At 47.1% G+C, this 288,358-nt stretch overlaps 1 protein-coding gene across 4 annotated transcripts; it reads left to right on the forward strand.

The window, feature by feature from the left end:
• The first annotated feature begins 19,082 nt into the window (after positions 1 to 19,082).
• On the forward strand, positions 19,083 to 188,309 carry PCGF5 (polycomb group ring finger 5). 4 transcript variants are annotated; one of them, XM_075348753.1, is made up of 10 exons: positions 19,083 to 19,189; positions 119,035 to 119,341; positions 131,997 to 132,093; positions 137,369 to 137,424; positions 140,353 to 140,412; positions 156,126 to 156,268; positions 159,807 to 159,905; positions 169,984 to 170,073; positions 182,708 to 182,785; positions 185,312 to 188,309. In XM_075348753.1, exons 2-10 carry the CDS (start codon positions 119,230 to 119,232, stop codon positions 185,357 to 185,359), a joined length of 783 nt encoding a protein of 260 aa, XP_075204868.1. In that variant the 5' UTR covers positions 19,083 to 19,189; positions 119,035 to 119,229; the 3' UTR covers positions 185,360 to 188,309. The 4 variants fall into 4 exon arrangements, with proteins under 4 accessions (XP_075204868.1, XP_075204871.1, XP_075204870.1 ...); XM_075348755.1 differs by lacking the exon at positions 19,083 to 19,189 and adding an exon at positions 19,598 to 19,621; XM_075348754.1 differs by lacking the exon at positions 19,083 to 19,189 and adding an exon at positions 100,326 to 100,379.
• The last annotated feature ends 100,049 nt before the right edge of the window (positions 188,310 to 288,358 follow it).

Genomic DNA, 288,358 nt, shown 5'->3' on the forward strand with positions numbered 1-288,358 from the left:
CCCTTCGCTGACGGATTCGGCAAATTGGGCGACTCCTAGCCTTGCCGGGGTCCGAGAGGCCCCTGCCCTGGTGCTGACTGTCCTTCGGAACACTGCTCCAGACCACCGGGCACACAGCCAACGGGGTCCTTCCAGGAACTTCCAAACGGTCCCCCTCCGGACAGTCACCGCCGTCGCTGACCTTGCTGTTCTAGCCCTACACACAGCTGGGCTCTCAGGCTCTGCGCACTCTCTGCGCTCTCTCCACTTCTTGCTTTCCTCCTTTTCCACTTTCCTTTCCTTCACTTTCACTTCTGGTTGTTTACTCTAGCCCCTGCCTGGGCTAATCTGCTGTTCACTCGTTCATGTCCCTGACAGTTCTCCTGCTCCTCCCTGAGCTTTCTGCTTCTTTACTCAAGCCCTGCCTGGGCTAATCTGCCTGGTTACTTCCTGCCTCCAGAGTTGTGAGCTCCTTGGTGGGCGGAGCCAACCGCCTGGCCCACCCCCTGGTGTGCATCAACAGACTCTTGGAGGAAGGCAACAAGGATTTCTGGTTAGCAGGTGTGCCTACCTGGAGTGTGGGGTGTAGTGGTGTTGTTATCTGTGTCCCCTGGCTTGCCCAGGGCGACACATTCCCCCTTAGCAAAATGCAGACCGTCCGCGGGCTGCCGTCCTACACCGGTTTTATTTTTCTGTAAAAAGGGGAGAACAGGGTTAAACATAACATAAGCATTTTCAATCAACTCTTCCCAAGACGGGAGGCACATATTGCTTTTAACGTTTCAACGGTGTACGGTCACGGTTTCCGCTCTCTCCCACCCAAGCAACCTGGCCCTGATGCTGCCCCTAAAACCCAGGCAGCACCCCTTGACCCACAGTCCAGCACAAGTCACCCGAGCGGGATCTGTCCTTCCTTCCAGAGGGTAGCCACCGGTCCCTTTGGTGGCTGGGCCCTGGCCTGCTCTGCTCAGGGCCCTCCCTCCAACCTGCCTCTCCGGAGGCGGCATTGCGGAAACGGTAACGGTACCCAACATATTTACAAGCCACTAACGTTTGTAGTTGCCCTGCAGAGTTCACGGGCTTGTCCATGGCTAGTTCCCATGCATTTTTAAACTTTAAACGGTCCCCACGGGGACAACGGTGCCGGCTCCTGCCGGTTGCTAATCACAGCTGACAATCAGGTGACTTCTCGGGTAATCATTTTCATCTTTCAAAACTTTCAACAAACTTTCAAACAAACAAAGCGCTGGTCCCTACGGGGACGGTGCTGCGGGCCTCCATTGCCCTACTCCGGTCCTGCTGCTGCTTCATCCGAGGGAGGGGGTGCAGAGCTCATCTTGCCCTCCGGGCTGCCCCTCAGCTTTACATCCAGGGCAAACCACCCCCTCTCTCCGCAGTGCCGAGTGTACCGCACCATGTCTCCCGGGATAAGATTGCGGCCAGGATGCTCTTCGGGCAGGTGAGCATGCACATCCCGCCGAGCTACAAATACCTCGGCCTCCAGGCCCGGTTCGTATATGAACCCGTAGCCCCGGCGGATATCGAATCGCCTCACCTGCCCCCCGTAGAACGGGCCCCGGACACGGAAGGTCGCTTGCCGCAGGTTCTCCTTTTCCCGTATGACTCGGGCCACCAGCTCGGCTTTCCTACGCTCCCTCTCCGCGATCTCCAGGCCCAGCTTGGTCGGCTCCCTGTCCCAGTATGGCTCCGGCGCACGGGTTGAGCCCCGCGGGACATTCAGCACGTTACCCACTGTCAGGAAGGTGGGTGGCGTATCCCGCGGTGTCATGGCCTTGGGCGCTGCCTTGCAGCAACAACCCGGCGCCACCTCAGCTGAGGTGTGGGGGATGGGCACAGGGGCTTTCCGCAGTTGGGCCTTCGGCTCGGAGCGGGTCATCGGCTCCGGCTCGGGGAACTGCTCGGGGACTGTTTCTGGCGCAATCTTCGGGGCCTTCCATGGCAATGCCTCCGGTTTGCTTCGGGCTCCGGCTACAGTTCGGTCCGCTGGGGCGGACGGGCTGGGTATCGCTACCGGTTGCGGTGGCAGCGGGCCTAGTGGCGGGGTCACGGCCTCCGAGACGGGTGGCGAAGGAGGCAACGGGGGGAGAGGGCTTGGACCGGGTCCCTCAGCCGCAGCGACCGGTCCCTCCGGGACATAGGGGCGTGGGTCACTCACCCTCCCTTCCTCCGCTTCCTCCTCGCGTCTCCGCACGGCTGCCAAAACGTCCGCCATGTCGGTCTCCCACTCCTCCAGGAGGAGCTGCATTTTGACCTGCAGCCTTAGATGGAGCTGCGCGGTCCGGATCTCCACCCACGCTGCGGTTCCCGGTGCGGGGGCCACGGTGTTTCGGGACGGCATCCACATGGTGTCTTTGCTGTTTGCTTCCAGGAACGGGATGTTTGCAGAGTCCTGGCGTCCCTGCTTTTATAGCGGCGACTACATGCCGCCAGCCGCCATCGCGTCCCCCTTAGCTCTTTCCGGCCCCTCCTCTCTCGGGGCGGAGTTTTGGCCTTCGCGCCTCTACTGCTCGAGAAGACGCTCGAGCGGGAACTTTTCGCGCCAAAGATGGCGGCTTCTGAAATTTTTCTGCCGGATACCTCCGGCGGTAACAAGGCGCACCTCTACCAGACGGCAGAGCGGTAAGATCCTGTTCGTGACGCCAAGTTGTCGCGGGCGGGGAGGAGGGTGTCAGCACACCGCGCTCACCCCTTCTGCTCGGGTCCGGCAGTTGCTCCTGGTGGCTCGAGCTGCGGGCCGGATCCCGGGGTGTCTCGAGCGACACTCCTCGCCCGTGAGTGAAAAGGGGGGGTGTTTGTTGGGATTATAGTTCGTGACGCCACCCACGGTTGTGGTGATGGCACCACCGCTGCTCAGTGTGAGGGTCCCGGGGATGGTGATGGGAGCAGCCAGGTGTTGTGTTGCCCCTCCGTGGGTAGGGGTTGGTGATCCCGGGGCCCGGTGAAGAGATGTGAAGTGTAGGGCCTGGAGGGCGCAGGGACGCGGGGGCAGCGCTGTGCCTTGCGGCACTGTGGTACTCACTCAGCCTGAGACACGGACACAGTTTGTACGGTAAACCAACGGCTGGTAGGACGGTCCCACAGACGGTTGCACCTGCACTCCCGGTAGGTGACGGTGACGTCTCTCTTCCTTGCACCTGTTTGACTGATGGTAGCGGTGGATTCCCTCCGGTTACCCGCTCCCCGACTGCAATCTGGGCCGGAGGAGCTCTACACTTTGCCCGCAGGCGCTGGCCCTGGGGAAACTGGTGCCTTGGCGGTGGCGGTGTCTCCCCGGTAATGGTCGGGCTGTTGCCGTCAATCGGGACTTTGTTGCTGGGGGATCTGCGTCCCCTTCGCTGACGGATTCGGCAAATTGGGCGACTCCTAGCCTTGCCGGGGTCCGAGAGGCCCCTGCCCTGGTGCTGACTGTCCTTCGGAACACTGCTCCAGACCACCGGGCACACAGCCAACGGGGTCCTTCCAGGAACTTCCAAACGGTCCCCCTCCGGACAGTCACCGCCGTCGCTGACCTTGCTGTTCTAGCCCTACACACAGCTGGGCTCTCAGGCTCTGCGCACTCTCTGCGCTCTCTCCACTTCTTGCTTTCCTCCTTTTCCACTTTCCTTTCCTTCACTTTCACTTCTGGTTGTTTACTCTAGCCCCTGCCTGGGCTAATCTGCTGTTCACTCGTTCATGTCCCTGACAGTTCTCCTGCTCCTCCCTGAGCTTTCTGCTTCTTTACTCAAGCCCTGCCTGGGCTAATCTGCCTGGTTACTTCCTGCCTCCAGAGTTGTGAGCTCCTTGGTGGGCGGAGCCAACCGCCTGGCCCACCCCCTGGTGTGCATCAACAGACTCTTGGAGGAAGGCAACAAGGATTTCTGGTTAGCAGGTGTGCCTACCTGGAGTGTGGGGTGTAGTGGTGTTGTTATCTGTGTCCCCTGGCTTGCCCAGGGCGACACATAAGCCTAGCAAAAAGAAGGATTTCGGTTGTGCCTCAAACCAGGCATTCGTAGCAGCCATGGTATCAGAAATGGTGTGAAATTTGGTACCCTTGAGGTGTTTCTTCAGGTTTGGAAAAAGATGATAGTCGGAGGGAGCTCTATCTGGTGAATAAGGTGGGTAGTCAACTAGCCGGAAGCCCAGCTATGGCAGTTTTGTCATGGTCGCTTGTGCAGTCTGAGCAGAGGCATTGTCTTGCAGGAACAAAATTCCTTTAGACAGCTTGCCGCGCCTTTTGGCCTTCAGAGCTGCCTTCAATTGGTCCAAAAGTTCAATGTAATACCCTGTATTGATGGTGGAACCCTTTGGAAGGAAGTCCACTAGCAGCACGCCCTCCTTATCCCAGAGCACAAACGCCATCACCTTAGTGGCTGATTTTTGCAGCCTGAACTTCTTTGGATGAGGAGAACCACTGTGCTTTCACTCTTTTGACTGAACCTTGTTTTCAGGGTCATACAAATAAATCCAGGTCTCATCAGTTCTTATCAGTCCAGAAATGCTGACAAATGGACCGGGAAGTTTTCATTCGCATGCTTCTCTGATGTGTTGTCAAACATTTTGGGGACCCACTTTGCAGAAGCTTCCTCATGTCCAAATGTTCATGGATAATGACACAAACACGTTCATCCCCATGATGTCAGCTATTGCTTTAGCTGAGATCTGTCGATACTCTAGTATGAGGTTGTGCGCAGCATCGACAATCTCCGGAACAACAACTACTCTCGATCATCCAGGACGTTCCTCATCATTGGTGCAGAAAGGGCCCGTTTTAAATTTGGCAACCCAGTTCTTAAATGTGGAATATGAAGGGCATTGATCCCCCAACGTCTGCGACATATCACCATGAATATCCATCACAGACTTTCCTTGCAGAAACAAGAATTTTATGTCTCCTCTGCTCTCAGTTGCTTTGAATATCACATTAGACTCCACCATTTTATTTTCCCATGTGCGTAGAACACTGTTGCCATAACCAACAAACACAAAACTTTGAAAACATATATTAGACACATAAGGCTTTCATGTGATGTAATATTCGTATAACTTGGTTGTTGTACTTCTACTTCTATAACCCAGGGTTTGATACTGTTGCTGCTTTCACCACTTTATGGAGTCAACTTTTAATGGGTCTTCATATTTGTAATATTATCAATTGAAAAAAATAAAATGTTATTGCATTTTTAGCATTGCATATTTTGTTGTTTGCTAATATGGACCATAGCAAGCTGAGCCAATGACTTCTATGGAAGAGTTTTATGTGCTTGTCCTGTAACATGTTCAGTGGTCTCTGTTCAGGAAGAAGGAGGTAAGTTGTGAAAATAAACCAGTGGTGGAACTTGTCTTATCTTCTGTATATATTGTGATGGGGTTACTCACTCTGCTTGTTTTCTCAAGGTAGCAACAGGAACACTTTTTTTTTAAAGTCCAATTGATTTATAAAATAGCACATAAACCACACTGTTGGAAATATACCACCAGCCTTCCTTCAGCCTCACAGGAACATACATATGCTTTAGACTACGTTTAACACATGGTACACGTGCACAGGTTTGGATACACTTCTCAAGTATCCCAGTGGACCTATGTCAGCCTCCACTCATTGACTCTGGAAAGAATTCATACAGCTTTGCATGACGTACCTCCCGGAGGTTTCACAAACCTCCATACACTGACCCCAGTCAGATGAACCGAACCCCCCTCTTCCTTCAGACGGTCCCTTCGAGAGGTGTCTCAAACTCTATCTACAGTCTCGGTTAGAACAATCCTCCCTTTTCCTTCGGATAATTCCTCCTTGGAGAGATACCAATCTCCCCACACTGCCCATGTGGCAAACAAACCTTCTCCATGTCAACATGTGAGACAGATCCATAGGCAGATGTATGTGGATAGCCAGACCCGCTCATCTCTCCAGCCATCTGTAAAACCTGGCCCTGGTATGCCTTAACAAGACCTGTGGCACTACAAATACCAGAACGTACATCCAGGTTTACATCACTTCTGTGATACATACCATGTTACAATATATGTGTTACCTTTTATTGTAGCTTGCCTATGATCATAAGATGACTACTGAAAAATGATCTTAGCCTATAATGAGCCTCAGTAATGCAACATTTAACATTTATTTTAACTATGTATATATTATTATCATTATTATTATTATTTATTTTTATAGTGCCATTTATTCCATAGCGTTTTACATGTGAAAGGGGTATTCGTAATAGGGACAAGTACAATAATCATAAACAATACAAGGCACAGACTTGTACAGGAGGAGAGAGGTCCCTGCCCGCGAGGGCTCACAGTCTACAAGGAATAGGTGAGGATACAGTAGGTTTGGGTAGAGCTGGTTGTTCGGCGTTATATCAGACTGAGGGTTACGGCAGGTTATAGGCTTGTCGGAAGAGGTGGGTCTTCAGCAGGCCCGGCCTGACCATAGGGCAATTTTGGCAAATGCCAGATGGGCCGGTCCCTGTAGTGGGCCGCTCTCTCCTGTCACCGCTGCTGTGCTCAGCAGTGTGCAAGCTGGGCACTACTGTGCGCACACTAGCTGCAGCAGGACCAGGAGACAGCATGCTGTGCCGGCCCTGCTGTGTGATAGTGTGCCCGGCATGCACACACTAATGAGGAGCGCGGCGGCGGTACCGGTGACCACAGCTTCCTCCTTCCTATTCAAATGTATTTGCGTCTTTCAGACGTAAATACATTTCAACAGTGTGCCAAGACTGGGCTCCGCCCCCGACGTGCAGCAACGTGATGAGATCAGCACCTTGCTGACGTCATCACAGTGCTGTGGGCGCCACACTGGACGCATTAGGCAGCGGTGGGGAGGGGCTGAGGTCACATAACGGGGGACCTTTGTGAAAGAACACAGCTTTGTGAAAGGCAGAGGGAGAGGTAGGAGTGTGAAGTGATGGGGGAGTGTAATTTGTGTGCGTAGCGGGTGCATTGTATTATGTCTGGGGAGGGGGTAATGGAGGGTGCACCGTATTGTGTGTGTGTGTGTGTGTGTGTGTAGGAAGGGATAATGGAGGGTGCATTGTATTGTGTGTTTGTGGGGGGAGGGGGTAATGGGGGGTGCATTGTATTTGTGTGTGTGACAGACCTGCAGGAGACCGGGAAAATGACCGGTGGAACCGTAAGCGACCGGGACAGGGTAGTGGCCCGCCGGAACCGAACTGGGGAGCCAACTGGATACCGGAGCACCAAGCAGGGTACTCAGACCCAGTACAAAGCCCTGAACCGACAGGGCCGAGTCGAATCAACTGATTGCGGGCTGGACTTAAGGACCTACCCCACACAAGTCCCTTTAGAAGACAACAGCCCAACCATACAGGATAAAGCCACCGCCAAGGCATAGAGACCCAAAGGGCCAGCGTCTGCAGGCAAACGGGCTCCTCCGGCATATACAAGTCGGGGAGAGGACTACCGGTGTCTAGGCATAGGAGTCAAAGCATTTATACACAGAGGTGCAGGAGAAAGGCAGAAACCACCAACCTAGTCTGGAAGAAGCTGCCGCCGGCTGCGGGCCCCGTTCATCACTCCGTTTGGTTTACCAGAGACTCCAGTGTCTTGTGTCAGAGTTAGTACACCAGTGCCATCAGGCACCGCACTGCACCGCATTGCACCGCAACACTTCACCCTGCACCCCGGCCCTCGCCTACCGGGCCCCGGGACCAACACCCCCTACCCACGGAGGGGTCAACACCTAGCTGTGCCATTACATCGCTCCCGGGAGCTCCATACCTTCACTGCAGCGGTGGTGTCCATAATCACCACAACCCGTGGGTGGCGTCACGAACTATCATCCCGAATCAAACACCCAAATCCACGCGTGTAGCAGCAACTCCCTTGCAGAGCGACGTGACCCCCGGTTCCATGAGAGGCTCGAGCCACCACTCGCAGTACAAGCACAGATCCGAACGGCTTGGCGGTCGCAGCCGAGCCCGCGGGGCGGTACAATTGTATTAGTGTGTGTAGGGGGTGATGGGGGGTGCATTGTATTTGTGTGTGTGTAGGGGGGTGCATTGTATTGTGTGTGTGCGTGTGTGTGTGTGTGTAGGGGTAATGGAGGGTGCATTGTATTGTGTGTGTGTTTGTGGGGGGAGGGGTAATGGAGGGTGCATTGTATTGTGTGGGGGGAGGGGTAATGGAGGGTGCATTGTAGTGTGTGTGTGTGTGTGTGTTTGTGTAGGGGTAATAGGGGTGCATTATATTGTGTGTGTGGGGGGGAGGGGTAATGGAGGGTGCATTGTATTGTGTGTGTGTGTGTGTGTGGGCTAATGGGGGTGCATTGTATTGTTTGTGTGTGAGTGTGTGTGTGTGTAGGGGTAATGGGGGTGCATTGTATTTGTGTGTTTGAGGGAGGGGTAATGGTGGGTGCATTGTATTGTGTGTGTGTGTGTGTGTGTGTGTGTAGGGGTAATGGGTGTGCAATGTATTGTGTGTGTGTGTGTGTGTGGGGGGGAGTGGTAATGAAGGGTACATTGTAGTGTGTGTGTGTGTGTGTGTTTGTGTGTGTAGGGGTAATGGGGTGCATTGTATTGTGTGTGGGGTTGAGGGGTAATGGAGGGTGTATTGTATTGTGTGTGTGTGTGTGTGGGGGGATTACAAAAGAGCAGTTTGAGGGGGAATAAATAATAATAAATGGGCAATATGGGGGGGACATTATGGAGAGAGGCAGTGTGGGGCTATATAACAAAGAGAGCAGTGTGGAGGGGACATTATGGAGAAAAGCTGTGTATGGGAACATTATGGAAAGAGGCAGCGTGGCGGTTTATTAAGGAGAGAGGCAGTGTGGGAGGTATTTTTGATAATGGCAGTGTAGGGGGATATTTTGTGAAGGAAGCACAGCAATTATTTATTCAGGGGCACAGCATGGGAGATATTTATATTTATGGGGCAGTATGATTATACTTTTATTTTTAAAGGTGCTGTGTGGGGAAGTGCTGCTGAAGGAGAAAGATGGAGGTTTTCAGAGAGCAGTGGGTATGGAACCTCATCATGACATCTACACTGCGTGGAGACAAAAAGGACGGGAACAACTCAGGAGATGTCACCTATAAAGGTACCTGGATGTAAATGCTTATTTGTGATATTGCCTGCTTCTTATCAGTATTGTGGTTCCTGTATGGTCCGCAGTCTGATAACAACTCCCAGCATCTCCTTACCATTGTTAAGGACAAGCTGGACGTTGTAGATTCCGGAATCTTCCGAGCCGTCCCATTGATCTGCATTGTAACATACAGAACGTTTTCCGAGTGGAAAACACCAGAAGAATGGAGCGGTCACTTCTTTTAATCACTTGGTGGTTTTAGAAACCTGAAGTGGGTAAAAGATGCTCAAAATCCTGATCCTGTGCAAAGCGAGTAGATGCAGATGGTCATTCATGGCCAGTATTTTTCATAGTAGTTTCCATGGTGGGATCTGCCCACAAAAATTTCATTTCATATTCCCTAAGTGGTACTCACCCAAAGTTATCACCAGTGAAAACAACAGCTTCCCTTGTGATGCCCACCACGGCTACAGGAATCGCCTCCTCCTTGGGAATTAACACCACATCCCACACACAGGAACACCAGCCACAAATCCTAGTCGCCCCCCCGTGGCAGCCAGGACACACCAGTGGGCGGGACCAGGCGGATGGGAATGCCCACCTAGGCGTCTTGAGGTAACAAGGGGTGGGAACCAGAGAGTTTTCAGACAGAGTCAAACAGTGAGGAGTCTGACAGAGGAGCTGAGTGGTCGGGGTTGGAGCCCTTGGACCACGGGAGAACCGACTAGGTGGCAGACGGCAGTGTAGGGCCACAGGCGATGGAGGACTGGTCGCGGGAGACCTGAAGTGGACCGGGGCAGGGTTGTAGCCCGCCAGTACCGACAAGGGGAATCCGGTCCAGAGGCCGTGCACAGGCGGGGTACCTGGACCCTAGGACGAGGCAAGCTTCAGGCCCCTTGTTAATTGACCAGCGGGACAAGGTACCAGGCCTTGTTTCTGAAGAGAGAAGCCCAGATAGAGCAAACCGGCAGCCCAACGCGGGGGATAGGGTGTCCGCCAAGAACCCATTAAATTCCACGGGTCAGAGTTTGTGGGCAACGGCTCCCTCTGCGTACAAAGCTGCAGGGGAGCGGATTTCTCCCGTTCCCAGCGGGTTTAATCGACACACAGTAAGACACAAGTGCAGGAGGAAGGGTCCCTACCTTGCTAACCCGTGTGCGAGACCAGCACACCTCTCCAATGGCAACCGGCATCCAGCCTTGGTTTACAGTACAGACTCTGTGTGAATTATTCCCAATCGTGAGTACACCAGTGTCATCCGGTCCAACCTGCCGACGGCGCCCCAGCACTGCTCCCTACCTACACCTGGGCCCCGAGACTACACCTCCCCTAATCGTGGAGGGGATATCATCTTGCTGCCCAACACCATCAGTCCCGGACACTGGCCCCAAGAGGGCTACCATCCCATCACCGCGACGCACGGGTGGCATCACAGACAAAACCTATCTCCCCTGTAAATACCCCCTTTTTCACTGTTGCGAGGATGGGCGGTTGCACGAGCCCCGGGTCCGGTCACCACTCGAGCCCCCAGACAGGATCCCGGACCCGAGCACCCTTGAGCAGCCCCCTTTGCCGCAGAGCAGGCGGCACCCGCCGCAACACCCTGATCCCCTATCTGTAGAATAGGTCATGAATATTACTTCAGGGGGATGTGATTTTGTATCCCTGCCCATCAGCTATGTGACCGCAGCATTATATGGAGAGCAGCATCCTCTTCATTATCTGCGAGGCCCAGCTCTGTAGGGAAAATAGCGGCTTCACCAGGTCCTGCTACTAAGAGCAATAAATAAGCCTGAGCTGTAATACTGGACGCAGCCGTGGCTGCATGTTATATGGTCGTGTTACACAATCTACAAGTGCAGAAAGATATTACACATTCAACACGTGAAAAGTGGGCCTGTGCACCCCCAAATGCCAGGGCTGAATTTTAGTCCCAGTCTGGCCCTGGTCTTCAGGTTCCTTTTGAAGCTTGTCAATGTAGGTGAGAGTCTGATATGTTGTGGCAGAGCATTCCAGAGTATGCGGGAGGCACGGGAGAAATCTTGGATGCGATGGTGGAAAGAGGAGATGAGAGGGGAGCAGAGGAGGAGATCTTGTGAGGATCGAAGGTTACGTGCAGGTAAGTACCAGGAGACAAGGTCACAGATGTAGGGAGGAGACAGGTTGTGGATGGCGTTGTATGTCATAGTTAGTGTTTTGAACTGGAGTTGTTGGGCAATGGGAAGCCAGTGAAGGGATTGGCAGATATGTATATATATATATATATATATATATATATATATATCACAGACCAAAAGTTTGGACGCACCTCCTCATTCAAAGAGTTTTCTTTATTTTCATGACTCTAAAAAATTGTAGATTCAGATTGAAGGCATCAAAACTATGAATTAAAACATGTGGAATGAAATACTTAAAGTGTGAAACAACTGAAAATATGTCTTATATTCTAGGTTCTTTAAAGTAGACACCTTTTGCATTCATTTCACTTTGCACACTCTTGGCATTCTCTTGATGAGCTTCAAGAGGTAGTCACTGGAAAGGGTTTTCCAACAGTCTTGAAGGAGTTCCCAGAGATGCTTAGCACTTGTTGGCCCTTTTGCCTTCACTCTGCGGTCCAGCTCACTCTAAACCATCTCGATTGGGTTCAGGTCTGATGACTGTGGAGGCCAGGTCATCTGGCGTAGCACCCCATCACTCTCCTTCTAGTCAAATAGCCCTTACACAGCCTGAAGGTGTGTTTTTGGTCATTGTCCTGTTGAAAAATAAATTATGGTCCAACTAAACGCAAACCGGATGGAATAGCACACCGCTGCAAGATGCTGTGGTAGGCATGCTGGTTTTGTATGCCTTCAATTTTGAATAAATCCCCAACAGTTTCAGCAGCAAAACAACCCCACAACATCACATCTCCTCCTCCATGCTTCACGGTGGAAACCAGGCATGTAAAGTCCATCCGTTCCCCTTTTCTACAAAGACACAGTGGTTGGATCCAAAGATCTCAAATTTGGACTCATCAGACCAAAGCACAAATTTCCACTGGTCTAATGTCCATTCCTTGTGTTCTTTAGCCCAAACAAGTCTCTTCTGTTTGTTGCCTGTCCTTAGCAGAGGTTTCCTAGCAGCTATTTTACCATGAAGGCCTGCTGCACAAAGTATCCTCTTAATAGTTGTTCTAGAGATGAGAAGGTGTGTCCAAACTTTTGGTCTGTACTGTGTATATATATATAAATATATATTAAACATAAAAAGGGCTTAACAAAATAGTAGGTCACTTTTGTATGCTTTTTTTCCCTTGTGATGCACATATAGCATTCAAAATCTATATTTTCATCTATCATCCCCTACTACACAACCCACTAAGCTCCCCCTATTCATTATGTGTCGCCCTGGACAAGCCAGAGGCCACAAAGAACAACATCACAACACCCCACACTCCCTGCAGGCACATCAAGGTCAGACACAAAACCCTTGTTGCCTTCCTCCAGGGGCTGATGTCCACACCAGGGGGTGGAGCCAGGCGGTTGGTCTCCACCCACCGAGGAGTTCACAGTCCTGGAGGCGGGAAAACCCAACAAGTCTAGGAGAGGAAGGGAGAGGAGGTCTGGAGAAAGGCAGACACAGACTGGGGCCTAGGTTGGAGCCTAGGGCCCTCGAGTAGAGAGTCAGGCAGACCGTAGTGGCCGTCTGCAGGGAGCCGGGCAGACAGTTGGTGGAACCGTAGGTAGCAGGTGCTGGGCGGTGGCCCACCAGTACTGAACCGGGGAGCCAGCTGGAAACCGGAGTGCAGGAGGAGCGTACGGAAGGTGCAGGAAAGGACTTACATTACCAACCTGGGGTCAGGGGAGAGACACCGCAGCCAGACAGTTGGTAGAACCGTAGGTAGCCGGGGCTGGGCGGTGGCCCACCGGTACTGAACCGGGGAGCCAGCTGGAAACCGGAGCACAGGAGGAGCGTACGGAAGGTGCAGGAAATGACTTACATTACCAACCTGGGGTCAGGGGAGAGACACCGCAGCCGCCTGTGGGACCCGTCCATCCAGCCGTTTGTTTCAGCAGAGACTCTGTGTGTATCATTGGGCTGAGTGAGTACCACCGTGCCGTGCGGCACAGCGCTGCCCCTGCGACCCTGCACCTCACCAGGCCCCGCAACCCGCCTGTCATCCGTCCCTACCCCATCACCGGGCCCCGGGACAACCAACCCCCTACCCACGGAGGGGAGAATTAACAACAAAGCTGCTCCCTGTCACCGCTTCCGGGATCCCCGTCCAGAGCAGCGGTGGTGTCCACAAAATCACCACAACCGTGGGTGGCATTGTCGCGGGCGGAGGAGGGGATGCCGCGCTCTCCCACTGCTCGGGTCCAGCTGCCGCTGCGGCTGCTGCGGCCTGCTGCTGCTGCTCGGTGGCTCGAGCGATGGGCCGGATCCCGGGGACTCGAGCGGCGCTCCTCGCCCGTGAGTGAAAGGGGATTGGTTTTTGGGATAGTTTATTGTCCGTGATGCCACCCACGGTTGTGGTGATTTGTTGACACCACCGCTGCTCTGTATGGGGATCCCGGGGACTGATGACAGGGAGCAGCAAAGTTGTTGGTTCTCCCCTCCGTGGGTAGGGGGTAGTTGTCCCGGGGCCCAGTGATGAGGTGGGTGATGAGGGATGGCGGGGCCGGTGCAGGGCTTGGTGGGGTGCAGGGACGCGGGGGGCAGCGCTGTGCCTTGCGGCACTGTGGTACTCACTCAGCCTGAGACAGGGACACAGTTCTCGGTAAAACACACGGCTGGAAAGACGGTTCCCACGGACGGCTGCACTTGCTGTTCCCCAGTAGTTGACGGTAACGGTCCCTTTTCCTGCACCTGAGATGATGATGGTAACGGTTGCGGCTGCCGCTCTCTCCCACCCAAGTAACCTGGCCCTGATGCTGCCCCTAAAACCCAGGCAGCACCCCTTGACCCCAGTCCTGAACCAGTTACCCGAGCGGGATCTGTCCTTCCCCTCCAGAGGGTAGCCACCGGTTCCTGTGGTGGCTGGGCCCCAGCCTGCTCCACTGCGGGCCCTCCCTCCAACCTGCCTCTCCGGAGGCGGTGACGGTTTCTGCAACAACAGATTTTTATTTACAACCCACTTAACGTTTGTGGTTGCCCTGCAAGTTCACGGGCTTGTCCATAGGAGTTCCTATGCAGCTTGATGGTCCCCACGGGGACAACAATACCGGCAACGGCCGGTTTCAAATCACAGGTGAATCAGGTAAATCCTCGGTTCCATTTACTTATCATCATTTGCAAAACTTTAAACAGACACACTGGTGGTCCCAACGGGGACTGTGCAAGGGTGCTCCGCTGCCCTTACTGTGCACTTTCGTCCTCCTCACCCGGCTCTGGGTGGAAGAACACGGGCACCAGCCCCTCCAGCGCATAGCAAGCGCGGCGAGGAAGGGCCGCCCGACACCCGTTGTTTCCACTCCGGGGGATGTAAGTGGCCTCCGTGCCCTGCAGAGCGACGACTCCTTCATCTTCCTCCGAAACGGACTCGGTGTCAGGCCTGGAATCACTATCGTCCGTCTCTGCGCTAGGTGGGTTGCTGCCAGCTGCCGCAGCTTCCAGGCGTGTCACTCTCTCGGCCACTGTCACGAAGGGGTGTACGCCCGATGGACCAGGCGCAGCGTGGTGCACGGGCAAGGAGGACAGAGGTGGTATGGGGGCCAGGGGTAGACCGGGTCCCTTAGCCGCAGCGGCCGGTCCCTCGGGGACATAGGGGCGTGGGTCACTCACCAGCTCCTCCATCATGGCCTCCATTCCATACACTCGTGCAACTGCAGCTGCATCCTCCACCTCCGCGGTCCACTGTTCCATCAGCCGGCAGATCTGGTTCCGGTAGTGTCGGCAGATCCCTGCCGTCCGGGCCCTCAGCCATGCCGCTGTCCCGGGCACCGGTTCGGTAGCCTCCGCATAGCTAGGGGGAGCGGACATTCCTTGCAGCGGTCGGCGGATCGTGGGGTCCCAGCGTCCTTATCTGTATAGCCGCGGCTACATGCGACCAGTTGCCATTTCGTCCCCCTTAGCCTCTTTCCGGCCCGTCCTCTATCGGGGCGGGGTCTTGGCCTTCGCGCCTCCACTACTCGAGAAGACACTCGAGCGGGAACTTTTCGCGCCAAAGATGGCGACGTCTGAAATTTTCTGGCCGGACACCTCCGGCGGTCACAAGGCGCACCTCTACCCAACGGCAGAGCGGTAAGATCCTGTTTGTGATGCCAAGTTGTCGCGGGCGGAGGAGGGGACGCCGCGCTCTCCCACTGCTCGGGTCCGGCTGCCGCTGCGGCTGCTGCGGCCTGCTGCTGCTGCTCGGTGGCTCGAGCGATGGGCCGGATCCCGGGGACTCGAGCGGCGCTCCTCGTCCGTGAATGAAAGGGGATTGGTTTTTGGGATAGTTTATTGTCCGTGACGCCACCCACGGTTGTGGTGATTTGTTGACACCACCGCTGCTCTGTATGGGGATCCCGGGGACTGATGACAGGGAGCAGCAAAGTTGTTGGTTCTCCCCTCCGTGGGTAGGGGGTAGTTGTCCCGGGGCCCAGTGATGAGGTGGGTGATGAGGGATGGCGGGGCCGGTGCAGGGCTTGGTGGGGTGCAGGGACGCGGGGGGCAGCGCTGTGCCTTGCGGCACTGTGGTACTCACTCAGCCTGAGACAGGGACACAGTTCTCGGTAAAACACACGGCTGGAAAGACGGTTCCCACGGACGGCTGCACTTGCTGTTCCCCAGTAGTTGACGGTAACAGTCCCTTTTCCTGCACCTGAGATGATGATGGTAACGATGGGTTCCCACCGGTAACCCGCTCCCCGGCTTGGATATGGGCCGGAGGAGACCTACTTTGCCCGCAGGCGCTGGCCCTGAGAAACTGGTGCCCTGGCGGTGGCGGTGTCTCTCTCCAACGGTTGGACTGTTGCCTTCAATCGGGACTTGGTTGTTGGGAGACCCAGAGGTCCCCTTCACTAACGGATTTGGCAAATTCACGGCAACTCCTAGCCTTGCCGGGATCCGAAAGGCCCCTGCCAATGGTGCTGACTGCTCTTCGTATACCGCTCCGGTACCGCCGGTCCACCACCCGTCCACGGTCCTTCCGGCAAACTCCAAGCAGCCTCTCCTGCAGACAGTCACCGCCGTCTGCTGACCTTGCTGTCTCAGTCCGGGGCACACACCCGGACCAGCTTCAGGCTTTACAAACTGTCACTTTTTACTCCTTCTCTCAAGCTCCTCTACTACTTCCCTTCCTTCTACTTCCACTAACTTTTCTTATCTGCCTGGTTCTCCCGCCTCCAGGGCTGTGAACTCCTCGGTGGGCGAAGTCAACCGCCTGGCCCACCCCCTGGTGTGGACATCAGCCCCTGGAGGAAGGCAACAAGGATTTTAGGTTAGCCATGGTGTTCCTAACTGGGGTGTAGGGTGTGGTGGTGTTCTGACCTGTGACCCATGGCTTGCCCAGGGCGTCACATTCCCCCTTAGCAAAATGCAGACTGTCCGCGGGCTGCCCGTCCAACACCGGTTTTATTTTCTGAAAAGATATAAAAAGACATGACATACAAATAGAATAACTTCATCCCACATCGGGAGGTTCATTTCTTAAACGTTGCAAAACGGTAACATTAAAACGGTTGCGGCTGCCGCTCTCTCCCACCCAAGTAACCTGGCCCTGATGCTGCCCCTAAAACCCAGGCAGCACCCCTTGACCCCAGTCCTGAACCAGTTACCCGAGCGGGATCTGTCCTTCCCCTCCAGAGGGTAGCCCGGGGACTGATGACAGGGAGCAGCAAAGTTGTTGGTTCTCCCCTCCGTGGGTAGGGGGTAGTTGTCCCAGGGCCCAGTGATGAGGTGGGTGATGAGGGATGGCGGGGCTGGTGCAGGGCTTGGTGGGGTGCAGGGACGCGGGGGGCAGCGCTGTGCCTTGCGGACCAGCTTCAGGCTTTACAAACTGTCACTTTTTACTCCTTCTCTCAAGCTCCTCTACTACTTCCCTTCCTTCTACTTCCACTAACTTTTCTTATCTGCCTGGTTCTCCCGCCTCCAGGGCTGTGAACTCCTCGGTGGGCGGAGCCAACCGCCTGGCCCACCCCCTGGTGTGGACATCAGCCCCTGGAGGAAGGTAACAAGGATTTTAGGTTAGCCTTGGTGTTCCTAACTGGGGTGTAGGGTGTGGTGGTGTTATGACCTGTGACCCCTGGCTTGCCCAGGGCGTCACAGCGTCACGGACAATAAATCCCCAAAACCATTCCCCTTTTCACTCACGGGCGAGGAGCGCCGCTCGAGTCCCCGGGATCCGGCCCATCGCTCGAGCCACCGAGCAGCAGCAGCGGCAGCTGGACCCGAGCAGTGGGAGAGCGCAGCGTCCCCTCCTCCGCCCGCGACAATTACTATGTTTATCATGGACAGCACACTGACGCCATCCTTGTGCCTTTTGTGATTTTGATGAGCCCATAGACTTGTAGGGGTAACTGATCAGTCAGTTTGCAAAAAAACCCCCATAAAAAAACAAATAAAAAAACACGGACATATGAACTGTCCCATACACTATAATGGATATGGTTCACGCATGCGATGCATGATCATTTGTATAAGATCTTATGCTGATCTGAGTCCTCCTCCTTAATTTACATTCAATTAATAGATTTTAGGGACAGAGAACATGGGCGTACCCAGCGAGGGGCGGGGGCAGCAGCTGCCCCCCCTAGAAGCAGGGGCACGCACCTATTATGACCTGTCTCTGTCAGGTAGCGGGTGCGTCAGGCAGTGCGGGTGGTGAGGAGAGGACAGGGCGGCATGGTGCATTGGCACCCGCCACCCAGTAGTACTGCAGGGCAGGCTGAACGCTGGTCACGCAGCCGCTCCTAGTAGGAGCTGTAAAATCCCGTCCTTAGTGCCTGCTGGCCGCTCTGCACTGCAAATCAGCACAGCGGGGACTGGACTGGAGGGATGACATTGACATCATCACTCTGCGCCCCGTTGTGTCGAGTCCTGCAGTGCAGAGCGGCCGGCACAGTCACTGGGGAGACTGCTGGGAGGCTGAGCTGCTGCCACAAGTAAAAAATGTAAATATTAAATCAGACAGTCTGGGGGTCTGGGGAGCTGTTGTATATGATGGGGGGGGCTGAATATGGGAGCCCTAGGGGGGCCTTATATGAGATACAGCCCCCCATAGGGCTCCTATCATGTGAGCCCTATGGAAGGGCTGTATATGATATGGGGGCCCTATGAGGGGCTGTATATGACATGGGAGCCCTATGGGGGGCTGTATATGAGATGGGAGTCCTATGGGGGGCTGTATATGAGATGAGAGTCCTGTGGGGGGCTGTATATGACATGGGAGCCCTATGAGGGGCTGTATATGACATGGGAGCCCTATGGGGGGCTGTATATGAGATGGGAGCCCTATGGGGGGCTGTATATGAGATTTATATGAGAGACAGCTACTATTGAACGATCTTTTAGTACCCTTCGAAGGGTAAAGACCTGGCTCAGAAGTACAATGGGAGAGGACAGACTGACTGGGTTGTGCTTGATGAGCGTCCATCGGAAATTCTTCAAGGAAAATCGGGACTGGATTGAAACAAAAGTTTTGAACACGTTTTCTTCAAACCCAAGAAAAATGATATTAGTATAAGACATGTAATCAGAATAAAAATCTAAATTTATTTGCAAGCAAATAACTGTAATAACTAATAAAGCACTGCTATAATTACATTTAATTCTCTCAAAATTTTCGTTTCATTCACCTTTTCCGTTCTAATATTTTACAACCTGAACGGCCATGGCTTGCCCCCCTAGTTTTGATCCTGGGTACGCCCATGACAGAGAATAAATCTTAGAATGAGAATACGTTGCCGAAGGAATTACAAAGAATGCCCCAATTTTCTAATGTCAGGCGTGATATATTCTGCTGTGTTCCCCGAATCCGTCCTGTAGATTTCGGCTTTTGTGGGAACTTCTTGATGTTGGAGCTCGTCCTCGCTCATGGCTCTGATAAACAGTCCCTGTATCTTTAATGCAGAGCACGCCCACAGAGAAGTCACACAGCTCCAGCCCAGCAGCGTGAATTGTGTGTGTGCTGCAGGCTCTAATGAGGAAACACCATGATACACCGCACACTTTCTGGCTTTACTAAAGATTCCGGTAAGTTCCTGGTTGCTTTATCCCCTCGTATTCTTCCACCGAGTTCTTGGCCGTGGTTCTTTGACATTCCGGTACACAGGACACATTCACGTGTCGGGGAGGATGAGCGTACAACCTTCATTCCTATTTGCTCTGCTCATGTTTCATAACAAACTGCTGGGCTGACGTTAGCGCTGATCAGTGACGCACACGTTACAATGGATGCAGAATGTGGTACAGTGTAACTTCTATATATACCATATATTACATTGCAATTGTATCTATTTCTGTAGGAGGAAGAAGAAGATAATAAGTCTCCATCTCAGATGCTGACGCAGGTCCTATGTGTTGAGCTTCCCGAGCCCTCTGTGACTTGGAGGCAGCACAATCAGTGGATGCTGCTGTGTGTGCTGCCGGAGGCTGGTACAATGGGCTGGCTTATCAAGCAGTGAGGTATTAGTAGCCTGAGAGCTGTTACGTAAGATGCCAGTATTACCATAGAGGATCCATGATTAGTGGCGTATATACCCATGCTGCAAATTTTCACCTGAGCCATGAAGCAGCGTAGTCAATGTCACTCACTACACGTTGTACGTGGGCGGTCTACACTACAAGAGGGGAGCATCTATCTGCATGTTTCCTACATACTGGCTAACACGGTACAAAGATATATTTTACTTGTTTCCTACATAGGCACTGACACTCAAAGGGGTTTTCCATACTGTACATGTGAAGCGTCTATGAATCATATCCCAGCACAGTTCATGAACTGCTTGTCACATAGTATCTGTAGAATGAGAAATGAGAAAGTGATATTTAACCATTTTATTGCTAAATGTAACATTATTGTTTTCTGTCTATCGAGGCTGAGGTTGATTGTACTTTTAGGAGTTGAGTTGGTGCGAATCGATTGGCAGGGCCTGGTCCAACTGCCAGGTCGGTAATTAGTGGCAGCTCGACAAAAGCCCTAAAAATTGTCCGATAACTGACAACATCCGCAACTCATATTTGATCAGTCGACCTCACATGACGTCATTTGTGCATCACACAACACCAGTGACGTCACACCATGCGTGTAATCAAAAGAGGGTCCGGGCATATTGCTAGGTAAGAAGCGATACTTACGGCTACCATCCAGTGGCCACAGGTGCCACTGACATGAATATCTCACCAGATGTTGGTAATAATTAGGGATGATCGAATACCTCAAATTATTCGGCTTCGCGAATATTTGACGAATAACTCGCCGCTATGCGAATATTCAATGCGCAATGTAAGTCTATGGGAAGCCTGAATAGTAGTTCCGAATAGTTGTTATTCGGGTTTCCCTTAGACTTAGGCGGGCTTTGCACGTTGCGACATCGCAAGCTGATGCTGCGATGTCGCACGTGATAGTCCCCGCCCCCGTCGCACATGCGATATCTTGTGATAGCTGGCGTAACGAAAATTATAGCTACGCCAGCTTCACATGCACTCACCTGCCCTGCGACCGTCGCTCTGGCCGGCGACCCGCCTCCCTCCTAAGGGGCGGGTTGTGTGGCGTCATAGCGACGTCACACGGCAGGCGGCCAATAGCGGCAGAGGGGCGGAGATGAGCAGGATGTAAACTTCCCGCCCACCTCCTTCCTTCCGTAGAGCCGCCGGCGGCAGGTAAGGTGAAGTTCCTCGCTCCTGCGGCGTAACACACAGCGATGTGTGCTGCCGCAAGAACGAGGAACAGCATCGTACCATCGCTGCAGCAAAATTATGGAAAAGTCGGAGCTTGCAACGATGATACGATAGCGACACTTTTGCGCTCGTTTATCGTATCATCTAAGATTTACACACTACGACATCGCAAGTGACGCCGGATGTGCGTCACATTCGATTTGACCCCACCGACATCGCACCTGCGATGTCGTAGTGTGCAAAGCCGCCCTTACATTGCGCATCAAATATTTGCGAATAGTGGCGACCAATTCAGAAAATATTCGCAAAGCCGATATTTAAGGTATTTGATAATTCCTAGTAACAATCCCATCCAATCCACCCAGGCAAAAAAAAAATCAAACCATAGATGTGTATAAATTAGGATATGTGTAATAATAACAAATGAAACGGAAAAAGTATTGAACACATGAAGAAAGAGAGGTGCAAAAAGCCACTGAAAGTCATGATAGCAGCTGAAATCTATCAGTAATTAGAAAGCAATCCTGCCCTTAGTGAAAACTAATATCATCTGGTTAAACTGATAGCCTATAAAAAGGTGTCTCATTATCAAGGTGCCACACAAGAAACATCACATGATGGGTAAAACCTGTGAGCTGTCACCTTATTGATGTAAAACATACTGATGACATTGGTTACAGAACAATTTCTAAACTACTGAAGAGTCCAGTGAGCACTGCTGGGACTATAATATGGAAGTAAAAAAAAACATACCATATTTTTTGGATTATAAGGCGCACTTTTCCTCCCAAAAATTTTGGAGGAAAATGAGTGCGTCTTAAAATCCGAATGTAGCTTACCGGGAGATGGAGAATGGGCGCTGTGCTGACTGCGGTGGGCACTGTATGGAGCAGGGTGGTGCGGCGGGTGAGATGCTCTGTCAGCGGTGTGGGGCTGTGGTGGCTGCGGTGGGCGCTGTGTGGAGCAAGGCAGTGCGGGGGTGAGATGGTCTGTCGGCGGTGCTATCTTAAAATAATGCCGCCAGGAGTCGGCGTGTGTGCAGATGGAGCTCTCAGATTGTCATTGCATTGAGGGCTCAATCTGCGCAGGCGCCGATTCCGGGCGGCATTATTTGAAGATCTAACCGCTGATACAGCATCTAACCCCCACACTGCCCTGCTCCACACAGCCAGCATTACCGGCCACACTGCAGCCAACACCGCCAGCCTCACTGCAGCCAGTATTGCCCTACTCCAGCACCCCCCTGCTGCCTCCTGGGACCCCGCTCCACCACTGCTGTCACCCCCTACATTAAGACACCACTGAAGTATAAGATGGACCCCCTTTTTTTTTTATTTACCTTTTTTATCTCTATATTTGGGGTGTGTCTTATAATCCAGTGCGTCTTATAAAACAAAAAATACAGTAATTTCCTAATAAACTGGCTCTGCCCAAGGTGCTCCCTGCAAGATTTCAGACAGATAACTAAAAAAGAATTATCAGAAGAGTTGTCCAAGAGCCAAGAACCACCTGTGCAGAACTACAGAAAGCCTAGAATCAGCAGGTGCCATTGTTTCAAAGAAAACAATCAGTAATGCACTCAACTGCCATGGCCTGTATGCACGCTGTCTATGCAAGACTCCATTGCTGAACAAAAAAGCATGTTCATCCACGCTTATGCGGGCGTCACACGATGCGATCTATCGTGCGATCGCATGTGCGATCGTACCCGCCCCCGTCGTTTGTACGTCACGGGCAAATCGCTGCCCGTGTTGCACAAAGTCGTTTAACCCCCATCACACGTACTTTCGTGCTGAGTGACGTCGCTGTGGGCGGCGAACATCCACTTCCTGAAGGGGGTGGGACGTTCGGCGTCACAGACGTCACATAGCGGCCGGCCAATAGAAGCGGAGGGGCCTTCCTTCCGCATAGCCGGCGGGAGCTGCGGGATGCAGGTAAGCTGTGTTCATCGTTCCCGGGGTGTCACACAGTGCGATGTGTGCTACCCCGGGTACGATGAACAACTGGCGCAAAGTAAAATAAACGATTTTTTAAAAATAAACGAGTACACGATACACGATTTGTCACCGATTTGCGATCGCTCGTAGGTGTCACACGGGACGACGTCGCCAACGAAGACGGATGTGCGTCACGAAAACCATGATCCCGACGACCTATCGCACGATAGATCGCCTCGTGTGACGCCCACATTAGTCTGCTCAGATGAGACCGAACTTCATATATCCTGTTTCCCCGAAAATAAGACACTGTCTTATATTTGTTTTTGCCATGAAAAAAGTGCTAGGTCTTATTTTCGGGGGAGGGCTTATTCTCAAGGAAACATGGTTGGGGATAGTTTTCCCCCAAAAAATGCAGATCCCCCTTCCCAGGATCATCATACTTACCAGACCCCGGACATCTGCATGGCTCCAAAGTCCTCCTGCGATCACCAGTGGGTGCTTCTAGCAGGTATGCTCCACGCTGTCCTCCCCTCCTTCTGGCCGCCACTCATATATCAGATCGCATACACACACTCATACACACGCGCGCGCACGCACACACACACAAACAAACAAACAAACACACACAGACACACACACACACACTCATGAGATCGCACATACAATCAAGTCCAGTGATATCACTTGCTTCCAGACAGCAGGGGACTCTCTGGTCTTCTGTCTGTATGATGCGTTCCACTAGCAGGTCCACTGCTCAGTGTCGCAGATCCTCATGCCGTCCAGAAGTAATCGATATCGCTGGATGTGGTGAGTATATGTGTGCAATCTGATGTGTGATTGTTTCTGTGTGCGATCTGATGTGTGTGTGATTGTGTGTGTGTGTGATCTGATATGTGTGGGGGGGTGTTCCGCTGCAGGTCCTTGATGCATTCCACTGCTCCCAGTTGGCGTCTGGTGAGTATGGTCGCGGGGTATTCTGTCTTCTTTCTTTTCTCTTTTGGGGGTGTCTGCTTTCTACAATGAAGTGTCCTACAGTATTCTTTAACTATTTTAGCTGCATGGACACTTCATTATTGAACAACAATCAGGTCTTATTTTCAGAGTAGGTCTATATTTAAGCCTTGATGAAAACTCCTGCTAGGCCTTATTTTTGGGGAAACATGGTAATTGGAGGAAGGATGAATGGACAAACGTACTAAAACATTCTTGATAAAACTCTGCTGCCACCATCCTTAGATAGAATCATAGAACAATGTCTTCACAAACAATTATTTTTGCAAAGTTATGAATTACTAAAAGCAGTAAAAAAAAAAAAAGGAAGTAAATTTGGTATCAGTTTAATCATACTGGCTTGGTAAATTAAAGAGGCTGTTCACTACTTTTACATTGATAGTTCCTCAATGTCTGATCTTTACGGGGTCCGTCACCAGACGCTTCCTACAATCAGCTCTTCTTGGTGCTGGCAGCAGCAGCGGACAGCCGGAAAATGCTCCGTTTCGGAGATCCTCATCAACTGATAGCGGCTGCAGCTGGGCACTGCACACCTGCCTCTCATTCAAATAAATAGGAGGCGGATGTGCACTATCCGGCTACGGCCAATGTCAGAATATGGAGCAGCTTTGTAACTAAGCATTTTGTGTCGCCGCCAACACTGAAAACAGCTAATCATCAAGGGTGCCTAGTGTCAGGTCATCAATGTCTGATCGGGTCCATCTCCTTTGCTCACATGTTAAGGAGAAGTCAATCACATCTGCTCCCCTCTTATATATGCTGACTAGATCCATCTGCAGCACCCCACAGGGCAGGTGGTTAACCTACTCGTTGCCGGGCCATTGAGGGTCGGGTCAGGCGATGTCACGGGTGGCCTTGCCCGGTTCCGTTGCCCCGAGGCGTACAGTAAATGGTGTGGGGAAATCGGGGTGTTTGGGAAAGTGTCACGTCTCCACTGGAGTCGACTTCTGCTTCAATCACCAGACGACGACGCGTCACCACTGTGGGCGACACTGGGGACGAGGGAGCAGTCAGTGACTCTGTTGGGCGCAGGCTCCGCTCATCTATTAGGCTGGGTGTCACTAGGACCTGCAGTACCACTGGTTGACTGTGGTGGTGTGTGCCTTCTGGCTGGAGTAGCTACCTTTCAGCTGGGGCCAATGGGAAGGCACCACACCCCTCTTATGCTTTCTCCCTTCTGCTAGCAGGTGCCAGATATAGTCCTGTAATTCCCTGCTAGATTCTGGTTCCTTGCTGTTTGTTTGTATTTCCATATATTGACCTTAGCTTGACCACCTGACCACTCTTCTGCCTGCCGTTCCTGTACTTCGCTGCTAGTTCCGGTTTTGACCCTTAGCCTGATATCTGTCCACTCTCCTGACTGATGATTTTTGTCCCTGTTCTACCTTCTGGATTTGACCCTGCCTGGTTACTGCTATTCTCAGGACCGCAGTCTTCCGTGGGCAGCGATCACCTAGGTTCTGTCGTAATTCCAAATCCCTGTATAGGAGTTAAAGGGTTGCGGGGTCCGGGTTCCTGCTTTGTGGGTGGTTGCCTCTATTCACTTGTTTCACCAATGCTGAGTCCGTGGCTCCAGGCAAGCGTCACAGAAAGTTTGTCGTGATGCCACCTGTGGTACGCGGCCAGGGAGTAGCTGCCGCTGCAGAATTCCTCACCGGGGCAGGTGTTATGGCAGGATGGTATCGCTCCCCACAGGCAGAGCGGGCCTGGGTGGATGACGGGGGTTGGCAGGCCTCTTGGAAGTGCGGGACGACGGCGTCGCTAATCAGAGTCTGAGTCAGCAACTGCGGTTCCAGGTTCTCTTTAATCACTGATTTAAAGCTGCGCCAAGGTGCTTGTCTCTGCCGTTGTGCGCTCCGGTCAATCCCAAGCAAGTGAGGGGCCACCACCGGTGTTTGAGGAAAGAGAGAGAGAGTGTCCTTTCCTTGGGGTGTCCCCTTTGGAAGGTAGGAATCCCGGCTGAGCTCCTGCTCCAAGCCCCGGGCCCTGTGTAGATCAAAGAGTTCCAGAAGTGTCTTGTCAGAACTCTGGTCCCAACTCGTCTGTCTGTGTGAGTGTGTTGCGCCTACCTTATCCCCCAATGCTGCCCGCCCCTGGCGGTTGCCCTAGCAACTGGAAAGTCCCATGACTCTATATGGCCACCCCCTGTATGCCCCAAGACAGCTCCCCAGTGGGAAGCACCTGACTGTATGTATGTAAGGTGGAATGTGGAAACACCAATCAGTAACCCCCACCCCTTACTTGAGATGGATACCACACCTTAACTGAGGTGCAGTAGCCTGTGGCGACCAGAGCCTCAGGGGCGCCACACGTCCACCTATGCCAGTTATAGTTTGTCTTAGCTGGTCGGTGAGGTGTTGTGATCCAGACTATTTGGTGTTTGTTATACTTGTTGCTGAGTGCGGTTGTGGAGTTGTTGCCTTTTTTGTTGTTCCCTTCCTGCTCTTGCTTTACTCCTGAGTCTCTCATTGTCTATGCCTGGGTGTGTGTGCAGTGTGTCAGAGTTTTGTTTTTCCCTTGTCTGTCTTTATCTGTTTTCCATCACACTATTACCCCATGGTTCCCTGGTGGGAGGAAGGTATAAGAGTAGTACTGGTCAGGAGCATAGCCAGGAATGGGACTCAGTCATCTCCACCATCAGGTGTAACTTTGAGGTTGAGAATAGACTAGGGTCCCCTAGCATGAGGGACAGTATAGGATCCTCTGTCCTCCGCTATTCTAACAGTCACCTTGTGACACTGGCATTCAATAGTTCTGCACCTCCCTACATGTTCTCTCTCATCGCTACTGATGTTCTCCATTTTGCTAATGGTCTAAGATTACTAACTTCATAATCCAAAACCTCTTCTTTCTATAAGACTTTTCTCATGCTGCACTAGTTCTCTATAATGCACTTCCTAGTAGATTTGTGGCACCCTGGACAAGCCAGGATGTCACAGGTACTGCAACAACACACCCCGGTTAGGCACATCAGTCACACACAAATCCTTGTTGCCTCCCTCCAGGGGCTGATGTCCACACTAGGTGGGGTGGAGCCAGGCGGTTGGCCTCACCCACTGAGGAGTTCACAGTCCTGGAGGCGGGAAAGGAAGTCAGAACAGTTAGGGGGAAAGTTGGAGAAGAGTTAGGGAGAGTGAAGTAGAAGGAGTAAGTGGCAGGAGAGGAGCAGTCTGACCGTGTCCGGGTACGTGGCCCGGGCACCGAGAGCAAGGTTGGCAGATGGTGGTGACCGTCTGCAGGAGGGGCCGATCGACGCGGAACCGTAGGACCGGGGACGGGCGGTGGCCCGCCGGTACCGAACCAGGGAGCGAAGAGAAGCCAGCACCATCCGGCAGGGCCTACGGACCCCGACCAGGCTTGAAGTCGCCGTAAAACCGGTCAAATCCGTTAGCGACGGGAACCTCCGGGATTTCCCAGCAGCAAAGTCCTGATTGAAGGCAACCGCTCAACCTTGAAGGGAAATACAGTCAACGCCAAGGCTACAATTCCCAGGGCCAGAGCCTGTGGGCAAAAGGGGCTCCCTCGGCATCTATCCACGCTGGGGAGCGGGTTACCGGTGGGAAGCCATCGGGGCCGAAAACACACTACAGGTGCAGGGAAAGGCAGTCACCGCCAACCTACCGGGAGTGACCACCGCAGCCGGCTGCGGGACCCGTCCATCCAGCCGTTTGTTTTACCAGAGACTCCGTATACGTTATTGGCTAAGTGAGTACCACCGTGCCGTCTGGCACCGCGCTGCCCCCGCGACCCTGCACCTCACCAAACCCTGCCATCCACTCTCCAGTTACCCTCACCGGGCCCCGGGACCACCAAAAACCCCCTACCCACGGAGGGGAGAGAAACATCTCGGCTGCTCCCTGTCATCGCTCCCGGGATCCCCATCCAGAGCAGCGGTGGTGTCCCAACCTCACCACAAACCGTGGGTGGTGTCACGGACCGACTTCCCAAACCAAAAAACTATCCCCTTTTCACTCACCGGCGAGGCGCGCCGCTTGAGTCCCCGGATCCGGCCCACCGCTCGAGCCACCGAGCAGCAGCAGCGCCGGACCCGAGCATTAGCGAGAGCGCAGAGGCGGCGGCCTCCTCCCCGCCCGCGACAGATTTATATACATTCCCAATATCCACAGTCCTAAAAGCATACTACTAAAATGATGTTAAATTATCATCTATACATAGCATTAGGTTAACTTATTTACCATCAAAGGACCAAATACTGGGACCCCCTGACATCCCAATATTGGGGAACCAGGGAACAAGCATTTGCAGAGCCCCATTTTGAATACAGTGGAGGTGCACATGTTCACATCTACTCCATTAATTTTCGATAGGACTGCCAGAGAAAGCAGAACACAAGAGTCTCAGTGGATGAACCCACATTGATCTACCACTTATCACCTATGTGGTTGATAAGAAAAAGTAGGCTATAACTTTTTACAAGCAGAATACCCCTTTAAAGAGGAAGGGGAGATTCAAGACTCCTGTTCTAGTTATAGAAGTCAGGGGTTCTAGAGAGGGATGTGTCACAGGTGTCTCAAGGGTGACAGACAGTCTTGTGTTTTCTGGCAATAGAAGGTCACAGCGTTTGACTGCACAAAAAGCTCCCTGACTTTCTCTTGTTCCTGCTGTTAGTATTCTTTGTACTAGGTAGCTTTCCTGCTGTATTTTCATCTATTACCTTTTAGGACCCAGGGGAGCTAAATTTCCGTCCAGCTGCTGATTATCAGTATTCCCCTTCTGTTTCAATACTCCCAACTTTCCTGGACTTGTGCTGGAAATTATATTTATAGTGTATACAGTTAGGTCCAGAAATATTTGGACAGTGACTGAATCTTTGTGATTTGGCCTGTACACGCCTCTATTTTTTATTTAAACTTAAACAACTGAGATGCAATTGAATTGTAGACTTTCAGGTTTCATTAAAAAGGTTGAACAATCATATCCTGTGAAACATTTAGGAATTGCAGCCATTTTTCTACAAAGCCTCCTCATCTCTGAGGCTCAAAAGTATTTGGAAAAATGTACTTTACCATACATAAAATGTTCATTTTTAATAGTTTGCAGAGAATCCTTTGCAGGCAATGACTGCCTGAAGTCTGGAAGCCATGGACGTCACTAAATGCTGGGAATACTCCTTTGTGATGCTTTGCCAACCTTTACTGTAGTTGCTTGCGATGGCGGCAGAGAGGTGAGATCATCCTGTGATGCTGCGTATTCATTAGCATGCTAGCACACCCACAGGAGCCCACAGGGGTGTACTAACATGCTAATGGAGCCAACTGGCAAGGAAACTAATGCCCAGGGGACTAGTCCCCTCGCTCATTAGCATACAGTAAAAGATCTTCAGAAATACTTTTTCTAAAGATCTCTTTATCTATGCTAGTGTATACAGGGACAGTTAGGCAGGTATTAGAAATATACACCCAGAACTGCTCGTGGTTCTGGGTGCATATTGCATCTGACAGGTTCCCTTTAAATCTGAGCAGAACTTAAAGCCCTGTACAATTCAGAATTCATCCTTCTGCTTCTGTCTTCAGTCACATCATCAATAAACCCTAGTGACTCAGTGTCATTGTAAGCCATGATTGTTCGGCCATCACACTGCCTCCACCATGTTTTACAGAAGATGTGATGTACTTTGGATCATGAGCCATTCCAAGCCTTCTCAATACTTTTTTCTTCTCATCATTCTGTTACAGGTTGATTTTAGTTTCATCTGTCCAAAGAATGCTTTACCAGAACTCTGCGGCTTCTTTATATTTTTTTTTTTGGCAAAGTTTAATCTGGCTTGTCTATTTTTAAGGCTGATTAATGGTTTGTATCTTGTGATGCACCCTTTGTAGTTGCTCTCATGAAGTCTTCTCGTTTTGGTAGACTTAGGCACTGAAACCCCTACTGTCCTTGCTGGAGAGTGTTCTTCACTTGGGTGGATGTTGATAAGTGGTTTTTCTTCACCATGGAAAGGATTCTGCAATCAGCCATCACTGTTGTCTTTTGTGGATATCCAGGCTTTTTTGCATTCCCAAGCTCACCATTGTGCTCTTTTTTTTTCTTTTTTTTCAGAATGTACCAAGTTATTGATTTAGTCACTCCAAACATTTCTGCTATCTCTGATTAATTTTTTTTTTTTTTTAGCCAAATGATGGTGTTTCCCTTCCATTGAGGAATCTTTTGATAGCATGTTGTGGGTTCACATGAACAGCTTCTAAATGCAAATGCCACATGTCATGATCCAGGACCGGGATTCTCCACTCCAGAGTTTCCCAGAACCGGCCTGGTCATGTCAAGGGTTAACTCCCATCAGCCTCGTTCTGGTTTCAGGAGACACTATATCTGGTCTCTGCAATTGCATCCTGGCGCTGGTTATAGTTTTGCTCTGCAGCCTGTGACTGACTCTGGTGAGAATTCCTGTTTGATCTGCCTCCCTGCTACTGTGTCCTGACCTGCACCCTTCCCCGTTGGTCTGCCTGTCCCAGTCCCTGACTTCCCACTCCTGTCTGTTGTTTGTGTTTCCCCTTGCATTCCTGATCTCCCGGCTTCCGACTTGGTTCTGTTTTCTAACTTGATTTTGATACTCCCCTTGCAGTGAATTGACTTCTCTGGCTAGACCCTGACTGTTTGACTACTCTATTGCCCTCTGGTGGTTCGCCTGTTAACTGCCTGCTGAAGTTACTCTGTTGTACTTCAGCTGCCTTTCTGTTACAGTGTGATTTTGTGTCTCCTTCACTAATCTGCTGCCGCCTAGTGGGGAATACGCTGTACTACGTCCTACCAACCCTTTGTACAGCGTGACACCACATCTAGAATCAAGTTCAGACCTTTTACCTGCTTAATTGATGATGGATTGTTGAGCGACTAGGCCATGCAGCCCATTAAAGAGCTTTTGAGATAACTGTCCAATTACTTTTGGTCCCTTGAAAAAGAGACAGCTACGTGTTAAAGAGCTGTAATGCCTAAACCCTTACTCCAGTTAGGATGTGGATACCCTCAAATAAAACCTGAGGGTCTGCACTTTACTTACATTATCTTTAATACAGTATATTTTGGTAGATGGCTAAAATGGCAAAAGTTGTGTCACTGTCCAAATATTTCTGGACCTAACTGTATATAATAACAGGACTATTGTATTTATGTAAACATAATCATATCAGGCGTATAATCATACTGTAGCTGTTATATTATATAACCAGTCATATTCTTTATGTCCAAAGAGAATATATGTATACAGCATGTCTTAGTTAAAAACATTGATTAGGAATGAAAAAAGCAGACTTCTCTTTCATTATTTTTAATAAATGTGTTTGCTAGTATCCCTGTTTGGAAGATTTTCTGTTATAAATAGTAACAGTTAAAGGGGTTGTTTATGGATCGTTTTTACTTGCATTTTTTCTTATTCATTTGAATGGATTTTAAAAATATCATCTACTATGCAGGTGCTATAAAACAATATTTTTATTTCATCCAAAAAAATGTAGAAAATGCAACATGTGGACAAGCCCTTCGACTGCTAGAGATAGCCGAGTACAAAGCCTATCACCGATACTTCCAAAGGAGCAGTTATGCTCAAACTTAATCTTTCTTCAGAGATTGCGCTATAGATCTCAGTTCTCTGAATCACTGGGGAGACTATTCGTTGGGGATGGGGTATAATATCATATTCAGTGCAACCCATTTAACAAATAAAAAAGCAGAACTTCATAATTGTATGGTGTATCTTTTTAAAGCCCGCTTTACACGCTTCAATATACCTCACAATCCGTCGTCGGGGTCAAGTTGTAAGTGACGCACATCCGGCATCGTTCGTGACGTATTTGCGTGTGACACCTATGTGCGATCAAGATTGAACGCAAATACGGTGATCGCATACACGTCGTTTATTCCTCATACATTGGACGTTTTGTTGCACGAACCTAGTCAATTGAAACGTGTGACATCCTTCATACGATTTTGATGTCTGAGGCTATGTGCGCAGGTGTGCGCTCTGCAGGTCCGCTTCAGAGCACAGCTGAAAAGCTGCGTTCTGAAGCACCTCACAATGTCTGTCATTCACTAATCTCTGTCAGTCGGTCACTATCTCTGTCCCTCTCTCTCTGTCCATGTCAGTCTATCCCTCTTACCCCCTCTCTCATACTCACCGTTCCCCGATCCCCAGCGCGGCGCTGCACGGCATTCACACTGCTCCGGCGGCTTTTACTATTTTGAAAAAGCCGGCCGCTCATTAAACAATCTCGTATTCCCTGCTTTCCCCGCCCACCGGCGCCTATGATTGGTTGCAGTGAGACACACCCCCACGCTGAGTGACAGGTGTCTCACTGCACCCAATCACAGCAGCCGGTGGGCGTGTCTATACTGTGCAGTGAAATAAATAATTAAATAATTTAAAAAAACGGCGTGCGGTCCCCCCAATTTTAAAACCAGCCAGATAAAGCCATACGGCTGAAGGCTGGTATTCTCAGGATGGGGAGCTCCACGTTATGGGGAGCCCCCCAGCCTAACAATATCAGCCAGCAGCCGCCCAGAATTGCCGCATACATTAGATGCAACAGTTCTGGGACTGTACCCAGCTCTTCCCGATTTGCCCTGGTGCGTTGGCAAATCGGGGTAATAAGGAGTTAATGGCAGCCCATAGCTGCCAATAACTCCTAGATTAATCATGTCAGGCGTCTCCCCGAGATACCTTCCATGATTAATCTGTAAGTGACAGTAAATAAACACACACACCTGAAAAAATCATTTATTAGAAATAAAAAACACAAACATATACCCTGGTTCACCACTTTAATAAGCTCGAAAAACCCCTCCATGTCCGGCGTAATCCAGGATGGTCCAGCGTCGCTTCCAGCTCTGCTGCATGGAGCTGACCGCAGCTGCAGAAAACACCGCCGCTCCTGTCACCTCCACACAGCAACTGAGGTGAGTAGCGCGATCAGCTGTGCTGTCACTGAGGTTACCCGCGGCCACCGCTGTATCCAGTGACAGCGGGTAACCTCAGTGACAGCTCAGCTGATCGAGCTACTCACCTCAGTTGCTGCGTGGAGCTGAAAGGAGCAGCGGTGTATTCTGCAGCTCCGGTCACCTCCATGCAGCAGAGCTGGAAGCGACGCTGGACCATCCTGGATTACGCCAGACATAGAGGGCTTTTTCGAGCTTATTAAAGTGGTGAACGAGGGTATATGTTTGTATTTTTTTATTTCTAATAAAGGATTTTTTCGGGTGTGTGTGTTTATTTACTGTCACTTACAGATTAATCATGGAATGTATCTCGAGGAGACGCCTGACTTGATTAATATAGGATTTAGTGGCAGCTATGGGCTGCCAATAACTCCTTATTACCCCGATTTGCCAACGCACCAGGGCAAATCGGGAGGAGCTGGGTACAGTCCCAGAACTGTCACATCTAATGTATGTGGCAATTCTGGGCGGCTGCTGGCTGATATTGTTAGGCTGGGGGGCTCCCCATAACGTGGAGCTCCCCATCCTGAGAATACCAGCCTTCAGCCGTATGGCTTTATCTGGCTGGTTTTAAAATTGGGGGGACCGCACGCCGTTTTTTTTTAATTATTTAATTATTTATTTCACTGCACAGTATACACACGCCCACCGGCTGCTGTGATTGGGTGCAGTGAGAAACCTGTCACTCAGCGTGGGGGTGTGTCTCACTGCAACCAATCATAGGCTCCGGTGGGCGGGGAAAGCAGGGAATACGAGATTGTTTAATGAGCGGCCGGCTTTTTCAAAATAGTAAAAGCCGCCGGAGCAGTGTGAATGCCGTGCAGCGCCGCGCCGGTGATCAGGGATCGGTGAGTATATGAGAGAGGGCTGCTCAATTCAGTTACTCAGAAGTTTACCAGTCACCGGTGAGTCCTTCACGGGTGACCGCTAATCAGGACGCGACACAGACAGAGCCGCAGCATGACAATGAAGTCGGGTGAAGTTAACCCGAGTTCATTCTGATTGTGCGGCTCTGTCTGTGTCTGCTGTCATCTGCCATTCAGCTCTGCTACATGGCTGTCTGTGTGTGCTGTTAGCGGCCATGTAGCAGAGCTGAATAGCAGATGACATAGGAAAAACGCATCCCTACACATTACACACGCTTGGCAAGTCAATAAATAAAAAAAAAAAAAAGGGCGCCAAATGCATACGTCACAGAACACATGATCTAAAGGATCGCACACAAAATTGATCAATTTAACATAGGCTACTAATGCACGTGTGACAGCAAATGAACGACCTACGTGCTATCTCATTAAATCACATATGCGACCTGGGCGTGTCACATCGCATACGAGATCGCACACCTAATTGTAAGATGTAAAGCTGGCTTTAGGCTATGTGCGCACGATGCGTATTTGCATGCAGTTACGCTGCGATCTGCACCGCAGCGTAACTGCATGCGTCCTGCGTCCCCAGGATAATCTATGAAGATTATGCAGGAGACGTGCGCACGTGGCGTATTAGAGTGCAGCGCTTCGGCTGCTGCCCGAAGTGCGCGTTCTAAGAAGTGACATGTCACTTCTTTCCTGTGCTCTGCATGCAGCCCCTGCTCTGTTTATGGGAGGGGCTGCACTCAGAGCGCATGAAATCAGCTTTTTTTTTTCTATCACGGACTCTTTCTGCAGCAATTTGAAGAAAAAACAAAAAAACTAGCACTAAATGTACACTACAGCACCAAAAATTCCAACTGTACTTACTATAAATTTGAGATTTTTGGCAAAAAATTGCAATTTCTTGAGCCACCCTGCCACTCCACGGCAAATCTCATTTGGGGCAGTCCTAACATTAAAATATTTTTATAAAATGTGCCATACGGCCTCACACATGAATAGTAGAACTGCTCTTAGCAGCACTCACCTGGTCCATTTCAATTCCGCACCCATGACTGAGTCATGGCTGTGGGCGGGACAGGTCCAAGCAAATGCTGCATGAAGTAAATAGCCTGTGGACAGGGCCTGATGACTGAATTTGAACAGTCACCAATTGCCAAAAATCTCAACATTTTTATAATAAGTACAGTTTGGAATTTTTAGTGCTGAAATGCACATCTAGTGCTAGCTTTTTGTTTTTTCAGCAATTTGAAGAGCACGTGTGCTGTTCAAATCGCTGCAGAAATTTCTGCAGGGACAAACACTACGTGCGCACATAGCCTAAAGGCTTTTTATCACTTTAAGAAAAGTAGTCCAAAAAAGCTTATATACTTGTAATGAGAAGAGCATGTACTCATCCTCCCTGGGTCCAGCTCCTCTTTATTTTGGCTGTAGCAGTAATGTCACATCAACAGTGCACATCAGCACTGCAGCCAATCACGTAGCTCAGCGTCTCTGCCAATGTAGTGGACCCGAGATGCTGAGCTCAGTGATTGTCTGCAGTGGTGTTATGCACTGCCAACTTGATATCACTGCTGCAGCCAAAACATAGGGACCCAACCAGAGGCAGAGAGCTGAATTTGGGGAGGGTGAGTATCTACACACATGTACAGTATATTAAAGAGAAGCTGTCGCCAGGATTTAGGACTAAAAGTAGAGCCATGGTCATAAGGATGTGGTGATACTGGTTAAATGGATGAAGGAATGTGATCTGTGGTTGTTGAGTAATCATCCTGTAATGTTTTCTATGCATCGTGTAGGGTCTTCTTCTCCGCCCCTCCTCCTGCCTCCTCTGTTTCTTTTACAGGTCACTGATTGTTTAATTACCTGCCTCTTTTTTAAATTCCGCGCCACCACCATCACTGCGGTGGACGGTGAGTGTGTAGTGTAATTCTGCAACTGATCTTCAATAAAATGGCACCGGACGTGGCGCATGCACAAATCAAGACTTTGGCTTAACAAAGAAGTCATTGTGCTGAAATCTCAATCTGCACCTGCGCAAACTCCAGCGCCATTTTATTGAAGATCTTCAGACCGGCTGCAGAATCACACTATGCATTCACCGCCCACCGCAATGATGAGCACAAAATATAAACTAGGAGGCAGGTGTGACGACATGGACTTTGTCAGTGCCTAGCAAGGGTTAAAGTTTCTTAACATTCAGCCGGATATGAACATATTTTGTATATAAATGGGGGATAAGCCCTCATTGTTTCGTTTCACTGAGTCTAGTGTTAAGGCCCCTTTACACACTGTAACATCGCTAGTGATGTGTAACGTCACCGGTTTTGTGACGTAATAGCGACCTCCCCAGCGACATTGCAGTGTTTGAAACGCATCAGCAACCTGGTCCCTGCTGTGAGGTCACTGATCGTTACAAATTTTTCAGGACCATTTTTTGGTCCTTAGTTTTCCGCTGCGCAGCATGCATCAGTGTGTTTGACACCGTTACAACGACTTCGTTAGCGACTTCCCTTTCAAATAACTGCTTTGACACATCCCCAACGACCAGCGAGGTCGTTCTCCAGCTCCGTATCGCTGCTGCGTCGTTAGCCAGGTCTGCCTGTGTGACAGCTCACCAGAGACTTTCCAGCGATCCCGGCCAGGTCGGGATTGCTGGTGGGATCGCTAGAAAGTCTCAGTGTGTGAAGGGGCCTTTAAAGTTCTTGTTGACTCATGTAATTACCTTGGCCAGAGAGGATCAGATACCCAGAGATACCCAGACAAATCAATTGTGTGAACCTCCATTGTATTGTTGGATGCAATGTGGCTGGGCTGTCTCCCTTTTTACTGTCAGAGACCATTACTAAAGGTCCAGTCACACTAAGCAACTTACCAGCGATCCCAACAACGATAGGAATCGCTGGTAAGTTGCTAGGAGGTTGCTGGTGAGATGTCACACTGCGACGCTCCAGCGATCCCACCAGCAACCTGACCTGGCAGGGATCGCTGGAGCGTCGCTTCACGGGTTGCTGGTGAGCTCACCAGCAACCAGTGACCAGCCCCCAGCGCCGCGTGGAAGATGCTGCGCTTGGTAACTAAGGTAAATATCGGGTAACCAACCCGATATTTACCTTGGTTACCAGCGCACGGAGCTACACGTGCAGAGAGCAGGGAGCAGCGCACACTGAGCGCTGGCTCCCTGCTCTCCTAGTTACAGCACACATCGGGTTAATTACCCGATGTGTACTGCAGCTACATGTGCACAGAGCAGGGAGCAGCGCACACTGCTTAGCGCTGGCTCCCTGCTCTCCTAGTTACAGGACACATCGGGTTAATTACCCGATGTGTGCTGCAGCTACATGTGCACAGAGCAGGGAGCAGCGCACAATGCTTAGCGCTGGCTCCTTGCTCTCCTAGCTACAGCACACATCGGGTTAATTAACCCGATGTGTCCTGCAGCTACATGTGCACAGAGCAGGAGCCGGCACTGACAGTGAGAGCGGCGGAGGCTGGTAACAAAGGTAAATATCGGGTAACCAAGGACAGGGCTTCTTGGTTACCCGATGTTTACTGTGGTTACCAGCCTCCGCAGAAGCCGGCTCCTGTTGCCTGCACATTTAGTTGTTGCTGTCTCGCTGTCACACACAGCGATCTGTGCTTCACAGCGGGACAGCAACAACTAAAAAATGGCCCAGGACATTCAGCAACAACCAACGACCTCACAGCAGGGGCCAGGTTGTTGCTGGATGTCACACACAGCAACATCGCTAGCAACGTAACAAAAGTTGTTCGTTAGCAGCGATGTTGCTAGCGATGTTGCTTAGTGTGACGGGGGCTTAAGAGGGATATTTTATATGCGGCTTGAGATCTAGCCAATAAGAGCCCAGTCTTATCACCCAATCATGAAGACCCCAATGGTCTGAATGGAGAGCTCAGGGGTAAAAGAAGGAAGATTGTCTATTGCCCGGGTAGACTCTTGCTACATGCTACCAATCTAGGATCTGTGGATCCGATTGGCAAGCCATAGCTGAACCTAGATTATAACACTACATGGACTTCAGAATCAAATGCAAGGATTCGGCTGAGATATCAAGGACTACCTAAGGAAGGAATCCAGCTTGGGACAATACAGTCACTGGATTACAGACTTTGTGGACCTCAGCCAGCTTCCTAAATCTGGCGTTATGCCATTCTCGGTGGGTGCCCGCCGAAAGCGGGGTGCTGCTAGCTTGGAGTAAGTAGCCCTGGAAGCTCTGAGGCATGGTCATTCTAAATCCCTGATGAGCCAGCGGAAGGGTGAGAAACTGTTGCCGGTTATATTCTGTGGTTTTGCTGGTTATGTGCCATATGCCGTTAATTGTTTGGGGATCCAATAAAGTCTTAATATTGTGATTCCCTCACCCTGTGTTGTCTGAGTAGTGTTCCGCCCACGGTTCAGGAGGACGGGCATTCAGTTGAGATGAGCCCTGGGTCATGCTGTCTTTCTAAAGGCGGCCAGGCCAGCGGACGAGAGCACCCACTGACCCCCGTGTCTCCACAGCAGGTAATTCAATTTTCAGTGATCTGTAAGAGAAACAGGGGAGGCATGTGGAGGGGCGGCGAAGAAGAAGACCCTACCCACAAGTCCTTCCCCGATGCATGAATGATGTCATTAGATGAAAACTTTACAGAATGATTACTCAACAATCAAGGATTGGATTCCTTCACTGCAGCTATTTATTTAATCAGCATCACAGCACCTTTATGGCCATAGCTTTACTTTATAGTGCTAAGTCCTACTGACAGGTTCTCTTTAAACACAATGATACTACAGTTCGGGGATTGTGCGCACAGTAGTGATATCACACTACAGGATAATAAACACATTGATATCAAAGTAGAGGAATGATAAACAGAGTATAAACATTAATTGCTTGTAAATACAAAAAGAAAGAAATCAGCATTTCTTAAACTGTTTTTATTCATTTCCAGTGAACATCTGATGTGGCATGCTTACACTGGCTTAGTCATAGTAGATATCATAGACCATCATACCATCGGGGAAGCCCTGACACTTGCTGAGGGACTTTCTTTTTGCCATCTCCTTTCTTAGATGTGTAAACTACTCACACAGGAACCACAAAGATAGCAAAAATAGATTCACACTTACCGGTAGCAGTGACGAGATGCAACCTTGTTGCTTCCTGATGGTATCCTGTTCATTACTCTGTAGCGATCACCCATACTGTGTGCTAGCTGCAAGTGTAACATGTGCTTGTAGATCCTGGGTCTTAAAGGGAACCTGTTATGTCCTCATATACTATTAACCTGCATATATGGAGTTAATTTTCAGGTTAATAACATTACAACGTTGTGCAGCCGCGGTACTGAAAGAGCGGCTACCGGGAGGAAATTAACTTATTCCTCCCAGCAGCCTCTGGATTTCAGTCCAGGAGGCACAGCTTTAGTCAGTGCTCAGTACTGTTTAACATGCTTCGGCACTGACTGACAGCCAGCTCTCTAGCATATCAGTGTAGAGACAGCTGTCAGCCAATTTACCAGGGTCTCCTTACAGCTGCTGCTCACTGTGTACTGGGCAGTGCCTGAGAACTCTCTGGCCAAGCCTCTATAACTGAAAACTGGAGGATGCCAGGAGGAATAAGTTAATTTCCTCTCTGTAGCTGCACTTTCAGTAAGGTGGCCACACAGATTTTGAAGGGTATTAACCTGTAGAGTAATCCTATATCCTCAGGCTAATAGCATTTGGTGACAGGTTCTCTTTTCTTGAAAATCTCTTGCAGCCTCCCCATGTACAGTGTGCCAGGCACCTGCTTTTGTGATAGGGGAATCTTTGGGTGTGATTTCTACATCTGCCCAAACTATAGTGGTCTCTGTTGTTAGATACTGTGTGCACATAATAGCGCAAAAGTGCAAAATATTAATTGAAGACTGTTAACGTTTCAGTGTGTCCCAGACCTTGATTGCCATGGTCTTTGTCTTATGGTTCATAGCAGATACAGCTGATTGCCTCTGCAGTCATATCGCACTTCTTATGTGGTGGAGGCAGTAAGCCCCTGTATCTGCTATGATCCATAGGCTATAGGCTGTGATGAAGGTCTGAGACAGACCGAAAAGTTGTCCATCTTTCCATTTCTTTCCATATGCTGTGTTACCAATAAATGTTTAAATTGTATGAGTGAGTGCCATAGTGTTTTGCACTATTGTTTGGAAGGACATCTACTACAGAGCACTACTGTCTTCTAGCTACGAGTGTTGACCAGAAGCTTTGGTTGAGTGACCTCTTGCCAGAATCCCCCATAAAATGCATTGTCTGATTAGCTGAATACATTTTTTCTCTTTAGTGGTAGGGGGCTAAGGGTAGAAGCCACTGCCAGACCTTTCTAGAAGCTTTTATCTCCTTAGATTTATCTATTGTATTTGCTGGATATCTATTACAATTCTGTTCTGAGTCCTCCCTATTTTATTCTTAATAAAATGTATGAATAAGTTTACAACTTGATGGTATCATTCCACTTTACATGGACATACTCTGAAACTGTCCAACCTGAGGCAATTCTGTCCTATTGATAGACGTAGTGGTAACGCCCATTGTCAATTTGTATATTTCCAAGGAGGATAATGGAGGGACAGCACAATTTAGTAAAAGATTATGCAGCATTATTTCAGTGGGCATGTCAGATCCTTTTACACAAATTGGTGGTGATTTTTTCACGCATATACACAGTGTGATCACTGATACAGACAGTTATTGACAGCATGGGCAAAATGGGGAATTCAACCCAAAATTATGATATCACTAGTCCCATAACTCTTTTTAGCTAACTACAGAGCCCTCTACTCAGAGTAGACTGGATCTCCTTGCTTTTTTTAGTAATTTAGGGAACTGTTACATTCTAAGCTGGTGATACATCCAAAACTTAAAATTTGGTATTACATAATTGACAGCGTTTATATTGTCCTTTTTGGCAATAATTTTTTATGTTATGACTGGAGAAAATGAATAGGTTTTTGGGCAGCCTGGTGGTTAGAACTTGCCGCACTTGGGTTTTGGGTAGAGATGAGCGAACCCAAGGTTTGGTGTTCATACTAAACGCAGACTTTGCAAAAGACCCCCAGAATTCGGATGCTTGACGTATGCAAATCATTTGCGTGAGCATCACCGTGCTCGGGTACACTCGGTGCCCGGCCCTGTGAGAGCCGCTTGCACTGTTTGATTGGCTCGAACTGGGGGTAACATCAGCATAATCAGATGTAGTGTTCACCGAAAAAAAAAAAAATGGAAAAACCCTGCCCACCCGCTCCCGGAAGAGCGCTTTTATGGATGGCTGCGGGTGAGCGGACACCCAACTGCCCAATTAGTGACTTAAATTGGGGTTCAAGTCCGGGTCCCAAACTGTACTGTATCCAAAGTCCAGCTGAACCCGCTAAACCGAACTTCCACGGATCTGCTCATTTCTAGTCTTGGGTTCCAATCGCACCAAGGACAAAATCTGAAAGGAGTTTGTATGTTCACCCTGTGCTTGCATAGACACCAACACTCTCTTCCCAAGCTCGTCCCCAAAAACACACCCATAAGCACTAAAGGGGACAGCAATGTTAATGTATGGTGCTATATAAGCAAAGCATAATAAATAATAAGTAGATAGAGAGGAGCCCCCTTATCTATCTAAAGAAACTATACCACATAGTCATGTCCAAATAGACACAGTCATAGCTATGGCATCCAGCTCAAAAAAAAACAAATTCTTAGCAAATCTTTAAAAAAAAAAATACAAAAAAAAAACCCAAAAGCCAGATTACATTTGTTATCTAATCATTTTCGGCCTTAAAATTCCAAAGACTCTATGTAGAATCTGCTACTGTGCTTCTTTTCTCCCTAAAAATCCATCATGGATAAATTAGCATATTTTTATAATACGTTTTCATGTTAGAAACAAAGATGTACTTCTTCACATGGTTGCACTCATTTCACATTATGTTCTGTTTGTTCAGATGCAAAGTATCTTGGGTGAATTGAGCCAAACATCATCTACGATGTAACTTTTATTAGCAGGTCTGGAATCTTCAGTTTTAATGGGCGGATCAAAAGCTGCCTGTAATACATAAAAGATAGATAAAAGTCATTATGGGAGATGATGTCTCTAAGGCCGGGGCCACACGGGGACTAATGCGATCCTCGCATGACACTTGGCTCATACTGACAGCACAGCGGGAGCCAAGTGTCATGCGAGTGTCCCTGCGACTGAGGTCCCATCATGCGATCGGACCTCAGCTGCGGGGTGCGGGCGGCACGGAGGAGGGGCGGGCTGGCACGGAGGAGGGGCGGGCCGGCATGGAGGAGGAGAGGGAGGGATTTATCTCCCTCTCTCCTCCGTAGCTGGCTATTGCGATTCTCGCCCTGCACTCGTGGTACACCGGTGTACCACGAGTGCAGTGCGATCTTTCTCTCGCCCCATAGACTTGAATGGCTGCGAGAGAAAGAGTCTCGCATTACAATTGTTTTCTCGGTCCGATTGGGGCTAAGAAAATAATCGCTAGTGAGTGCTGACACACAGGCTAATATTGGTCCGAGTGGAATGCGATGTTTTATCGCATTCCACTCGGTCCGATTTTCATGACGTGTGTCTTAGGCCTAATGCTTAAAAACTGAAGGCTGCACTAGAAGGTTTACATGATCAAAGAAGAGGTTAGTAACTGAGGAATGAGTATATAATAACGGACAACCCCTTTAACATGCAGGTTATAGTAATGATATTGTCTTATATAACAGAAAAACTGTTGTGATAATTTGTACTTGCAACTGGAACTTCTGCTCCTCATATGCTTACATACAGTCATTGCCAAAAGTGTTGGCACCCTTTAAGTTTTTCCATAAATAAAGTACTTCACCCAGAAAATGTTTTGATATACACATGTTTATTTCCTTTCTGTGTGTTGGAACAATACAAAAAAAATATAAAAAAAACACAGAGAGAAAAAAAGGCAAATTAATCATAATTTCACAACACCCCCAAAATAGGCTGGACAAAATTGTTGGCACCTTTCCAAAATTGTGAGTAAACAACTTTGTTTTAAGCATGTGATGCTTGTTCAAACTCACCTGTGTCAAGTAAAGTGGGCAATATGAAAATCACACCTGAAATCAGATAAAAAGGGAAGAAGTTGACTCAGTCTTTGCATTGTGCGTCTGAGTGCCACACTAAGCATGGAGAACAGAAAGAGAAGAAAACTGTCTGAGGACTTGAGAACCAAAATTGTTGAAAAATATCAACAATCTCAAGGTTACAAGACCAACTCCAGAGATCTTAATGTTCCTTTTGTCCATGGGATACAACATAATCATGAAGTTTACAAACCACCCTATTGTAGCTAATTGCCTTGGACGTGGACGGCAAAGAAAAATTGATGGAAGGTTGCAACGCAGGATAGTCCGGAAGGTGGATAAGCAGCCCCAATCAAGTTTCAAAGAAATTCAAACGGTCCTGCAGGCTCTGGGTGCATGAGTGTCAGTGTGAAATATCTGTCAATATTTGAATTAAATGAAACACTACAGCAGGAGACCCAGGAGGACCTCACTGCTGACACAGACATAAAAAAAGGTAGACTGCAGTTTGCCAAAATGTATGCAAGCCAAAGGCCTTCTGGAAAAGCATCTTGAGGACAGATGAGACCAAGATAGAGCTTTTTGGTAAAACATAATTCTACTGTTTACCAAAAACGGAAAGAGGTCTACATAGAAAAGAAGCCAGTGCCTATGTGGCAACCCTGAATATATCAGGGTGCCACAGGGAACTGCATCCTTACCCAGGGTGCAGGGCCCATCCCCCATGGTTCCTGGTACCCAAAAAAACGATGTCACTCCCATCTGCACTACAAAACCCAATCACCTCACATCAGTCACTGCCAGACACACTAGGGGGATTGGACTAGCTGGAAAATGGGCCAGGCACTTGGGAACTGAGCAGACTGTGAGAGGGAGACAGAGAAGAGAAGTAGGCTCCAGAGAGTGAGGAGCTGGGAGAGTGAGCTCCTGGGGAACTAAGGGAAACTCATTGGGTCGCAAGCAGTGGCCGGGTCCAGAGGAGTAGGGACCGGTAGCAGGGACGTTGGACAGGGGTGTGACGGACATAGTCTTAGAGGACTGTCAGCACCAGAAGGACCCAACAGAACTGACCGGTACCAAGCACGACAGGGTACAGGACACTAGGTCAGGAGCCGATTCAACATCCTGACAATTCACCTGAAAGGGAGAGGATCTTCAAGGACTTCCCTAGGTGCTCAGAGATTGAGGGTGTCAGCACAACAAGGGGGACAGGGTTTTTACAGGCACAGCAACCGACTGAGGTCCCAAGTGCCAGCCCTCAAGAGCACGGCTACACTACACATAGTGAGCAGAGCCCCCAACAGCTTCAAGCCACGGGAACCACCAAAGGACAATAAATTGTGCACGGAGGCAGGCTCCGAATCACTAAGTGCCACCGGTGGGACTGGGTACTTGGATGGGTTCCCAGTAGCGGCAGCTGTACACAGAGATTATGGTTTATCTTCAGTGTGTGTATCTCCTTTCTAAACCTCATCCAGCACCACGATTACCCGCAGTGAGTACATTGATCCCGGCACCCTGTCCTCCCAAAGCTACCCACACCCTGAGCCAGGAGCCTTCCCTACCTGCGGAGGGACTGACACCTTCCTGCTTCTCACCATCTGCCCCGGTCCTCCTTCCAGGAGCGGTGGTACTCCTATTACCGCAACCCACAGGTGGCGTCACGAACTTGTCCCCTGTAAATATCCCTCTTTATGGATCAAAGTGTCCGCCAAGCCGGGTCTGGACCCCTCGAGCCACAACGATCCTGGATCCGAGCAGCCTGACTAACACCGAGTCGGCACACCTACAGTTACATATGGTGGAGGTTCAAAGATTTTTTAAGCTTGGTTTGCTGCTGCCTCTGGCACTGGCTGCCTTGATTGTAAGGTGTGATGAAATCTAAAGATTACCAAAGGATTGTGGGTTGCAATGTAGTGTTCAGTATCAGATAGCTGGGTTTGCGTCCTATGTCATGGGTCTTCTAGCAGTACAATAACCCCTAACAAACTTCAAGAAGCACCCAAAAATGGATGGAAACAAAGTGCTGGAGAGTTCTGAAGTGTCAGCAATGAGTCTGGATCTAAATCTCATTGAACACCTGTGGAGAGATCTTAAAATTGCTGTTGGGAGAAGGCGCCGTCAAATATGAGAGACCTGCAAAAGAAGAGTGGTCCACAACTCCAGTTAAGATGTAAGAAGCTTGTTGATGGTTATATGAAGAGATTGATTGCAGTTATTTATTCCAAAGGGTGTGCAACCGAACATTAAGTTCAAGGGTACCAAGAATTTTGTCTGGCCTGTTTTTGGAGTTTTGTGTGAAATTATGTGCAACTTGACTTCTTGTCTCTGTTTTTGTTGTTTTGTTCCAATACACACAAAGGAAATAAACATATGTATAACAAATATGTAATTGTAATAAATTTCTGGGAGAAGTGCTAAATTTTCTGGACCAATTTCAAGGGTTTCAACACTTTTAGTCATGACTGTATCAAAAAATGTGCAAAGTAATGTCACAACTCTGAAAAATGCACAAAATGATCTCACTACAGTGATAATAAACATAGTGAAGTCATACTTCAAGGATAGAAAATCCAATGACACTAGTGTACAGGGATGTTATAGCTCAGGGATAATGAATACAATGATGTCACATTACGAAATAATATATACAAAGATGTCACTGTAGAGGAGTAATAAACAGTGATATCATAGTACAATAATACTAAAGACCGTGATGTCCCAGTACAGAGATAATGCACACAGTGATGTCCCAGTACAGAGATAATGCACACAGTGATGTCCCAGTACAGAGATAATGCACACAGTGATGTCACAGTACAGAGATAATGCACACAGTGATGTCACAGTACAGAGATAATGCACACAGTGATGTCACAGTACAGAGATAATGCACACAGTGATGTCACAGTACAGAGATAATGCACACAGTGATGTCACAGTACAGAGATAATGCACACAGTGATGTCACAGTACAGACATAATGCACACAGTGATGTCACAGTACAGAGATAATGCACACAGTGATGTCACAGTACAGAGATAATGCACACAGTGATGTCACAGTACAGAGATAATGCACACAGTGATGTCACAGTACAGACATAATGCACACAGTGATGTCAAAGTACAGAGATAATGCACACAGTGATGTCACAAAACAGGATAATTAACACAGTGATTTTACAATAGACAAATAATAAACAGTGATATAACTACAGGAATACTAGGATTACGAAAGATAGTGATGTCCCAGTACAAGGATAATGTACACAGTGATGTCACAGTACATGGATAATACAGTCATGTCACAATAGACGGATGAATAATAAACAGTGATATCACTACAGGAATACTAGGATTACGAAAGACAGGGATGTCACAGTACCGAGATACTAAAGCCAGTGATGTCACAGTACAGGGTGTGAGGTAGCGTGGTCGGCTGCGCAGCAGAAGACACGGGATCCAGGCACCAAGGGTCACAGCACACGGTTTAATATCCAAAAACAAAAGTCCACAACAGTACACATGGGCCTCTCCGGCAGAGAACTCAGGGAGTTGTGTTCACTCCCTCACACCCGGCACACCTGCCCTTGTTCCTGTTTCCATTTAACCCTTCCTTCAGCCTGTAGGGAAACAGCATTAACCCTGGAGTGGATTTACTTTCTATCATGGAGTGAGCACAACCGGGGCGAGACATACCGGCCGTCATAGATAACCCCGGTCACAGTCTCACATACCCCCCCCTCAGTTCAAGCGTGCGGGGTTGAACTCCCGCCATCAAACACGGGCCGCGGGACAAGGCATCGGCATTGCCCAGCAACCTACCGGCCCGGTGTTCAACCGTAAACCGGAAGTTCTGCAGAGAAAGGAACCACCGGGTAACCCGGGCATTCCGTTCCTTGGCGGACCTCATCCAGACCAGTGGAGAGTGATCCGTCACCAAGCGAAACTGCCGTCCCAGCAGGTAATAGCGTAGGGACTCCAAGGCCCACTTGATCGCCAGGCACTCCTTCTCCACTACGCTATAATTCCGCTCGGGAGGGGTGAGCTTCCTACTTAAGAAGGTGACGGGGTGTTCCTCCCCCTGAACCACCTGAGACAGCACTGCCCCCAGGCCGACCTCAGAGGCGTCAGTCTGTACAATGAACTCCTTCCGGAAATCAGGGTTTACAAGAACGGGCTGTCCGCACAGGACCCCCTTCAGGGCCCGGAAGGAGTCCTCGGCCTGCGGAGTCCAGCGCACCATGACGGACTTCTTGCCTTTGAGAAGGTCCGTCAAGGGGGCTGATAGTCCCGCAAAATCTTTTACAAACCTCCTGTAGTACCCCACGATACCCAGGAAGGCCCTAACCTGCTTCGTGGTCAGGGGTCTAGGCCACTTCTGGATCGCCTCAACCTTGTTAATTTGGGGCTTAATTACTCCTTGGCCTATCACGTAGCCCAAGTAGCGGGCTTCCGTGAGTCCCAACGCACATTTCTTGGGATTGGCTGTCAATCCGGCTGTTCGAAGTGCGTCCACCACCGCTTGTACCTGTTCCAAGTGGGTCTGCCACTCAGAGCTGTAAATAATGATGTCATCAAGGTACGCTGATGTATACGCCTGGTGGGGTTCCAGCACCAAGTCCATCAACCTCTGGAACGTGGCCGGAGCGCCATGTAACCCAAAAGGCAAGACAACATAGTGGAAGAGACCCTCCGGCGTAACAAAAGCGGTTTTCTCCTTGTTGGACTCCGTCAGTGGCACCTGCCAGTACCCCTTGGTCAGGTCGAGCGTGGTGAAATATCGCGCCTGTCCCAGCCTATCAATCAGCTCATCCACCCGGGGCATGGGGTAGAGATCGAACTTGGATATTTCGTTCAATCTCCTAAAGTCATTGCAGAACCTTAAGGAGCCATCGGGTTTTGGTATTAGGACAATGGGACTAGCCCATTCACTCCGGGATTTTTCGATGACCCCCAGGCGTAGCATTGTCTTCACTTCCTCTGATATGGCTTGTCTTCGAGCCTCCGGCACCCGGTATGACTTCAGGCGTACCTTCAGGTGAGGCTCGGTGACAATGTCATGTCGTATCAGACTGGTCCTACCAGGCAGCTCGGAGAAGACATCAGGGTTCTGCTGAACCAGCCGTCTGGCCTCTCGCCTCTGTTGCTTGGTGAGGGCTTCTCCAATCCTTACTTCCGGTTCGTCCTCTCCGGAGGTCGCTGGAGCCGGATGTGAACGACCCGAAGAGGAGGGAGATGGGGAAGAGACAACCATCAGGCTTTCCCGTTCCTGCCAAGGTTTTAATAGGTTGACATGGTATATTTGTTCAGGTTTCCGCCTACCGGGCTGCAATACCTTATAGTTGACCACCCCGACTCTTTCCTTTATCTCGTAGGGGCCTTGCCACTGACCTAGGAATTTACTCTCCGCCGTGGGGATTAAAACCAACACCCGATCCCCGGGTTTAAAGGTCCGCACGGTGGCTTGTCTATTGTAGCGGCCGCTTTGCGCGGCCTGAGCCTCCTGTAAATGCTCCTTCACAATTGGCATGACCGCGCTTATGCGGTTCTGCATTCCTAAAATGTGTTCAATCACACTTTTATGGGGGGTGGGCTCCTGCTCCCAGGTTTCTTTTGCCAGGTCCAACAATCCCCGGGGATGTCGCCCGTATAACAACTCAAAAGGCAAAAACCCCGTGGATGCCTGTGGCACCTCTCGGATGGCAAACATCAAATAGGGAAGCAGCATATCCCAGTCTTTCCCGTCTTTTGAAATCACCCTTCTTAGCTTGGTTTTCAGGGTTTTATTGAACCGCTCGACTAAACCGTCCGTTTGAGGATGATACACAGACGTACGCAACTGCTTGATCAGGAGTAACCGGCATAGCTCTTTGGTCACTTTAGACATGAATGGGGTCCCCTGATCTGTAAGGATCTCCTTGGGCAACCCCACCCGGCAGAACACAGCAAACAACTCCCGAGCTATAAGCTTTGCTGCAGTATGTCTGAGAGGTATCGCCTCGGGATACCGGGTGGCATAGTCAACGATCACTAGGATGTGTTGGTGCCCTCGAGCGGACTTTACGAGGGGCCCCACCAGATCCATCCCTATCCGTTCAAAAGGGACTTCTATAATGGGTAAGGGTACCAACGGACTGCGAAAGTGGGCCAGGGGTGCGGTAAGCTGACACTCCGGGCAGGTTTCACAGAACCGTTTTACCTCCCCGAAGACCCCGGGCCAATAGAACCTGTGCAATATTCGTTCCTGCGTTTTCTTGACCCCTAGGTGGCCACTCATCAGGTGTTTATGAGCCAAGTCGAGGACCCGCCGGCGATACGGCTGGGGCACCACCAACTGCTCTACCCCCACGCCCCGTATTTCATCTACCCGGTAGAGTAAATCCTGTTTAAGAGCGAAATGGGGGTACCTTACCTGGGCACCGGGCAGCTGTGCCACCCCGTCAACTACTGTCACCCGATTCCGGGCATGTATTAATGTAGGGTCCTGGAGTTGGGCTGTCCCAAACGTATCCGGGGACGCCTCCAACTCCGGGATGGGTTCGACCGTCTCAGCCTCTCCTGCCAATACCTCTAGGGGCGACCTATCGGGCTCACATTCTGTCCCTATCATGGGGACCCCTACGGCAGGCGTCCCGGATTCAGGATTGTAGGGCTCAGGTCCCGGACTGACCCATATCTGAGGGGACTTAGGAGGTCCCTTCCATAAAGTCCAAAAATACGGCAGATCCCTTCCTAGGATCACGTCATAGGGAAGAGTGTTAATAAGTCCCACCTCATGTTGCACCTGACCGCAAGGTGCTGTGATGGTGACAATCCCCGTGGGATAGTCTCGGCGGTCCCCATGTATGCAAACCACCCCCACGGTACGTCCTGTGGCATTTACTTTAGCCCTCAAGGTGGATCGCACAAGGGTCACTAAGCTTCCGGAATCCAACAATCCTGTAACCGGACATCCATTCACCTGTATTTGGCACAAGTGGGGCTCAGTCTCTGGGGAGACCAGGTCAGCGGTACACACCACCTGAGCATACATTGAACCCCGCCGGGTAACCCCACAATCCATGGGCTCCGTGGTGAGTAGACACTGGGCTTCCATATGTCCCACCCGCTGGCACAGCCAACATCTAATAGGGAAGGAAACCCCCTTGACAAGTTGTCGTTTAGGGTACAGAACCTTCCGGACCTCAGGAACGGCGGGCGCGGCCTCAGACGGGACGGTAGCGGACTCCTGCACCGTTGTCAGTGGTGGGTCCTTAGCCCTAGGCTTGGAGGGGCCGGACCGACGGGCGGTACGCAAAGTCTCAGTGTCCCGTATCAAGTCCTGCGTAGCCACATGCCGCTCTACCAGGGACACTAACTGGTCCAGGGTACTCGGGTCACCCTGTCCTACCCACCGTTGAATGATGACGGGTAAAGTGCGCACAAAACTACCACCCTTTCCACCATTTGCGCCGGGCTCAGAGTGTCAGGCTGCAACCACTTTTTTACAAGATGCAACAAGTCATAGGCCTGGGAGCGTACGGGTTTGGCTTCCTCATAGAACCACTAATTAACCCGCTGAGCCCGTACATAGGTATTCACCCCCAACCGAGCCAGTATTTCGGCTTTCAGGGTCGCATAGTCAATGGCGTCCTCGGTACAGAGGTCCAGGTACGCTTTTTGGGGTTCCCCCGTCAGATAGGGCGACAATACCTCAGCCCACTGGGGGGTCGGCAGCTTTTCCCGCTCGGCCACCCGCTCAAACACCGCCAGGAACGCTTCCACATCATCCCCCGGGGTCATCTTTTGCAACGCTTGTCTCACCGCTTTCCGGACGCTGCCGTCGTTACCCGGTCCCGGGGTTGTTGCTGCCAGTCCGGCACGGATCGACTTGGCCAGGAGAACCATCTGTTCTTGGTGCCTTTGTTCCTGCAATTGCAAGGATTTTTGCTGACGATCCACCGCCTGGAGCAGGTGTGCATTAGTCTGTTGCTGTTGTGCATTGGCCTGAGCCAGCTGCCTTAGTATGTCCTCCATGGCGTCGCCGGGTTTGGGCTGTAGTATAGCCGCTTGAATCCAGGACATGCGCTACCGGGGCACCAGAAATGGAAGCTACTTCTCACCGGGCTGGCATGCCCGCATTCTCAACCATATGTGAGGTAGCGTGGTCGGCTGCGCAGCAGAAGACACGGGATCCAGGCACCAAGGGTCACAGCACACGGTTTAATATCCAAAAACAAAAGTCCACAACAGTACACATGGGCCTCTCCGGCAGAGAACTCAGGGAGTTGTGTTCACTCCCTCACACCCGGCACACCTGCCCTTGTTCCTGTTTCCATTTAACCCTTCCTTCAGCCTGTAGGGAAACAGCATTAACCCTGGAGTGGATTTACTTTCTATCATGGAGTGAGCACAACCGGGGCGAGACATACCGGCCGTCATAGATAACCCCGGTCACAGTCTCACAAGGGTTACTAAACACAGTGATGTCACAATACAAAGATGGTAAAGACAGTGATGTCACAGTACAGAGATACTAAAGCCAGTGATGTCACAGTACAGGGTAACTAAAGCCAGTGATGTCACAATACAGGGTTACTAAACACAGTGATATCACAATACAGAGATGGTAAAGACAGTGATGTCACAGTACAGAGATACTAAAGCCAGTCATGTCACAGTACAGAGTAACTAAAGACAATGATCAGTGATGTCACATTACAGAACAGTAGAGATTGTGATGTCATAGTAAAGGATACTAAAGACTGTGATGTCACAGTACAGGGACAGTAAAGACAGATGTCACAGCACTGAAAAAGACAGTGATGTCACAATACAGGGATACTAAAGACAGTAATGTCAGAGTACAGGGACAGTAAATACAGTGATGTTACAGTACAGGAATACTAAAGACAGTAATGTCACAGTACAGGACAGTAAAGACAGTGATGTCACAGTACAGGACAGTAAAGACAGTGATGTCACAGTACAGGACAGTAAAGACAGTGATGTCATAGTACAGGACAGTAAAGACAGTGATGTCACAGTACAGGACAGTAAAGACAGTGATGTCATAGTACAGGACAGTAAACACAGTGATGTCACAGTACAGGACAGTAAAGACAGTGATGTCACAGTACAGGAATACTAAAGACAAACAAAACCTATAAAGAAAAGTAGCCAAAGACAAAAATCCAATTAAAAATATATTATTTTATTGATTACAAGAATAAAATATGAATTGTGCAAGGAAATTAATGAAATGGTAAGGAAACACCACAGGGCTCAGCAGGGCCGATATAAGCAGAAAAACGTTTTTTCAAAACATTACATGAATCAATACCCAAAAATGGGTATGATGATAATATATCAACTGCTTACAAATATCAAAAGGACGGCCACAACAGGAAAACAAAAATTATCACAAAATGATTTCCATAATAGGAATAAATACATGTCGCCATTACCACTGCTGAGCCACACCAACACGTGTTTCAGCCGTAGCCTTTGTCAGGGAGCTGTGGTAGGGTATGGTCTACCACACCCCCTGACGAAGGCTACGGCTGAAACACGTGTTGGTGTGGCTCAGCAGTGGTAATGGCGACATGTATTTATTCCTATTATGGAAATCATTTTGTGGTAATTTTTGTTTTCCTGTTGTGGCCGTCCTTTTGATATTTGTAAGCAGTTGATATACAGTTAGGTCCAGAAATATTTGGACAGTGACACAATTTTCGCGAGTTGGGCTCTGCATGCCACCACATTGGATTTGAAATGAAACCTCTACAACAGAATTCAAGTGCAGATTGTAACGTTTAATTTGAAGGTTTGAACAAAAATATCTGATAGAAATTGTAGGAATTGTACACATTTCTTTACAAACACTCCACATTTTAGGAGGTCAAAAGTAATTGGACAAATAAACCAAACCCAAAACAAAATATTTTTATTTTCAATATTTTGTTGCGAATCCTTTGGAGGCAATCATTGCCTTAAGTCTGGAACCCATGGACATCACCAAACACTGGGTTTCCTCCTTCTTAATGCTTTGCCAGGCCTTTACAGCCGCAGCCTTCAGGTCTTGCTTGTTTGTGGGTCTTTCCGTCTTAAGTCTGGATTTGAGCAAGTGAAATGCATGCTCAATTGGGTTAAGATCTGGTGATTGACTTGGCCATTGCAGAATGTTCCACTTTTTTGCACTCATGAACTCCTGGGTAGCTTTGGCTGTATGCTTGGGGTCATTGTCCATCTGTACTATGAAGCGCCGTCCGATCAACTTTGCGGCATTTGGCTGAATCTGGGCTGAAAGTATATCCCGGTACACTTCAGAATTCATCCGGCTACTCTTGTCTGCTGTTATGTCATCAATAAACACAAGTGACGAAGTGCCATTGAAAGCCATGCATGCCCATGCCATCACGTTGCCTCTACCATGTTTTACAGAGGATGTGGTGTGCCTTGGATCATGTGCCGCTCCCTTGCTTCTCCAAACTTTTTTCTTCCCATCATTCTGGTACAGGTTGATCTTTGTCTCATCTGTCCATAGAATACTTTTCCAGAACTGAGCTGGCTTCATGAGGTGTTTTTCAGCAAATTTAACTCTGGCCTGTCTATTTTTGGAATTGATGAATGGTTTGCATCTAGATGTGAACCCTTTGTATTTACTTTCATGGGGTCTTCTCTTTACTGTTGACTTAGAGACAGATACACCTACTTCACTGAGAGTGTTCTGGACTTCAGTTGATGTTGTGAACGGGTTCTTCTTCACCAAAGAAAGTATGCCGCGATCATCCACCACTGTTGTCATCCGTGGACACCCAGGCCTTTTTGAGTTCCCAAGCTCACCAGTCAATTCCTTTTTTCTCAGAATGTACCCGACCGTTGATTTTGCTACTCCAAGCATGTCTGCTATCTCTCTGATGGATTTTTTCTTTTTTTCAGCCTCAGGATGTTCTGCTTCACCTCAATTGAGAGTTCCTTAGACCGCATGTTGTCTGGTCACAGCAACAGCTTCCAAATGCAAAACCACACACCTGTAATCAACCCCAGACCTTTTAACTACTTGATTGATTACAGGTTAACGAGGGAGACGCCTTCAGAGTTACTTGTAGCCCTTAGAGTCCCTTGTCCAATTACTTTTGGTCCCTTGAAAAAGAGGAGGCTATGCATTACAGAGCTATGATTCCTAAACCCTTTCTCCGATTTGGATGTGAAAACTCTCATATTGCAGCTGGGAGTGTGCACTTTCAGCCCATATTATATATTTATAATTGTATTTCTGAACATGTTTTTGTAAACAGCTAAAATAACAAAACTTGTGTCACTGTCCAAATATTTCTGGACCTAACTGTATTATCATCATACCCATTTTTGGGTATTGATTCATGTAATGTTTTGAAAAAACTTTTTTCTGCTTATATCGGCCCTGCTGAGCCCTGTGGTGTTTCCTTACCATTTCATTAATTTCCTTGCACAATTCATATTTTATTCCTGTAATTAATAAAATAATATATTTTTTATTGGATTCTTGTCTTTGGCTACTGTTCTTATATGTTTTGTTGCTCTAGTAGCTTGACTTTTTTTATTTCATTTGAATTTGAATAACTTTCTGATTGGCGACACAATTTGGTTAGGAATACTAAAGACAGTACAGGAGGAACCTGCTTCAGGCTAGTCAGACGAGACCCATAATCTCTGGCCAGCTTTTCAAAGTATGTTTTCTCTGAAACTGTGCAGCATTTCAGAGTACAGTATAGGGCAGCAGTAACGCAGCTGATGTGTGATTCATGGTGCCCCAGGATCGGGCAGCATCAATCAGATTAGAAGTTTCTTTTAAAGTTCTTTCTTTAAATCACTGCTGTTGACAGCACATCAGGCGTAAAATGGCAAACTGGCTGTGCTGCCAGCAGAATGCAGGCTGGAAGAGGACACAATGATTGTATTATCAATGGTTTGGTCTCCATGCAGTTGGTGCCGGATATGGATATATGGATATGTGAAATATCCATTAAATACACAATAATCATGATTGATCCACATTCATTATAGGAAGAAATCGTTAATGTAACATCAGTACAGAGAATAAACACTATTTTCTTATGTGGCAGAGCGGTCTTTAGGGCTTCCATGTGGCTGAGGCCTACACATCCCTACCGTTATGTCCCTACTTCCGTTCTCCATTCCAGTCCTCCATTGAGCCTTCTGCCAGTCCTGATGTGAGTGACCTTTCTCCGTCACTTTTCCTATGAAGTATGTGGGGCAATTGTTCAGGGAAATGATACTCATATTGTGCTAACCTAATTAACCAGTGAAGGACTGGCCAGGCAAATATCAGAAGTGTAGGTGTAAATGTGACAGGTGGATGGAACATTCTCTGCTGGATTTTACGGATTAGTGAGGAGTCTTCGTGTAACTGAAACCTTCACCAATGCTGAAGCATTATAATCTGGAAATTGTCTGAATTGTATAGTTTATGTGTAGTGTTAACCATCAGTGCATTGGTTTCCGCATTCCAAGAATGTATGGTAATTCTGTTCTGTCATACGATCCATCAAAGCACAAAATTACCAGGAGAATGTGTGTATCACTGCAGCAATGCTGATTATTACTTCTTCTTCCGGACATGACATTATCATACAGATAGGTTTACCAGATTTATTTCAAGAATTTCAATATATTTAGAACCTTGTGAACACAGTAATTGGAAATGACAACTGGCTCTTAAAGGGGTTGTGCCATTCTTTCAGGAACTGTTTCCCTATCTGCGGAGTTCACCGCAAATAAACAAACTGCTTATTGACCCTGAAAAACAACATAAAAACAACCTCTACTCAAAATATAATGTATGCAAAGTGTGCACAGTAGCAACATTCCAACCTGTACTATTGAAAAAATGAGATTTTTGGCAAAAAAATGCAATTTTTCGAGCTACCCCGCCACTTAACGGCAAATCTCCTGGGGCATAAAAACAACCTCTACTCAAAATATAATGTATGCAAAGTGTGCACAGTACCAACATTCCAACCTGTACTATTGAAAAAATGAGATTTTTGGCAAAAAATTGCAATTTTTCGAGCTACCCCGCCACTTCACGGCAAATCTCTTGGGGCTTCAATATATTTAGAATCTTGTGAACACAGTAATTGGAAATGACAACTGGCTCTTAAAGGGGTTGTGCCCTTCTTTCAGGAACTGTTTCCCTATCTGTGGAGTTCACCGCAAATAAACAAACTGCTTATTGACCCTCCCTGGTTCCAGCACTATGTCTCCACCGCGGCCTTGGTCTATGTTGTTTGATTGCAGAGGTGACGTCACGTCAACATTGGTGCAGCTAATCACTGAGCGCAGAAGCTCTGCCTATGTAGATGGCGGGCTTAACCCCTTTAATCTTTATTTCTATGAGTTGGGCAATAAACTGTTACGAGGTACATGTCTGCACCAATACTATTGTGATATTTACTTTTGTGTTTCTATCACTCCATGTATTTTTCTTACAAAATGAGAAAGGCGTAATGCTCACCACCAAGGGGCGCAGGTACACTGGCAGAATTGGACTGGCTAGTGGAGGAATCGCCAGTAGTACTAGGCCTGGCTGCGGTTACCTGCACTGCACTCCAGAGCTCTCACCTGAGCTCCGGGGTGCAGCCTGGACTGAACTCGGGTTTGCAGGACTGAACCATGAGCACCAACTGATTTCCCGGCGATTGCGGTTCAGTTCATGTCACAGCTGTGGACAGGCCGGGCTGAACCCCGGAGCTGGTATTACTGGCGGTTCCTCCAGTAGCCAGTAGGACACTGTACACTGGAATAGTGTAGAGTTCAATTCATAGGTGTAGAGAGGCGCTTGACCGCTAGGGGTCACTAGTACCAAGGCGGTGACGGTCTGCAGAGTAGATGATCAAGCCGAGTGTCAGAAGCTGGAAGATCACGTCAGTACAGAGGAGCAATAGAAGCCAATGTAACGTGCAACCGGTGGTCGGTAAGCCTGGAAGTAGCGTCAGGTACAGAAGGGGAGCAGAGCCATGGTCAGAGAACAAGCTGGGGTCAGAAGCCGAGAGGACACAAAGGTACAGAGGAGAGAGCGGGGTCGGGGGTCACAAAACAGGTCAAGGGTCAGGGAGACAGGGAGTACAGACAATACGGAATGGACGGAGGTCAGGGAATGGGATGCAAGGTAATGGGACAAGCTCATAACAACTCATGAAAACCGAAAGCGTACACTGCAGAGCAGGAACTATTACCGGCAGAGTTCCAGGTGAAACAGCTCCAAGTTAAGGCAGAGCGATCACCCGGAATGAGGCACTACTGAATAGTCCCTTCCAACCGTGCCTGAACATGGAAAATACTGACAAGAAAACGCCTAGAATCATAACAATAGGTAAATTTATCTCTTAAATCGGTAGTGTTGTGGGCAAATTTTCCAACTCTCTGAGAACATTGCCTGGAAAAAGGGGAGATCTCCTGGACCAGCAAATCTCCCAGACATCTCTACATACTCTTCTGTACCCATTTCCGTGCTTTTACAGGTGCCACTGCTGACAATGTCCTGACTCCAAGCGTCATCAAGGCATTTACTGCAGCAGTGCCAGAGAGCGGAGAAAAGCACAGAAATATAGTAGTGGTCACTAGGAATGAGTGAGCGCTGCCATGCTCTGGAGCTCAGTACCCGTAACCAGCAGTTGGATGCTTGGATGGGTGCGACTCATGTACCAAAATATAATGGAAGTCAATGGGGAACTCAAGCATTTTTTCCAGAAACTCTTTCAGAGAAATGCTCGAATTCCCATTGACTTCCATTATACTGAATAGCCGAGTCGTGTCCATCCAAGTGTCCGACTGCTCCTTATGAATACTGAGCATGGTGGTGCTCACATATTACTAGTGATCACTTTATGAACTACTTATGTAGTGAGAGGACTGTACTTGATGATCTGTTTCCCATGATAAGGGAGTTATTTTTGCTTAGACTGGCTCATTCTCCTAGCAGGATGTGCAAACGTTTTTTGAGGAGTGATCTTGTACGGTTATGGTATATGTATGCGATATGTACTCTAAGGCCTAAGCCACACGGCATGAAAATCGGAGTGAGTGGAATGCGATAAAACATCGCATTCTACTCGGACCAATATTAGCCTATGTGTCAGCACCCATGAGCGATTATTTTCTCAGCCCTAATCAGACCAAGAAATTAGTCGCAGCATGCTGCGAGTGTAATGTGATCCTTGTTTCTCTCGCACCCATTCAAGTCTATGGGGCGAGAGAAAAATCGCACTGCACTTGCATTACACCGGTGTAACGCGAGTGCAGAGCGAGAATGGCAATAGCCGGCAACAGAGGAGAGAGGAAGATAAATCCCTCCCTCCCCTCCTCAGCGCTGTCCCTCCCCTCCTCAGTGCCAGCCCAAACCCCGCAGCTGTGGTCCGATCGCATGATCGGACCTCAGTCGTAATGTCACTTGCATGACACTCGGCTCCTACTGTGCTGCCAGCGCGAGCTGAGTGTCATGCGAGGATCGCATTAGTCCCTGTGTGGCCCCGACCTAAGTACCTGGATCTGTGCCTGTGGATGGATGATGGAAAAACTGGTGAAATAGTTTACAGGGGTTAGCCAGTCTAAAATGAGAAGTCTACAGTTACTCTATGGGACAGCAGACTTGTGAATTCTCACATCACTCGCACTGTGCACTATAAGGATTTTCCGGTATCAAAGCCGGGAACAGCGGTCATGTGACCGCAAGTATGTGATATGCAGACTCCCCCCAACGACATTCCTACCACATTCCAACTAGATGGGCACTGCCTTGCTCAATGCAAGTGTATTGAGCTAGGCAACACCCAACATACTTGTAGCCATGTAACCGTCGTTCCTGGCTCCAATACCGGGGATCCTTCCAAGGATTCACAAGTCTGCAGTCACATAGAGTGACACATAGTGCAACTGCAGACAGTTATTTTAGACTGGACAACCCCTTTAAGGTCTGTAAGCAGAGGATGGGGTTAATAGTAAATAAAGTCTTTTCTCGTGTCTGTATACAGGAGGGTCTTGTTCTATATATCTGGATGCCTAGTCTCATGTCTGTAGGCATCCAGATATATCCAGACATTTTTTTTTCTGCATAAGTTTTTGATCACTTTAATAATTCCATTTTTTACGTGTCAGTATAATGAAAAAGCTACATTTTGTATAATTTTGTATGTCTTTTTTTTATTTTTTTTGGCGTTTATTGCATTGGCAATAGTACAAATTTATAGCTTGAATTGTTCCAGATGTAGTGATACCTAAACTGTATTTTATTTATTTACTTTAGTTTTTACATAAAACAATGGTCTTAGTGGGGAAATATTTTTAATAATATCGCCATCCTGTAATTATGTCCCCATCCTGAAATTTCCCCCAACCTGTAATAATGTCCCTCCATCCTGGAGCTCTTCACATACACATTAAAGGAAAACAAGAAAAAAAAATTGGTTTTACCTGTCCTCACATCCACAATTTAGCATACTTTTCCTGTTCCAGCTGCAGGGTAGCGCATTGATATGATATAATGCACTGTGTGTTATAGGCACAGGATGTCAGCTGCTGGCCTCTGATTGGCTAGTTGCCTTTTAGCTATTGCAGTGCAGGGAACCGGTAGCTCTTTCTTCTGGAATATATTTCAACTCAATATGCATCTGAGAATGCAAAAAGGTTTAGTTATTAGCAGGCCTTCTTCTTTCCCAGAGCCCCACGGAATACAGAATGCAACCCTCAAGTACCGTATGAAGCATGTTTGGGGGGGTCTGATGTGTTGGCTGTTGTTTTGGGGTGCTGATGTACAATTTGTGATTCATATTCCATAGATTTTGAACCCTGTTCTATTTTACTGGGCGGAAAAATAAAAAAAGTTGACGACCTCCCGATTACCAATACGTTCATATTTGTGATAATTGTGAGGAGTCTCAATCACGTCATTCTCGATCCCTTGCACTTGTAATAATAGTTAGCCCTGATTCATAACGCATTATCTCTGTTGCTAAGTGCTAAGAGTTTGTCAAAAATCCTTTAGGCCTTATTTAGATGTCAGCAGTGTTTGGTTAGTGTCTCAGTTTTACCATTTGTGTTTCATCAGTGGTTTCTCATGTATATAAAAACATAACTACAAAGCTTCTACCCATTACAATGTTAATCATGCACAGCGCAATGACAGAACATGGGTTTGACACGGAGACATAGACTTGAATGGGTCATTTTGATCAGTGACTCGGATTAAAAGCAGACATGTCTCCATGATTTATTTGCGGGGTCATGTATCGCAAAAAAACATGGACAGAAGTCAAACCTGATTGATGGATGTCTGAATGAGATCTTACAGTGATAATCCCCGACAGCACGCGGACTGTACACTGATACCATCTAAGTTCTAACTGTGATTTTCACGGACCCATAGACTTGTATGGATAATTTTGATGGATAACGCGGATCAAAAATGGTTATGACACGCAAATGACTCACGGACGTCTGAATGAGGCCATAAGATTTTGTGAGGGGTTACTAACATTGCATTACCTTTTCCTCACAAAAGGAATAAGGCCTCATTCAGACATTGGTTTTCTACATATGTGTTCTGTATTTTTCATGGATAGAACACGTCTATGTAAATTCACAAAAAAAAGACGTCCATTTTTTATCTGAATCTGTAGCGCCCTTGAACCCATCAGGGCACTACTAGGTACTGCATCCTGACAAAGATGCAGGGCCTACCCCCAGGGAGCTGGAAGACCAGTGCCGGTACCACCAAAACACATAACACCCCCAGTGCCCACTCCCAATTAGGGGTGACTGACTAGTCCGGGACCCAATGGATGGCCACCCAGAGGTGGAGCCAGTCCTGTCCACTAGCCGACAACTTGGTGGGAGGGAACAGAGACAGAACGACTGAGGAGTCCGTTAGTGACAGTTGAAGGGGACAGACGTGTCTCCAGACAGGGTCGTGTAGCAGTGACCTAGGTGGCGTAGGAGAGTGGTTGCCAGGGAGGGTACAGCCAGGTACCCCTGGAACCAGAGCACCAACGGGGCACATGGCCCTAGGTCAGGCGACAGCTTCAGGCAACCTGAGAAACACACAGTGAGGGGACCTTCACGGACCTCACTGACCCAAAGAATCCGGGGGCATCAGCAGTAAAGATTTAGCCAGGGACCGGAACAGAACACCGACCCTACAGGGTTCGCACTGCCCGCCGTACATATGAGAGACTGCCGACAGACAGTAAGGGACCCACAACCGCTCCAAGCTACGGGGTCCCACCAGCCAGGAGAGGTGCCGGGGAAAGAGACTACCAGATCACCAAACCGGAACTGGGAGAAAAGGGACCAGACGTCTGCACCAGCCATCCTCAGAGCCACAGTTCAACATCACTGTGAGTAAAACAGAGATTCCATTGCATTCCCCAACGTGTGGTCTCCCTTCTTTCTGTGCCGAATGCCACCATTCACTCCCTGGGGCCCGGGCCTGCTTGCGGAGGGCCTACCATCCAGGCTGCCATCATCAGCAGTCCCAGCGGTAACCGGCTGTGCAGCGGCGGTGCCATCACCATAACCGCAACCCACAAGTGGCGTCACAATATGAACTCTTTCATCTCCCCTGTATATATTCCCCTTTAAAAAGCGACGCAAGGGTCACGTAACCGGGCATCGGCCGTTACACAACCATGACACAGCATCCCCATACATATACAGCCCGGGACCACGTACCCCATAGCCCTGGGCGACACAAATCTTCAATCAAACTTGCTCATTCAGATCAATGAGTCTATGAAAAAAAACGGACATCGCACGCATGTCATCAACGTTTCATCCAAGTACTGTCCATGGTTTACTATTTACTGAGTAGAACCAGTTTGGATTTTATTTTTTTGTGTATATGAGAGTAATGGATGAAAATCCAACACACTGATGAAATAAGTTCCAATTTGTTCACTTTGGAGAAAAAAAAAAAATGGACATCTGAAGGAGGCTTAAAAGTTCCTTCCCTCTCAGGCTGACCTGTATTTCACTTGTTAGATGCACAGTTTGTGCCTGACAGATATTTTTCCTAATGTAGGTCGTCACGCCATTAGGAGGAATTTATCTCTTGGGGAATTTTTAAAATCAGTCTTACTACTTGCTACATTGCCATTATTTCTAATAATAAGAATACATTTTATTTATATAGCGCCAACATATTCCGCAGTGCTTTACAATTCATAGGTTCATATACAAACATAAGTAACAGTTATAGAAGATACTATAATTAAAGCAAAAATAAAGACAACTCTGTTCATAGGAGCTTACAATCTACAATGGGGTGAGGTGGGGGTATACACGGTTCAAGTGCTTATTTACAACGATGGTCCGGCCATCTCCAAAAAATGGGGGATGGATAGATAGAGGCAGCTTGAACCAGTCATCAACAAATCTTTGTAATGCTTTGGGAACAGTGGAGTTTGAGGGAGAATTAAAGGGAAGGTATCGTCAAAAAAAAATAAAAATTCAATAACTGAAAAAATGTAAAGTAATAATGTTTTAATGTTTTGTTTAAATATTATTATTTGTTTTTAATTGAGCAAAATATAAAAAAAAAATAAAAAAGGTTGATATTTTCCACTGTTAAACACTAGGGGGAGCAGCTGCTGAAATCCTACAGAAATCCCACGGTAAAAAAAGCTCACATTACATATGCAGTAAAGTGGGCGGAGTCTGCTCTCCTGTGTGTGATGGCACGCTTCTCCCCTCCCAATCTGAGTGTTTACAACAGATAACAGAGAATGACATGTAGGGACATAGTGCACAGCCATTTTGTTGATGACCACAAATGTCTAAAGTGTCACCAAGGACATCAGGAGTATCACACAGGATAGGATTAGATACACGGCTCTGCAGACAGTATCACACAGGACAGGATTAGATACACAGCTCAGCAGATAGTATCACACAGGAGAGGATTAGATACACAGCTCAGCAGACAGTATCACACAGGAGAGGATTACATACACAGCTCAGCAGACAGTATCACACAGCAGAGGATTAGATACACAACCCTGCAGACAGTATCACCGGTACACACACAAGTACTCACATGCAGTGGCGCGCGCGCGCGCACTCACACACACACACACACACACACATCACCTCTGATGGGGACCTTGTGCCATACACACATACACACACACACACACACACACATCACCCCTGATGGGGACCTTGTGCCACACACACATCACCCCTGATGGGGACCTTGTGACACACACACACAAACATCACCTCTGATGGGGACCTTGTGCCATACACACATACACACACACACACACACACACATCACCCCTGATGGGGACCTTGTGCCACACACACATCACCCCTGATGGGGACCTTGTGACACACACACACAAACATCACCCCTGATGGGGACCTTGTGCCACACACACACACATCACCCCTGATGGGGTCCTTGTGACACACACACACACACCACCCCTGATGGGGACCTTGTGCCACACACACATCACCCCTGATGGGGACCTTGTGCCACACACACATAAACATCACCCCTGATGGGGACCTTGTGCCACACACACACACACTGCGGCGGGCAGAGCTGGGGGAGCTGTGGCGGCAGGCAGAGCTGGTGGAGCTGTGGCGGCGGGAGCTGCGGCGGCGGGCAGAGTGGGGGCTTGGGAGAACGGAGGTAGGGGGGTGAGGGGGGGGAGACGGTAACGGCGGGGGGAGGGGCGGCTTCTGTAGTGGGGGCAGAGCAGGGGCTGGGGAGAACGGAGGGATGGGATGTCATCGGAGACGGTAACGGGGGGAGGGGAGGGGAGGCGGCCCGTACTCACAGATCCCGGTGGTTAACAGGGGCATAGTGGAGCAAACAGCACACGCTGTGAGCTCCACAATAATGGCGCTGATCTCCTCACTCTGTTATGATCTGGACAGCCCAGGGGGCGCGTTCAGGTCACAGCAGACGCCCTCTGTAACGTACTGCATGGGGTCGGATACTGCACAGGGGCTGCCATAAAGGAGTGAGTTACTGTCGTTACACACACAGCAAATCCAGCATGGCAGCCCCCAGTGCCTCCAGTAAAATTAGAATGAAATAAAAACGAAATAAGCTACGATTTTCATTTTGTATCAGAAATACTTGATTTCATAATCTTTATTTTTAATACAAAAATAAAAAACCACGATACCTTCCCTTTAAGTTCTGGGAAATAGTGGACGGGATATATATGAATTAACTTCGATTAGGGAGGGTGATAGGCCAAAAAAGATGTGTTTGTAAGGAGCATCTGAAGCTGTGCGAGTGGTGGATTGTTCTAGTTTCCTGGGGTAGAGCATTCCAGAGGATTGGCACAGCTCGTGAGAGATCTTGGAGTCGGGAGTGGGAGGTTTGGAATAGTGTGGATGTTAGTTGAAAGTAGTTTATAGCGCAGAGAAAATGGGTAGGGTGATAGACAGAGATGAGTGTGGAGATGTAGGGGGTGTGTCATGTTGTGAAGAGCTTGCTAGCAATGTTTGATATATTTGGTGCATCTTTACTTACACCACATTTGTATGCCACCGTCTTACTGGACTGAGAATTGTGTTTTTTGAAAAATATAATTAAATTGCTGCAATTCATAAATTTGACTTAAAATGGAAAAAAATTGTAGTTTTCAGTGCAGTTTGACACCTCACTCACTTGCATTATACTGTAACTTGTTGCAGATTTTTAGTGCAGAATTTACGGTAATATCTGCAATAAATACAACCCACCATAATGTTTCCCAAAAGACTCAAACAGGACAAAGACCACTGACAGCAGTAGTAACAGAGGCATGAAGTCTCTACACTCATTTTTTTACAGGAAGGTAAAAGAAAATACATTTTGACACCTGGAATGTGACGCATTAAAAAAAACCCTGTGAAATGGAATGGTGTGATTTCTCTGATGTCTTTCCAAAGGACCTGGCATTTGATTACTATTTTTGGCATGTCTTTTAATCTAGCTAGCTAATAAGGCAGATTATGTTAGGCAAAAATTAGTCATTAACTTATTGAGATACTGTATATTCCATCGTTCTGACATTTTCAAATAGTACCAAGAAAAGTGTCATGTCTAGATTTTTAGTCTCAAAATATTAACAATAGCATAAAGGGGTCATATATTCCTTATGCTAGTAAAGCTTGTATAATAAAAAATTGACATATTTTAACAACTTAGCCCCGATTCAGCAAAGCTTTTAAAATTTAGAAAAATCCGTCATGGTGACCCTTCTTTGACAAATCCTTGACAAGTTTATGTGAAAAAGTGGTATACCATATGCCACAAACCTTACTCCAGTCCCTGACTGGAATAGGAATTGTGGAGAGGTGCACAAGGAGATGAATCAGGTGCCTAGTGACCAACAATAGTCAAAATGAATCGGGGCCATTGTGTTTCAGTTTGACTATTTTCAAGACATCTGTTGGTTACCTACAAAGAGAAACAAAGACCCCAATTTATGTCTTACCGGTCTTAATGAGGGGGTGGGGGTGAAGTTTGAGATGCCTCTTAATAAATTAGGTAAGGTGCGAAATGGCAGAGGAAGTTATTCTGAAGAATCTAAGCTTTAAAGGGGTTGTCCACTACTCAGACAACCCCTTCTCAATTAGTGTTTGTCCCCATTAAAATAATAATAACCTATAGTCATCCCCAGTGCTAGCACCATTCCAATTATGTCAGTACTCGCTCTCCCATGGGCCCACGTGACGTTGGTGTGATGCTTTTTGCCTTCAAAACAACATCAATTCCTCTAGACATACTTGCACAAAGTCAGGAATTTTGTAGGATTGTAGTCAGGTGTTTGAATAACCAATTATACCACACATCTGATAATGATCATTATATTCATCTGTAGGTTGAAACAATGATTACCTAAAACAGAAACAACTGTGTAGAAGGCTTAAAATTGGGCAAGGAACAGCCAAATATTTGAAAGAAGACTGAGATTTCAAGATTTGATGTTGAAGCTCTTTTGAAGATGCACCAAAAAATGGACAACGTTGAGGACCGTAGATACAGTGGATGGCCAAGAAAACTAGTGTAGCAGATGAAAGACACATTTACCTTCAAAATTGGAAGATATCCAGCAGTGCCCTCAGCTCAGAACTTACAGAAGCCAGTGGACCCAGGTACACCCATCTACTGTTCTGAGAAGTCTGGTCGAAAGTGGTCTTCAAGCAAGAAATGCAGCCAAAAAGCCATACATTCAACATAGAAACAAGGCCAAGCAAATAATCTATGCACGAAAAAAGAAGAACTGGGGTACAGAAAAATAGTGACAAGTTCAATGTACTGATGAATCCAAATGTGAAATATTTTGCTGTAATAGAAGACAGTTTTTTCACCCAGAGGCTGGAGTGCAGTACAATAATGAGTGTCTGCAGGCAACAATGAAGCTGGTGGGGGCTCCTTGTGAGTTTGGAGCTGCTTTCAGCAGAAGGAGTTGGGTATTTGGTCAGGATTAATGGTTTCATCTAGACTGAGAAATGCAGACTGATACTTATCCATCATGCAATATAATCTAGAAGGTGTCTGATTGGCTCCAGATTTATTCTACAACAGGGTGACTTCAAACATACAGCCAATGTTATTAAGAACTACTGTATCTTCAGTGTACATAAGAACAAGCAGTCCTAAGGCCCTGTGCGCACTGGAAAACGGAATTTTCTTAAGAAAATTCCGCAGGGTCTGAAAGATTACCCGGTAAAAAAAATGCGGCAAACCGCACCCGAAAACCACATGCGGTTTGCAGCGGTTTTGCCGCGGTATTACCGCGGTTTTGCCGTGGGTTGGTACATGTGTTTTAATGCATTCAATGCAATAAAGCACATTGGAAAAAAAAAGTAATTTCCTTCTGAGATAGATAGATAGATAAATAGACAGATAGAAGAATAGATAGAGGGATAGATAGAGGACAGATCAATCAACAATCGACACGCTGCAGTTCTCACGAGTGGTAGTGTGTTCACATTACCGGTCATGAGAAATGACCTGTGGTTACCTCTGCAGGCTCGTTGCGAGGCTGCATTCAGCGCTGTGTGTCAGTCGCGGCTGGATGCAAGCGTCGTGGGACATCGCTGTGGATTACGCCGGAGCTGTGTGTTTGGGGAGGGGGTAATAAAGGGGTGAAAGAGGGGGCTTTTTTGTGTTTTATTTAAAATAAAGGATTTTTTGGTGTGTGCTTATTCACTTTACTTACAGGTTAATCATGAAAGCTGTCTCATAGACGCTGCCATGATTAAAGCCTGGACTTAGTGGCGGTGATGCGTTGCCATTAACTCCTTATTACCCTGATTGCCACCGCATCACAGCAACAGGAAGAGCCGGGGACACTCCAGCACTGCCGCATAATAGATGCGACAGTCCCGGGGTAGCTGCGGGCTGATATTCTCGGCTGCGGGAGGAGGGGTGGGCAATAACCCTGGCCCTCGCCCTTCCCAGCCTGAGAATACCGGGCCGCCGCTGTGTTTGTTTACCTCGAGTGGACGGTAAAAATACAGCGGAGCCCAGGTGTTTTTATTTTTATATGTCCGTTTGATTTGTATGTGTATTTTATATGTCTGTGTGTGAGTATGATGTGTGTGTATTCTGTCTGTGTCTGTGATCTGTGTGTGTTTACTCTCTGCTCCACTTCCTCTTCTTGGCATAATGACATCACTTCTTTGCAAACCGTAGGCAGTGATGAACATTATGTCCCGAAACCGCGAAATACCGGATGGAATAACGCAGGAAAACGCAATGAACCGCACAGAATTTGCTACTTGCGTTATTCCCTGCGGGATTTCACGATTATATTGCAGTCAATGTAGTGAAATGCCGCAGTGACGTGCGGAAAAGAAGTGACATGCAATTGTTTTTGCTGCGGGAATCCAGCAGCAAAACATGCAGCTGTCAAAATCCGCCTAGTACGCACAGCATTTTTTTTTCCTATAGGATTTGCTGGTGAATCACTGCAGAGATGTTATGAACATAACATGCAGCGAAACATGCAGCAAATCCGCGGCAAAAATCGGTAAGTGCGCACAGGGCCTAAAAGTGATGATATGGCTCCCACTGAACCCTGCTCTCAATGTCATTAAGTGTGTCTGGGATTAAAGACAGAGATAGAAGGATTTCCACAAGCCTACAACCAAAGAAGATATGTGGTTACACTGGTTAGTTGACAAAGATGTATATAACAATCCCCCTGCAGAGTTCCTTCAAAAAATGTGTGCAAGAAGAATAAATGCTTAGATCAGGGGTCCCCAACCTGTAGCTCGGGAGCCACATGTGGCTCGTGGGCCTGTGATTTGTGGGTTGCGGCTGTGTTCAAGCTTGGTGCAAAGCACCAGCTCTGGCAAACCGCTATGAAAAGCAGGTCTCCAGATTGTGATTTGTGAGTAGTCCCAACAAAGAAGAACAGATCTGAATGGGGGTGAGGTTGGAAACCCTGGTTCTTGCTATACTGCCTCGGTGTGATTTCTGAGGAAAAGCTTTGGCTGTCATTATACCTGTAATGGGGTACCTAGGTGTTACCACTGTGAGGGGGCAGGAGCTGGATGTGGTTCGCAATGCTCTCTCAGATCTGAATGTGACTCGCGACCTTCTTTCAGTCTTTCAGAGCTGAATGGGGCTCTCACTCTCAGGCTATGTGTCCACGGTAGAAGGTACCTGCGGATTTTTTTGCCTGAAAATCCGCGACTTTCGCGGCAAATCCGCGGGTGCGGATTTGCCGCGGATTTGCCGCGGATTTTGATGCGGATTTTTTTTTTTTTTTTTCCCCATTCAAAACGAAAAATCCGCACCAAATCTGCACCAAACAATTGACATGCTGCAGATTTTTCCGGATCAAAATCCGCGGCAAATCCGCAGCGGAAAAATCCGCAGCATGGACACAGCATTTCCAAAATGCCATTGAAATGGCCTGGAAGTGCTGCTGCTGCAGATTTTCGGCAAATCCGCAGTAAATCCGCGGCAAAATCCGCGGTAAATCCGCGGTAAATCCTGTAGCGTGGGCACATAGCCTCATGGTTACAAAGGTTGGGGACTTCTGGCTTAGATTATATATATATATATATATATATATATATGTAATGTATATGTACTGCCCTGAGAGGGGCCCGGCCGCTTCCTCCGCTTGCTCGGGCCGAGCCACTCGAGGTCCGGGCTCGGGTTGTCGGTGGCACGAGTGCCTCCGGACTGGGGGCCATGTCGCTCTGTTAGAGGGGGGAAGAGGTAGTGGGGTGGTGGTGATGGTGGGATGGGGCGCGCAGCCGGGGAGGGCCGCCACCCACGGGTCGTGGTGATGGGATGCACCACCGCTGCGGCAGGAGTGAAGGCGGGCCCGTTCGGGATCGGTATTGCAGCTGTAGCCTAGATGTTAGCCCCTCCGTGGGTAGGGGCGGTGTGTCCCGGGGCCCCGGTGGTGGGGACTGGAGCGCTGATGTTATTGTCGGGGTGCAGGGTGCAGTGCCGCGGTGTAGTGTCGTGCCCGGATGGCACTGATGTACTCACGATTGATTCACACTCAGAGTCACTGGTAAACCAAAGTTCGGATGTGGTCGGTCCCCGCAGCCGGCTGCTGATGTCCCCTGTGGGGTTGATGGTGGCCCCTTTTCCCGTGCACCTCAAGTAGTTGTGTTTCGGCTCCCCCTGCCTGAGCAGTCGTAGCCCGCTCCCTGGCATTGAGCTGCCGGAGGAGCCCTCGGTTGCCTGCAGGCGCTGTCCCGTCGGGTGTTTGGCCCTTGGCGGTGGCGCTCACCCGGTCTCGGTGGGCTTTTGCCTTCTTTCGGGACTTTGGGTGTGGATGAACCCGTGAGGTCCAGCCAGCAATCAGTCAATTTGCCTATACTCTGTGGCTTCTAAGCTAGGACGGGGTCTGAGTACCCGGTTTCTGGTGCTCCGGTACACGGTTGACTCCCCGGTTCGGGACCGGCGGGCTCCAACCCAGGCCCGGTCCGTACGGTTCCGCCGGTTGCTGTACCGGTACTCCTGCAGACGGCCACCACCATCTGCCTGCCTGACGTTTCCAAGGGGCCCAGGCTCCTATCTGGCTCCCTGACAGCTGCTCCACTACCACTCACTGTCACTGTCTAAACTGTTCTCTTTGTGTTTCCTGCCTCAAGCCAGTAGTCTCCTCGGTGGGCGTGTCTTTCCGCCTGACTCCGCCCACCTGGTGTGCCCTACTGGCGCTGAGGGAGGCATCAGGTCTCCCTTTCGAGTGACATGTGTGTGTATGTGGTAGGTGTAATTACCTGTGACCCCTGGGGTCCAGGGCGTCACATATATATATACACAATATATACACACACACACATATATATATATATAAATATATATATATATATATATATATATATATACGGTATGTGTGTGTGTTCTGTACTTTGACTTTTCATTAGGCATATTATTTCCTTGTTTGTTTATTTTATTTTGTTTGATTCCTATCAATGTAGACACTGAAGATTGCTGTAGAAAAGGAGAAAAGAGAACTAGTTGTCTGGAGGTAATAATTTCCAGGAGCCGAAGTTCAAAGCTCTTACTGAAGCCACTACTTGAATGAACTTTTTGTGTTTTCTTAAGAGTCAGGTAGACAGTGTACTACACATTAAATAAATGCAGTGCAGAAAGGGCAAGTCACAAAGCACCTTTGTTCTGTAGTATGGATTTTCATGAGGTCATAAAAGCGGCTACCTGAGTGAACGCTGTAAAATCACATTTATCTTCTTTGAGAGAAGGACACACTTTTATGCACATGGAGTTTTCTTTCATAGTTGATATTTTGAAGACACTTTCACTCTCAGTAATTGCACCAGTTATACTTTTATATAGTAAATTATGATGACTAAAAGCATGGATTTCATAAGAGTTCAGCTCCAGGTAATGTTTGTGACAATCATTAAGTAGTACTTTCTTTACAATAAAAAAAAAAACAAAAATATCCAAGTAGGGGCCTCTATCTTAGCTGTGCGACTTGGAACCCATCCAACCCATTATCGTGACCATTAATATTTATTGAGGTGGTGGTTGTGCTTCATAAAACTCTAATTGATAAAATATTTGGTGGTTATGAAGATAGCAATTATAATTTATTTTAAACACATGAAACATTGTTTTATTTATTTATTTTTAAATATTTACTAGTCTCACAGTGGGACTTGAACATGCAATCTTTTGCTTGCTTAGATAATCCACTACACCAGTTATGAAGTGCAGTGTATTATATTTGCCTGTCACTGCTCCCCGTTTCTGGCAGGATCTAATAAATGTTGTTATAGTGTGTCCACCCATATCCTGTCCACCACCATTAACTTGAAAGCGGCGGCAGCTATAGGCATAGAAGTGGTGTCTAGGTATAGTAAAGTAGCCATGCGCCACGTAATGAAACCACCTATTGCGCCACCTGGTGGAAAACAATGGAGTTAGCATTTTTATCTCAAAAATGGAAAGAGAGAGAGAAAAAAAGTGAATTACAAAGTTGTAGGACATCATCAATTCAATACGAATCGACACCTTGCATACAGAAATGCTATGATTAGAACGTGTAAAACTCACAAGGCTGTGGACGTGAAGCGATACCTTATGGAGACCTTCCTACAAGTCATTGGGTATGGTGGCAGCGTGGAGTGGCCTCCACACTCACCTGACCTGACCCCATTGGACTTCTTTCTGTGAGGTCACATCAACCAGCAGGTGTATGCAACTCCTCCACCGACATTGCAGGACCTATGACGACGTATTACAGATGCTTATGCAAACGGGTCACCTACCATATTGCACAACGTGCAGCAAGATACAGTATTCTGTCCACAGTCCAGATGTGCATTGCAGCTGACGGTGGCCACTTTGAGCATCAAAGTTAAATGAGCACCATATGCGTGACCAGCATTCAATGTTTTGGGGAGGTCATGGGTTTCATATCATAGCATTTCTGTATTCAAGGTTACTTTACTATACCTAGACACCACTTCTATGCCTATAGCTGCCGCCGTTCTCAAGTTAATGGCGGTGGACAGGATATGGCTGGACACACTGCATGACAGACCTGGAAGCCATTTTTATGTTTTTGATTGCTATAGCATCCTCATGGCATCCAGTTGAGGGGTACAACAAGCTGACAGAGGAAGTATTCTTCCTCTGTAAGCATACTCAGATGCTAAGGGTTCCATAGGCTGTGGCATTTAAAGGGAACCTGTTAGGTCCAGTATGCACCCAGAACCACGAGCAGTTCTGGGCACATATTTCTAATCCCTACCTAACTGTCCCTCCATCTAGTAGCATAGATAAAGAGATCTTTAGAAAAAGTATTTCTAAAGATCCTTTATGATATATTAATGAGGCCAGAAACTAGTCGCAAGGGCATTAGTTCCTGTGCTCATTCTACCTTCTTAGCATGTTAGCACACCCACAGGGGCGTGCTAACACGCTATTCATTGCCCAGTGCCATCAGCGGTGATGCATGTACTTGTGTCCGCTGTCAACGCTTCAGAATGCCAGGTTTAGGGTCAGTGAACATGATGAAAAGTCCCGGCACTTCCGGTCAAAGAGCCCTGCAGCTACTGGTGAAGAGGAGGCTCTAATATGTCCATTAGCAAGGCTTTTGGAGAAACAATTTTTCATAGCCAGCCGAAGATGGTACCCCACAGGTAGAGCGGGCTCCGGGAAGGATTAGGGGAGTAGTGATGGCGATGGCCTTTGGGGCCGAGGCGCGGGGGAGTCGGTGCCGGTAATAAGTGTCTGAGTTACATGCTGTGGTTCCTGGTGTCTTTACTCACTCTTTGTTCCACTTGCCTGGGTAGTACCGGTCACCCGCTGTGATGTGCCCTGTCGACCTTGGATAAGTTAGAAGCAGTCACCGGTGTGTGAAAGAAGACAGTCCTTTGTCAGAGTTGCCGTTCCAGCCGTGAGGAACCTGGGCTGAACGCTCCCCTCCAAGCTGCAGGCCCCGTGAAGAGAAGAGAAGAATGTGGTGATGGTGTCGTGTCCCAGAACTGGTGTCCCGGGTAGACTGACTGAAAATTGTGTGAGTTTACTCCTACTTCTACCCCATGTGGAACCCGCCCCCCAGGTGGCCCATGCATCGTGATGGCCACCCCACTATCTACCCTGAGCCATCCCCTGCTGTGAGAAGGCTCTTAAAGGGAACCTGTCATCAGAAATTTCGCCCAAAAGCTAAAAGATTCCCCCTCTGCAGCTCCTGGGCTGCATTCTAGGAAGGTCCCTGTTATTATTGTGCCCCATGTGAGACCAAAATAAAGCCTTTATAAAGTTCTACCTTTTTGTATGCAGCTTCTGTAAATGTGTCACGGGGGCGGGCTCTCTGGCGTCCGTTATTCTGCCTCCTGGTCCTGTATGCCGCCCCCATCGCTCCTTTCCATATCTGATGCACCGCCCACTGCTCCAGCCATCCCCGCGCATGCCCAGTGCCAGTCTCACAGGACTGAGCAGTGTGACCGCTGGTGACGTGTGCGCAGGCAAGTGATTATGGGCGGGACTGTGACTGTTATCAGCAAGTACCCGCCCATAATCTCGTGAGCGCGCAAACCTCTCCAGCATTCACACTGAGCTCAGGGTAGTGCTAGACTGTATGGGCTGCTTCCAGGGATGACGTCCCTTTGTCATGTGATAGTATTTTGAACACGCCCCTATCACATGACAAAGGGACGTCATCCCTGGAAGCAGCCCATACAGTCTAGCATCTACACTGAGCTCAGTGTGAATGCTGGAGAGGTTTGCGCGCTCACGAGATTATGGGCGGGTACTTGCTGATAACAGTCACAGTCCCGCCCATAATCACTTGCCTGCGCACACGTCACCAGCGGTCACACTGCTCAGTCCTGTGAGACTGGCACTGGGCATGCGCGGGGATGGCTGGAGCAGTGGGCGGTGCATCAGATATGGAAAGGAGCGATGGGGGCGGCATACAGGACCAGGAGGCAGAATAACGGACGGCAGAGAGCCCGCCCCCGTGACACATTTACAGAAGCTGCATACAAAAAGGTAGAACTTTATAAAGGCTTTATTTTGGTCTCACATGGGGCACAATAATAACAGGGATCTTCCTAGAATGCAGCCCAGGAGCTGCAGAGGGGGAATCTTTTAGCTTTTGGGCGAAATTTCTGATGACAGGTTCCCTTTAAGCTGTATGTAAAGTGTGAATGTGGAACACCGGTGATTAACCCTCTCCTTACTCGAGGCAAATATTGCACCTTAAATAAGGTGCAATACTCTGTGGCGACTGGAGCGTAAGGGGCGCCACATATTCATTAACATGATAGCACACCCACAGGGGCGTACTAACATGCTAATGGGGACGATTGGCAAGAGGAACTAACGCCTAGGGGACTGTAAAAGATCTTTAGAAATACTTTTTCTAAAGAACTCTTTATCTATGCTAGTGTATACAGGGATAGTTAGGCAGGGATTAGCAATATGGACTCAGAACTGCTCGTGGTTCTGGGTGCAAATTGGACCTGACAGGTTCCCTTTAACCTATAAGGTAATAACTTCTGATCCTCTAACATTACAGTGCCTTGCTAAAGTATTCGTTCCTCTTGAATTTTTCAACCTTTTCTCACATTTCAGGCTTCAAACATAAAGATAAAAATTTTAACATTATGGTGAAGAATCAACAACAAGTGGGACACAATTGTGAAGTTGAATAAAATGTATTGCTTATTTTAAACTTTTTTTAAAAAAATAATGAAAATTGGGGCGTGCAAAATTATTCGTTCCCTTTACTTTCAGTGCAGCAAACTCACTCCAGAAGTTCATTGAGGATCTCTGAATGATCCAATTTTGTCCTAAATGACTAATGATGATAAATATAAGCCACCTGTGTGTAATGAAGTCTCTGTATAACTGCACCTGCTCTGCGATAGTCTTAATGTTCTGTTTAAAGCGCAGAGAGCATCATGAAGACCAAGTAACACAACAGGCAGGTCTGTGATACTGTTGTGGAGAAGTTTAAAGCCGGATTAGTTACAAAAAGATTTCCACAACTTTAAACATTCCAAGAAGCACTGTGCAAGCGATCAATAGCCGTCCCTCAAAAATTTCATCTCAAACAAAGAGAAGACTGATCAGAGATACCGCCAAGAGGCCAATGATCACTCTGGATGAACTGCAGAGATCTACAGCTTAGGTGGGAGAGTCTTTCCATAGGACAACAATCAGTCGTACACTGCACAAATCTGGCCTTTATGGAAGAGTGGCAAGAAGAAAGCCATTTCTCAAAGATATCCATAAAAAGTGTTGTTTAAAGTTTGTCACAAGCCACCTGGGAGACACATCAAACATGTGGAAGAATGTGCTCTGGTCAGATGAAACCAAAATCAAACTTTTTGAGCACAATGTCAAACAATATGTTTGGCGTAAAAACAACACAGCTCATCACCCTGAACACACCATCCTCACTGTCAAACATAGTGGTGGCAGCATCATGGTTTGGGTCTGCTTTTCTTCAGCAGGCACAAGGAAGATAGTAAAAATTGATGGGAAGATGGATGGAGCCAAATACAGGACTATTCTTGAAGAAAACCTGTTGGAATCTGCAAAAGACTGAGAATGGGAAGGAGATTTGTCTTCCAACAAGACAATGATCCCAAACATAACGCAAAATCTACAATGGAATGGTTCACAAATAAACGTGTCAAGGTGTTGGCCAAGTCAAAGTCCAGACCTGAATCCAAACGAGAATCTGTGGAAAGAGCTGAAAACTGCTGTTCACAAACGCTCTCCATCCAACCTCACTCAGCTCCAGCTGTTTGCAAAGGAAGAATGGGCAAGAATTTCAGTCTCTCAATGTGCAAAACCGATAAAGACATACCCCAAGCGACTGGCAGCTGTAATCGCAGAAAAAGGTGGCGCTACAAAGTATTAACTTAAGGGGGCTGAATAATATTGCACGCCCAAATTTTCAGTTATTTATTTTTTATAAAAGTTTAAAATAAGCAATAAATTTCATTCAACTTCACAATTGTGTCCCACTTGTTGTTGATTCTTCACCATAACAGTAAGATTTTTCATCTTTATGTTTGAAGCCTGAAATGTGGGAAAAGGTTGAAAAATTCAAAGGGGCTGAATACTTTCACAAGGCACTGTTGAACATATAAAGAGCTTAATACTATATTGTTTTTCTCACCATTGGGCAAAACCAATACCATAGTGTTTTAGTATATTATTAATATATGTATACCATTGCCATATATGTTTACAAGGCTTTTTTTGTGGTTTCCAGGTCTGTTTTGTATGTCTCTATACATTGGCACCTTTTAAGATTTTTTGCAATTTTATTAGTGTGTTTTTTTTTTCATTAAAAAATTATTAACTTTTATATACCGTAATATCCAGTTTATAAGACGCACCGGATTATAAGATTAAAATTCAGAGCAAAAAAAGGTGAGGACAAAAAGATGGGGTCCATCTTATAATCTGGTGGTGTCTCGGGGGGTGGGCAGCAGCGGTGGTGGAGTGGAGTCACAGGAGGCAGTGGTGGTGGGTGTCCCAGAAACTGTAGGCTGTGCTGGAACTGAGGCGGCGGTTCAGGCTGCGGTGGCTGGGGCAGCTGTGCTAGTGCTGGGGCAGCCGTGCTGGTGCAGCTGTGCTGGGGCTCGGGCTGCAGCGACGGGCGGTGAGGGCTTCAAAGAAACAGCGCCCTGGAGTCAGCACAGTTTGAGCTCTCGGCTCAATGGCAAGCCGAGATCTCATTTGCACAAGCGCCGCCTCCGGGCGCCATTTTCCTTAAGTCCGCTGCTGGGAGATAAGTGGGCTGGAGGCGGCGCAAGTGCAGATGAGAGCTTGAGCCGACAGCTCCATCTATACACGTGCCGACTCCGGGCTTCTTTATTTGAAGCCCTCACCGCCCGCTCAGCAACGCCAGTCACCGGAGACTCCGCACAGCTGCCAGAGACCCCGCACAGCCGCCCCAGCACCAGCCGCCGGAGACCCCGCATAGCCGCCGGAGACCTTGCACAGCTGCACCAGCTGCCACAGACCCCGCACAACCGCTCCAGCCCCAGCAGACCCCGCACAGCCGCCATAGCACCAGCCGCCGCAGACCCCGCACAGAATCCGCATACCCTGCACAGCAGCTGCGGCATTCCCCCAGGCCTTTTGCAACCCCTCTCCACCAGCCTGGTAAGCTACATTCAGATTATAAGACACAGCTCTCACTTTCCTCCCAAATTTTTGGGAGGAAAAGTGCGTCTATAATCCGAAAAATATGGTACTTATCTGTGTGCTCACTTTGTCTACTTAGCTTTTTCCTATATGTTTGTCTAAGGGTTAAAATTCTTCAAAATGGTGCACATGGGTTCATGAATTTAACGCAAAATTAAAAATGCTTGCTACTTTTGTCTTTAATTTATTCTGTAGCATATTCTGTTAATATGTCACAGTAACCAACATTTGCACAAACAAATCTGGCATGCTAACAAAACTCCATTGAGGGACTGGAATATATTTCCTCTACAATTTTGCAATTGATGAACTGGCAGCAAGCATTTGGAAAATAATAACCGCACCCAAAATGGCAAACATAAAAAAAGTAAAACACCAAAGAGTAGACAAAAACTACAATAACGCCACAATGAATTGGGTCCTCTGTGTCTCCTTGCACAGGCTGCGTGTAGATGGCAAGGTGCCTTATTGCTATGGGTGGCTGAGTACCCTTGTTTGGATACTTTACAATACTTTTCTCTGCCAATCTGTCACTTGTAGGAACTTATAATAGAATTAATATTTGGCGCTGATGACACTTTGTTGGCAGGTTCTCTTTTGTAGATATTCCTGGATGAATGGAAAATTATTAATACTTTACATGTGAGCAGAATCCTTTGTAAATGACAAGTACTTCTGTCCACCCCAGAGAGGAGATGTCACAAGATCAGTCACTCAGTATTTGTCACCTTACACTCCATGTCTGCCTTAAGTAGATGAATGACACAACCCCAATGAACTAGTAGAGCACAAGGATCCTATTCTGGATAAGTATAGACTGGCAGGGACCACAATATACAGTTTGTCCTTCATATTCTCGTAAGAAGCTATTTTTGTTGTCTGCAAAAAAACAAAAAAGAAATAAACTTTGATCTTCAATAGGTGTAAAAGTTAGGCGGGCTTTGCACGTTGCGACATCGCAAGCCGATGCTGCGATGTCGCACGCGATAGTCCCCGCCCCCCGTCGCAGGTACGATATCTTGTGATAGCTGGCGTAGCGAAAATTATCGCTACGCCAGCTTCACATGCACTCACCTGCCCTGCGACCGTTACTCTGGCCGGTGACCCGCCTCCTTCCTAAGGGGGCGGGTCGTGCGGCGTCATAGCGACGTCACACGGCAGGCGGCCAATAGCAGCGGAGGGGCGGAGATGAGCAGGATGTAAACATCCCGCCCACCTCCTTCCTTCCGTATAGCCGCCGGCGGCAGGTAAGGAGATGTTCCTCGCTCCTGCGGCTTCACACACAGCGATGTGTGCTGCCGCAGGAACGAGGAACAACATCGTACCTGTCGCGGCACCGGCATTATGGAAATGTAGTAGCCTGCACCGATGATACGATAACGACGCTTTTGCGCTCGTTCATCGTATCATCTAGGATTTACACACTACGACATCGCAAGTGACGCCGGATGTGCGTCACTTTCGATTTGACCCCACCGACATCGCACCTGCGATGTCGTAGTGTGCAAAGCCGCCCTTAAAGGGGTTGTCCGGTCTAAAATGAAAAGTCTGCAGCCACTTTATGTGTCACTCTATGGGACTGCAGACTTTGAATCCTCACATCACGTACACTGTGCACTGCGAGGATTCTCCGGCATGAGAGCCGGGATGTGACATGGTGTTTGGCTCTAAACTCACCAAGTGTCATGGCGGCATTTGACGCTGTTCACAATTCAGAATCTGACACTCCACATTACACAGCGTGCAGAATTATTAGGCAAATGAGTATTTTGATCACATGATACTTTTTATACATGTTGTCTTACTCCAATCTGTATAGGCTTGAGAGCCAACTACCAATTAAGTAAATCAGGTGATGTGCATCTCTGTAATGAGGAGGGGTGCGGTGTAATGACATCAACACCCTATATAAGGTGTGCTTAATTATTAGGCAACTTCCTTTTCTTTGGCAAAATGGGTCAGAAGAGACATTTGACGGGCTCTGAAAAGTCCAAAATTGTGAGATGTGTTGCAGAAGGATGCAGCAGTCTTGAAATTGCCAAATTTTTGAAGCGTGGTCACCGAACAATCAAGCGTTTCATGGCAAATAGCCAGTTATATTGGTTTACCTGGTGAAAATAAACAAGTGAGATGGGAATATATTTGGTTTTTATTAAGTTGCCTAATAATTCTGCACAGTAATAGTTACCTGCACAAACAGATATCCTCCTAAAATAGCCAAATCTAAAAAACCCCTACTCCAACTTCCAAAAATATTAAGCTTTGATATTTATGAGTCTTTGGGGTTGATTGAGAACATATTTATTGATCAATAATAAAAAAAATCCTCTAAAATACAACTAGCCTAATAATTCTGCACACAGTGTATGCCACCTTTGGTGCTTCTGAGTTACTCAGACAGGCTCGGGCATCGACCAGCTGTTTTTTTATTAGTGATCAGGCTTGCAGGAGTTAATTTCCTCTAGCTTGTCTAGCTCTTGGATCACATGTCATGGGATACTGATCACAGTTCCTCCCCTCCTTCTTAAAATGGTGGAGTCTGTCTTTCCATGCCAACTATAGATTTTGCTAAACTGGTCCATGTGCTGTTGTATCTCAGTCCTACTCATGATTGTATTACTTTGTGCATGGAGTTATTGTGGACGTCTCCCGTCGTCTTGTTGTTTCCTCCCTGCTCTTATTTTCCTCCTAAGGTCTTTTTTGTGTTATACCTCTGTGTGTGTGCTGTGAAATAGAAATTTGTTTTTCCTTGTTTGTCTATTTCTGTTGGCTTTACCACTCCTGCCCCAGCCCTGTCATGTGGTCATGTGGCTGTGAGTATGCAATATGCCAAAATCCAACTAGAAAGGCGCAGCCTCGGTTGACTGAGGCCAGGTTTATTTAGTCAGATTCTGTCCAGGAGTCTGCATATCACATACTCATGGCCACGTGATGGCTGATCTCAGTTCTGACACCAGAGAATCCTCACAGTAGAGGTGTATGGCAGTTTAAAATTTACAGATTCCTCCCTCCTTCCAGAAAACCTATTTAAAAGGGCCCCTAAACAGCCTCTTTACCCAGTTGACCCTCACAGCCAAGATTGCCCGAGATCCAACACTCTTGCACAGTACTGTAATACGGATGTTTTTTCAGAGCTCTGCTTTGATACAGGTAAAATATATCTTTGTACCGTGTTAGCCAGTAGAGATAAAAAATTGTTTAAAAGAACTGAAGTCCCCAGTGGTTGATACCTTTTAATGGCTAACTGAAAAGATGGTAATAATAGCAAGCTTTCGAGACTCTCAGGTCTCTTCTTCAGGCTCAATATAACACAAAATCTGAAGAGTCACATATTCATACACAACAGGACATAGAATGGAGCAGTAAATAAGACAAGTTATGTGAAGCAGAACTATCACTATGGCAAGAGGACAAACTGTTGTAGCCATAAATATTGCTGCAGTTCAGTGTGAAAGTTTTATTGTCCTCTAATTGAGGTCTGGTCCAGAGCCCCGGATGATCTGAGGAGCACATCTCTTAATTGATGTAAAAAGACATGAATCCATGAGACACATTCATTCCTGCTCTGAATGTGTCAAAGGTCATCATAAGTTTGTATTCCCATAGTCTCCTGTCTCTCTGGGACTTGAAGTTTCCTTTCAATACCAGCAATTTCATGTCCATGATGCTGTGGTCTGGGTTACAAAAATGCTTGGCCACAGGTAGATTATTCTTTTTTCCTTAATTGTGTGGAGGTGAGAATTGCTGGTATTGAAAGGAAACTTCAAGTCTCAGAGAGATAGGAGACTATGGGAATACAAACTTATGATGACCTTTGACACATTCAGAGCAGGAATGATTGTGTCTCATGGATTCATGTTTTTTTTACATCAATTAAGAGATGTGCTCCTCAGATCATCCGGGACAAGACCTCAATCAGAGGACAATAAAACTTTCACACTGAACTGCAGCAATATTTATGGCTACAACTGATTGTATCCTTGCCATAGTGATAGTTCTGCTTCACATAACTTGTTTTATTTACTGCCCCATTCTATGTCCTGTTGTGTATAAATATGTGACTCTTCAGATTGTCTTATACTGAGCCTGAAGAAGAGACCCGAGTAGTCTCGAAATCTTGCTATTATTACCATCTTTTCAGTTAGCCATTAAAATGTATCAACCACTGAGGACTCTCAGTTCTTTTAAACAATTTCAAAATCAGAGCTCTGCAACACTGTGCCAGCTGCAGTGTAGTTACAGATTTGTGACAGATTAAAGGGGTGGTTCACCCATTTTTTTTTTTTCCCCAATGATTCTCACTTACCATTGTCTGCATCTTCTGCATTGGCTTCTGTTTCCATTTCTGGCACTGAGCGGCGCTATCCTGCACGCTCAGTGCCAGTCACATGACCCCCTGGAGCTGTGGCCACCGGCATCCTCTGACGTCCCGGCATTTCCGGGCTCTCAAACTAGACGGGTACGTCAGAGGATGCCGGCGCCACTCACAGTGATTGACTGGGCTGTGGGCGGTGACTACCTGACGTCACAGCCCAGCATCGAGGGGAAGATCGGGAGGACGCCAGTGTGGAGCGGTGAAGGCAGAGCGCGCGCTTACCATCGGTCAGCTGTGGGAGGTACGGGCTCCAGTGTGGAGTACAGGGGGGGTTTCCTCCACTGAAATCCCCCCTGTCACGCAAGTATGTGATCACACTGTCCACCCGCCCGCTGTGCTCAGCTGTCAGGAGAGCGGGCGGTGTCGGCAGTGTGATCATATACTCCCCCCAGCAGCACAGGTGACCGGACGCTGCATGGGACCAATCTGCTCCACTCTGTCACCTGCACAACAAGTCCCACAGTGGAGACAGTGACATGCTCTGCTCTGACACATAGTGTGCTGCATGTCACTGTCTCCATTCTGGGACTTGTTGTGCAGGTGACCGGATGCTACATGTCACTAACTGTATCCACTCTCACCTGCAGAACAAGTCCCAGAGTGGAGACAGTTAGTGACATGTAGCATCCGGTCACCTGCACAACAAGTCCCACAGTGGAGACAGTGACATGTAGCATCCGGTCACCTGCACAACAAGTCCCAGAATGGAGACAGTGACATGCTCTGCTCTGACACATAGTGTGCTGCATGTCGCTGTCTCCACTCTGGGACTTGTTGTGCAGGTGACCGGATGCTACATGTCACTAACTGTATCCACTCTGGGACTTGTGCAGGTGACCGGATGCTACATGTCACTATCTGTCTCCACTCTGTGATTTCTGCTGCATAGTACCAACTGTATACACTCTCACCTGCAGAACAAGTACCACAGTGGAGACAGTTAGTGACATGTAGCATCCGGTCACCTGCACAACAAGTACCATAGTGGATACAGTGAAATGCAGCACACTATGTGTCAGAGCAGAGCATGTCACCAACTTGCTCTGCTCTGTCACCTGCGATGCTGCATGTCACCAACTAAGGGTAAGTTCACACAGTGCGTTTTTCGTGGCGTTTTTGCGCGTTTTTCTGGTGCGTTTTTACTCAGAAAACTGCATGACTTTGCTTCCCGAGTAAAGTCTATGCCATTGTGCGCACTAGGCGTTTTTGCTGCGTTTTTTGCGGCGTTTTTTACCACATTTTTGTGCTGAAAACGCAGTGACATTGCTTCCCCAGCAATGTCTATGGGTTTTCAGAAGTGCTGTCCGCAGACAGCGTTTTTTTGTAGCTGCGTTTTTGTGTTGACCACAAAAATGCAGCTTGTCAATTATTTCTGCGTTTTTCACTGCGTTTTTCACCCATTGAGTTCAATGAGATGTTCAACAACGCAATGAAAAACGCATATAGCTGCGTTTCTATGACTAAAAACGCAGCTATAAACGCAAGGGGTGGGTACTACAGTGACGTGTACAGGAAGAGGATTCCTTCTGTTGGTAAACACAGAAGCATGAATCCTCCCGGTACCGTCACCGCTGCGTCCACCTCCCGTCATGTGCATGTCCGCTCCGTGCGGCGCCATGTCTGGGCGGGAGGTGGAGGCAGCGGCGAAAACCAAAGTGAACAGTAGAAAAAAAAAAAATGTCATACTCACCTGTCTGCAGGGTCACGGTGCCATGTCCGCTCCCAGCGCCTGTCTCGGTACCGCCGCTCTGGCTGTGTGCAGTCTCCCCGGGGCACGTACGAAGCTTGCAGGACCTGGCGGTGGATCAGCTCATCGATTCTCGCGGTGTTGCCGGCTTTTTTGCGCCCGGCCGGCTATCAGCTGCTCCTGCCGTCAGGGGACTTCATCAGCTGATTACCGGCAGCTCCTGCAGCGATGGGACAGGATCATACTCCTGTCCAATCGATCGCTGCAGGAGCTGCCGGTAATCAGCACATAAGTGAGTATGTATTTATTTTTTTTTTTTTTCGACTGATGCATCAGCTGATTATATAAAAGCCGATTATACAATCAGCTGATGTGTGATGTGATTCACGTAGTTTAACCTGACACATCATCTGATCGCTTTGCCTTCCAGCAAACCGATCAGATGATATTGGATCCGGATTGGACGGCGCGGGACCCTAACCCAGGATTACTGCGGAGTGGGGTTTATTTCAATAAAGATGGAGTCACTAATTGTGTTGTGTTTTATTTATAATAAAAATATTTTTCTGTGTGTTGTGTTTTTTTTTTTTTTTTTATCATTACTAGAAATTCATGGTGGCCATGTCTAATATTGGCGTGACACCATGAATTTTGGGCTTAGGGCTAGCTGATAATATACAGCTAGCCCTAACTCCATTATTACCCGGCTAGCCACCCGGCATCAGGGGAGCTGGAAGAGTTGGATACAGCGCCAGAAGATGGCGCTTCTATGAAAGCGCCATTTTCTGGGGTGGCTGCGGACTGCAATTCGCAGTGGGGGTGCCCAGAAAGCTTGGGCACCCTGCACTGTGGATTCCAATCCCCAGCTGCCTAGTTGTACCCGGCTGGACACCAAAATTAGGCGAAGCTCACGTCATTTTTTTTTTAAATTATTTCATGAAATTCATGAAACAATTAAAAAAAAAAAAAGGGCTTCTCTATATTTTTGGTTCCCAGCCGGGTACAAATAGGCAGCTGGGGGTTGGGGGCAGCCCGTACCTGCCTGCTGTACCCGACTAGCATACAAAAATATGGTGAAGCCCACGTCATTTTTTTTCTTTTTTGGCAAAAAACTGCATACAGTCCGGGATGGAGTATGCTGAGCCTTGTAGTTCTGCAGCTGCTGTCTTCTCTTCTGCTTACACTAGTGAATGGAGGATGCTGAGCCTTGTAGTTCTGCAGCTGCTGTCTGCTCTCCTGCATACACTAGTGAATGGAGGAGAGCAGACAGCAGCTGCAGAACTACAAGGCTCAGCATCCACCATTCACTAGTGTATGCAGGAGAGCAGACAGCAGCTGCAGAACTACAAGGCTCAGCATCCTCCATTCACTAGTGTATGCAGGAGAGCAGACAGCAGCTGCAGGACTACAAGGCTCAGCATCCTCCATTCACTAGTGTATGCAGGAGAGCAGACAGAAGCTGCAGAACTACAAGGCTCAGCATCCTCCATCCAGGACTGTATGCAGTGTTTTACCCAAAAAGAAAAAAAAAATGACATGGGCTTCGCCATATTTTTGTATGCTAGCCGGGTACAGCAGGCAGGTACGGGCTGCCCCCAACCCCCAGCTGCCTATTTGTACCCGGCTGGGAACCAAAAATATAGAGAAGCCCTTTTTTTTTTTTAATTATTTCATGAATTTCATGAAATAATTTAAAAAAAAAATGACGTGAGCTTCGCCTAATTTTGGTGTCCAGCCGGGCACAACTAGGCAGCTGGGGATTGGAATCCACAGTGAAGGGTGCCCAAGCTTTCTGGGCACCCCCACTGCGAATTGCAGTCCGCAGCCACCCCAGAAAATGGCGCTTTCATAGAAGCGCCATCTTCTGGCGCTGTATCCAACTCTTCCAGCTGCCCTGATGCCGGGTGGCTAGCCGGGTAATAATGGTGTTAGGGCTAGCTGTATATTATCAGCTAGCCCTAAGCCCGAAATTCATGGTGTCACGCCAATATTAGACATGGCCACCATGAATTTCTAGTAATGATAAAAAAAAAAAAACACAACACACAGAAAAATATTTTTATTAGAAATAAAACACAACACAATTAGTGACTCCATCTTTATTGAAATAAACCCCCCTCCGCAGTAATCCTGGGTTAGGGTCCTGCGCCGTCCAATCCGGATCCAATATCATCTGATCGGTTTGCTGGAAGGCAAAGCGATCAGATGATGTGTCAGGTTAAAGGATGTGAATCACATCATACATCAGCTGATTGTATAAAAGCCGATTATACAATCAGTTGAAGCATCAGTGCAAAAAAAATAAATAAATAAATAAATACATACTCACGTCTGTGCTGATTACCGGCAGCTCCTGCAGCGGAGTCAGATCCTGGCCCATCACTGCAGGAGCTGCCGGTAATCAGCTGATGAAGTCCCCTGACGGCAGGATCAGCTGATAGCCGGCCGGGCGACACCACGAGAATCGATCAGCTGATGCGTCAGGTGACTGCATCAGGTGATCCAGCGCCAGGTCCTGCAAGCTTCGTGCGTGCACCGGGGAGACTGCACACAGCCGAAGCGGCGGGACCGGGACAGGGGCTGGAAGCAGGCATGGCACCGGGACCCTGCAGACAGGTGAGTATGACATACACACACACACTCACACACACACTGTATACACACACACACATACACAATCACTCACACACTGTATATACACACACACACACTGTATATACGCATACACATACACTGTATATACGCGCACACACACTTTCTTCCCCTGGCTGTGTAGAGCTGCTGCTGTCTCTGTGTAATTGATCTCAGTGCATCCACTGGGAAGAGGCAGGGAGGAGGGTTTGGGTGGGAGCAGAGGGGGTGTATTAGACACAATGGGTGTGTCAGATAAGCTAGACACCGCCCTAGAGCCACAAAGAATTCTGGGACTTGTAGGAACTGAACACAGGAAGTCAGAGGAGAGATTAACCCCATCAGAGCTGGAGCCAGCAATGACCGTGTGCTGCTAGTGCACAATGAAAGGTAATTTTGCTGAAAAAACATAATAGATGTGTTGAGGGGCACATATTAGCAAGATTTATCAGAAAAAAAAAAAATCAGTTTTGGTAACTGGACAACTTCTTTAAGTCCGCAATACCTGGCGCACAGTGACTACTCATGTTCTTATTTTTTTTTTTAACTGAAGCCACAGACCCGGCTGCACACTGGAGACAACTAATATTTTATTAATAACTGAGGCCACAGACCCTGGTGAAAAGTAGCAATAGGTATTATTTTTTTTTTTATTTTAAATGAAGCCCACAGACCCTTATGAGAAGTGGCGACAGCTATTTTTTTCCATAAAATGAATACCACACAACCTAGTGAGAAGTGGTGAGAGTTAGTTTTTTAAAAAACTTCAAATCTTGTTGGTACGTCACATATGAGGTCAGAAAGCGGAAGTAACTTTGCAGCGCAGACAGGTGAGCAGCAGAAGGCCGAAAGTGTGCACATACTGCCCGCTCTTTCAACAGAAGCTCCGACATACATTACAGTTCAAAAGTTTGGGGTCACTGAGACAATTTTCTCTTTTCCATGAAAAATCATACTTTTATTTATCAAATGAGTTGCATAATGAATAGAAAATATAGTCCAGACATTGACGAGGTTACAAATAATGATATTTACTTGAAATAATAATTTTCTCCTTCAAACTTTGCTTTCGTCACAGAATGCTCCTTTGCAGTAATTCCAGCTTTGCAGACCTTTGGCATTCTAGATGTTAATTTGCGGGGGTAATATGGAGATATTTCACCCCATGCTTCCAGAAGCCCCTCTGATAAGCTGGATTGGCTTGATGGGCACTTTTTGCTTACCATACGGTCAAGCTGCTCCCACAGCAACTCATTGAGATCTGGTGACTGGGCTGGCCACTCCATTACAGATAGAATATCAGCTGCCTGCTTCTTCCCTAAATAGTTCATGCATAATTTGGAGGTGTGCTTTGGGTCATTGTCCTGTTGTAGGATGAAACTGGCTCCAATCAAGCGTTGTCCACTGGGTATGGCATGACATTGCAAAATGGAGTGATTATTCCTTATTAGTCCTTATTCAAAATCCCTTTTACCTTGTACAAATCTCCCACTTTACCAGCACCAAAGCAACCCCAGACCATCACATTACCTCCACCATGCTTGACAGATGGTGTCAGGCACTCTTCCAGCTTCTTTTCAGTTGTTCTTCATCTCACAAATGTTCTTCTGTGTGATCCAAACACCTGAAACTTCGATTTGTCCGTCCATGACACTTTTTTCCAATCTTCCTCTGTTTAATGTCTTTGTTTTTTCTGCCCATATTAATATTTTCCTTTTTTTAGCCAGTCTCATATATGGCTTTTTCTCTGCCAGTCTGCCCTGAAGGCCAGCAACCCGGAGTCGCCTCTTCACTGTAGATCATGACACTGGTGTTTTGCGGGTACAATTTAATGAAGCTGTCAGTTGAGGACCTATGAGGCGTCGATTTCTCAAACTAGAGACTCTAATGTATTTGTCTTGTTCTCTTTCTACTCTGGTTAGAGCCTGTTTATGCTCTCCTCTGAAGGGAGTAGTACACACCGTTGTAGGAAATCTTCAGTTTCTTGGCAATTTCTCACATGGAATATCCTTCGTACAAGAATAGGCTGTTGAGTACATGAAAGTTCTCTTTTTCTGACCATTTTGAGAGTTTAATGGAACCAACAAATGTAATGCTCCAGATTCTCAGTTAGCTCAAAGGAAGGTCAGTTTTATAGCTTCTCTAATCAGCAAAACTGTTTTCAGCTGTGCTAACATACTTGCACAAGGGTTTTCAAGAGACTTCTAAACATCCATTAGCCTTCTAACACAGTTAGCAAACACATTGTACCATTAGAACACTGGAGTGGTGGTTGTTGGTTGTTGGAAATGGGCCTCTATACACCTATGTAAGTATTGGATTAAAAACCAGACGTTTGCAGCTAGAATAGTCATTTACCACATTAACAATGTATAGAGTGAATTGCTGTTTAATTTAATGTTAGCTTCATTGAAAAAAAAAAGTGCTTTTCTTTCAAAAAATAAGGAAATATCTAAGTGACCCTAAACGTTTGAGCTGTAGTGTATGTGGGTAATTTCACCACCAAATTCAGGCAAGCTGTACACACTGTTTTATTTGTAGATTGAGCTAATAGAGTACACTGCCTGCATGTTGCTGTTTTTGACTGCTACGCAAAGGTGCTTGATGCAACGCAGTATGAGGTTTCAGAGGTATTCATACAGCAAATCATGCTGCAAAATACTGGGGTCGGGGCACCATGCAGAAATAGCAATCGGTAGTGTGATCAGTTGGCTCTCTCCAGATCACTGGGACTGTAAGGGCTCATGCGCACGTACCTGCTGAATATTCTGCAGCGATTTGACAGCACATGTGCGCATCAAATCGCTGCAGAAACACTGCGTAATGGATGCAGTTTTTTTTGTACATAAAAAGCTGATTTCATGCGCTCGGGATGCTGCCCCCACCATAGACAAAGTGTGAGCTGCATCCATAGCGCACAAATAATTGACAGGCTGCTTTTATGAACGCACGGATTTGGGTCAAAATGTTAGCATCCAAATCGCTGCGTTCATAAAAGCAACGTGCGCACGTATCATGCACAATCTACATAGATTGTGCTGGGGACGCAGGACGGATGCATTTACGCTGCAGTGCTATACGCAACGTAAATGCATGCAATTACGTTACGTGCGCATGAGCCCTAAAACGTATAGATTATCTCTTCCCATGCAACCACTGGGTAAGATGTGATGCAGATCTATTGCAGCATATGTGTGAAGCCTCTTGTTCTGATCTCCTATTCTGCAGCCAAAGTACAGGTTGTAGGCGTCACTTATATGATAGTCAAGTTTTTGCCTTTGTGGCGCAAAAGTGACTTCTCCGAATATGTAGCAAAAACTATCCGCTTTGTTAATTCAAGAAAGAGGCATATCTAAAAAAAAATGTATAGAATCATCTCAATATGGCAAGAAACTAAGCTAATAAAAAAATCCTAAAACTGTATACCTTGCGCCTGTTTCACATGTAAAAACACACGTCCCTCCATGTGTTGTGATTCACGACACACGTGTTTTCTCCATGTGCTATCTGTGATTTGTGATCCATGATAGCAAATGGAGATAAACTCACCTGTCCCTGCTCCTGCTGTCCGTGGGGCTGAAGTCTCCTGGATGCTGTGTCTCTCACCTCTGCAGCTACTTCCGGGTCGGCTGTGCTGTGCATAAATGCATATGTATGAGATTAACCCCTTCAGCCCCCGGGCACTTTCCATTTTTGCGTTTTTGTTTTTTGCTCCTTTTCTTCCGAGAGCCGTTACTTTTTTATTCCGTCAATCTTGCCATATGAGGGCTTGTTTTTTGCGGGACGAGTTGTACTTTTAAATGAAACCATAGGTTTTACCATATATTGTACTGGAAAACAGCAAAAAAATTCCAAGTGTGGAAAAACTGCAAAAAAAATGTGATCGCACAATAGTTTTTGGGATGTTTTATTCACCGTGTTCACTATATGGTAAAACTGATCTATCTATGTGATGCCTGTCGGTGCGAGTTTGTAGACACCAAACATGTATAGGTTTACTTGTATCTAAGGGGTTAAAAAAAATTCACAAGTTTGTCCAATAAAAGTGGCGCACGTTTTGCGCCATTTTCCGAAACACGTAGCGTTCTCATTTTTCGGGATCTATGGCTCAGTGACGGCTTATTTTTTGGGTCTCGAGCTAATATTTTTAAATGGTACCATTTTTGCGCAGATGCTACGTTTTGATCGCCTGTTATTGCATTTTGCGAAAAACATGCGGCAACCAAAAAACGTAATTTTGGCGTTTGGAATTTTTTTGTTACTACGCCGTTTACCAATCAGATTAATTGATTTTATATTTTGATAGATCGGGCATTTCTGAACGCGGCGATACCAAATATGTGTATATTTATTTATTTTTTAACCCTTTAAATTTTCAATGGGGTGAAAGGGGGGTGATTTGAACTTTTAGGTTTTTGGTTTTTTTTATTTTTTAAAACTTTTTTTTTACTTTTTTTTTTATTTTACTAGTCCCCCTAGGGGGCTATAGCGATCAGCAATCCGATCGCTCTTATCTATCTGCTGATCACAGCTGTACAGCTGTAAACAGCAGATTCAGTCACTTCCGGTTTTCCTCTGCTCCGTGCCGAGGAAAAACGAAAGTGAAACTTCGTAGCTGCAGGCGTTATCACATGACCCTGTGCTATGATGGCAACCACCGAACGTCACGTGATCACTCACGTGACTTCCGGTGGGGGCGGCGGTAAGTAAAAAACATGGCCGCGCACATATAGATCTCGCTGCCAGACTTTGGCAGCGAGATTTAAGGGGTTAAATGTTGCGAGTGGAAGCGATTCCACTCGCAACATGCAGGCACACATGTCAGCTGTTGAAAACAGGGGGCGAAGCTTAACGGGACACGATCCTTGACGGATAGATCCGTCCAAGGTCGTGAAGGGGTTAATGAGCCAGCTTGGAAGCAGAGGCAGTAGCCAGAGAGAGCGTTGTTGGAGACGGGTGAGTTTAAAATGCTTTTTATTTCAATGTACGTGTTTTCCTGGTATGTGGGACATCAGTGATGTCAAAAAGACTGACATGTCTCCATGCGGAAATCACGGACACTTGTGTATGCTGCATGGAGACACGGTCAGTGAAAAATCACTGATGTGTGCGCAGATGTTCGTGATTCTGGTAGGTATAAAAACTGTCACATATGTACCAGAATCACTGACATGTCAAACAGGTCTTACAAAGGGAGGATTTATAAACGTAGGTGATGCAACTGTAATTAGTATTAAGTCATCGGAAAGGAGTTGGTGTTTTTTGATTGGTCACCCTAAGATAATAGAATACTAAAGGCTCAATAGACTAAATAGAAGATGTCATAGACTAGCTACTAACAATGCAATAATGATGATGAAATAATAGTAATGCATTTTTTCTACAAGCTGCATGAATGGAGTTATAAGCAATTACAACATCTTCTAGATCTTGAAAATTAGAGCCAATCAAATGTAAGCATCATATTCATTTTAAGCCCCACAAAATTTGTTAAGTTCAACTGTTTTCATCTTTGAACCAATGTGGCTGCAGTAGTAGAGTAATCCTTTTTCTTCTGAATGAAAATTGGCATCTTTAGTACCTTCTTGAGAACTTAGCTCAAGGGGTTTTTTTTTGTTTGTTTGTTTTTTTTCATGGCGATGACCTTGTGGTTTAAGTGACACATTAACTTTATTCTGAAACAGGAATTCTGTCACGGATTTTTTTTTTTTAATTTTCATTTGGCATTGTAAATAACATAAGTTTGTTACGTATGGGTATTATGGATATGGGAGTAAAAGCTACGGTATATATATATTTAATGCTTTCGTACTTAATCACAATAAATTCCCATATAAAAAAAATTGTTTATATGTATTTTAGAAGTTGTTCTGTAACCAATGCCATCAGTATGTTTTGTAACAATAAGGTTGCTAAGGTCTTGAGACAGCACACTGGTTTAACCCATCATGAGATGTTTTTTGTGTGGCACCTTGGTAATAAGACACCTTTTTTTCGGCCATCATTTGAACGAGCTGATATTATTTTTTACTAAACGGCAGGATTGCTGCCTAATTACAAATAGATTTCAGCTGGCATCATGGCCTTCCATGGCCTTTTACACCCCTTCTACTTCATGTGTTCCATACTTTTTCCCTATGTCATTTCTCATTATTACACATCACAAAATTTTTGGATATCTATGGTTTGATTTGCCGTCAATACCTATTTTACCCGCTGTATTTAATATATATATGTGTGTATGTGTATATATATATATATATATATATATATATATATATATGTATTCTCAAAAAGAGAAATGTTTCCGACACTGGTACCAATGCAAACTACATGTTATTCTGCAAAGCATTTTTTTATAGTTTACATTGATACCATCTTGGTGTGCATGTCTTTTTTTATCGCTTTCAATACATTTTTTTCAGGATGCAATATTTGCTTTTTTTATTACAGTGCTTAGTATTATGTTAAATAGCATGCTAATGTTATAGTTTGGGTCATTATGGACATGATAATACTAACTATGTATATTTTAATACTTTGATACTTTTTCATACGAAAATTCAATTAAAAAAGAGCAATACCTATTTTTCTTTGTCCACAGTCTCAGTATTTTTGGAGGGATGAACTGTAGTTATGTTGCTATGTTTTTTGGTTCTAAGTGAAGTTTAAATTACTTTTTATTACATTTTTTAAGTGAAGTGACAAAAAAAATCTGACTTTTTTTTTTACCACGCTGATGTTAATAGTTTGAGTCACTACAAATGAAGCGATACCAAATTTTTTACCAGCCACCTAGATGCCATGGCATCTACCATCTACATTTACCGTAGCATCTATGGGGTTAAACAAGGTTGTAGCATTAAGGCTATTGCAACTGAGCATTAGCTGTACATTTCAACTTTATGTTCTAACTGACAGATGCTCATACAAGTGTGGGTCCAATATCTGAGCCTGCACAACGTGACTGCAAAAGTTTGTATTAGGGCTCATGTCTACTTGCGTACCGCTTCTGATGCAAGAGCACCGGAAGCAATATACTAATGACCCTCTGCTGCGTGCATCAGCCGAGGATCATGCGACTGTGATGCGATCTTGCGATCGCACCCCAGGTGCGGAGAAGAGGGAGGGAGGACTTTGTCCCTATCTCCTCTGCTGTCTGTCTCTGCATGCACCTCACTGCAGTCGCATAACATGTGAGTGCAGTGCAATGTTTCACATGCTCCCATAGGGTTGCTTGGGGGTGCGGAGCTGAGACTCTCTGCCAAATGCAGCATGCTGTGATTGTACCGACAGCACGATTCTTGCCGTAGAAGCAAGAGGATACTGCCCCATAGATTAACACTGGTGCGAGTGCAATCCGATTTTTTTATCGGATCGCACTCACACATGAAAATCGCAAGTGGACATGAGCCCTTAAAGGGACCCTCAATCCTAGTAATGAATAGTACAGAATAGAGACATGGATTTCTCATGAATGATCACTCTACCTGTTGTGCACCGTTTGTCCCCACTGCCTTCTATGCTTAGACCGTGGTTCTTTTTCTCCTGCTGCCGAGTTGGCCGCCACAGTGGCATGAGGATTGTAGCGCTATGCCTGATCCCCACCTTCTTGCCTTTCTTGGCCTATAGTACAGGGAAGGCATGGTTTAAGCTTACCACTGCAGTCCCCTATTCGAATGTGGTGGTCCTCTTAGAAGCAGGAGAAATAGTACGCCGATCTGAGCAGAGGAGGTGAATGTTAGGCACCGTGTTGGGCAACTGTAGATGAGAAATTTAAACAATCGCTTCTCTGAGCTCTTAATTAGAATCATATCCCATGGAGAAAAGTGGCCCGTAGGCTTACAGATTGGTATTGGGATCAATCAAAATATTGGATGTTCCAGTCCCTTTTTTACACTATTAAAAAGTGTTTAATGTGACAAAACATCAACAAATTTTCCCAGTAAAAAAATACTTTCATTTGGAAATAAATGTCCCAGAAAGCAGACACATATTTAATAATAAAGTGATTTATATTATAAAACTATTTCATTATTTATCCTGCACGGTAAATGCTCAAATTCTTAATATTTTTTTAATTTTAGAATTGCTGTTGTTTTTATTCCTCCTGACTCATAAAAAATGAAATATAAAAAAGTGATCATAAAGGCTGCTTTACACGGTACGACCGATTGTGCGATTTCACAATCGATCGTACCCGCCCCCGGCCTTTTTGCGTCACGGGCAAATCGCTGCCCGTGTCGCACAAAGTTAGTTACCCCCGTCACACATACTTACCTCTCGTGCGACCTCGCTGTGGGCGGCGAACGTCCACTTCCTGGAGTGGGAGGGACGTTCGGCGTCACAGCGACGTCACACGGCCGCCGGCCAATAGAAGCGGAGGGGCGGAGATGAGCGGGACGTAAACATCCCGCCCACCTCCTTCCTTCCACATAGAGCCGGCGGCGGCCGCGGGAGGCAGGTGAGCTGCTCATCGTTCCCGTGGTGTCACACGGAGCGGCGTGTGCTACCACGGAAACGATGGTCAACTAAATCAAACGATATTATGGAACCTAGTGAGTAGTACCCGACTCACGATTTGTGAGCGATACTGCGTCGCTAGGAGGTGTCACACAGGCCGGCATCGCCAGCGATGCCGGATGTGCGTCACAAAAACCGTGACCCCGACGATCTATCGCACGATAGATTGTCTGGTGTAAAGCACCCTTAAGGCTGTAACGATCTCAGAATGGTCTCATTAAAAAACCAGCTCTGACATACTGAAAAGAGAACAATTACTGTAACATGTTATAGCTCTCAGAATAAAGACCAAATTGTGCAAAAGTAAAGAAAGAGTAAATGTGGGCATCACTGTATTTTCTCCACCAAATCTGCACGTTGTAAGCAAAAAACTGCGTCGAAAACTGGATGCGGTTTTGGTGTAGATTTTGATGTAATTGAAGTCAATAGGTGAAAAAGTGAAAAAACGCTGCTAAACCGGAGCAATAATTGACATACTGCAGATTTTTTTCTGCATCAAAATCTGCACCAAAACTGCGCGGAAAAAAAACGCAACGTGTGCACAGCAAATCCAAAGTCTCATAGATTTTGCTGGCTTCAGGAAAGTCATGCAGATTTTGATGCAGATTTAAAAAGAAAACTGTGTCAAAAAATGTGTCAAAAACCGCAGCGTGTGCACAGGACCTAATTGTATTGACCTGAAGAGTAAGTTAAAGAGAACCAACCACCAGGATTTTGCGATATGAAGTAAAGGCAGAGCCATACAGGCAGTAAGATGCTGAATGCAGGCATTCCTGTTAGATAAGGCTTGGTTGCAGAAATATCTTGACTTCCGGAAAGACCGACTGACCGGCCTTACCTTGCCCGACCACCACCCACCCTTATTGCCCAAATACTTACCTAAAATAAACACAAAGACTGCGTGACATTTGGATATGAAAAGCCACAGCAGCCCTGTTTATTAATAACAAATACTATCAATGATAAATAACATTTCAATATCTTACTATACCCGTAACCATGAATATATAAAATGAACCCAGCAAGGACCCATATTAAACAAACAACTGCACCACCAGGGGTAACCCGCTCCTGCATTGGGTTCCCACCTCGCTGTTTAGTGCAAACCCCACCTTCAAATACCCCCCTCCTTTCTGCCCCCTGCTGCGACAGAATTACTCCTCATCTTCTGTCCTCGTCGGATGACCGAAATGTACCACGACAGGTGGGCGGGGATGATTTCGGCCGTCGTCCAGGTGAAAAGGACCACCCCCCCAATGCCTGAACCTATATACTACCCCACTAACGCCACCCCTTGACCAATCAAGCGGCTCCAAAATCTCAACCGTCCCTAAAGCTCCACCCTACACTTTCTCGCACAAAAGATGCAACAAAAATGAACCCCTAAAGTGCCCCTCTTAGGGGTACTTTGCATGTTGCGACATCGCTACTGCGATGTCGTCGGGGTCAAATCGAAAGTGACGCACATCCGGTGACAGTAACGACGTTGCAACGTGTAAAGCCTAGATGCACCGGAAAACGATCGCAAAAGCGTCGTAAATCGGTGATCTGTGTTGTGTCGGACATTTTCATGCCGCACCAATAGGAGATACGATGTTGTTCCTTGTTCCTGCGGCAGCACACATCGCTGTGTATGAAGCCGCAGGAGCGAGGAACATCTCCTTACCTGCCTCCACCGGCTATGCGGAAAGAAGGAGGTGGGCGGGATGTTTACGTCCCGCTCATCTCCGCCCCTCCGCTTCTATTGGCTGCCTGCCGTGTGACGTCGCTGTGACGCCGCACGACCTGCCCCCTTAGGAAGGAGGCGGGTCGCCGGCCAGAGCGACGTCGCAGGGCAGGTAAGTGCGTGTGAAGCTGCCGTAGCGATAATGTTCGCTACAGCAGCTATCACAAGAGATCGCATCTGCGACGGGGGCGGGGACTATCGTGCTCGGCATCGCTACAATCGGCTAGCGATGTCGCAGCGTGCAAAGTGCCCCTTAGGCCTAGCATTGTTCCCAAATCATGCTGCCTTCCCTTGAGCCCTTTCAGGGCAGCAGTCCGGGCTGTCCCTTTAATTGAAGTTGCAGGAATGCACTGCACTTTAATTGATGGGTGCAATGGCGGCAGCTCTTTGTGGGTCGGGTCCTCTGCATTTATTCCTCCTCCGGTGTCCTCCTGGCTTGCCTTTTCTTTATTTGAATATCAAGATGCAATGCCATTTCTGCTGTTGGTGGCGCATATACATTGCCACAGTAATTCTGTCTTTATTAAAATGGCACCGGAATCTGCGCATGCGCATACCGCGATCTCCAGTGCCATTTTATTGAAATCACTGTGGTGAAGGCTATGAAAGATTCTTTTTTTAACATCTGAGAGTTAAGGCAGTGCTTGAAAATATTGTTGGCCAAACAAAATATTGACACTTTGGGAATAATTTGACCATTTTAGTTAGGGGTGTACTCACTTTTGTTGCCAGCAGGTTTGATATAATTGGCTGTGTGTTGAGTCATTTAGATGGCACCAAATGTACACTATTATACAAGCTGTACACTGACTACTTTATATTGTATCAAAGTGTCAGATCTTCAGTGTTGTCCCATAAAAAGATACAGTAAAATATAAAATCTTTTGTGATATACTGTACTCTAGGCTCCATTTGGCCTCTTCTTTTCAAAGGTACACAGAACTGTTGTTGACCCCACTTTTGTGCACGTCTAATAAGACGTAGACACCGCCGGACCACAGGGCAGACAGTTCAAGTGGCTCCCTATGCATCACTACATGGAATTGTCCATTGGGAATTTTGTCTGAATCACAAAATTTTTCAAAGATTAAGGCTGCTTTCACACTACGTTTTTTTAACATGCGTCATGAACTTTTTTTAACGCAAAAATGGATCCAGTGCAAATGCGTTTTCATTTCAATGCATTTGCAATGGATTTGCGTCAACATGCGTTCACCTGCGTTTGCGTGTGTTAGGCCCGTTTCACACGTCAGTGAAAAACACTGACGTTTTTCACTGGCGTGTAAAACACGCACATGTCCCTCCGTGTGCCGTGAATCATGGCACACGTGGGTTGTCTAAGTGCAATCCGGGCTCCGTTCTCCGTGGCCCGTGATTGCACTTAGAAATCAACTCACCTGCGCCCGCTCCCGCTCTCCATGGTGCTGATCGCTCCCGCGGTGCAGCATCCGGCCGGCGCTGACCCCCGCAGCAGCTGCTTCCGGGTCGGCTGTGTCGCGCATAATGAATATGCGCGACAGTAATGAGCCGGCTCAGAAGCAGCAAGCTGCACGGGCTGCTGAGAGCGTCGCTGAAGCCGGGTGAGTAAAAATGATTTTTATTTTAAAAGCACGTTTTTTTCTGGCACGTGTTTCACGGACCACACCACTGCGTGGTCCGTGGGACATCAGTGATGCCAGAAAAAAATGGACATGTCTCCGTGAGGCAATCACGGACACGCGGGTACGCTGCACGGAGACACGTGCAGTGATAAATCACTGATGTGTGAGCAGACCCATTCATTATAATGGGTCTGCGTATGTCAGTGATTCTGGTACGTTTAAAAAAAAAGCACAAACGTCCCAGAATCACTGACGTATGAAACTTGCCTTATAGTGAGGATCCAGCGAGTTGCAGTTTTTTAACTTTTTTCAAAAACGTTACTTGTAGCGTTTTTGCGCTACATCCAAATACTGCAAATTGCTGGATCCTGACTATACTGCATGCAAACGGATGTGAACACAGGCATGCTGATAGACAGGATCCTGCTTGCTCTACTGAGCATGCCCAGAAACCAGCCTGGTGTGATCAGTCTCTCTCTCCCCCTCCCTCACTCTCCTCTCTCTCTCCCCCGCCTGAGAACAGCGGACGCTCGTAACCAAGGTAAATATCGGGTAACCAAGCACAGCGCTTCGCTTAGTTACCCGATGTTTATCTTGGTTACGTGTGCAGGGAGCAGGCAGCCCGGCTCCTAGCAGCTGCAGACGCTCGAAACCAAGGTAAATATCGGGTAACCAAGCAAAGCACTGCGCTTAGTTACCTGATGTTTACCTTGGTTACCAGCGTTCTCAGCTGTCAGATGCCGGCTCCCAGTCTATCACGTTCAGTTCCCCTCACTCCCGATCACATGACTCCAATGCCCGCCCATATACTTCAAGTGACAGGATCCTGTAAAATAACACATGCGTTTTTCTTTGTAAAAACAGGATCCACGTTTACAGCAAAAAAAGTTCATGACTCATGTTAAAAAACGTAGTGTGATAGCAGCCTTACATGTAATCCTCAGTGTTAGCGCTCAGCGTAGAGAGCAAGATAAATATGAGGCGCGCTGTACTGGGATCTTTGGGAGGCAGAATGAACAAACAACAGTTGGTGAATAATTATCTTTACTTGTTTATTATTTACATCATTCACCTTGTGGTGTGATAGGGCGGCTTTATTCCTCCGGTCAGTACAATTACAGCATTACCAGATTTATATATTTTTCTTTTAGTTTTGGCCACTAACACTGTAAAAAACGCTTTTTTGCAAAAGATTTTTTTGCATCGCTGTATTTTAAAAGCTACATTTTCTATTTTTTCTGCCGACAGAGTCATGTGACGGCTTGTTTTTTGCAGGATGAGTTGGAGTTTTTATTGGTACTATTTTGGGGCACATACTTTTTTTTTTTATCGCTTTCTATTTTGCTTTTTCCAAGGCATAATCAAGAAGAAACATCAATTCAGGATTTTTTATTTTTTTTTTCCAATTTATTTTATGCCGTTCACGGTGTCGTAATAGTGAGACGACATCTGTATTGCTCGGGTCAGTACGAATACAGCGATACAATTCTATAGAAAAAAATATGTTCGCATTGCTGTATGCTGAGAGCTATAGGTTTTTTTTATTTTTATGCTGACTGAGCTGTATGGGGGCTTGTTTTTATGTGAGACAAGATGATGTTTTCATCTGTACCATTTTTATTTACATAAAAAATCTCATTTTATTCCACTTGTTTGTATACGATGAATAGACAAGATTTTTTACTACAGTTTTATCATTTTTTTTAGTGTTCACTAGGGGTTAACTGGTGTGACATCTTAATAGATTACAGATTGGGTTGTTTCGGACTTGGCGATACAAAATGCGTGTAGGTTTTTTTTACTTTTGTGTTTACATAAATATATGTATTTATTGGTATATTTTTTTTCCATTTTTGTGTTCTTTACTTTCTGATTTTTTTTATAATTGTTTTTCACTTTTATTACTCTCATTGCTGGAATAATGTATTGCAATGTGCAAGCAATACAGCCAACATGCTCTGCCAAAAGGGCAGCCCATCCTCTCCGCAAGCGCGCAGCCCATCCTCTCCACCAGTCACGCAGCCCATCCTCTCCCCCAGCCGAGCAGAAAATCCTCTGTCAGCCGCACAGCCCATCCTCTCCGCTAGCAGTGCAGCCCATCCTCTCAGCCAGCAGCGCAGCCCATCTTTTCCGCCAGCAGCGTAGCCCAGCCTCTCCGCCAGCAGCACAGCTCAACCTCTCCACCAGCACCACAGCCCAACCTCACCGCCAGCAGCGCAGCCCATCCTCTCCACTGGCAGTGCAGTGCAGCCCAGGCTCTCCTGCCAGCAGTGCAGCCCAGGCTCTCCTGCCAGCAGTGCAGCCCAGGCTCTCCCGCCAGCAGTGCAGCCCATCCTCTCAGCCAGGAGCGCAGCCCATCTTTTCCGCCAGCAGCGTAGCCCAGCCTCTCCGCCAGCAGCGCAGCTCAACCTCTCCACCAGCAGCGCAGCCCAACCTCACCGCCAGCAGCGCAGCCCAGCCTCTCCACCGGCAGTGCAGTGCAGCCCAGGCTCTCCCGCCAGCAGTGCAGTCCAGCCTCTCCGCCAGCAGCGCAGCCCAGCCTCTCCGCCAGCAGCTCAGCCTCTCTGCCAGCCGCATAGCCCATCCTCTCCGCCAGCTGTGCAGCCCATCCTCTCCGCCAACCGCGCAGCCCATCCTCTCCGCCAACCGCGCAGCCCATCCTCTCCGCCAGCCCATACACTCTGACAACAGCACAGCCCATCCCCTCAGCTAGCAGCACAGCACATTCTCTCGCCAGCAGCAGCCATGACGAATACGATGGAGTTTGTAGTTATAGTTAATACACGCGGGAGGTACCAGCCTCACCTCCCATTCATGCTCGCTCACGCTCAATGAAAAATGTACTGCGCATGCGTAGATCCACGCTCGCCTCTTAGTACTAACGCGCATGCGCCAGGCAAGAGATCGCGTCATCAGTAATTACTGGCGAGAGGTGATACTTGTCGGCGCATGCGCGGTTGTTTCTGGTGAGTCCCCCCTAGAAGTCCCCTGTAGTCTGTACCGGCAGCGAAACGGCGCAGAATAATAATGCCTCGCCTCATGTATATGGCGCTAAGTTCTGTAGAAAACACAAGCTTCTGTATAAGAAAGACGCCGCCGCTAGAGCAGTGCAGAGGGCGTCTCTCCCTATATAGCGAGTGTAGAACTAGAAGTCGCAGGCAACCATGGCAACCTTGACACGGGGTCTTCGGACTGCACAACAAGGGGCGCCGCTGTCATCATGTGATCGGTCGCGATATGTTAGAATCTGGGTGACAGGAAGCTGCTGGGAACATGACAGCTCTTCCCGCCCATCAGCTGTAGCTGCAGTATCACAGGGGATGTCTGTCCTGTCTGCTCTGTCATACTGGACACTGGGACTTTCGGTGACAGGACAGCAGTGATTGATCACCCAGCTTTCCCTGGACCCTGAGCAGCAGATAGTAAAGAGGGGCTGTGTGGCTCTATGTTGGTCTCTGGGGTTTGTGGTGGGCGCTGGGGCTGAGGGCTCCAGGATCTATTGTGCGGGCTGGACGGGGGTCAGTGGAGAGCTTTGAGCAGGGTCTGTGGCTGATGCTGGGACAGGGGTCTCTGTTGTGGGCGCTGGGCTGGGGGCTCCGGGGTCTGTGGTGAGCGCTGAGGCGAGGGTTTCCAAGGTCTGTGGTGGGCACTGGGTCAGGGGTGCCGGGGTATGTTATGGGCATTGGGACAAGGGTCTCCGGAGCCTGTGGTGGGCATTGGAGTATATGGTGGGCGATGGGACAAGGGTTTTAGGGGTCTGTGGTGAGCGCTGAGTCAGGGGGCTGTGATGGGCGCTAGGGCAGAGGTTTCTGGGGTATGTGGTGGGCGTTGGGACTAGGGATTCTGGAGTCTGTGGTGGGCGCTGGGGCAGGGGTTTTCCGGGGTATATGGTGAGCGTCGGGATGAGGGGTTCTGGGGTCTGTGGTGGGCGATGGGGCAGGAGTTTCCAGAGTCTGCGGTGGGCGTTGGAACGAGGGTCCCTGGGGTCTGTGGTGAGTGCTGGGGCAAGTGTCTCTGAGGTCGGTGGTGGTCGCTGGGGCAGGGGTTTCCAGGGTGTGTGGTGGGTGTTGAGATGAGTGTCACTGGGGTCTGGTGGGCACAGGGGCCGGGGTCTGTGAAGGGCTCCTTGTGGTGTCTCAGGGACCATCTGCACCTTTTATTTCTCCCCCTCCTCACCTTACAAGAATTATACACTTTTCCCCCTTAAATATTGGGGTTTGTTGCTTTGCGGGACAAGCTGAAGCTATTTCCATTATTTTGGGATGAGACTTTCTGATATTTTTCTTGCATTGTTTTCTGGGTTTTTTTTTTTTGTTTTTTTTTTCAGTTTTGTTTAGCATATAGGATAAATATTCCGATATGACAGTTATGTGTGTGTGTGTGTGTATATATACACATCTCCAGTACTCACCATAAATTAGTACACCCCCTTTAAAAAGTAACATTTTGATCAATTTTTCTCTGAACACAAGAACAGCTTCCTCAATTTTGACAACACTGAGTTTTATACAGCGGCTTTGGACTAAGTCAGGTTAATAATATAACGTTCATTACACAATCTCAGTTTAATTCTTATTAGTTGATGCAAAAAAGAACACACCCCAAATAAAATGTACTGTAGCTAGTATTTTGTATGACCATCATGGTATTTAAGGACGGCACCATGTCTTATAACCATGGAATGAACAAGTTGGTGACTATCTTTTCCACTCTTCAAGAACAACCTCTTTTAGATGCTGGATGGAGAGTGGTGGCAACTTGTCTCTTCAGAATTCCCCATAGGAGTCCAGTTGGGTTCAGAGCAGGAGACACTTGGCCACTGAATCACTTATGTGGGTCTGTACGAGCGCTGCCAGGATGCAGAGATACATATCTGAAGAAGAGAAGGATGTAAGTGATTCGGTGGCCAAGTTTCTCCTGCTCTGAACCCAACTGATCACCTATGGGGAATCCAGAAGAGACAAGTTGCCACCACTCTCCATCCAGCATCTAACAGAAGTTGTTCTTGAAGAATGGAAAAGATTGATGTTGCACTATGTCACCAACTTGTTCATTCCATGCCTAGAAGACCTGATGCCGTTCTTAAATATCATGGAGTTCATACAAAATACTAGATGTAGGTTTTGATCTGATCTGAGTAAAACTAAAGATTTTCCAATCTAATATATAAAGCTCAGTGTATGTATGTGTGTATGTTTGTATATATGTGTCTGAGTGTATGTCCGCTAAAGGAAATTGCACCGAAGCATTTACAACCACGAAATTTTGCACAGACGCCCCATGTGACTCAGGGAATGTCATAGACTAGGTTTTGATGGGAAAATTTAACCCCGCACTTTACAGTTACTCTCCAAAATCCTGCCTCCATTAAACTGAATAGAGGTGGGAGCTACAGGCTATTAATAGCAACTGTCAGTGGTTGCTATAAAAACAAAATAAACTGATAGTATAAGAAGCTTATGTGTGAGGTAATATGATGTCGGTGGGGTGACGGATAGAGAGAGACACAGACAAAGACAGACGTTGAAAGAGACAGACAGAGACCGACGGGGAAAGAGACAGACGGGCAAAAAGACAAACCTGGAAAGAGACAGCCCTGGAAGGAGACAGCCGGGCAAAGAGACAGACCTGGAAAGAGACAGACCTGGAAAGAGTCAGACAGGGAAAGAGTCAGACAGGGAAAGAGTCAGACAGGGAAAGAGTCAGACAGGGAAAGAGTCAGACAGGGAAAGAGTCAGACAGGGAAAGAGTCAGACAGGGAAAGAGTCAGACAGGGAAAGAGTCGGCCCTGGAAAGAGACAGATGGGGAAAGAGACAGATGGGGAAAGAGACAGATGGGGAAAGAGACAGATGGGGAAAGAGACAGATGGGGAAAGAGACAGACCTGAAAAGAGACAGACCTAGAAAGAGACAGACAGGGAAAGAGTCAGACAGGGAAAGAGTCAGACAGGGAAAGAGTCAGACAGGGAAAGAGTCGGCCCTGGAAAGAGACAGACGGGCAAAGAGACAGCCCTGGAAAGAGACAGATGGAGAAAGAGACAGACCTGAAAAGAGACAGACCTGGAAAGAGACAGACCTGAAAGAGACAGACAGGGAAAGAGTCGGTCCTGGAAAGAGTCGGCCCTGGAAAGAGTCGGCCCTGGAAAGAGTCGGCCCTGGAAAGAGTCGGCCCTGGAAAGAGTCGGCCCTGGAAAGAGTCGGCCCTGGAAAGAGTCGGTCCTGGAAAGAGGCGGCCCTGGAAAGAGGCGGCCCTGGAAAGAGGCGGCCCTGGAAAGAGTCGGCCCTGGAAAGAGTCGGCCCTGGAAAGAGTCGGCCCTGGAAAGAGTCGGCCCTGGAAAGAGTCGGCCCTGGAAAGAGTCGGCCCTGGAAAGAGTCGGCCCTGGAAAGAGTCGGCCCTGGAAAGAGTCGGCCCTGGAAAGAGTCGGCCCTGGAAAGAGTCGGTCCTGGAAAGAGGCGGCCCTGGAAAGAGGCGGCCCTGGAAAGAGGCGGCCCTGGAAAGAGGCGGCCCTGGAAAGAGACGGCCCTGGAAAGAGACGGCCCTGGAAAGAGACGGCCCTGGAAAGAGACGGCCCTGGAAAGAGACAGCCCTGGAAAGAGACAGATGGGCAAACAGACAGACGGGCAAAGAGTCAGACGGAGAAAGAGAGAGACAGACACACACATAGAGACAGAGCTAGAGAGAGACAGAGATGGAGACAGACAGACAAATACAGACAGAGACATAGACACAGACAGAGAGACAGACAGCGACTGGGAGAGAGACCGTTACTATCCCAGGCAACGCCCGGGTACTACAGTTAGTTAAATTTATATTATTAACCTGACTTTCATGTTATAGGTTCAAAAAATATTCTATAAATTCGATCTTGTCAAAGTTGTAAAAATTGTTCATGTGTTCAGTGAGATATTGATAAAAGTCTTAGTTTTCACAGGGGGTGTACTCATTTATGCTTAGCACTGTTTATATATATGTCTTACATCATTTATTGGTCCTCTTGGGGACATGAACCAGGGATCACAATACTCTACATACTGTAACATTGGGGTGTACTGTAAAATGACCTGTGAAGCCAAGTCTGTACAAATATGCAGGGCAGAGGAGCTTCAATAGCCCCTCTCCTATATTACCTTGACTGTACTGTAGTGATGTTCAGGACCATAGAAGTTTGATAGTTTAAAAGCCGCAGTTGTGATTGATAGTGGTGTTTGCTTAGTAATTGGACTGGGACGCTAATTATATAATCTTCACTCTATGGCGTGGACATGAATGGCAGATATCTAAAATTGCAGCCTGGGAGGTGTATGGGTTTGGGTACAGTTCTGCACCTTGTATAAAAGGTCAGATTTTGTCTGGGGCTAGATGATGACTTTGGCCATGACATTAATGTATTGTTACCCCTCTGTGAATCACTTGTAAGGCCACATCTGGAAAGATCCTTTATATGTTAATGACCACAGGGACTTATCACAACGGCGTTAGTTATTGCGCTCATTACGCCCTCTTAGCAGAGAGGTGAGCATGCCTCTGACGCTGGGCATTCATTAGCTTGCTTACATGCTAAGGGAGCCGACTAGCCAAGGAAAGTAACGCCCTTGTGACTAGTCCCTGGCCTAATTAGCATATTTCTATAGCTCTTTTATAATTTTCTAATGAACGCAGGGACTAGTTACAAGGGCCTTTATTTCCCCAACTAGTTTGCTCTCTTAGTGCACATGATCAGAAGTTCCAACACTTCCGGTCAAGCGCACTATGAAGCCGGGTGTACATGTACCAGCTTCAGAGAGGTTTAGTGCTTATGACCAGAAGTGCTGGGGACTTCTGATCATGCACACTGACCCTAAGCCCGGCATCTGAGGTGGTGACAGCAGACACAGGTACATATATGCCAATGACGCTGGGTATTGAATAGCATGTTAGCACACCCCTGTGTGTGTGCTAAGAGGACGGACTAGTCGAGGTAAATAACGCCCTTGCGACTAGTCCCTGCGCTCATTAGAATATCTTAAAAGATCTTTAGAAATACTTTTTCTAAAGATCTCTTTATCTTTGCTACTAGATACAGGGACGGTTAGGCAGAAATTAGAATATGCACCCAGAACTGCTCGTGGTTCTGGGTGCATAATGGACCTGATAGGTTCCCTTTAATCCTTCCAAAGACAATACTAATGATCAGGGGGCACTCACTGCGAGTGGAAGAAAAGCAATTCCGGCAGCTAAATAGGAAAGGGTTCTTTACAGTTAGGGCAGTCAGACTGTGGAATGCCCTACCACAAGAGGTAGTAATGGCAGACACTATAACCGCTTTTAAACAAGAGCTGGATGCTTTTCTCACAACAGATGTCATTGTGTGTTATAAATAATTTAGTGATAGAGAATGTATAACTGGTGGAGAAAGGTTGAACTTGATGGACCAAAGTCTTTTTTTATCCTATATAACTATGTAACTTGTTATGCGAGCAAAGTTCACAAAGTGTCTCTTCTACATTACAGCGCAATACAAGTGAATAGGGTCACATTGTGACTGAGAGATACAAAAATTCCAACACAGTTGGACCTCTTGTGATTTTCTTGTTGTAATCCCCTTCAGGTCGCAATATGACCCCATTCACTTGTATTGCACTGTGATGTAGCAATGACACCTAACAAGCTTTATTCACGCGACTAGTGTCGCCACAGTACACTGTGTGCAGAATTATTAGGCAAATGAGTATTTTGATCACATGATACTTTTTATTCATGTTGTCCTACTTCAAGCTGTATAGGCTTGAGAGCCAACTACCAATTAAGTAAATCAGGTGATGTGCATCTCTGTAATGAGGAGGGGTGTGGTGTAATGACATAAACACCCTATATAAGGGGTGCTTAAAGGGAACCTGTCATCAGAAATTTCGCCCAAAACGTAAAAGATTCCCCCTCTGCAGCTCCTGGGCTGCATTCTAGGAAGGTCCCTGTTATTATTGTGCCCCATGTGAGACCAAAATAAAGCCTTTATAAAGTGCTACCTTTTTGTATGCAGCTTCTGTAAATGGGACACGGGGGCGGGCTCTCTGCCGTCCGTTATTCTGCCTCCTGGTCCTGTATGCCGCCCCCATCGCTCCTTTCCATATCTGATGCACCGCCCACTGCTCCAGCCATCCACGCGCATGCCCAGTGCCAGTCTCACGGGACTGAGCAGTGTGACCGCTGGTGACGTGTGCGCAGACAAGTGATTATGGGCGGGACTGTGACTGTTATCAGCAAGTACCCGCCCATAATCTCGTGAGCGCGCAAACCTCTCCAGCGGTCACACTGAGCTCAGTGTAGATGCTAGACTGTATGGGCTGCTTCCAGGGATGACGTCCCTTTGTCACGTGATAGTATTTTGAACACGCCCCTATCACGTGACAAAGGGACGTCATCCCTGGAAGCAGCCCATACAGTCTAGCATCTACACTGAGCTCAGTGTGACCGCTGGAGAGGTTTGCGCACTCACGAGATTATGGGCGGGTACTTGCTGATAACAGTCACAGTTCCGCCCATAATCACTTGTCTGCGCACATGTCACCAGCGGTCACACTGCTCAGTCCCGTGAGACTGGCACTGGGCATGCGCGTGGATGGCTGGAGCAGTGGGCGGTGCATCAGATATGGAAAGGAGCGATGGGGGCGGCATACAGGACCAGGAGGCAGAATAACGGACGGCAGAGAGCCCGCCCCCGTGTCCCATTTACAGAAGCTGCATACAAAAAGGTAGCACTTTATAAAGGCTTTATTTTGGTCTCACATGGGGCACAATAATAACAGGGACCTTCCTAGAATGCAGCCCAGGAGCTGCAGAGGGGGAATCTTTTAGCTTTTGGGCGAAATTTCTGATGACAGGTTCCCTTTAATTATTAGGCAACTTCCTTTCCTTTGGCAAAATGGGTCTGAAGAGAGATTTGACGGGCTCTGAAAAGTCCAAAATTGTGAGATGTCTTGCAGAGGGATGCAGCAGTCTTGAAATTGCCAAACTTTTGAAGCGTGATCACCGAACAATTAAGCGCTTCATGGCAAATAGCCAACTGGGTCGCAAGAAGCGTGTTGGGCAAAAAAGGCGCAAAATAACTGCCCATGAATTGAGGAAAATCAAGCGTGAAGCTGCCAAGATGCCATTTGCCACCAGTTTGGCCATATTTCAGAACTGCAACGTTACTAGAGTATCAAAAAGCACAAGGTGTGCCATACTCAGGGAGATGGCCAAGGTAAGGAAGGCTGAAAAACGACCACCTTTGAACAAGAAACATAAGATAAAATGTCAAGACTGGGCCAAGAAATTTCTTAAGACTCATTTTTCAAAGGTTTTCTGCACTGATGAAATGAGAGTGACTCTTGATGGGCCAGATGGATGGGCGAGAGGCTGGATCAGTAAAGGGCAGAGAGCTCCACTCCAACTCAGACGCCAGCAAGGTGAAGGTGGATACTGGTGTGCGCTGGTATCTTCAAAGATGGACTTGAGGGACCTTTTCGGGTTGAGGATGGAGTGAAGCTCAACTCCCAGACCTTCTGCCAGTTTCTGGAAGACAACTTCTTCAAGCAGTGGTACAGGAAGAAGTCAGTATCGTTCAAGAAAAACATAATTTTCATGCAGGACAATGCTCCATTACATGCATCCAACTACTCCACAGCGTGGCTGGCCAGTAAAGGTCTAAAAGATGAAAAAATAATGACATGGCACCCCTTGTTCACCTGATCTGAACCCCATAGAGAACCTGTGATCCCTCATAAAATGTGAGATCTACAGGGAGGGAAAACAGTACACCTCTCGGAACAGTGTCTAGAGGCTGTGGTGGCTGCTGCATGCAATGTTGGTTGTAAACAGATCAAGCAACTGACAGAATCTATGGATGGTCGGCTGCTGAGTGTCATCAGAAAGAAAGGTGGCTATATTGGTCACTAATTTTTTGGGGTTTTTGCATGTCAGAAATGTTTATTTCTAAATTTTGTGCAGTTATATTGGTTTACCTGGTGAAAATAAACAAGTGAGATGGGAATATATTTGGTTTTTATTAAGTTGCCTAATAATTCTGCACAGTATTAGCTACCTGCACAAACAGATATCCTCCTAAGATAGCCAAATCTAAAAAAAACCACTACAACTTCCAAAAATATTAAGCTTTGATATTTATGAGTCTTTTGGGCTGATTGAGAACATAGTTGTTGATCAATAATAAAAAAATCCTGTAAAATACAACTTGCCTAATAATTCTGCACACAGTGTAGTTATTGAATGCTTTTTATTGGCTGAGAGCTCACTATAACCTGTATGCCCATACAGCAGGGTGTGAGGGTGCAGCGGATTGACAATATGTGTCTGTTGCACATTTTTTTCTTTATTGCAAAATCCATAGCAGAGAATGAGGATTTCCTTGCGGAAATACTATAAATTTGCAGCACATCTTACCTTTGGAAAAGATGAAATCCGCTGAATAAAATGACATCCTGTGGACTTCAGATCTGCAGGGCAGGATTTGTCCACTGTGGATTTTATCTTCAACGTATGGATAAGAATTTGTGACATCTCTTCCTCATTGCTGCTACTTTAATCCTCTGCATAACTGCCTTGTGAATATACATATAGCAGAAAATATTGTAGTGAACCTGTCACCATAACCCTGCTGGCATCGAGTTATAGAGCAGGAAGAGCTGTAATGAATATACTCTAATAATAATTATCTTTATTTCTTTATCGTTCCTATGGGAGACCCAGACATTGGGTGTATAGCTTCTGCCTCCGGAGGACACACAAAGTACTACACTTAAAAGTGTAGCTCCTCCCTCTGAGCTTATACACCCCCTGGAGAACCAGATCTAGCCAGTTTATCGCTTTGTGTTCAGGAGGCATACATCCACACATGCATTCTCATCTGATTTTTGATTTTTGGAAAGAGTTTGAAGAAAAAGCGGGTCCAAGTCTGGACACCCGGCATGTCCCTTCTCACCCCACTGTGTCGGCGGTGTTGTTAAGGTTGATTCCAAGGCTGGAGCCTTACATGCCGCGCTCCTTCACCATCCCTCCTGGGCTCTGGCTTGAAGTGGGAGCCAGCACGGTTCTCCATGCTTGGCAGGAGACCGGTCTCCATCCGCAGCCCTTCAGGATCCTGCTGGACCGGAGCACTCATCCCCAGGGACATGGCCCTGCGTCTCAGCAAGCTAAGTACCTGAGGCGTTTATATATGGGGGTCCCTGTACTTTATTGTTGTGGGAGAGTGTGCTGATTGTGTTTTATGACATTTCCGGCGGGTTCCCTGACTGTCGCCTGAGAACCGCGCCGATGGTGCCTGCGCCGGCCGCACCGCTCAAATTTAGGCCCCGGCTTCGCCGGAGGCCTAGTTTCAGTTTCTCTGCCCTCGCATGTCACTCATGCAGAGGGACAGGCTCGGCTCCGCCCAGCGGCTGTTCTGCACAGGGGAGGGACACTCCTCTCTGCAGTGTATGTCCCCTCCCCTGTAGGTCTCTATGGCCCTCCAGATCCCGCTCCCAAGCAAGTCCCGCCCCCTCTCTTCGCTCCGGCGGCCATTTTCTCAGCGTTCTCTCTGCGATCAGTCATTGCAGCGCTGATCTGCAGCATCTCTGCTGAGGTGCTGTGCTTGGGGGTCCGGGCTTCGGGATCTGGAGGGCACACAACACCGCTCCAGCGGTCTGGTAAGCCACAACCTCTGGTTGTGGACCTCTGTATATACTCTCTGGGGGTCATTCTCTGGCAGAGCCCCCACTCCAGCAGCATGTCTCACACGAGGAGCAAGGCTCCAAAGCTGTATTCAGTATGCACTGCATGTAAGCTCCTACTGCCTGAATCGAGCATCTATCCACATTGTGATGCCTGCTCTAACCTGACGGTGCCTCAGCCTGGAGTCTCACTCCCAGTGGTCTCTCAGGCTGCTCCTGCTCCTGTGCCTGAACCTTCGGCTTGGGTAGAAGCCTTTTCTAGGTCTATCTCCCAGTCTTTTGCTGACTCCATGGGACATCTGTCCAGGACTTTGCTGAACATGCATCAGCTCCCTTCACAGGGTGCCTCTGCTGCTAGGGGTCTCTCAGGACCGGAGCTCACAGAGGATTTATCATCTGGTCCCAGACCCCGTCCTTCTAAAAAGAGACGCAGGGTTCCCTCTCCTTCCTCGTCCCGCGGCTCTGATTCAGGAGCTGACTCGCAGGACGAGGAGGATGCCTTTACGGGGGGCTCGGAGGCTAACTCCATGTACCCCATTGATCTGTCCGAAAGTGACTCAGATGTCAGTGATTTGATTGCGTCCATTAATTCTGTACTGGATCTCAATCCGCCAGTATCAGAGGAGCAACCCTCTCTGGCAGAAAAGCACCAGTTTACCTCGCCTAAAAGGGCAAAGAGTGTGTTCTTTAACCACTCCAGTTTTCAGGCCGCTGTGACCAAGCCCAGGGCCTGTCCTGACAAACGCTTCCCAAAGCGTGGTTCTGATGACCGTTTTCCCTTTCCACCTGAGGTGGTCAAGGAGTGGGCTCATTCCCCAAAGGTAGACCCCCCGGTGTCTAGACTCTCAGCCCGGACCGTTGTATCGGTGGCTGATGGCACCTCTCTTAAGGATTCCACTGACCGCCAGATTGACCTTCTGGCCAAATCTGTATATGAAGCGTCAGGGGCCTCGTTCTCCCCGACTTTTGCAGCAGTGTGGGCTCTCAAAGCCATCTCTGCTTCTTTGGAGGGGATGCATTCCCTCGCCAGGGAATCTATGCCCGAAATGGTTACCTTAACTTCCCAAGCTTCAGCTTTTTCATCCTATGCCATGTCTGCCATGCTTGAGGCTTCTCACCGCACTGCGGTGGCTTCGGCTAATTCCCTCGCTATCCGCAGGATCTTGTGGCTTCGAGAGTGGAAGGCAGATGCTTCTTCAAAGAAGTACCTTGCTGGACTCCCTTTTGCTGGGTCCCGGCTGTTCGGTGAACAGCTGGATGAAATTATTAAGGAAGCTACTGGCGGGAAGAGTACTTCCATGCCACAAACCAAAACCAGGAAACCTGTCCAGGGCAGGAATCAGTCGAGGTTTCGTTCCTTTCGTTCCTCCAACTGGTCGTCCTCTAAGCCCTCGGCCTCGTCCACTAACTCAGCCAAGGACCAGAAATCCAACTGGCGCCCAAAAGCGCGTCCACAAAAGACCGCAGGAGGTGCTGCTACTAAGGCAGCCTCCTCGTGACTATCTGTCCGCGCCAGCAACGTCCTTAGTCGGTGGCAGGCTCTCCCACTTTGGCGACGCGTGGTTTCAACACGTCTCCGATCAGTGGGTGCGGGATATCATCTCCCATGGCTACAGGATAGAATTCTCTTCCAGCCCGCCAAACAGATTTTTTCTGTCAACTCCCCCCTGCTCCAAGGCCGCCGCCTTCTCTCAGGCCGTGGCATCCTTGCAGGCCAACGGAGTAATTGTACCGGTTCCCGCCCAGGAACGGTTCAGAGGTTTCTACTCAAATCTCTTCCTAGTCCCCAAAAAGGACGGTTCCTTCCGGCCCATCCTGGATCTCAAGCTTCTCAACAAGCATGTTCAGGTGCGGCATTTTCACATGGAGTCTCTGCGATCAGTCATTGCCTCAATGACCCAAGGGGATTTCCTGGCATCCATCGACATCAGAGATGCCTATCTGCATGTGCCAATTGCAGTTTCACACCAGCGTTGGCTACGTTTTGCAATCGGAGAGGAACATTTCCAATTCGTGGCTCTCCCCTTCAGGTTAGCCACGGCCCCTCGGGTATTCACCAAGGTCATGGCAGCTGTGATTGCGGTTCTGCAGGGGTTGGCAGTGATTCCTTACCTGGACGACCTTCTAGTCAAGGCTTCATCCAGCGCAGACTGTCAGCAGAGTGTCTCGCTCACTCTCGCCACTCTAGCCCAATTCGGGTGGCTTGTCAATCTTCCCAAGTCCACTCTGACTCCGACCCAGAGTCTCACGTACCTAGGGATGCAGTTCGAGACTCTGCCGGCACTTGTGAAGTTGCCCTTAGTCAAACAGCAGTCTCTGTTGCCCTAAGTCAAAGTTGCCCTTAGTCAAACAGCGGTGCGCTCTCTGCTGAGGCCCCGCCGTTATTCCCTCAGGCGCCTGATGCAGGTGCTGGGTCAGATGGTGGCGTCCATGGAGGCTGTTCCCTTTCCCCAGTTCCATCTGCGTCCCCTGCAGCTGGACATTCTCCGCTGTTGGGACAAGCGGCCTTCCTCCTTGCACAGGTTAGTGGCTCTGTCGCCACAGACCAGGAACTCTCTTCAGTGGTGGCTTCGGCCCCTCTCTCTGTCTCAGGGCCGCTCCTTTCTGGCCCCGTCCTGGGTGATCCTCACCACGGATGCCAGCCTATCCGGCTGGGGAGCGGTACATCTCCACCACCGAGCGCAGGGCACTTGGACTCCGTCCAAGTCAGCCCTTTTGATCAATGTGCTGGAAACCAGAGCCGTGCTTCTGGCTCTCCTAGCTTTTCACCACCTGTTGGCGGGCAAGCACATCCGAGTCCAGTCAGACAACGCGACAGCGGTTGCCTACATCAATCACCAAGGCGGGACATGCAGCCGCCTGGCAATGTTGGAGGTTCAACGCATCCTTCAATGGGCGGAGGACTCCAAGTCCACCATATCCGCAGTCCACATTCCAGGCGTGGAAAACTGGGAGGCAGATTTTCTCAGCCGCCAAACCGTGGACAGTGGCGAGTGGTCCCTGCACCCGGCAGTTTTTCAGTCAATCTGCCGCAAATGGGGCACTCCGGACGTGGATCTAATGGCTTCCCGTCACAACAACAAAGTTCCCATTTACGTGGCTCGCTCCCACGATCCTCAGGCATTCGCCGCAGACGCTCTGGTTCAAGACTGGTCCCAGTTTCGTCTGTCCTACGTGTTCCCCCCTCTAGCTCTCTTGTCCAGAGTCCTGCGCAAGATCAGAATGGAGGGCCGTCGAGTCATCCTTATTGCTCCGGACTGGCCCAGGCGAGCTTGATACCCAGACCTGCTCCATCTGTCCGTAGAGGTGCCGTGGCATCTTCCGGACCGTCCAGACCTTCTCTCACAAGGTCCGTTTTTCCGCCAGAATTCTGCGGCTCTCAGATTGACGGCGTGGCTCTTGAGTCCTGGATCTTGACGGCTTCTGGTATCCCTCCTGAAGTCATCTCCACTATGACTCGGGCCCGTAAGTCTTCATCCGCCAAGATCTATCACAGGGCTTGGAAAACTTTCCTGTCCTGGTGTCGCTCTTCCGGCCATCCTCCTTGGCCATTCTCCTTGCCGACCCTTCTGTCTTTTCTACAGTCCGGTCTGCAGCTAGGACTGTCCCTCAACTCTCTCAAGGGACAAGTCTCAGCTCTGTCAGTACTGTTCCAGCGGCGTCTCGCTCGGCTGGCTCAGATCCGCACCTTCATGCAAGGCGCGTCTCACATCATTCCGCCTTACCGGCGGCCCTTGGATCCCTGGGACCTTAATTTGGTTCTCACGGTTTTGCAGAAACCCCCCTTTGAGCCTCTTAGGGAGGTCTCTTTGCATCGTCTTTCTCAGAAAGTGGTCTTTTTAGAGGCCATAACTTCCCTCAGGAGAGTCTCCGATTTGGCTGCGCTCTCTTCGGAGTCACCTTTTTTGATTTTTCATCAAGATAAGGTGGTTCTCCGTCCGACTCCGGACTTTCTTCCTAAGGTGGTCTCTCCTTTCCACCTTAACCAGGACATTACCCTACCTTCCTTTTGTCCGGCTTCTGTTCATCGCTTTGAAAAAGCGTTGCATACTCTGGATCTGGTGCGTGCTCTCCGGATCTATGTGTCTCGCACCGCTGCTCTTAGGCGGTGCACCTTTCTTTTTGTGCTAACCACAGGTCAGCGCAAGGGCCTTTCTGCTTCTAAGCCGACTTTAGCCCGTTGGATTAGGTCGACCATTTCGGATGCCTATCAGTGTTCTCAGGTGCCTCCCCCGCCGGGGATTAAGGCACACTCGACCAGAGCTGTCGGTGCCTCTTGGGCTTTCAGGCACCAGGCTACGGCTCTACAAGTCTGTCAGGCTGACACTTGGACTAGCCTGCATACCTTTTCGAAGCACTACCAAGTGCATGCTCATGCTTCGGCAGATGCGAGCTTGGGCAGACGCATCCTTCAGGCGGCTGTCGCCCATTTGTGAAGTTAGGCTCCGCCTACTTCTCAGTTTTTTCTGTTTATTCCCACCCATGGACTGCTTTGAGACATCCCATTGTCTGGGTCTCCCATAGGAACGATAAAGAAAAAGAGAATTTTGTTTACTTACCGTAAATTCTTTTTCTTATAGTTCCGTATTGGGAGACCCAGCACCCTCCCTGTTGCCTGTTGGCAATTTTCTTGTTCCGTGTGTTATCACCGGCTGTTGTCGTGAACAGAGTCTCCGGTTGTTCCGGTTCTTGCTCTGTTTTACTTGTGGGTGGCTATTCTCCTTCAGCTTTTGCACTAAACTGGCTAGATCTGGTTCTCCAGGGGGTGTATAGGCTCAGAGGGAGGAGCTACACTTTTAAGTGTAGTACTTTGTGTGTCCTCCGGAGGCAGAAGCTAAACACCCATTGTCTATTGTCTGGGTCTCCCAATACGGAACTATAAGAAAAAGAATTTACGGTAAGTAAACAAAATTCTCTTTTTTTATATTGCACCAACATATTCAGTAACGCTTTACATACATCAGCAACACTGTCCCCATTGGGGCTCACAATCTAAAGTCCCTGTATGTCTTTGGAGTGTGGGAGGAAACCCTCGCAAACACGGGGAGAACATACAAACTCCTTGCAGATGGTTTCCTTGGTGGAATTTTAACCCAGGACCCCAGCACTCCAAGGCTGCAGTGCTAACCACTGAGCCACCGTGCCACCCAAACTCTAATTTGTATTTATTAAAAGCTGTAACTCTTGATTCAAAATTCTACTCTTTTAGGGTTTAGGTGTCAAGTGGAGGTGTTACTTAATGTTTAACAGCCTTCAATGTAATGACATGCATAAACAGCTGTCAGTCAATGATTAGGACCACCCCCGGACTCTTCAGCTCACTATGAGCAGGGATTTGCTTATCCATTGCTCTGTACTACTGACAAATCAGACTACATTTCCACATTAAGTTTATTTTGAAGGGGTCGTCCACCCCAGAGTGTGTAATGTTCAAACCGTTATGATTTGCCTCCGCTTAGCAGTTCCAGTGCTTATCGTTACACCCAAGTATGCAATTTGTATAGTAATGAGCGCAGGCTGACTATAGACTCCACCACTTCTTTCACTGTTGTATTGAGAGAGAGGCAGCTGAGGCTCTAATCGGCGGGTGACTACAACTCTGCAAATCACTTCATTGTAATGGAGTCAGCTGGGGGGGGTCACACAAATATCTGACAGCTGCCACCAATTTGTCACGAACAGCACTTTGCTGACCCCAATTGTCTGGACAATTCCTCAACTGTCCGACGATTAATGGATGAGGCCGCGGCTGTTTCCTCTACTAGGCCGATTATTGGGAAGTCACAATTAGGGTATAGTATATATACAATCAATTCCAATGCATGGAATATATATATACCTTGGTACAGTCACTGCCTACCCCACATTTACAAAAGCAACTATTATTAGCTGTCACCACTAGTCGTTTTACAGGCCAATTGGACATCTATTACAGGTAGCGTACATCTTCGGGGATGCAGTTTATAGAGCAAGAGGAACAAAGCTATTAAATTTTATATATCTAACCCGAAACTAGGCAGTGTTTAAAAAATATACAAAAGATGTTAGAAAGGGGAGCAAACTACTGCAGCATATATGTTACATAAAATAAAAGGGATAAAAAAAAGAAAATTTCTAAACCTGACGCCACTGAAATAGCTTCAGAGAGGAAGGAGGTACTCCTCAGGAAAAAAGGACAGAACCCACATAGGATGTTAGGTGTACATCATTAGCGGAACAGAGAGTACAGGGTAGGGTAGTAGACAGGTGATGGAAGGCATGTAGTGTGGTGCAGAGTTTTGTGTATGAGAGTGATAAGTTTATATTGTACTTTGTAGTGGATGGGCAACCAGTGCAATTACTGGAACAAGAATGGAGGCATCGATGAAGTGGCTGGACAGAAATATGACCCTGATTGCTGAATTCAGAATAAATTGGAGAGGAGAAAGTTTAGTAGGAGGGAGATTGATTAGAAGAGAGTTGCAATAGTCCAGACGAGAATGAATAAGAGTGACAGTACTAGAGTCAAAGGTGAGCTGGATTCCAGGGATATTTTTTGAGGTTAAGGTGACATATTTAGCTAGAGGGAGGAAATGATGATGTTAGAGATTGCAGACAATCACTGGTATTTTGTACTTATGGATGTTGATATAACAGGAATGTACAGCAATCTGAAAGGCAGAAGTGGTAAAATAACGATTCTGCTATCACTTGTAGGCGAGACATAACCAAGAACTTGACTCACAGCTGCTGAAATGTCCATGCCACTGATATCCCAGACCTTTAGAATAATGTCCATTAATGGCTGATGTTAATAAAAGACTTATTGACAGTCATTGAGGGGTTATTGATTACAAAAGAGTTAATGAAACAGATGAGCTGGCGGTCAATGTTGTTGAAGATGATTTAAGTAGTTTTTCAGGATAAATGCACAGTTTAGCAAACTGAGTGTGGGATAAAAGTATTGCTAAAGCTATGAAAGAGCCACATATCTCTAATAAGATATATTATAATGTTTCTTATATTTGCTTGTAGTATTCATTTATGCAAAGTGTGTTGAAACAGCAGAGACCATTTAAAGGTGTATATTCACATATGCAGTTTTATGAGGCAAAGCAAGAAGGGGATCCAAAATGAAGTATTAACTAAAGATCAATCCTTTTCTTCTCCTTTGTCTCTACGTCTGTGCTTGGTTAAAAAAAAATACCATAAAAGTAGTTACAGTAACAACAATTGTGACCCAATAGAGAAAAGTGTTCTCTGATTTCTTTAGCTCATTTGTCAACTTTACCGTACAGTCTGGGACAGAATCAGCAGGCATCTTTACTGTCACTTTTTTCTGGACTGTAATCTATTAATTGACTCATTGATTGCTGCTGCCGTAGGCACATTATCACAGAGGGTATCTACTTTAAAGGTTTTTATTGTATTATAGACTCACTGAACAAACAAAACAAATGCCTGTGTATAACCCACCCTTCCTGACAGAATCCCTGTGATTTTAAAAACCCTATTCTTTCCCTTAGGTTCCGTTACTGCCTATCCTGTGGGGGTCGGCACCCTAGATTAATTAATTGGTGCCCCCACTCCTCGGTGGCTCGCCCTTCCTACTTTTTCCCTACTGCTGTATGTTGGTGGTTGAGGTGTAGGTATAGGCACCTGTGCAGACTTGATGAAAAGATGTGATAGGTATTTAAAAGGGTTAGAACAGTTTTCTTCTCAACACCTGTATAGGAGAGATATAGGGTGATTTAAAACAAGTGTTGACCCACTTAATAAGTTGACCCAATAATATAATAAAGCAGGCACATTGCTGCACTTTCTACGCAGGAAGAAAATACATTGATAAAGTGGATATCCACACCATTCTGTAGAAAACAATAAATGAATGGCGTTCGGCGTTGCACTTGCTGAGTGTCATGGTGGTGTCAGACGCTATTCACACTCCAGAGTCCAACAAACAGCCTGGGTTCCCTTAGTTGCACAGCCTGTCATGGGCGTTGGCTGGATCTGGCTTCACTGTTCTTCAGTACTGCAGGAGTTAATTCCTGCTGGCTTGTGATCATCTGCTGGGAGCTCAGGCTGCTGATTATCATCCTCAGCCGCCTTCACCCTTTATAATGCTCTGGACTCTAGGGCTGAGTGCCAGATATAATTTCTGCCATCTCTGTTCCTGTGGTCATCCAGTCCTAGGGTGATCTACAAGTTGCGGTTCTGCGTGGTGTGTGTTCTGCAGTTGTGCATTTATTTCCTACCCCTTTTGCATTACTCCTCATTTCACATACATTCCCTTCTTTCTGTTTGAGTGCTGTGTGCATGAGTTTTTGTTTACCTTGTCTGTGCTTATTTGTGGGTTTTTTTGTTTCTGGGTTTCCGGCCCACCCCCTGGGTGGGAGGGAGTAGTATCAGGGCTCGGACCTTGGGGCTCGAACGGTCACGCTTGGGGCTCGAACCTATCTACCATTGAGCCTACCTTTTAGATATGGGACAGTGCAGGGGCCCCAGTCTTAGGGTCAGCCTAGGAGCCCCTGTTCCTTCAGTATATACCCCCTGACAATGAACAGCTACAATATTTTCCAAGAAGATCAGAATATTCATCACTGCTCCCGTATATCACACAAAAGAGTAGCTTACTGACTCACGTACCTGATGGTAGCCATTAGAGCTCTGATTTGGGGTTGTCTCCTCTTATTTTGAGGCCTCTTGGAAGAATAATTCTGCCTGATTAGGTATTATTACTGTGCCTCTGTATGGCTCCATTGTTTGCAGATGTGTCATTCAGGAGCATAGACTAGATGTCACCCCTGTAAGAGCGGTAAAGGCTGCCATTTCCATGGTGTGTTAGCTCCTGACTGTATTAGGTGTATATTATATATATTCTATCACTATTCGGTTCGGTATCTGTCATCCCCATGATCCGGTTTCTGCGGTGGGATTTATCTTTGTCTCTCCTTGCAGGAGCCCGGAGGTGTAACACACTTTAAAGAGCCAAAGGCAAATTGAAGCAATGAACATTATTTCAGTGAAGTTCATCTTGAGGACAATCCTCACGTGGAGAAAAATGTGAGAAATTCAAGAGAGACATTCAAATCCGTGTCCTTTCTTCCATCTCTGCCTGTGTCCAGGGATCATCTGTCTCCTGGCATCTTGTCAATGGCAACCCAAAGAAGGCGCTTTGTAAAAGAGTTCAACCCGTACATCACTTGTTATATCTGTAAAGGCTATCTTATCAAGCCAACGACCGTCACAGAGTGCCTGCACACATGTAAGTATTGAAAAACCCAAATTATGAGCCGGAGTATAAGTTGGTATATGTGCAATAGGAGCACGTTCACACTGTAGCCATGTCACAGACAAAACCCAAGAGAAAACTACAAAATGATCATTATATACTCTATATAAAGTAAATAGTAGTAGTACATTTAAAGGAAACCAGTCAGGTCAAAAAAAGCGTTATAACCTACAAGCAGGAGCCTGTGTGAGCTAGTAACCCCTTCCTACCCATCCCTGTGTTGTAATATTGTGTAATATGAAAGTAATAAAATAAGTTTTTTCTTTTTCGCTCTATTGGGAGACCCAGACAATTGGGTGTATAGGCTATGCCTCCGGAGGCCGCACAAAGTACTACACTTAAAAGTGTTAGGCCCCTCCCCTTCTGCCTATACACCCCCCGTGCTCCCACGGGCTCCTCAGTTTTTTGCTTTGTGCGAAGGAGGTCAGACACGCACAGCACAGCTCCACAGATTAGTCAGCAGCAGCTGCTGACTATGTCGGATGGAAGAAAAGTGGGCCCATATAGGGCCCCCAGCATGCTCCCTTCTCACCCCACTCTTGTCGGCGGTGTTGTTAAGGTTGAGGTATCCATTGCGGGTACGGAGGCTGGAGCCCACATGCTGCTTTCCTTCCCCATCCCCCTCTGGGCTCTGGGTGAAGTGGGATCTTACCGGTCTCCAGGCACTGAGACCGTGCTCCATCCACAACTCCTGTGGAGCCTGATGGATAGGAGCCGAGTATCGTTCAGGGACATCGTTCAGGGACATGGCCCTGCATCTTGGAGGTACTCTGTATCCCTGTGGGGACCGCGCACGGCATCACCTCAGCTTTGCTGGGTGTGCTAGTGCACCGGGGACCGCGGCGCTGACCGGGTCTATATGTGCCATTACACACTCAGCGTCGCTGTGTGTTTATATGTAAGGGCTACCGCACTAACCGCCGCTGCCATGGGACACTGCGGCGCGGCTGGGACTTGTAGTTCGCCGGGGACTTTCACGCCGGCCGCGCTTTTACGGCGGCCGCGTTTATTACTAGAGTCCCCGGCTTCCTTGCGGCCTAGTTTACTTTTCTCCCGCCCTCAGCCCTGACAGGCAGGGGGAAGGGCGGGACGCTGCACGGAGCGAGCAGCTCTGAGGGCTGGAGTATGATTTACATACTCCACCCCCCTCACTGTGCACGGTGTGAGCACCAGTTCGCGCTCTTTCTCGGCCACGCCCACAGCTCCCTCATCTCGTCAGGACGCCGCAGCCATTCCTGTCAGCTCCACCGACGCTGCAGAAGAGGGACAAGTCCTGGGAGACCCAGACACGGTCTCTGGTGGCCTCACAACCGCTTTAGGCGGCTGGTAAGCAGCACCTGTTGGTGCTAGCCCCATGGTGCTGTAGTGTATTGGTACATTATTTGTGTATCATATATACTTTACACTGTATGAGCACAGTGCATTCTGGCTATATTCCCTTTTGTGTAACTCAAGGAAAACTATAGCATGGCAGTGTTCGACCCCTGTGCCACTTCTTCAGCCGGAGCCTATGCTAAGAGGGGCCCAGGGGGAGACACCTGTTGACACTGTCCAGGTGACGGGGACTGAGTTTGCTAAACTCTCTGAGACTATGGCTAAGATACTAGAAGCCTTGCAGTCCAGGCCGGTATCTCAGCAACGGGACCCTGTTGAATCGTTGTTCCCGGGCCCCCCTCAGTTGGACCAACAATGTCCTCCCGGGGTATCTCCTACATCCCAGTCTGAGGGTTCTGACTTAGACCCCAGCCCCAGATTGACTAAGCGGGCTCGCTTAGAATTTCCCTCGACATCATATTGTTTAGGGTCTCAGCGGGGGGAATCTTTGGTTGATGATGCGGAGACAGCTGATCAGGATTCTGATCCTGAGAGCGCTCTCAATCTTAATACTCCAGACGGGGACGCCATATTGAACGATCTTATTGCGTCCATCCATCAGTTGCTGGATATTTCTCCCTCAGCCCCTCCGGCGGAGGAGTCAGCTTCTCAGCAGGAGAAATTTCGTTTCAGGTTTCCCAAGCGGACACAGAGTATGTTTCTAGACCACTCTGATTTCAGAGAGGCAATCCAGAATCACCATGCTTGTCCAGATAAGCGTTTTTCTAAGCGCCTTAAGGATACACGTTATCCTTTCCCCCCGGACGTGGTTAAAGGTTGGACTCAATGTCCCAAAGTGGATCCTCCAATCTCCAGACTGGCGGCTAGATCCATACTTGCAGTGGAAGATGGGGCCTCGCTCAAAGATGCCACTGACAGGCAGATGGAGCTCTGGTTGAAATCCATCTATGAAGCTATCGGAGCTTCTTTTGCCCCAGCATTCGCAGCCGTATGGGCGCTGCAAGCTAACTCAGCAGGTCAAGCGCATATTGAAGCAGCCACTTGCACGGCCGCGCCACAAGTGGCATCCATTACCACCCAGACCTCGGCAATTGCGTCTTACGCTATTAATGCTGTCCTGGACTCTGTGAGCCGTACGGCGGTGGCGACCGCCAATTCGGTGGTACTCCGCAGGGCCTTGTGGCTACGGGAATGGAAGGCAGATTCTGCTTCCAAAAAGCGCTTAACCAGTTTGCCAATTTCTGGCGACAGGCTGTTTGGCGAGCGTCTGGATGAAATCATCAAACAATCCAAGGGAAAGGATACATCCTTACCCCAGCCCAAACAGAACATTCCCCAACAGAGGAGAGGGCAGGCGAGGTTTCGGTCCTTTCGGGGCGCGGGCAGGTCCCAATTCTCCTCGTCCAAAAGGTCTCAGAAAGAACAAAGGAACTCTGATGCATGGCGGTCTAAGTCACGTCCTAAAAAGAACATTGGAGGCACCGCTAACAAGGCGGCTTCCTCATGACTTTCGACCTCCTCTAGTAGCATCCTCGGTCGGTGGCAGGCTCTCCCGCTTTTGCGACGCCTGGCTGCCACAAATAAAAGACCGCTGGGTGAGAGACATTCTGTCTCACGGTTACAAGATAGAGTTCATCTCTCGTCCCCCAACTCGATTCTTCAGGTCTTCTCCGCCTCCCGAGAGAGCCGAGGCTCTTCTGCAGGCGCTGGGCACTCTGAAGGCAGAAGGAGTGGTGGTCCCTGTTCCTCTTCATCAACAGGGCCACGGTTTTTACTCCAACTTGTTTGTGGTCCCAAAGAAGGACGGGTCTTTCCGTCCTGTCCTAGACCTGAAACTTCTCAACAAACACGTAAAGACCAGGCGGTTCCGGATGGAATCCCTTCGCTCCGTCATCGCCTCAATGTCCCAAGGAGATTTCCTTGCATCGATCGATATCAAAGTTGCTTATCTCCACGTTCCGATTGCCCCAGAGCACCAGCGCTTCTTGCGCTTCGCCATAGGAAACGAACACCTGCAGTTCGTGGCACTGCCATTCGGCCTGGCAACAGCCCCACGGGTTTTCACCAAGGTTATGGCTACTGTAGTAGCGGTCCTCCATTCTCAGGGTCACTCGGTGATCCCGTACTTGGACGATCTGTTGATCAAGGCACCCTCTCAAGAGGCATGCCAACACAGCCTCGACGCTACCCTGGAGACTCTCCAGAGTTTCGGGTGGATCATCAATTTTCCAAAGTCAAATCTGACACCGGCCCAATCGCTCACATACCTTGGCATGGAGTTTCATACCCTCTCAGCGATAGTGAAGCTTCCGCTGATCAAGCAGCGGTCACTACAGACAGGGGTACAATCTCTCCTTCAAGGCCAGTCACACCCCTTGAGGCGCCTCATGCACTTCCTGGGGAAGATGGTGGCAGCAATGGAAGCAGTCCCTTTCGCGCAGTTTCACCTGCGTCCTCTTCAATGGGACATCCTACGCAAATGGGACAGGAAGCCGACGTCCCTCGACAGGACCGTCTCCCTCTCTCAGGCGACCAAAGCTTCCCTTCGGTGGTGGCTTCTTCCCACTTCATTATCGAAGGGGAAATCCTTTCTACCCCCATCCTGGGAAGTAGTCACGACGGACGCAAGTCTGTCAGGGTGGGGAGCGGTTTTTCTCCACCACAGGACTCAGGGTACGTGGTCCCGGCAAGACTCCTCGCTTCAGATCAATGTTCTGGAAATTCGGGCAGTGTATCTTGCCCTGAAAGCGTTCCAGCAGTGGCTGGAAGGCAAGCAGATCCGAATTCAGTCGGACAATTCCACAGCGGTGGCATACATCAACCGCCAAGGCGGCACACGCAGTCGACAAGCCTTCCAGGAAGTCCGGCGGATTTTGATGTGGGTGGAAGCCACGGCCTCCACCATATCCGCAGTTCACATCCCAGGCGTGGAAAACTGGGAAGCAGATTATCTCAGTCGCCAGGGCATGGACGCAGGGGAATGGTCCCTTCACCCGGACGTGTTTCAGGAGATCTGTTGCCGCTGGGGGGTGCCGGACGTCGACCTCATGGCGTCCCGGCACAACAACAAGGTACCAACGTTCATGGCACGGTCTCAAGATCCCAGAGCTCTGGCGGCAGACGCCTTAGTTCAGGATTGGTCGCAGTTTCAGCTCCCTTATGTGTTTCCTCCGCTGGCACTGTTGCCCAGAGTGTTACGCAAGATCAGGGCCGACTGCCGCCATCCTCGTCGCTCCAGACTGGCCGAGGAGGTCGTGGTACCCGGATCTGTGGCATCTCACGGTCGGCCAACCGTGGGCACTACCAGACCGACCAGACTTGCTGTCTCAAGGGCCGTTTTTCCATCTGAATTCTGCGGCCCTCAACCTGACTGTGTGGCCATTGAGTCCTGGATCCTAGCGTCTTCAGGGTTATCTCAAAAAGTCATTGCCACTATGAGACAGGCTAGGAAACCAACGTCCGCCAAGATTTATCACAGGACGTGGAAAATTTTCCTGTCGTGGTGCTCTGCTCAGGGTTTTTCTCCCTGGCCATTTGCATTACCTACTTTTCTGTCCTTCCTTCAATCTGGACTGGAAAAGGGTTTGTCGCTCGGTTCCCTTAAGGGACAAGTTTCAGCGCTCTCTGTGTTTTTCCAGAAGCGCCTAGCTAGACTTCCACAGGTACGCACGTTCCATCAGGGAGTTTGTCACATCGTTCCACCTTACAAGCGGCCGTTAGAACCCTGGGATCTAAACAGGGTGCTGATGGTTCTTCAGAAACCACCATTCGAGCCAATGAGAGATATCTCCCTCTCACGACTTTCGCAGAAAGTGGTTTTTCTAGTAGCAGTCACTTCTCTTCGGAGAGTGTCTGAGCTAGCAGCGTTGTCGTGCAAAGCCCCTTTTCTGGTTTTTCACCAGAACAAGGTGGTTCTACGTCCGGTTCCGGAATTTCTCCCTAAGGTGGTATCCCCCTTTCATCTCAATCAGGATATTTCCTTACCCTCTTTTTATCCTCATCCAGTTCACCAATGTGAAAAGGATTTGCACTTGTTAGATCTGGTGAGAGCACTCAGACTCTACATTTCTCGTACGGCGCCCCTGCGCCGCTCGGATGCACTCTTTGTCCTTGTCGCTGGCCAGCGTAAAGGGTCACAGGCTTCCAAATCAACCCTGGCTCGGTGGATCAAGGAGCCAATTATCGAAGCTTACCGTTCGGCTGGGCTTCCGGTTCCCTCAGGGCTGAAGGCCCATTCTACCAGAGCCGTGGGAGCGTCCTGGGCTTTGAGGCACCAGGCTACGGCTCAACAGGTGTGTCAGGCGGCTACCTGGTCGAGCCTGCACACTTTCACGAAGCACTATCAGGTGCATACCTATGCTGCGGCGGATGCCAGCCTAGGTAGACGAGTCCTTCAGGCGGCGGTTGCCCACTTGTAGGAAAGGGCCGTTTTACGGCTCTCTTACGAGGTATTATTTTACCCACCCAGGGACTGCTTTTGGACGTCCCAATTGTCTGGGTCTCCCAATAGAGCGAAAAAGAAGAAGGGAATTTTGTTTACTTACCGTAAATTCCTTTTCTTCTAGCTCTAATTGGGAGACCCAGCACCCGCCCCTGTTTTTTTGTGTACACATGTTGTTCATGTTGAATGGTTTCAGTTCTCCGAGTTTCCTTCGGATTGAAGTTACTTTAAACCAGTTTATAATTATTTTTCCTCCTTCTTGCTTTTGCACCAAAACTGAGGAGCCCGTGGGAGCACGGGGGGTGTATAGGCAGAAGGGGAGGGGCCTAACACTTTTAAGTGTAGTACTTTGTGCGGCCTCCGGAGGCATAGCCTATACACCCAATTGTCTGGGTCTCCCAATTAGAGCTAGAAGAAAAGGAATTTACGGTAAGTAAACAAAATTCCCTTCATTACTTACATATTCCCTATGTAAATGAGCAGGTCTCTAGCCCCATGGGCGTCACATCGCCCTGTGGGCCTTTGCATGTTTTCCATGTTATCACGCCCCTGTGGGCGTGATACCATGGATTTACATGAGCGACGTCACAACTGCTCCTTCAGATTCCCGCGCGCGCACTTACCATTCTTGCAGCCTTCTCATCCTGAATCTTGTCGACTTCAGACGTGGGCTGCGCATGCTCAGAAGACTCCTGCAGATCCGGTCATGCGCAGTGTGCGTCTGAACCCGGCAAGTAAACACCAGGATGAGAAGGCGGCGAGAATGGTAAGTGCACACGCGCGGGATTCTGAAGGAGCTGACGGTGACGTCGCTCATGTAAATCCATGCTATCACGCCCACAGCGGCGTGATACCATGGAAAGTATGCAAACGCCCACAGGGCAATGTGACGCCCATGGGGCTAGAGACCATGCTCAGTTACATAGGGAATATGTAAGTAATAAAATATATTTTATTACTTTGATATTACACAATATTACAACACAGGGATGGATAGGAAGGGGTTACTAGCTCACACATGCTCTTGGTGAAAGGTTAGAACGCTTTTTTGACCTGACAGGTTCCCTTTAAATAACATAGGGCACTTGGTTAACAATGTTTGATCAAAAACAGGAAAAGCCATCCCACCGCAACAAGATGTACCTAGTCGGAACGGTGCTATTTTAGTATATGGCCTTGCCCTTCTCTGCCCTTCTTTGCTCTGATGTCACTGACGCAAGGTAAGGTTTTAATACTAGAGTAGGACCATCACGACTGGGTACATCTTGTCGCAATGGGACGGCTTTTACACTTTTTGATCAAACAATGATAACTAAGTACCCTATGTCCTTTACTTGTAATACTACTATTTACCTATTTATTTTATTGTAGGGTATATGCTCATTTTGTGTTTTTCTCTTGGGTTCTACACATGTAAGTATTGTTTACTATCAGAAGTCAATGGGTCCCTACCTCTTTTTAACCACCTAGATGCTGTGGTTGCTACTGGCAGTGGCATATAGGGGGTGACGATGTAGTAGTTCTCTCTGGGCTGTATGGGAACAACACGGTCACAGTCTACTGCAGCAATATATATCGGAGTTCAAAAGTAGCATGCCGAGAGCAGATGTTTAGGCTTTTCCTTGTTCACACAGAGCAATTTTTTTTTCCCTATGAATCAATCATCTAATTGTGTGAAGTTTCATCATTGCCAAGTGGTGGCTTCATGGAAAGGCCATGCTCTCAATTATAGTGCCTACAAGTAGTTTTCAACCCCCTGCAGATTTAACAGGTTTGATAAGATGCAAATAAGTTAGAGCCTGCAAACTTCAAACAAGAGCAGGATTTATTAACAGATGCATAAATCTTACAAACCAACAAGTTATGTTGCTCAGGTAAATTTTAATACATTTTCAGCATAAAAGTGTGGGTCAATTATTATTCAACCCCTAGGTTTAATATTTTGTGGAATAACCCTTGTTTGCAATTACAGCTAATAATCGTCTTTTATAAGACCTGATCAGGCCGGCACAGGTCTCTGGAGTTATCTTGGCCCACTCCTCCATGCAGATCTTCTCCAAGTTATCTAGGTTCTTTGGGTGTCTCGTGTGGACTTTAATCTTGAGCTCCTTCCACAAGTTTTCAATTGGGTTAAGGTCAGGAGACTGACTAGGCCACTGCAACACCTTGATTTTTTCCCTCTTGAACCAGGCCTTGGTTTTCTTGGCTGTGTGCTTTGGGTCGTTGTCTTGTTGGAAGATGAAATGACGACCCATCTTAAGATCCTTGATGGAGGAGCGGAGGTTCTTGGCCAAAATGTCCAGGTAGGCCGTGCTATCCATCTTCCCATGGATGCGGACCAGATGGCCAGGCTCCTTGGCTGACAAACAGCCCCACAGCATGATGCTGCCACCACCATGTTTGACTGTAGGGATGGTATTCTTGGGGTCGTATGCAGTGCCATCCAGTCTCCAAACGTCACGTGTGTGGTTGGCACCAAAGATCTCGATCTTGGTCTCATCAGACCAGAGAACCTTGAACCAGTCTGTCTCAGAGTCCTCCAAGTGATCATGAGCAAACTGTAGACGAGCCTTGACATGACGCTTTGAAAGTAAAAGGTACCTTACGGGCTCGTCTGGAACGGAGACCATTGCGGTGGAGTACGTTACTTATGGTATTGACTGAAACCAATGTCCCCACTGCCATGAGATCTTCCCGGAGCTCCTTCCTTGCTGTCCTTGGGTTAGCCTTGACTCTTCGGACAAGCCTGGCCTCGGCACGTGTGGAAACTTTCAAAGGCTGTCCAGGCCGTGGAAGGCTAACAGTAGTTCCATAAGCCTTCCACTTCCGGATGATGCTCCCAACAGTGGAGACAGGTAGGCCCAACTCCTTGGAAAGGGTTTTGTACCCCTTGCCAGCCTTGTGACCCTCCACGATCTTGTCTCTGATGGCCTTGGAATGCTCCTTTGTCTTTCCCATGTTGACCAAGTATGAGTGCTGTTCACAAGTTTGGGGAGGGTCTTAATTAGTCAGAAAAGGCTGGAAAAAGAGATAATTAATCCAAACATGTGAAGCTCATTGTTCTTTGTGCCTGAAATACTTCTTAATACTTTAGGGGAACCAAACAGAATTCTGGTGGATTGAGGGGTTTAATAATAAATGACCCTCTGAATAAACTTTCCACAATTTAAAAAAAAAAAAAATATATTCTTTTTTGCTGCAGTGCATTTCACACTTCCAGGCTGATCTACAGTCCAAATGTCACAATTCCAAGTTAATTCCGAATGTGTAAACCTGCTAAATCTGCAGGGGGTTGAATACTACTTGTAGGCACTGTATATACATCGTTAATATCATTTCGGGCAGCAATAACATTTCAACCCCTTCACCCACGATTTTCCATTTTTTATTTTTATTTTTTCCTCCCCTTTTTCTGAGAGCCATAACATTTTTATTTTTCCATCAATATTGCCATGTAAAGGCTTATTTTTTTCTGGATGAGTTGTACTCTTGAAGTAAATCATTAGTTTTACCATATAGTATACTGGAAATTTGGGAATTCCAAGTGCGGTGAAATTGCACAAAACTACAAATGCACAATTGTTTTTTGGGTTTTTGTATTCACAGTGTTCACTATATGGTAAAACTGATGTGTTGGTAAGATGCCTCACGTCCGTATAAGTTCGTAGATACCAAACTTGTATATTTTTATTTTTATCTACGGGGTTAAAAAAATTCAGACGTTTCCCCCCCCAAAAAAGTAGCGCTTTTGTCGCCATTTTCTGAAACCCGTAGCATTTTCATTTTTCAGGATCTGCGGCTCAGTGATGGCTTATGTTTAGCTTCTTGAGCTGATGGCTTTAATTATACCATTTTTGTGTAGATGCTATGTTTTGATCGCCTGTTATTACATTTTAAAACATTTTTGCGGCGACAAAAAAACGTAATTTTGGCGTTTGGAATTTGTTTCTTGCCACACCGTGTTGATATTTTGACGGATCGAGCAGTTCTAAACGCAGCGGTACCAAATATGTGTATTTTTTTATTTTTTTTAACTGTTTTATTTTCAAAGGGACAAAAGGTGGGTGATTTGAACTTTTAGTTTTTTTTATTTTTTCATATTTTTAAAACCTTATTTTTTTTACAATTTTTTTATTTATTTTACTAATCCCCATAGGGGTATTTATCACTGCACAGTCTAATTATTCATTTCTGCTGATCAGAGCAGCATTGTTCGCGTTCCTGTGAGTGCCGGCCCTCTGTTGGCTCTCATAGGCAGTTCTTAATGGTAGCATCAGGGGTCATCAGCTGACCCCGCGCTACCATAGCAACACATTGGCACCCCGTGATCACGTCATGGTGCCACCAATGGCGGCGGGAACAGCGCGATCCCCACTGCGGCAATTTAAATTGCGCTATCAGTATTTGACAGCGCGATCTGAAGGGTTAACAAGTGCAGGTGGATCTCCTATCCACCTGCGCCTGTTAGCCACACATTTCGGCTGATCAAATCAGTAGAGATGTGAGGAGATTAGCACGGGCATGCCACCAGAGCCCATGGTAACCGGAGGGACGCAAGCAAGGACGTACTAGTACGTCCTTGGTCGTAAATGGGTTAATGTACGCAGACGGCATCGCCCATTTTCCAATATTTACCCAATATAAACAGGCCGCTACATTTTACCAGCATACCACGTGTGATATTCGTTGGAGGTCCAATAGTTAGATTTAAGCCTGCTATTATTAGCCTATTTGTCTAGGTTTTTTTACTTATCATCAGTTACACTGATAAGCAAAAGGGTAACAATGTGTTGAACATTTGAATTTCAGGCTCCATATCTCACCATCCACTACAGCTTGGAACATGAGACGACCTTAATTTTATACACAATCATCTTGGCTATCTCATACATAAGTTTGACTTGCAACTATTTAGCATATGATTAGTTATGCAGATTCTTGGCATGTCACTGCATTGTTGCTGCCGGTGGTGGAAAAATATTTCTTCCTTTATTCTACAAATTGGAACCTGTTCTCACATTCCCTGATAGCTTAGTCTGTTGTTAGGTTGATTCCTAAGTGAAAGGTCACTGGTTCGAATAGGAGGAGCCACGAAGAAGACTTCCCATGACAAGAGAAACAGCATCGGGTATCTCATCGATAGCGGCCTCTTAACCAAGAAAATTGCCAAACGGCATCATGTGAGTGCCATGACAGTTGGAAGAATATGAAGATAAGTCCTTCCATTCATTCAAAAGCTAAGAGATGGACGTCCAGGTAAAATAGCGGAGTCAACAAGTCGGCTTATCACAAGGCCTATTAGTTCTGGCTTAACAAACACAGCACTGGAGGCGGCTCGTATGCTTCAGCTCAAGTTTGGAAAAAATTCTGAAAAGTGGACAGTAGAAGATTGGAAATAGTTGATTTAGAGTAATGAGACGAAAGTCACCAGATTAGGCTCTGATGGGTGCATATGGATGTGGAAGAAATAAGGGAAAAGGGGGATAATGCATCAAGAAATTGAAGGAACTGTCGAGTTTATTGAAGGAACCTGATGCTATGGGGTTGATTCGCTAAAGTCGTTAGATACTTTACCATGATCATTGGTGGTCTCAATGCTGAGCTATATGTTAATATCCTACAAGACGAGTTGAATACTATTGGTATGAAATGGACTACCTAGTGTTCCAGCAGGACAAAGATCGAAAGCAAATTTATGCATGATATAGCCAAGATGATTGTCTATAACATTAAGGTAGTCTCACTGTCAGAGCTTTAGTGGATGGTGTGATATGGAGCCTAAAAATCAAAAGTTCAAAACATTGTTACCCTTTTGCTCATTAGTGTACCTATACATTGTTTGTGCTGTGGCACAACCAAAAATGTGTTAGGTCACACTGCACTACCATGTGTGGGTGGGAGCAATATTGTCTCTGTCCTTAACTAATGTTCATTTGTACTCGCACTTTAGATATAGTCCATCAACCCCTATCCCCATACATTTGTACATAAGGAAGGAGAATGTAGAGTCTTTACACTATCGTCCTCACACTTTACTCTCATGAGGTAAAATGTGCACTTACATAAACCAGTTTGGTGCCACCTTTTTTTTATAACTAACAATAATAACAAGATTTATATAGCATCGACATATTCTGCAGCACTTTTTAATTCAGAAGGTTCATGTACATATATTGTCAGACATTACAAGCTAACACATAATTCATCAATTTCAACAAAAGAGTGAAAGATGTGTTTTTAGAGCACGCCTAAAAGTGTGTTTTGCTGGGAATTAACCTGTTGCCTTGGGGTAGGGCTTTTCAGAGAGCTGTTGACACAGAGCAAAAGTCTTGAAGATGGGAGGTGGAGGTTTAGATTATGAAGGATATTATTCTTAGATCAGTAGCAGAACAGTAAGTACAGGTACGGACTGTGGATGTATGTGAGTGTAATACGTTTATGTTGCATTTTGAAGTAGATGGGCAACCAGTGTAATGACTGGCACAGGGTGGAGGCTTTGGTGTAGTGGCTGTACAGGAATATGATCCTGGCTGCTGCATTCTGGAAATATTACAGAGAGGAAAGTTTTGTGAAAGGAAGATCAATTGGTATCAATAGGAGAAACTTTAGCAGTTTTAGTTGTACCAAAACGGGTGAATCCTGCAGATGTATTGAGGTACAAGTGACATGAGCAAGTGACTAATTAGACATAGGGAAAGTTTTGAGTCAAATATAACCCAGAAACAACAGGCAGCTGCCTGTGAGTAATGTAGTATCACACTCGGAAATGTATATATCAAGTGTCAATCATATGAATTAAATAACTCTGTATTTGTAATAGTACTTGATTTAAATATTTTTATTTTTTCAAAGTTTGTAAGAGTTGTATTGTCCAACATTTTGAAGAAAGCAACGATTGTCCGAAATGTGGAATTCAAGTTCATGAAACCAACCCTTTAGAAATGCTAAGGTATGGCGTTATTGAAATGAATGTGGTACAGTATTTCCATTACTAATGGTTGTGTTTTGGTTGTAATTGATGGTTATTAATTCTAACTTGTACTTGAATATAATAGTTACTGGGTCTGAATATTTACCGCATTTGCTTGAAGGGAATCTGTCAGCAGCTTTTTGCTATGTAATCTAACTACACCATATGGTAGCAACACAGACCGCCATTCCAGCGATGTATCATTTAGTTTACTGGGTGCAGAAGTTGTGATAGCATCTCAGTTTTCTCTGATGCAGATCTAGCAGAGCTGGGATCGTAACCTGTGTACTAGGCTTGGGACACACGAGTGTATGGTATCTGATGCAAGAGCATCGGATGCAATATGCTAATGACACTTGGCTCCTGCTCTGCTGCTAGCGTGATCCGAGTGTCATTATACTGTGATCTGATCCTGCGATTGGATCACAGCTGCGACGGACAGGGAGGGACTAATCTCCCCATCTCCTCCATTATCAGCTGATACAATTATCGCACTGCACTCCGGTGTGCACACACACAGTAATAGACAAAGGGAGTCTCAAGTGAAAAACAAGAGCAGTAGGGTAGAAACAAAAAGGGAACTAGGGTAAAGTACACAACCACACATAGCAACAGGTATCACACCAGATAGTCTGAATCACCACACCTCCCCAGACCAACTAAGATAAATTATAGCTGTCATGGGTGGAAGGATCCAAACAGCATACATAGGAGGGGAGCAGATGTGATTGACTCCCCCACAGCAGGTGATCAAAGGTGAATAACAAGCAGACTAGCCGAGATTAACTCCTGCTAGCCTGCCTTTGAATTAGCACTCAGCAGGTCGAAGCCCGAGTCTGCCTATGTAGATCATAGACACCAGAGGAGTTATCAGGCGGATTGTCAGAATCTGTAGTTTGAACAGGAAGGCAAGGTTTTTCGTCAACCCTAAGAAATGTGCTGCCGGGATGGAAGAAACCAGATACTTAGGATATTACCCCAAAAATAAGACAGGGTTGGCTCCCCCTAGTGACTGGAAGCATTATCACTCTCGTGGAGTGACACTTGTACCTGATCTGTTTGTGAGACCTGCAGTGCAATAATAATAATAATAATAATTTATTCATTTATATAGTGTTATTAATTCCACAGCGCTTTACATACGTTGGCAACACTGTCCCCATTGGGGCTCACAATCTAGAGTCCATATCTGTATGTCTTTTGAGTGTGGGAGGAAACCGGAGAACCCAGAGGAAACCCACACAAACACGGGGAGAACATAGAAACTCCTTGCAGATGGTGTCCTTGGTGAGATTTGAACCCAGGACCCCAGCGCTGCAAGGCTGTAGTGCTAACCACTGAGCCACCGTGCCACCCTTCAATGCAGCTAAAATGGACGAGGGACCTGAGAGCAATGCAGATTTCTGTGTGAGAGCCCACACACCATCGGCACTTGCCAGCTGTAATTGTGTGTGTGATTTTTTTTTTCTTTTTTGTGGGGTGGGGGTCTGCTTTATTTTGGTGGTGTTTCCTTTCTTTTGGGGGGTGTCTGCTTTCTTTTGGGGAAGTCTGCTTTCTTTGATGAAGAGTCCTGCTGTACGTCTTAACTTTTTATAGCTGCTTCGACACTTCTTTATGGAACCACAACTTGGGCTTATTTTTGGAGTAGGGCTTATATTTTAATCATACTCAAAAAAAAAAAATCCTACTAGGGCTTATTTTCGGGGTAGGTGTTATTTTCGGGAAAAAAAGGTATATGGGCAGGGGCGAGATAAAGACCCAAATGAATAAGGTGGATGACGTCCAGAACCGCTCTCAAAGAAACAAGTTAGGGCGTTCCTAGGCATTGTGGGCTATTACCGTAACTTCATCCAGAATTTCGCGATGGTAGCCACACCCCTGACCAACCTCCTTAACGGCACAAAGTTGGCTATGGCCAAATGGTCTCCAAAAGCGGAGACAAGCCTCCCAATAATAAAGCTAGTCTTGTGTAAACAGGCAGTGTTGGTGGCAAGAGGTCTGACTATGTGCCGTCTTGTCTCAAGAAGTGAACGACGAAGAACACCCAATATTGTATAGAGTCCACTGTTTGATGGTTTAAGGTGCTATGCCCCCCGTTTTGGGCAGAGGGTGGAGGGAGGTATGTAAGATGGTGGCCAGACACGTCATGGAGGGGAGATATGTGTCACAGAGGTGGTTATCCTCTATGATGTAAGCCTGGTAGCAGACTCCAATACGTATAATACTGAGAAGGTTAATAGGGCTGACAATGACCAGGTTTACAAGCAGTGAGAGAGATGGGTGGGACTGGCTGCTCACATATCCCTAAGGCTGCTTTCACACCTCCGGTTTCTGCAATGCGGCACAATACGGCACTTTGCAGGAAAATCGCAACCGGTTTTTTTTGCTGCCGGTTGCGTTTTTTCTGCATAGACTTTAATTAGTGCCGCATTGTGCCGCATGGGCTCGCGCTCGGTCCGGTTTTTGCCGCATGCGGCAGATTTAGCCGATGCGGCGGCCGGATGGAACGTTGCCTGGCACGTTTTTTCGTGCGGCAAAAAAAACCGCATCGCGCCACATTCGGCCGATGCGGCGCATTTTTCAATGCATGCCTATGGCGGCCGGATGCGGCAAAAACCGCATCCGGCTGCCGCATGCGGTTTTTGCCACTGCGCATGCTCAGTAGCATGCCGCAAGCGGCAAAAACCGGACGGGCCGCATGGGAAAAACTTATGCAAAGGATGCGGTGTTTTCACCGCATCCGTTGCATAGCTTGCACAGCCGGATTGAGCTGCAGAGCTCAAGCCGGATGTGTGAAAGCAGCCTAAGCTAGGGTATTCTATGGTGGACATAAGAAAAATCAGGTGTAGTCATTAGTTGTCTGTGTGTTGAGGTAAGAGGCCCTCCTGTGTGAAGTCTACTCTTCATGCTTGGACTTATTTGCTGAACTAACATTGTATTGCCTTTGTTAGGACTGTGAATCCTGTTTTCTGCAAAGAAAAACCATTTATGTTTTTGTTGCTCACTCTATGGCATCTTAGTAAAGCATCCTGGTCATTTTGTTTAACCCCTTAATGACCGCTGGCCATACTGTTGCGTCCTAAGTCATGTTTGAGTAATCACTGCCGGCTGCTACGGTGATCCCCCACATGTCTGCTAATTTGAACAGCAGACGTGTGCCTCGCAGGCGCAGGTGGATCCGCAATCCATCCGCATCTGTTAACCCTTTAAAATGCGCTGTCACATTTTGACAGCGCAATTAAAATGCCCGCCGCGGTAAATATGCACTTACCCGGCTCCATCGGCGGCGCCGTGACGTGATCACTGTGAGCCATTGGTTGCCATGGTAGCACAGGGTCATGTGATGGCTCCTGTATCTCACATGACTCACTTCCTGTAACAGCCATCCAAGTGCTGCCTGTTACAAGACATGAGCATTTCTGCTGATCTCAGCAGTGTAGCTGTGATCAACAGAAATGAATGAGCGATCAGACTGCTGATCCTTATAGTCCTCTAGGAGGACTAGTAAAATAAAAAAAAAAGTATAAAAAAAGTTTTAAAAAATTAAAAAAAAACAAAAACTAAAAGTTCAAATCACCCCCTTTTGCCCCATTGAAAATTAAAGGATTAAAAAAAAAGAAAAAATATACACACATTTGGTATCGCTGTGTTCAGAAATGCCTAATCTATCAAGAAATAAAATCAATTAATCTGATCGGTAAACGGCATAGCAGCAAAAAAATTCCAAACGCCAAAACGGTTTTTGGTCGCCACAAATTTTGTGCAAACTGCAATAACAGGCGATCAAAACGTAGCATCTGTGCAAAAATGGTATAATTAAAAACGTCAGCTTGAGACGCAAAATATAAACCGTCACTGAGCCATAGATCCCGAAAAATGAGAACGCTATAGGTCGTGGAAAATGGCGCAAAAAGTACGCCACTTTTTGGACAAACTTTTGAATTTGTTTTAACCCCTTAGATAAAAATAAACCTATATATGTTATAGTGTACATGGTTAATAGAATATCTCAAAAACATTCATGCAATTGCACTTTTTTTGCACACTTGAAATGTGTTTGCTGTTTTCCAGTACACTGTATGGTAAAACTTATGGTTTCATTTAAAAGTACAGCTCGTCCCGCAAAATACAAGCCCTCATATGGCAAAATTGACAGAAAAATAAAAAAGTTATGGCTCTTAGAAGAAGGGGAGGAAAAAAAACAAAATGGAAAATCGTCCAGGGGTGAAGGTGTTAAAGTTGCCTTCTGTGCCTACCTGTAGCTCGGGAGCCACATGTGGCTCGTGGCCCCTTGATGTGTGGCTGCAGTCTTCCAGCTTTGTGCATTAGCACCAGATCTAGCAAACAGTTATGTAGAGCAGGTCTCTAGATGGGGCCTTTTTTGATTAGCCCCGTATAGAGGATCAGATCTGAATTGGGATAAGGTAGGATGCCCTGGATCTTAGTATGCTCCCTTGGGGGAAACGTTTTGGCTGCCATTATATCGGTAATGGGGGCTCTGGATGTCGCTAGTGTGAAGGGGGTGAGAGCGTGATGTGGCTCGCGACCCTCCCTAAAAGCTGAATGTGACTCTCCTGGTCAGAAAGGTTGGGGACCTTTTCTGTAGGGCATTATCCTCCAAAACATAAAGTATATACCTGACAATGGGCACTTGGCCTTCACTGCACATAGCAGATGCTAATAGCATAATGTAAGGGCTGTATTATATGGTTGCCATCCATCTGAAATTAACAATTGGGAAAGAGGATTTTGAGCTTCTGTCTTTAGGAGTGGGAGTGTCCTGAACTGTTGACAGACAGAGCTCTTTTCACAATGCTCCTCCCACATGTCCTTTTTAGCTGGATGCTAGGCTTATTATCCAGTCTGCAAACCTTGGTTCTGTGAGATGTATAGAGAGAGCGCCACTAAATCTTCTCTTTACGTGTTAACTCTTTGCTTCAAGTGCATCTGTCTCATAAGAAAAGTTCTAAACCCCTTCTTGCCTTGTGACATATATACGACAGGGCGGTCTTTAATTTGAGCTGGTTTACATAAATGCAGACAGACCAGGCTGAGGAGCTTACCCGGCAGTAGTGGATGTCAGCTGTGTCATACAGCTGGCACACTGCTGGAATTGCCTGGATCCCAGCTCCCCTCTCTTCTGACTTGTAAACTTTTTTATTTTCTTCAAAATTTAGCAACTTATCAATTAAAAAGTTATGATGGAAGTGATAACAAAACAATTATTAATTCATTTTTCTGTTTCCATCTCTAGATTAGACAATACTCTTGAAGAAATCATATTTAAACTGGTCCCAGGTCTGCGGGAAGGTAGGTTTTCTTTTTGCTGGTTATTGTAGAGTCACAAATATAGATAGAAGTACTATACTTAGGATCTCACGGCAGAGACAATATCTAAGTTGTTAGATAATGTACTAGAATATGTCTAATACAGTAGAGCTCTGTTCACACGCATGTAGTGACCATCAATTGGAATTCATCAGGCTTCCATTGTTTTTGATACAGGTAAAATATATCTTTGTACCGTGTTAGGGTGCTTTCACACATCCGGATTTTTGCTCTGCGGCACAATACGGCGTTCTGCAGAAAAACCGCCACCGGCTTTTGTAACGCCGGTGGCGTTTTTTTTTTGCATAGACTTACATTAGTGCCGTATTGTGCCGCAGGGGCTTGCGTTCGGTCCGGTTTTGGCCGCATGCGGCAGATTTAGCCGATGCGGCGGCCGGATCGAACGTCCCCTGCAACGTTTTTTGCTCCGGCAAAAAACACCGCATCGCGCCGCATCCGGCCGCTGCGGCGCATTTTTCAATGCATACCTATGGAGGCCGGATGCGGCGCGATGCGGAAAAAAACGCATCCGGTCGCCGCATGCGGTTTTTTACACTGCGCATGCTCAGTAGCATGCCGCAACCGGAAAAAAACGGACGGGCCGCATGTAAAAACTTATGCAAAGGATGCGGTGTTTTCGACGCATCCGTTGCATAGTTTTCACAGCCGGATTGAGCCGCAGGGCTCAAACCGGATGTGTGAAAGTAGCCTTAGCCAGTATAAATAAAAAAAATTGTTTAAAATAACTGAGAGTCCTCAGTGGTTGATACCTTTTAATGGCTAACTGAAAAGATGGTAATAATAGCAGCTTTCGGGACTTCGCAGGTGTCTTCATCAGGCTCAGTATAACACAAAATCTGAAGAGTCACATATTCATACACAACAGGACATAGAATGGAGCAGTAAATAAGACAAGTTATGTGAAGCAGAACTATCAGTATGTTGTGGCCGTAAATATTGCTGCAGTTCAGAGATAAGCAGTGTGAAAGTTTTAGTTGTCCATTTATACTGACAACGGACAAGATAAAGATCCCCAGATCACATCAGGACTACAAGATCCCAGGTACCTTCAACTGCACCACAACAAATGTGGTGTACTTAATTATATGTACCAAATGTGCAGCTGGGGGTCTGTATGTAGGGGAGACAGGACAACAGCTCAGGACAAGGATGAATTCTCACCGCCACACAATTAGAGAAAAAAAGGATGGATCTACCTGTGGCCAAACATTTTTGTAACCCAGACCACAGCATCATGGACAGGAAATTGCTGGTATTGAAAGGAAAGGAAATTTCAAGTCCCACAGAGACAGGAGACTATGGGAGTACAAACATATGATACCCTTTGACACATTCAGAGCAGGAATGAATGTGTCACATAGATTTATGTCTTTTTACATCAATTAAGAAATGTGCTCCTCAGAGCATCTGGGGGCATCACAACTCAGGACCAGACCCCAATCAGAGGACAATAAAACTTTCACACTCCTTATTTATGAACTGCTGCAATATTTACTGCCACAACTGCTTGTCCTCTTGCCATACTGATAGTTCTGCTTCACATAACTTGTCTTATTTACGGCTCTATTCTATGTCCTGTTGTGTATAAATATGTGACTCTTCAGAATTTGTGTTCTACTGAGCCTAATGAAGAGACCTGAGTAGTCTCGAAAGCTGCTATTATCACCATCCTTTCAGTTAACCATTAAAAGATATCAACCACTGAGGACTCTCAGGGGCCCTTTGCACACTACGACATCACAAGTGCGATGTCGGTGGGGTCAAATCGAAAGTGACGCACTAATGGCGTCGCTCTCGACATCGTAGTGTGTAAATCGTTTTAACTACGATTACCGAGTACAAAAGCGTCGGTATCGTATGATCGGTGTAGTTTCAGTCATTTTCATTATTTTGACTGCAGCTACGGTACGATGTTGTTCCTCGTTCCTGCGGCAGCACACATCGCTGTGTATGAAGCCGCAGGAGCGAGGAAATCTACCTGCGTCCCGTCTGCAATGCGGAATGAAGGAGGTGGGCGGGATGTTACGTCCCGCTCATCTCCGCCCCTCCACTTCTATTGGCCGCCTGCCGTGTGACGTCGCTGTGACGCCACACGACCCGCCCCCTTAGGAAGGAGGCGGGACGCCGGCCACAGCGACGTCGCAGGGAAGGTAAGTGCATGTGAAGCTGCCGTAGCGATAATATTCGCTACGGCTGCTATCACAAGATATCGCAGCTAAGACGGAGGCGGGGACTATCGTGCTCAGCATCGCAGCATCGGCTTGCGATGTCGTAGTGTGCAAAGGGCCCCTTAGTTCTTTTAAACAATTGTTTTTGATGGCAAGAGTAGCACAGTTTGCTTCACTTGTTTTTGCTTCAGAAAATACTGGAGCCACAATGCTCCCAATTAGGGTATGTGCGCACGTTGCGTTCTGCCTTGACAAATATTCTGCAGCGTTTTGTCACTGCATGTGCGTTTTGGATGCATTTTGAATGCAGAATGGATGCGTTCTGGATGCGTGCTCTCCCACAGACAGATAGGGGAAAAACATCCAAAACGCACAAAAGAAGTGACAGGTTGCTTTATAGAACAAATCGATTTTGTCAAAAATTTGGCATCCAAAATGCTGCGTTTCAAAGCGCAACGTGCGTCTGGAATTTGCTTAATTGTTGTAGACTTTGCAGGGGACACACAATGCATGCATTTACGCTGCAGTTTAAAACGCTGTGTAAACGCATGAAAAAACGCAACGTGCGCACATAGCCTTAAAGTCAGCCTGGTTACGCATTGAGCATTTTAATTAATTGCTGAACAGATTCGACTTGGTAAATCATGCTGCTAGTGTGAACAGAGCCTTTATTGTGCATTATATCCTGATCTGATATTCTTTCTTACGTTGCTGTAACTAGGAGAGCAGAAGCAAGAATCAGAATTTTGGAAGAGGAAAAGACCACTGGAGAATGGAGAAGGTAGATTAATAACTCTAGTATTGGATGTTTTAGCATATTTAAAGATTTCTAGTTTATTTATTTATTGTAATTTTAATACCTTGTTGACTTCTACTTAAAGGGGATGGTAACATCTTGCAGGTGCCAATGGACGCCACCATACAGTACAGAAATGTTTTGTTTCTGATATTCCGTTTTTGTCTGGGTCTTGACAGCCCCTTTTAAACCATTACGTTTTTTAAGTTTGCAAATTGTAGACTCCATTCCTTCTCTGCATTTGATTAAAAGCACCATTCCTGCGTTTTGTTTTCTTTTTATTTCACTGCTGGAGGGGTGCTTTAAAGGTAAGGGGCACTTTGCACACTACGACATCGCAGGTGCGATGTCGGTGGGGTCAAATTGAAAGTGACGCACATCCGGCGTCGCAGGCGATATTGTAGTGTGTAAAGCCTTTTTGATACGATTAACGAGCGCAAAATCTTCGTAATCGTATCATCGGTGTAGCGTCGGTCATTTCCATAATTTGGAAATGACCGATGTTACGATGTTGTTCCTTGTTTCAGCGGCATGACACATCGCTGTGTGTGAAGCCGCAGGAGCGAGGAACATCTCCTACCTGCGTCCTGCGGCTCACGCCAGCTATGCGGAACGAAGGAGGTGGGCGGGATGTTTACGTCCCGCTCATCTCCGCCCCTCCGTTTCTATTGGCCACCTGCCGTGTGACGTCGCTATGACGCCGCACGACCCGCGGGTCACTGGCCAGAGCGACGTGGCAGGGCAGGTGAGTGAATGTGAAGCTGCCGTAGCGATAATGTTCGTTACGGCAGCAATCACAAGATATCGCTGCTGCGACGGGGGCGGGGACTATCGCGCTCGGCATCGCAAGCATCGACTTGCGATGTCGTAGTGTGCAAAGTGCCCCTAAGTCCCATGCCCCCTTGTCTTACACTCACCTGCCACCATCTTCATCTGTTTCCAGCTTTGCTCTCGTCGGTCTCCGATAATTTGTAACCTGCCTGCAGCTCCAGTGTTTCATGGAGCGCGCCGAAGGTCACAACCCAATCCGACAAACATACTCTTCACAGCCAGCCAGTGACTGCACATCTTTGAAGACTAGTTCCAGAGACAAGTTCCTGGCAGCTTCTTCCCCAACCCACTTCAGTTGACTGACAGAGCCATCCTTATTCGGGCGTCACACGAGACGATCTATCGTGCGATATGTCGTCGGGGTCACGGTTTTCGTGACGCACATCCGGCATCGTTTACGACTTCGTCCCATTTGACACCTACGAGCGACGCAGAACGTTCGCAAATCGTGTATCGTTGACACGTCGCTCAATTTTAAAAAGTCGTTTATTTTTCTTTGCCCCGGTTGTTCATCGTACCCGGGGCAGCACACATCGCTCCGTGTGACACCCCGGGAACGATGAACACAGCTTACCTGCGTCCCGCAGCTCCCGCTGGCTATGCGAAAGGAAGGAGGTGGGCGGGATGTTTACGTACCGCTCATCTCCGCCCCTCCGCTTCTACTGGCCGGCCGCTGTGTGACGTCGCTGTGACGCCGAACGTCCCACCCCCTTCAGGAAGTGGATGTTCGCAGCCCACAGCGACGTCGCTCAGCACGTAAGTACGTGTGACGGTGGTTTAACGACTTTGTGCGCCACGGGCAACTAATTGCCTGTGACGCACAAAACGACGGGGGCAGGTACGAACGCTCTTGCGATCGCATGATAGATCGTATCGTGTGACGCCCGCATTATACAAACTCATAGAGAGAGACATATTAGGCTAAGATGGCTAACAGGGAAGTAAATCTCAGACTAGTCATCCAAGTATCTTTGTAACGCTCGCCACTAGAGATGGTACCACGGCGAGCAAAAGTGGACCAACTGGACCACAGGGGGACCTAGACTTGCCCTTTAGTGGAAGGGGCTTGACTAAGCACCCACCATGAGGCAGGCACCAGGTTGCATTCCCAGGGCAAGGACTAGGACTGTGGCAGCTGACCCTCAGGACAGGTCACAGGTGGAGTCACTGGTGTAGCAGGTGCAGCCACGACGGCTGAGGCTGACAGTATGGCCAAGTTGGATGGGCAGATTCACTCGTACTACAGGGCCATGGGACAGCTGAGGCAGATGGCACGGCCAGGGTGGACTGACAGAGTCACAAGTATGGTGGAGTCCACTGGGACAGGTGAGGTAAATAGCACTGCCGGAAAAGGATGGGCTGAGGGGTATCGACAGGACCGGAGATGGGCAAAATGATACTGACAGGGACACGGGAAGCACAGGGGACAAGGGGACCTGGCAACTAGCTGGCTAGGGAACAGAACTACTAACTAATTGAGCACGTCGATCAGGCACCTCCCCAGTGGGAAAGTGCCTTAAGTACCCAATGTCTCTCAGCGATAGGCTGAGAGGCACTTTCAGGGAATGATGCACTGGCCCTTTAAGAGAAGGGCAGCGCGCACGCACCCTGGGAGCACTCCCAGAGGACCTGTGCCGTGTGCACAGGTCCCGGGAGGGGGAAGCAGGAAGCACCTATGTGGAGGACAACGAGGAATCCGGAAAGCGTGGGGAGAGTCGGTCGCGGCAGTGAAGAAGTGCGCGTCCATGTGGGGAGGAGGCGGGAAATGCAGGGACACCAGCGCTACAACCATCATCTCCAGGATGCTTTTCAAAGAACGTTCTGTGTGTAAAACATACAGGACTGCAATAATGGAGATGGACTCAGATTCTTGGACAGCATTAAACAGCTTTCAGGTTCACTTTAACTTTTTGTTAGAGTAAACTTTCTATTACAAAGGTTTCCGCATGTTGTTTCTTCAGTAGTGCACCAATCCTCTGCCTTGCAGCTTCCTGGCTGCCGGGTGTGATACGCTCCTGAAGATTGACAGTTCAGATCAGCGCCATCATTGTGTTGCTGTTCTGAACTGTGCTTCAGGCTGTAGCAGAGCAGATTGCACCTGCAGCATGGGAGAAGCACGGGGATGCTGAGAGTGGTGGATCCAGCGATCCAGCCAACTGAGCAGCACAAGGCTGCAAATGGTGCTCGCTCCTCACCTAGCTAACTGGCCTCTCTAAGACTGCCGACATCAAAATTCCCTCTGTTCTTGACAATGGAGAAAATATTTAATAATAGTTAAATTGCAAAGTTGCTTGTTTTCAGAAGCATTTTGCAATTTTACCACTTTAAGAACTTTAGACAGCTCCCCCGTATTCACATTATACGTTGCATAAATAATACAATACAGCGATGGTCGTCCATGTGCAATCATTTCATAGATCCCATATCATAAAAAAAATTAAAAAAAGCTAAAACCTATACATCATATAGCGGGATCAGTCACATTCAGTATGTTAATAATGTGGTAAAATGTAATTCCTCATTCTAACGAATGGTAGTTGATGATGACTTGTATTCAGTAGGCCAGGAAACGTCTACTTCCTGAAGCGAGTGCTGAACAAGTCCTTTTCTTTTCTCGGTGCCGGGTAGTAATATATGTGCACCAGGAAGCCAGAGTTTCCTGGTCAATGACTTTCATTTCCTTTATTCACTTTTAGTAATTTTCTGTTCATTACTTATTATGACAGCACATAACTCAGGGAGAATGCCAATGTCATGTACAATAGATAGTTGCTTAATCGCTTCCTCCAATATGTTATTTCTCTGCATTAATTTATTGCTCATCAATTGTAAAATATTTATAGCACCCGGGTTCTCTGTTTTTCTGAAGTCCAATCACTAATATGGACTTAAGGCCGCTTTACACGCTACGATATTGCTAAAGCAATGTCATTGGGGTCACGGATTTTGTGACACACATCCGGCCGCGTTAGCGATGTTGTTGCGTGTGACACCTATTAGCGATTTTGAATCGTTGCAAAAACGTTCAAAATTGCTAATCGGTGACATGCCCCCCTAATCTCAATTATCGTTGCTGCTACAGTTACGATGTTGTTCGTCGTTCCTGCGGCAGCATACATCGCTATTGCTACATGTGACACCGTAGGAGCGAGGAACCTCTCCTTACCTGCGTCCCGCCAGCAATGAGGAAGGGAGGAGGTGGGCGGGATTTTCCGGCCGCTCATCTCCGCCCCTCCGCTTTGATTGGGTGGCCGCTTAGTGACGTCGTTGTGACGCCGAACGAACCGCCCCCTTAGAAAGGAGGCAGTTCGCTGGTCACAGCGACGTCACTATGGAGGCAAGTAGTGTGACAGGTCCGCGCGATGTTGCGCGCCACGGGCAACGATGTGCCCGTGACGCACAAACGATGGGGGCAGGTACGCTCGGTAACGATATTGCAGCGTGTAAAGCGGCCTTTAGATTGTGGATGCCAGGAGCCACCACTAGAGGGAGTGTAGGAGCTCACTGCATACTGTTAGGCCAAGAACACATGGCGAGAAAAACGGTGCGAGTGGAATGCGATAAAAAATTTCTTTGTCGCTCCATTGGGAGACCCAGACAATTGGGTGTATAGCTTCTGCCTCCGGAGGCCACACAAAGTATTACACTTTAAAAAGTGTAACCCCTCCCCTCTGCTATACACCCTCCCGTGCATCACGGGCTCATCAGTTTTTATGCTTTGTGTTGAAGGAGGCACACATGCACACAATGCTCCACATTTTAGTCAGCAGCAGCTGCTGATTATATCGGATGGAAGAAAAGAGGGCCCCAGGGCCCCCGGCATGCTCCCTTCTCACCCCACTCAGGTCGGCGGTGTTGTTAAGGTTGAGGTACCCATTGCGGGTACACAGGCAGGAGCCACATGCCGTTTTCCTTCCCCATCCCTTAGGGGCTCTGGGGAAGTGGGATCCTAACCGGTCATCCAGCCACTGGGACCGGGCTCCCTCCGCAGCCCCTGGGGGAATCTGCTGGACAGGAGACGGAGTATCGTCAGGGACATGGCCCTGCATCTACAGGTACTCTGTGTCCCCGTTGGGACGGCGCATGAAGCACCTTGGCCTCAGACGCAGCTGCGACTGCGGTGTGGATTTTTTGTCTGGGACTACCGCGCCGACCGTGCCTGTTTGTCGGCCGCGGTTTATACTTTAGTCCCCGGCTTTTGCGGCCTAGTGTGTCAAACTCCCGCCCCTGAGCCTGCCAGTCAGGGAGAAAGGCGGGACGGTCGGTATGATGCCGACAGTGAGGGCTGGAGCACACTTCGCTGTCCTCCGCCCCCCTCACTGATCTCCATGGGCCACCAGGTTCCCGCACTTTTGCGGTTCCGCTCACGGCTCTCTCCTCCCCTCGGAACGCCGGCAGCCATTGTTATAATTCTGCCGGTGGAGGATCTCAGAATCTGCAAAGGTTTCCCACTGCTCTGGGAGAGGGGGATCCTAACCGGTCGCCATGCACTGGGACCGGGCTCCATCCGCAGCCCCTGGGGGATTCTGACGGACAGGAGACTGGACATCATCAGGGACAGAGCCCTGCATCATAAGGTACTCTGTGTCCCCTGAGGGACGGTGCATGCAGCATCTGTGTTACAAATGCCGCAGCGGTTGCTGAGTGGTTTGTGAGACTGGGACTACCGCGCCGACCGCGCCATGTTTGCCGGCCGCGTTTTTAAATTTAGTCCCCGGCTCTTCCGGCCTAGTACCATATACTCCCGTTCTCAGGCCTGCCAGTCAGGGGTAACGACGGGACGGCCGACTGGACGTCGGCAGGGAGGGCTGGAGCATACGTTGGTATCCTCCTTCCCCCTCACTGAGCACTGTGGGGCACCAGTTTTCAGGTGCTGACCCCCCTTGGTGCCGCAGTGTATATATATATGTTTATTTATATGGTATATGATCTCACTGTTCGGCAGCATTATTTGTTTTTGGCTGTATACCCTCACTGAATACTCTGCGGACGACATGCTGTTGTCTGCTCTTAAAGAGTAAGGGTGCCAAGGCACTGGCTTATTTTACAACCTGTACCTCTTGTGCGGCTATATTACAGGCAGGTTCCACATACCCTCATTGTGTACAATGCTTGGCCCCGAGGGCACTCACTCAGCCGGAGCCTCCGGCACTGGTGGGACCCTCGGCCAGGTGGTACCGCCGGTTTCCACTGCACAGATGACAGGGACAGAGTTTGCATGTTGGAATCAGCAAATCTCTGAGTAGCTTTCACATTCCAGGACTCAGTCTATGGACAGAGGGTCTGCTAAGATACTGGAAGCCTTGCAGTCCAGACCGATAACACAGGGCCAGGGAGCTGTGAGTTCATCGCTCCCGGGTCCCTCTGGGTCGGTACAACAAGGGGCTCCTGGGGTAACACCCAGATCCCACGGTGAGAGCTCCGTCACGGACCGCGGCCTCTGATAGGCTAAGCGGGCCCGCTGGGAACCTTCCCCGACTTCATCAGGAGTGCGTGTTTCGATCACTCTAACTCCAGAGGGGCCGTCCAGAAGCACAGAACTTTACGGACAAGCGCTTACTAAGCGCCTTATTGACACGCGTTACCCTTTCCCCCCTGACGTTGTCAAGGGTTGGGCTCAGTGTCACAGGGTGGATTCTCCAGTCTCTAGGCTGGCGGCTAGATCCGTAGTATTAGTGGCAGATGCCATCTCTCACGAATGCCACTGACAGGCAAATAAAGCTTATGATGAAATCCATCTATGAAGCCATAGTCGCATCTTTTGCTCCAGCCTTCGCAGCCGTGAGGGCACTCCAAGCTATCTCAACTTCTCTGGCTGAGATTATTGCGGTTGCACATACCTCTGCCCCGCAGGTTGTGTCCTTCACTTCTCAGGCGTAGGTTTTTTCGTTCTACGCCATGAACGCCGTTCCTGGACTCTGCGAGCCGTACAGCGGTAGCATCCACCAATTCGGTGGCAGTCTGCAGGGCCATGTGGCTACGTGAATGGAAGGCAGGCTCTGCTTCCAAAAAGTTCTTAACCGGTTTGCCATTTTCTGGCGACCGTTTGTTTGGCGAGCAATTGGATGAAGTTACTAGACAGTCCAAGGGAAAGGTATCGTCCTTGCCCCAGTCCAAGGGTTTCGGTCATTTCGGTCCTCAGCAAAGTTCCGTTCCTCCACGTCCAACAGGTCAGAGGAGGGCTAGAGGAACTCTTCTGCATGGCGGTCTAAGTCACAAGGCGGCTTCCTCATGACTTCGGCCTCACCAAGACCGCGTCCTCGGTCGGTGGCAGGCTCTCCCGCTTTTGCGACGCCTGGTTGCCACATGTCCAAGACCGATGGGTGAGAGACATTCTGTCTCAAGGTTACAGGATAGAGCTCTGCTCTCGTCCTCCGACTAGTTTCTTCAAAACATCTCCGCCCCCCGAGCGAGCCGATGCACTTTTTCAGGCGGTGAACACTCTGAAGCCTCGATGTCACAAGGAGACTTCCTAGCATCAATTGACTTCAAGGATGCTTATCTCCATGTGCCGATCGCACCCGAGCTTCAACGCTTTCTGCGTTTCGCCATCAGGGACGAACACTTCAGTTCGTGGCACTGCCATTCGGCCTGGCGACAGCCCCACGGATCTTCACCAAGGTCATGGCAGCAGTGGTGGCGGTCCTACAGGGCCACTCGGTGATCACTTACCTAGACGATCTTCTAGTCAAGACACCCTCCTGGGTGGCATGTCAACTCAACCTGACCATTGCTCTGGAGACCCTCCAGGGGTTCGGGTGGATCATCAAATTTCCAAGGTCAAAACTGACACCGACCCAATCACTGACTTGCCTCGGGATGGAGTTTCATACTCTCTCAGCGATAGTGAAGCTTCCGCTGCATAGTCAGCGTTCACTACAGACAGGGGTGCAATCTCTCCTTCGGGCCCAGTCACCCCTTGAGGCGCCTCAGGCACTTTCTAAGGAAGATGGTGGCAGCAAGGGAGGCAGTTCCCTTGCGCACTTTCGTCTGCGTCCGATTCTATCGGACACCGCAAATGGGACAGGAGGTCGACGTCCCTAGACAAGAACGTCTCTCTTCCCTTGCAGCAAAACCTCTCTTCAGTGGTGTCTTCTTTCCACTTCCTGGCGGAGGAAAAATCCTTCCGGCCCCCAGCTGAGGCTGTGGTCACGACGGACGCGAGTCTGTCAGGGTGGGGAGCGGTCTTCCTCCACCACTCGGCTCAGGGAACCTGGACTCCGACAGAGTCCTCCCTTCAGATCAATGTTCTGGAGATAAGGGCAGTGGATCTAGCCCTAAAGGTGTTCCAGCGGTGGCTGGAGGGCAGGCAGATCCGAATTCAGTCGGACAACGCCACGACGGTTGCGTACATCAACCACCAGGGCGGCACACGCGCAGTCGTCAAGCCTTCCGAGCAGTTCGGCGGATTCGGCTGTGGGCAGAAGCCACAGCCTCCACCATCTCCGCAGTTCACATCCCGGGCGTAGAAAACTGGGAAGCAGATTTTCTCAGTCGCCAGGGCATGGACGCAGGGGAATGGTCTCTTCACCCGGACGTGTTTCTAGAGATCTGTTGCCGCCGGGGAACGCCGGACGTCGATCTAATGGCGTCTCGGCACAACAACAAAGTCCCGGCATTCATGACTTGGTCCAAGGATCACAGAGCTCTGGCGGCAGACGCGCTAGTTCACGACTGGTCGCAGTGTCGACTGCCTTATGTTTTTCCTCCTCTGGCACTACTGCCCAGAGTGTTACGCAAGATCAGGTCAGACTGTCGCCGCGCCATCCTCGTCGCTCCAGACTGGCCGAGGTGATCGTGGTACCCGGATCTGTGGCACCTCACGGTGGGTCAACCGTGGACACTCCCAGACCGACCAGACTTGCTGTCTCAAGGGCCATATTTCCTTCTGAATTCTGCGGCTCTAAACCTGACTGTGTGGCCATTGAGTCCTGGCTCCTAGCGTCATCAGGGATATCTCCAGATGTCATTGCCACCATGAGACAGGCCAGGAAACCAACGTCCGCCAAGATCTATCACAGGACTTGGAGGATCTTCTTATCCTGGTGCTCTGATCAGGGTTTTACTCCCTGGCCGTTTGCCTTGCCCACTTTTCTTTCTTTCCTTCAATCCGGAATGGACAAGGGCTTGTCTCTCGGCTCTCTCAAGGGACAAGTATCGGCGCTTTCCGGTCCCACCTCACAAGCGTCCGTTAACACCCTCAGATCTTAACAGGGTGCTGACGACTCTTCAGAAGCCACTTTTCGAGCCGATGCGAGATCTCTCTATCTCGCCTTTCGCAAAGGGTGGCCTTCCTAGTGGCAGTCACATCACTCAGAAGAGTGTCTCAGCTAGCAGCGCTGTCATGCAAAGCCCCCTTCCTGGTGTTTCACCAGGATAGGGTGGTTCTACGTCCGGTCCGGACTTTCTCCCTAAGGTATCCCCGTTTCATCTCAATCAGGATATCGTCTCCCCCTCTTTGGGTCCGCATCCAGTTCACCAATGTGAAAAGGATTTGCATTTATTAGATCTGGTGAGAGCACTCCGGCTCTACATTTCTCGCACGGCGCCCCTGCGCCGGTCTGATGCGCTCTTGTCCTTATCGCGGGCCAGAGTAAGGGATTTCAGGTTTTCAAGTCAACCTTGGCTCGGTGGATCAAGGAACCGATTCTTGAAGCCTACCGTTCTTTTAGGCTTCCGATTCCTGCAGGGCTGAAGGCCCATTCTACCAGAGCCGTCGGTGTCCTGGGCATTGCGACACCAGGCTACGGCTCGGCAGGTGTGTCAGGCGGCTACCTGGTCGAGTCTGCACACTTTCACGAAACACTATCAGGTGCATGCCGATGATTCGGCAGACGCCAGCCTAGGTAGGCGACTCCTTCAGGCGGCAGTTGCCCACCTGTAAGAGGGGGCCGTTTTTCGGCTCTTTTTATCGAGGTATTCTTTTACCCACCCAGGGATTGCTTTTGGACATCCCAATTGTCTGGGTCTCCCAATGGAGCGACAAAGAAGAAGGGAATTTTGTTTACTTACCGTAAATTCCTTTTCTTCTAGCTCCTATTGGGAGACTCAGCACCCGCCCCTATTCCCTTCGGGCTGTTGTTCTTTTGTGTACACATGTTGTTCATGTTGAATTGTTCTTTTGGTTCATGGTTTCAGTTCTCCGAACATCCTTCGGATTGAATTTACCTTAGACCAATTTATAAGTTTCCTCCTTCCTGCTTTGGCACCAAAACTGATGAGCCCGTGATGCACGGGAGGGTGTATAGCAGAGGGGAGGGGTTACACTTTTTAAAGTGTAATACTTTGTGTGGCCTCCGGAGGCAGAAGCTATACACCCAATTGTCTGGGTCTCCCAATAGGAGCTAGAAGAAAAGGAATTTACGGTAAGTAAACAAAATTCCCTTCTTTTCCAGCCCTAATCGAACCGATAAAACAGTCGCAGCATGCTGTGAGTGCAATGCGATCCTGTTCCACTCACACCAATGCAAGTCTATGGGGCGAGAGAAACATCAAATTATACTCGCATTACACCGGTGTAACGTGAGAGCAGTGCAAGAATGGCAATAGCTGGCAACGTAGGAGAGAGGGAGATAAATCCCTCCCTCTCCTCCATAGCGCCGGCCATCCCCTCCGCAGCGCTGGTCCCCCTCCGCATCTGTGGTCTGATGGCACGATCGGACCACAGTCACATGACACTCGGCTCCCGTTGTGCTGCGAGCGTGTGCCGAATGTCATGCGACGACTCGCACATAACCCCGTGTGGCCTCAGTCTTTCTTAGGGGCACTTTGCACACTACGACATCGCGCACATCCGGCGTCGCAGTCGATATCGTAGTGTGTAAATCCTTTTTGATACGATTAATGAGCGCAAAAGCGTCATTATTGTATTATCGGTGTAGGGTCCGGCATTTCCATGAATTGGGAAATACCGATGTTACGATGTTGTTCCTCGTTCCTGCGGCAGCACACATCGCTGTGTGTGAAGCTGCAGGAGCGAGGAACATCAACCTGCGTCCTGCGGCTCACGCCGGCTATGCGGAAGGAAGGAGTTGAGCGGGATGTTTACGTCCCGCTCATCTCCGCCCCTCCGTTTCTATTGGCCGCCTGCCGTGTGACGTCGCTATGATGCCGCACGACCCGCCCCCTTAATAAGGAGGCGGTTCGCCGGCCAGAGCGACGTCGCAGGGCAGGTGAGTGCATGTGCAGCTGCCATAGCGATAATGTTCGCTACGGCAGCTATCACCATGATATCGCAGCTGCGACGGGGGCGGGGACTATCGCGCACAGCATCACAGCATCGGCTTGCGATGTCGTAGTGTGCAAAGTGCCCCTTAGACTGAATCAGTACCGCCATCTACAGTAAGCTCATACGCTCCCCCTGGTGGCGCCAATAGGAAGACATTTTTATTTTAACTTAAAGGGGTTTTCCACTACTTTTTCACCCTCTTACCATGTATCATAGCAATAGTACCTTTTGTAATATACATGTATTGGATGTATAGCTTCTATGAGCGCATCTCAGCAGGGATCATAGTACTGGATTCCTGAACAGCTTCTTTTTCGTCCTCTGTGATGTCTGATACTTCCTTTTCCGGCACAGAAATCAAACAAATTGAAAGAAAGTGGTCACTGGGCTCCTAATGGTGGGTGTGGACAATAAGGAGTGAATCACAATTAGTCTGCCTCAATTTCTGACCAAGCAGATCCGACACCTAGTAAACTGCTGTGATCTGCATTTCAAAAGCAAAGGGTGTAGGTAATTACAATCATTGACATGGACAGCTGAAAAGTGCTGAATTTTGCAGAACAAACACAATGGCAGGGTTGTACTGGCAATTGCCAGAAGGGGTGGCACTTACCCTGGGCTGCTCTGACACTTGGTATTTATCAATATATTCAGTAGCACAGGATAGAGAAGGGAGGGAGTGTGCTAAGTGCTGTTTCACAGGCTGCAACAATGTATGATGGACTTTGTAGTATTAGGACACAGTAAGCCTGGGTAAGGGAAGTGATAGATGTAAACATCATAGCTGCAGCTGCAAATGCCAAGTGATGCTATCTGCAGGATGAAAGGTTTATATTTCTTTAATAAGAGTATGGATGTGTTTAGTGGCACATAATAGTACGATTGATGAATAGCAGATTAAATGAGTTAGGATAGTGGATAGCTTCTTTAAAAGACATGTCACTAAGTCAAAAGTTGCCAAATACTATTTTTTTATTTTTTAAATCTGCCATATAGTTCTACAGATAACAACTTTTTTATTTAGCGGTAATTTTTATTGTCTTTACTAAGTGGGCTCGAATCATAGCATTCTGTGGGGGAAAAATATACAGTATGTGGCTAAATTTCTGTCCCATTGTGGCTTCAAAGTTAGAATATGTACAATTTTTTTCTAGACGAACACATCTCTAATTCCTGAGCTCTGAGGACAATAGATGTAGAAATATTTAGTACGTTTTTAAGGCCGCTTTAATTACAAAAACACACCACATGCCTTCCATTATTAACACCCTAAGCATAACCCTTGTCTGACAAATATGGAGAAGCCCAAGGTCTATGAAGCTTCATTTTTCTCTACGAGATTGGTTGTTTCAGGAGGTTGTGAAAAAACTAGATAACTTCTCATGAAGACAGCCCCTGTCCATATTCCCAGTTACACATATGAACTATAAGACTGTGATGGAAAGGCTTAAACGCCGCGCTGCCATGAACAAAAGACAGTACATTACCTTGATGGTGATTTTATTGCACAATGCGTTTTGGAGATTCAATTACCTTCATCAGGACAAAATCACATCTGATGAATAAGATGGAATCTTTAAAACGCGTTTTAGAATAAAATCATACAAAAAAGCCAACTTCCACTAAGAAAAAAGTGCTTGTCTTTATTATTTAAAGACTGGTTCTTATCGTAGATCTTCTGGAAAGAGTGCTTCCAGCTTCTCGCTTATCAGGTGGGGTGCGCTCCTTACCCACACCGTGTGTTCTCTGTTGTCGCAAGCAGAGGCAGCAGCATTGGAGGAGCACTGAATCTGGCCACATCTTCAGAGCAGTGCTTACAATCTCTATAGCAAAGAGGTTGGACCTTTGGACTGCCTTTTCTTCCCGGCAGTGTGGCGTTCGACCCTTTTCATCACCACCTTATAGTTTGCCTCCATGTGGGACTGCAGTAGGTGGTTGTGAGTCACACAACCCCACAAGGTGAGCCTTTCCAGTGTTTTCTCACCTGGATAAGACTCTATTTGCACTTCTCCGTCTTCCAGTTCGTTTCAGACAGTTACACATATGGACATCATGTAGTAGGGTCCCCATCCAGGACCCTCTATAAGCCAAATCTGAACCTCCTGCTAAGGGCTCACTCACACTTGTGTATGAAACGGATAAATTCAATATGAGAAAAAAGTGCATTGCATTCGGACCCATGTTATTCAATAAGTCTGTGCTGATCTGTAATTTTTTTCTCAGCTGTATTCGGCCTGTGGAAAAAAATCGCAGATGTGAGTGAACCCTAACAGCAGCTTCCATCATGGTGGATTCACATGTCCATACATTGCCGGGCTGGCCATGGCTTTTTCAGGCACAATCCTCTGTTTTCGGAGATCGTATAACTCTTCTCAAAGGAAATTGTTTGCTTTTACAGTCTCTTGTAGCAGAGGGGGACTTCTGACAATGTTGGGACCCCCCAAATTTAGCTGTAACCTGCGGTGGAACCTGTCTGCAAATATTCAGTACAATTCAATGGCTGACAGATGGAGGTTTTATTTTTCCTAATATTATGTTTGTTCCCAATTTCCAAGATCTGTGCTCGCTGTCAGGAAATTGTACACCAGATTTTTTACCTTTTTTTAGGACTTTACCCATAAATATAAACCCATCCCCTATGCCAGTATTCTGAATTCTAGCATTTGGATATTTATGCCAAATATTTTTCCATGTGTAACTGAAACATTGAAAGTGGCACCTGAAGCCGCCTTCTCTTTTCGGAAACATACCAGTTGTGTAGTAGGTAGATTTAAGGGTACTTTACACGCTACGACATCGCTAGTGATCCCATTAGCGATGTCAAATTCTACATCGCAATTGCGATCTTTGGAGATCGCACATGCGTAAAATGACCTATGTGCGATCTCCAAAGATCGCACTTGCAATGTAGAATTTGACATCGCTAACGGGATCGCTAGCGATGTCGCAGTGTGTAAAGTACCCTTTAGTCCCACATTTAATATAGAAATAACTGAAAACATCCTGCTTCAAAGACGGATGTGGGATTGTGGAAATGACACTGGATGGCGATTTATTTTTTCTCTTTTATTTCACAGGAATATTAAAACACTAATGTGCGACTGGTGCTTTATTTTTTTATGTTTCGGCCTTTAATTAATAAAGCTGTTAACTGTACATACTACATTATGTACTTTACAGTCATTTAGTAGGGGGATCCCCGAGGCTACAGTACGTCCATCTGTGGTCCGAATGTTACTTCATGCCGCATGTCACGGTTCCGCTCTACAGAGCATTTTGAATACTGGCTATGTTCTGCCATGCTCTCCTCAACTACGGAGCCGGCAGTTATAGGTTTCCTTTGTGCAGAGCATTTTGCATGTGTAATGCTTTGTGTTTCTTGAGCACTTGCTGATGGGTTGTTTTTCTGCATAAGGTTACCATGCTGGTTTTGGGATGCTCAGGTGCTCCTTGTTCCTGGTAATTGCTCTGTTTCATTACTGGGCATGCTCTCCCACAACTTTGCCTGTCGTACTTCCTGGTTCTTCAGTTGTGCTCTTAACTCCGGTTTTGTTAGTCTTCTGTTCTTGGCTTCCTGACACCGGACTGTTTATTACTTTTTTTTTTTTTTTAAATCAGATACTTTTTTATTAAAACAGAATACATACAACAGTATAACAAATCGGCATCCAAATTAAGTTTATCATATCTATTACCCCTTCCCCCCCACCCCGGCAGCAACCCTCCTCCCCAATACTACATCCCATTTAGTACACACTTAGAATACCCTCCAACTGCAGTATAGCGACCATCCCATTCATCCCGACGTGCAGGAGGAACTACTAGTAACACAAATAAAACAAAACACACACATCAGAGGTCTCCGACGGCTATCCCGGTCCCAAATCAGTTTACTGGTCCATCACTCATCCTATTCCGAACTGTTTATTACTAGGGATGATCGAATACCTCAAATATTCGGCTTCGCAAATATTTGCCAAATAAGTCGCCGCTATTCAACTATTCGCAAATATTCGATGCACAATGTAAGTCTATGGGAAACCCGAATAACAACTATTCGGGCTTCCCATAGACTTACATTGCGCATCGAATATTCGCATAGTGGTGACCTATTCATCGGATATTCGCGAAGCCTTTAATGTATTCGATGATCCCTATTTATTAACTTCTCTTTGCCGACTCCCTGTTCTTGTCATGACCTCCTGGCTTCTGACCTCGGACCATTACCTGACCATGTCCCTGTCTGCTCCCTGTATCTAATACGAACTCTCCTGGAATTCTGACCCTCGACCTGTTACCGGACTGCGTTTCTGCTTACTCCCTGTGTCCTATCATGTCTTCTTGTGTTCTGATCCCGGCTTGTATGACTACCCTTTTGTCCATACTGCCCGTAAGTAGTGACTAGCATCACACCGTAGGGCAAAAATTATGGAAACTCCAATGCAGTTCCAGCAGATCTCATGGGATCTGTCAGTCAATGGATCCGGTGTGGAAAATATTTTGAGTCTATGGTTTCCTTTAGGAAGCAGTAGTAACCTCACTGACGAGACGTGACTATGGATCTCCCTGCAGTCATCAGTTCAGTTCCTCTAGAAGTGCATGTATATAGCCATGTAACACATATGTTTCTTTTATACAGATGGGCTTCCAAATAACAAAAGATTTAAGGATGATGACGAGGAAAATGATGAAAACAAAGACTACCACAGAAGCGACCCACAGATTGCCATCTGTCTGGACTGTCTGCGTAATAATGGCCAGTCTGGTGACAGCGTAGTGAAGGTACGCCATGATGACACTGTTGGATTTATACGCAGGGGTATTATCACAAAGCGCCAAAGTCTGAGACATATACAGTTATTACATGAGATACCGATGTCGTCAGATAGACACTAGTTACTATGAATGGAAGATTAGCGACAACTTTCTTTTTCATGGCTTATGTATCGGATAGTTCCTGTGCTTAAGGAAGACCCATCACTTGCCAGAAATACATTATGTACTTTCTTACCTGGTGTAAATGCAGCTCCTGAATCAGATATTGTTTTTCATTTGTTCCTGTGCCTTTCCGTTCCTGAGATAAAGCCCCATCTTCCTTGTATGGACTGTTTAGCCAAGTGGGTGAGATCATCCTCTCTTCTCTATGGCACACCCCTTTGGCTAACAAGATTATTTTTTATACAGAGACGATGGGGCCATATGTCTGAAACGGAGAATCACAAGAACGAAAAGAAAACAACAACACCAGATTCAGGAGAACGAAGCCATTTATACCAGGTAAAGAAATATCCCATATACAGGTCCTATGTACAGGCATTGTCTCATGGAACAACGTCCTTTCAAAACTATTCCCTGTTGGACTAAAAACATCCTTACTAGTCGCCATGTACAGACTAGGAGGGGGAGCCTGGATGAATAACTGATCACCTTCTGGGGTGTGTAATTAAGGGTTTTTTTTCATTGAGTCTTACCTTTTAATGCTTCGTGATTGAATGAGAAAGGTTACAGCATGGCAGATTACAAAGAGAGACAGGTAGTGCTGTGACTATACTATATGGTATCAATATGGATGATCACAACATTACACTATCGTCTAACTATAAAAATGGCGGTCACATTGCTGTCACAAGGTTTATTGCAAATCCCACATTTAATGGTTGTGAATATTCTTTAATAGAAAAAAAAAATCATACAAAAAATCCACCTTCCACTAGGAAAAAAATAAAAGTCTTTGTTATTTAAAGACTGGTTCTCATCATAGATCTTCCGAAATTAGTGCTTCCTGCTTATCAGGTGGGGTGCGCTCCTTATTCACACTGTGTGTTTCAGATGTCGCAAGCAGAGGCAGCAGCATTGGAAAGCACAGGAGCACTGAATATAGCCAGAACTTCAGAGCAGTGCTTACAACCTCTATAGCAAGGAGTTTGTAAATGCGTAAATATGCATAAAAGCATAAAAGCTTTTTGCTTAGGAAACTGGCCACAGACAGAGACATAAAGCCACAAAACGTTCATAAAAATATAGCTATACCTTATTAAGGCAATATTAAATCAATTTGTAACCTTATACAGAGCTCCTTCGTGTGAACTTCAAAACAATAGCAGCCATACAGACATGTATATCAGCCACAATACCAAATCAGTACTACAGCCAATTTGTTATTGTGCAACTATACTGAACTTTGCAGATTTTCATTCCCAAGTACATTCAGCATAGCAGAACATCAGACAACCATTAATAGCATCATTGATAGCAGCCAAGGCAATTTTGTGTTTTTTTTTTGCAATTTTAATATTGAGGAGTGTATCTAGAATAAATGTATGCATGACATTGGTGATATTGGTGAAAAGGCCTAAGTTAACAACAGGACTGGCTTGTACTTTCAGTCTGATAGGACAGTGCCAGCCCTGTTGCATTAAATGGGAATGGTAGAATGCAGTTGTCAGTATGTATACATACAGGGGATATATAAAGTCTACACACCTTTGTTAAACTACAGTAATTGGTTTTTGTCATGTAAAACAATCATCCAGAAAAATATTTTCAGAATCTTTTCTACCTCTTAAGGGTGCTTTACACGCTGCAACATCGCTAGCGATTGCTAGCGATGCTGCGAGCGATAGCACCTGCCCCGTCGTTCATGCAACATTTGGTGATCTCTGCCGTAGCGAACAATATCGCTATGGAAGCGTCACACGTACATACCTGTTCAGCAACGTCGCTGTGACCGCCGAACAATCCCTCCTTTAAGGGGGCGGTTTGTGCGGTGTCACAGCGGCGTCACTAAGCGGCCGCCCAATAGCAGAGGAGGGGCGGAGATGAGCGGCCGGAACATGCCGCCCACCTCCTTCCTTCCTCATTGCCGGTGGATGCAGGTAAGGAGATGTTCCTCGTTCCTGCGGTGTCACACATAGCGATGTGTGGTGCCGCAGGAACGACAAACAACCAGCGGCATTCACCACCAACGATATTATGAAAAGGAGCGACGTGTCAACGATCAACAGTTTTTGACGTTTTTGCGATCGATGATTGTCGCTCCTAGCTGTCACACGCTGCGATGTCGCTAACGTCGCCAGATGTGCGTCACAGACATCGTGACCCCGACGATATATCGTTAGCGATATCGCAGCGTGTAAAGCACCCTTTAGTGTCACCCATATACTGTTCATATCTATTGAGAAACAAACTTAAAATCATTTTTAAGGGGAAAATAATAAGAAAACTAAAATATTGTGTTTACATAAGTGTGAACACCCTCTTAATTCTTTCACCCCTGGGCGATTTTCCATTTTTGTTTTTGTTTTGTATTTTGCTCCCCTTCTTCCGAGAGCCGTAATTTTTTTTATTTTTCCATCAATCTTGCCATATGAGGGCTTATGTTTTGCGGGACGAGTTGTTTTTTTAGTATGATTCTTTTTAGTATGAGTTGTATTTTACATGTCAACCACCTGGCATTTTAACAGGGGAGTGTAGACTTCTTATGCCCACTGTGTCTGTCTATCTATCTATCTATCTATACATATTACAACACATATTTACAGGAGGAATTACTGAGGAATGGCATAATGCAGAGTTGTAATTTATTGGGTGGTACAAATACTTACTAAGACAGACATGTCAGGGCATCTTCTTTAAAAAGGAAGAAGATTGAGAGATAACGAAGGACAGATATATATATATATACTCCTGTGTGCGTGTTATTTTACCCTACTGCCCGTCTTTCATCGAGGTCAAAGTCTGAACAGGCTCTAAATAGATTTACTGTGTGAAGAAATGAGTTATTATCCAGTCTTACTCCATATTCTGGATGCAGCCTGATTGATGTGTGTTCATGTATATTCACTGTGGATTCACAACCAATATCTTATAGCAACAAAGGGACAACATTTGCTTTGTATAGAGGTATATAGTATAACATTAACCCTTCTGCCCTGGATCTGCTGAGCTGTCACATAATGATTAGTGATGATCAAATATTCGGCTTCGCGAATATTTTCCGAATAGGTTGCCGCTATGCGAATATTCGATGCGCAATGTAAGTCTATGGGAAGCCCGAATAGTTCCGAATAGTTGTTATTCGGGTTTCTCATAGACTTACATTGCGCATCGAATATTCGCGAATAGTCGAATAACGGCGACCTATTCGGGAAGCCGAATATTTGAGGTATTCGATCATCCCTAATAATGATCAGAGTATAACATTGTGGATCCACGGCTGAGGAGCATAAGGTATTATTACTCCACTTACAAAATCAAATGTTTGCGGGTCCCTTTTGATCACATTTAACTATTTATTGATTTGTACTGTTTGCTCCCGCAGGGACTGATGAAGAGATTCATCCGCTGCTCAACACGTATAACAGTCGGGACAATTAAAAAGTTTTTAAGCTTAAAATTAAAGCTACCAAGTACATATGAGGTAAGAAGGGTGGCATAGTACAGAGGCTCTAGGGCAGAGGTGCACAAACGTTTGTCATCTGAGTGTCACATTGTCATATTGAACACTCCCAAAGACAATAATAAAATTTAAAGAGCTATTACCATCTCCTTAATATTAACGCTATATTCACACATTGCGTTTTTGCTACTTTTTTTTGCACCGTTTTTGTCATGAGCTTTATGCAAACTAAGGCCGGAGTCACACTTGCGAGTGCCTCGCGTGTATCTCGCGCGAGTCTCTCCTTGAATCACCCGGCACAGCCGCACACTCTCCAGACAGGAGTGGGTCAGCTGCATGTATTTCTATGCAGCTCAGACGCTCCTGTATGCATAGTGTGCGGCCATTCCGGGTGATTCAAGGAGAGACTCGCGCGAGATACACGAGAGGCACTCGCAAGTGTAACTCCGGCCTAAAAGCTGCTTTTTACAGCACCAGCCAAAGGTATGAGATTTCGGGAATCTCATGCACACACCTGCTTTTTTTTTCCTGATTCTTATTGAAAACTGCTGTGTTTTGGGAAGCAGTATGTCAGTTTCAGCGTTTTTGCATCGTTTTTTTCACAATTGAAAAGCAATGACAATGCAAAAACCGGCTTTTTGGAAGTAGCTTTGTTTTACTGCCAAGAGATCAAATTTTGGCTGCTGAAAAAAAGTTGCAAAAATGCAATGTGTGACCATACACTTAGGCAGTGTTCACACACCGTGAACACATGTCAGCTGCAATGCTTTTTTGGGAAACGTTTCTGTGCTTGCTGCAAAAAGACACTGTTTTTTACTGTGATCTTCTTTACTGCAGTAAGAACGCATTATATTTGCTGTGATTTCCCCAAACACATGTAGAAATTACATGTCACGAATGTCTGATAGGAGTCCTTGACGTTAAACTTGCACCTATCAGGAGAATAGGGGTCACTTTTTCTTTAATCAGCACTTCAGAGAATTAGAGAACAATCCTGACCTTCTCCATTGTAGATTATGGGTGCTGTGGCAAAAGACTAACATTTCAGATATCCTGTATATTACAATGGAGAGAACCACATACACACTTAGTCACCTCTCCACGACATATACTGCTTCCAAAAGTGTAAAACGGGGGTCAAAGGACCCCATTGTCTAGAAGGATAAGGAAATTACAATTTGTAGCTGTCCAAGCCTGACATGAAAACTACACCGTGTACAGAATTATTAGGCAAGTTGTATTTTAGAGGATTTTTTTATTATTGAGAACATAGTTGTTGATCAATCAGTTGGAGTGGGGTTTTTTTTAGATTTGGCTATCTTAGGAGGATATCTGTTTTGCAGGTAACTATTACAGTGCAGAATTATTAGGCAACTTAATAAAAAACAAATATATTCCCATCTCACTTGTTTATTTTCACCAGGTAAACCAATATAACTGCACAAAATTTAGAAATAAACATTTCTGGCATGCAAAAACAAAACCCCAAAAAATGAGTGACTAATATAGCCAGCTTTCTTTATGATGACACTCAACAGCCTACCATCCATAGATTCTGTCAGTTGCTCGATCTGTTTACGACCAACATTGCATGCAGCAGCCACCACAGCCTCCCAGACACTGTTCCGAGAGGTGTACTGTTTTCCCTCCCTGTAGATCTTACATTTTATGAGGGACCACAGGTTCTCTATGGGGTTCAGATCAAGTGAACAAGGGGGCCATGTCATTATTTTTTCATCTTTTAGACCTTTACTGGCCAGCCACGCTGTGGAGTAGTTGGATGTATGTGATGGAGCATTGTCCTGCATGAAAATCATGTTTTTCTTGAACGATACCGACTTATTCCTGTACCACTGCTTGAAGAAGTTGTCTTCCAGAAACTGGCAGCTCTGGGAGCTGAGCTTCACTCCATCCTCAAGCTGAAAAGGTCCCATAAGTTCATCTTTGATGATACCAGCCCATACCAGTACCCCACCTCCACCTTGCTTGCATCTGAGTGGAGCTCTCTGCCCTTTACTGATCCAGCCTCTGGCCCATCAAGAGTCACTCTCATTTCATCAGTCCAGAAAACCTTTGAAAAATCAGTCTTAAGATATTTCTTGGCCCAGTCTTGACGTTTTATCTTATGTTTCTTGTTCAAAGGTGGTTGTTTTTCAGCCTTCCTTACCTTGGCCATGTCCCTGAGTATGGCACACCTTGTGCTTTTTGATACTCCAGTAAGGTTGCAGCTCTGAAATATGACCAAACCGGTGGCAAATGGCATCTTGGCAGCTTCACGCTTGATTTTCCTCAATTCATGGGCAGTTATTTTGCGCCTTTTTTGCCCAACACGCTTCTTGCGACCCTGTTGGCTATTTGCCATGAAACGCTTGATTGTTCGGTGATCACACTTCAAAAGTTTGGCAATTTCAAGACTGCTGCATCTCTCTGCAAGACATCTCACAATTTTGGACTTTTCAGAACCCGTCAAATCTCTCTTCTGACCCATTTTGCCAAAGGAAAGGAAGTTGCCTAATAATTAAGCACACCTTATATAGGGTAGTGATGTCTTTACACCGCACCCCTCCTCATTACAGAGAGGCACATCACCTGATTTACTTAATTGGTAGTTGGCTCTCAAGCCTATACAGCTTGGAGTAGGACAACATGTATAAAAAGTATCATGTGATCAAAATACTCATTTGCCTAATAACTCTGCACGCAGTGTATACTGCTTCAGAAGTGTAAAACGGGGGTCAAAGGATCCCATTGTCTTGAAGGATAAGGGAATTACAATTTGTACTTGTCCAAGCCTGACATGACAACTACATGTGAGCCGCCATGCACAGACAAGCATCCAGATCTATGGGTGCAGCACATTGTACCCCGGGCTCCAGGTTGTGCACCCTTGCTTTAGGGTACAGTCCAAGAAGGGGTTTAGAGGGTGTAGCACAAACCCCAAGTGATAAGCACAGCAACTGTAAGGTTCAGATAAACCTTTATTTGCATCGTCCAAGTCCACATCTTTAATCAGAAGCAATTTTGGTAAAAGCGGTAGGGATATCATCGTCCCATAACCCTCGGCAAAACACGTGATCAGGTTACCAGTGTTATATACAAAAAGTAGAGGGGACATGGTGGTGACGGCCGGCACATTGTGACATCCTCTGCTGCTTCCATTGACAGAATTTAGGCTTCATAATTGAAGGTAATATGCAGTTCCCTAATATACAAGGAAAGGTTCAGATTCATGCCGCGTTATCGGATCTTTTCTTCATCTGGATGTAGCTAAATGCCCAAAATGTTCCCTTTGACAACAGCACCTTTGTCATTATATATCTTGAGTTTCCCACTGCAAAGCCCAAACTTGTTTGTGCGGTTCCGGTTATCTCAAGTTACCGACGCACGGCACAATGGGCACAGCAGGTCCATTATTATCTTTTATATAAGGCTGTAGTGACACATGAGCTTTGCTTGAAGCAGCCGAAAAATATTTAGTGAAACCTGAACAGTAGAGTGCAAAGTTGTACAGCTGTGTAGGCTCGTCAGATGGCAGATTTAGCATTCAGGTTATATACATACTTATTTTTCAATAGCAAAAAGTGCCATTTATATTGAACAATTTACACCCACTTCTTAAACCTTTACCTAATGTCTGTCATTTAGAAGATTTGGCAGGTGGGACTAACCACTGTCTGTTTTTAGGCGATGTCTCAGGGGCATCGAGTTTCAGTACACAGCACAGTTCTTGTCTCAGAAACAAAGACAGTTGGCGGACAGAGGCCTCGCAGCTTCTGCCTACTCCTATTTTTACAGACACATTTTGTTGTGTATATCAGTAATACAGTACCTCGAAAAAGTATTTATACCACATGAAGTTTTCTACATTTTTTCATGTTACACCCACAAACTTAAATGTATTTTTGGGACTTTATGTGATACACCAACACTAAATAGCAAGTATATTTGAAGTGTAAAAGAAATGATAGACGTTTTTCTAAATATTTTAAAAATATAAATCTGACAATTATGACTTGCATTTGTATTCAGCCCCCTTGAGTCAATACTTTGTAGAACCATCTGTCGCTGCAATTACTGTTGCAAGTCTTTTGACGTATGTTTCTACTAGCTTTGCACATCTAAGACATCTTTGAATAGGACTTTTCAATTTTACAACAGGTTCTTAATGGAATTTTGGTCTGGACTTTGGTCGGTAAGCCAAACCTCCGTCTCCTCAATTTCCCTGATTCCGACTCCAACTCCGACTCGACTCCCTCATACATGACTCATGTTTGTGATAAATTTACTGTTGTAAAATGGTAACATCAGGCTTTTAATCATTATTATGATGCAATAATCAAGCTGTGTAAAACACAAAAATTTTAATAAATTGTAAATAAGTAATACACTATGCAAAAAGTGGGGAAAAAAGATTTCAACAAAAATGTACGGAATAACATTTGTCCAGTCTATGAATTTGCTCTGAGAAATAGTATCACCGCCATCAAATCCTCCTTCATTGATTATCTTAAATCTGATCTAATTATTTTAAGGCTGGAGAACAACCTCTCTAAACTAACTTGGGTTGGTGGCAAAGCGGTGACCACTTGAGCAACATCTCTAACAATTTCAGGGTTTAAAGGGGGTATAATTGCCTAATGCAGAGTCAGTTTTGATGAACAGAGGAACTCTTCTACTTCTTTAAGAGCAAGTGAAAAATGTTGCTGAAATATAGTCAATCTGTTTGCTATGGGAGTGGAATCTTTTTTCCAGCGACAACACTTTGCTGCTCCATGTCATCCAAATACTTTTGTAAATTAAACTCCTCGTCTGATGATGCTGAAGATACGGCAGCAGTATCACTGGCAGGATCCAAGTCCTCTTGCTTTTGGCAGTCCTGTAGTCCACTCATTGTAACTGCTACTTTTGTCAGAGCTTCCTTTCCTTTAGTAAGCTGTTGATCATCCAGCAATATATGATGACTTGGGTCCAAGTAAACAGCTGCCAGAAAAAATTTATATTCTAATAGCAGTGTTTCTGTCCATTTCATTGAAGCAGCAATGCCATTTACGACTAAACCGCCTCCTTGGGACAGGCAAAACAGCACATTTTTCCACTCTTTTATGAAAAATGTCAGGAGTTAAATCCTCAGCTTGTAATTTTTTTGTCACTCTAAATGGGTGCAGAAACAATTCCTTCAATTCAGCCACCTGTGTCCATTGACCTTCATTTAGTGTTACCTGATGGTTGGGTATGTCTACAAGAAAAGGTTTCAGCGCAAGCAATCGCTCAATCATTAAATAAGTGCTGCCCCTTTGAATGGCTTGATCAACAATTGCTCCTTTTCCAGCACGTCTCTTCAAAATAGAATCAATTTTTGGGGTTCTGGCAGCAATAACCAATTTCCTCACTTTGCCAGTCAAATTTCCAGCATGTCCCTCTTGCAGACTCTCTGTTATTGCCAGCTGCAGCATGTGCACAACACAGCACATGTGATAAATAGGAGAGAGATGTGAAGCAGCTTCAACAAGATCATCTAATTCTAAAGAATCATTTGCTGTTTATTGAAAGTTTAGTCTTGCTTTAAGAAGTACTTATATTAATCCTACTTTCCTGCTCACTCTACAGTCTCTAGCAGTTCTGAAATGATTGCAGGCATCCTTTGTTGTCTTTGTTTTTACCCTGATCTGTAGAGGAGGAGCTTCACTACTTATATCATGTAGCTGAAGTGCATCACAGATTCATCTCAACTAAGGCGGGCTTTGCACATTGCAACATCGCAAGACGATGCTGCGATGTCTAACGCGATAGTCCCCTCCCCCGTCGCAGCAGCGATATCTTGTGATTGGTGCCGTAGCGAACATTATCGCTACGGCAGCTTCACATGCACTTACCTGCCCTGCGACGTCGCTCTGGCCGGTGAACCGCCTCCTTCCTAAGGGGGCAGGTCGTGCGGCGTCACAGCGACGTCACACGGCAGGCGGCCAATAGAAGCGGAGATGAGCGGGACGTAAACATCCCGCCCACCTCCTTCCTTCCGCATTGCAGCTGGGACGCAAGTAAGAAGATGTTCCTCACTCCTACGGCTTCACACACAGCGATGTGTGCTGCTGCAGGAGCAAGGAACAGCATTGTACCTGTCGCTGCTGCAAAATTATAGAAATCTCGGACCCTACACCAATCATACGATAACGACACTTTTGCGCTCGTTAATCGTATGTAAAAGGATTCATATACTACGATGTCGAGAGCGACGCCTGATGTGCATCACTTTCGATTTGACCCCACCGACATCGCACCTGCGATGTCGCAACGTGCAAAGCCCGCCTAAAAGCCTAGATCCTTTTATCAGGAATAGAACAGACATTTATAGGACATTTCATAACTTTTCCAAATTCTTATGAAAAAATAATCCTCACATACTGCATTGAGCCGCTGTACCCAATTTATTATATATTTTAGGAGTCCGAGTCGGTCTATTTTATACCGACTCTGCCTGCACCAAAATTCACATCGACTGCATGTCTCCAACTCCGACTCCACAGCCCTGATTCACACACATGACAATGCTTTAATCTAAACCGTTCCATTGTAGCACTGGCAGTATGTTTAGGGACGTTTTCCTGCTGGAAGGTGAACTCTACTCTCCAGTGTCAAGTTTTTTGCAGCCTCTAACAGGTTTTCCACCAGGATTGCCCTGTATTTAGCTCCATAAATCTTTCCGTCAATTCTGACCAGGTTCCCTGTCCATGATGAAGAAATGCCTTGCCACAGCATAATGCTGCCAACACTATGTTTGTCCATGGGGATGGTGTTTTCAAGGTAATGTGCAGTATCAATTCACCACACATAGATAGGGATTGGCATTTAGATCAAAACATTCTACTTTGTTCTGAACTCACCAGAGAACCTTCTTTCCCATGCTAGAGGTGTCCTCTATTTGGCTTTTTTCAGACTGTAAACAGGACTTCTCATGGTTTTCTATAAAAACCATGTCTGTGGAGTGTACGACCAATAGTTGTCCTGTGGACAGATTCTGCCACCTAACCTGTGGACCTCTGCAGCTCCTCCAGAGTGACCATGGGCTTCTGAAATTAGTGCTCTGTTTGCTTGCGATGTCAGCTTAGGTGGGCAGCCATGTGTTAGTAGATCTGTAGTTGTGCTATTCTCCTTCCATTTTTGGATGATGGAATGAATAGTGCTCCATGAGATGTTCAGAGCTTGGGCTATTTTTTTTTAGAACCTAACTCTGCTCTTCACAGAACTTTATCCCTGACCTGTCTTGTGTGTTTCTTGGTTCCCATGATGCTGTGTGATCCCTAATGTCCTCAAACAAACCTCTGAGGCCTTCACAGAACAGCTGTTAATTATACCGAGAATAAATTACACACAGACTCAATTTAATAATTATGTGACTTCTGGCAGCAATTGGTCACTCAGGATTATTTAGGGGTATCAGACTACAGGGGGCTGCACCTCACAATTTATATGTAACAAAACAAAATTACAAAACCATGTATCATTTTTTATACTTGCTACTTTTTGTTGGTTAGTATATTAAATATAATCCCAATAACATACAATTGAGTTTTTGGGTGTAATGTAGAAAATTATGGAAAAGTTCACGGAGTATGAATACTTTTTCAAGGCATTGTAGTTGTACTATAAAGGAGTTTTCCAGGAATTAAAAATTATGGATTTGATTGAAGTAAATATGAAAAAGGAAAATAAAATAATTACTCGCTTAGTAAATCCCCTGCCGCTCATGCACCGCCGCTGTGGGTATTCCTGCTCAGTGGTGGCGAGTAACTGACCTCAGTGGTGATGGCTGCAAATTTTCATAGGAGGCCATTGATTGGATGAAGCCACAGCCATTATGCATTGACAACAAGTCACCACTGCAGGACAAGTCAACAAGACTGGCAGAGGTTACGACAGTATTAGGCTGCTTTCACACATCCGGTTTTTGCTGAGCGGCACAATACAGCGCTTTGCAGGAAAAACGCAACCGTTTTTTTTTGCCGCCGGTTGCGTTTTTTTCCGCATAGAATTGTATTAGCGCCGTATTGTGCAGAATGGCCTTGCGTTGCGTCTGTTTTTTGCCGGATGCGGTATATTTAGCCCATGCGGCGGCCGGATGGAACGTTGCCTGGCACGTTTTTTGTGCGGCGAAAAAAAAACGCATCGCGCGATGCGGCACAATTTACAATGCGAGCCTATGGATGCCATATGCGGCGTCCTGCGGCAAAAAGCGCATCCGGTCGCAGGATGCGTTTTTTTGAACTGCGCATGCTCAGTATCAAGCCGCATCCGTCAAAAAAAACGGACGGGCCGCGTGGAAAAACTTATGCAACGGATCCGTTTTTTTCGCCGCATCCGTTGCATAGTTTTTTGAGCCGGATTGTGCCTGATGCAAAAAAACTGATGTGTGAAAGCAGCCTTAAGCGGGCTTTACACGCTGCGACATCGCTAGCCGATGCTAGCGATGGCGAGCGTGATAGCACCCGCCCCTATCGTTATGCCGATATGTGAAATCGCTGCCGTAGCGAACATTATCACTACGGCAGCGTCACATGTACTTACCTGCTCGGCGACGTCGCTGTGACCGGCGAACCGCCTCTTTTCTAAGGGGGCGGTTCGCTCGGCGTCACAGCAACGTCACTAAGCGGCCACCAAATCAAAGCGGAGGGGCGGAGATGAGCGGGACGAACATCCCGCCCACCTCCTTCCTTCCTCATTGCTGGCGTGTGACAGGTAAATGAGAGGTTCCGCGTTCCTGCGGCGTCACACGTAGCGATGTGTGCTGACGCATTGACGAGGATCAACTTCGCCCAAGCGACAGCAGCGATAATTGGGAGAGGACCCCCATGTCAACGAGGAGCGATTTTGGACGTTTTTGCAACGATCCACAATTGCTCCTAGGAGTCACACACAACGAGATCGCTACAGTGGCCGGATGTGCGTCACAAAATCCGTGACCCCAACGACATCGCTGTAGCGAAATCGTAGCATGTAAAGCCACCCTTAGCCACCAGATCAGCTTTCCTTGGCCACTGAATGGCAAATCTGTCTAATTTAGGCTCAGTTCACATTTTAGTTAAACAATTGGAGGCCTTACTACAGATTCTGGCAGACTTGCAGTGCTAATCCTTTGGGCGGCTTTGCACTTTGCGACATTGCACGTGCGATGTCAATGGGGTCAAATCGAAAGTGACGCACATCCGGCGTCGCAGTCGATATCGCAACGTGGAAATCCTTTTTGATACGATGAACGAGCGCAAAAGCGTCGTTATCGTATCATCGCTGCAGCCTCCGACATTTCCATAATGCCGGTGCAGCGACAGGTGCGATGTTGTTCCTCGCTCCTGCGGCAGCACACATCGCTGTGTGTGAAGCCGCAGGAGCGAGGAACTTCACCTTACCTGCCGCCGGCTGCAATGAGAAGGACGGAGGTGGGCGGGATGTTTACATCCTGCTCATCTCCGCCCCTCCACTTCAATTGGCCGTGTGACGTCGCTGTGACGCCGCACGATCCGCCCCCTTAGGAAGGAGGCGGGTCGCCGGCCAGAGGGACGTCGCAGGGCAGGTATGTGCGTGTGAAACTGCCGTAGCGATAATAATCGCTACGGCAGCTTTCACTAGATATTGCACATGCGACGGGGGCGGGACTATCGCTGCAGCATCGGTAACACATTGTTACCGATGTCGCAGCGTGCAAAGCCCGCCTTTGGTCGAAAAGAAGCAACCTGACACATCTCATTGTAAGTGATTGGGGTCCATCTGTCACTTGTGGTATCTCTCATATAACGGACCTAACAAAGTGTCATGTTAATAACGCAAGCCACAACACAAATGTAAGGATCCCAAGAGGTGCGCTCCTGTCCATATAAATGCTTGAGTTATCACCCCTGGTGAAACGAGTGTTGGTCCTCACAATCATTTACTAGCAGAGTCATCTTTCCATCCTATCAGAGTACTGTATGTAAATGTCATTATTTTATTCTACCGGAAAATTATATCAAAGGAAAGGGAAGTCTTTAAGATAAGGGCCGTAATCATTATCCCGATCAGTGAGAAATGCTTCATACTTACAATATGCACAATTACTTTTATTTTGCAGCTGGATGTACTATGCAATGGAGAAATCATGGGAAAGGACCACACGATGGAGTTCATATACATGACAAGATGGCGACTAAGGGGTGAAAATGTAAATATATTTAATTATTAATTTACTTATATGTGGTTTTTAAGTTTGCCTGAAAAAAATAGAAGGGTCTATACATGATCAGCCATAACATTAAAGCCATCTGCCTGATGTTGTGTAGGTTCCCCTTAAGTGGTCAAAACATCTCACCATTGAGGCTGAGATTCCACATCACCTCTTGTACTATATAGCTCTGTATACGATTGAACCAGACAAATTAACCTTCACTCCCCACACAAGTCATTGAGCTCAGGACCCTATTGCTGGCTCATTGGTTGTCCTTCTTCGGACTACTTTTGGTAGGTACTAACTCCTGTATCCTTGGATCTCCCTACAAGACGTGAAATTTAGAAGATGCTAAGATATAGTCATCTACAAGCATAATTTGGCCTTTGTTAAAATTGCTGAGATACGTTCTGTACATTTTGACCATTTTTCCTGGTTCTAATTGAAGAACTGACTGTGCTCCTTTAACAGGAGCCGTGGTCAAGATATAATGAATGTTTCATCTCACTTGGCAGTGGTTAAAGTTATGCCTGACCAGTGTACAGTGCTGGCCAAAAGTATTGGCACCCCTGCAATTCTGTCAGATAATACTCAGTTTCTTCCTGAAAATGATTGCAATCACAAATGCTTTGTTATTATTATCTTCATTTATTTTGCTTGCAATGAAAAAACACAAAAGAGAATGAAACAAAAATCAAATCATTGATCATTTCACACAAAACTCCAAAAATGGGCCAGACAAAAGTATTGGCACCCTTAGCCTAATACTTGGTTGCACAACCTTTAGCCAAAATAACTGCGAACAACCGCTCCCGGTAACCATCAAACCATCAGTGAGTTTCTTACAATGCTCTGCTGGAATTTTAGACCATTCTTCTTTGGCAAACTGCTCCAGGTCCCTGAGATTTGAAGCGTGCCTTCTCCAAACTGCCATTTTGAGATCTCTCCACAGGTGTTCTATGGGATTCAGGTCTGGACTCATTGCTGGCCCCTTTAGTAGTCTCCTGTGCTTTCTCTCAAACAATTTTCTAGTGCTTTTTGAAGTGTGTTTTGGGTCATTGTCCTGCTGGAAGACCCATGACCTCTGAGGAAGACCGAGCTTTCTCACACTGGGCCCTACATTATGCTGCAAAATTTGTTGGTAGTCTTCAGACTTCATAATGCCATGCACACGGTCAAGCAGTCCAGTGCCAGAGTCAGCAAAGCAACCCCAAAACATCAGGGAACCTCCGCCATGTTTGACTGTAGGGACCGTGTTCTTTTCTTTGAATGCCTCTTTTTTTTTTCTGTAAACTCTATGTTGATGGCTTTTCCCAAAAAGGTCTACTTTCGTCTCATCTGACCAGAAACATTCTTCCAAAACATTTTAGGCTTTCTCAGGTATGTTTTGGCAAACTCAAGCCTGGCTTTTTTATGTCTCGGGGTAAGAAATGGGGTCTGCCTGGGTATCCTACCATACAGTCCCTTTTCATTCTCATTCAGACGCCGACGGATAGTACGGGTTGACACTGTCTTACCCTAGGACTGCAGGGCAGCTTGAACTTGTTTGGATGTTAGTCGAGGTTCTTTATCCACCATCCGCACAATCTTGCGTTGAAATCTCTCGTCAATTTTTCTTTTCCTTCCACATCTAGGGAGGTTAGCCACAGTGCCATGGGCTTTAAACTTCTTGATGACACTGCGCACCAGACACAGGAGCTTTCAGATCTTTGGAGATGGACTTGTAGCCTTGAGATTGCTCATGCTTCCTCACAATTTGGATTGTCAAGTCCTCAGACAGTTCTTTGATCTTCTTTCTTTTCTCCATGCTCAATGTGGTACACACAAGGACACAGGACAGAGGCTGAGTCAACTTTAATCCATGTCAACTGGCTGCAAGTGTGATTTAGTTATTGCCAACACCTGTTAGGTGCCACAGGTAAGTTACAGGTGCTGCTAATTACACAAATTAGAGAAGCATCACATGATTTTTCAAACAGTGCCAATACTTTTGTCCACCCCCTTTTTTATGTTTGGTGTGGAATTATATCCAATTTGGCTTTATGACTTTTTTTTTTTTTCTTCATTGAAGACAAATTAAATGAAGATAATAATACCAAAGAATTTGTGATTGCAATCATTTCATTTTCAAGAAGAAACTGAGTATTATCTGACAGAATAGCAGAGGTGCCAATACTTTTGACCAGCACTGTATATATGTATTATCTGAACTCGTGTCCCCTGTCACCCCTGACCTATGTGTTTACTAAGCTGCCATGACTTTACGGTCTTTGTATATGTATTAAATGAAGGGTCACCACATGGGGGTTAATTTACTATCTATAGGACTGACAGAGATTTCCACAACATACCTGAGATATCATTGCTAGTTCTATATACAGTGTGTCCACCCATATCCTGTCCACCGCCATTAACTTGAGAACGGCGGCAGCTATAGGCATAAAAGTGGTGTCTAAGTGTAGTAAAGTAGCCATGCGCTATGCAATGAAACCACCTATAACGCCACCTGGTGGAAAACAACGGAGTTAGCATTTTTTATCATGAAAACGGAACAAGATAAAGAAAAAAAGTGAATTAAAAAATTGTAGGGCATCATCAATTCAATACGAATCGACACCTTGCATACAGAAATGCTATGATATGAAACCCATGACCCCCCACAAAACATTGAATGCTGGTCACACATATGGCGCTCATTTAACTTTGATGCTCAAAGTGGCCACCGTCAGCTGCAATGCACATCTGGACTCTGGACAGCATACTGTATGTTGCTGCACGTTGTGCAATATGGTAGGTGACACGTTTGCACAAGCATCTGTGATACGTCATCGTATGTCCTGCAGTGTTGGTGGAGGGGTCGCATACACCTGCTGTTTGATATGTCCTCACAGAAAGAAGTCCAATGGGATAAGGTCAGGTGAGCGGAGGCCACTCCACGCAACCACCATACCCAATGACTTGTAGGAAGGTCTCCATGAGGTATCGCTTCACGTCCGCAGCCTTGTGAGTTTTACACGTTCTAATCATAGCATTTCTGTATGCAAGGTGTCGATTCGTGTTGAATTGATGATGCCCTACAACTTTGTAATTTACTTTTTTCTCTATCTCGTTCCATTTTTGAGATAAAAATGCTAACTCCGTTGTTTTCCACCAGGTGGCACTATAGGTGGTTTCATTGCGTAGCGCATGGCTACTTTATTATACCTAGACATCACTTCTATGCCTATAGCGTCTGCCGTTCTCAAGTTAATGGCAGTGGAGAGGATATGGGTGGACACACTGTATAATGAATGCAGTGGCTGCACACACACAATTGCCATTCCACTCAAACTAAAGACACAGACCCCCTTTCTCATGATCAGTTTAGGTTCCAGCTATGACTGGATACCTATCTCTTATTCTTATAAATTTGTGACAACCCATTTAAAGATCCTCATACATATTAGACTAAAATCGACTGAACCCAACAATACTGATGGGATTGTCTGACAGTCTAATATGTATCCCCCCTCCAGAGATCATGTTGAGGGAGGGAAGCCTGCAGAATTTTAGTAGCCAATTCTTATGTAATCCATGAGAAAACCTGCTGCAGTAGGTAGTTGCGTTCTTAACGAGAATACTTAAAGAGAGAAATTTTATGGTGAAGAATCAACAACAAGTGGGACACAATTGTGAAGTGGAACGATATTTATTGCTTATTTTAAATATTTGTAAAAAAATCGGGCGTGCAATATTATTTGTCCCCTTTAAGTTAATACTTTGTAACGCCACCTTTTGCTGCGATTACAGCTGCAAGTCGCTTGGGGTATGTGTCTTTCAGTTTTCCACATTGAGAGACTGAAATTCTTGCCTATTCTTCCTTTGCAAACAGCTGGAGCGGAGTGAGGTTGGATGGAGAGCGTTTGTGAACAGCAGTTTTCAGCTCTTTCCACAGATTCTCGATTGGATTCAGGTCTGGACTTTGACTTGGCCATTCTAAGTGGTACTTTGTACACTACGACATCGCAAGCCGATGCTAGCAATGCCGAGCGCGATAGTCCCCGCCCCCGTCGCACATGCGATATCTTGTGATTGCTGCCGTAGCGAACATTATCGCTATGGCAGCTTCACATGCACTTACCTGCCCTGCGACGTCGCTCTGGCCGGCGAACCGCCACCTTCCTAAGGGGGCGGGTCGTGCGGCGTCACAGCGACGTCACACAGCAGGCGGCCAATAGAAGCGGAGGGGCGGAGATGAGCGGGATGTAAACATCCCGCCCACTTCCGTCCTTCCGCATAGCCGGCGTGAGCGGCAGTGACGCAGGTAGGCGATGTTCCTCGCTCCTGCGGCTTCTCACATAGCGATGTGTGCTGCCGCAGGGGAACGAGGAACAACATCGTACCGTCGCTGCAGCTACATTATAGAAATGTCGGACACTACATCGATAATACGATTACGACACTTTTGCGCTCGTTAATCGTATCATTAATGATTTAAACACTACAATATCGACAGCGACGCTGGATGTGCGTCACTTTCGATTTGACCCCACCGATATTCCACCTGCGATATCATAGTATGCAAAGTTCCCCTAACACCTGGATACGTTTATTTGTAAACCATTCCATTGTAGATTTTGCTTTATGTTTTGGATCATTGTCTTGTTGAAAGACCAATCTCCATCCCAATAGAATAGAGGAATAAAGCTGGGCTCAACTGAATGTAGGTGCTTGAGGGAAAAAGGGATTTCAAATATTATAACTAATCCCAAGCACACAGATGACACAGGGGTAATGCAAAAAGTGATTTATTTAATTAGACTAGCTGCAGAAAGAAGCGCCACAACCAAGACAGAACAAAACCAACGTTTCGGCCGGTGTGGGCCCTTATCAAGGAGTTGTGTGTCATGAAAACATGCATAGGACGGTATAGACAACGTTCGGGGACTGCGGAGGACCTGCGGCGTCTTAATATCAGCAAAAATTGGCAATAGCCAAGGTGGTGTGGGTGAGGGATAGAATGGAGGAAGAATTGCCTTGAGGCAGCCAGGAATGGGGACAGGGTCCCAGAGGATAATATGGTCAGCAGGGCAGTGTGGCAATTTTTGCTGATATTAAGACGCCGCAGGTCCTTTCTTGAATTCTTGAAAAAACCCTTTAAACAGGCAAACATGAAGAATAATGTCTGCCTCCCTATAACTCCTATCCCCTTCTATAGAATATTATGATCACTGTCATCTCCTATCTGACTAATGGGAAAATCTATATTCACTGAAGACACATTTTACCCTTGAAAGATGATTCATGCAGGAGAAAAAATAGATTTCTCTGATAGGATATTTTACAAAGTTTCTTATTTTAACATCTACTATTGATTTCTGGGGAAAAACAGACCCAATGATGGTTACGCGTTGTTACACTCATGACCCTGTTGAGCTTTTATTTACTAAATTAAGTCACTACAAGATGTGAAACAAAAAAATAGGAAGGAACTTTACTATGTCTGCTTGTGAGAAGGAAGGGATTAGTAGAGATATCGAGACTTGTTGGTCCTCTTCTCTGTGGCCACAACCACCGTGCTCATTCAGAAATGACAAGTAAATGTCTAAGTTCAAAAGAGGAAGTGGGTCAGGAAAGGGGAAGAATGCAGAAAATTATATTCATGACAACGCAAGCGTGGTCAACAGAAACCATCAAAAGCCAAAACTTAGCAAAGTCAAAATGCGGGAGCTCATTATAATTTCCATTAGGCAATTTGGTAGCACAACAGTACTATATATTATTATTATTATTTATTATTATAGCACCATCAATTCCATGGCGCTTTACATGTGAAAGGGGTGTACATAATAGGGACAAGTACAATAATCATAAACAATACAAGACACAGACAGGTACAGGAGGATAGGGGTCCCTGCCCGCGAGGGCTCACAGTCTACAAGGGATAAGGGAGGATACAGTAGCTTAGGGTGGAGTTGATTGTGCGGCGCTGTATCAGACTGAGGGTTACGGCAGGTTGTAGGCTTGTCGGAAGAGGTAGGTCTTCAGGTTCCTTTTGAAGCTTGTCAAGGTAGGCGAGAGTCTGATGTGTTGAGGCAGAGCATTCCAGAGTATAGGGGAGGCACTGGAGAAATCTTGGATGCGATGGTGGGAAGAGGAGATGAGAGGGGAGTAGAGAAGGAGATCTTGTGAGGATCGAAGGTTACGTGCAGGTAAGTACCGGGAGACTAGGTCAGAGATGTAGGGAGGAGACAGGTTGTGGATGGCTTTGTATGTCATGGTTAGTGTTTTGAACTGGAGTCGTTGGGCAATGGGAAGCCAGTGAAGGGATTGGCAGACTGGAGAAGTCGGGGAGTAGCGGGGGGACAGGTGGATGAGCCGGGCAGCATAGTTTAGAATAGATTGTAGGGGTGTGAGACTGTTAGAAAGGAAGCCACAGAGCAGGAGGTTGCAATAATCCAGGCGGGAGATAATAAGAGCTTGTACTAGGGTTTTTGCAGCTTCTTGGGAAAGGAATGTACGTATCAATAGTAGTATTGTTGCTGTGTGTTTATTTCACTGGCTAGAGTTATATATTCTTATAGTGGCAGCCAATGGAAACATTTGTATTTACCTTCAGAGGCTAAAAAACGTGCTTTGTTCATATCCTCTTCACTCAACTGCAGGGTCAGAAGAAAGAGTTTTCAGATTCTAAATCGAACCAATGTATTTGTGAGGTACACAACTCTGCTATTGCTGCCTTTATAGTGAGGGGAGACCAATCTTGGATATTCCAAAGGCCATATTTAAATTGAAACTTGGAGACTTTTATTATTATTATTAACCTGTGTTTTGTGTTGTAAGTGAAACAATTTTCAGTTTGCTTACAGCGCCGCCAGAGTAGTTTTCAGAAATAATGTTGAGCCAGAATTCTATGCCTAGAATACAGCAGGGCAGTGGGGAAGCAGAGGGAGCTAAAGGGGCGAAGTGATAAACCTGAGCTACAGCAGAGTGAGGAAGGACACAGCAGAGAAGTATGTAAGGAACGGGAGTTGTTAGCCTGGTCTGGCTACAACAGAGCAGAATACAATGTGTTGGATATTGGAGCTGGATCAGTGGAGATGGAGGAGGAGCTAGTGGGGAACATCTTTAGCCAAGCTACAACGAACCAGGTGGGAATTAGGTGGATCTGGAGGGGTGAAAGCATAAGCATGAGCTATAGCAGAGTAACAGCTAGGAGGAGTGTAAGGGTATGTGCGTACGTTGCGCTCTGCCGTGACAAATATTCTGCAGCGTTTTTTCACTGCATGTGTGTTTCAAAACGCAGCCAAAACACTGCATTTTGGATGTATTTTGAATACAGAATGGATGCGTTCTGGATGCGTGCTCTACCATAGACAGAGTGGAAAAAGCATCCAAAACGCACAAAAGAAGTGACATTTTGCTTTTTTGAACGCATCGATTTTGTCAAAAATTTGGCATCCAAAACGCTGCGTTTAAAAACGCAACATGCGCATGGAATTTGCTAAATTCTCGTAGACTTTGCTGTGGACACAGAATGCATGTGTTTATGCTCCAGTTTAAAACGCTGCGTAAACTCATGAAAAAACGCAACGTGCGCACACAGCCTAAGGGGTACTTTGCACACTACAATATCGCAGGTGCGATGTCGGTGGGGTCAAATCGAAAGTGATGCACATCCGGCGTCGCTGTCGATATCGTAGTGTGTAAATCCTTTATGATATGATTAACGAGCGCAAAAGCTTCGTAATCGTATCATCGGTGTAGTGCCCGACATTTCTATAATGTAGCTGCAGCGACGGTACGATGTTCTTCCTCGTTCCCCTGCGGCAGCACACATCGCTGTGTGTGAAGCCGCAGGAGCGAGGAACATCTACCTGCGTCCCGAGGCTCATGCCGGCAATGCGGAAGGACGGAGGTGGGCGGGATGTTTACGTCCCGCTCATCTCCGCCCCTCCGCTTCTATTGGCCGCCTGCCATGTGGCGTCGCTGTGACACCACACAACCCGCCCCCTTAGGAAGGAGGCGGTTCGCCGGCCAGAGCGACGTCGCAGGGCAGGTGCGTGCACGTGAAGCTGCCGTAGCGATAATCTTCGCTACGGCAGCAATCACAAGATATCGCTGCTGCGACGGGGGCGGGGACTATCGCTCTCGGCATCGCAAGCATCGGCTTGCGATGTCGTAGTGTGCAAAGTACCCCTTAGTCTGACTACAGCAAAGCAGCTGAGAATAAGGCCATGTGCGCATGTCTGTGTATTGCATGCATTTACATTGCGTCTAGTACTGCAGCGTAAACGCATGCGTTCTGCTTCCCCAGCAAAGTCTATGTAACTTGTGGAAATTCCATGCGCACGTTGCGTTTTAGAACACAGCGATTTGCATGCTGAAATTTGTGGCCGAATTGCTGCGTTCTAAAAAGCAACATGTCACTCCTTTTGTGCGTTTTGGATGCTTCTCCCACTCTGTCTATGGCAGAGCAAGCATCCAGAGCGCATAAATCCTGCATCCCTTCCGTATTCTAAATAATTCCAAAATGCAGCTTTTCGGTTGCGTTTTGAAACGCACATGCAGTGACAAAACTGCGGAATATTTGTCACGCAGAACGCAGACGTGCACACATAGCCTAAAGGGGATCTAGAGAAGTGAAGTTGTAAGCCTGACCTACAGCAGAGTAGTGTGTCTGAGGAGGACCTAGAGCAGCGGAACTGGAAGACTGACTATAGTAGAGTAGTTGAGAATTAGGGGGATGTAGAGGGGTGGTGTTGGAAGCCTGAGCTAGCAGAGTAGGGGATCCAAGTAGAAGCTAGAGGGACGGAGCTGTAAGTAAGCCTGACTATAACAGAGCACCTAGGGTGGCATTGTAAACCTGACCTAAAGCAGAGTAGCAGATATGAGGAGGAGCTGGAGTGGCGGACTTGTAAGCCTGACTATACCAGAGCAGCGGAGGAGGAGGAGCCGGAAGAGTGGCACTGCAAGCTGTGCCCAGACCAGCAAAAAATTTGGGGAGCTGGAGTGGTGGAGTTGTTAGCCTTTTGTAGCAGCAGAGCAGTAGGTGGGTGCGGGAGCTAGAGCAATAGAGTTGCAGGTCCGTGTTACAATGCGATAAGGAACACTTTTGGCTTCTTGAGCAATGTAGTTTTTCAAGTATTGCTACTGGAATGACACATCCCGCGAAGGAGCCAAACAAAGAGCAGTACAACCTATATATATAATTGCCTTATTCTGTCTGTCTGTCTGTCTGTCTTGCTCCAAAATTGTGTCCTTACGGTGACAAACAGCGGATTGGCCGCTGGGCTCGCCATGGCCCCGCCCCCTCCCCCACGGATTGGCCGCTCGCCTCGCCTCAGCTCCGCCCCCTCGCACGGATTGGCCTCTCGCCCCGGCCCCCTGCACGCCTTGGCAACTCTGCCACGCCCCGCCCCCCTCACGTATTGCACGCTCGCTCTGGCCCCGCCCCCCGCACGCATTCCCCGAACCGACTCCCAGGTGAGTGCTGTACCCCCGGGAGCCCACATCAGCGTACGCCGGCGTACGCTGGTGTGGGCTCCCGTGCGAGCGGGGGGCGGGGTACGCTGGTAACCATGGAACACATCGAGTAATATTGTAGCATGGTTACCAGAGTACACCGGCTCCCAGGTGAGCGCATCAAGGTCCTGCAGCGGCGGAACACACACACGCACACACATAAGAACAGACACACACACACACCTCACACACACATCAGATCGCATCCACACACTCACAACATCCCGTGATATCGCTTGCTTCTCGGCGGTGATACTGTGCGTGCAGTGACCTTCCAGGACCTGCTGGAGGATCACATGGCCGGAAGCATGTGGTATCTCTGGATGTTGTGATTGTGTGAGCGCGTATGTGCGATATCGTCAGTGTGTGTGTGAGTGTATGCGATCGGATCTGTGAGTGTCGGCAGAGGAGCACGGCGTGCAGCACAGCTGCTGGGACCGCCCACCGGTGGGCACAGGGAGAAGTGGGGTGTGTGTGTGAGTGTATGCGATCAGATGTGTGCGTGTATACTGTCTGATGTGTGACTGTGGAGCACGATGGGGGGTGCACAGCATGGGGGATGGAGCACGATGGGGGGTGCACAGCATGGGGGATGGAGCACGATGGGGAGTGCGCAGCATGGGGGATGGAGCACGATGGGGAGTGCGCAGCATGGGGGATGGAGCACGATGGGGAGTGCGCAGCATGGGGGATGGAGCACGATGGGGAGTGCGCAGCATGGGGGATGGAGCACGATGGGGAGTGCGCAGCATGGGGGATGGAGCACGATGGGGAGTGCGCAGCATGGGGGATGGAGCACGATGGGGAGTGCGCAGCATGGGGGATGGAGCACGATGGGGAGTGCGCAGCATGGGGGATGGAGCACGATGGGGAGTGCGCAGCATGGGGGATGGAGCACGATGGGGAGTGCGCAGCATGGGGGATGGAGCACGATGGGGACTGCGCAGCATGGGGGATGGAGCACGATGGGGAGTGCGCAGCATGGGGGATGGCGCACGATGGGGGGTGCGCAGCATGGGGGATGGAGCACGATGGGGAGTGCGCAGCAAGGGGGATGGAGCACGATGGGGAGTGCGCAGCATGGGGGATGGAGCACGATGGGGAGTGCGCAGCATGGGGGATGGAGCACGATGGGGAGTGCGCAGCATGGGGGATGGAGCACGATGGGGAGTGCGCAGCATGGGGGATGGAGCACGATGGGGAGTGCGCAGCATGGGGGATGGAGCACGATGGGGAGTGCGCAGCTTGGGGGATGGAGCACGATGGGGAGTGCGCAGCATGGGGGATAGAGCACGATGGGGAGTGCGCAGCATGGGGGATGGAGCACGATGGGGGGTGCGCAGCATGGGGGATGGAGCACGATGGGGAGTGCGCAGCATGGGGGATAGAGCACGATGGGGAGTGCGCAGCATGGGGGATGGAGCACGATGGGGAGTGCGCAGCATGGGGGATGGAGCACGATGGGGAGTGCGCAGCATGGGGGATGGAGCACGATGGGGTGTGCGCAGCATGGGGGATAGAGCACGATGGGGAGTGCGCAGCATGGGGGATGGAGCACGATGGGGAGTGCGCAGCATGGGGGATGGAGCACAATGGGGAGTGCGCAGCATGGGGGATGGAGCACGATGGGGGGTGCGCAGCATGGGGGATGGAGCACGATGGGGGGTGCGCAGCATGGGGGATGGAGCACGTTTGGGAGTGCGCAGCATGGGGGATAGAGCACGATGGGGACTGCGCAGCATGGGGGATGGAGCACGATGGGGAGTGCGCAGCATGGGGGATGGAGCACGTTTGGGAGTGCGCAGCATGGGGGATGGAGCACGATGGGGAGTGCGCAGCATGGGGGATGGAGCACGATGGGGGTGCGCAGCATGGGGGATGGAGCACGATGGGGGGTGCGCAGCATGGGGGATGGAGCACGATGGGGGGTGCGCAGCATGGGGGATGGAGCACGATGGGGAGTGCGCAGCATGGGGGATGGAGCACAATGGGGAGTGCGCAGCATGGGGGATGGAGCACGATGGGGGGTGCACAGCATGGGGGATGGAGCACGATGGGGGGTGCGCAGCATGGGGGATGGAGCACGTTTGGGAGTGCGCAGCATGGGGGATAGAGCACGATGGGGACTGCGCAGCATGGGGGATGGAGCACGATGGGGAGTGCGCAGCTTGGGGGATGGAGCACGTTTGGGAGTGCGCAGCATGGGGGATGGAGCACGATGGGGAGTGCGCAGCATGGGGGATGGAGCACGATGGGGGGTGCGCAGCATGGGGGATGGAGCACGATGGGGGGGTGCACACCTCCCCCCAAAACACACACACCGCCACACACGCACTGCACAACACACCACACACACACTGGGAACCACAAACACTGTCCTACACAGACACCCACACACACAGACAACGCCGCACACACACAACACCCAACACACAAACACCGCGGCACACACAAATATACGCACATACCGCACAACACACACATTACACAAAACATACCTCCCCCAAAACACACACACCCCACACCCACACAAACCACGCAACACACACACAAACGCTACAGACACACAGCGCTCCACAAACAACGCAACACACAAACAACACCGCTCTCACCCCCCGCCACACCCAGACAACACCCAGAACATGTACAGCCCCTACACAAACACTTGGTAACTACACACAACAACATCTATATAACAAAAATCACTACACGATACATAAATTCTAGAATACCCGATGCGTAAAATCGGGCCACCTTCTAGTTATATAATAAAAGTCAGTTAAAAATCCAAATAAAATATAAGCTGTTGAGCTGTGGCTAGAGAGCTGCGCTGGAGCTTAGATTCTGAATATTATTATTTCTGATAGATAGGAGTTGCTGCAGTACGAGGGTTATCGGGTCGGTTACCCTGGTACACACAGCCTTTCCTAGATTCATGAGTCATATGTGGAGATGGAGAGTAATTAGTTCTGACAGTTGTTTTCTGTTTTATGTGAAAGGTACAAAATATTGATTTTTCTTTGCCTGCTGTTTTAGAAGCTTTTTCTACAAAATATTTTAGCGATCGCTCATTTGTACATGCTGTTGTGGATGTCTTGTTCTAATAAGCACATAATCTCCTTCACAGTTTCAATGTCAGAACAATTCGACAGCTCTACACATGTCGCTCAGTGATATTGCGCCTGTTACAGAGACATCCTCAACCGTATGTATAAATCTGATCTTATTAAATGTAAAAACACATTGCACAGCCTTCATGTGATAAACGAGGAGCCAAGCACAAAAACATACATTCCCTCTATTCAGTATTGCTTACACATGCCTTTAGCAAATCTGTCATTTATCATACTTTTATCCATCCTGTGCTCATCTCACCATAGACTACTGCTTACATTTTACATCATTTTGTATTTTCTTAAATGTATCTTACAACCATGGTCCAGTGTCCGATTAAGATAATAGATGGGGGGATCCATCCCTTGAGTAAAGGCCCCGTTACACGCAACAACATCGCTAACGAGATGGGGTCACGGAACTCGTGACGCACATCTGGCCTTGTTAGCGAAGTCGTTGCGTGTGACACGAGCGACCGCTAATGATCACAAATACTCACCAAATCGTTGATTGTTGACATGTCTTTCATTTCCCAAGTATTGTTGCTCGTTTGGGACGCAGGTTGTTGGTCGTTCCTGAGGCAGCACACATCGCTACGTGTGACCCCCCAGGAATGACGAACAACAGCGTTCCTGTGTCCTCCGGCAACGAGGTGGGAGTGACATTCATGAGGCTGCTCTCCGCCCCTCCGCTTCTATTTGTGTCCTGCTGTTGTGACGTCGCTGTGACGCCGCACGAACTGCCCCCCTTAAAGAGGTTGTTTGGCGGCCACAGCGACGTCGTTAGAAAGGTATGTTGGTGTGACGCGTACCTGCAATATTGTTCGCCACAGGCAGCAATTTGCCCGTGACACACACACGACGGGGGCAGGTGCTATCGCTAGCGATGTCGCTGTGTGTAAAGCAGCCTTAAAGGGGTGGTTCACCCATATTTTCTATTGTCTAGATCGATATTATATTGAGAAACAATGTTTCTCTCAAATACCTTGTGTTGGCAATAGTGCCTGTGAGAGGCGCTATTGCAGACCGCTGTTCACCGTCCAGTGACGTACCCGTCCAATGCTGCCACGTCACATCCGTGCGGCCGGCTACAGTCTTCCAGACTCTGAGCCGTGAGCGGTGTTTCACTGCTGTCACAGCCCATTTGCTCCTCCCTCCTCGCAGAACGCTGCAAGCAAGAGACGTGCTGTGAGGGAGGAGGAGGAGGAGCAGGGAGCAGATGGGCTCAGAACGCAGCCGGCCGCACGGATGTGACGTGGCAACATTGGACGGGTACGTCACTGGACGGGGAGCAGCGGTCTGCAATAGCGCCTCTCACAGGCACTATTGACAACATAAGGTATTTGAGAGAAACATTGTTTCTCAATATAATATCGATCTAGACAATAAAAAATATGGGTGAACCACCCCTTTAAGGGGATAATGACAGTCATGTAAAGTTATGTGCCAGACCTGGCGGTCCCGAGTGTAGGATTTTATCACTGTATAATAGCAATATAATGTGGACTCTTAAAAAACTAGAAGAAGACTGCAGAAGTAAGACATTCTTACTAGTATATTCTGTGTCTTATTAATTAACAATTTGAAATTAATATTTAATATTTTTCCCTACATTTTTTTTACATTTTTCTACTGCCATCATCTGATATTACTGGTAGAACGGTTGGACTCTGACCACTGGGACCCCCGAAAATCCCCAGACCGACTGCTCTTCTAGATCCCTGTGTGAATGGAGCTTTTATGATTACATTTACTAGCATGTTAGGATCTTCGGCAGTCCCATAGACAGTGAATGGAGCGGTAGCATTTATGCTTGAGCACCACTCTATTCACACTCACGCAAGGGCCAATGGATCTTCCGTTCTAGCAATTTATACGTTAGACCCCACTGATCTATCAGTTGTCTCCTGTCCTTGGTACAAGTGAAAATTGGTAATACCCATAATACCTCTGTAAATGGGTTTTATTTTTTTATGTTGATCAGTTTGCGCTAGTTGAAAATAAAAAAAACTTCCAATCCCTCACCTTTCCCTGCTCCAGTGGAAAATGTGCCACCACAGTAGTGTCTCATGACAGACTGCAATGTACATGACTGCTGCAGCCAATCACTGTGCCCATCAGCTCTACATCATCATCATCACTGAGCCCAGTAATTGGCTGCAGTGGTCAAATGTGCTGTAGTCGTGATATTACTGCTTCAGCATGTCCTTAAAGGAGTAGTCACCTCTCGAAGATCCTATCCCAATATGTAGTAGGTGTAATAATAATAATAATATTAGTAAATACCTCCAATTAGAAATGTAGTATTGTTCTCCTTATGTCTCTTACCTCATGTTCAGGGCATTACAGGACCATAGGTATCATTGGTTATGACCACTCATAGTGACAGTTAGTTGCTCGCTGAACCAGGATAGTGTCTTTATTCTCAATGAGCACAAACTCTTAAAAAAAAAAAACCTTATTTCTTTGAAAGCAAATACACAAGTATCTACACTAGTAACTATATGTAACATGTACACAAGTAGCAGTTGGCAGAGAAGCAGATAATAAGGAGTGCATGTGTATTTATGCTTTGTGCGTTACCTAATGTCTTGTGTTTTGTTTTCGTTCCTATTTAGGCTTATCCCATGGTTTTGCAATATCGACCAAGAATTGACTTTGGTTAATCGGTCGGAAACACTGAGAAGAATCCTGCACTATATGTTTACTCATCGACAGATTGCACAATGAATGGATGTGCCTAATGACATGGACTGAAAGGACACTGTCTATTTTACAGCATGCAGAATATGGATGTGGTCTCTTTCCAACCCACCAGTAGTGTCACCTGTAGCGATTGTCATAAAACCACCGGCCTGGCTCCTAAATGTGCTAGCCACTGGCTGCTACATCAAGCTTTGGTGGATGTAATAGTCTACGCAGACATCTTATCTGGTTAGAGCCAACATATTTGTACCACTGCTACTTTAACCCCTCGTGGCTTCGTCATAACCAAGTCTTTGGTATAATACTCATAGTTCGTACTGTAGTGAAATCTATAAGGGTTTCCTATGGATAATTGTAACTGACAATACCTAGAACCTATATGATTCAGAATCTGATTTATATACTGTCATTTTAAAGGGGGTGTTAACATTAGATTAGCCCCTGAGATCGCTAGAATGGAGGACCACATTGGGGGTGAGGAGAATTTTGTATGGATCAGCGATCCAGCATTTTCTCAGCCACTCCATGGAAACTGTATAGGAGCTTTAGAAAAAGCCGAAGTACTTGGCTGCACCTTATAGAAATTCCCAGTAAGTAGCAAGTCCTGCACCAGAACCTCCGATTTTATGATTACTAAGGACTCCTGACACCAACATGTCATATGTGCTGTCTCCTCTTACCGGCTATGTATAACACTCATTAAAAAGAACCTGTGACCAGTGAATGCCCCTCTGACATACAATAATTGGGGAATGGCTTAAAGGACAACTATTCAGTATAGGAATGCGTCATTGTTATGTCTGTACTAACTTGCATTTCCCCCACAATAAGTCCATAAGGGCCGGTTCGGTCCAGGCTCATGAAGGAGTCTACTGTACAGGAGTCCTGTCCTGGCATTCGCATGTAAATCATGCACATGGGTCATTGGGGGGCTTACTGCAGAAGAATGCTAGTGAGCATACCCTGGAGTCCCAAGCTTGATGAAATAGTAGTGTGGACTATTATTATTATTACTTTTTTTTTTTTTTTTTTAAATGTACCATTTGTCTGGTAAGCTGTTTTCTGAAGTTCAGGAGGGTTTTCAGTGGTTATGGATGCCATTTAAGTCAGTTGGGAGGATGTGTATATACATAACCACCTCAACATTTGATATAGGGACATGATACCTTCCTACTGGTGGGGAGCCAGTTACTGAACCTTGCTTACAGGGGGGTTGCCCACTACTGTACAACCCTTTATTAATAGACCCAGAGAGGGGAGAAAAATAAAAAAAAATATATACTCTCCTCCCAAACCGGCCACGCTCCTCCGTAGTCAATACTGCTCTGCTTGGACAATCTATGAACACTGCAGACAATCACTGTGTGACACCCTAATTGGTTGTTGATTACAGCTGACTGACGGGCAGCAGTGCTGATTATGGAGGAGTGGAGCCAGTCTGGAAGGTATCTACTTTTTTATTTTTCTTTATGTTTTGGGGTTTTTTTTCTCTCTGCCATAGGCCAATTAATGAAGAACCCATTTAATTTGTCCAAATTAGTAATGGACAACCCATTTAATTTGTCTCAGGTTTCACACAGTCATGTTTCACAGTCCGAATACAGACCTCATTGCGAGGAACAACTGTGGGTCTCCAGACCTGTCCATAGACATATATGAGGCAGTCGAGTTTGAGTCAGGAAACCCATGGCAAGAACTTGCATCTCAGGTCGAGCATGGACCATAACACACTGATATTCAGAACCGGATTTAACGGGGTTTTCTGGGGCTTGAAAATAAAATCGCCAAAATTATCAAATGAGGTTTTTATCATTAAAAAAAAAATTAAAAATCCCCATTGCTCCTTAACTGCTGCTTTCCTAAACCAATTGCCTGACATTTTGATGTCTGCCTTTTCCATTTTGACCATAGTAGCTCCTCAGCTTCTTCAAACTGAGATATTGAGTAAGACAAAAACCCTCTATTTATTACACGATATTAGCACATTATAAGCAATGGGCCACCTCTGCTATTTCCGTATAGTCCAAGCTATATTTCTCTTGCCGGCTAAATCTAACACCCGTCTGCCCCATGTGTCCAAAGCTTCACATACTTATTCCGTTCTTCTTTGCCAAATGTTTAATTTGCATTAGTCTTCCACTTTTTTTTTAAATAATTTATTAAATGCAGAAATAGCGCAAAAAAAAAAAAATCCTTGAAAATTCCATTTCTTGACCATAATTGACATAATAATAATACGCGTGGTCTACAATCTTCTCCCATAGTAATGTTGATGTTTTGTGTACTTTTATTTATACCCGTTCTATATTAGTGCGTCTCATACAATCTGTAGATAAGCCTTTTAAAGACTTAAGTTGGTAGCACTTACTAGTATTATAGAAAACTGTGTGCCTCATTGTACAGTGATATATATATAATAAATATGAAAAATACCTAGAAATGTATATATGCACTGTGCGCATTTAGGAAAGATTCTGTATTATTCCCTGTGTGGTGAGCCGGATATATTTTCTTATGTATGTACCTTAACGACTTGCTGACAAATATTTTATGTAATATGGAAAGATGCCTTCAACATGTAACCAAAATAACTGTACGACTACAGAGGATAATCTCTATTATAAATGATAGTTCCATGACCAAATTCCTTGCACTACCACGTCTGAAGAAGGGACTCGATGTCAGGAAGTATATTTTTCTAAGTTATTTTCAGTTGAAATTGTATTTTGTACCTGTGAAAGAAGTGAGGTCCTCGCCTATTCTCTCATTTCCTTTCAGATTGAAATTTTGTAACGTTGCTCAAATTGAAATGGGTTTTATAAGAAATGGCACATTTTGTAAATAGTCTAAAGAGATGAACATCTATCTAAACAGTTTACTCTCATATAAAACTGGATTGTTGGTATTATACCTGTGCGTTTGTATTTTATTTATTTATTTTATTGTTGCGCTCGCACGTGATAAATCGGTCACAAGTTGCAGATGCTGTATCAGGTATATAAAGAACTCAGGGCACCTATAGAAGAATGTGGAATGGGGCTCAACTCCACCCCGATTATGTAAAATAAGTTCAAAACATATTAAAGTTTACAGGTATTTTGGTCCCCATTGTGTCATGGGTCTTTTCCTAAGGTATAGGAAAAATGAACACAATGGTACCAGTAGAGGGCTAAGGCTGGGGCCACACGGGGATTACTGCGATCCCCTCGTATGACACTCGGCTCACGCTGGCAGCACAGCAGAGCATAACCCAGCAGAAAATGGGTATAGGAGAGGACACTAATACAGAAATTTATTAGTATTTTTCTGTATTAGTGTCCTCTCCTATACCCATTTTCTGCTGGGTTATCTTCTGACTGTGGGTGACTATTACTATTAAGTATCCAGCTGATCTATACAGTACAGCAGAGCCGAGTGTCATGCTAGTGTCCCTGCGATTGAGGTCCGACTGTGCGAGCGGACCTCAGCTGCGGGGGGCGGGCTGGCACTGAGGAGGGGCGCACCGGCACTGAGGAGGGGCGGACCAGCGCTGGGGAGGGAGGGATTTATTTCCCTCTCTCCTCTGTAGCCGGCTATTGCCATTCTCGCACTGCACTCGCGGTACACCGGTGTACCGCGAGTGCAGTGTAATTTTTCTCTCGCCCCATACACTTGAATGGGTGCGAGAGAAAGAGTCTCGCATTACAATCACAGCATGCTGTGATTGTTTTCTTGGTCTAATTAGAGCAGAGAAAATAATCGCTCATGTGTGCTTACACATAGGCTAATATTGGTCCGAGTGGAATGCAATGTTTTATCACACTGCACTCGCACCGTTTTTCTCGCCGTGTGTCTTAGGCCTAATGCTCACAGTAATGTCGTGGAATTAGAGAGAGTCAGAAATAATGGACATAAAGTTCGGTATCCATACCAAACACCTTGTTTTTGGTGCTGAGCACCAAACACAGACTTTAGACTGTACGTCTGGTTCCTGTTCAGGTTTGTCACCCGAAAAAAGCTTGTTGAAAGGTTGCAGAGCGGCCAATCATCAAGTTTTTCCAGTGTGGGTACTTCCAGCCTCATCACAGCCATGTTAAGTATTGGCATGGCTTTGATTGGCCAAGAAAATCACTGTAAAAAAAGGAAGAAAAATGGTTAAAGCAGGACATACTTTCCAGTCTCCACAGCATGGCTGTAACACTTCTTACTGGTAGCCCCATTACATCTCATACATATTCACTGCTTCCTCCGCCCACCATCTGTTACAGTGTCTGTGATTGGCTGCAGTCAGACTGCCGGTGTGCCGGCATCTTTGGTTGCACTCACAGAGGCTGTGTCTGTCAGCCTGAGTAAAGTGTAAAAATAAATACATTTAAAAAATGACATAGGGTGCCCCTTACATAGATATCCAGCACAGATAAAGCGGATGGCTACAGGCTGCAGCCCCAGGCTAACCACCTGCCAATAGAAAAATCAATGTTTTGCCAAAAATCTCCATTTATTAATAAGTACAGTTTAGAAATTGTGCTGGCTCCCTTATTCTGATTTTTCTATTGGCAGGTGGTTAGCCTCCACCAAGCCGTGCACCCTTTTTTGGTCGTTCTAGCTGTCTGATTTTTGGCAAGTGGTGACTGTTCACACTCAGCCATCAGCCCTGTCCACAGGCTATTTAATCCAAGCAGCACTTGCCTGGGCCTGTCCCGCCCACAGCTGTGATCTCAGTCACAGGTACGGGATTGCAAAGCATCAGGTAGGTGCTGTTTTAAATAGTCCTGCTTTTAATGTGTGAGGCCGCATGGCACCCTTCAGATAAATAAAATATTAGTGTAGGACTGCCCCCTGAGATTTGCCGTGAAGTGGCGGGGTAGCTTAAAATATTGCAATGTTTTGCCAAAATTCTCCATTTATTAATAAGTACAGTTTAGAAATTGTGCTGGCTCCCTTATTCTGATTTAAAAAAAACACCCTCTTTCACCAATTTATTCTGTATATCTTCTCTGTTAGAGTTAACTCTTTCCCTTTTGGACCCTGACAATATCTTGGCAGTTCAACTGCAAATCCTTATCCCCACTCCCTGTGTCTATATATACCCCTGCATTTCCCCTTGGTTTGTTGCTGGTGATGGAGTTTACTCCTGTGCTGTCTAGATTGCAAGCAGTCAGCTTAAAATCTCCTATGGAAAAACGTATGTTGCTGTTATTCTCCCAAAGCCATTTTGCAGATAAGTTGTCCGTTTGCACTCCCTGTTTGTCTTCCATATGTGTTCTGTAAGTCTTAATGGGGTTGACTAGTACTCATCTCATCCGGTCAGTACCTAAGGCCTATTTCAAGTTAGCCAGGGCCTAGGTATCCTGATCAGTGTAAGGCCCCCTTCACACGCATGTGCCTCCGGTACGTGCTAGGTCCGTGCCCGCATGTACCGGAGACACGGGCACACGTAAACCCATTAAAATCAATGGGTTTTTGTGCACGCACGTGTTCAGCCATTGGCCCGTGCCTCCATGTGGACCAGACGTGAGCCCGTGTGCTCCATACGGAGGCATGTCCATTTTTCTCCGGCTTCACAGGTGTCACGTGGCCCGCATACGTACCACACAGATGTAGTGTGGATGCGGGCCCACGTGACACGTGGGGGAGAAACACACATGTCATTTTAAAAATAAAAAAAAACACATACCTCCACCAGCCCTGCAGTCTTTGCTGCGGCTGTCACCTGCATCCGACCCCCAGTGAATTTGAACAAAGCATCTTCTTCAGTGGGGGCAGGAAGCAGCGTCAGCGGGGCGTGGCTTTGGCCGGACACTGTCATTCAGCACCACAGACCGCTCCGGAATAATCAGGTAAGGCGTGGCTTTCAGTTCTCAGTGTGTTATTACGTATAACACACGGAGAACAAGCATGTGCCACAACCACAGCACACGGGGAGCAAACCACCCCTTTAATACATACGTGAAAAAACGGTTAGTTTTTTTCACGTGCGTGTGAAGGGGGCCGAAAAGTGTGAAACCTATCTTGGAACGTCAGGGGAACTAGGGGCCAGCAGTAGGTTTTACAAGGGGTCATCATCATCTCCCTTTCTTAGAGAGAGGGTTTCCTATCCCCTCACCTTTCACTATTAATCTGGTATTCCCCAGGTATTCCCCCGTGACAAAGGAGCCAGCTCATAGCTACTTCGTAATCTGCCATGAGCTGATTGATGGGCATGCTGGGGGTCTACTCTGATGTAGAAAGAGAAGACACTAGTCCGGCGCTGCCCCAGGATGGATTCTTTCTGTTCCTTTCTAGTTGATAGAGAGGTTTCTTCTATGTGTGAACTTTGGGAAAAGTCTGTCAATCAACTAGAGCTGCGCGAGGAAAAGCTGACAGTGTGTGGCACCGGACTGGTCTCACCTCTCTCTATGGTTCCTGTGCCATATATTAAAACTATGTTTTCTTTGAAATGCTGCAATGTTTCTGACTAAAACATACCTGTCTGCAATCATACAGCCAGTGTCTACTTCATTTTGCCTGTGGCTTGGGTAACATGAATTGAGTAACCGGTTTCCCTTATAAAAATATTATAACTTATCCTGGCATGGCTTGTATTATGTCTGCAGGTCCCTGTATATCTGCGCACTCCATATGCATCCCTGATAATATGGTGAAGCTGCTGTTCGGAGTCACCCACATCATACCGAACCACATGTTTACGCAGTGTTTTACAAACTCCTCTTCCTACATATTGTGTATTGCAGGCGAAATAATGGAGGCAATTTGTGACTGTAATATCTTACATCTTGCTCACATAGTGCACCCACTGTTTGTTTTTGTAGTCCCTTAATTTATTTTGCTCTCAGAATTTATTTTTTAGACTTTCTATTAGGAAACCTTACTGTTACTGTGGCTGTGAAGTTTTACTCAGCAGCAACATTTCCAAAGGGGTATATCTTACAAAGTGTCAGCAGTCCATGTGCTTTTTTAGTTCACTAGTGAAGAACATTCAGACTTTAGTGTTCTATATATAACATATGCTCTCAGTCATCAAGGAGTGATGCCCCTAAGGTGCAACCGGGCTCTGATTTATGTTCCCCTTAATGAATAAAAGGATGAACACTATCTGTGTGCAAAAACCTGCACAGTTGATTATTTGTATGGATTTTGGGTAACATAATGCAATCGGCATAAAATGCATGCATTTTTACAAGAATGCAAGAAGTCCATATTACTTGCACCCAAATTAAGATGGATGATCCTGATCAAAGAGTTTTCTTTATTTTCATGACTCTGAAAATTGTAGATTCACATTGAAGGCATCAAAACTATGAAATAACACATGTGGAATGAAATACTTAACAAAAAAGTGTGAAACAACGGAAAATATGTCTTATTTTCTAGGCTTTTCAAAATAGCCACCTTTTGCTTTGATTACTGCTTTGCACACTCTTGGCATTCTCTTGATGAGCTTTAAGAGGTAGTCACCGGAAATGGTTTTCACTTCACAGGTGTGCCCTGTCAGGTTTACTAAGTGGGATTTCTTGCCTTATAAATGGAGTTGGGACCATCAGTTGTGTTGTGCAGAAGTCTGGTGGATACACAGCTGATAGTCCTACTGAATAGACTGTTAAAATTTGTATTATGTCAAGAAAAAGCAGTTTAGTAAAGAAAAACGAGTGGCCATCATTACTTTAAAAAATGAAGGTCAGTCAGTTCAAAAAATTGGGAAAACTTTGAAAGTGTCCCCAAGTGCAGTAGCAAAAACCATCAAACGCTACAAAGAAACTGGCTCACATGAGGACCGCCCCAGAAAAGGAATACCAAGAGTCACCTCTGCTGCGGAGGCTAAGTTTATCCGAGTCACCAGCCTCAGAAATCGCAGGTTAACAGCAGCTCAGATTAGAGACCAGGTCAATGTCACACAGAGTTCTAGCAGCAGAAACATCTCTAGAACAACTGTTAAGAGGAGACTTTGTGCAGCAGGCCTTCATGGTAAAATAGCTGCTAGAAAACCACTGCTAAGGACAGGCAACAAGCAGAAGAGAATTGTTTGGGCTAAAGAACACAAGGAATTGACATTATTAGACCAGTGGAAATCTGTGCTTTGGTCTGATGAGTCTAAATTTGAGATCTTTGGATCCAATCACTGTGTCTTGGTGCGACGCAGAAAAGGTAAACGGATGGACTCTTCATGTCTGGATCCCACCGTGAAGCATGGAGGAGGCGATGTGATGGTGTGGGGGTGCTTTGCTGGTGACACTGTTGGGGATTTATTCAAAATTGAAGGCATACTGAACCAGCATGGCTACCACAGCATCTTGCATGCTATTCCATCTGGTTTGCATTTAGTTGGACCATCATTTATTTTTCAACAGGACAATGACCCCAAACACACCTCCAGGCTGTGTAAGTGCTATTTGACTAAGAAGGAGAGTGATGGGATGCTACGCCAGATGACCTGGCCTCCACAGTCACCAGACCTGAACCCAATCGAGATGGTTTGGGGTGAGCTGGACCGCAGAGTGAAGGCAAAAGGGCCAACAAGTGCTAAGCATCTCTCGGAACTCCTTCAAGACTGTTGGAAGACCATTTCCGGTGACTACCTCTTGAAGCTCATCAAGAGAATGCCAAGAGTGTGCAAAGCAGTAATCAAAGCAAAAGGTGGCTACTTGGAAGAATCTAGAATATAAGACATATTATCAGTTGTTTCACACTTTTTTATTAAGTATTTCACTCCACATGTGTTAATTCATAGTTTTGATGCCTTCAATGTGAATCTACAATTTTCAGAGTCATGAAAATAAAGAAAACTCTTTGAATGAGAAGGTGTGTCCAAACTTTATCATGCTTGGGTGCTCAGTACTCATAATGAGCAGTTGGGTGCTCAGACGGGCACGACTTAAGTACCCAAGTATAATGGAACTCAATTGGGAGCTCAAGCATTTTTCTGGGAAATCTTCTGGAAAATATTCAAGTTCCCCATTGACTTCCATTATACTCGGCCCGTCTGAGCACCCAACTTCTCGTTACGAGTACCGAGCATAGTAGTGCTCACTTATCACTAATATATAGGGTATATTGTGATGGGGTTACTGACTCTGCTTACTTCTTAGAGGTAGCACACAGGAACACTTTCATTTGAAAGCCCAACAGGTTTGTTAAACCAGTGCATAAGTCTCTCCAGAAACATAATACAAAGCCTCTTCTGGCTTAAAGGAATACACACATGGTAACGGTCTGTATCATTTGCAGTACTCTCGCACAGGATCAGCTACAACTTCACAAGTATCCCAGTGGAGCTCAGGCTCCACTCACTGACTGCGGTCAGTATACATACCTTGCTCGAGGGGTTCCTTCCGAAGGTATCACAAACCTCCATACACTGACCCCGGTCAGAAAAAGTGATCCCTCTCTTTCCTTCCGATACATCTGTATCTGGGCAAAATGCCACTATTTGGACTACAAACCTCCATGAATGGGCAGCTAGTCTCCTGCTACAATGGTTCTGAACACAGCCAGGTCTTGCCCAGATACGGATGTTTTTAACCTAAATAGTGGCATTTAAGTTAGGTTCCCGGATTACAGAGATATACCTTGCCGTTGGTTTCTGGGCTTACATGCATTGGCCAATACATAACTAAATATCGCTCTTTTGCAGTAATGCAGTGCCATATTTTCTCTTGTACATTTTTGGCTTTTTCAGTGTGCAACTGTATGCATTTATAGTTACTATGTTTTTTTCAGTTAGCACCTGTTCACATTTGTTGGATGTGCGGGTCAGTTTTTTGATATTTCTAGTGAGTCTCTTTTTGACTGAGCACTCCGCCCTAAGACCTGGCTGTGTTCATAAGCATTGTAGCAGGAGCCTAGCTGCCCATACATGGAGGTTTGTAGTCCAAATAGTGGCATTTTGCCCAGATATGGAGGTTTTTAATCTAGATAGTGGCATTTAAGTTAGGTTCCCGGATTACAGAGATATACCTTGCCGTTGGTGTCCGGGCTTACATGCATTGGCCAATACATAAACTAAATATCTCTCTTTTGCAGTAATGCAGTGCCATATTTTCCCTTGTACATTTTTGGCTTTTTCAGTGTGCAGCTGTATGATACATACCATGTTACAATATCTACATATATATATACCGTATTTTTCGGACTATAAGACGCACCGGACTATAAGACGCACCCTTGTTTTAGAGGAGGAAAAAATAGAAAAAAAATAAAATTAAAGTAAAAGAATGTGGTCATGACACACTGTTATTTTACTGCTGACAGTGTTACTGATGTAATAATATCCCCAAATTCTGTCCTCATATCCCCCATTCTGGGTACCTTCCAGGTATATATGGCCCCCATCGTGAAATATGTATGTTCCCCATCATTACATGTGTGATCTTCCAATCTGGTGTGTGTGTGTGTATATAGTTATATTGTATGCGAGTGTGTGTGTGTATATAGAATGTGTGTGTATAGTTATAGTGTGTGTGTGTGTGTGTGTGTGTGTGTGTGTATATAGAGTGTGTGTGTGTGTGTGTGTGTGTGTGTAATATATATATGATCCAACCCCATCCAGGTGTACAGTAATGTCTTTATGTACTATATTATTTATTTCCTTACTTTTTCTGATGTGCTCGAGGACCTGCAGTGATGTAATGTAGAGGCAGGCACTGTGCTGTTCTGTGCTGCTCTTGCCCACCCCTCTGCATTACATCACTGTAGGTCCTTGTCAGCTACGGGAGACTGTTTCTAGTGCAGAGGAAGGATCAAAGTGAAAGTAATTTGAGCCCTCAGCACAGAGACTGCGGCTGTGCTGTGAAGGTATGCCGTGTTCTGGCCCGGACACTGCAAAGATCTGCAGTTCCTCCGGGCGAGACATGACTGCAGCGGCCCCCTACTCCTGCCTCCTAAACAGCGGACACAAAGTCTCCGCAGCCGCTGCAGGAAGCCGGGGTCTGGAGCTCCCACGTGTGACCGCTGTTTACATTAAACTATTGATTTGCTGCTCCTCACCCCCGCTGACTGCAGAGAGAGGTGGGCGGGGAGCAGCTAATGAATATTCACTTACTTTAAGCAGCGGGCACACGTGGTTTCTCCAGCGCCGGCTTCCTGCAACAGCGACCCTCCCTGCCTCCTGTGATCCCACTGCATAGCGCTGACTACCCACAGCTCCCTACCCCGCAGCTTCAGACTATAAGACGCACCCCACACTTTCCTCCCAAATTTGGAGGAAAAAAAGTGCGTCTTATGGTCCGAAAAATACGGTAATCGTTCCAGAAAATTAAGTACTTATGCCAGAAAATTATTGCAAATACACACGTCTTGTTATACATGTTTAGCAGGCAGAAAAAGGCAAATTGGACATAATTTCTCATAAACTCCAAGAATTTGCCAGACAAAAATTGCACCTTCATCTTAATATTTTGTTGCAGACCCATTGGCATAAGTAACTGTAATCAATCGCTTCCTATAACCATCTCCAAGCTTCTTACACCTCTCAACTGGAATTTTGGACTCTTCTTTTACAAACTGCTCTAAGTCTCTCATATTTGAAGGCGTCTTCTCCAAACAACACTTTTAAGATCTCTCCACAGGTGTTCAATGGGCTTTAGATCCGGACTCTTTGCTGACACTCCAGAGCTTTCTTTTCATCCATTTCTGGGGGCTTCTTGAAGTATTTTTTGGGTCATTGTCCTGCTGGAAGACCCATGATCTAGGAGGCAAACTCAGCTTTCTCACACTGGGCACTACATTGCGACCCAAAATCCTTTGGAAGTCTTCAGATTTTACAATAACATGCACACAGTCAACGCACCCAGAGTCAGATGCAGAAAAAAAAACCATCTTTGAATCTCCACCGTATTTGACAGTAGGTTCTCTGTTCTTTTCTTTGTAGGCCTCATTCCACTTTCGGTAAACAGTAGAATGATATGCTTTACCAAAAAGCTCTCTCTTGGTCTCATCTGTCCACAAAATTCTTTTCCAGAAGGATTTTGGCTTACTCACTGTCACGCTCCCCGGGTCCCAGCGCCGCCTGTCACTCACCGCTCCAGTTCCCGGTCCTCCTGCCCGCGGCTGCTCCTCTTACTCCCCCTCTGTGTCCTCCGTGCCTCCCGTTCGCCGGTCCCGGTGTCTCCCTGCGACTCAGGACACTGTCTGGCACCCCTGCATCTCCTTCACCGCTTCCTGTACTGGCCTCCGGCACTCGGGCCTCGCGCATGCGCATTAGGGCGTGTGCGCGCTCACTCACCTCCTCTTAAAGGGCCAGCGTTCCGGGAACAGAATATGACTGATACAGGTACAGGGTATTTAGACTTCCCTTTCCAGGTAGGCGGGGCCTGTTCAACGTGTTTCCATAGCTAGGTTTTCAGGTCTCTCTGTGCCTTGTCTCCCGTATAACACTGTCTCTTCCGCAGAGCCCATCTGCCGTCCTGACCTGGTCCAGATTGCTGATTCCCCAGGAAGCCTCCCGGTGACTGTCTGCTGTGGATCTCTCCATCTTCCGTCAGCCTGATCCCGTCACCGGTCCCCGATTCCACCTGGTAACCTCAGCCAGCAAATCTCGCTGCATCCGGACCACATCTGCTGTTCCTTCTCGGCACCTGAACATGGTTCCAGACATCCGTCCTGTCTTCGGTTCCCTGTGGACTATAGACTTTCCCTGTGCAGACCTTTGAAGGACTCAGACCCCGTACCCTTAGTGTTCCGGCTACCGTGCATCTAGGCCCTCTGGTGGGGTGACCGGACAGTCCCTGTATAGGGGTTAGCTCCGGGTTGCCTCTCTGGGGGAGTCCGGTGCACAGCCCTGTGAATCCACCTCCAGGACGTTACACTCACATATATATTGGCAAACTGTAGTCTAGTTTTTTATGTCTCTGTGTCAGCAGTGGGGTGCTCCTGGGTCTCCTGCCACAGCATTTCATTTCATTCAAATGTTGACAGATAGTTTACGCTGACACTGATGCACCTGGAGCCTGCAGGACAGCTGGAATTTCTTTGCAACTTGATTGGGGCTGCTTAGCCACCTTTCAAACTATCCTACTATTCTACATTGCAACCTTTCATCATTTTTTTCTCTGCCTTCAACATCTAGGGAGATTAGCATAAGTGCCATGTGTTGTAAACTTCTTGATAATGTTGCACACCATGGATGAAGAAACATCAAGATCTCTGGAGATAGACTTGTAACCTTAAGATTGTTAGTACTGTATTTCTCAACAATTTTTGTTCTCAAGTCCTTAGACAGTTATTTTCTCCTCTTTCTGTTCTACATGCTTTGTGTGTGGCACACACAGACACATAATGCAAAGACTGACTCAACTTCTCCCCACTTTCTCTGGTTTCAGGTGTGCTTTTAATATTGCCCATGCTTGTTACTTGCCATAGATGAGTTTGAATGAGAATCACAAGCTTGAAACAAAGTTGTTTACCATAATTTTGGAAAAGTGCCAACAATTATTTCAGGTCATTTTTATTTAGTTTTTTTTTGTGACATTATGTCCAATTTGCCTTTTTTCGCTACTTTTTTGTATTGGTCCAATACACACAAAGGAAATAAACATGTGTAGAACAAAACATATACGGTAACTGCAATAATTTTCTGGGAGAAATACTTCATTTTCTGGAACAATTTCAAGGGTGCCAACACTGTCGACCATGATGATATATAATTTTTTTTTAAAGCGGATTATTATATTATTTTAGTTGGTGTATTATTTATTTTATACATATATTAGTTATTTTTACAGCAATATTTAATAATCTGTTTTCACTTATTTGCCCTGAGGTTGGAAAGAGTTGGAATGTGATGAGTGTCCTTACTCATTAGCATAAAATTTCCCACACATTTTGGACCTCTTTGCATGTATGGTGATTGTGCTTACAAATAGGTCCAAAATTCATAAGAAAGTAGATTATATTAACTATGGATATGTTGTTTTAGTTCTCATTGCAGCTGAGACTAACACAGGTTTTCTCTCTTTGCATAGTCAATACGTCCCAAAGATGTGGAACTGAAATGTCTAATGCGGGCGTCACACGGTACGATATATCTGGCGATATGTCGTCGGGGTCATGTCATTAGTGACATGTGACACCTATGTACGAGCAGAAATACTCACCTTGTCGTTAATCGTTGATATGTCGTTCATTTTCATAATATCGTCCCACCTTCTGTGCTCCGATTGTTAATCGCTCCCGTGGCAGCACACATCGCTCTGTGTGACACCCCGGGAGCGACGAACACAGCTTACCTGCGTCCCGCCGGCAATGCGGAAGGAAGGAGGTGGGCGGAATGTTTACGTCCCGCTCATCTCCGCCCCTCCGCTTCTATTAGCCGGCTGCCGTGTGACGTCGCTGTAACACCGAACGTCCGTCCCCCTTCAGGAAGAGGATGTTTGCCACCCACAGCAACGTTGCCCGGGAGGTAAGTACGTGTGACGGGGGGTTAACGACCAATGAATTGCCCGTGACGCACAATCGACGGGGGCGGGTGTGATCGCTCATGCAATCGCACGATTTATCGTTCCGTGTGATGCCCGCATAAGAAGCGAGGGGAGATGAAAGATGGTTGGGTTGGGATGGTATAAACTTTGCCATCCCGGCAATCCTTAATAATAAGTTATGGTCATTGTGACATTGTTTTCCATGACAGTAGCAAAACTGCTCGAAAGAAGATTCCTATATTTTGGTCCTAGTAGCTCGGTCCCACAGATGAAGGAGACGCAGTGCCAGCCAGCGACCCCCAGAACAGCGCTGCTCCCGGCGCTGTGTGGGCCCCATCTCCACCGTGACCTGAGCGGTATGTGGGACACTCCTCCCCCCCACTCGATCTGTATGTGCCCTCCCCGCCCCCGATTTATGGGCCCTGGTGAACTGTCTGGGCTTCTCCCTCACGCGATGTATGCCCTGCCCCCGTGCTCATTCCAAAGCCGTATGTGTGGGCCCCGCAGAGCCGCGTGTGTGGGCCCCACAAGGCCACGTGTGTGGGCCCCGCAGAGCCGCGTGTGTGGGACCCACAGAGCCGCATTTGTGGTCCCCGGAAAGCAAGGTGTGTGGGCCCTGCAGAGCCGCGTGTGTGGGTCCCGCAAAGCAAGGTATGTGTCGGTCTGTATGTATGTATGCAGCAGAGCAGCATGTGTGTCTTTATGTATGTATGTATGTATGTATGCAGCAGAGCAGTATGTGTGTGTCTGTATGTATGTATGTATGTATGTATATATGCAGCAGAGAAGTATGTGTGTGTCTGTATGCAGCAGAGCAGAATTTGGGTGTATGTATGTATGCAGCAGAGCAGTATGTGTGTGTCTGTATGTATGTATGCAGCAGAGCAGTATGTCCTGGTGCTCCCCTCCCTCCATTCCCTCATGTCTGTATCACCTGTCAGCATTGAAAAATAAAATAGTCCCAGAATACCGGACAGTGCTGCCCGTCTTCCTTTGTTCTATGAGCAGTATGTGTGTGTCTGTAGCAATGTGTGTCTGTATGTATGAAGCAAGCACTGTGTGTCTGTAGCAGTGTGTGTCTGTATGTATTGTGACGTTGCACCTTGCAACATAGGGGGTTACTCGCTCAGCATGAGGGCTTCAGGTAGACACAGGAGGCACAGTTTCTTAAGATCACAGCCTGCTTTATTCAACTCCATAAAGCACCGCGCTGGTATGGATATCACATGGCATGTACAGGCAGGAAAACAGGTACATTCCCAAACCTCAGCCCTTCAGATTATGTTCAGTCCATAAGTCCCTGCAGAGCCTTCTCAGACGCTGTTTCCTTACCTCCACCCACAAACACACCCGGCTACTTCATCCAGCACAGGAAATTCAGAGCAGGGCCCTGGGTGTGTTCAGAGGCCTGACTTTCATTCCTGGGACCACACCCCGAGGTGGAGATATGGTGAACAGCCGTCCCACCTATCTCATTAGCTGTCCACAACAGAGCCGGCCCAGGTAACACACCTTAACCCTCTCAGCACAGTACCAGTGATTATATCACAGTATGTATGTATGCAGCAGAGCAGTGTGTGTCTGTCTGTATGTATGCAGCAGAGCAGTGTATGTGTGTCTGTATGTATGCAGCAGAGCAGTGTGTCTGTATGTATGCAGCAGAGCAGTGTGTGTGTGTGTGTGTGTATGTGTGTGTGTGTGTCTGTATGTATGCAGCAGAGCAGTGTGTATGTCTATGTATGTATGTATGAAGCAAGCAGTGTGTGTGTGTGTGTGCGTGTCTGTATGTATATATGCAGCAGAGCAGTGTCTGTATGTATGCAGCAGAGCTGTGTGTGTGTGTGTCTGTATGCATGCAGCAGAGCAGTGTGTGTCTGTATGTATGCAGCAGAGCAGTATGTGTGTGTCTGTCTGTATGTATGTATGCAGTAGCAGTGTGTGTGTGTGTGTCTGTCCATATGTATGTGTCGCGGGCGGGGAGGAGGGTGTCGGCACACTACGCTCACCCCTTCTGCTCGGGTCCGGCAGCTGCTCAGTGGTGGCTCGAGCTGTGGGCCGGATCCCGGGGTTTCTCGAGCGACACTCCTCGCCCGTGAGTGAAAGGGGGTTTGTGGTTGGGTGTGGGGATTGTTATAGTTCGTGACGCCACCCACGGTTGTGGTGATTTCACCACCGCTGCTCAATACGGGGGTCCCGGGGATGGTGATGCGGAGCAGCCAGGTGTTGTGTTGCCCCTCCGTGGGTAGGGGTTGGTGATCCCGGGGCCCGGTGGTGGAGAAGGAGGTGCGGGGACTGGTGGGCGCAGGGACGCGGGGGCAGCGCTGTGCCTTGCGGCACTGTGGTACTCACTCAGCCTGAGACGTGGACACAGTTTGTACGGTAAACCAAACGGCTGGTAGGACGGTCCCACAGACGGCTGCACCTGCACTCCCGGTAGGTGACGGTGATGTCCCTCTTCCTTGCACCTATGTTTGACTTGTGGTAGCGGTGGATTCCCTCCGGTTACCCGCTCCCCGACTGCAATCTGGGCCGGAGGAGCTCTACACTTTGCCCGCAGGCGCTGGCCCTGAGAAACTAGTGCCGTGGCGGTGGCGGTGTCTCTCTGCTTCAGGTTGGGCTGTTGCCGTCAATCGGGACTTAGTTGTTGGGGGATCTACGTCCCCTTCACTGACGGATTCGGCAAATTTGGCGACTCCTAGCCTTGCCGGGGTCCGAGAGGCCCCTGCCCTGGTGCTGACTGTCCTTCGGAACACTGCTCCAGACCACCGGGCACACAGCCAATGGGGTCCTTCCAGGAACTTCCAAACGGTCCCCCTCCAGACAGTCACCGCCGTCGCTGACCTTGCTGATCTGGCCCTCCACAAAGCTGGACCCTTCAGGCTTTCTTTCTTTACTCTCACTTCACTTGTTTTCCTCCTTTACTGCTTCTTTACTTTCACTGCTTGTTTACTTTTGCCCTGTCTAGGCTTCTCCTCCACTCCTTCTACTTCCTCCTCCCTGACTAGACTCCTCTCTCAAGCTCTTCCCTGAGCTGACTGCCTGGTTTTCCCGCCTCCAGAGTTGTGAGCTCCTCGGTGGGCGGAGCCAACCGCCCGGCCCACCCCCTGGTGTGCATCATCAGACTCCTGGAGGAAGGCAACAAGGATTTCTGGTTAGCATTGGTGTGCCTACCTGGAGTGTGGGGTGTGGTGGTGTTGTGACCTGTGACCCCTGGCTTGCCCAGGGCGACACATTCCCCCTTAGCAAAATGCAAACCGTCCGCGGGCTGCCGTCCTACACCGGTTTTATTTTTCTGAAAAAGGGGTAACAAGGTTAAGCAAACATGAATAACATTTTTAATAACTCTTCCCAAGACGTGAGGCACATTTTCTTAAACGTTGCAACGGTTTACGGCTACGGTTTCCGCTCTCTCCCACCCAAGCAACCTGGCCCTGATGCTGCCCCTAAAGCCCAGGCAGCACCCCTTGACCCACAGTCCAGCACAAGTTAGCCGAGCGGGATCTGTCCTTCCCTCCAGAGGGTAGCCACCGGTTCCTTTGGTGGCTGGGCCCCAGCCTGCTCTGCTCAGGGCCCTCCCTCCAACCTGCCTCTCCGGAGACGGTACTGCGGAAACGGTAACCAACATTTTTACAAGCCACTTAACGTTTGTGGTGCCCTGCAAGTTCACGGGCTTGTCCATGGATAGTCCCCATGCATTTTAAACGGTCCCCACGGGGACAACGGTGCCGGCTCCTGCCGGTTGCAAATCAACAAACAAATCAGGTGACTTTTTCGGTAATTTCACTTATCATTCTTTTGCAAACTTTCAAACTCTTAAACAAACAACAACTCAGTGGTGGTCCCAACGGGGACTGTGCAACGGCACTCCGCTGCCTTTTGCGGCTTAACAGTCCATTCTCACTCGTGGGGCTCTAGTGCCACCTTCACACGGTGCACCGCTCTGGACCCCAATGGTGGCTCGCTGCAGGCGATCTTCTTCCATATTCATGCGGGCATGCACATCCGCTCTACACCCCTCTCGGGCATCGATCTCCCTGCGCAGTTGCTGTTGCCGCCGCTCCCAGCCGGGAGTACTTTCTGTTTGCTCCGGTTCAGCGTGTGCGGGGGACGGACCCAGCCAGAGTCCCTCCGTGTCGGCTACGACCGGCACCTTCAGTAATGAGGGACCCCGCTGTGACATGGCCTCCTCTGCCTCCTGGCAGCTGCATCCCCGCCGTGCCTCCAGTGCATCTTTGCTGACGGGCTCAGCCTTTGGCTCCTTCCATAGAAGCGGTTCAGGGTGGTCATGAGCTTCTGCTGCAGGTCGGTCCGCCGGGGCGGATTGGCAGGGTACCGCTACCAGTGGTGGTGGTAGCGGGCCTAGTGGCGGGGCAGCAGCAGCTAACGCGGGTAGCGGGAGAGGCAGCAGGGTGAACGGGTGTAGGCCGGGCCCCTCAGCCGCAGCGGCCGATCCCTCGGGAATACAGGGACGTGGGTCTCTTACCCGTTCCTCCAAATCTTCCTCCATCTCGCATCTCCGCATAGCAGCCACCGCTTCCACCATGTCGGCCTCCCACTCCTCCAGGAGGAGCTGCATGTTGACCTGCAGACGGCTGCTTAGCTGGGCGGTCCGGACTTCCACCCGCGCCGCGATGCCAGGCGCGGGGACCACGGTGTTGTTGGTCGGACTCAGCATCTTTAGCAGCGGCCTCTTCCAGGAACCAGTCAATGGCCGCAGGGTCCTGGCGTCCCTGCTTCTATAGCTGCTCTCACATGCAGCTAGCCGCCATCGCGTCCCCCTTAGCTCTTTCCTGCCCCTCCTCTCTCGGGGCGGGGTTTTGGCCTTCGCGCCTCTACTGCTCGAGAAGACGCTCGAGCGGGAACTTTTCGCGCCAAAGATGGCGGCTTCTGAAATTTTTCTGCCGGATACCTCCGGCGGTAACAAGGCGCACCTCTACCAGACGGCAGAGCGGTAAGATCCTGTTCGTGACGGTGATGTCCCTCTTCCTTGCACCTATGTTTGACTTGTGGTAGCGGTGGATTCCCTCCGGTTACCCGCTCCCCGACTGCAATCTGGGCCGGAGGAGCTCTACACTTTGCCCGCAGGCGCTGGCCCTGAGAAACTAGTGCCGTGGCGGTGGCGGTGTCTCTCTGCTTCAGGTTGGGCTGTTGCCGTCAATCGGGACTTGGTTGTTGGGGGATCTACGTCCCCTTCACTGACGGATTCGGCAAATTTGGCGACTCCTAGCCTTGCCGGGGTCCGAGAGGCCCCTGCCCTGGTGCTGACTGTCCTTCGGAACACTGCTCCAGACCACCGGGCACACAGCCAACGGGGTCCTTCCAGGAACTTCCAAACGGTCCCCCTCCAGACAGTCACCGCCGTTGCTGACCTTGCTGATCTGGCCCTCCACAAAGCTGGACCCTTCAGGCTTTCTTTCTTTACTCTCACTTCACTTGTTTTCCTCCTTTACTGCTTCTTTACTTTCGCTGCTTGTTTACTTTTGCCCTGTCTAGGCTTCTCCTCCACTCCTTCTACTTCCTCCTCTCTGACTAGACTCCTCTCTCAAGCTCTTCCCTGAGCTGACTGCCTGGTTTTCCCGCCTCCAGAGTTGTGAGCTCCTCGGTGGGCGGAGCCAACCGCCTGGCCCACCCCCTGGTGTGCATCATCAGACTCCTGGAGGAAGGCAACAAGGATTTCTGGTTAGCATTGGTGTGCCTACCTGGAGTGTGGGGTGTGGTGGTGTTGTGACCTGTGACCCCTGGCTTGCCCAGGGCGACACATATGTATGCAGCAGAGCAGTGTGTGTGTGTGTGTCTGTATGTATGTATGCAGCAGATCAATGTGTGTGTCTGTAGCAGTGTGTGTCTGTATGTATGCAGCAGCAGTTTGTGTGTGTATCAGTCCGTATGTATGTATGCAGCAGAGCAGTGTGTGTGTGTGTGTGTGTGTGTGTGTGTGTCTGTATGTATGCAGCAGAGCAGTGTGTGTATGTATGCAGCAGAGCTGTATGTGTCTGTATGCAGCAGAGCTATGTGTGTCTGTCTGTATGCATGTATGATGTGTAACTATGTATGTCAGTGTATATGACTGTATAGATTTGTCTGTTTATATGTATTTTGTTTAAATATGTATATGTACGTGTACGTATCTGTGTATGTGTGTGTGTCTGCGTGTTTATGGGGCCCACTGGACTCTTCTGCCCGGGGCCCACAAAAACCTGGAGCCGGCCCTGACCATATGCTGTAGCTTCATGGGGCATCAGTAGCTATAAACTATAGTAGCAGATTGGCAGTAGGAAGGGGTTAAAAGAAATCTATCAGCAGATTTTTGCTATTTAATCTGTGAACAGCATAACGTAGGTGTTGAAGCCCTTATTCCAAACATGTTTCACATATTAGGTTGTGTGATACAGTTTCAGTACAATCAGTGTTTTATTACTACAGGGTTAGGTCTCACTTGCAAGCCAGACCAGTTAACCTGTGTAACCTCACCTCATCACTGATTGGCAGTCTGCTCACAATGCCCAGTGGACTCAGGAAGCTGCCAATCAGGACTGTGGGTGGGTTTATACACAGGTCAGCATTCTGAGACAGGTTACAGCTACAGCAGGGAAAACAAGGAATCTAGCAACACTGCACCAATTAGTCCAGTAAGTGACACATTTCGGTCTCTCTGCCCCAAATTATGCTGCTCTCAGATTACAAAGCAAAAACTGGCTAACGGATCCCCTTTAAAGTCTAAAGGGTACTTTACACGCTGCGATATCGGTACCGATAGCGTACCCGCCCCCGTCAGTTGTGCGTCACGGGCAAATCGCTGCCCGTGGCGCACAACATCGCTAACACCCGTCACACGGACTTCCCTTCCCTGCTACGTCGCTCTGGCCGGAGATCCGCCTCCTTTCTAAGGGGGCGGTTCGTGCGGCATCACAGCAACGTCACACGGCAGCCGTCCAATAGCAGAGGAGGGGTGGAGATGAGCGGCCGGAACATGCCGCCCACCTCCTTCCTTCCTCATTGCTGGTGGACGCAGGTAAGGAGATGTTCCTCGTTCCTGCGGTGTCACACATAGCGATGTGTGCTGCCGCAGGAATGACGAACAACATCGTACCTGCAGCAGCAACAATATTTGGAAAAGGAGCAACGTGTCAACGAGCAACGATTTTTCACGTTTTTGCGCTCGTTGATCGTCGCTCCTTGGCATCACACGCTGCGATGTCACTAACGGCGCCGGGTGTGCGTCACTAATGACGTGACCCCGACGATACAGTATATCGTTAGCGATGTCACAGCGTGTAAAGCACCCTTAACGCTGAGTAAAAGAAAAATGACTGAACAAGTTTCCAGTTGTACAGAGTCATAATACAGAATAATTATAGATTTATATACTGTATCTGTGTACTTTTGATTTAAAGGGGTTGTCCATTTCATCTAACGACGGTGCTGTTCTAGTGGTATCAGCAATTGCTCTCCTGGGGCTCACATAAAGAAGTTCCGACTTCCTCTTGATGTTTGATTTCTTTGAAGGCGAGGAGAGTGAAGTGCTGATTGGGCACAAGGGCACACGTGACGTAACAAAATCATGTGAGCCCCAGGAGAGTGAAGTGCTGATTGGGCACAAGGGCACTCATGACGTAACAAGATCAAGTGAGCCCCAGGAGAGCTGACACCACTGGAACAGCACCGGAGGTGAGTATCAGTGTTTTTTTTATGGGGGAAATCACTAAGAGGTACTTTGCACGCTGCAACATCGCTAGCTGATGATAGCGATGCCAAGCGCGATAGTCCCCGCCCCCGTCACACATGCGATATCTTGTGATAGCTGCCCTAGTGAACATTATCGCTACGGCAGCTTCACACGCAGTTACCTGCCTTGCGACGTCGCTCTGTCCGGCGACCCGCCTCCTTCCTAAGGGGGCGGGTCCTGCGACGTCACAGCGGCGTCACATGGCAGGCGGCCAATAGAAGCGGAGGGGCGGAGATGAGCGGGATGTAAACATCCCGCCCACCTCCTTCTTTCCGCATAGCCGGTGGAGGCAGGTAAGGAGAAGTTCCTCGCTCCTGCGGCTTCATACACAGCGATGTGTGCTGCTGAAGGAACGAGGAACAACATCGTACCTGTCGCTGCAGCGAAATTATGGAAATGACCGACACTAAACAGATCACCGATTTACAACGCTTTTGCGATCGTTTATCGGTGCATCTAGGCTTTACATGTTGTGACGTAGTTACTGGCGCCGGATGTGCGTCACTTTTGATTTGACCCCGACGATATCGCAGTAGCGATGTCGCAACGTGCAAAGTACCCCTAAGATTGAGAAGGAGTTATCCGAGTAGTGCACAACCTCTTTAATTGGTAGGTTTTAATTTTTCATGGTACAGTATCTGACTACAACTCCCACTTGTATTATATGAACTGTATGGATGGACTATAAATAGAATACCTATAAGTATTGTATGTTTCCTCTATGTCCAGTGGCAGATATTGCATCTCCAGGTATTGTATTACCTGAGACGTCAGGAAGAAAATGCCTGAATTCTATAAATGCAAAGAGGTGACAGCAGGTGTAAAAACTCCATCAGTCCCCCCCCCCCCATCAGTTTATGAACGGTTTTCCCTTTTATATATTTATTGTGCTCTGCATGGTTAATGTTTCAACTGCAAATTACAGTCTTGAAATATATATATACATATATTCAGCGTTTCCAAAGTGCTCATGGTGACAATTATTACTGACAATTTAATTACAAATTCAACTAGAGAGGTAACGACCATTAACCCACAATTTTTTTTTTTTTATAGTGCATTTCTTTATGAAGAAATATAATTTTACATTTCTTTAACCGGGCAGGCTCTATAATAACATGTTATGTAACAGCTTTTATATGGGTAATAGAATTTTTCCTAACATTTTCCTTAAAAAGAGAAGTGATTTATGGGTCCAGTTTCCATTAAACAAACTAAAATCTTTTGGCAGTCTGTAATTTGAGCACCTCCTTTTAATGGCAGAAATCCAACAACTTCATTTGGAAGGTATGTTGCTGCATTTATAATTCATAAAACTCTTGGCATTAATCCCATAACGCAATGGAGGGAAGGAAAATGTTCTCATGCCATTTGAAAACATTGCACACTCTATTTGCTAAGTTACTAACTTTTTTTTTTTTACAACCATTTATAACTTTCTTTTCTAATTAAATGTTATTTTTACAGAAATTGTCGTCAGAGCTTTAGTGATGAAACAAAAACATATAAAGATAAATTATAACAGAAGTGAAAAAAATGGAAATAAATGTATATATGGATATGTTGGATACATTACTTTGGGCACATCATACGAAAAAAGCAGTCACCAAACAAGGACATCATAGTTGGAAGAATACAAGGAACAAGGCGAAGAGGAAGACCAGCAACCTGATGGGCTTCATACTATCAAGATAACAGGGGAGAAGACCCAGGAGGATCTATCTAGATTTGCACAAAATCGATCTTCCTACAGGGCGTTCATCCATCAAGGTGCCATGGCTTGAGATCAAGCTGATGACCGTTAAATAATAATATACATTACTAGCAAGAAACTAGAGAAAAACCAAGTTCTTTTATAATGCTAGAATAAAGGCCGCTTTACACGCTACGATTTATCTGACGATCTCATTAGTGATGGGACACACCCAGATCGTAGTTACGATTTGCCGAGATCGCACATAGGTCGTTTATTAGCGGTCACACGTAACGATCTCACAAGCGACGCAAAATCATTCAGCGATATATTGTTTGCCCAAGGCGGCCATGTGGATGTTGTTTGTCGTTGGCAGGGTGTCAAACATACCAATATGTCTGCTGCGTTCCATACGATGAACAATATTTTGAAAGTGAACGACGTGTCAACGATCAACGATTTTCAACCTATTTGCGATCGTTCGGAGTCGCACGTAGGTGTCACACGCAACGTCGTCGCTAACGATGATGGATGTGCATCACGGAATCCGTGACCCCAACGACATATCGTTAGATAAATCGTAGCATGTAACGCTGCCTTTAGACTTAAAGGGAAATTTGTTGGGGAGTACATGTATAGAAAAGATTTTCCCAAAACTGTAATGCGGGCTTTACACGAGTCGACCGATCGTGCGATTTCACGATCGATCGTACCCGCCCCCGTCGTTTGTGTGTCACGGGCAAATCGCTGCCCGTGTCGCACAAAGTCGTGAAACCCCCGTCACACGTACTTACCTGCTGAGAGTGACTTCGCTGTGGGTGGCGAACATCCTCTTCCTGACGGGGGAGGGACGTTCGGCGTCACAGTGACGTCAAACAGCTGCCGTCCAATAGAAGCGGAGGGGCGGAGATGAGTGGGACGTAAACATCCCGCCAACCTCCTTCCTTCCGCATAGCCGCCGGGAGCCGCGGGACGCAGGTAAGCTGTGTTCATCGTTCCCGGGGTGTCACACGGAGAAATGTGTGCTACCCCGGGTGCGATGAACAACCGACGCCATTTTAATTAAACAATTTTTTAAAAATGAGCGACGAGTACACGACTCACGATTTGTGATCGATACTGCGTCACTCAGAGGTGTCATATGAGACGACGTTGTGAACGATGCCAGATGTGCGTCACGAAAACCGTGACCCCCTACGATGCATCGCACGACAGCTCGTCTCGTGTAAAGCCAGCATAAGTCCTATAAATAAGATATAACTTTGACTGGTTAGGGTTCAATCGCTGGGACCCCAGCAACCCTGAACCACAAGCAAAAGGATGCACTTTCAGTCTCCAATTCTTTCATTACCTATGGGATTGCTAGAGAAAGCCATGAGCAGTGCTCCGCTATTTCTAGTAGTCTCATAGACTATGAACGGATTGGTGGCCAAGTATGCATCCCTCCACTCATTGTTCTGGAGCCACATTCCCATGATCACTGAAGGTCACAGTGGTTGCACCTCTAGTTATCAGCAAGTTATTCCCTATCCATTGGACTTGCCATGTTGGGAAAATCTTTTTAACTACTGGTGGACTGCCCATAAACTCTATAAGTCTGGGCAGTGCACACTTTACTCTGCCCTGACATTCTAAAATGTCAATGCAGTGTAAGCAGTACGAAATTGTGTAGCTGTAGAGGCGGGGAGACCGCAATCAGACACAGCCACACTCCACACAGAGAATACAAACATGGTTTATTACCATGTTTACCTTCTCGAACGCTATATATTCAGTGCATAACAAGCACTCGGGTATACAGATTAGGAAACCGTGATTGTTTTGTCCCCTGGATCCAGTGATCATGTGACTGTTAGGTGTGCAGAGGAAGTAGGAGCTGTTAGATTCTAGGAGACTCAACTTGCTCTGCTTTGCAGGAAAAAGCCTGAATTTCTCCTATAACTGGGGCTAAAATATAAGCCCCAGGTACAAGGGAAATCAACAATTTCTAAATCAAGGGGATTGCAATTTAAAATATTTTGAGCATTTCTTTGTAGTTGTTCAAAAATGCAAAAAACACACATATTTCCTTTCTTTCTTTACATTAGCAAAAAAAAAAAAAAAAGAATAAGATATATAAAAAGGATTGGAAGTGTACATACCAGATTATTGGACATTTACCCTTATGGAGTACTAATCTGCCATATGTACTGTATTGTCCTGCAGTATTTACCTTTGTGCCAGAGCATGGCTGTTTTGTCTTTTAGTCCCTCCGAAGTTTATGGAGCTAATAAACCTTGCTTTGTTAGACTAAAAATGTTGCCTGTGTGAACGCTGCCCAAATTCTATGTGAGCGAACTACTACAATTGATTGATGAAATGCCGGTGTAAGGTACTGGGGTGTCATGGAGGATTGCATGGCGATGTTTTCGCCCTTTGTGTTACGTTGCACGGGCGGTCGTGTCTATGGGCCATGTTGCAGCCATATAGCTATGTGATCAAGAATCTCTGGAGAGATAATAGATAGGAGAGATGGTGAAACTGGCTATGTACCAGAACTAATAGACTGTAGCATTTGCCAGTGCAGCTCCTACTACACTTATTCGGCCTGCAGAGCTGTTCCTCATCCTGACTGTCACGCTCCCGGTGTCCCGGCAGCCCTCCTTACCCACTGACCCGGTTCCTGCATCGCACCACCGCTCCATACACACTGATCCAGTTGTACCTGCATCACACCACCGCTCCGTACCCACTGATCCGGTCCACGTGTCCTCCGGTCATGGCTACCGCCCCCGCTCGTGCTCTCCTGTGTTCTGTTCCTGGTCTCAGGAATCTGACTCTGACTAATGCCTCTGGATAGGACCAGGCCGCGCCCACTCTCCTGGTCTTATAGGCCCAGCACACCTGAAGCAGGAAATGACATAGGGCTGTGCTGGGTATATAAGACTTGCCTTTCCATGTGGGCGGGGCCTGATCAACGTGTCTTGAAGCCTTGTCTTTTGAGCTAGATCCTCAGGTCCCCTTGTACCGTGTCCTGTTACCTGTACCAGCAATCTGTACCGTCTTAAAGAACTCCGTGACCCTGGTGACCTGGTTATACCTGTCCCTGCCTCGCCAGTGCTCCGGCTGCCGTGTACCCTGCCCTCCGGTGGGGTGCATGGTCCAGTGGATCCACCTCCTGGGCCTACCAGTCCTCCCTGCCCTGACAGATTGATCAGGCCATGGATTCCGCCGGAGCACAGACGTCTGAACTGGCTGAACTGCGCCAGGAACTGGTGCTACAGAGAGAAACCTTAACCTGTATATTGAACTTCCTGACGTCTGTGGACAGCCGCTTGTATACGTTACAGACTGCCGCCTCAACCTCATCTACACAGCGTACAGCGACTACGTCTGAACCCGTTGTCTCCTCAGCCTCGCATCTCCGCCTCGCTGCACCGCCTCGCTATGCGGGAGATCCCAAGACCTGCAGAGGCTTTTTGAACCAGTGCTCTCTGCATTTCCAGCTGCTCCCGCACCTGTTTGTTTCGGACCAAGCAAAAGTGGCATTTCTAATATCACACCTAGAAGGCGAAGCTCTGGCCTGGATAAATCCGTTGTGGGAGAATGAGGATCCGGTGACCACCGACATCCGGGAATTCCTTCAGGCTTTTAGAAGTACCTTCGATGAACCAGGACGTACTACCGTGGTTACCTCTTCGCTCCTCCGGCTACGCCAGGGAACCTTGACGGTGGGCCAGTACGCCATCCAGTTTCGCACGCTTGCCTCTGAGCTAGGCTGGAACAACGAGGCATTGACTGCTGCCTTCTGGGAGGGGCTCTCCGGTCGCATCAAGGACGAATTAGCCAGTCGTGATGTTCCCCGTACCTTGGATGCTTTGGTATCACTAGCTACCCGGATTGATCTCCGTTTTCAAGAGCGAACCAAGGAAGTATCCCGGGAGAAACGACCAATCCGTCACATCTCCCTTCCGCAGAGGCCTACCGTTCCCCCGCCATTGCCGTCCTGCGATTCCGCTTCCGAACCCATGCAAATCGACCGACTGACCCAAGTTGAACAACGCCGAGCAGAGCGACTTGCCCGGGGCCTGTGTTTCTATTGTGGAAGCGGTACACATCTGCTTCGTTCCTGCCCGGAGAGACCGGGTAGACCCCAAGTCCAAGGGATGGTGGGAACCGCCACCCTTGGTACCGGAATCCCTTCAGTCCCGGTTACACAGACTGTCCAGGTCACGACCGAGAAGACCCAGTTCACGGCAGAGGCTCACATTGATTCGGGAGCAGCGGGTAATTTCATTCTACAAGCTACAGTGGACCGGTATCGAATACCGGTCATCCCGCTTGCTAAACCCCTTTGGTTCGCCTCCGTGGACGGAAAACCGCTATACGAACCCGTCCGGTACACCACCGAACCCTTGAGACTCTGTGTTGGTGCCCTGCACACTGAGACTATTGCTTTGTACGTCATTCCGAGAATGACTCCCGCGCTCCTGCTGGGTCTGCCCTGGCTACAACTCCATGACCCTGACATCAGTTGGCGCTCTGGCGCAATCACTCGTTGGAGTCCGTTGTGCCAGGATACCTGTCTACAGCCTGTTCCTCGGTCCCTGTCACCTGGGCCTGTCATGTCACAACAGGAGGAAGAAGTGACGACGCAGTCCAGCGTCGTACCACAACTCCTGTTTCTTGTACCTGTGGTGCCACCAGACCAAGAAGAGGAGACGACGCAGTTCAGCGTCGTACAACAACTCCTGTCGCCTGAGTCCTTGGTACCACCGGGCCCTGAAGAAGAAACGACGCAGTCTAGCGTCGCTCCACCGTCCCTGGCTATTGAGACTTCGATGTCACCGGCTACTGAGGATGAGACAATGTCCTGTACCCAGTCAGAGACGCCCGATCCGGTCGTCAACGACCCCGGTCCTACTTCTGACTGTCCTCTCCTTTCCGTTGCCTCCGTTGCCGCTGGCTTGGGTTCTCCGATACGGGACATAGTGGCCATGAAAACGGTCCGGGGTAAGCAGTCCTTCCTAGTTGATTGGGTGGATTGCGGTCCTTAGGCCCGGTCCTGGTTGTCCCGGAAGTACGTTGCTGCCCCTCTTCGGCGCGCCTACATGTCCCGGCCGCGGGGAGGGGGGCTTCAAGGGGGGGGGTACTGTCACGCTCCCGGTGTCCCGGCAGCCCTCCTTACCCACTGACCCGGTTCCTGCATCGCACCACCGCTCCGTACACACTGATCCAGTTGTACCTGCATCACACCACCGCTCCGTACCCACTGATCCGGTCCACGTGTCCTCCGGTCATGGCTACCGCCCCCGCTCGTGCTCTCCTGTGTTCTGTTCCTGGTCTCAGGAATCTGACTCTGACTAATGCCTCTGTATAGGACCAGGCCGCGCCCACTCTCCTGGTCTTATAGGCCCAGCACACCTGAAGCAGGAAATGACATAGGGCTGTGCTGGGTATATAAGACTTGCCTTTCCATGTGGGCGGGGCCTGATCAACGTGTCTTGAAGCCTTGTCTTTTGAGCTAGATCCTCAGGTCCCCTTGTACCGTGTCCTGTTACCTGTACCAGCATTCTGTACCGTCTTAAAGAACTCCGTGACCTGGTTATACCTGTCCCTGCCTCGCCAGTGCTCCGGCTGCCGTGTACCCTGCCCTCCAGTGGGGTGCATGGTCCAGTGGATCCACCTCCTGGGCCTACCAGTCCTCCCTGCCCTGACACTGACGAGGGGCCTCAGGTATGGCCTATGACTGTAAATGGACTTCAGGACTTGGGGAGTGTGGTGACTCTGGAAGGGGGCCACAGTTTTGCATGTGTTAGTCTCTGGAGTGGGGGGTAAAGTGTATCCTGGAGATACAGGAAATTATCCTGTGGCCCGGGTAGGTGTACGCACGGATGGTGGTTTCATCTTCCACAAAGTCTAGTGTGTAGGACCGTGTGTAGGACTGTTTAGTTTGTAGTATTATATAGGACTGTGAGCAGTGAGTTTGCAGCCTTATGATATGTCAGCATTGGCAGTGCAGTGTGTACTGTGTAAGGTTGTGTGTCTGCAGAACAGGATGGTACTTGTACAGGCGGCAGTGCCTGGGTGTGTGATGTGCAGGCGGCAGAGCCTGTGTGGATGATGTGCAGGTGGCAGAGCTTATGTGTGTGATGTGCATGCGACACAGCCTGGGTGTGTGATGTGCAGGCGGCAGTGCCTGTGTGACGCCCTGGGCAAGCCAGGGGTCACAGGTCACAACACCACACGCACCCCACATTCCCTGCAGGTACACCGAAGTCAAAACTTAAAATCCTTGTTGCCTTCCTCCAGGGGCTGGTGTCCACACCAGGGGGGTGGGCCAGGCGGTTGGCTCCGCCCACCGAGGAGTTCACAGCCCTGGAGGCGGGAAAACCAGGCAGATAGAGTTTGGAGTTTGAAGTAGAAGGAGTAAACAGTGGCAGTTAGCTCAGGGAAGAGCTTGAGTAAAGAAGGAAGTGGTAAAGGAGCAAGAGAAAGTGACAGCAAGAAGCCTGAAGTTGGTCCGGGTGTGTGCCCCGGACTGAGACAGCAAGGTTGGGAGACGGTGGTGACCGTCTGCAGGAGAGGCTGCTCGGAGGTTGCCGAAAGGACCGTGGACGGGTGGTGACCCGGCGGTACCGGAGCGGTATACAAAGAACAGTCAGCAACAGGGCAGGGGCCTTTCGGATCCCGGCAAGGCTAGGAGTCACCATAATTTGCTAAATCCGTCAGTGAAGGGGACGACTGTCTCCCAACAACCAAGTCCCGTTTGAAGGCAACAGTCCAACCATTAAGGGGAGACACCGCCAAGGCACCAGTTTCCCAGGGCCAGCGCCTGCGGGCAAGAGAAGGGCTCCTCCGGCTCATATCCAAGCTGGGGAGCGGGTTACCGGTGGGAACCCATCGCTACCAACTGACTACACATAGGTTCAGGGAAGAGACCGTCACCGTCAACTGCAGGGAACATCAGCACCGTGGCCGTCCGAGGGACCCGTCCAACCAGCCGTTTGTTTACCGAGAACTGTGTCGTGTTTACTGGTTGAGTGAGTACCTCCGTGCCGTGCGGCACAGCGCTGCCCCTGCGCCCCTGCACCTCCAGAGGCCCCATAACCCGCCTGTCCACCATCCCAACCCCCATCACTGGGCCCCGGGACCACCAATCCCCTACCCACGGAGGGGCAATTCAACAACTGGCTGCTCCATACCACCACTCCCGGGATCCCCAGCCAGAGCAGCGGTGGTGTCCACACAATCACCACAACTGTGGGTGGCGTCACGGACAATAAACAATCCCCACAACCAAACCCCTTTCACTCACGGGCGAGGAGCGCCGCTAGAGTCCCCGGGATCCGGCCCATCGCTCGAGCCACCGAGCAGCAGCAGGCCACGGCAGCAGCCAGACCCGAGCAGTGGGAGAGCGCGGCGTCCCCCCCTCCGCCCGCGACATCTGTGTGTGTGATGTGCAGGCGGCAGAGCATTGCATGTAGTCTGTAGGTAGTAGAACATTGCATGTAGTCTGCAGATAGCAGAGGTCTTGTGTGTAAGCTGTAGATACCAGAGCTCTGTGTGAAATGGGTGAATGGTGCTCCCCGGGAGGGTGAGACAGTAATCACTTTTTGTAGATTAACCCCCCTATTGCCACTGTGGAATAGCAGATGGTGCACAGAGCTCGGGTTGGGCAGAGGGGGGGATTTGTAGCATAGCTGAGAAGGACAGGGTTAATCCCGATTCTGTAGGATTTGATTTGGAGTGCACCTGAAGTGTTTTGCTAAAGAACCAGGAAATGGGATCAACCTGTGTGGCTGGGGAGTCAGTCAGTCTGCTGACCATAGATCAAATCAATGCCTCTATAAAGTATATTTATTTTATTCATTCTTTCCTGCATAAAGATACATAATGAGCATATGAATGCTGGATCGATTAACTTACCTTTACAAGAAATGAAATTGTATGGTTCTGTAGTTTGACTCCTCACCAGCAGAAATGGATTTAATCTACAACCTCTATATCTAAAAATGGTGCAATCAGGATCATTGTTCTCAATCAAAAATAAGCAATTACCGTCTTCTGATTAAACATTGAATCACCTGCTTTTCAGAATTTTACAATATATACTCAGGTTCATGTTCAAAAGTAGCAAAAATCCTAAGCCATATTTTTCAATAGGGTTACATTTGGAATCCGAAACTCTCTCTGTAAGGATTGGGCTACAATGCAATTTTAGCTGTAACATAGGTCATGCAGCCAAAGAGTACTATATCTCAGCATAATGTAATTGTAGGAGGTTGCACAGTGACCCCTAGGGTAGACTTGAGACAAGGAAATCACAAAAAAATTCAACTTGGTCCAAATTTGTATGACTTGCCTGTTGCAGTTGTGTGGTACTCAAGGGGTCGCAATACAAACCATTTCACTTTGGCTATGAACCAGTATCATGGCTAAAGTCATGTAGTCTAAGGGGTACTTTGCACACTATGACATCACAGGTGCGATGTCGATGGGGTCAAGTTGAAAGTGACGCACATCCGGCATCGCAGGCGACATCGTAGTGTGTAAAGCCTAGATGATACGATTAACGAGCGCAAAAGCGTCGTAATCGTATCATCGGTGTAGCGTCGGCATAATCCATAATTACGCTGACACGATGGTCCGATGTTGTTCCTCGCTCCAGCAGCAGCACACATCGCTGTGTGTGAAGCCGCAGGAGCGAGGAACATATCCTACTGGCGTCACCGCGGCTCCTGTAGGATATGCGGAAGGGAGAAGGTGGGTGGGATGTTTACATCAGGCTCATCTCCGCCCCTCCGCTCCTATTGGCCGCCTGCCGTGTGACGTCACAGTGACGCCATACGACCCGCCCCCTTAATAAGGAGGCGAGTCGCCGGCCAGAGCGACGTCCCAGGACAGGTGAGTCCATGTGAAGCTGCCGTAGAGATAATGTTCGCTGCGGCAGCTATCACAAGGATATCGCAGCTGCGATGGGGGCGGGGACTATCGCGCTCGGCATCGCAGCATCGGCTTGTGATGTCGCAGCATGCAAAGTACCCCTAAGACTAAAGGGGGCTTTACACGGTAACGATATCGGTAACGATATCGCTATCGTGCGTACCCTCCCCCATTGTTTGTGTGACAAGGGCATATCGCTGCCCATCGCGCACAAAATCGCGCTCCCCCGCCACATGGCTTACCTGTCCTGCGACGTCGCTATGGCCGGCGATCCGCCTCCTTTCTAAGGGGGCGGGTCGTGCGGCGTCACACGGCAGCCGTCCAATAGAAGCGGAGGGGCGGAGATGAACGGGATGTAAACATCCTGCCCACCTCCTTCCTTCCGCATTGCCGGTGGAGGCAGGTAAGGAGATGTTCCTCGCTCCTGCAGTGTCACACACAGCGATATGTGCTGCCGCAGGAACGAGGAACAACATCGCTAATGTGAGGTTAACGATTTTTGGTTTTAGGACGACCTCTCCACGGCAAACTATTTTTGCCACTTTTGCGATCGGTTTAGGTTGCACATAAATGTCACACACTGCGATAACGTTAATGACGCCGGATGTGCGTCACTAAAGACGTGACCTCGACGATAAAACATTAACGATATCGTAGCGTGTAAAGCCCCCTTAAGTCCTCTGAATGCTTAGGACACTCTCTATGAGCCAGAGTAGAGAACTAATTTTACTAGGAGTATCAGGAACCAAACTTTTCTTCCAGCAGTGCCTCTAATATTACCGGTAAATTTTTTTTCTGGATTCATCTCTGAGTTTCTCTCAACAGTACACTGGAATGTGGATCGCCTGTGAACTAAAATAAGTGGCATTTACCAGGGCCGCCACTAGGAATTTCAGGCCCCCATACTGGCAAAATTTTGGGGCCCCCATGAGATCCCACCCAAGCTCCACCCCAGCTCCACCTCTACAGCACAAACCTCCCACACTCACTGCCATTCTTCTATATCCCCCCCCACACACACACATTTCTCCTCTGTATAATATCCCCCACACACAATGCCACTCTGCATAATATCCCCCCACACACTGCCCCTCTGTATATAGTTACATAGTTACTAAGGTTGAAAAAAGACCTAGGTCCATCTAGTTCAACCTTCCTCCACCAGTTATGATATCACTCAAGTATGCTGCCCCTCTGTATAGTATCCCCCACACAAGCTGCCCCATTGTATAATATCCTTTTGGCATATATGTCCTACTCCTGGTATATAGGTCTCCTTCCTGGAATATATATCCCCATTCTGGTATATATGTCCCCATCCTGAACCCTTCCTGGTATGTATGTCCTCACCCTGGGCCCTTCCTGTTAGGTATGTTCCCTTCCTGGTTTATTGTCCACTTCCTAGCATATATGTCGTTCTCCTGGTATATATGTCCCCATCCTGGGACCCACCTGGTATATATATGACCATCCTGGTTTATTTGTCCCAATCCTGGTATAAGAATCCCATCCTAGGCCCATCCTGGTATGTACAGCCCCTGTGCACATTCCGGTATATATGTCCCCATCCTGGTTTTTGTCCCCCTTCCTGGTATATAGGTCCTCCTTATTGTATATATGTCCCCTTCCAGGGCCCCTACTGGTGTATATATCACCCTCCTGGGGACATTCTGGTATAATGTCCCCATCCTGGTTTTTGTCCCCTTCCTGGTATATATAATGTCCTTTTTTTGTATATATGTCCCCTTCCAGGGCCCCTCCTGATGTGTATATATATCCCCCTTCTGGGCACATTCTCGTATAATGTCCCCATCCTGCTTTTTGTCTCCTTCCTGGTATATATGACCTCAATCTTGTATATATGTCCACTTCCACGGCCTCTCCTGGTGTATGTGTGTATATTCCCCTCCTGGGCACATTCTAGTATAATGTTTCTATCCTAGTTTTTGTCCCCTTCCTGGTATATGTCCTCCTTGTTGTATATATCCCCTTTCAGGGCCTCTCCTTGTGTGTTTGTCTTCCACAAAAAAAAAACCCCAAAACATTTTATTCACCCTCCCCGACTCCCACGTTGCACGGCGTCCTTTCTCAGCTATAATGCATTTCAGCTGGATGGCCACCTCAGCACCCCCAGGGATCTTCAGCTCAAGGAGCGCCTACCTTGACCCGCCAAGAGCCATATCCTCACCACCTCCGCATTGCCCGCAGCACTGTGATGAGTTCACAGAGTGATGACCTCATCACGGTGGGCCGCGGCACTTCCCTGCTCTGCTCCACTCGCGTTGGCCATGCGTGCAGTGGCTGAAGCGACACTGCTGGGCCCTTCTGCTGCGACTGAGAACAGGGGGGCCCGGCCGTGGCTTAATAAAGCTAAGTAATTACCCCAAGCCCCACCTCTTCATCGGGCCCGGTACACCAGTCATGGTCGTAATGCCCTGATGGTGGCCCTGGTATTTACACATCGAACATGGGTGAGCTGTATCTTAAAATATTTTTCTATGTTAATTAAAATATAGGACCATATGTCTTTTTTGGTTTTGGACAGCTTCACTAACGTTTTGGAAAGTAGGTCAAGCAAAACTAGGAAGGGTGAGCTGAGCACAATTGACAAATATATCATAATTTACACCACGAAAGTTGTGCAACTTATCACAAAAATGTACTCTAATCCCCAAAGTATTTCCATGTCTTATGATAGCGAGTGGCAGCTGATAGATGGGCAAAAGAGGGACTCTTAATGAATTTCGCAGATGTTACTTCAGTGCACTCTTCATCACAACTGATGTGCAAACATGATGAGTTAGGGCCACAATGTACTTATTTTTTTTTTGTTATATCAACAGAGCTGTGTGAAGGCTTGTTCTTTTAGGATGATTTGATTTTTCATGATTACTATACAACTTTTCCATTGCCTTGTTTTCATTTTTTCTGGTAGGCAGCAGAAGTTCTGTTATTGTTTTTTTCTTTCTTTTGCAGGCTAAAAAATTTGACAGTTTATTATTTTAACTTTATTTTTTACACAAAAGAAGTACATTGTATATAGAGTTGAGCAAAACCATTTCCAGGACCATTGGTCCAGCACCAACATGTATAATTGATAAAGAACATAATCAATAAGCTTTTATAATCCATAATTTGCCAATATGTTATATGCCAGCTATATACCAGCTTTATGAAATTATGATCCAATAAGATGCTTTTAAATTAAAAGAGAAAATATTTATATTAATTATTTATATTTATATTTTTACATATCCAAAATTATCAATATATCATGAAACTGCAACATCCAGGTACTGTACATGCAAAAAAAATCAGGATAGAATCTATACAGGTTTAGATGACTAGGGTAAACAATAGTGTTCAAAGAATGGTGATATATATAGAAAAATTTTCTAATGTTATTGTTTCTGAATAATATATGCTAGAAATGCTAGAAATAAACAAGTCTCAGCTAGTCCTTGAAACACCATATTTCCATGTTGTATTTTTTGGATTTTTTTTGTAATCTGCCATCTTTGTTTGTTGTCCTCACCCTGGAAATGTTTCTTTCTGTTCCCTCTTTGTCTTAGGACCTGGGTAATTTTTGTCTCCTGTGGACATTATAGGGTTACTGGTAGTTTCCTTGTAATAAAATTGTTCTCCGTGAATGGTTATATTCAGTTTGGTTCTCTTTGGCACTATTTTTGTGTCCTACAACTATCTGAGACTTGCTTATTTCTAGCTTATATTATGCAGATACAATACCAATAGATAATTTTTCTATATACTGTCTATATACAGTGTGTCCACCCATATCCTGTCCACCCCCATTAACTTGAGAACGGCGGCAGCTATAGGCATAGAAGTGGTGTCTAGGTATAGTAAAGTATCCATGCGCTACGCAACGAAACCACCTATAACACCACCTGGTGGAAAACAACGGAGTTAGCATTTTTATCTCGAAAACGTGACGTGGCGGGGAGCTCAAGAAATTGCAATTTTTTGCCAAAATCTTACATTTTTATAATAAGTACAGTTGGAATTTTTAGTGCTGTAGTGCACATTTAGTGCTGGCTTTTTTGTGTTTTTCTGTATAGATTCTATCCTAAATATTTTTGCATGTACCTGGATGTTGATATTTCATGATATATTGATAATTTTGTATATGCATAAATAATTTTTGACAACCTTAGGTTTTCTGTTAGTGACCTCCTCCTTTTTAAATCACATGTATTTTTTAAAAAAAAAAAATGTCTAAATAAAGATTTTAAAAGCATCTTATTGGCTCATATACTCGTGTTCACTTTAGGTTGTTATTACTTGTGAGTAGAGCCACGCTCTAATTTTTTTGACCTGTTATAGGATTTTATAAAACTATGAATTGTTTTAGCTAAAAGAAACCAAGACTGCGCCCGCAGATATTGTCAGAATGTGCTGCAAGACGTTAAATAGATAAGATGTTCCCATAGAAACAAGACACCTGGAGGTCTTAACTATCCTTAAAGACTAAATAATTTTTTTTTTCTTATGAATTACTGATATTCAGGGCATGCCTAGAAACTCCATGGCTGTGAGCAAGAATTTTTATTTAAATACTTTAACTTTTTGCAACAAGTCAGATTTACATACCAGCTCATTTTTCAGCAATAACGTATTTTCAGCACCGCATATGCCTCAGAACAGTTCAGAAAAGAAATCAACACAACAAGCACAAACTCATATACACCTACTTGTGATAGCTGTATATAGTCTGTCTGGTATACTCTGGAACTTTTAGAGCAGACGGGGTGTTTTTCTGCACAGTCTTTTCAGTTTATCCTACATTGCATCAGACACATGTCATAAAATACTAGGTGTACATGGCCACCTAGGTACTGAACCCAGGCGCCACCCATACCGTGTCAATCAAAGAACACACAATTATACCTGTTTTTGATAAAAGCATTAGTTCATGGATTACCTGGGCCATCATTGAGTTGAGAGCTCACAGTAGACATAGCTTACCACCCTTTTTATACAAACCTTCCTCATTCAGCTGGGGTACTTGCATTTTCCACTCCTTTTCCTGTTCAACTGCCTTCTTCTGTAGGAAGTTAAGAATTTCAGGACTAAGAGGTGTCACTGAGGTCCTGGTTTTCAGCAATACCAGACTCTTGACTCTAGGCTTCTTCAGTGGCGGCTGCGTCTGCATGAGCATTTCCTCTGACTTCATCAGTGTCAGCTCGTGTGAGTTTTATCTTCACCAAGTCAAGCTTAGTTAGTAATAGGAGAGCCTCCTTCTGAGCCCTTATGCTCTTTGCAATTTTTATAGGTTTCTCATGTGACGTTAAGAATGATCTGTCTACACACATTTGGTCATCTTACCCTTTTCCACTCTACATACTTCAGTGAGTGTCGTCATCTCTGCCTCCTGTGTCGATAGATGATGAGGGAGTGGTTCGGCTTTTATTATCTTAAAGGGAACCTGACAGGTGCAATATACACCCAGAACAGCGAGCAGTTCTGGGTGCATATTGCTAATCCCTACCTAACTATCCCTGTATACACTAGCATAGATAAAGAGATCTTTAGAAAAAGGATTTCTAAAGATCTTTTATCTTATGCTAATGAGCAAAGGGACTAGTCCCCTGGGCATTAGTTCCCCTTGCCAGTTGCCCCATTAGCATATTAGTACGTCCCTGTGGGCATGCTAACATGCTGAATGTGCCGCTTGAGGGTGTACATGTCCTGGCTTCAAACTGAAGTAGTGCGCATGACCCAAACTCCGGGGTCATGCGCACTGAGCCGAAATCCAGCGTTGGACGCGATGACGGCGGAGTAGTCAGTGAGATCATCCTGTGATGCTGTGTAAACATTAGCAGGCTAGCACACCCACAGGGGTGTACTAACATGCTAAAGGAGCCGACTGGCAAAGGAAACTAACGCCCAGGGAACTAGCCTATCTATTGTCTATTCTGAAATTCTTTGGTGGGTTATATCGCTTACTACGGCGATCCCTTTGGTGCCGCTGTGCACTTTTTTCTTATGCACAGTGTATTGCGGATTACAGTGTGTTGGCCTGTATTATGTTTCATATGCACTTTGGTTAGCATTTACTATTAGCGTTTATATATCATTGTATGCTCACATTTTTCATGCATGACCATTGTATGTATACATAATTATTGTGCATGTTTTGTATATGATGGGTGTTACAGGGGGTATCAGGCCGTGTTATTCTGTGTGTCATGTTTTTAGGTGTTTTTGTCTTGCTTTCACAATAAAGGTTTGCCTTTTATACACATTATTGTGGGTGTGCGCCCCGTCCTTATGCAGTTCTTTTTCTTTGTTATTGTCAAGAATGTCAAAGCCGACGCGCTGTCTGTCGTTCCTATCAGTGGACCAGGAGGAGGAACCTCAGCACATCATAGAGCCTTCTAAGCTGATGGTGGCCCCAGTTGACGTACACCCAGAAAGACGTTCGTCGTGGAGGCAGATAGAGAACGATTCCATTAGAGGGGGCACTCCTCCAGACTGGCGGGTCAGAAGAAGTCCTTACAACTAATCTCTCGGCATTACTGTTTACCTAAGCTACGCCAAGGCATATTGGAGTTCATCTCATCATGTCTCACTTGTGCTCAAAATAATCTTCAAAGACACTTACTGCTGGTCCTCTGCTTCCCTTACCAGTGTCATCTGCTCCATGGCAACACATTGGAATGGACTTTATCACGGACCTGCCGAGGTCCTCTGGGTGTACCATCATCTGAGTAGTGGTGTACAGGTTTTGTAAGCTGGCCCATGTTACGCCGCTCACCAAGTTCCCTTTCCTCCAGATTCTCGCTGAGCAATTCATCCAGCATATCTTCTAGCTGCACAGTTTTCCTCTCCACATCATGTCTGAGGAGTCCAGTTCACGGCGTGGTTCTGGAGAGCCGACTGCAAGCTGCTGGATGTTGTTTTAAACTTTTCATCTGCTTATCATCCACAGTCCAATGGCCAAGTGTAACGCATAAACCAAGTCTTGAAAAACTACCTCCGCCATTTCATCGACAAGCACCACAGCGACTGAGTCAAGCTTCTTATGTGGGCGGAGTTCTCCTACAACAACCACATGAGTGAGTCCTCCGCCAAGTCTCTGTTCAATGTGGTTTATGGGTAGCAACCCAAAGTTTCATAAAATCTTTCTCTGACATCTCGGCGGAGACAAAGTCCACTCTGGAGCAGTCCTCCATCTGTATGAAAAGACACATGGACAAGAAGCGCCTATATTCTCCTTCCTTCCAGCCTGGAGACCAGGTATGGCTCTCTTCTAGATACGTCTGCCTTGAAATGCCATCATACAAGTTGGGTCCTCGCTTTATCGGTCCCTTTGAGGTGCACCAGTGGATTAAAGCGGTATCGTACAGGTTGAGGTTGCCACCCACTTTACGCTTCCCCAACTCCTTCCACGTAACTCTCCTCAAGCCTGTCGTTGTGAGTCGGTTTCACTGGATCCAGGTGTCTCCCCTCCTCGGGTTTGTGATGGTGATTCATTTGAGGTGAAGGCTATCCTTGGTGTGAAACAGATCCGAGATAGGACCTACTATCTGGTAGATTGGAAGGGGGTTCAGTCCTGAGGGAAGGTCTTTGGAGCCAGAGGAGAATGTTGATGCCTCCCTGCTCCTTAAGAGATTCCTGAAAAGGAGAGGGCATAAGGGGGGTACTGTAGTGCCCGGTCCCAGCATGGCGCCTCAGCATAGTCACGCTCTCATACCTTGGTGGGGATGCCACTCTCCTCACATACCTTGTGTCCTAGTACTAGTTTCCTGTACCTACTAACTTGTGTCTCTTCCTAGAGCCTGTTGACACGTTTAAGTCACCACCTCCATGCTGCACGTCCGAGTCTCCACATCCGTGCTGCTACATCCAGGATACCATGACCTGTTGTCTCGTCTGTGATTCCTGTCTATAAGAGCCGATACTACTGGTCCTGGCAGTCGTGCTCTTGGGCCCCTTTGGGTTGTGCCAGATAGTCCCTGTATAGAGGTTAGCTCATGGTTAGCTCCTCCAGGGGAATCCGGGGTATGGCCAGTGGGTCCACTCCTGGACTCTCACTGCTCCTCAGAAACCATAACAATGGCCATGACTGTGAATTTGACGTTTAACTCTAATTAGAGGCCATATTCATTGTTTACTCAGTCATCTTTGTGGTTAGATGCCTTAGATCACATCGCGATGTGAGCCTGGTTACCAGTCTTTCTTGATTGTGATCACAATGATGTACGTGTATATATACACTATTTTTTTGTAAACTGATTTTTTTTTCGTGAATATAATCCAAAGCATATTGTATATCTGTCAGACTGGTCTTTATTGGGTCTCTATGCCAGGTTCTGTAACCTGGGGGTGTCTATACTATACAGTTAGTAAATTAGGGAAAATATAAAATTAGGGAAAATATAGAATTTACAGGTTTGGGCAAAATAATAGTTAATAGGGTTCACTGACTCAATATGTAATCTACTCTAGACAAAATCACTCCTTTATAGGGAAGTATTTAATAATTTTTAAAGTGAGGGCTAAGAGCATGCGGGAGCAAATGACTAAATGGTCCCTGTTCTGTACAAATATTTGGCAGGGTCTTAGAACTGTTATTCTTATCCATGTAGCAAGCTGGGCGTGCGGTCTGTCCCAAATGAATTGCAGCTTAGTTTTTATTATGTTTAGTCCCTTCCATCGTCTCACTGCCTCACTTGTCACATTCTCTTCTCTCGTGCTGTTTGTCATACAAGTGATTCTCGTATACTCATCACCGGTTATTTTTAGCTGTGTTCTCCAGTCTAAATAAAAACCGTACATGAGGATTAAAGCCCCACCTCAGTTTTGAGCAAGTCCACATGTACGGTATTAGCTGTAAATGCAAGCCCAGCAGGCAAACTAGCGCTGACACAATGGATTCAACTCTTAATTGCATCCATTCCTTATATATTAACTTTATACATAACGTTATAAAAAGAGTCTTTAATGGAAGCTCCTTTGTATAAGGCCACTACATTTACACCATGTAGTAACCTTGACATTCAACAATAATTATATTTGTATCTTGATTGACTGCTGGAGACATTGCTGAAATGCAAGGCATTATATGGTTACCATGTGCTTAAATTAAAGGTCATGCTAATGAAGAAACTTGGCCGGTCCTCAAAATACACTATAAGTTCTGATTCGGAATGAGGCTTCATAAAGATGATGGATTCTTGATACGTTACGACCCTGCTGAGGTCATTCTGGAAGCGTTATATAACAGGTGCACTGGTTTGTATTAAAGGAAGACTTGTTGAAGTCTGTTGCAGACATGCCGAATCTAGAGGAAATTACATAATCCTTTGTGAATTTTCAAGAAGACAATAAGTCTACCAGAGTTATCTTCAATGGCTCTAAATTAATGAGTGGTCGGTAGTATGCAGGGCTTAGCAGTAAAGCTACTGTATTTTCCGGATTATAAGACGCACTTTTTTCCTCCAAAACTGGGGGGTAAAATGGGGGTGCGTCTTACAATCCAGATATGGCTTACCAGGGCGGCGGAGGTGGAGCGAGGTTATAGGAGGCAGGGTCGGCGATATTGAGGGCTCAGAGGAGCAGTGGAGCAGCTCAAGAGGGTCACAGGATGAGCTGTCTCGGCGGCGGGTGCATTGATCTGACTGCTGGCTCCATTGGATGACTGCGGTTGGCGCAATAGACTTGAAGAAAATGGCCGCGGAGGCAGCACATGTGCAGGTTGACAAAATGGACTTGAAGAAAATGGCCACAGAGTGCTATCTGCACAAGTGCCACCTCCACTGCCATTTTCTTGAAGTCCATCTCGTCAACCATGGTCGATTCAACGGAGCCTACAGTCATATCAATAGCACCAAGCCCCGATACACCCCGTTCTGTGACTCTCCTGAGTCGCTCCATTGCAGTGACACCCCTGCAGCCCACTGGCACATTAATGGCTCCTGCCGCCACTGCGACACCCCCGCAGCCCACCTGCAGATCAATGGAGCCCGCTGTGACATCCCCAAGCCTGCAATATCGTCGACCCTCCTGAGCCCGCAACACCCTCTCCTCTGAACCTGCAGCAGCGCTGACCCTGCCTCCTGTGACCTTCCTGAGCCACTCCACCACTGCTGCTCCCCCCAGGTAAGAATTCAGATTAAAACGCACTAGAAGTAGAAGACGGACCCTCATTTTAACATTAAAAAATATTTTTTCTATTTTCCTCTTCTAAATTTTGGGTGTGTTTCATAATCCGGTGAGTCTTATAAAATGAAAAATACAGTATTTGTTACTTACCTGTTCCATCTTTGTTCCTTTCTTTAGCTCTGTCAGGCTCCCTCTGTGCTGAATAGTGCTGGGTTACGCTGCTAAATTGGCATACTTCTCTGTTGTCTACATCCAAGGCCTTTCAAGGCAGGCTAAGGCAGCTGCTTGATTCCTGAGTATTGAGGTAGTAGTCATCTGCTATCACGTTTGTCAAGACATTAGCTTCACCTCCCATTTGCCTTAGCCCTGCCATGCGTCTAATTATCTTCAGCTTGAACAAACGGATTAAAGGAGTATGCCAGAAAATGGTGATCACCTAAAATGTTTATTCTTTATTAAATAATAGCCAGATGAGTCAAAAAACTATTAACAATTAAAAAAAGCCCATTTGGCTTAACATGACAGACTAATATAATATAAATATAAATAGCCCAAAATGGACAAGACAACAAAATAAGCCTGGGAATAAAGAAAAAAAATGAGACTCGAGAAAAAAAGAAGCCAAACAATAAGCCTATGACCAGACCACTCTGTAAACACATGCTACAAATGAAATTAATAATATATAATAAAATAAATATGCTCAATAAACAAGTGTTCGATAATGAAAATATCAAGCTGTGCAGATACAGGCTATATAGATACAGATGCTTGCAGCACTAGAGCAAACCAGTTGTGAAAAGGTAGCCATATTAATAGTGCTGAGAAAGAAAGATATGATAGGCTTGCATTGAACAGAATGGCAGAATAAGACCTGCAATCAAGATGGTCAGATGAGGAAATAAACACCATGCGTTTCGCCACCCTGTACGTGGCTTCTTCAGGGGAAAAATGCAATGTGGAAAACTCAAATATATAAACATAAATAAATTATAATTACCCATGGCAGCTGTAATGTGGAGCGCCATTGGAAGCAGATTTGTAGATAGCATGAACATTGGTGCCAAGTTCATGTGATGGTAAGGTGGAAAGCACGTGATGCACTTACGTATTCTGAAAATAGTAGTATGAGTGGTCAGAAAGTTGGAAACACGCATGCGCAGAAGACAGTATATGTACTAACTCATGCATAGAACAGCACAAATACATAGACAAGTGGCCAAGAGCAATAGACAGAAGAGAAAGGTTAATACTGCACTTGCGCATATGTTGAGATGGGCAAATACATTGAATCAAGCAAAACGCCTGCGTACAAATGAAGATAATGAGCATGGATTTCTATTTGGAGCGCATTTATGTTAAAGACTTATAGAAATATATGTAAGCATAAATATATGGTAAAATATGAATCATTGTACAGCATTAATAGGCCATTGCTGTCATCAAAAAACAGATATGTAAACATTAAGACATTGCTTGAAAAGGAACAAAAGTAGAGCCACAGATATAAGATACATAAAGAAAGAAGGAAAAAGAATAAAAATAATAATAAATGGATATGATGGTCAATATTGTAGCAATAGTCAAATGTATACGTCTCCATATCTTAAGCTGATACCAGTACTCCCTAACTGGTGTCTAACCTCCTTCCATAATACTATCTCCTAAAAGTAATAAACATTTTCTAGCTTTGAACTTCCTTGACTCTAAAGGCCGCTTTACACGCTGCGACATCGCTCAAGCGATCTCATTGGGGTCACGGAATTAGTGACGCACATCCGTTCACTTTAGCGATGCCGTTGCGTGTGACACCTTTGAGCGATTTTGCATCGTTGCAAAAATGTGCAAAATCGCTCATCGGTGACATGGGGGTCCATTCTCTAATATCGTTGCTGCAGCAGTAACGAAGTTGTTCCTCGTTCCTGCGGCAGCACACATCGCTCCGTGTGACACCGCAGGAACGAGGAAGCTCTCCTTACCTGCCTCCACCGGCAATGAGGAAGGAGGTGGGCGGGATGTTCGTCCCGCTCATCTCCACCCATCCGCTTCTATTGGGCGGCGGTTCAGTGACGCAGCTGTAACGTCGCTATGACGCTGAACGAACCGCCCCCTTAGAAAGGAGGCGTTTCGCCGGTCACAGCGACGTCGCAGGGCATGTAAGTAGTGTGACGGGTCTGGGCGATGTTGTGCGCCACGGGCAGCCATTTGCCCATGTCGCACAACCGATGGGGGCGGGTACCCACGCTAGCGATATTGGTCACGATATCGCAGCGTGTAAAGCGGCCTTTAGTGAAAGTAGAGATATTAATACCATATGGGTGTTAGAGACCAAATGTGAACCAAAACGTATCTTAATATATAGACATGTAATAAAGTGCTGTGTGCTAAAAAATAGTGCAGATAAAAATGCCGATGTGCTGAAGGTATCCAAAAAATACCTGATATTGAGACAATATAGATGAAACTAGAGATAAATGAAAAATATGTATATAAGAAAGTGCATCATATGGGAGAACATCATCAATTAGGTATAAATGAGATCCGAAGTGCCCTGTGAAGAAAATAAAAACAAAACAAGTGTAAAAACGCCTGTAAAAAAGAGAGACTGAGGAAGTGTAGGAGAGGGAGTCAAAAAGACAACATTAAAGGCTACTTTCACACATCCAGTTTTTGCTCTGCGGCACAATACGGCGCTCTGCAGAAAAACCGCAACCGTTTTTTTTGCCGCCGGTTGCGTTTTTTTTTTGCATAGACTTACATTAGTGCCGTACTGTGCCGCATGGGCTTGCGTTCGGTCCGGTTTTTGCCGCATGCGGCAGATTTAGCCGATGCCGCGGCCGGATGCAACGTTGCCTGCAACGTTTTTTGCTCCGGCAAAAAAACTGCATTGCGCCGCATCCGGCCGCTGCGGCACATTTTTCAATGCATGCCTATGGACGCTGGATGCGGCGCGATGCGGAAAAAAACGCATCCGGCCGCCGCATGCGGTTTCTTCCACTGCGCATGCTCAGTAGCGTGCCGCAACCGTAAAAAAACGGACGGGCCGCATGTAAAAACTTATGCAAAGGATGCGGTGTTTTCGCCGCATCCGTTGCATAGGTTTCACAGCCGGATTGAGCCGCACTGCTCAAACCGGATGTGTGAAAGTAGCCTAAGGCGGGCTTTGCACACTACGACATCGCAGGTGCGATGTCGGTGGGGTCAAATTGAAAATGACGCACTTCCGGCATCGCATGCGACATCGTAGTGTGTAAAGCCTAGATGATACGATTAACGAGCGCAAAAGCGTCGTAATTGTATCATCGGTGCAGCGTCGGCGTAATCCATGATTACGCTGACGCGACAGTCCGATGTTGTTCCTCGCTCCTGCGGCAGCACACATCGCTGTGTGTGAAGCCGCAGGAGCGAGGAACATCTCCAACCGGCGTCACTGCGGCTTCCGTTGGATATGCGGAAGGAAGGAGATGGGCGGGATGTTTACATCCCACTCATCTCCGCCCCTCCGCTCCGATTGGCCGCCTGGCGTGTGACGTCGCTATGACGCCGCACGACCCACCCTCTTAACAAGGAGGCGGGTCGCCGGCCAGAGCGACTGTCGCAGGACAGGTGAGTCCATGTGAAGCTGCCGTAGCGATAATGTTCGCTACGGCAGCTATCACAAGGAAATCGCTGCTGCGACGGGGACGGGTACTATCGCGCTCGGCATCGCAGCATCGGCCTGCGATGTCGCAGCGTGCAAAGTACCCCTAAGTCTTCTTGTAAAAGCCGGTAAAGAGCAGCTTCTCATTGAGTCCATGCGGGGTCAGACTCTGTATAATGTAAATCCACCTGGATTCTCGCTGCAGTAGTTCATTGGCGATATTACCGCCCTTGATATTAGTGTGGACAGCTTCCAGTCCAATGGCCCATAGTCCTGTCAGGCTACTCCTATGTTGTTGCAGAAAATGATTGGCAATGGAGGTTAGTTATGAGTACTCTGAAAAAAGAATGCACACCGGTAGTGAGCATAAACAGTTCTGTTTAATATCCTGTGAGCAGTTTTCTTCTACCATTTACAGAGAAATGAAGTTCCCATTGGAAGTTTCCACTAGCCGCTCCCTTCTCAGTAATATATGTTATGAGAATCTTGAACTCAGCTATGTTAAGTTTCCTGTTAACTAACTCATCTCAATTATCCTTGTGCTGCCCACACTTACAACTTTACTATTAATGTGTATAACTGCAGTCCTAGTGTAAGATATCAGTTTGCCCAAACATTTCTGCCGTTCCTATACAATCTGCACATCTGGCTTAGCTGCATTTAGTGCTTCCAGCTCTGCTTGTGTCGCACCCCGGGGCAGCCGAGCTTCTTGGATCCGGGATTACTGTGGCTCGAGGGTCCCCAGACCCGGGTAATGGCGGATGCTTAATGAAATGGCAGGGGCTATTTACAAGGGATAATAAAGTTAATGTTCGTGATGCCACCTGCGGTAGTGTGGCAAGGGAGTAGATGTCGCTGCTGCTTCTTGTGAGGGACTGGGGCTGATGGAATCAGCAGCGAGTGTGTTAACCCCCTCCGCAAGTAGGGTAAACCCCAGTGTCCTCTAGGTGCTGGATGAGGTGCAGGTTGAAAGGAATGCAAGCACGCAAAGTCCGAGTGAAACAGGGAATCTTTACTTAAGATTTAAGGACCTGTCACACACACAGAAATAAATCTGCGGCAGATCTGTGGTTGCAGTGAAATTGTGGACAATCAGTGCCAGGTTTGTGGCTGTGTACAAATGGAACAATATGTCCATGATTTCACTGCAACCACAGATCTGCCAAAGATTTATCTCTGTGTCTGACAGGGACTTTACTCACAAGTTACACTCCCCTAGTGCTGGGGACAGATTCCTGGTTCCCTTTGTCCCGGCTCTGCCTGTGTAGCCTGGCTATGGCCCCCTCCGTGGACTTCTCTTATCGTGTGGCTCCCTCCTGGCCACCCGGTTGTGTGCACAGCTCTGTCAGAGTCCCTTGCAGACCCTGCAGCCAGCTGCTTCTCCCCTGGGCATCGTGCGATCGATCCTCAGACCTCGCACCCAGACCTGACACCCAGCTGGGTATCCTCCTCCCTCCTTTTCCTCACTCCGTCTGGACTCCTCTCTTCCACCAACTCCTCCCCTTCCCTCTAGGGATCTAACTACAGGAGGGTTGGATTTACACCTCCTAGGCAACCTCCACTTTCTGGGCAGGCTTTACACCATTGGACTGCCAAATCTTTGATCATGCCCTCTTGTTGTCCAGGGTGGTGTTGTGTAAGTGTTTTAAGTGTGTGCGGATTTAGCCAGAGCTAGGACTCCAGGAACCAGGTTGCAGATTTTAGTAGCATGACCGCAGGGGCGCTACATTCCCCCTTGGTTAAACGTAGCACATCCTCAGGCTGAAAAAGAAAAACAAATAACACATGTGCATAACACAAGCCATTTCTTCCCCATAAGGGGAGGCAAATTACTTTGAACATTGCAACTAAGTGGCAACATTGGGGCACCTGGAAATGCTACCGTTTGTAGCGGTAACATGGGACTCAGCCTGCTCTGCTGCAGTCCCTTCTTGCGACAGTCCTTTTTCCATAATCTCCTCCCCTTTGACCCGCCACCCAAAACACCTGGACCCCTGGTGCCACCTCTAGTCATGGTGCTGCACCACCCAGAGTCCCTTGTGTTGTCCGTGGTGACTTTTTCTGTGATTATATGTTAGCAACTATAGGATCAACATTTTTCAACATTTTCCGCATTTTCAGGAAAAATAAAAAACACTCAACAAGAACATGTTAACTGCTGGGGTAGCCTGGTTCCGCTAACATGGCTGCGCCTAGGAACCGGTCTCTGATTCCTGGCACCGGACATCCCCCTTCAGTGGCAGGGTTGCTGGCATGATCGGTGCCACTGCACCAGACGCTGCAGCTCCTGGGCCGTCGCTGTCTCCCTGTTCCTCCATCTTGCCAGTTCACCTTAGTTATTTCTCACCACTCTCGCGGGGACTGGGGCACACTGGGAGCTTCCGTGTCCGGTTACTGATGACTTCCGCCTGCGCTTACAGGACTAGTGGGCGGGGCTTCAGTTCACGCACTTTTCACTTCCGTAGTGATGGCGCAGCAGTCTTTTAAACTTAAAGATGGCGACTGTCTTCGTACAAACAGTCCATTAAAGACAGTTCCTTAAGGCACATGTCACCCGAGTTAACAGGCCTTGTCCATATCCTGTTCGTGACGCCAATTAAAGCTGTCACGCCCCAGGGCAGCCGAGCTGCTCGGATTCGGGTTTACTGTGGCTCGAGGGTCCCCGGACCTGGGTAATGGCGGACGCTTAATGAAATGGCAGGGGCTATTTATAAGGGATAATAAAGTTAATGTTCATGACGCCACCTGCGGTAGTGCGGCAAGGGAATAGATGCCCCCGCTGCTGCTTGTGAGGGACTGGTGCTGATGGAATCAGCAGCGAGTGTGTTAACCCTCTCTGCAGGTAGGGTAAACCCCAGTGTCCTCTTGCTGCTGGATGAGGTGCAGCTTGAAAGGAATGCAAGCAGGCAAAGTCAGAGTGAAACAGGGAGTCTTTACTGATGATTTACTCACAGGTTACACTTCCCTGGTGTTGGAGACAGATTCCTGGTTCCCTTTGTCCTGGCTCTGCAAGCATGCAAAGTCCGAATGAAACAGGGAATCTTTACTTAAGATTTAAGGCCCTGTCACACACAGAGATAAATCTGCAGCAGATCTGTAGTTGCAGTGAAATTGTGTACAATCAGTGCCAGGTTTGTGGCTGTGTACAAATGGAACAATATGTCCATGATTTCACTGCAACCACAGATCTGCCAAAGATTTATGTTTGTATGTGACAGGGCCTTTACTCGCAAGTTACACTCCCCTGGTGCTGGGGACAGATTCCTGATTCCCTTTGTCCCGGCTCTGCCTGTGTAGCCTGGCTATGGCCCCCTGCGTGCACTTCTCTTATTGTGTGTTTCCCTTCTGGCCACCCGGTTGTGTGCACAGCTCTGTCAGAGTCCCTTGCAGACCCAGCAGCCAGCAGCTTCTCCCCTGGGCATCGTGCGATTGATCCTTAGGCCTCGCACTCAGACCTGACACCCAGCCGGGTGTCCTCCTCCCTACTTCTCGTCACTCCGTCTGGACTCTTCTCTTCCACCCACAAACTCCTCCCCTTCCCTCTAGGGACCTAACTACAGGAGAGTTGGATTTACACCTCCTAGGCAACCTCCACTTCCTGGGCAGGCTTTACACCATAGGACGGCCAACCCTCTGATCATGCCCTCTTGTGGTCCAGGGTGGTGGTGTGTGAGTGTTTTGGGTGTGTGCGGATTTAGCCAGAGCTAGGACTCCAGGAACCAGGTTGCAGATTTTAGTAGCATGACCGCAGGGGTGCTACACTTGCTCCTCTGTCATCCTGCATACAATGCTGTACTGGTTCTTGCCAATCCATGTGCCATCCAGAAAGTCTAGTTCTGCTACATCCTTGCCTTTGGACCATGCTGCTCACCATGATCTATGGCTCAGAGAATCCACATCATTAGGGGATTGCTTTAGATAGGTTTCCCACCCCTGTCTACATGCCACAGTCCAATACAATTCAAAACTGTTTGTGCAGGCTGCATCTTAGGCCTACAGCGTAATCAGTCTCTACAGGCCCAGTATCTCCTCTATAGAACTTAGTAACAGCTTCCCCTAGTTTACATTTATCACTACCACCCACACTGGTTCCCCACCAGGCTAGTCATTCCCACATCACATCCCCGGCAGACTCACATGGCTAACCATACAGGATGACAATGCACCTCAGCCATTACTGGTCATGTGGCAACCCATGTAATTTTTTATAGTTCTTTATGGCAAAACTCTATTAAATCCAGACCACTACAGGGAGCTTGCTAGTTCACCATCCATTGCTTCTGTGGCGCCCTGGACAAGCCAGGTCGTCACAGGTACTGCAACAACACACCCCACACCCTGGTTAGGCACATCAGTCACACACAAATCCTTGTTGCCTCCCTCCAGGGGCTGATGTCCACACCAGGTGGGGTGGAGCCAGGCGGTTGGCCCCACTCACCGAGGAGTTCACAGTCCTGGAGGCGGGAACGGAACAGAGTAGAGTTGAGTGGAGAGGAGTTGAGTAAAAGAGTGAAGTGGAAGGAGTGAAGTGGTAGTAGAGGAGCAGTCTGACCGTGTCCGGGTACGTGGCCCGGGCACATACAGCAAGGTTGGCAGATGGTGGTGACCGTCTGCAGGAGGGGCCGATCGACGCGGAACCGTAGGACCGGGGATGGGCGGTGGCCCGCCGATACCGAACCGGGGAGCAAAGAGAAGCCAGCATCATTCGGCAGGGCCTACGGACCCCGATCAGGCTTGGAGTCGCCGTTAAACCGGTCAAATCCGTTAGCGACGGGAACCTCCGGGGTTTCCCAGCAGCAAAGACCCGATTGAAGGCAACCGCTCAACCGTGAAGGGAAATACAGTCACCGCCAAGGCTACAGTTCCCAGGGCCAGAGCCTGCGGGCAAAAGGGGCTCCCTCGGCATCTATCCACGCTGGGGAGCGGGTTACCGGTGGGAAGCCATCGGGGCCGAAAACACACTACAGGTGCAGGGAAAGGCAGTCACCGCCAACCTACCGGGAGCTCGAGTCCCCAGATCCGGCCCACCGCTCGAGCCACCGAGCAGCAAGCAGCAGGCTGCAGCAGCGCCGGACCCGAGTGCCAGCGAGAGCGCAGCAGCGACGGCTCCCTCCCTGCCCGCGACACTTCCCTGCACCTCAAAGTTCCCAGATCACAATCCTATAAAGTATCTCTAGGATTAGGCAGGATGGTCTGGTCAGAGAATGTCAGTATCCCATCTAATTTGCAGTAACTACTAGGAGCCATCTTGTGCATTTCAACCAATATTCCTAAAGCCTGCTGTTCTGCAGATCAAAATAGGTCCAAGGGGATGGATACTCGATGGTTATCTCCAATGGAGTAAGTTGCTGTTCTGGGTGGGCTACTCAGATAAAGAGCAATACATTTATTCTGTTGGACAGATCTCCACTCTTCTGCCAGGCTATCTATCTGCATGTATCTGACCTCTTCTGGTGGGAACAGGACTTTTTTAAGAAATCTGTCACATTAATGAGCGTGCATTCCAACACAGTGCCCTCTGACCCAGTCGTGTCATCAGCTTTAACTTTTTAAGGGCACAGGGCAACCCTCACAATGAGGGCCTCCATGAAACTTTAAACTGCTTCCAGTGTCTTCCTATCAGACATATCTGTTTCTTCCCAAATTTCCAGTCATTCACATCACTCATGCAGCATACCTAGTATTTGTCACGGATAATTTTCCAATGCACTTCAGTTGCAGAAATCACATCATATTGGCCCATGTGACATTTCACTTTACTAAAAGTGTCTTGGCACAGAATAACTGTTCAAATCAAGAGCAGGCACTCGAGCAGCATGGCATGGGCAAATACTTATATGCACCTTCCCACCTACTTTTTTTCCATCTATCTCGACAATTCCCTCACCAGAGCTGTCAATCAAAGATAAGGGTAGGGTGGAGATAGAGGGAAAACAAGCAGGTGGGAAGGCAAACTTAAAGAGTAACTGTCGTTTTAATTTTTATTTAATAAATCAATAGTACATATGAAAATAAGCAACTTTATAATATAATGCATCAGCCAAATTTGCTTCTTTCTCTTCCTGGACTGATCTTTCATTTTCAAAATTCTCACTTCCCGGGTAAGGTGGCAGGTGCTACTGACAAGATTCTACTGGAGATGGGAGGGGCAGGAAGGACGGAGGAGCAAGAGGCAGAAGCAAGAGGCAGAGGGAGGAGCTAGAGGCAGAGGGAGGAGCTAGAGGCAGAGGGAGGAGCTAGAGGCAGAGGGAGGAGCAAGGGACAGAGAAAGGAGCTAGAGGCAGAGAGAAGAGCTAGAGGCAGAGGGAGGATCAAGAGGTAGAGGGAGGATCAAGAGGCAGAGGGAGGATCAAGAGGCAGAGGGAGGATCAAAAGGCAGAGGGAGAAGCAAGAGGCAGAGGGAGAAGCAAGAGGCAGAGGGAGAAGCAAGAGGCAGAGGGAGAAGCAAGAGGCAGAGGGAGAAGCAAGAGGCATAGGCAGAAGCAAGAGGCAGAGGCAGAAGCAAGAGGCAGAGGCAGAAGCAAGAGGCAGAGGGAGAAGCAAGAGGCAGAGGCAGAAGCAAGAGGCAGAGGCAGAAGCAAGAGGCAGAAGCAAGAGGCAGAGGGAGAAGCAAGAGGCAGAGGGAGGAGCAAGAGGCAGAGGGAAGAGCAAGAGGCAGAGGGAAGAGCAAGAGGCAGAGGGAGGAGATAGAGGCAGAGGGAGGAGATAGAGGCAGAGGGAGGAGATAGAGGGAGGAGGTAGAGGCAGAGGGAGAAGCAAGAGGCAGAGGGAGAAGGAAGAGGCAGAGGCAGAAGCAAGAGGCAGAGGCAGATGCAAGAGGCAGAGGCAGAAGCAAGAGGCAGAGGCAGAAGCAAGAGGCAGAGGCAGAAGCAAGAGGCAGAGGCAAGAGGCAGAGGGAGAAGCAAGAGGCAGAGGGAGGAGCAAGAGGCAGAGGGAAGAGCAAGAGGCAGAGGGAAGAGCAAGAGGCAGAGGGAAGAGATAGAGGCAGAGGGAAGAGATAGAGGCAGAGGGAGGAGATAGAGGCAGAGGGAGGAGATAGAGGCAGAGGGAGGAGGTAGAGGCAGAGGGAGAAGCAAGAGGCAGAGGGAGAAGGAAGAGGCAGAGGCAGAAGCAAGAGGCAGAGGCAGAAGCAAGAGGCAGAGGCAGAAGCAAGAGGCAGAGGGAGAAGCAAGAGGCAGAGGGAGAAGCAAGAGGCAGAGGGAGAAGCAAGAGGCAGAGGGAGAAGCAAGAGGCAGAGGCAGAAGCAAGAGGCAGCGGGAGGAGCAAGAGGCAGAGGGAGGAGCAAGAGGCAGAGGGAGGAGGTATAGGCAGAGGGAAGAGCAAGAGGCAGAGGGGGAGCTAAAGGTATAGGGAGGAGCAAGAGGCAGAGGGAGGATCAAGAGGCAAAGAGAGGAGCAAGAGGCAGAGAGAAGAGCTTGAGGCAGGGGGAGGAGCTATAGGCAGAGGGAGGAGCAAGAGGCAGAGGGGGGAGCAAGAAGCAGAGGAAGGAGCTAGAGGCAGTGGCAGGAGCAAGAGGCAGAGGAAGGACCTAGAGGCAGAGGGAAGAGCAACAGGCAGAGGGAGGATCTAGAGGCAGAGGGGGGAGCTAGAGGCAGAGGGAGGAGCAAGAGGCAAAGGGTATCTAGAGGCAGAGGGAGGAGCAAGAGGCAGAGGAAGGAGCAAGAGGCAGAGTTTGGATCAAGAGGCAGAGGGAGGGTCAAGAGGCAGAGGGAGGATCAAGAGGCAGAGGGAGGATCAAGAGGCAGAGGGAGGATCAAGATGCAGAGGGAGGAGCAAGAGGCAGATCTCCTCTTTTCCCTTCTCCCATCTCCTATCTTGGTAATATATAAATCTGTATTCACTGTAGGCAGATTTTACCTGGATATTGAAAATTTTGAGACTGAAAGATGAATCCAGGACGAGAAAGGAGCACATTTTTCTGATGAGATATCTTAAAAAGTTGCTTATTTTCATGTGTAGTATTGATTTATGAAATAAAAATGAAAGCAACAGTTATGCTTTAAATGTTTGGCCCCGCCATGATGCACCGAGTGCCTGTATTGGTTTGACCAGTCACTCTGTGCTGATAGAGCCCCTTTAAGCATGATACCAGCTAGCAGTAGTATTAGGCTATGTTCACACACTGCGTTTTTTACCTGTGTTTTTGGTCCGTTTTTGCTGCAGAAATTTCTTGAGAAATTCTTGTAATCTTTCTGCAGACATTCCCCAGCAAAACCTATGGGGAAAAAAATTAGCTGTGCACACACTGCGTTTTTTTCTTAAGAAAATTCTTTCAGTAGATTTTCTTAAGAAAAAGAATGAGCATGTCACTTCTTTTCTGCAGCTAACTGCGTTATTTCACTCCATTGACTGTAATGTAATCATGAAATAGCGCAGGAATAACGCAGGTAGCAAGTGATGTGCGCTATTCCTGCGTTATACCTGCGTTATTCCCGCGTTATTTTGCGTTTTCGGGACATTGTGTACCTCCCTGCACTGCGTTTTGCAGGGAAGTGATGTCACTAGGACAGGAAGAGGAAGGAGAAGAGAAAAAAAAGCGTGGGCTCCGCCGTATTTTTACCGTCCAGCCAGGTAAGCACACAGCAGCGGCCCGGTATTCTCAGGCTGGGGAGAGCGAGGGACAGGGTTAATGCCCCCTCCCCCTCCCGCAGCCGAGAATATCAGCCGCAGCTGCCCCGGGACTGTCGCATCCATTATGCGACAATCCCGGCGTGTTACCGGCTCCTCCAGATGCCGTGATGCGGGGGGCAATCCAGGTAACGGCAACTAATAGCTGCCGCTAAGTCCAAGATTAGTGATGGCAGCGTCTATGACACGCCGTAACTATCTGAAAGTGAAAATAAAGAAACACTCACACACCGAAAAATCCTTTATTTTGAATAAAAGACAAAACCCCTCTTTCTCCACTGTATTAACCCCTCCCAGACACAGCTCCGACGTAATCCACAGCGATGTCCCCCGGCGCTTCCAGCCCTGCTCCAGCCGCGTGTGACAGCTCTCCACGGGTCAGTGAGCGAGTGCTGAATCCGGCTCCTGAGCGAGGCTGCGGGGAACTACAGGACATTTCTCACGGCCGGTGATGTGAACATATTACCGGCCATGAGAAGTGCAGTGTGTGGGGGGGAAACATCATAAATAAAGCTGGAATATCTATCCCTCTATCTATCTATCCATCCCTCTATCTATCCCTCTATCTATCATTCTATCTATCTATCATTCTATCTATCTATCATTCTATCTATCTATCATTCTATCTATCCCTCTATCTATCTATCCATCCCTCTATCTATCTATCCATCCCTCTATCTATCTATCCATCCCTCTATCTATCCCTCTATCTATCATTCTATCTATCTATCATTCTATCTATCTATCATTCTATCTATCCATCATTCTATCTATCTATCATTCTATCTATCTATCATTCTATCTATCTATCATTCTATCTATCCCTCTATCTATCTATCTATCCCTCTATCTATCCATCTATCCCTCTATCTATCCATCTATCCCTCTATCTATCTATCTATCTATCTATCTATCCCTCTATCTATCTAGATTATCTATCTATCCCTCTATCCCTCTATCTATCCCTCTATCTATCCCTCTATCTATCCCTCTATCTATCTATCCATCTATCTATCTATCCATCTATCCCTCTATCTATCTATCTATCCATCTATCCATCTATCCCTCTATCTATCTATCTATCTATCTATCTATCTATCCATCTATCCCTCTATCTATCTATCTATCTATCCCTCTATCCATCTATCCCTCTATCTATCTATCTATCCATCTATCCCTCTATCTATCTATCTATCTATCCCTCTATCTATCTATCCATCTATCCATCTATCCCTCTATCTATCTATCTATCTATCTATCCCTCTATCCATCTATCCCTCTATCTATCTATCTATCCATCTATCCCTCTATCTATCTATCTATCCCTCTATCTATCTATCCATCTATCCATCTATCCCTCTATCTATCTATCTATCTATCCCTCTATCTATCTATCCATCTATCCATCTATCCCTCTATCCATCTATCTATCTATCTATCTATCTATCCCTCTATCTATCTAGATTATCTATCTATCCCTCTATCCCTCTATCTATCCCTCTATCTATCCCTCTATCTATCTATCCATCTATCTATCTATCCATCTATCCATCTATCCATCTATCCCTCTATCTATCTATCTATCTATCTATCTATCTATCCATCTATCCATCTATCCCTCTATCTATCTATCCATCTATCCATCTATCCCTCTATCTATCTATCTATCCATCTATCCCTCTATCCCTCTATCTATCTATCTATCCATCTATCCCTCTATCTATCTATCTATCTATCTATCCCTCTATCCATCTATCCCTCTATCTATCTATCTATCCATCTATCCCTCTATCTATCTATCTATCCCTCTATCTATCTATCCATCTATCCATCTATCCCTCTATCTATCTATCTATCTATCTATCCCTCTATCCATCTATCCCTCTATCTATCTATCTATCCATCTATCCCTCTATCTATCTATCTATCTATCCCTCTATCTATCTATCCATCTATCCATCTATACCTCTATCTATCTATCCATCTATCCATCTATCCCTCTATCTATCTATCTATCCCTCTATCCCTCTATCTATCCCTCTATCTATCCCTCTATCTATCTATCCATCTATCTATCTATCCATCTATCCATCTATCCATCTATCCCTCTATCTATCTATCTATCTATCTATCTATCTATCCCTCTATCCATCTATCCCTCTATCTATCTATCTATCCATCTATCCCTCTATCTATCTATCTATCTATCCCTCTATCTATCTATCCATCTATCCATCTATCCCTCTATCTATCTATCTATCTATCTATCCCTCTATCCATCTATCCCTCTATCTATCTATCTATCCATCTATCCCTCTATCTATCTATCTATCTATCCCTCTATCTATCTATCCATCTATCCATCTATCCCTCTATCTATCTATCTATCTATCCCTCTATCTATCTATCCATCTATCCATCTATCCCTCTATCCATCTATCTATCTATCTATCTATCTATCCCTCTATCTATCTAGATTATCTATCTATCCCTCTATCCCTCTATCTATCCCTCTATCTATCCCTCTATCTATCTATCCATCTATCTATCTATCCATCTATCCATCTATCCATCTATCCCTCTATCTATCTATCTATCTATCTATCTATCTATCCATCTATCCATCTATCCCTCTATCTATCTATCCATCTATCCATCTATCCCTCTATCTATCTATCTATCCATCTATCCCTCTATCCCTCTATCTATCTATCTATCCATCTATCCCTCTATCTATCTATCTATCTATCTATCCCTCTATCCATCTATCCCTCTATCTATCTATCTATCCATCTATCCCTCTATCTATCTATCTATCCCTCTATCTATCTATCCATCTATCCATCTATCCCTCTATCTATCTATCTATCTATCTATCCCTCTATCCATCTATCCCTCTATCTATCTATCTATCCATCTATCCCTCTATCTATCTATCTATCTATCCCTCTATCTATCTATCCATCTATCCATCTATACCTCTATCTATCTATCCATCTATCCATCTATCCCTCTATCTATCTATCTATCCATCTATCCCTCTATCTATCTATCTATCTATCTATCCATCTATCCCTCTATCCCTCTATCTATCTATCTATCTATCCATCTATCCCTCTATCCCTCTATCTATCTATCTATCTATCCATCTATCCCTCTATCCCTCTATCTATCTATCTATCTATCCATCTATCCCTCTATCTATCTATCTATCTATCTATCCATCTATCCCTCTATCCCTCTATCTATCCCTCTATCCATCCATCCATCCATCCATCCATCCATCTATCCCTCTATCTATCTATCTATATTATCTATCTATCTATACCCCTAAATATCTATCTATTATCTATCTATATCTATCTATCTATATTATCTGTCTATCTTTCTATATTATCTATCCTTCTGTCGATCTATCATCTATCTATCCCTCTATCTATCTATACCCCTAAATATCTATTATCTATCTATATCCCTCTATCTATTATCTATATCTATCCCTCTATACTCTATCTATTCCCCTAAATATCTATATCTATCTATCTATCTATCCCTCTATCTATCATATATCTATCTCTGTATTATCTATTTTTTTTTTTATTTTCAATGTGCTTTATTGCTGTAAAGGCATTAAAAAATGCAGGGACCAACATGAAAGAAAACGCACCAAAAACGCATGAAAAACGCACCAAAAACGCACCGAAAACGCACCTGCGTTATTGGTGCGATTTTAAGGCTGTGTGCACACGTTGCGTTTTTTACCGCGGAAACTCTGCGTTTAGAACCGCAGCGTTTCAGTGGTAAATTGCATGCGTTCAGCTTTCCCAGCAAAGTGTATGAGAAAGCCGAAAAATCAGTGCACACGCTGCGTTTCTAAACGCAGCGTTTTGGATACCAAAAATCGGTGCAGAAAGAAAAGCAGCATGTCACTTCTTTTGTGCGGTGTGGCTGCGTTCTCTCCCCCATTAAATCAATGATGCGGGTCAGAACGCAGCTACACCGCAGTGAGCTGCTTTTTTGTTGCGGTCCGCGGCCTTTGTCGGCACGCCAGAACGCAAGCATTTACCTGGAAGTGAGGTCAAGAGGTTTCCTGTTGACCTCACTTCCTGGCAAAGTCCAGGAAAGCCCCCGGTGTCTCCAAAGTGCCCGCCCCGACCCCCAACCCCCCTCCCGAAAATCCAACATGGCCGCGCGCACAGTAGCGCACCGGCCGCCCTGCTCCTATGATTTCTGTCGCATGTGCAATAACACATGCGACAGAAAAATGCCCCCCAGGCCCTGCCCGGTCACCCCCTATTCCCCCGGTATTCCCCCTTACCTGTCCGATGGCAGCGCTGATCCCCCGCGGCCCCCTCCTCCTTCACAGCAGACGCCGGTCAGTGCGGTCACATGAGCAGAGCAGCTGACAGCCAGCACTGTGTTCAGAGAGCTGTGCTGCTGCTCGGCACTCTGCAGCTGTGACCCGGGGAGAGTGGGTGCATATTTTTGGCACCCACTCTCCTCAAATGGAGGGTTTGCCCTCCTAGAAAATGGGGGATACGTTCCCTGAACGTGCCCCCATATTCTAGAAGGTCCAGAGGCGACGTGGGACGTCCATATGGATTTCTGCGGACCCATTTTTTTCAAATTTTTTTATTAAATTGGAGAACAAGGGAATGATTTGGGGAGTGTTTTTTCTAATAAAAAATTTGTCATTTTTTTTTGCTTTTGTTAACTGTCAATTAGTTATGTCGGGTATCTAATAGACGCCGTGACATCACTAATTGCTGGGCTTGATGCCAGGTGACATTACACATCTGGTATCAACCCCATTTATTATCCCGTTTGCCAACGCACCAGGGCGCGGGATGAGTTGGGGCGAAGAGCCAGGATTGGCCCATCTAATGGATGCGCCACTTCTGGGGCGGCTGCGGCCTGCTATTTTTAGGCTGGGAAGAGTCCAATAACCATGGCTCTTCCCACCCTGAGAATACCAGACCCCAGCTGTCAGCTTCACCTTGGCTGGTGATCTAATTTGGGGGGACCCCACGTTATTTTTTTTTTAATTCTTTATTTATAAATAAAAAAAAAAGCCTGGGGAGCCCTCCAAATTGATCACCAGCCAAGATGAAGCTGCCAGCTGTGGTTTGCAGGCTACAGCTGTCTGCTTTACCCTGACTGGCTATCAAAAATAGGGGGGACCCCACGCCATTTTTTTCATTGTTTTTTTTTTTTTTTTATTGGATAAATACTAAGCTAGGCACCCTTTAGTGCCACATGAAAGCTACTAAAGGTGCCAGCTTAGAATATGCAGGCGGGGTGGGACGTTATACAGTCAGGGCCAGAAATATTTGGACAGTGACACAAGTTTTGTTATTTTAGCTGTTTACAAAAACATGTTCAGAAATACAATTATATATATAATATGGGCTGAAAGTGCACACTCCCAGCTGCAATATGAGAGTTTTCACATCCAAATCGGAGAAAGGGTTTAGGAATCATAGCTCTGTAATGCATAGCCTCCTCTTTTTCAAGGGACCAAAAGTAATTGGACAAGGGACTCTAAGGGCTGCAATTAACTCTGAAGGCGTCTCCCTCGTTAACCTGTAATCAATGAAGTAGTTAAAAGGTCTGGGGTTGATTACAGGTGTGTGGTTTTGCATTTGGAAGCTGTTGCTGTGACCAGACAACATGCGGTCTAAGGAACTCTCAATTGAGGTGAAGCAGAACATCCTGAGGCTGAAAAAAAAAGAAAAAATCCATCAGAGAGATAGCAGACATGCTTGGAGTAGCAAAATCAACAGTCGGTTACATTCTGAGAAAAAAGGAATTGACTGGTGAGCTTGGGAACTCAAAAAGGCCTGGGCGTCCACGGATGACAACAGTGGTGGATGATCGCCGCATACTTTCTGTCACAAACCACCGGGGGGTCACTCAGAAATCCCCCGCGCTGGCTACCAGTACGTCACAATCGGGGGGTAACAAGTGGGGGTCACCCCTCCTTTATACCTCCCGACCGACAGACAGAGCACGTGACGCGCTCTCTAGCGCCCCTCTTATAGTCAGGCCAATTATGGAATTGCCCGACCATAAGCAAGGAGGCCGCTATACTACTTATGCCGATTATTGAAGGGTCCCCGGTGAGAGTAAGGTATATATTCCCCCGACCTCCGCGGGCGGAATATATAAAATCTCCCCGAATCTCACTGGCCTCCCCACAATAATCCTTGGCACAATTCGCTGCCACCAACCGATTTACGGTAACTATTAGCCGAACACACAGACGTGGGATTCAAGATCGAGATAACAGAACAGCCCAAGATTAATTATATAATTTAATCAGCCTAAAGCACACTAGAAACTACAATATATACAATAGGGAATCTACAGAATATACATATGTCAGAGTACAGTTACAGATAAAGCATGGTTTACAAACAGGTATGCAATTCAATCAGTTACCTTGTGCGTCTGGCCACAGGGGGGCGCTGTAGACCAGGTTTCCAGGAACTCCCACAGATGTTTCCTACACGTGACCCCCAGCGAAAGAACACTGGAAAATGGCCGAAGTAGGGTTATCAACCTGGGCAAATCCAGGTCCCCTCCTACCTTAGTGACCTCAGAGGGAGCACTGCTCCACCCCTGGCTTGAGTTATGGACAATCCACAACATGGAATATGGGCCATAACTTTGCCTGGGAGCGTCGTAGGCGGACGCCAATGCTCTCATTGTGACAGTTATGAATTTAGCTACAGAACGAGGGGACTCATGACCTGTCTGCCAGTTCCCCATTGGCTGATATCACGCCTGGGGCATTTCCCAATGTCCTGCTCCCATAAAAAGGGTGTGCCAGCATCGTCCGCATGCGGAGACACCATTTTTATGGTTGCCATATTTATCGGAAATATGGCTTGCGAGATATGAACCATTTTTTACTGGAGTCGTTCTGTCTGGCTATTTCCATAGCCTTGCTAACTAGCTAGCAGCCCCCACTACAGGGTCACGGCAGGGAGTCATCCTGTGTCCATTGTCCCCAAGCCACCTAATTTCCATATCACAGGACATGGCCATGGAGGTGTAAGTGGAACACTGAGAACAAGAAGGGAGGGGGGCACTGCCAGGGAGTGATGAGGGATTATGACTGGAGTCATAATTCATCTTCATATCCCGGGATTGCCTCACACCTCCCCCCTTTTGAGGGCGCTAGGGGGCAGCACACTCCGGTGTTCCCCCGTGCGCCCGTCCGCGACCTCTCCTTGTCGGGACAGCCCGTCTGCGTTACCGTGGTCACGGCCCCTTTTGTGGCGAATGGTGAAGTTGTATTGCTGGAGCGCAAGGCTCCATCGCAACAATCGCCCATTCGTCCCAGAGACGGTGTGCAACCAGCTGAGGGGATTGTGGTCCGTCTCCACGATGAAGTGGCGCCCGTATAGATAGGGTTGCAGACGCTGCAGGGCCCACACTATGGCCAGGCACTCCTTCTCCATCGTGGAATAGGCAACTTCCCTTGGTAACAGCTTCCTGCTCAGGTACAAGACTGGGTGCTCTTGGCTCGCAGAGTCCACCTGGCTGAGCACCGCACCGAGGCCGAAGTCACTGGCGTCGGTCTGTACTACAAACGGCCGCGTGAAGTCGGCTGCCTGTAGCACGGGCGGGCTGGACAGGGCGTCCTTTAGGGCCCGGAAGGCTGTCTCGCAGTCCATTGTCCAATCGACTGCAGAGGGCAGCTTCTTCTTGGTGAGGTCCGTCAAGGGCTTTGCCAGGCTACTATAGCATGGAACAAACCTCCTATAGTACCCAGCGGTCCCCAAGAAGGCCATCACCTGCTTCTTGGTCCTGGGGGTGGGCCAGGATGCGATGGCTTCCACTTTCTCAGGCTCGGGCTTCAGTGTTCTCCCACCTACCCGGTGACCGAGGTACTGGACCTCGCTCATGGCCAGCTGACACTTTCCCGGCTTGATGGTCAAACCTGCCCGGTGGATCCGCCTGAGCACCTGTGCTAGATGCTCTAGGTGGTCCTCCCAGGTGGGACTGAAGACGGCAATGTCATCCAGGTACGCGGCCGCGTACCCTTCAAGTCCCTTGAGCAGGGTGTTGACCATCCGCTGGAAAGTGGCAGGGGCATTCCTCATCCCGAATGGCATCACCGTGGACTCGTACAGTCCAAATGGGGTAATAAAGGCAGAGCGTTCCCTGGCCTTGCGAGTCAGGGGGATCTGCCAATATCCCCGGCTCAGGTCCATGATGGTCAGGTACTGAGCCCCGGCCAACTGATCGAGCAGGTCATCGATGCGTGGCATTGGGTACGCATCGGCGACCGTGACCGCATTGAGCCCCCTGTAGTCCACGCAGAACCGAGTGGTTCGGTCCTTCTTAGGGACGAGGACTACAGGCGAGGCCCAAGCGCTGTTGGATGCCTGGATCACCCCCAGCTTCAGCATCTCGTCAATCTCCTGGCGCATGTGTTGCTGCACCTCCAGGGAGACCCGATATGCTGAACGCCGGATCGGGGGATGATCCCCAGTGTCCACGTGATGGACAGCCAAGTCAGTCCTTCCGGGCTGGTTGGTAAACAACCCCCGGAAGGGGAGGAGGGTGGCCCACAGCTGGGACCGTTGGTCTTCCAAGAGCTGGTGGCCAACCTCCACATCCTCAATGGATCCGCCTGCCCTAACCTGGGCTAGCATATCCAAGAGGGTTTCCGCTTCTCCCTCCTCGGGCAGGTTGCACACGGGGAGCGCACATGCCTCCCGCTCATGATGTGCCTTCATCATGTTCACATGGAAGGGCTTCCGCCTTCCACGGGCAGGGTCCAGGGTGACCAGGTACGTCACAGGGTTGAGCTGCTGGTACACGAGGTATGGGCCTTCCCAGGCTGCCTGAAGCTTGTCCTGTGGTACGGGGACCAGTACCCACACCTTTTGACCCACTTGGTAGGTCCTCTCACAAGCGTTCTGGTCGTACCAACGCTTCTGATCGGCCTGGGCTTGAGCCATATTGTCGTGTACCAGTTGCGTCAAGGCCTGCATTTTGTCCCGGAAGCGCATGACATACTCGATAACCGACACTCCAGGGGTGGCCAAATCCCCTTCCCAAGCCTCTTTCACCAGAGCCAGGGGGCCCCGCACACGTCGCCCGTACAGGAGCTCAAACGGTGAGAATCCTGTTGAGGCCTGTGGAACCTCCCGGTAAGCAAATAACAGGTGTGGGAGATACCGCTCCCAGTCACGCCCATGGGAGTCGACCAACATCTTAAGCATCTGCTTTAAGGTGCCATTGAACCGCTCGCACAGGCCATTAGTCTGTGGATGGTACGGGCTGGCCACCAGATGTCGCACCTGGACTTGCTTACAGAGGGCCTCCATCAGCTGGGACATGAATTGGGTCCCCCGGTCAGTGAGCATTTCCTGGGGAAAACCCACTCGGGAGAAAATCTCCAGCAATGCGGTGGCCACCTTGTCAGCCCGAATGGACGACAAGGCCACTGCTTCTGGGTACCGGGTGGCATAGTCCACTACCGTCAGTAGGAAGCGTTTCCCGGAGCTGCTGGGGATGGCCAGCGGGCCGACCAGATCCACAGCCACCCTCCTGAAAGGCTCATCGATGATTGGCAGAGATACTAGTGGGGCTTTGGGGTGTGGCCCCGCCTTCCCCACTCTCTGACAGGTTTCACACGAACGGCAGTAGGCAGCCACATCGGCCCCCATTTTTGGCCAGTAGAAATGCTGGTTTAACCTGGCCTTGGTCTTAGCGATCCCTAGGTGTCCGGCCATCGGAATCTCATGTGCGATCCGCAACAACTCCGTCCGGAACGGATAGGGTACCACCAACTGTCGGTCCCTGGGCCACGCCTCCGGTGAACCCTGCTGGACCGTGGCCCGGTACAGCCGTCCTTGGTCCCAGACCACTCGCTCCGGGTCCGAGTCCGAGGGAGGCTGTGCCGCCTGCTCCTTAAGAGCTTTCAGGCTGTCGTCAGCTTCTAACGCTGCCTGAAACCCCTGACTAGATGTGGCCAGAATCGACGAGACTGTCACATCTTCAGTCAGTACCCCGGGACCTGTGTCCTGGCCTCCACCTGACTCGGCTGCCACTTGGTCAGAAGGGGAAGAGCTATCGGACCTCCGGGAGGCCCCTTGGCTTCCAGCACTCCCACTGCGGGTGACAGCGGCCACAGCCGCTGCGACCGTGGGTCGTGCCTGCTCCTCCTCCGTTCCTGACCAAGTCGCCGGTTCAGGCAGACCTACCTGGCTTCCTGACACCCCGGTTGTGGGGGAACCATGCACCGAGATCTTACCTGGGAGCACTTCCGCTCCTGGACCGGCCCCAATCTCACCTGCCTGTTCCCCTCCTGCAGCAACAGAACCCCGCTGTGAAATCTCTGGGGACCCCACATTTGCTGTGGTAGCCCCCACCCCACACACTGGTCCTCCCCCTGCAGCACCCTGCTCTCTGCTTATCCCTGCAGAGGGCAACAGATCCCAGCTCACAGGCTGGTTACTTGTAGAGGCATTGTCACACCTTTCTCTGACCCCCTCCCCTGTCACAGCTGCAGCTGTGTGTGTGTCTATGGTGTCTATGCAAGCGGAAATATCAGAGTTCACTCCCTCCTCCCTTACATCATTCATAGATAACACATTAACATTGTTAGGAGTCATGTCAGTACGGGCTGAAGGTTCAGCCCTTGGGGGGGGCCCAAACTGGGAGGTTATCTGCCCCAAATCTGTCCCAAGTAGCACGTTTGCAGGGATCCGATCAGTTACCCCCACCTCCCTCACCCCCCGCCCTGCGCCCCAGTCCACATAAATGTCAGCAACAGGCAGCGCCGGGTCAGTGCCTCCAATCCCGGAGACAGCGAGGGTTTTTCCAGGGATCAAGTCTTGGGGGGACACCATCTCAGGCCGCACCAGAGTCACCTCCGAGGCGCTGTCTCGCAGTCCTATGGTCACAGACCGGCCGACGGTGACAGGTTGGAAGCTGTCCAGGGACCTACCACCACCCCCTCTCCAGGTGCTGCTGGTGGCCGCTCTCCTGGCCTCAGGGGCCCGGTTGTTGGTGTAGTCATCGGCAAGGGCAGCTGTAGCCGTGGACCCCTTTGGCTTCTGGTCTCGGATGAACTGGCGGAGATCCTCAGGGCAGTTCCACAAGAGTTGCTCCGTGATGAACAAGTCCAGGATCTCCGGTCCGGTGGAAAGCTGCAGGCCTTGGGTCCAGTGGTCGGCAGCTCGGGCAAGTGCCCGCCGGTGGTCAGCCCAGGAGTCCTTTGGTCCCTTCTGTAGGCTCCGGAACTTCTTGCGGTAGGACTCTGGAGTGAGGTTGTACTGTTGGATCAGGGCCCGCTTGATGGTGTCGTAGCCCTGATCTGCCTCAGCAGGCAAGTCCCCAAGGATATCCAGGGCCTTACCCCTTAAACGGGGGGTCAGGTATTTGGCCCACTGGTCCTTGTCCAGATGGTGCTGCAAGCAAGTCCGTTCAAAAGCAGTCAAGAAAGAGTCCAAGTCTCCATCCTTCTCCAGCACTGGGAAGTCCTCAACACGGACCTTTGGAAGTTTGGTGTCTCGAAGGTCACATGTGGCTGATGAGGGCCGGAGCTGAGCTAGCTGCAGCTGGTAGTCACGGTCTGCCTGTCGCTCTCGCTCTTCACGCGCTGCCTGCCGCTCTCGCTCCGCAGCCTCACGCTCTGCGTGCCGCTCCGCAGCCTCAGCGTCACGCGCTGCCTGCCGCTCTGCCCTGCGCTCTGCCAGGAGTTCCTTGTAGCCCTTCTGGTCTCCAGCCTGGAGAAGGGCCATAGCCATTTGAAGAAGGCTATCCGAGCCTCCCAGGCTCGGTGGAATGGCACGTGGTGATCTGCGGCACGCTGCAGAGCTAGGCGATTCACTGTCCCTTTCAGAGCGGAGGGCTGGCATCTGGCTCGTTGAGGAACCTTGGGTGAGCTCCTCCTCATCTTGTCCAGCAGTGCCAGGTTGCGCAATGTCCTCGGCAGAACGGTTTTCTGGCGTCGAGCTCCTGGAGGACTCGTGGGCAACCTCCTCATTGCTGTCCACAGCACCGTCCTCCCTCTCTTCGGCTCCTGCCTTAGCATTGGCCAGTTGCATAGCTCTGCTCCTGGTGCCATCAGCCATTCTTGCAGACTGTTGGTCACTGACACAGAACTGACACCTGATGCCTCCACACACCTTACAGTATCTGCACTCTGACACTCTAGTGTTGAGCTAGTCTGAAGACCCCAGCAGCCACAGCTGCTGCAGGCAGTCTTTAGTGTCTGGGAGTATGGGTCTCACACTCACACACACTATTATCTCGATCCCACCGCTATGCCACCAATATGTCACAAACCACCGGGGGGTCACTCAGAAATCCCCCGCGCTGGCTACCAGTACGTCACAATCGGGGGGTAACAAGTGGGGGTCACCCCTCCTTTATACCTCCCGACCGACAGACAGAGCACGTGACGCGCTCTCTAGCGCCCCTCTTATAGTCAGGCCAATTATGGAATTGCCCGACCATAAGCAAGGAGGCCGCTATACTACTTATGCCGATTATTGAAGGGTCCCCGGTGAGAGTAAGGTATATATTCCCCCGACCTCCGCGGGCGGAATATATAAAATCTCCCCGAATCTCACTGGCCTCCCCACAATAATCCTTGGCACAATTCGCTGCCACCAACCGATTTACGGTAACTATTAGCCGAACACACAGACGTGGGATTCAAGATCGAGATAACAGAACAGCCCAAGATTAATTATATAATTTAATCAGCCTAGAGCACACTAGAAACTACAATATATACAATAGGGAATCTACAGAATATACATATGTCAGAGTACAGTTACAGATAAAGCATGGTTTACAAACAGGTATGCAATTCAATCAGTTACCTTGTGCGTCTGGCCACAGGGGGGCGCTGTAGACCAGGTTTCCAGGAACTCCCACAGATGTTTCCTACACGTGACCCCCAGCGAAAGAACACTGGAAAATGGCCGAAGTAGGGTTATCAACCTGGGCAAATCCAGGTCCCCTCCTACCTTAGTGACCTCAGAGGGAGCACTGCTCCACCCCTGGCTTGAGTTATGGACAATCCACAACATGGAATATGGGCCATAACTTTGCCTGGGAGCGTCGTAGGCGGACGCCAATGCTCTCATTGTGACCGTTATGAATTTAGCTACAGAACGAGGGGACTCATGACCTGTCTGCCAGTTCCCCATTGGCTGATATCACGCCTGGGGCATTTCCCAATGTCCTGCTCCCATAAAAAGGGTGTGCCAGCATCGTCCGCATGCGGAGACACCATTTTTATGGTTGCCATATTTATCGGAAATATGGCTTGCGAGATATGAACCATTTTTTACTGGAGTCGTTCTGTCTGGCTATTTCCATAGCCTTGCTAACTAGCTAGCAGCCCCCACTACAGGGTCACGGCAGGGAGTCATCCTGTGTCCATTGTCCCCAAGCCACCTAATTTCCATATCACAGGACATGGCCATGGAGGTGTAAGTGGAACACTGAGAACAAGAAGGGAGGGGGGCACTGCCAGGGAGTGATGAGGGATTATGACTGGAGTCATAATTCATCTTCATATCCCGGGATTGCCTCACACTTTCTTTGGTGAAGAACCCGTTCACAACATCAACTGAAGTCCAGAACACTCTCAGTGAAGTAGGTGTATCTGTCTCTAAGTCAACTGTAAAGAGAAGACTCCATGAAAGTAAATACAAAGGGTTCACATCTAGATGCAAACCATTCATCAATTCCAAAAATAGACAGGCCAGAGTTAAATTTCCTGAAAAACACCTCATGAAGCCAGCTCAGTTCTGGAAAAGTATTCTATGGACAGATGAGACAAAGATCAACCTGTACCAGAATGATGGGAAGAAAAAAGTTTGGAGAAGAAAGGGAACGGCACATGATCCAAGGCACACCACATCCTCTGTAAAACATGGTGGAGGCAACGTGATGGCATGGGCATGCATGGCTTTCAATGGCACTGGGTCACTTGTGTTTATTGATGACATAACAGCAGACAAGAGTAGCCGGATGAATTCTGAAGTGTACCGGGATATACTTTCAGCCCAGATTCAGCCAAATGCCGCAAAGTTGATCGGACGGCGCTTCATAGTACAGATGGACAATGATCCCAAGCATACAGCCAAAGCTACCCAGGAGTTCATGAGTGCAAAAAAGTGGAACATTCTGCAATGGCCAAGTCAATCACCAGATCTTAACCCAATTGAGCATGCATTTCACTTGCTCAAATACAGACTTAAGACGGAAAGACCCACAAACAAGCAAGACCTGAAGGCTGCGGCTGTAAAGGCCTGGCAAAGCATTAAGAAGGAGGAAACCCAGCATTTGGTGATGTCCATGGGTTCCAGACTTAAGGCAGTGATTGCCTCCAAAGGATTCGCAACAAAATATTGAAAATAAGAATATTTTGTTTGGGTTTGGTTTATTTGTCCAATTACTTTTGACCTCCTAAAATGTGGAGTGTTTGTAAAGAAATGTGTACAATTCCTACAATTTCTATCAGATATTTTTGTTCAAACCTTCAAATTAAACGATACAATCTGCACTTGAATTCTGTTGTAGAGGTTTCATTTCAAATCCAATGTGGTGGCATGCAGAGCCCAACTCGCGAAAATTGTGTCACTGTCCAAATATTTCTGGACCTAACTGTATATATTTCATCAGAGCAGTTGAGAGAAAAAAACATCAGGCACTGATGTTCATTTGCTCCTCTACATCAACGGCACCGCAGAGCATGTGCATTTTTTCGGCCCAATATAGGATGTTCTAAAATCTTTTGGTGTGGGGCAGTGCCCTGATTCCTCTTTTTTCGTATGAATACGTTATATATATTTGACATCCATTCATCCATTGATGCTTTTTAGGTTGTGTGCCCACAATCAGGGTTTGCAGCGTTATAGGCGCTGAGTGTTTTCCCTGCGTCCATAACGCTGCGTTGTGCAGTAGAAGCACAGTCGAAGGATTTTTGGAGATCTTATGCCCACTGTGCTTCTTTTCTCCGCAGCATAAACTGACCGGTGGCGCAGCTTCCCGAGCCTCAGCATGTCAATTTATGCTGCGGAGACGAGAGAGTGTTCTCTGCAGGTAGCATAGAGCTAAAGTCCACAGCAGCCTGAACCCAAATCGTGGGCATGGGCAGCTGCGTTCTCCTGTGGACAACACTCACATCTCTGCAGGAAGGCTGACACTGTGTACTGGACGCCGTGTCGCTGGATCATGGCCACATAGCCTTAGGCCTCTTTCACACGTCAGTGATTCTGGTATGTTTGTGCTTTTTTTTGGGTCTGCTCACACGTCAGTGATTTTTCACTGCACGTGTCTCCGTGCGGCGTACCCTCGTGTGCGTGATTGCCGCACGGAGACATGTCCATTTTTTTCTGGCATCACTGATGTTCCACGGACCACGCAGTGGTGTAGTCCGTGAAACACGTGCCAGAAAAAAACGTGCTTTTAAAATAAAAATCATTTTAACTCACCCGGCGTCCAGCGATGTCCTCTGCAGCCCGTTCTCCCTGCTGCTTCTGAGCCGGCTCATTATGTCGCGCATATTCATGATGTGCGACACAGCCGACCCGGAAGCAGCTGCTGCGGGGGTCAGCGCCAGCTGGATGCTGCACCGCGGGAGCGATCAGCACCATGGACAGCGGGAGCGCGCACAGGTGAGTTAATCTCTAAGTGCAATCACGGGCCACGGAGAACGGATTGCACTTAGACAACCCATGTGTAACGTGATTCACGGCACACGGAGGGACATGTGCGTGTTTTACACGCCAGTGAAAAACGTCAGTGTTTTTCACTAACGTGTGAAACGGGCCTAAAAGTGAGAATATTGTTGCTACAGCAACATTTTGGGTGAAGTAGCTGTGGATTCAAAATGCTTAATATACTCCTGAATAAAATCCTTGAGGGGTGCAGATTCCAAAATGGGGTCACTTGTGGGGGTTTTCTGACGTATAGGTACCCAAGGGGCTCTGCTAATGTGACATGGTGCGCGAAGTTTATTTCAACTTTTCCAAAATTCAAATGGTGCTCCTTCCATTCCAAGCCCTCCCATTTATCCAAACAGAATGTGGAGAAGGAAATGACATCACAGGTTTTTTTTTCCAAAGGTCTGTGTTCAACCAACTTTATTAACACTGACAAGTCTTAAAAAACGCACCTAAAAAAACGCATGAAAAACGCATGAAAACCGCATGAAAAACGCATGAAAAACGCATGCGTTTTCGATGCCTTTTTCTCAAAAAGCATTGTTTACAATTCTCCCCTCTGCCAGAGGGTGCGTTTTTTTCCGCGCTGAAAAAAAAGCAACGTATGCACATAGCCTAACGCAGGTGCGCTAATCCTTCACTCAAGAAATTTCTTAAGAAAAATCATTTTTCTAGTGTGAACATAGGGCACGCTCACACGAAAACGGACGAATGCAATGCGAGAAAATCTCGCATTGCACCCTCACCAATGTTAGTCAGTGAGGGAGAGCAGTTGGTCAGCTTTTTTTGCATCCAGAATCTGGATGCGAGAAAAGTTGCAACATGCTGCGATTTAATTCGGAAAACGGCTGAGAGTTGGCAATATAAGTCAATGGGTGCGATAAAAAAACGGACATCAAACAGACGGCACACGGACCATACTAGTGACGTCAGTTTTTATGGATGCAATTCTATCATGTAGCACAGAACACTGTAAATGACTGTAAATGACTATTAGCTGCTGAGAAAAAAACACGGATTGCACACGGACAGCACACGGATGACAAGTGAGAAAAAATCATCCTACTTTCACACTCGAGAATGGGACAGTTTTTTCATACGTTCGTGTGAGTCCAGCCTTAAGGGTTGGAACATGCAGTAATACACAACATAAATCATATTAAAACACATTATGACAGTTTCATAAATAATGTATTTGCATAATAAAAATCTAATTTGTTAACAAGATAATAGGGTTAACAGGGTCAAGGGTAATCCATAGCAGTAACAAAAGATTTAGGCCCTGTGCGCACTGGAAAACAGAATTTTCTTAAGAAAATTCCGCAGGGTCTGAAAGATTACCGTACCCGCGGTAAAAAACCGCGACAAACTGCACCCGAAAACCGCATGCGGTTTGCCGCGGTTTGCTGCGGTTTTATCGCGGTATTGCCGCGTGCGGGTTGGTACATGTGCTTTAATGCATTCAATGCAATAAAGCACATTCAAAAAAAGAAGAAAAAAAAAAAAGTAGTTTCCTTCTTAGATAGCAGATAGATAGATAGAGAGAGAGAGAGATAGATAGAATAGATAGAGAGATAGCTAGATAGTTAGATAGAGGGATAGATAGAGGGCTAGATAGACAGAGTCCCTGTGAGCATACGCTGCATTTCTCACGGTCGGTAGTGTGTTCACATTACCGGCCGTGGGAAATGCCCTGTGGTTACCTCTGCTGTCTGTCTCTTTGCGAGGCTGCATTCATTCAGCGCTGTGTGTCAGTCGCGGCTGGACGCAAGCATCGCAGGACGTGGATTACGCCGGAGCGGTGTGTTTCGGGGGGGGGGGGTGTCAAACGGGTGAAAAAGGATTTTTCGGTGTGTGGTTTTTCACTTTACTTACGGGTTGATCATGTCAGCTGTCTCATAGACGCTGCCATGATCAAGCCTGGACTTAGTGGCGGCGATCCGTCGCCATTAACACCTTATTACCTGGATCGCCACTGCATCACGGCATCTGGAAAAGCTGGGGACACTCCGGGACTGCCGCATAATGGATGCAAAAATCATATATGAAAATAGAAAAACGGGTTTTAGCCGCGCTAAAAAACCACTGGTGCAGGATTAATGAAGAAGTTTCTTTTTTATTATAGCATTTCCAACGCGTTTCAGAGACTGGAAACGTCTCCTTCCTCAGGGAAAAAAGAAATCATGCAGCTGTCTAACAGTCAAGTGTTATAAAGGAGGATAAAGACTGCCACGTTGACAGCCATGACGTCATCCACCCACTCTGTTTGCAGGGCAATGACTCATATGCACGTGGAGAACATACAAAAAATCACAATTAAATACAACAAATTATTGTAAAACACAAATTACTGCATGCGATAAAAATAAACATTAATAAAAGGTTTTTTTTAAAACAAGTTTTTCGTGGTCCATTTTTGACAAATAGAATTTTTAAGATTGACAGGGAAAATTCATAAAACAGGGGGTTAAAATGAAAATGGAGAGGTACGAACCTATGGACAAATACTAGTATGCACAGGGATTAAACCACCAAACCATTCCTCCAAATGCATCTGGTGGGCTTGGTGGAAAAAGGGATGGAATATCATGAAATAGCACAAAGAGATCAGTTAATAAAGGCAGACGCCCTTAAAAAATGTGAAAATTTAATGAATTTCTATGTAAATATGAACTGTAGAATTGTGCAAGTACAAAAACGTGATAAATGTTAGATCCATTTACTGTATCAAGCTTTCTTGCTTGGAAGGGTCAAAGTGAAGAATTTGAAACATAGAGGGGCTGATGTGAAAGAATCTGACATAAAATGGAAAGAAACCGCATCTATAGCAGGAAGCAAGTGCCAGTGGTGACGGGGTGAAATGAGTTCAGACCGTGGGAAAGAAACAAACTGCGCAAGCGCATGGAAAGAATATAACCTTGCCGGGGTGACGAAAGTTCAGACCGCAAGGAAATGTGTTCAGTGGCACAGAGTGGAGGGTGAATATACAAGTGAAAGTGCACTGTGCAAGGATGAAGGGTGTTCGTGGCTAATAATTAAACTAATACAGTTGTCAGGATGACTGATGGAAACCAAATAGGGGTGAAATACTTGTGAAATTAAAACACTCCAAAGAAAGGGTATTACACCAAGCTAATGAAAAAAAATGGATATCATACGGGGATGAGAAGTACATGGAGCTAGCGGTAATACCGGCATTTCTATAAAGGAGAGGAACCAGGAGGGCCAAATGTGTTAATAAATGTTAAAAAATATATTAAGAATAATAAAATATACTAAATATAAAGATAATAATAAGGCATCTATTTAATACCAATTATTATTATCTTTTGGATTTATTGGAAAGGGAAAGTATACAATATTAGTAGATTAATACTTTAAAATTGGAGTGAACACACGCTGGAAAAAATGAAACTAGCGAATCGTAAACATGTGTTGAAAATGTAAAAATTACAAATAACGTGCCAAAGCACTGTAAAGGATAAAGTCCCCTTTACTCATGGGAAAGGATGTTTATCTCTTTTTACATTATAACATAGCTATTCACAAAACTGCACCATAACAAATTTTTTTTAAAAAAAATATAGTTTTCGGACAAAGAGATCAGGCCTTCAGACCCTATCTCCTTGGGGACACCGGCAGCAGAGGGCTCCTTCATCTCCCACCATCCACAAGTAACATGGATTATTACAATAACCGCCTATCGTCCAGAGAAAGGCTTATACTTCAGACTGTCGGATCCCAGGATGGACCTAACCCTGATATTGATATGGACTCAGGAATCATTTTCTCTGAGGAGGATACTACCCAAATGAGGAAACTCTTTCATTCCCTGGAGGATCATTTGAAAGAGGAATTACACTACAGCTTGGATGCGAGATTCCTGTCCATTTATATGGACGAAAAACTATGTCCTAAAGGACTTCAAATCCAAAAAACTTCACCTTTCCCGCAGGATCTGGATTTTACGGTCAAATGGGACAAGCTCTTCACCATGTGCATGCAAGGTATGTTAACATGCTTATATGATAAGAGGACTAATATAGCCACAGCCTCCATGGCTAGGATTGCTGAACTGTATGATGAACTTTCCGTCTTTTCTTTACACCCAGAATTCAGGAATCTGAATTCAGGGATCAATACCCGGCTTTTGCAACTTGAACATGATACGATTATCAGAAAATCCAAAAAGCTGCAGAGGGACAGGCATGAGAGACATCAGGTCAACTCTGCCACCCCTGGAGCAACTGCCCCTCCTCCCCCGAGAAATAATAGCTTCAGGAGGCACAGTTCCACGAGTTACAATAATTTCAATAATTTCAGTAAGAAAAGCTATGTCAATAGCAGGTTCCATAGAACTGACAAAAATGATAAAAATGATAAAGTGAGTTCCAATATTCACACCCACCAGGATACAGCCAAAAATCTAATACTGCAGCAGGACATAATTAATGGTTCAATCGCAAGTCTTTGTGCGCCTTCTAAACCTCCAGATCACATTGACAAACTGGTGGATGAAGTTTTCCTGCAGACAAACTCTGCCAGTTGTAATTTAAATCCAGATGTTTCCCTCCCTTCCACGTCTGGAGGCACGGTGTTAATTACGGGAACACCACCAGCTCCAACTAATCCTGAAGAAACCAGAGCCCACTTAGCCAGGATTAGATTACAAATTGATAAAATCAGGAAAGAAAGAGCCCGACTGGAGTTAGAGTCCCCCCTACCGCCGGCTGACAAAAACCAGGAGATCGACTTCATTGATCTTCTGAACCTGTCCATTCATGAGGATCAAATTCCCCCTTCGCAGGTTTCCAATATTACACCTGTCACTTCTCTGGGCACAGAGAAAATTATTATAGACAACACCAAAATGACCGCTCCACTTGTCCCTTTCCTCCCATCGGCCAAATTTCCAAAAACTAATCTAATAACGGATTTTTTAACCCCAAAACCATCCACCAAGAAAAGAAAAAGTACCATAGAGGAACAAGAGCAGGGCTCAAGTCTAAACAAAAAAGAAAAAAGGGCCACTTAAATACTACTATTATTAAAGGTGACCTAAACACCAACGCCGTACTATCTGCTGATCATTACAATAATTCTACTAGGGACACCAATAATATTTTTAACCTTTCTAATTACACTCTCAGTGAAGCAGAAAATAGGGTACTTAATAAAGGTCTATCGTTTTGCCCCTCATTTAGATCAAAAGATTTTGATACTTTTTTGGATGTTCAAAGCTTCATTAGGAGGCTGACACTAAAAAGACATTTTTTACTCAAGGGTGACAATATCCCTTCCACCACTACTGCTGAGAATACCCTATTTCTTCATGTGGCAGTCAAACCAAAGTCCAGGTTCTATCCAACACAAAGTAAAGGGCATTTTTTAAAAACGTTCTGTGATTTGGTGTTGTCAGATCTCAAAGAAGCCATTAATCAAAAAAGGAAAACTAAATATAACCTATCCTTTCGTGAAAGGGAAGCCCTGTCAGCCTTAAAAAATAATGGCACTATAGTCATTAGAGCAGCCGATAAAGGGGGTGGAATTGTAATCCAAAACCGTACTGACTACCTAAAAGAGGCCCATCGGATTCTGTCAGACCCGGTCTACTATAGAACTGCAGATAGAGTGGAATATGACCAGGCTATTGCTGCCTATAATATGCTCATCCAGAAAGCAATTGGAAATAACATCTTAAATCCCACTGAAAAGAGATTCCTGCAAATTAAAAATCCAATAATGGCATTTTTTTATCATCTTCCCAAGATTCACAAAGATATCCAAAACCCCCCAGGTAGACCTATAATTGCGGGTATTGACTCTTTGACTTCCAATCTTGCTAACTATATGGATCTATTCCTGCAACCATATGTGTTAAGATTAAATAGCCACATCAGGGACTCTGCTCATCTCATAGAGAATATTAGTGATATTGTATGGAAAGATTCTTACGTGTTTGTAACCATAGATGTGGCTTCTTTATACTCAAATATACAGCATCACCTTGGCTTGTTCTGTATTTCCCAATTCCTAGAAAATGATGTTAATATTCCACTTATACAAAGGAGGTTTATTCTGGAAGGCATGAATTTTATCCTTCACAATAATTATTTTACTTTCAATAATATAATATACCATCAGCGACTCGGAACGGCCATGGGATCGAAGGCTGCATGTTCCTATGCAAATTTATTTATGGGGATTTTTGAGATGATTTACATCACGGGTGGCCGACATAAAGAGGGGATTGTCCTTTATAAAAGGTTCATAGACGACCTGTTTATCATCTGGGACAGTAGCTATTCTAACATCACAGTTCTCCTTGATGTCCTTAACAGCAACGATTGGGGTCTTAACTTCACTTCATCAGTATGCCATGATAGCATACACTTTTTAGATTTGGTCATTTTCCACCAGGACCACAAGATTGTCACTAAGACCCATTTCAAAAAGGTTGACGCTAATAGCTACATTGACTACAATAGTGAGCATTACAATAAATGGCTGCAGAATATCCCCCTAAACCAGTATAAAAGAATCAGGAGGAACTGTACTCAGGACAATGATTTTAATGATCAGGTGGTTATATTGAAACAACGTTTTGAGGAAAAAGGATACCCCAAACCTCTTATTCGGAGGGCTTATCAAGAATCATCTAAACTAAAACAAATAGACCTCATTAAGACCCGTTCAAGTTTGCCCCCCATTGAGCAAAGAAATGATAAAAACACTCTCACCAATGATTGTGTTAGAAAAAAAGCCAAGCAGGATTTCAGCCTGAACCTTATCACTACCTTTAGTAGTGACAATATGTCGATTAAAAATATCCTGGCCAAACATTGGGAGATCCTACAGAATGACCCCATCCTGAGTCCTATACTTCCTCCCTCCCCGGGTGTGACATTCAGACGAGCACCCACTATCAAAAATATATTAGCACCCAGCAAACTAAGAACTAAGCCCACCACAAAAAACTTTTTTCCAGCCCCAGTGGGTGTATTTAAATGTGGCTCTAGGAATTGCTTGTGTTGTAAAACCATTTACCATGGGAGAACTTCTTTTTGTGCATTCAATGGGAAGGAATTTTTTAAGATAAAGAATCATTTGACATGCCAATCAAATTTTGTTATTTATCTGGTTGATTGTATATGCGGCAAACAGTATGTGGGTAGAACGAGCCAAGCACTGCATAACAGATTAAATTCGCATCGCCACAATATAAAAACGGGCTTCCTTCTACATGGCCTTTCTAAACATTGTGTTTTACAGCATAATAAAAATCCTGATTTTAAAATTACACCAATTGAACAGATTGACCCTGCTGTACACAATAGGGCTGAAACCCTCAGCAGGAAAGAGACTTTCTGGATTTATAAATTAAATACCCTGAAACCTTTTGGACTTAATGAAGTCTCCGATTTATTTTATTAATTCATTTCTATGTCAATGTGCTGTTCAATACTTTTATGTCCGTTGTTAGTGTCCTCTAGCCTATTTTAAAATCAGTGTTTTATGGTCTATTTTAGTCTTTTTAAAGCCCTGGCAATGCAAGCCGCCCCTAGGTATTTGTAATTCATACCTACGGGTAGGATCTTTTATATTTTTTTAAAAAAAATTTGTTATGGTGCAGTTTTGTGAATAGCTATGTTATAATGTAAAAAGAGATAAACATCCTTTCCCATGAGTAAAGGGGACTTTATCCTTTACAGTGCTTTGGCACGTTATTTGTAATTTTTACATTTTCAACACATGTTTACGATTCGCTAGTTTCATTTTTTCCAGCGTGTGTTCACTCCAATTTTAAAGTATTAATCTACTAATATTGTATACTTTCCCTTTCCAATAAATCCAAAAGATAATAATAATTGGTATTAAATAGATGCCTTATTATTATCTTTATATTTAGTATATTTTATTATTCTTAATATATTTTTTAACATTTATAAACACATTTGGCCCTCCTGGTTCCTCTCCTTTATAGAAATGCCGGTATTACCGCTAGCTCCATGTACTTCTCATCCCCGTATGATATCCATTTTTTTTCATTAGCTTGGTGTAATACCCTTTCTTTGGAGTGTTTTAATTTCACAAGTATTTCACCCCTATTTGGTTTCCATCAGTCATCCTGACAAATGTATTAGTTTAATTATTAGCCACGAACACCCTTCATCCTTGCACAGTGCACTTTTACTTGTATATTCACCCTCCACTCTGTGCCACTGAACACATTTCCTTGCGGTCTGAACTTTCGTCACCCCGGCAAGGTTATATTCTTTCCATGCGCTTGCGCAGTTTGTTTCTTTCCCACGGTCTGAACTCATTTCACCCCGTCACCACTGGCACTTGCTTCCTGCTATAGATGCGGTTTCTTTCCATTTTATGTCAGATTCTTTCACATCAGCCCCTCTATGTTTCAAATTCTTCACTTTGACCCTTCCAAGCAAGAAAGCTTGATACAGTAAATGGATCTAACATTTATCACGTTTTTGTACTTGCACAATTCTACAGTTCATATTTACATAGAAATTCATTAAATTTTCACATTTTTTAAGGGCGTCTGCCTTTATTAACTGATCTCTTTGTGCTATTTCATGATATTCCATCCCTTTTTCCACCAAGCCCACCAGATGCATTTGGAGGAATGGTTTGGTGGTTTAATCCCTGTGCATACTAGTATTTGTCCATAGGTTCGTACCTCTCCATTTTCATTTTAACCCCCTGTTTTATGAATTTTCCCTGTAAATCTTAAAAATTCTATTTCTCAAAAATGGACCACGAAAAACTTGTTTTAAAAAAAACCTTTTATTAATGTTTATTTTTATCGCATGCAGTAATTTGTGTTTTACAATAATTTGTTGTATTTAATTGTGATTTTTTGTATGTTCTCCACGTGCATATGAGTCATTGCCCTGCAAACAGAGTGGGTGGATGACGTCATGGCTGTCAACGTGGCAGTCTTTATCCTCCTTTATAACACTTGACTGTTAGACAGCTGCATGATTTCTTTTTTCCCTGAGGAAGGAGACGTTTCCAGTCTCTGAAACGCGTTGGAAATGCTATAATAAAAAAGAAACTTCTTCATTAATCCTGCACCAGTGGTTTTTTAGCGCGGCTAAAACCCGTTTTTCTATTTTCATATATGATTTTTGCTGTTTCACGGGGCCGCTGCTTTCTAACCAAGCTGACACTCACATGCGATTTCAGGAGTTGTGACTGGCACAACCTGATCAGGTGAGTGTTACCATACCTTTCCGTCATTTCTGGTTTACCGGATAAGACCCTATTTGCGCCTTTTGTCTCCCCACCTCCAGCACCTGCATAATGGATGCGACAGTCCCGGGGCAGCTGCGGCTGGTATTCTCGGCTGCGGGAGGTGGGAGGGAGGTGGGGGACATTAACCCTGCCCCTTCGCCCTCCCCAGCCTGAGAATACCGGGCCGCCGCTGTGTGCTTACCTCGGCTAGAAAGTAAAAATACAGCGTAGCCCACGTGTTTTTTTTTCTATATGTCCGTTTGCTTTCTATGTGCATTCTATATGTCTGTGTGTGAGTGTGATCTGTGTGTATTGTATGTCTGTGTGATCTGTGTGTGTGTTTACTCTCTGCTCCGCTTCCTCTTCCTGGCATAATGACATCACTTCCCTGCAAACCACAGGCAGCGATGAGCATTACCGCAGGTAAACTGCGAAAAACCGGAGGGAATAACGCAGGGAAACGCAATGAACCGCACAGAATTTGCTGCCTGCGTTATTCCCTGCGGGATTTCACGATTACATTGCAGTCAATGGCGTGAAATCCCGCAGCGACGTGCGGAAAAGAAGTGACATGCAACTGTTTTTGCTGCGGGAATCTCGCAGCAAAACATGCAGCTGTCAAAATCCGCCTAGTACGCACAGCATTTTTTTTTCCCATAGGTTTTGCTGGTGAATCACTGCAGAGATGTTATGAACATACAGCAAAACCGCAGGAAATCCGCGGCAAAACCGGCAAGTGCGCACAGGGCCTAAACAATACAGAACACGGCAGCAGGGTTTGGGTAGAAAAAGTTCTTAATTTTTGTCAGAGGGTGATGCACTCATTTTCCACCCTCTTAGGCTACTTTCACATCAGCGGTTTTTTGCCTATAGGCAAAAAAACAAACCGCATATGACCGGATCCTGTGGATTGAATGTGCAACGAACTCAGGTGACCTCACAGCCCGTACACGCTGCAATGGATGCAGGGGGACACAGAACAAGTAATCGGCCGACACTGGAGTCAGCTGATCTGATTACTTGTTCTGCTGGCGCTGTGATCAGGAGTAGGGCTGAGTGAGCAGTAAAATGCTCGGGTGCTCGATGGGCGAAGCCCATGTCTTTCTTTTTTTTTTTTTTAAATTAATTAAAAAAAAACAAAACAAAAAAACATTACCACAAACACATAACCCTAACCCTAACCCTAGGGTTAGGGATAAAAATAAAATGTGTGGGCTCCCGCTGCATTTTCTATTGCTAAGGGTAACCCAAGCAGCTATTGGCTGCTAACCCTCACTGCTTGGTATTACCTTCACTGGCAATGGAAAATCCAGAGAAGCCCTTTTTTTTAAGTTTTTGCCCAAAAACTAAAAAAAAAATATGACATGGGCTTCGCCCTATTTTTGTATGCTAGCCAGGTAGAGCAGGCAGGTATGGGCTACCCCCAGCTGCCTATTTGTACCCGGCTGGGAACCAAAAATATAAGGAAGCCTTTTTTTTAATTATTTTATGACTTTCATGAAATAATTAAAAAAAAAACAAAGTGGGCGTCGCCCAATTTTTGTGTCCAGTCAGGTACAACTGGGGAGCTGGGGATTGGAATCCACACCGCAGGGTGGCCCAAGCTTTCTGGCCCCCCCCTGCTGCGAATTGCAGTCTGCAGTCGCGCCAGAAAATGGTGCTTTCATAGAAGCGCCATTTTCTGGCGCTGTATCCAACTTTTCCAGCGACCCTGGTGCCGGGTGGATCGCTGGGTAATAAGGGGTTAATACCAGCTTTGTTTTACCAGCTGGTATAAAGCCCGAGATTCTTAATGTCAGGCCAAGTTTGACCCGGCAATTAAGAATCTCCAATAAAGGGTTAAAAAAAAGACATCACACAGAGAAATAATACTTTATTAGAAATAAATACTCAGACATACTTAAGGATTTTATCTTCATTACTCCCTCTCACTCCTCCACGATCCTGGTCCTGTCAGAGAGAGAGAGAGAGCGAGAGATTTCTGTACTGACCATGCAGGCTGCTTTCTGGGCATGGTCAGTACAGAAAACAGGATCCTGTCTGTCAGGATACGGCGACTTCCGGTACTGCTGGATCCAGCGCCCATTGAAATACATTGCAGCTACCGCTGCAATCTAATGGATCCATTGACATGCATTATTTTGCCCGAGGACAAAAACGCTGCAAGTAGCGTTTTTGAAAAAAATTTAAAAATATCGCAAAGCAACGGATCCAGTGTGTGCCACACACAACTGCATGTGACCGCACATTGTCGGGATTCAATTGCAAATGCATTGAAATGACAACGCATTTGTAAAGGATCTGGATTTGTGGCAAAAAATCCATTTGTGCCACAGTTCAAAAAACGCTGATGTGAAAGTAGCTGTGGCGCCACAGAGGCTCTGCTCGCCACTGGGTACTCCACCTCAGTTAAGGTGCGGTATCCATCTCAGGTAAAGGGGGGTTAATCACCGGTGTTCCACATTCACACTTTACATACAGCTTAGGAGCCTTCTCACAGGGGGAGTTGGCTCAGGGTACATAGGGGGGATAGCCATCACGATGCATGGGATTTCCTCGGTCACTGAAGCCAGCCACCTGGGGGGCGGGTTCCACTTGGGGGTAGAGGTAGGTGCAACACACTCATTCAGACAGATGAGTTGGGACCAGAGTTCTGACAAGACACCTCTGTAACTCTTGGACTTTAATAGGCCCGCGGCTTGGAGCAGGAGCTCAGCCCGGGTTTCTAACTGCTGAGGGGGACATCCTAGGAAAAGGACACTCTCTCACTCTCTTTCTCTCCAAACATCGGTGGTGGCCCCTCACTTGCTTGGGGTTGACCAGAACCCATGACGGCAGAGACCAGCACCTGGGTGCAGCTTTAAATCAGCGAGTAAAAGAACCTGAAACCGCAGTTGCCGACTCAGACTGTGATTAGCGACAACGTCGCCCCACACTCCGGCGCTTCCAAGGGACTGCCAACCCCCGTCATCCCACGCAAGGCCCGCTCCGCCTGTGGGGAGTGACATTATCACGGCTGCCATAACACCTGTCCCGGTGAGGAATTCTGCAGCGGTGACTACTCCCTGGCCGCATATTAATTACAGGTGGCGTCACGACAAACTTTCCCCAATCACCCCGTTTTCCCTTCATTTACTGCACGCCTCGGGACAACGGAACCTGGCAAGGCCACCCGTGACATCGCCTGACCCGACCCGCAACGGCCCGACAACGAGTAGGTTAACCACCTACCCCGTGGGGCGCTGCATAGCGTTAGAATGCCTTTTACACCTACTAACTTTCTCTTTCCAACTCCCCATGTCCCACTCCTTCCAAGTCCTAATGCACATGTGGAGGAGTGTACCATGTATTTATTTTGTCCTATCCTTGGGAACTTAATCCATATAAAATTGCACAAAATGTAAAGGAAGCATCATGATCCCTGTACTATATTCTTAACAGGAGAAACACTTTCATATACAGGACTTTAAGCAAATTGGACTAGCGAAAAAACATAAGGAGCTATTGTGGTTTTCAACAGGATAATGTAGAGAAGGGCTCTGCCAAAGGAGTCTACCTCATTGCGGTCTCAAGCTTCAAACTCTTTTGGCCAGAACAGAAGTTTTTTTATTGTTTTTTTCTTTCTTTTCTGTTGTGCAGTGCCCAGAAAATTAACTTTGGAATCAGCAGTTTTATTTGTTTAATCAGCATATACCACCTTGGTGTTTCTCTCCGATGAATTTTCTTTGGCCAATATAAGAAAGACCTGCAGATCGTTGGTTGTTCTTGTGGTATGTTTTTGATTTCCTGGATGAGTTGTCGCAGTGCCCGTTGACTAATTTTGGCATTTAAGCTACTTCTAAATAGATTCACTACTCTTCCTTCCAAATATTCTTTGTTTGGGGATCATAGTTCTTTCAGTGCCTCAATGCCATCAAAGTAAAAAAATAGCATGTTACCAGTTTTAGACTGGAATATCCTAGAAACTTAATAGCCCTGATACATCAAGACTTTTAAAAGAAATCTGTCACCTGGTTTTTGCCATCTAATCTGAGAGCAGCATAATGTAGGGGCAAACACCCTGATTCCAGCAATGTGTCACTTATTGGGCTGCTTAGAGTGGTTTTGGTAAAATCATTGTTTAAGCAGCAGTAGATTATCATTACAGGACTACTTTGTCTGCAGCAGGTAGTCCAGCATATTCATGAGCTTTGTATAAGGCCACTTTCACATGTCAGTATTTTGCATCAGTGTTTCGTCAGTGTGCCATCAGTATTTGGATGCCAAAAGCAGGAATGGAATTTACAGAAAAGAACTATAATTGAAAGACTGACACCTGTTCTGTGTTTTGGAGACACTCCTGGTTTTAGCATACAAATACTGATGACACACTGATGAAAAATACTGACGTGTGAAGGAGACCTAACTGCTAGATCGGCAAAGAAAACATAGATTTTATCAAAATGTCAGGAAACAGCTCAGTAAGTGACATATCGCTGGAATCAGCATCTCTGCCTCTACATTATGCTGATCTCAGATGGGGGGAGCAAAAACCTGGTGACAGATTCCCTTTAAGCCAGAATTCTGGCATAAAAAGCTGCAATATTTTAACAGAATGTGAAGTTGCACAATAATTCTGCATATTTTGATGCTTTCACACCAGTTTTGTTCAGCTCTGACAAAATCAAGGGTAGAACAACGGTGCGTGGGGCGTGATGGCATAACTAATTTATGAAGAGAGGTGGTGTTTCCTTAAACCAGAAATCCTACTCCAGTCCTTGACTAGAGTAAGACTTTTGGTGAGCGCACAGAGGCAAACACCACTTTTCAGACACCCCTGATTCATGATGAGGTATGCACTTCTTAATGAATCGGAAGCTTCTGACTCCAGCTCGCCCCTCATCAATGCCAGCCTGAAAATTCTGGTCTTGATGAATTTAGGCCATTATCGTCTGGAATTTCCATAGCATGATAACATGGCGATGACTTCTTTACTCCTATGGTTAGGATAACTAGCACTTATACTCATCTGCATCGTGAGTTGCACCAATATGTACAAAAGGAGTTTCCAATACCACCTGTAATCACATTATAAAGGAAGTAATGGGAACGTGAATGCAAATTTATGAAACAAGAATTTCTTCCTGGATCCCATTATTATCACACTTCATAAATTATTTTTTTACTGTATTTCAGATGTAAGAAACTGTAGGAGTATTAAAGGTTATTATTTTTGGCTACAGTGTAAAATTCAAGATTACTTTAATAGTTAGAGCACTCAATACATTTACACTTTTTATGAAAATTCTTGATACAAAATGAAACCTAGTGAAGCACCACACCTATAACTTGCCTGACAATAAAAAGTAGAGGTTATACTGTGCAAAGTGACTAATGCACTTGTGACGCCCTGGACAAGCCAGGGGCCACAGGTAATTACACCACCACACCCTACACCCCGGTTAGGCACATCTAAGCCAGACACAAAACCCTTGTTGCCTTCCTCCAGGGGCTGATGTTCACACCAGGGGGTGGGCCAGGCGGTTGGTCCCGCCCACCGAGGAGTTCACAGTCCTGGAGGCGGGAAGAGAGCTCAGTCTAGTTTTGACAGTGAAAGTGTGAGGAGCAAAGTGGTAGTAGAGCAACTAACTGACAGCGTCCGGGTGTGTGGCCCGGACAGAGACAGCAAGGTTGGCAGACGGTGGTGACCGTCTGCAGGAGTGGCCTATCGGAGTTGCCGTAAGGACCGTGGATGGGCGGTGGACCGGCGGTACCGGACCGGTACACAAGGAGAAGCCAGCACCATTGGCAGGGGCTTTTCGGACCCCGGCAAGGCTAGGAGTCGCCGTGAATTTGCCGAATCCGTTAGTGAAGGGGACCTCCTGGGTTTCCAAACAGTCAAGTCCTGACAGAAGGCAACAGTCCAACCCAGTGAGAGAGACACCGCCACCGCCAAGGCAACAGTTTCTCAGGGCCAGCACCTGCGGGCAAAAAGGGGCTCCTCCGGCCCATATCCAAGCCGGGGAGCGGGTTACCGGTGGGAACCCATTGGAACCATCAGAAGTACTTAGGTGCAGGGAAAGGCAGTCACCGTCAACCTGCCGGGGAAAAAGCAACAGCAGCCGTCCGTGGGACCCGTCTTTCCAGCCATGTGTTTTACCGAGAACTGTGTCATCATCTCAGGCTGAGTGAGTACCACCGTGCCGTGCGGCACAGCGCTGCCCCTGCGACCCTGCACCTCACCAGGCCCCGCAACCCGCCTGCCATCATCCATCCCTACCCCATCACCGGGCCCCGGGACAACCAACCCCCTACCCACAGAGGGGAGAACTAACAACTTAGCTGCTCCCTGTCACCGCTCCCGGGATCCCCGTCCAGAGCAGCGGTGGTGTCACCTAAATCACCACAACCGTGGGTGGCGTCACGGACAATAATCAATCCCCAAAACCAAAAACCCCTTTCACTCACGGGCGAGGAGCGCCGCTCGAGTCCCCGGGATCCGGCACACGGCTCGAGCCACCACCGAGCAGCAGCAGCAGCCGGACCCGAGCAGTGGGAGAGCGCAGTGTCCCCTCCTCCGCCCGCGACACACTAACTTTATATACTACAGTGACTTCTAGAGTACCCCTTCTTGTAAATGGATGGTTTCAGCACTTAAAGGGACCTGTGACCAGGTCAAAAGTGTCCAATACTGCTCTCATTTTTATTTCTCCTGCTCCCCTGAGTAATCCACTTGTTTCCTTTTTAATATCTGCCATACGGTTCCACAGATATGGGCTTTTTTATTTAGTGCTTATTTTTATAGACTTTACAAAGAGGGCGTGCACGCTCGTGTCCAGAGAGTGTGTGTGGCGCCCTGGACAAGCCAGTACGTCACAGGTACTGCAACAACTCACCCCACACCCCGGCTAGGCACATCGAAGTCAGACAAAAATCCTTGTTGCCTCCCTCCAGGGGCTGATGTCCACACCAGGGGGTGGAGCGAGGCGGTTGACCCCACCCACCGAGGAGTTCACAGTCCTGGAGGCGGGAAAAGGAAGTCAGAGTAGTGGAGAGGAGTGGTGAGTGGAGTGGAGTTCAGAGAAGGGGATGAGAGGAGTTGAGTTTGGAGAGAGGAGAGTGAAGTGGTAGTGGAGCAGACTGACCGTGTCTGGGTGCATGGCCTGGGCACATACAGCAAGGTTGGCAGACGGTGGTGACCGTCTGCAGGAGGGGCTGATTGACGTGAACCGTAAGGACCGGGGACGGGCGGTGGCCCACTGGTACCGGATCGGGGAGCGAAGAGAAGCCAGCATCATTCGGCAGGGCCTACGGACCCCGACCAGGCTTGGAGTCGCCGTAAAACCGGTCAAATCCGTTAGCGAAGGGAACCTCCGGGGTTTCCCAGCAGTCAAGACCCGATTGAAGGCAACCGCTCAAACCGTGAAGGAAAATACAGTCACCGCCAAGGCTACAGTTCCCAGGGCCAGAGCCTGCGGGCAAAAGGGGCTCCTTCAGCATCCATCCAAGCTGGGGAGCGGGTTACCAGTGGGAAGCCACCAGAACCGAGAACACAACACAGGTGCAGGGAAAGGCAGTCACCGCCAACCTACCGGGAGAAGAACCACCGCAGCCGTCTGTGGGACCCGTCCATCCAGCTGTTTGTTTTACCGGAGACTTTGCATTCATCATTGGCTGAGTGAGTACCACCGTGCCATGCGGAACCGCGCTGCCCCCGCGACCCTGCACCTCACCAGGTCCCGTAACCCACCTGCCATTCCTCCCTCACCGGGCCCCAGGACAACCAACCCCCCTACCCACGGAGGGGAAAAACAACATCCAAGCTGCTCCCTGTCATCGCTCCCGGGATCCCCGTCCAGAGCAGCAGTGGTGTCACAACCTCACCACAACCGTGGGTGGCGTCACGGACAATAAATCCCCCAAAACCATTCCCCTTTTCACTCACGGGCGAGGAGCGCCGCTCGAGTCCCCGGATCCGGCCCACCGCTCGAGCCACCCAGCAGCAAGCGAAGCAGCAGCAGCGCCGGACCAGAGCGTGGTGAGTGCAGCGTCCCCTCCCCGCCCGCGACATGTGCGGCTGCCATCTGATGCAATGCGAGACTCGTGTGAGTGCACTGTAAGGCCGGAGTCACACACTTCATGAATTTCCATGCAGCTGCACGCTTGTGTCCGGAGAGTGTGCGGCGGTGTCGGGTGATGCGATCCGATACTCCTGCAATTCATACGGTTCTTGTGAGCGCACTGTAAGGTCGGAGTCAAACTCACGCGAGTGTCGCATCACCTGGCATGGCCTGATGCTCTCTAGACACGAGCGTTCAGGTGTATAGAGCTACATGCAGCCAACCCACTCCTGTCAGGAGAGTGCGTGGCCGTGCTGGGTGATGCGATGCAAGACTTGTGCAAGTCCCTCATAAGTGTGACTTGACACCGGCCTAAGAGGAACCACATGTGGCTTTTTTTTAAATTATTTAAATAAATTAAAAAAAAAAAAAAATGACTTGGGGTCCCCCCAATTTTCATCCAAGATAAAGCTGACAGCTCGGCCTGTATTCTAATCTATAAATTAAAGTAAATAAACACAGACACCAAAAAATCTTTTATTTGGAGTAAAATACAAAAAAACACACCTTCTTTCACTACTTTATTAACCCCAAAACACCCTGGCAGGTCCGACATAATCCACACGAGGTCCCACGAGGATTCACCTCTGCTACATCTGAATATCAGCACTAAATTTTCACCTCCTGGCAGAAAAAAAGTTTTGCTTTTTTTTTTATTTTTAGGCCAAGGGATGAAAATTTGGTAATGAAATTTTTACACCATATTCCTGCACCCAATCTACACCTCCTGGCAAAGAAACAGTTTTTTTACGCATTTTTGTACGCTTTTGTTGCTGCGATTTTCTGCCAGGGGTGCACATTTGGTGCTGAAATCGCCTGCACCAGATTTCAGCACCAAATTTGCACCTCCTGGCAGAAAATAAACGTCTATTGTAAAAAAGACTGAGGAAAATGGTACGATATTTCTTACCAAAATTACATTTTTAGCCTGTGGCTGCTACAGTTTGCATTAATCCACATACTTAAAGTTCATAAACTAAACTGTGAACATGTGCTTTGATGTTTGTTGCCGGCCAAATTCCTTTAATTGTTTTACTTTTGCTAACACATCCCTCCCTAATTCTTGGCTTAGGTTTCCCTGCTCGCACCCACCTATACTCTCCCAAAAAACTGTTCCCGCTATGAACCTCTCAATGCTCCCTGAAAAACAAGGTTTGCCAGGAATGTAAAGATATTAATCTTCTGCTGGTATTCAGAATGGGAGGAAGCACATTCCAGCACAGACTGTCCTACAGGTTCAGTCTTTATTATTCTCCTGGTTCCTTAAAATATTAGAATCATTTGCATGTTAGAAAGCGCATTTATTAGGAAAAATGGCAAAACAATCCAGTTCACCACATGTAATAAATGCAGTTTACACGGAACCATGTTCTGACCAAGAGGGTTCTGTGCAAAATAGAAAAAAAAATCCTGTTCCAGCTCCTGGATGAATAAAATCCATTTATTGAAAAAAATATTAAAAACATGGCAAAAAGACATGGAAATGGAGGAAGGCACAAAGCGACGCGTTTTGAACGCTATCCGGCATTCTTTGTCAAAGCTTAATGGGAAAATGTTCTCATCTATCCTAAATCCTGTAACCAATAGATGACAATACATTAGTAGTAATACATAATTTCCCTACGCAAGATTAAATTATCTGGAATTCTTAAACCCAAATTAAAAATCCAAAATGCCTCCCTGGTTAGTAGGCCTCTTGATATCCCCAACCCATGGAGGTCTGTTAGGCTTTTCAATCCCATATACTTGGAGAGAGGAGGTTTGTCTTTGATTATTTTAGATTGAAATGGTTAGCCGCAGAAGATTAGTATTGTATTGTGATTAGCATTTGCGTTGTTGCATACGTATGGTATATCATTGAGATGTTCCTTATTACGAATTTTTAATTTACTTGTGGTGCGACCAACGTAATTTTTTTTAATATTATTCATACTTATAGCGCCATTTTTTCCTTTACGCTTTACATGTGAAAAGGGGCACACATAAAAAAATCTGTAGTAGGAGGGAATAGTTCACTGTGTCGAGGGCAGAGGACAAGTCCAGGAGGAGATGGACAGAGTAGTGTCGCTTGCCTTTGGTGGTTAGTAGGTCATTGGTGACTTTAGTTAGAGCAGTTTAAATTGAATGATGCAGTCGGAAGCCAGATTATAACTGGTCAAAGAGGTAGCCGGAGGAGAGGTGGGAGGACAGCTCAAGATGGACATGCTGTTCTAGTAGTTTTGAGGAACAAGGAAGAAGTGATATGGAGCGATAGCTAGACTCAGAGGATAGGCAAAGGGAGAGCTTTTTGAGGATGGGTTTTATTGAGGGATGTTTAAAGCATGAGGGGAAGACACCAGTTGTTATTGATAAGTTGAAGAGATCGGTTATTGTTGGGATAAAGACGGGTGAGGTTTGGGGAGAGCTCTCATGGGATCAGGTCAAGTGCAGAGGTGGTGAGATGTGATCTAAAGAGTAGAGAGGGAAGTGTATTTTCTGTAATGGTGGAGAAGAGGGTTCAGTGGGTATGAGGAGAGACTGTGTGAGCCGTAGGCCAAAGATTTCTCTGATGTTTTCAATCTTTTGCTTGAAGAAGGAGGTCTTCAGCTGAGATGAGAGGGAGGAGGTGCCAAGGGATAGAGGAGATAATTGAAAGTGTTGAATGTCTCTTTACAGTTGTGAAACAAGGAGGATATGTATGAGAGATGAGAAGTAGGTTTATTTTGCAGCAGTGAGTGTGAACTTGAAATTGGTGACGAACTGTTTGTATGTGATGAAGTGCTCATTGGCATGAGATCTCTTCCATCTCTGTTAAGCAACCATAAAAAACATTTAATAATTGTAAACCACATTTTCAGATTTGCCTTTAATATATTGCTTAATATTATAGGATCGTCAATTAATAGCATCTGAAAAAAAGTACATGGTAATGCGAAACTGCAAGTTTTGCATCTTTTGGCATCACATTTATAAAAACCTTTAAAATTAACCAAGAACTATTTTTAGAGTGAACATCAAACAAGAAAAACCTGGGTGAAATGATATTTCCCAAAGAGGGAGCTTTTTTTGGCTAATATGTGACATCGCTCATGTAATTAGGTGAAAAAAGTTTTGTCTTCAAAAAGTATTGGTATACAATTATTGATAGTGTTTTTGATGGAAGCAAACTGGGAACTAAATCTTAAAGATAAAATGGGTTTGGTAATTTTGGAATTTAGTGATCAGATGCTACAAATTCACGTTCCTATAATATTTTGCAATATATTAATTGCAACTCTGAAAACTGGTTTACATTATTAGATGTTCTATATGTAAAATAAATGTATGTTGGTTGCACCACATGGGAATTAAATTTAAAAATTTGTATTAATAAACATGTAGCGACCCACGGGGCAGGTGGTTAACTTACTCGTTGCCGGGCAGTCGCGAGTTAGGTCAGGCGAGGTCAGGCGATGTCACGGGTGGCCTTGCAAGGTTGCATTGCCCCGAGGTGTGCAGCAAATTAAGGGAAAGCGGGGATATTGGGAGAGTTTGTCATGATGCCACCTGTGGTATGCAGCCAGGGATTAGCCGCTGCTGCAGAATTCCTCACTGGGGCAGGTGTTATGGCAGCCGGTATGGTGTCGCTCCCCACAAGCGGAGCAGGCCCTGGGTGGATGACGAGGGTAGTAGTCCACGGGAGCGCTGAAGCGCGGGGTGATGGCACTGGCAAAGACAGAGTCGACACAGGGGGCTGCAGTTCAACGTTCTCTTTACTCACAGTTGGTAAGATGCACCGGAGGTGCCGCTCTCTGACACGATGGGCCTCAGCCGGTCCCGGGTAAATCAGAGGCAATCACAGGTGTCTGTGGAGTGTGAGACCTCCCTTCCTTGCGCTTGGTATCTCCGTGGCTTGAAGCAGCTTGGGGACACCAGTGTCTCTGTTAAGTGTCCCGTCCCGTATGCAGGTGACGCGGATCCTCGCTGTGAGGCCTGGCTGCAATCTCGACCCCAGATCCTATGTGTCACTGTGCTCCGAGAAAATGGGTAGTGGGCGATGGGACTTGGAATCCCCATCCTCTGCAGATTCTGGCAGACAACAGAGTATAATCTGCCCTAGGGCTTCTGCACCCTGTCAGTGCTGGCACTGTGGGAACAGTTAGGCTCGACCTCCAGCTACCATATTCTACTCTGTCTCACAATCTCCACCGGTTGCCTCTCGCCCTCTTCCAGTCTGCCCGGTTCTAACTAGAAGAGCTCTGAAGCACGCCTTCTAGCGACCATGTTGTTCCGAGTCTCAGACTATTCTCCTTTCCCGAGATAGCTCTAAAAGCACAAATCCCAGGCGGACTCCCTGAGGGGAGCTGGGTTGCACACCCTCTAGGGACCTGTTGTTGCTTCTCAGTCCCAGTTGACTAGAAACTGTTTGTGTTTGCTCACTTCCTCTGGCAGCCCCCACCTTTGGGATGACTAACTGTTGCCCTGGTAACCTGGAATTCCCCAGACTGTCTGGCTTCCTGTGTAACTACCTGACTCACTGACTGGATTTTGTGTTAGTGAAATATACACCAGTGGTTAACTCCTTCATCACCTGAGATAAAGCATTGCATCTTAAGTTAGATACAATAACCTGTGGCGACTGAGCCTCAGGGGCGCCACAAACATCCTAATGATATAAGTGTGATGCCCCTGCGGTAACCAGATGTCACAAAATAAGGTAACATCACTGTAACAGCTCGGGTCCTGCACAACTGTGTAAATTTTATTCATAAAATCACTCACCATCACGCTCATCATCCACTGCTCTACTGGCAGACGCCCAGTTTATCCATGCAGCCTCACCTGCAATGACTAAGAACTCCTCATTGAAGGGATAAATATACCTCATGGGTGGTCAAAACAAGCAGGCGCTTATCTACTTTTGCTCTACAGACAGACGCCCACCTTATCCACGCAGCTTTGTCTGCAATAATTAAGAACTACTCATTGAAGGACGGATTAACTCCTTGATGTTTTGGACATAATTCTACCATATATGTGATCCCAATGTGGACAGCCCCTGAGGAACCTCCGTTTGATTGAAAGTCCTGGAGGGGAAACGCGTTGAGCAGTGAACCGCCTACGGCGGTGAAGGACGGGCCATTGTGCTGATTTATTTATAGTAGTTATATTTTCAAATTGCTGCATGTGAACAAGATACCAAGGACACTATCTGCAAGGAGTTTGTATGTTCTCCCTGTGTTTGCGTGGGTTTCCTCCGGGTACTCCGGTTTCCTCCCACACTCCAAAGACATACAGATAGGGACTCTAGCTTGTGAGCCCCAATGGGGACAGTGTTGCCAATGTATGTAAAGCGCTGTGGAATAGCGCTATATAAATGAATAAAATTATTTTTATTATTATTATTGTGTCCTACAGAAGTCTTTAAGTGAATAGAACACTGTACCCCAGACTCACTGTAAAACCACAAATTGATAATAAGGGGGGACCACTGGCTGAATTAATTGATGCCATTGTGATTACACTGTGAGTGGTATGAGTGAGAATCACTGTATTTTTGTAAGGCCCCTCATTAAGACTAGCAGCACGATTAAGTGTGCAGCAAAGAGCCAGAAAGGGCCAGTCAACGTTGAGTGGGGGCACCGCGGCGTGACGTTCTAGGGTGCCGACCCCCACAGACAGGAAGGGGGAGAATAGTGAAGGTGCCCAAGGACTCTCCTCTGACCATAATCTATGCACCAATGGATTGATTTTTAACCTGCATCTTTGTTGAGTGGTAATATTATGAATAAAATTTATACATTTTAAGATAAAGGGGTCTCTCTGTTTGGTTTAAATTGCCTATTATACCCCTGTTGAAAAGAGAACAATCTTTTTGAGGTTTTGCCTGCATAACTGTGCCAGTCAATACACACGCCAGCACACCAGGACACATTCACTCCAACACCAGGGCGGGAGACTCACATAGAACCAGGTGACAGGGCTGGACATTGTGAGCTAACAGGCAGCCAACTGGAGGAGGAACGAGTGGCATGGGAGGTGTGGGTAGACAGTGGAACAGAAAGTTGAGAAAAAGTGAGTGAAGTAGGAGGAAGTGAAGTAGGTGAAAGTGAGCAGTCGTAAGAAAGGTGTCAAGACAGACAAAGGATTCTTGAGACACAGAGAAAGAGGAGTAGAAAGACACCGCAAGGACCTGAGGAGAAACAAGAGCCACACAGGGGTGAAAGTAGCTGGAGAGCAAGAGAGCAAGCTCCAAGGACAGAGGGATCCTGTGGGGTGGACATCCAGGGCTCCCAGTACTTTGCATGCACGGGGTGCAGATCCCAGAACAGACCGGGACTTCAAGCCATCTGTTAACTCTGCCAGGCGGGTGGGTTTTCCAGGACTTATCTGCCAGCAGTAACGTCTGAGGCATCAGCAGCAAAGGGAGGACCAGGACATATTTCCTTAAATAGTCCAAGCTGCCTGTGGCAGGACCCAGACACCAGATGGACCTCCAGGAGCTCCATGCCAGGGAGGACTGACAAATACACCAGAGTGCATTGGTGGGACAGTGGCATCAGGTTGGCTGGCACAGCTATAATGGACTCGGGCGCACCTGGGATCCAGCACGTCTCCAGGGTGCGAGCCCAGCTGTAAGTAAAAGTAACCAAACTGCATTCCCCTGTCTGGACTGATTTATTGCCCTCCACGTTAATCCTTACCTACCCCTGGGGAAAAGCCCTGCTCGCGGAGGGCTTCACCATCCACGCTGCCCCATCCATCACTCCCAGGGAAGACCGGCAGCGACGGCTCTACTATCCCTGGCCGCGCACCGCAAGTGGCGTAGTCGGACTATTTTTATTGTTTTTTTCCCTTTTCATTTAAAAACTGTCCGGGACTCCTCGAGCCCGGATCCGAGCAGCTTGGCTGCCCCGGGGCGCGACATAAGCAACAACACAGATACTAATCGCAAGACATATTCTGCTGCCAAACATTTCATTTCCATCATCAAAAATAAACCTCCCAGAAAATGTTTGGGATTGAAAAGGTTAATAGACCTCCTCGGGGTAGGCATATGTGATACCAATGTGATATGACTGAAAGAATGTGTGATTAGATAGGAATCATAAAAGATAGGAGTGATCCCAGATATTATTTGACCTATCAATAATTCAGTATCAAAGAGATGTCCTTTGGATGGCCAAATATGATGACCAAAGAATACATGTCAAACAGGTTTTTGAAGCAGTTTCAAGATAAAGAGGAAGTCACATTTACAGTTCCACTTACCGGAATCTTGTGGTTGGCTTAAGGACAGGTTAAAGGAAGCTTGCATATGAAATTTATGGCTCATTGCAATATTTCACTAACACTATGGTCAAACTGTGGTCGGCCAGTTGACAACTGGCTAAATGTGCAGGAAATGTGCAGGAGGCTGCTGGTGCCCACAGCAGTTTGTGGTCAAGTTACATGAACATGACTCAGCTGTCACATGCTGGTGACCATTTAAACACAACCTACAAAGTTTTCCTATAAAAAATACACCGGACTCGCTTAATGTTAAGGGAAACCTTCCAGGACATTGAAGTGTACGTACGCACTGTTCCTGTGATGCAAGATGCCATGTTGATTCCTTATCATTAACTCGAGTTCCCTCCGATGTGAAAGGATTGCTACAACATAACGGTAATGTTGATGCATATTTCTGTTATTGTATAAGTTTCTATGACTATAGTTCTAAATGCCTATGTACCATTGATTATATTCATGTGCTATTAAAATAAATAGTATCTTGCTATAAAAGAATATTCGTATTCGTGCCTGATTAGGATATCAGTGAGCGCTTCGTAAGTACGGGCTTTCAGCCCCCTTTTTAGTAGAATTTAGCAAGACAGCATATCAAAGGATGCCTACTAACCAGGGAGGCATTTTGGATTTTTAATTTGGGTTCAAGAATTCTGGATGGTTTAAACTTGTGTAGGGAAATTATATAATCACTATTAACGTATGGCCATTTATTGTTTTTGTTATTGTATTATTTTTGTGTACTTTGTATGTTAAGGCACATGTTTATCTATGTTGTTTGCTCATTGGCTGTTTATGGCATTTAGCATACATGGGAACATTTTCTCATCAAGCTTTGGCAAATAACGTTAGATAGTGTTCAAAACATGTCCCTTTGTGCTTCCTCCATGTCTACGTTTTTGCCACTTTAATAGTTTTCAATAAATTATTTTTTTAATAAATTAATTCTAACTATCTAGGAACAGTATTTTTTTCTATTTTGCATAAATGTGCTGATAAATGAACAACATGTACACAGGAAAAACTAGCCCTGGACAGAGGCATCCTTGTATCCTACATCATATGATAGCAGAATATTGTACAGATAGAAACCCTGATTCCGGCGATGTGTCACTTCCTGGGCTGCTTGCTGTAGTTTTCATAAAATCACTGTTTTATCAGCTGGGTATTATCACTAGAGGACTAATAAATCTTAAGCCTTCATATTCATAAGTTTTGCATAACCTCGACACCACCCCTGATTGACGTCTTTCTGCCTATGCACAGAGTACACAGAAAGCTGCCAATTAGTTGTTGGGGTGAGGTTTTAAAGAGCTCTGCATTCAGCAAACTGGAAGATTTGTAAGAGATAAAATTAATTTTATGCAAACTACAGCAAGCAGTCCAATAAATGACACATTGCTGGAATAAGTAATACCTGTCACGACGGTCAACGCCAGGGATGAGGCGGTGGACACAATGGATGGCGCATCCCAAGGGTGAGGTGGACCCACTGGACTACAGGGGGGACCCGGACTCACCCAGACAAGAGAAGTGATGGGCGGTATCCATTGACTGTAGCAGCTGAGCCGGGGCTAGGTGACTGCAGGACAGGAGGACAGGCAGGGTCAGACAGGACTGGCATGGGAACACAGTACAGTTCAGTGACGGGTCAGGATCAGGCTGGTCCCAGGACACAGACATGGACCAGAAACTCAGGCAGGACAGATCAGGGATACTAGCTGGTCCCGGCTACGGAGTTGGACAGTAACATAAGACAACCGACTCAGGAACAGGACAGACAATGGAAGTCATCAGGTCAGGCTCCAGGCATCGGGCAGAGATCATCAGAAACTGGACATCGGGTAAGGCTCGAGACATCAGGCAGAGGTCATCAGACATTGGGTAAGACTCGAGACATCGGGCAGAGGTCATCAGACATCGGGTAAGGTTCCAGACATCGGGCAGAGGTCATCAGACACCAGACATCGGGCAGAGTTCAACAGACACCAGACATCAGGTAAGGCTCCAGACATCGGGCAGAAGTCATCAGACACCGGACATCAAGCACGGCAGGCATAGACCGCAGCAGGGCGCACAGGTACAATAAGCATAGGCCGCAGCAGGCATTGCTGGCACAGCGAGCTTCAACCACAACAGGGTGGTGCAGGCACAGCGACCACTACATGGTGGTGCAGGCACAGCTGGAACTGCAGACGTCAGGCTTAAAACACAAACAAGACTTTATTCACAAAAGGGTTACAGGAACAGGACACAGCAGGGCTTGAGGTACGGGAAACAGCAGAAACTCGGGAACAGGATACAGACTGGTACCAAGGCAATACATGAACAGGACAGGTCTAGGGCATATCAGCATACCAGAACTATAGCAGTCAGGACTGGAGATGGGTACAGGCAGACCAGAGCAACATGGCAGAATCAACACAGAGCTAGGTTTAATAACCTAGAGCAGTTACTCGGCCATGCCCATCAGGGAAGGGAAACTTTTATACCAGAAGCCTCCCAGCCATAGGTCGGGGACACCAGTTCAAGGTGCGCACACCGCCCCAATGTAAGTGGGGAGGGTGAGCGCGTGCGCACCCTAGAAATTAAGCAGGAACCTAGTAGAACAAGCTAAGGGCCTGAGGCCTAGGGACCAAACCCACCTGGATCGCCGTATGGGTCAGCAGAGGACAACACAACACGTGAGTGGCAGTACAGCAGAGCAGGGAACCACGCAAGCAACCAAAAGAAAAAGACAATGGTATCCCAGGTCTGGAGGGGTGAGGAGAACGCAGGGACCTTGGCGCTGGGACGCCTTCATAAGTATGGAACCAGAATGTCGATGTTACAATATCGCTACATCATGGTACTTTCAGATGTGGTAGCAAATACCTGGTGATAGATTCCCTCTAAAAATCAAAAACAGGATTTCACTTTGAAGGTAAAAGATTCAGGACCCGTACTCAATTAAATAAAGCATTCCGAATTTATAGCTAGTAAATGTGGCAAAACTTAAAGGGAATCTGACAGGTTCCTCATGCCCTCCGAACCACCAGCATTTGTATATTCTTTTGTACTGTAGGACATAATAACAGATCCTTAAATAAAGTATTGGGTATTTGTGTCCAGAGACTGGTCGTCCCTCTTGGCACGTTATAATGTCCCTGTGGGAGTGATAACCTGAGGTGCAAGAATCGGTGTCATCACTAGCTCTCTGCAAACCTAGTGCATTTGTGCAACGTTCCTTCCCACACGCCATTGCATAGGTCTAGAAGCAAAGAAGAAGTGGTCTGATGTGATCTTGGGGGGGGGGGATCTAGGATCAAAAAAGGTCACAGTGTATAGTTTATTACAAATCCTCTTCAGTGTCTACTCACCATTTAGCTTGAGTTAGAGCTTATTTAACTCAATCCAGTGCTGAATGGGTTTTGGTTCCTTTCTATCCTGCTATGATTGAACCGATAGTTGTAACTTCAGCTGCAACCAGTACCTTCTGCTATAATTATCTGCTCCTCACTCCTCCCTATGCTGGCTATAGTTCATTCTATACTGACCACTTTGAAGGAGCCTGTCTCGAGAAAAGCTGATTTGTTTGCTTTTGTTGCAGCTGAGAAGTTTGTGCTTGAGAAGCCATAGAGTTTTATTTGTTGTGTCTTTCCCCACTTGTTTGTCTTACCTTCCTTGTGTGGTCTTATTGCAGTGGTGAGACAAGCGTCTCACGGGCTTTCACTAGTAAAGGTGTCGTCTGTGACTAAAATGCCGACGTCAGCTGCTGACCTCTAATTGGCTGGTATTGCAGTGCGACGAAACACATTTAACAAATAGATGCTGATGTCGCACAGATCTGGTCGTGACCTCTACAACCTCAATCATTTTGCCCATGTCTGTGGGCTACAGGAAAAATAAAAGAGGGCAACATATCTGATTTTGATCTGATATTCTAATCAAACTTGCCAATTCAAGCAAATTGGTCTGTGAAAAGTATGGAGACTACACACATGTCACCATTTTGTCATCCATGTGTTGTCTATTTTGCAATAATGAGTGCTCGGACAAACTTGGGAAATCTCTATAAGGTTTTTTATAGAGAATATGTGTGAATGTGTGTGTGCATGCATGGAAAAAACCCCACTGATGTATAAATAAAACCTTTATGAGGAATAAAGCACCACTCCAGAGGTTTTTTTCAGTTCTGGAGTGGAGCTTTAATTTGAAACCCTATGCCCCTTGTCATATACTTACCTTCCAGCGGCTTCACCTTTTACTGATATTGCTCCAGTCCCGCGGTGCCATCTTGTGACAATAACTTCTGACTGACAGGAAGTCAGAAGTTATGTCACAAGTGCTCCATGCATCTTTATGAGAGCCAAAACAAGGCTCTCATAGAGTTGTATTGATTTGTGACCTCTGGCGCGCTCCATGAAACACTGGAGCTGCTGGTAGGTCACAAGTCACTGAACACCGATGTAGCAGTGGTGATAGCGAGTGAAGCCACTGGAAAGTGAGTATCAGACCAGGGTCAGGGGTTTGTATTTAAAGCATCACTTCAGAGGTGCAATAAAAAAATTTGCTGGAGTGCTACTTTAATGTATACATTTTACAAAATAAAAATAAGGAGCCAAAATGTGTTTGTTTTTATTTTTAACAATTCTTTAGAAATGGTATCTTTAAAATGAAAACTAAACAAAAAAAAACAAAACTCTCAAACTATAACAATAGTCCTCACACTAACCAGCCACTTAAAGCCAATGTACCTTCATGGGTCACAGAAGCATATTGAATGGAGTGGTCCACTAGGTGGCGATATGTACACATTCAGATAACACTTGCAATAACTAAAGCCTGTACCATATACCATCCTATATATGATATATAATGTCTACAATTTATTGTACAATAAAATTTTTATGTCTATATGGTTTTACAAAAACTTTATAGTACAGTATAGTATAATGTCTACAAATTATTTATTGTATCTCCAATTTAAAATGAAATGGTCTTTTCACAAAACATACCCAATGCCTAGATTTATTTGTTTTTCCATATAAATACAGAATTATTTTCATTTCTTGTTGCAGTGTAAGTGGAGATTAAGTGCTTATGAATCATGTTTGTTCCTATATGATCAGAGCTCACAAACTACATTTTTTTTTTTTTTTTACACAAATATCTGGTTGTTTCCATAATACATGTAGGAGGTCAGCCTTTATTCTTAAATTTAGGGCAGAATTCATCTTTATAAGAGTATAATAACCAAGTTTCTAATGGTGGATGATTTAAAAATAAATAAATAAAAAAAAATTATATATATTATATACACACACATATATACAGTCATATGAAAAAGTTTGGGCACCCCTATTAATGTTAACCTTTTTTCTTTATAACAATTTGGGTTTTTGCAACAGCTATTTCAGGTTCATATATCTAATAACTGATGGACTGAGTAATATTTCTGGATTGAAATGAGGTTTATTGAACTAACAGAATATGTGCAATCCGCATTTAAACATAATTTGACCGATGCAAAAGTATGGGCACCCTTATCAATTTCTTGATTTGAACACTCCTAACTACTTTTTGCTGACTTACTAAAGCACTAAAAATTGGTTTTGTAGCCTCATTGAGCTTTGAACTTCATAGGCAGGTGTATCCAATCATGAGAAAAGGTATTTAAGGTGGCCACTTGCAAGTTGTTCTCCTATTTGAATCTCCTATGAAGAGTGGCATCATGGGCTCCTCAAAACAACTCTCAAATGATCTGAAAACAAAGATTATTCAACATAGTTGTTCAGGGGAAGGATACAAAAAGTTGTCTCAAAGATTTAAACTGTCAGTTTCCACTGTGAGCAACATAGTAAGGAAATGGAAGAACACAGGTACAGTTCTTGTTACGCCCAGAAGTGGCAGGCCAAGAAAAATATCAGAAAGGCAGAGGAGAAGAATGGTGAGAACAGTCAAGGACAATCCACAGACCACCTCCAAAGACCTGCAGCATCATCTTGCTGCAGATGGTGTCAATGTGCATCGGTCAACAATACAGCGCACGTTTCACAAGGAGAAGCTGTATGGGAGAGTGATGCGAAAGAAGCCGTTTCTGCAAGCACGCCACAAACAGTCGCCTGAGGTATGCAAAAGCACATTTGGACAAGCCAGTTACATTTTGGAAGAAGGTCCTTTGGACTGATGAAACAAAGATTGAGTTGTTTGGTCATACAAAAAGGCGTTATGCATGGAGGCAAAAAAACACGGCATTCCAAGAAAAGCACTTGCTACCCACAGTAAAATTTGGTGGAGGTTCCATCATGCTTTGGGGCTGTGTGGCCAATGCCGGCATCGGGAATCTTGTTAAAGTTGAGGGTCACATGGATTCAACTCAGTATCAGCAGATTCTTGACAATAATGTGCAAGAATTAGTGACGAAGTTGAAGTTACGCAGGGGATGGATATTTCAGCAACACAATGATCCAAAACACCACTCCAAATCTACTCAGGCATTCATGCAGAGGAACAATTACAATGTTCTGGAATGGCCATCCCAGTCCCCAGACCTGAATATCATTGAAAATCTATGGGATGATTTGAAGCGTGCTGTCCATGCTCGGCGACCATCAAACTTAACTGAACTGGAATGGTTTTGTAAACAGGAATGGTCAAATATACCTTCATCCAGGATCCAGGAACTCATTAAAAGCTATAGGAAGTGACTAGAGGCTGTTATTTTTGCAAAAGGAGGATCTACAAAATATTAATGTCACTTTTATGTTGAGGTGCCCATACTTTTGAAATCGGTCAAATTTTGTTTAAATGCGGATTGCACATTTTCTGTTAGTACAATAAACCTCATTTCAATCCAGAAATATTACTGAGTCAATCAGTTATTAGATATATGATACTGAAATAGCTGTTGCAAAAACCCAAATTGTTATAAAGAAAAAAGGTTAACATTAATAGGGGTGCCCAAACTTTTTCATATGACATATATATATATATATATATATATATATATATATATATATATATATATATATATATATATATATATATATATATATATATATATATATATATATATATATATATTTATTTATATATAATATCTGTGTATAGTTCGAAATTTAGTCACTTTTTGGTAATTTGTATTTTCCTTTCTTTTATGCTCTGTAATGTTTTAATAATATGGTTTTGTAATTCTGTGGTAAAAAAAAATAATTCTTTATTATGATTCTCCAGGTGAGTATGATGATAATAGATCTTTTGTGTCGCCATCATCCGGGTACCATAATATATATATGTTTTTTTCCATTGAATGAACTGCAATACAGTGTACACCTGAGCTTTAGAGTAGAAACAAGATGGTGTCAATGGTAGCCTCAGCAGGTCTCCGGCTGTCAGTCACCGGTTGGTGCCCTATGATCAGCATCTAAATGGTTAATAGCCACAGACAAAGCTCTTCTCCAGCCACTTGCACATGTTGAGTATTTAGTGAGTTTTTTACCTCAGTATTCATAAGCCAAAACCAGGAGTGGAACAAT

This window comes from Anomaloglossus baeobatrachus, chromosome 5 (genome assembly GCF_048569485.1).
Source record: "Anomaloglossus baeobatrachus isolate aAnoBae1 chromosome 5, aAnoBae1.hap1, whole genome shotgun sequence".
Classification (NCBI taxonomy): domain Eukaryota; kingdom Metazoa; phylum Chordata; class Amphibia; order Anura; family Aromobatidae; genus Anomaloglossus; species Anomaloglossus baeobatrachus.

Bases quoted from the DNA above. Each gene is read 5' to 3' on its own strand.
- PCGF5 (XM_075348753.1), top strand. From the start codon at position 119,230: ATGGCAACCCAAAGAAGGCGCTTTGTAAAAGAGTTCAACCCGTACATC. The intron at 137,425-140,352 runs GTAGGTTTTCTT...TGCTGTAACTAG, and splicing joins GGTCCCAGGTCTGCGGGAAG to GAGAGCAGAAGCAAGAATCA. The intron at 140,413-156,125 runs GTAGATTAATAA...TCTTTTATACAG, and splicing joins ACCACTGGAGAATGGAGAAG to ATGGGCTTCCAAATAACAAA.